Below are 274,964 nucleotides of genomic sequence, written 5' to 3'. Positions count from 1 at the left end.
GTGTTTTATTATGTATTTATATAAACCCCTACTAAAGCCTTGGCCTGAGCGGCATCTTGTGGTGATGGGTCCCACTGGCTAATTGTGTGTTTGGCTCCAAAATCTTGCTTTCATGGTTTCCACTGCGCTTCCTTTGGAGTTGCATTGAATCACCCCCTTGTTCTTGTGTTAACCAACACTGGCAGCTCTTCCCACTGCTGAGCTGACACCAAGAACCCTTCCACCATCTGGAAGTGCTGTTGTGGCTGCAGGAAGCCTTTCCAGCGTGGTCCTATCCCCATCCATGGTGCCAACGTGGTCTGAAGCGTGCCGAGGGTTGCAGCCACCCCTTGTCCTGGATAATAGGGAGGAGGAGACGGGAAAGCTGTGCTCTCTTCTGCTAGAAGCTAAAGGAAGTGTGGCTGCTGAGCTGCAGAGCCCAGGGTGCAGCACAGGGTCACTGCAGAGCGCTGCAAGAGAGCAAGAAGCAAGCAAAGCATCACCGAGAGCACATACGGGGTGTGCTCTTCCCCTTCCATCAGCCCTATGGGGCAGGAGGTTTCTTCCCCATGTCAGGGAACTGCTTGGAGGATATTGTCAGCCCCATCCCTGTGTGGGGCAGGATGAGGAGGTCACCCTTGGTGTCCTTGTGCCATAAGAAGGGTAGAGTTGGGTGCAAAGCCCATCCCCACACTGTCACCATTTAACCCCAGGGGTAAACTGCTCCCTTGGGCTGGAACAACTGGGGTGGCAAAGGCAATCCCAGTCCTGCATCCCATGGCTGGGAGGTGATGGATGTGCTGGCCCATGCTGGTTTCTCATCCCCAGCTCCAATCCTGGCTATGCTGGGAATGGGGCAATGATGCTGCTGCTGCTTTGTGCTGGGGAGAGGGAAAAACCAGCCAGGAAAACTCCTTCACTCTGCTCCAAAGCGTTTCATTCCCAGCATGATGTTCTGCTAAACCCGGCTCCGATAGGAACTGGTTCAGTGACAGGTCAAACTGCTGGAGCTAATAAGGAGCAGGGAGAGAATATCCTCGCATTCCAAGCTGGAGCAATGCGACTGGTGCTCGGTGAGCTGGGGGTGCTGGAGCCTTGCTGGGTCCCTGCAGACCCTGAGTCCTGCTTCGGGCTCCCAAATCTGCTCTCTAAGCGTGTGCCTCAGTTTCCCCATCCGCAAAGTAGGCAGCAGGATGCTGGAGGCAGCTTTAGGTCAGCAGATGGAATGTGACCTCCAATGTGGAGCAGCATTCCTGGGGGAGGGTGCAAGGAATTGCTTCCTAGAGAACAATGCAATACAAACCTGGGGACCCCAGGGATGGAGGGGCCCCTGGTTCCTGCAGCACTGTGTGGTTCATGTGGCCGTGAGCTGATGTGCTCAGCAGCCTCGGCCCCGCTGCCAAGAGCTAATAAGCGGCTGCTTTTGCAAGGGGAAAAAAAAAAAGGGGTTTTGGACTCCTCTGCCTCGGAGAAATGAGTCGGATGATTTAATCCCTGAGAAATGTGAGGTTTGATGGATTCTGTATCCCCTCCCTGCGCTTAAAGCAGCCACAAGCACAGCGCAGGGGATGGGAGGGGGGGTAGGAAGGGGCTGGAGGAAGCAGGGAGGGTTTGGGGGTTCAGTGGTTGTGGAGCTGGTGGCCACCGCTGGGGACAAGGGCCTGTCCTGCTGTCACCCCATGTGGGACAGGCAGCGGGATGGGGTCCCTGTGTGCCACGATCCCACCTTTGGGCTGGTTTCTGTTGCAGAGCTTCAACCCCCTTCCTCCACTTTGCTTTTCACTCGGCAGGGACCGAGGCTTCTCTAGCCCACCCCAGTGATGAGTTTTGTCTGGTCTCAGCCTTCCTTGAACAGACTCCTTCCCTATAGGGAGAGCATTGCTTCCAGTTTGGCTTCCTTCCTGGGATGATGGGGGTGATGGAGTGGGTCCCATCAGGGTGGGCAGGGGGCTGCAGACTGGTGTGTGTGTCAGCCCCACTGTGCCATGGCTCTGGAAGTACTGTGGGTTGTCTGAACAGAAGAGGCAGATGGGTCATGGCCCTGCAAGCACAGAGCTCCCTTCTGCCTGGGATGACGGGGAATGCGGATCCCACTTTTTCCCCTCCCTGTATCCTCATCTCAGACTATGATGGGACAGGACAGGCTGCCCGTGCCTGGCTCTGGGACACGCTGGGACTCTCTTCACTCAGGCTGGCTCGTGGCACTCACTGGCTCCTCATACATTTGGCAAACCCCGAGCAGAAAGGGGTTCACGGCTGGGGCGGGGGGAGCTGAGGTGCTGTGCAGGGGTTTGTGTCTGCACCAGGAGCCAGCGAGGGCGAGCAGCTCACAGCCTTTTCCATTCCCTAACCCTGCCCTGGCTGCCGCAGCGCTCGGGCACCCGCTGCACGAGGCTCTTCTCCAGAGGACGTTTGCCTGTAGGTTTAATGACCAAAGCAGCGGCTCTGCTCAAAACAGGCTTTAGTTGTTGTTTTCCCTCTGGGGCAGGGGTCAGCTGCCTTTTCGTCTGCTTTTCCGACTCGGGAGCGAGTGCAGCTTGTTCCTTCCAGCCTGGCTCTGGCTCTGTCCATCTGTGCTGGTGAAGCCGCATGTCCTGGTCCACGGGGTTTTGCTCCCCCGGTTCAAGCAGTGCGAGATACTCAGGGATGGATGGAGAGGCCAGGCGATGCTTGGGAAGAAGGGATGAACATGGGAGGGATGCAGGCCACCTCCTCCTCTTGCGTCCCTCCCTTGCTGTGTGCTGGGGTGACAGAAGTGGCACAAACGCCCTCCCCAGCCAAGCATTGAGCTGAACCCACACACCTTCATCCCTCCGGAGTGCTTTGCCTTGGGGTTGCTTCGTTCAAGGGGGTGCTTCAAGCACCTTCCTCATGTCCCCTCATCAGCCATGCTCATGCAGCATCTTCCCAAGGTGTTTCCAGACGTTTGCTGGAGATGGAAACAAGGGCCTGGAGCAGGCATGTTCTGCCCGTGCCCCATGTGCAGCCAAAGAGGGGGGGCAAAGCACATCATGCAGCATCCCAGCAACAAGAGAGCAGGATCTATGCATTACAAAGCAACATACTTTTCCCCTTTGCTCACTTCCCCCTCCAGAGCTTTGCTTGGAGCCAAGTGTTTCTCCCAGGCTCCCGGTGACGTGCTCCCGGAGAGCTTTGGGATAAGCTGAGTTTAACTTTCCAGGTTGGTGGTCACCCAGCACCAAGTGACAACACCCTGCGGTGGAGAAGACACACAGCATCCTCCCATGGCCATCCCAGGGGAATGGAGCCACCCCAAACCAGCAGCCATTGTTTCTGGGGGACCCCTGGGCTCCCCTTATCCCCTTCCCATGGCAGCAGTAGTTGCTGATGGAGAGCACGGCCGGCTTGTGAGGCTTTGCTGCCTGGGATTTGACATTTTGCATGCTCTGACCGAGTGGCCGCAGGGACATCTTGGGTTTCCTGCTGCTTTTTTTTCTTCGTCTCCTTTCTGAAATGAAATTTTTTAGGTCTCCAAAGGGAGTTCTAAGATCTTGCCCTTAGGAAAAAGAAAAAGCTGCTGTGCCGTAAATCATGTGTGTTTGTACAGCACCGAGCACAGCGGAGGCTCCGCTCGGGCCAGCGTGGCTGGTGCTGGGATAACATAAAGAATAAGCATCTCCCTCTGGCCAAATAAACATGTGAAGCCGCTATTGCTGCGGTGTCAGAGGCAGCCTGGTCTGAGCACAGCCCTTGGCTGTGTTTGAGGAGCCTCCTGAGCTGCTTTGCTCTGCAAAGCTCCTCTTCTTGAGACCCCTGGGGCCGGGACCTTGGTGCTGTTGGTGCGCTGTGGTGTCCCCTCCGTGTTGCCCCTGGTCAGGAGGCAATGGAGATGCTACAGGACCCTGAGGTGCTGGAAATGGATATGATGAGGTTCAGGGTGGGACCTTCTGCCAGGGGAAGAGGCTGCTGGTTTAAATGTACCCCATATGCATGTGGGAGCGCTATGGCATGGTGCATGGGGATGGATGGATTGATGGATGGATGGATGACGAAGATGGATGAGGGTGCTCCCTGCATCTACCGTTTCCCAGCTGGACACAACAGAGACACTGGTTATAATGGGCTCTTTTTGCTCACATCCTCCCCTAAACCCCTCTGCTGCTGCTTCTTTCCTCATCTGGGGTGTCTGCAGTGCTGCTGTGGGCTCCCTGCTGGGATGACTGGGGTGAATGGGGCATGGCTGGGTGCTGAAACCTCGCTGTGCCCCATGGGCTGGTGGGACGCAGCCTCTGTGCTCCCTGGGACCACATTCCTCCGTGTTTACCCGCCTCATGCTGTCCCTCATGTTGCCCTTGGTCAAGACAGGCTGTTCTTGCAGCCCTGGCTCCGTCTCCTGGTACTTCCATGCTCAAACATTTCCTCTCCTACCTCCGCCAGACCAAAGTGGTATTTCTGTTACAATCCTGTGCAGGACAAACAGGCAGGGGCTGGGAAAGGGGGTAAACCGAAGGGACATGGCATCAGGGGACCAGGGGTGAGTGGGATGCTGCTAGTCCACAGCAGGAGCACTGAGCCTGGGATCTCCCATGCCAACAACGCTGTGAGAGCAGGTTTGGTCTGTGGCCCCCCTCCATCACCCCTTTCTCCTGCAAGAGCAGGGCCAGATTTTGCTCCAGACACAGAATAAACTGAGCTCGTGGTGCCCAGAGCCACGTTTGAGGCTGCAGCCTGTTGTGTCTTAAACGTCTCAAAGGATGTCTTTGAAGGTGGATTCGAAACTTGGACACGGAAAGAAATTCCTGCAGGAAGCAAATTCAACAAACCAAGTCCCTTGGCTGGGAGCAAACTGTATAATCACCAGGTTTGCTGAAGGTTTTTGTGCTTCCCAGGCCTGGGAGCTGTGTTAGCAGCGTCTCAGGGAGGGCAGCACAGTGGGTAAGGTCTAAGGTATGAAACCTTTCCATGCCTGGCATTGCAGGGTGGCTTTTGTGCAAGCAATTGCCGTGTTCAGTGCCTCGTCTTCCCCCTGTCAGTGCCCAAAGTGAGTGTCTGTTGGGTAGCAGAAAAAAAGCCCAAACCATGAACATATCCCCATGGATCTGGGGACTTTTGACTAGTTTCGAAAGCAACTGGCATCAATCTCCAACCAGCATATCCTTCCCCTATTGATTCTGATCCTTCTCCAGCTGGCAAACACATGTGTCCATCTCAACCCTTTGTTTAAATACCCATGTGGTTTCTCTCTGTTCTTTTTCCTGGCTTGCTCTCAAGCTACCTGCTGGGCTTTAGGCATCGGAGTGCCCCAGCTTGCTCCCAGCAGACAGCAACCAGCACTCAATACTCCAGTTTGGGGGTAAGAGGAATGGCACCATGTTGGGAATAGATATATTGAAGGGTTGTGGGAAGCCCAGCGGGTGGGAACTTTGGGGGAGGCTGATTTGGGCTGTTTGAACCCTGCTGCTGTCAGCTGAGTGTGGAAGTGCAGGATTGGACCCTCCTTGGGCAGGCTTTGGAGTGGGCTTTCACTGAGCCAAAGCAGCTCAGGTTTGCTGGTCCCGCTGCAGATCTGGAGACAGGATGGCTCATGGGGAGGGAGATGACCCCCTGAACCCCACATACAGAGATGGGGATGCTGGTAGGAGGGATGTTCCCATGGCTGCTGTGCCCCTGGGATGCCTCACTCCCGCCTGGGCTGTGTCTGCATGCAACAGGTCCCCAGCTGCCTCTGAGCTCGTTGGAGCTGAAAAGGCCTCTTGAGCACCCACAGAGCAGACACCCGGGGGTCCCTCTGCTGCATCCCCTCGGTGCAGGGTGGTTTTCCAGCCCAGGACCTGGCTGAGGCTCCATGCAAAGCCCGTGGTCCAGCACCACCACAGCTCCTCTCCCTGCTCTTTATTAAGCACCATTGGGATTTGAATTAAATCTTACCCAGGCAGCAGGAGCAGAGACCCAGCATGGGGTGGGCTCCCTTCAGCAGGGGTAAGGGGGCAGCGGGGTGTCCCTGTGCCAGCGGGGACCGGGGTGCTTGCTCCTTGGGGACCAGCTGGTGCCACACAACAAGCCTCCATCGCATCCACGTTTCTGGCAAGCTCCATCCCAAACCCCACGCTCCTGGAAAACAGGGGCCGTGGGAAGGGGAAGGGCTTATTTCCCTGATTAAACAGCGTTGTTTTGAAACACGGGCTGGAGCAGCCTCCGCAGCAGAAGGGGCTGTTGAGCCGCAGCCCGGCCGCGTGTGTGCGCGGCGCCTGGTGCCAGAGAAAGACGTGTTTGTTGTCGTCGTGCCCCGGCCCCGGCCCTCCTCCGGCTCCCGCCTCCCACCCACCCATCCCGGGAACAAAACCCGCGTCCGACCCGGGACCGCTCGTGGCGGAGCCGCGGAGGCGAGAGGAGGAGGAGGAGGAGGAGGAGGAGGAGGAGGAGGGAGACAACCAGAGAGAAACGTGTCTTGGGGATTAATAGGAGGCAGGAGGAGGGAGAGGTGCACACAGGTAAGCTGTGGGCAGGTGATTCCACCCCCCAGGCTCTTCTCACCTTGCCTCACCCTCCATCCCAGGACAATGCACTGGTCCACGATGCTCCTGCCCCTCTCCAGCCTTCCTTAGCTGGGAAGCAGCATCTGCTCTTTCCTCTTTTCCCCTCTCCTCTTGTTGTGTTTTTCCTGTTCTTTGTTGGAGCAAGAGTCTTTGTTCCTTCTCTTTTCTCTTGTTGCAAAAGTTCCTCTCGGCTTGGGGCAGGATGGGTGCTGGAGGGAGGAACTTGGGGCTGCAAAGTCAAAGTCCTGTGTGTGAGACAGCGTTGGAAATACTCCCAGGGGCTTTCTGTGGGGGCAAGTGAGGACCCCCCGCTGTCCCCCACCCCACACTGACCTGTGCTCTCATGCTCACCACCCCACACGGCTCTGGAATGCAGAGCTGGGAGTCAGGAGGCTGCACAGCCCCAGCCATGCCCAGGACAGACCTGGGAAACCAGGATGTGGGGGGTCACCGATCTGAGCTCGGGGTCCTACAGCCAGGCTGGGGGGCTAGGGGGGTCCTGCTCCCAAGGGATAGGGGCTCCACGCAGCCCCTCTCCCCATGCTGCAGCAGGGAGCAGGGAGATTCCCTGCCCTGTGGAGGGGACCAGCATCACGCTGCTTTGAGAGCGAGGTGGGAGAGAGCAGCCAAGCAGCACCTCCGCACTTCACTTCTCAACAAGCTGGTTTTCTGCCCAAAATGTAGGTGGTAAAGCCCTTCTCTCCTGCCCGGCAGGCAGAGTTGTGCGTGGATCACATAGGTTGTTCCCTGGGCTTGGAACACCACTTTTTCTGTCTTGGTCATAGAGATTGGAGCTCCAGTGCAGCCCCTTCCCTGCATTCTGTGGGGGTCCCCTTTTGGAGCTCTTTGTCTCTTCTCTGGTGGAGGCAGGAGGTGATGGGAGGAAGCACCAGGGCACTGGTGTTTGCTGAAGTCCTGGGGAAAGGCTTTTGTTGCATGGAAAAGCCTCATCTCTGTTTGGGAGCTTTAAGGAAAAACATCTCCAGGGCAGAAAGTGGAACTCCATGCATCCCCTTGGCAGCTGGAGGCAAAGCACGTTGCACATGAGGGCTTGGAAGCATTCCTGTGATCGCGGGCCCTGCCTTATGTGGTGCACGGCTGGCGGCATCCCGCAAGCTGCTCCCTGGGATGCACCCGGAGCGCAGGGAGCTGCCCTGGGGATGCAAGAGCGAGGGGCTGGATGCTTTCCCTTGGGAAGAGATGAAAGTGTGTCTGTGGGAGGTTTCCTCTGCCCTCGGAAGAGGCTGGAGGGAAGGGATGAGGCAGCGGCAGCAGCTGATAAGGCATCAGAGCAGTTTCCCACCCTCAGAGGAAGCGGAGCCGGAGGGACCAAGGCGAGGAATCTGCTCGGGAGTGGGGTGTGCGTGGGGCCGGGCTGTGATCACTTCAACATCTTCTCCCATGATTTCCTCCCGTGTGTGTCCAGCCAGTTCCAATGTGTGTGGCAGAGAGCTCTGTGGGCAGGCTGAGCCGGGAGCAGCCCTGGGAAGTGTTGGGACATGCAGCAAAGGAGGAGGAGGGAGGAATTGCTGACATAGAGAAGGCAGCAGGAAGGTGTTTTCTGCCAGGGCTGCCTTCCCACAGACCCTGCTGCGGGAGGAGGGTGCTGGAGGGAGCAGTGGATGTGATGAGCCTTTCGCAATGAGCCTGGTGACTGCGGTGCAGTGGGATGCGGGAGCCATGCGCTGTCATCCCTGTGTCTTGCAGTCGTTGGGATGAGCCCAAAAGCATTGCTTGAAAGCCGGAGCTGCTGTCCTGAGACACCCATCTCCTGCATGGACACAGCACTATCCCTGCAGGAAGGGATGTAGCGGGGGCTTGGTGCCGTGCTGGTTCTGCTCCTCGCTGGGAAAGGGCTGGGAAAGGGCGAGAAGAGCGGGTTGTTGCATCAGGGCTCTGCTCCCCAGGGACCCCAGGGACGCCTGGGTGGCAGCATGTCTGCCCTCCCCTCGGACGACAGCCTTGCACTGTATTTAGCCTTTCCCACCATTCCCAGCTCTCCAGCGCCACGGGATAAAGAGCTCCCTGTTTCGGTCACAGGCTCTCGCACCGACACGAAGGGGCTGTTGGGGTGGTTGGAAGCCAGCGAGGGAGCTTTGCTGCTTCCTCTTGGTTATCTATAGCTTGTCCTCCTTGTCCTGCCCCAACGTGCAGGTTCCCAGGCTGGATGAGGGCATTTTTGCAGCCTGGGGGGCTGAAGGGATGATGGGAATTGGATGGGAAACCTATGAAGGAAGCTAGCAGGGTTATGGGCAGCAGGATGGAGAGGGTCCTTTGTCCAACCATCTAGGCTTTCCCTTCTCCTCCTGAAGTTAAATGCTCCCTTTACCCCTCTCACAGCAGCAGTGCGGCCGGATACATGGGTAACGGCCGCCCAGAGCTGGCTGCTGCTCCCTGCACATCCAACTGCCGCAAGAGGATGCGGGGAGGGCAGGAGGCACCCAAGGGAGAGCGTTGGGAATTCTGCCTATGACAAATCCCTCTGTGACCTTTACACAGCTCACTCCTGCCCCCGGGGGGGGGGTGTGAGTTTTGCCTGCCCTTGGCCCTGGTCATGGGGCTGGCAGCGGGCGCTGTGGGTCAGGGAAATGCAGCGAAGATGAACTATTTAGGATGCAAACACCAGTGGCATTTGGAGCTGGAATTTCCAGCTGCTGTGCCGGGTTTTTGTCAGTTGTAATGGTATGACTGAGGGAGCAGCTGCCTCCTCCTGGGAAAAAAACCCGGACTGGCATCTGTTGGGTGCCTTGGTCTTGCACCCGAGCCAGCCCGCAGCTCTGGAGGTGTCAGAACCATTTTTATCCATGAATCCAGCCTTTTCTCCACAGCCGGCAGTTGGTTTCCTGAAAGCATTTGTTGCTTCATGGTTTAACTTTATTCCAGTTGCATGGATTCCTTGTGGGCACTTGGGATCTGAGCTGCCCTGTCCATCAGGGAGTGGTGGGAAAGGTTGTGGGGAAACCTTTGCAGAGCCGGCATTCCTGCAGGATCAGGGTGTGGGGTTTGGAAATCTGGCTTGTTGCGTTCATGCCAGTAAGTTCAACTGCATGGAACTGGATGGAGAACAGGCTGCTGACTGTGTTGGGTCCAGCTTTGAACCTTTTAGTATGTTGGACACAACTGTAAAGCTTGTTGTGGCCTCAGGCTTGTTATCATCTCTGTTTTCGGGTTGTGGGGACCGCTGGCTGTGAGCTGGTTTCCTGCAGTTTGCTTGGAAGTGGGTCCTGCTTTCCCAAGCAGGCTGAGGCACGGTGGGCAGAGCTTCCATGGGGGAAGGAAGGGAGAGAGGAGAGGGTCGTGGCCATGGGCATAGGGATGTGGCTGTCCCTATGGGGATGTGGCAGCGGGTTGGAGGCTTCACAGCGGATAGAAGGGGCTGCATCTGCCTCCTGACACTGTCCTTGTGCGCTGGCAAATGCCACACGATGCTGCCTCTCTCCAGCCTGAGCTTCTGGCTCGCTGACAACTTCTGTTATACACTGAGTCCCTGAGCATCTGCAGCATGTGGAGGGGATGGCGCAGGCTTGTGTGAGACCAGGTCGCTCCTGCAAGGGCTTGAGATAACCAGCGGGGTGACAGCTCTGCCCTGTCCCCCTCCCTCCCGGTGTCATGGCCCGAGCTGAGCATTGCCCTGCGAGTTGAGGGAGCCAAACGCCTGGATTGCAGCATGTCCTGGCTGGAATAGCACGTCCCAGCTGCCTCCTCCCCTCCTCTGCAACGGGCCAAACCCAGACCTCAGCCCCCTGTGGGTGTTCAAATCCAGGTCCGAGTTTTGGAGAAGAGGCAAGAATCCCATGGAAAGGTCTAGGATAAGGGGAGGGGGGACGGACGGAGAGCAGGGAAGGAGCGGGATGCTGCGGGGCCAGCGAGGGGACCGCACGTACCGCAGCTCCCTGTTCGAACCCGCCCGTTCTCTGCAGCCCCGGGGCGCTCTCAGCACAGGAGCCGCACGTACATCCCGATGGGGACCGGCTGCGGCGGAGCGGAGCTCAATGTCTGGCAGCGTTCGGGCCCCGCTGCTCTCCCGCTGTTCCTCCCTTCCCCCTGCGAGATGCCAGAGCTCTGATTGAAAACAGCAGGCGTGAGGCTCGTAGGGTTAAACAGAGCCAGATGGGAGCGGGCGAGACAAAAAGGAAAGTAACAGGCTGGGCCTGGAGGGGGGGACGAGAACAGGATCTTTGCTTGGAGCAAGTCAATTACTTGGAGCCCCAGGAATGCAATGGGATGGCTTCAAAGGGAGCCGGGCTGGCCCAGCCCTGGGAAGTGGCCCATTAAGGGCCCTAAGGGCATCCCTGGGTGGGATGTGGACCCCCCCATCCCACGGTGGGAAGCTGTGAGCAAAAGGGGGTTGGTGTGGCTGCCCCAGGAGCGTTGGGCTTTGCTGCTTGCTGATCAGGTGAGGGCTGGGGACATTCCCCTGCTGCTGCCCAAAGGCAAACGCTATGGGCTTGGCTCAGCCCTGTGTTTTCTGCTCACACTGGGGTGTGCTGAGCTGAGTGGGGCCATGGTGCGATGCCCCTGGCCCTGAGCTCCACTCTGTTGTGTGGCACAGCGAGAGCACTGAGCAGATAAAGCCTGATTTCTCTCCCTCAGCAGCATCACCAAAGGCTTCTGCCCCACGCTCCAGTCCCAGCCACACCGGCCCCCACAGCAGATGCTGTTCCCCCAGGGAACATCTCCTGGGACAACTGTTCCCCATCTTCCTCTCAGTCTCTTCATCTTCCTCCCTGTCTCATCTCACTTGATTCTCTTTCCCACCCTGCCTCTGCTGAGCTCCTCCATCTGCCTCGCCGTGCATCCAGCTCGGCTCTGTTCCTGCTGGGGTGACAGAAGCCTGGCGAGCACCCCGAGGTGTCTGCCCAGGAAGCCACAGCCCTGCAAGTGTGGGAGCATCCAAAGCACCTTCTGTGCTCGGGGCTTTATGGGGAGCTTGTCAGCAACAAGCTGGATCCCTCCATCCTGCCAGGCATCAGCTGGAGAGCTGCTAGCAAGTCTTGCAAGGACCATCGCTGCAGTGCCAGGCTGCAGCAGGGAGGGTGGAGATAGGATCAAGCCTTAATGGGCTGGATAACGACTCGAGAAGAGGGAGAGGTGTATGTGGGAGCCCTTGGGGCAAGCAGGGACCTCACCTCATCCCTTCACATCTCCCACTTCCACTGGGGCTCTCTGCAGATAAGCCAGCACCCTGCAGTGGCGATGAGTGGGTTGTTTGGGCAGCACAGGGAGCTCTAGAGCCAAACACCTTCCACAGTGCTCATGTGTAATCTTGCAAATGCCCTTTTTTATCACTCAGCCTTGAAAATGGGCTGTCCTGCGTTAAAGCCTCATCTCTGCAGCACAGGACCATCCATCTCTCTGTCCCACTAACTGCTGCTGGCCTCCTGATGCTGTTGCTCAGCCAATTTGCTACTGAATCATTGATTTTTCTTTGGCCCAAGTGCAAATTAAACCTAATCCATCAAGGTCTCTGAAGGGGAGCTCAGTCCTTTGGGGAGAGTCACAGTGGTGGTGAGGTTCCTGCTGGGGTGAAAAGAAACCCCAAACCAAATGAAACACCCCCCTCCATGCACTCCCATGGCAAAAGGCTGAGCCAGAGAGAGGGAATCTCAGTGATTCAGGCTCTAGAAAGTCTTCAAATCCAGCTTTGATTTGAATTTGAAGAGAACTTCCAAGGGGAAGGAATAACAAACAACAGGGATGGGAGATGATGCAGTACCTAAACGTGGTGTTTCTTAACCCGCCTCTTCTTGCTGCCTCCCCCAGGGAAACATCTGGACCATGAAGGTGGCCTTCAGATTGCTTCTCCCACTTGTTCTTGTGCTGGTCTCGGAGGTGAGCGGGCAGCGGAGGAAACCCCCCCGGAAACCCACCCGCCCGCCCCCCGAGTTTGTTGAGCCCGTGGAGCCCACAGAGCTGCCACCACCGCTGCCCCCGGGGCCCCCTTCCATCTTCCCTGACTGCCCCCGGGAATGCTACTGCCCCCCGGACTTCCCCTCTGCCCTGTACTGCGACAGCCGCAACCTGCGCAAGGTCCCCATCATCCCGTCCCGCATCCACTACCTCTACCTCCAGAACAACTTCATCGACGACCTCCCGGAGGAGTCCTTCAGGAATGCCACGGGGCTGAAATGGGTCAACCTCGACAACAATCGCATCCGGAAGGTGGACAGGCGGGTCCTGGAGAAGCTGGAAAACCTCATCTTCCTCTACATGGAGAAGAACCAGCTCAAGGAGGTGCCTGCCTTCCTGCCGCCCAACCTGGAGCAGCTGCGTCTGAGCAGGAACCAGATCTCCAAGATCCCCGCTGGGGTCTTCAACAAGCTGGAGAACCTGGTGCTCTTGGATCTGCACCACAACAAGCTAAGCGATGGGGTCTTCAACAAAAACACCTTCAAAGGACTCAAGAACCTCATGCAACTCAACCTTGCCCACAACATCCTGAGGAAAATGCCTCCTGGGGTTCCCAATGCCATCCACCAGCTCTTCCTGGACAGGAACAACATTGAGGACATCCCCAGTGACTACTTCAAGGAGTTCCCCAACCTGGCATTCATCCGGCTCAACTACAACCAGATCTCTGACAAGGGGCTCCCCAAGAACTCCTTCAACCTCACCAACTTGCTGGTGTTGCACTTGGCCCACAACAAGCTCACCAATGTCCCTTTCATCAGCCCCAAGCTGGAGCACCTCTACCTGAATAACAACTCCATCGACAGTGAGTTGTGCTGGCTGGGGCGAGATATGGGGGGAGCACATGGGCTTGAGGATGGTGGCTTGTTGGCAAAGATCATTTTCCACCCAGGGGGATGTGAACCCTTTAAAGGGGGATGCAGTGGTGGGATGAGCTGGGAGCTCTTTGTAGGTGAACGAGGCCCAAAGGGGGATGGATTTGCAGCCAAAGGGTGGCCTGAGGTTTGGGGTGGTAGCTGAGGAGCAGAGCTCGATTCCCCCTGGTCCTGCAGGGCTTTTCTTGCTCGTTGTCATGGGCAGCTCTTCTTTGGGGCCACTTTACCATCTAAACAGCTACTTCCCCAGCAGGGCTCAGAAATAGGGATATTTAAAAAGGAGAGTCTGTGCACATATTTTAAGAACAGATGCCAAAATACGCAGTCAAGATGGTTAGAAATAACCCAGCTTCGCTCTCGAGCTGAGCCTCACGGAGGAAGGAACAGGGAGAACAAGGCTGGGATGGAGGTTGCCTTGGCAAAGCAGCCGGCGCCGTTTCACACCGTTCCAGGCGAAGCACCACAGTTTCATTGGAGAGGTGCTGGCCTGTGAAACGTGTAAACAGAGCTAGTACGATGGAGAAGAAGGCAGAGCCCCATTCCCGGCCACCCCAGATGTTCCTGCTATTCGAGGTCCAGCAGCCTGCTGCGCTATCCGTGGGGAAGCAGGAATGCAGCGCTCCTGCCAGAAACCCTCCGTGTGCACCAGGAAAAGTGTGCTGGGCTCTTTGTTCTGGCTGTGATGGGGCGTATGGGAGCTGCAGGACCCTCTCAGGGCGTTGCTGGCAGGATGCTGGTCCCCACCGGTGGTGTAACTACCGCGCTGCTGTGTTTATTGCGTAGTGATGGTGTGTAGATGCAAGGCACCCTGCTGCCAAAGAGGGGTTGTACAGTCACTGCACAGCTCCAGCCGGCCCAACACGGGGCTGAACATCGGCCAGGAAGGGACGAGCAACGCACCCACTGATAGCGTTGTGGGATGCAATGCCAGGGAAGGGGACAAAATCCTCCCAAAGCCACGTCCCTTCTCTCAGGGGATCACTGTTCCCAGGGAATAATGATCCAGTGATGAATGTGTGGTTCAAACTCTGGTTAATCTGCGTTTTGTTTAACCAACACCAAACTGGAGCCAAGGAGGACCTTTGGGTGAAGGTGGTGACTGCTGCTGGTCACACACACCAGGACCCAGGTCCTGCTAGGGCTTTCCATGGAGAGGTGCCTGTGTGGCTGTGTACATCGTGTCCCAGCTTTGCCTTTGCCTGTTTTACCCAGCTTTTATAAGGTTTCAGTGCCTGGAGCTGGGTTTATTTTCCATACTGCAGACCCTGGGGTGGGGAGGAACACGTGCAAATCCAGAAGCGAGCAACGAGCTGGTTGCTGACGTTATCTCCAGTGTCATGGTGCTGGAGCATGGTTCCTTGATGTTTTGTTGAGGGCTTAGGGCTGCTCGGCAGGTTTCATGTTTGAAATGATCTCTTTTTCCGCTCTAATGACACCATATCCGCCACCGCACCGCTGAACGTGACCTACTTCATTTCTGATCAAAAGCAGGATTTTCCTCTCACTGGAGCTGTGCTGTTTTCTAGAAGAGGCTGGGAATCCCCCCCTTGGTAGCAAAGCAACCTCATTTTGGGGTTCAACGGGCAGGCAGGGAGGGGGGTCTCAAGCATCCCCCTCTGCCTTCCCTTTCCTCTAACCTGCATCCCGCTTTTCCTCTCCTCCCTGCAGAAATCAACGGGACACAGATCTGCCCCACCTCGCTGATGTCCATCCAGGACTTCTCTCCCTCCGACCTGGACAGCGTGCCCCGGCTCCGGTACCTGCGGCTGGATGGGAACCTCCTGAAACCCCCCATCCCCTTGGACCTGATGATGTGCTTCCGCCTCCTGCAGTCCGTGGTGTTCTAGCCCTGCCCGGCAGCGCGGCTCTCCCAGGACTTGGCTTTGCACAGAGACTCGACCCGCATCCATGTTTGAGATGTGGGACCCTCTTTGCTTCCCTCTCCCCATGCTCACACCCCACCTCCATCCCTCCTCCCTGCCCCTCTTTCCTTGGGGACCACTGTCTGTGGGACAGCACCGTGTCAAGCAGCCACCCCAGGTTGCAGCATCAGCCTGGGGTGGCTGCCATGCTCCCCCTAGCTCCCTGCCTGTGGGCTCTGCCTTCCCTGCCCTCACCCAGGCCAGCTCTGGAGCTGGCTCTGCCTCTCCCCTTCCACCCAGCAGCGTTTCAGGAGATGGCATTCGGTCCAAGCCAAAAGCATCTCTGGATGGAGCTGATGAGGAAGCCCAGGGGCCAGCTTGCTGCAGGACTCGGGTCACACCATCACTCTGGGATGCACATGGAGAGCTTGTGATGTTCCCGGGGAAAGATCCTCTGTGATGGAGGTAGAGCAAGGGTGCCCTGGGCTCCCTGTGTGCCAAGGGTGCAGGGGCACAAGGTGATGCCAGCGGGTGGCTGGGGGAGCAAGATATGTGCAAGCAGATGGTGGCTGGTCTGGCAATGACACCTCATGGCCATGTCCCAGGGCCCCAGGTGAGGGACACGCTGGGGGGACTTTGCCCTTGGCTCCGGGGGTTATTCCCTCACGGTGGTGTGGCTTTGGCAGGAGGGAGCGGGGAGGGTGCCCGGCCCCTGCGCTGGAGCTGGGCTCTGCTGCGCCCTGGGTGGGTTGCACCTTCCCCCCAGCAACACACCATAAACCCTCCTTTGCAGAGCAGCCCCTTCCCCAGCTTTCATCCCGGCAGCATCATTCCATGGTGCTGCAGCCCCCTCCCAGCTTTCTGCATCCCCGTGCTGCAGAGATGCAGGGCTCAGCGCATCGGCTTCCAGCTAAACCCTGCACTTCCCAATGCAGGACCCAATTCCTGTGGGATCCCCATGCCCATGACCTCCCCTGGGCATGGGACCCCCAGGCAGAGCAGAGCCAGCAGCTCTGCACTGGTGCCAGCAGGACATTCATGTTTAGGTACCCGAGGGCAGATGCTGATGTGGGTGGAAGGCTGGGCTCTGCTGGGGCTGGGTTGACCTGTAAGACCTCTGCTCCTGCCCCTGTCCCCTCCTTGACTCCCACCTCCTGGAAGTTTTACTCTCAGTTGCTTTCTTGTACCAAACACGTGTGACTGGTTTTGCCTCTTTTTATTTCGGTTAGAAAAAAAAAAAAAGGAAAGAAAAAGAAAAGGGAAGAAAGACTCTTTTAGAAAAGCTGGTTTTTATTCTCCCTGTTTCACATGTATCGCTTCCCTCTTTGATAGCTGTACTACATATATAGGGTGTCCGGGTTTAGGGGGGGGTTGGTCTCTCTTTTTTCTTCCTGATTCTCAGGATTTAGATTTAAGGCCAAGCATTAGAGGGGAAAGAAAAAAAAACCCAACTGAAATCAGCATTAAAGCTATAAACCAAAAAAACCAGCTTGGTACCTCCTTTGTGTTCAGCCACCCTTCCCCAAGACAGGCACGGACGGGCACTGTGTCCTGCTCCCTGGGAATGGGATGAGGATGCTCCCTGCAGTCTGGGAATGCACCAGCAGCCCTGTGAGCTGTGTGCTCCACTCGAATCATGGAAGGTTTATTCACCCCCTGTGCTAATTCAGCCTTATTTTCTCATGAGCAAATCCTCTTCCAAATCTTCCCCCGTGGGCTTTGTTGGGTTCGACAGGTTTCAACCTTAAACCCGGAGACCCTATGTATATATTTATATATAATATGTATATATACTGGTAGACTGTACAGATATAGCTAGAGACATATGTAGTTCTCGACTGATTTCAACTTAATGGTATTTTCACTCCTACTCTCTGCAGCAGTGAAAATAAAATGATTCACAAGGGACCCAGTGCTGCGGTTGGACCTGCCTCCCTCTGATCCATCCTCATCCTCCTCACTGCGGGAGCTGCCGCTTCACTCAGGACCACATTTCCTCTGTTGGGGACAACCTTCCCAACAGTGGGAGCTCGGGAGACCCTGGAAGTCCCTGCAGGGGGAGGCTGGAGGGCTTAGGGGCTGCTTGTGCTGTGCCCTTGCCTGAAGTGATGCTGCATTGGGCTCACAAGCAGCAGCGTGGCTGCAGAGTGATGCTGGGCACCTTGTGGAGCATGTGCCTGTCTTAATGAGCACCTCTGCTAATGAAAATGAGCCTGACCGACCTCAGCTGCAGCTCCCTGGGCCCTGCCTGCAGCTAATGGGCATTATTGTCCCTGCAAGATGGCTGATGGTTGCGTTGGGTATATGATCTTGGGCTGATCTGTTCCCCCATCACCTTCATGCACCCAGGGAAGCTGGACAGCTATCCCCAAGGTGAGTTTGCCCTGGGAGGGCAGCACGGAGGAGCTCCAGGGCACGCAGAGGGGCAGGAGGCATCTCTCCCACCCTCAGCATCCATCCCCAGGGCTCATTTTCACACAAGCAGAATGGATGTAGGCAGCGACTTCTCCTCCTGCCCATCGCTGCAGCTTCAGAGCTCTCCTCTTGCTGCTGAACATGAATCACGAGCAGAGAGGGAGGGTGGCTGTGGGCTGGGTGTGAACGCAGGGGCTGCAGCGTGGGGCTGCTCACGGGAGCAGGAGGGGATGTGTGTGTATGTGTGTATGCACAGAGCAGGCAGCGAGCAGCCCCTATGTGCTCATGCTGGAGAAGAAAACCTCCCGATTTGGGACTCAGGGTGTGAATTGTGCCCTCCCGGGTGTGCATTCACTGCCTGCCCCCCTGGGTAAGGCAGCCCTGTGCCCCTGGGGAGCTGAGCACTGCAAAGGGGGGTTCATTTCTCTCTGCACAGTTACTGTGCCACTATGGGAGTGGGACCTGGGAAGCTCTCCCCTTGCTGTGTGTGTCATGGTGAAGGCTGGAAAGTTAGTGGGGCCTTAGTGGGGCTGCTGAGATGGGCACCAAAGGTGGGTGCTGCTCTTCCCAGTGCTGGGGAGAGGAATGCGGGCTGGATATGGCGAGAGGCAGTTTGGAGCAGGATGAGTTACTGCTCAAATCAACCCCCCAACCCAGTTGTGGGTGCCTGAGCAGGGTTTGCACTGACCCCTTGGGTGATGCCATGAGTGCAGGCATTCACTGCTGCGTCTGGGGACAAGAAGTGGGTGCAAGGATGGGCACAGGCTGCTTCTCTAGGGCAGCAAAACCACTGCCCTGGGGCCCGCATTGCTCTGGGACCCCCTCCCCAGCCCAGGCTCTTGCTGTGCAGCAGTTTCTCCCTTGCTGGGCTGATGGGCAGGAGCTCCCCAGTCTCCCCCCATCCTGGGTCTCCTCGAGCCATTCTGGACCACAGCCCCCAGTGAGGGGGGACTTGGCAGCAGACCCTGGCCCTACAGCCCATCCAAGGAGCAGAGCTCAGCTCAGCTGTAACTGCCACATCGCCTCCATCACTGCGCCTGCCCAGCCGCCTAATGAGGGCCTTAATGAAGATTAGTGGTGCCCCTTTGCTCTGCTCCACACCAAGCAAGGAGGGAGATGCTGGGAGCGAGGGGACTGCGGATGCATGGCCAAGGCCCACGCTGGTGGGGGGCTGTGGGTTGTCCCTGTCTGCCCAGTGAGCACCAGCAGATGGGTGCTACGTCTCTATGGGTGGGTGAGCGTGTGGGCTTCAATGTGCCTGCAGGAGAGAACATTTTCACAGTGGTGGGTGGCTCTGTGTGTGTGCACCAGGCTGCCCAGCACTGCGAGCAGCCTGTGGGGCTGCCGTGCACCCTCTGCCCATGCTGGGGTGTCCCAGCCCCACAGGACACATCACTGGCAATGACATCACTCCCTCATCCCCTCCAGGGGATGAAGCCCCCCTCCAGTTGAGCCTTACATAGAGCCATAGAATGTTTGGGTTGGAAAGGAACTAAAGATCATCCAGTTCCAACCCCCTGCCACGGGCAGGGACACCTTTCACTAGAGCAGGTTGCTCCAAGCCTCTGTGTCCAACCTGGCCTTGAACACTTCCAGGGATGGAGCATTCACCACTTCTTTGGGCAACCTGTGCCAGTGAATCACCATGGAGTACCATACACTGGGGGTACCAATCAGCCCCCTTACCCCAGAGCATGTTGGTGCACACAGGGAGAGACGGGATCATCCCCATCCTACCCCGGTGAGGGGAAAAGTGCTGCCTTGGTGGGACCTGGGCTGGTTGCAGTAGGGATGAAGCTGGATCCGTGGCCTCTGCCAAGGGCTGTGTGTCCCCATTGCCCATGGGGAGGGAGCACAACAGAGTGCCAGGATTCCTGGGGTCGCTTCTGCTTGGCCAGTGACCAGCCTCACCCATTGCATTGAGGGTCCGGAGCAGGACCCCGATCCCTGCATCACCTCTGGACCCCCTCCCCAGCTGCTGGAGGCTGGGAAAGCCAGGAAACGCGGGGCCTCTCCTTCCCAGCTACCCAGCCAAGCGTGAAATGGGCTGTAAAGAAAAGGGCTGGTGACGTTCCCGGGGCAGAGGCCGTTTGTCCCCCTCGGTGGCTGCAGCCCGTGTGCGGTGCGGGTTCTGCCTCCCCGTCCCTCTTTGCTCCCGTTTCGGGGTACCCGGCCGCATCCTGACGGGTGTTGTTGGTCCTGGTGGAGCCCCCCAGGACCGTGGTCCCACCGCTGCCCTCGGAGCGGTGACGGCGGCTGGATGCAGGATGCAGGTCCTGGCCTTGCTGTGCATCACCAGCCTGTGCCTGGGGGCACCTTGGGCTGTGCCAGCCAAGGAGGACAGGAGGAAAGCAGAGAAGCTGAATGATGACCTTGAACTCTACGACCTGGACAACTATGACCTGACATTGGACAACTACGGTGAGATCTTTGACCTGAGCAACTATGAGGAGCTCTACGACTACGGTGACTTTGCTCCAAAGGTGAGTGGGACACAGGCAGCCTTTCCCTGGGTGCATCCCAAGAAAGGGGCTTGGTCCGAGGGATGGAGAACCAGCTTCTTTGCACAAGCCTACGAGCCCTGGTGGCTTTTCCACCACTCTTGCTGTGTTTGCAGGTCGAGGTTGGCACCCTGGCTCCTCGCCCCAAGGACCCCGTGGCTCTCCCAACCCTGGGTGCTGTGGCTGAGCCCCTGAATCCACAGCCTCCGAGCCCCCCAGCACCCATCCCTGCGCAGGGTGAGTGTGGACCCCTCGGTGCAGCACAAAGGTGCACCCAGTGGGGTTTGGTGTCGATGGGATGCAGCCACACGTCCCAGGGGTGGCAGGGCTGGTGCTCTGCAGCAAAGGGAGCAAATCCTTTTGCCACCAGCAGACAGGAGCAGTTATTTGCCCAGAGAAGCTGTGGCTGCCCCATCCCTGGCAGTGTTCAAGGCCAGGTTGGACACAGGGGCTTGGAGCAACCTGCTCTAGTGGAAGGTGTCCCTGCCCGTGGCAGGGGGTTGGAACTGGAGGAGCTTTAAGGTGCCTTCCAACACAAACCAGTCTGGGATTCCATGGTTTGCTGTGCCCAGGCAGCGAGGTGATGGGGTACATGTTATCACAGGCAGGAAAGCTGCAGTGAGCCATTTCTGGGAAACAAGAGCTCCAGCAGCAACACTTTAATGAGCAGAGGCATTGCAACAGTCGGACAGAGTAGCAATTACATTAGTGACAATTAAAATCCTGTAGCGAGGGATAAATATCTTCATTCATTTTCTGTCACTCTGGACTGGGATAAATTAAGTGGGAGGCAAAGGGAAATTGTTGCCTTGCTGCTTTGAACTCCTCCACTAATGGATGCTGCATCTCACGGGGGCTGAGGAGAGGAGGGGGAGCCATAGGAGGGGGAAACTCAGCTTCACCCCTCCTGCCGCCCTGCCGGGACCCTCACACAGCCCCGACACGTGTTTTGGTGGATGCAGAAGTGTTTTGCTTTTGTTCTGTTTCCTTCTGTACTAAAACTCAGGGGGCTGAGTGAGCCCTGGGTATAACACTGCTGTGTTTGACATCCTCACCTCTCCCCCTCTCCCATGGGACACATCTGGCTCTGAGCAGCTCCATCATTCCTTAGCAGCTCTCTTGGCTGAGAGTATCTGTCCCTTCCCTTGGTGAGCTGCCCTGGGCTGAGGGAGGTGCTGGGGCTCAAGACTTGGTGTCCTCATAGCGTGGGCACATCCTCCCATCTCCCTGCATGACGGGGTGCTCTGGGGGAGCCATGCCATGCCAAGGGCTGCCTCTGCACCCCCAGGCCTGCCCAGCTGCCTGCTCTGCCTGTGCATCGGCACCTCCGTCTACTGCGATGATGCCGACCTGGAGCACATCCCATTGCTGCCACCAGAGACCACCTACCTCTACGCCCGCTTCAACCGCATCGGTGCAATCCGGGCCAGCGACTTCACTGGACTCAGTATGTCCAGGCAAGGGAAGGGGGAATAAGTGCTTCTGCATGGCTCTCTTTTCATCTCCTCCCTCCTGTCCCACCAGAGAAGCTGAAGCGAATAGACCTGAGCAGCAACTTCATCTCCTGGGCGGATGCGGACGCCTTCCATCAGCTTTCCAGCCTGCAGGAGCTCCTCCTGCCCCAGAACCAGCTGACGGCGCTGCCCGAGCTGCCCCGCAGCATCATCCGCCTGGATGCTCGGCTCAACAGGATCCCCAGCACCGGCCTCCGGCACGAAGCCTTCCGGGTGCGTGCGGGGATGAATCCATGGGTTTAGCCACGCCAAGGGGTGGCAGGGATGGTGCTGAGGGACAGAGCAGCGTTTCATCTCTCCCTTTTTCCTGCAGGACCTGAAGCAGTTGCAGTTTCTCCATCTATCCGATAACCAGCTGGACTATATCCCAGCGCCCCTGCCCCAGAGCCTGCGCTCCCTGCACCTCCAGGTGAGATGAGCCTGGGACCATGTCTAGCAGAGCCCACCACCTCATCCCCTTCCTCTTCCTCCCCATCCCATCCCTTTGAATCTGATTTTTGCTCTTTGCCTCCCTGGCCAGAACAACAACATCCAGACGATGCACGAGGACACGTTCTGTGACAGCCAGGACCACAGCCAGATCCGCAGGGCGCTGGAGGACATCCGCCTCGATGGCAACCCCATCAACCTAGGCCTCTTCCCCAATGCCTATTTCTGCCTGCCCCGCCTGCCCACCGGCCGCTTCTCCTGAGCCCCATGGCCCCAAGGGTGAGAATTCCCAGACCCACCATGCCCCAAACCCGGACCCTGCTGCCCCGTATGGGGTTAAGGCACGTGCATTTAACCCCAGCGTGAGCTGAGCCTCCATGAACTCAGCTCTGGTGCAAATGGAGCAGGGGATGGGCAGCTCCAATAAAGCAAAGACTTTAAAAATGCAGTCAGTGTCTAGTTCTCATCCAGCCCAGCAAAGACGGGACTTCCCTGTGTCCCGCTTCTTACCCAGTTCCCCCCTGGGGCCTCGGGAAGACCCTCCTGTGTCTGCTTTCAAGGTGTCCTGGACAGGGATCGGGATCTGCATCGCTCCAGAGAGGCGATGCTTTGGCCACATCAGGTTTGACCTGCGCTGTCCCCTCAGCTGTCCCCAGGTCCATCAGGGGTTTGTGTGGCTCTGAAGGAGCGTTGGGCACTGCTGGGCTGTCCCTATGTGCTCCAAAAGAGGATGCAATAGGAAACCTCAGCACAGGGCAGCTGGAGTCCTCCATCTCCTCATCCCAGACCTGCTGCAGTCCCACGGACATGCTCTGCAGGACCCCCGTCCCCAAAGGGACCTGCCACCCAATGGGGTCTCATGCATGAGCTCTGTCCGGAGGGAGGCTGCCCCTGCCTTTAGGTCCCTGGGTTGGGGTCCACTTCAGCAGGAGAGAAACCTTGGAGCAGCACCGGAGCCTGTGAGCCAAACAGCCTCGGGTCCAGCAGGAAAGAATCCCTTGGATGGAGTTAAAGCATCTCATCTCATCCCAGCTTCCAGCACCCGCAAAGAGCTGCCCAGTGGTGAGATATTTTAAATGTAATGTATTCATCCTCTATATTTTTATACCCCTGTCACAAACACGCATAGCGTGAGAGGGATGACACATCCCTGGAGAATCCAACATCCTGAACTGAAACCACTGAGCTCAGCCCACATCCTCCAGGCCCGGGGCTGCAAACTGAGGCGGCTGGAGAGAACCTCACAAGAAGATCCAGCTCCTCCTCCCCGGGCTGCAAACACTGCTGGGTGCTCATCCCAGCGTGTGTGTGCACCACCAACCTCCCCTCGCCTCTCTATGCCATGCAAAACCCAGCTCAGACATGGATTATGTTGATCCAAAAGCCAGGGCCCTTGGTAAATGGGGATCTGGAGCTATTCCAGCCTTTCCTTTCAGGTTAAACCACCAGGATTTATTACCACCGTTGTCATGTCATCCTCGAAACAGCTCTATCTCTCCATCCCCTGCCTGTCTATCCCCATATCTCTCCTCCTTCCCCATCCATCCTCCTGGCACGTTTGCACTATCCTTTACCCCCAATGAGCTCATCTGCTCCGGTGGGATGAAGGATTGCTGCAAGCCAGGCTCGGCTCCAGCGGGATGGAATCGGCCAACTTTTCCCACCGGCGAGAGCTGGTCCTTCGCATTCATCCCACTAGATGGCAAGGCAGAGTGCTTGGGAATGCCTGACCTCAGCTTGGGACTGCAAACTCACTCCCTGCTCTTGATCCATCTCCCTTCTGGGGTGGTTTGGGGGCATGTCCACACAGCTGGGGAATAGCTCAGGTGCTCCGTGTTGGAAGAGGAAGGATTAAAAGGAGCTGCAGAGGGGAGAAGGGTTTGATCCATTGCAGCAAGGTAGGTGATGTGGCACTGGGGGACATGGGGCTTGGCTGGGGGAGAGTGGAGGTTCAGGGGTGCTGTCCTGGCCTGTGTGGCTCTCTGGGTGCAGGTTGTAGCAGCAGGTCTTCCCCTTCCCCAAAGCCTTGAAGGGGGCCAGGCTGGGGCTGGTTTGGGGAAGGGGCTGTTGGGGCTCAGCCCCCCCATTCTGTTGGTGCCATTATTACCTGGGCTCTCGTGTCCTTGCTGCCACCTTGGTGGGGGAAAGAAACCAGTATCTGCCCTTGCAGCATAGTGCAGACAACAGCAACAACCCTCTTCTGCCGCTATCCCCATGGCCCTTTCCCACCCCACTGAGATGCCCTGTCCTCTCTGTGGGGTTGGACTGTCCCCAAGCTCACCTGAGCAGCCCAGAGTGGCTGGATGGATCCTGCCCTGGAGCAGGGAGGATGCATGGAGCCTTCCCTGGGGCCGTGGGCATTATAGCCAGCGGGACAGTCCTGCCCCACTGCAGCCTGCTTTGGTGGCATGTCCGAGACCGCTCTGTCACACTTGCTGCCCTGTGTCCCTTTGGCTGTGGGTATCTGGGAGCCCTGGCTCCTCTCCATCCTTTGGTGCCATTCCAGCATCAAGGTTCCCAAGGGCCAGGGTCACCCTCTGCCTTTGGGGACCTCCCAGCATTTGAAGCCATTCTCTTGGTGGGGGCTCCATAGGGTTGCACAGCCTGCTCCATGCATGGATGTGTGTATGGGACTGCGCATCCCTGCTCCTGCCTAGCACTGGGACCAGCAGACCCGTGGTGGCACATGGGGCCAGGCAGCAGCAGGGGATGGAGCAGAGCACCCAGAGGCAGGAATTAGTGCTGGAGCCATGTTAGAAGCCAGGAGCCGGAGCTGTGCGAAGACAAAGTGTTGCTCTGATCTTGGGAGCGTTTGCTGAGCAACTGCAGGAGCTGCAAGGCTCCAAAGCAGCCTCTGATGGGTATGGCAGCCCCACTGCTGATATGGGGCATAAAGAGCAGCCCTGGTTGGAGGGGATGTGTGAGACAGGCTCCTGCGTTAGAGATGTGCAGGGATGGACAGTGGGGAGCAGAGCAACTCCAGGCACCAACCTCCTCCCACTGGACCCACAGTGCGCAGCAGGCTCCGTGCAGGGCTCACATCCCTCCTGTCCCTCTCATTCCCCTCCATCCCTCCTCCCTCACCCGGAGAGCATCTCCGTGTGTCATTGCTGCTGCTCTCGTCACTCTGCTCTGCTGCTCAAGGTCACCTTCCCCGGGTTTTCACACATTGATTGCCTGGCTCGAGCAGCACACGTCTGTCTCACTGAGCTCCTGCTCCTGCGCCAGCTCAGCATCTTGCTGCTCTCTGGGAGAAGCGTCTCCATATGGGCTCCCCCCATCCTCCCTCCTGCTCTCCCCATCCACTTTCTCCTCCCAGCCCTGACCTTGCATCACTAAAGGGTTGGGAAAGCCTTCAAGCCCCAGGGAGCAGCAGCCTTCGCCCTCCTCTGTCTCGCGGGGAGCGTGACACAAGCACGTTCCTCCCCTTAGGTTGATTTAGGAGCTGGGACAGCCTGTGGCATCATTGCAGGTCCTCTGTGTGCTGCTGTGCCTGCCTGAGAGCTGCCTCCATCCCCTTCTGCTGGAGCTGCCTCCTGCAGGTCCTCATTCCCCATGGGAAATGAGCATCACCGTGCCCATCCCTCTCCCTGCTCCCACCTCCTCACCCAGATTTCCTCCTTGTTCTCCCACCAGCACGACCAGGAGCAGCCTGTGCCATGCAGGACCACATCCCTTGGCCATCCCTTTCTGTTCTTTGGCAGCTTCTCAGCCAGGGAAGCACCAGCAGCTTCCCGCAGGGTTGGGGGGACCAGGTCAGGAGCAGAGCGGTGGTGGCTGGGGTTAAGGACCTCAAACAGGAATTGGAGCAGCAGGAGGAGGAGGATGGAGGCTCTTTGTCCTCCTGGGCCCCAGGCAAGCTGGGAAGAGGCCACAGAGCCAACACAGCTCTCCTTGTCTGGGACGGTGGCCATGTCCATCAGCTCTGTCCCCCAGCTGTAACCAGGGCAGGTAATCAGTGGATGTACTGGCCAAGCACAATCAATGCAGGATGGAAAGAGACCACTGAGCTGTGGATGCTGATGAGATCCCGGCCTCCTCTGGGCTAGAAACTGCCCTTAAAGCTGCTGAGGAGGGAGCTCCATGGCCCGGCTCGCCGAGCGAGTGAGGCACGGCTGGTAACAGCTTTATTTATAGCAATTCCCTGCTGCTGGCTCCAGGCTCCGAGTTGTGCTGGGGGGGAGATGGCTCAGGGCTGGAGCTCCCGGGTCCAATGTGTCCCTCTCCATGTCCCCAACCCGGGACCAAAAACTCGTTTTCCTGCCTATACATACACAGCATCTCATCTGGAGAAACCCCGATCAGTGCCTTAGGGTTGTACATCCCTAACATCAATGGAGTCAGCCATAGTGGTCAATGGAGTAAGCCACAGTTGAGAGCTGTCCTCCTTTTTCCTGAAGGATCCCAGTGCTGGGATTCATTAGATGGGAGCTGCAAGGGCTCTGGAGATGAAAGTGCTGCTCATGAATGATCACTGGGGTGCAGACAGCTGCTTGGGCCCCTTCAGGGAAGCTCAACAATGGAAATGGTGGGGGGGGGGGACCTGCTTGGGCTTTTCCTCTCCCCGTTATCCACTTCACCACTGGGGAAAAAAAGAGTAGGGAAAACACAGCAGAAGGAAGAGAAAGAAGAAGAAAAGACGTTTCTTTCCCTCCTTACATTCCCTCCCCCCAAACTGTGAAGGTTGAAGCATAAAAATACCCTGTGGAAAAGCAGCCCCCTCCCTGCGGCACGCTGTGGGGCTCCGCAGGCAGCACCCCGGGGCTTTCCCGGCTTTCCTCCTCCATGCTCCGGAGCAAGTGGGATTCCTCACCACGAGCTGCTCCGGGGCGGGAGATGCGACCGGGATGCAGCTATTCTTAGCAGCGCTGTGTTAGGGCTTGTCAACAGGAGCCCTGACGCCTGGGGAAGGCTCTATGAGGGGAGGCATGTGTCCTCCCCCCAGCTTCACCCGGAGCACAGAGCTCAGAGGGGGCTGGTTCTGGGGTGGGGGCTGCAGGGAGGCCGGGGGGGATGGAGCTGAGGATGGGGGGGTCTCTAATGGAAGCACCTTTCCCAGGGAGATGAGGCTGGGCTGGAGGATGCTCAAGCCTGCAGCATGTGAGTGGATGTCCCTGTTGCAGCCAGGGATCTCAGTGTCACCTCCTTGGGGGGTTGAAAGCTGCTTGGGGTCTCTCCAAAATGAGGGGGTTTCCCCCCTGGTGCTGCAGCAGCAGTCGTGGCCTGTTGCTGCAGAGGGAAGAGTGTTTCCAGCATCATTTCCAAGGTGACTCTGTTCCTGCACCGTCTCCCATCCTCTGAATGTGCCAAACTGTCTGACCAGGGGGAGAGGATGAGATGCAGAAAAATGCCACCAAGTTTGGCTCTTCCATGCTGTGAGCCAGGGCTGCTGGGGCAAGGACCAGTGTCCTGCTGGGAATATGGGTCTCCCTCAGTGAGGATTCATTCCCCAGCTCAGGGCTTCATGGAATGGTTGGAAGGGACCTTAAAGCTCATCCAGTTCCAACCCCCTGCCACGGGCAGGGACACCTTCCACTAGAGCAGGTTGCTCCAGCCTGGCACTGGTTTAGGGGGGATGGATCCTTTAGGAAGGGCTTGGTGCAGCAGCAGCCACCATGGTGGTGTGTGATGGGCCCCAGGCAAGAGGAGGAGGAGGAGGAGAAGAGCCGGGCTTGGCGTGCCTGATTGATCGCCGTCGTTTAAAATAACCAGCCTGGATCTTCCATTTCTGTGGGATGTGGAAAACCTGGAGAGGGGGAAGAGAGAAACAGCTTTGAGAGGGAGCGAGTGCGAGTATCGCTAATTTATGATCAGAGAAAGAGATGTTTGAGTTTGAAGATTCCAGGGAAGGGACCTGGTGTTCAGCTGATGAGAAACTGTTCTGCTGGGGGGCTCTGGGGCTTCCCCACAGGGCAAATGGCAGGAGCGCAGAATGTAGGATTTTGGGGTAACTATTTCTACCTGTCACCCCACTGGTGCTTTCCATTGCCTCCCTGCTGAAGATCCAAAGCCATCCCTGCCCATGCAAAGGCACTTGCCTGTGAGGTTTGGGGCTCGCTGCCTCCCAGGAGCTGCCTTTTTGTTGCCTTTTTCCATCGCTGCTGGGTAGGGACCATGAGATGTTGCTTTCTGCAACCACGTTTGCACCCAGGCAGGGAGGAGGCAGATCGGGGTAGGGGGGCTTTGGGTGGCTACTTCATCCTTGCAGAGAGGGCAGGACCCCTTTGGGTAACCAGGACCCACAGGGAGAGCTCCTGTGTGCAGCCAGGACATGGACTCTTCCCCACTGTGTCCATTGTGGGATGGGTGATGTGTGGATGGAGGTTGGGGGGATGCTGCTGCCGGGGACATCCAGCCCCGTTTCCGTGCCATGGTGCTGAGGTAATTGAGGTTTTACTGCAGTGGGCCGTGGATAGCTTTTCTAAGCATCATCTCCTAATGCTTCCCTGAAGATCCAGGCAGGGCACATTAGGAATCAATGCACATCGCAAATGGACTGCCTGTGTGTTATTCTCCACCTTCCCCTGCTCTATGGCTGTCCCCATCCTTTTCCCCCTTCCCAGCATAGCCAGACCGGGCCCCCCCCCATTCCCAGTGTCACCCAAGTGATGGGGGACACTGGGGCTGCAGCAGGCAGCTCTATCCCCACCCTGGTCCCAGCAGGATGAAGCAGCCGGGCACTGATTGCAGCGAGTGACGAGTGTCTGTGAGGACCAGCCAAGCAGAGCGGGGAAAAATGACCCCAGCGCGAGCAGGGATGGGCTCTGCATCTCAAGTGGCTTCCCAGGAGATGCCAGACGGTCCCTCCTGTAAGGACCAGGGACCTGTCACCTCCCCATCTGTGGAGGGGATGTAACGGCTGCGGTGGCACAATGAGCTCAGCTCCAGAAGGTAGAGGCAGTTGGAAAAGTGATTGCTTTGATGTGGAGCAGCCATGGGGCTCACAGGGAGAACAGCCGCAGGGTGGGCTTTGCTCCATCAGCAGATATTACCCTGGTTTACCTCCTTGTTAGTGACGGGAGAATCAGATCTTAAAAGGGCTCTGAAATGTGCTGGTCATCACCCCAGCCATGGTCCTCTCACCCACAGCTCTGAGCACTGATGGCAAAGAGGGGATGAGGTGTCTGTAGGTGAGGGAAACTGAGGCACAGAGTGAAAGGGCATCAGTGAGCCATGGGGGAGGGCACCAGTCCCTTGCACTCCTCTGTGGCCTCAGTTTCTCCCCAACCAGGAAATCACCTGCAGTGTACCATGGCTTAGCACAGGGATGGAGAGCCCTGCAGGGGGATTAGGGAATGCTGGAGTCCTCCATGGGAGGGGAATGATGGGGGCTGTGGAGCAGGGCTGGAGTGACCTTGGTCAGGGTCCTATTCAGCATCTTCAATGCTCTTTTGCCTGCTCAAACACAAACTATTCCATTTCCCTGCAAACCTCCTGCCTGGATCCACACTGCCCTGGATCTGCTGAAGAGGCAGGACACACGTGCTGCTGGCAGGGACAGAGGAACACCTTGGATGGACGGACAAGGATGCAGCACCTCTTAGATAAGTGGGTGGAGAAGGAGCAGAGGCCTCCAGCAGATCATTAGGTGGCTTTGCCAAGGGGCTGATGAGACTGGCAGGACCCAGGTTTGCCCTTCCCTGGCACGCCGCTGCCGGCACTGGGATGCCTGGACCTGGTGGGATGCTCCCACAGCTCCGCTGATGAAACCTGCACGAGGGCATGTGCGGAGATCAGTGCTTGGGCTTATTAATTAATGATGATCGATTAATTAATGCAGCCTGCCCTGTGCTCACTATACTGCTGGTGAACACCAGCAATGGGAGCATGGGAAGGGCCAGGGCTGCTGCAGCACCTTCTGCATCCCTATTTCATTGTTGTTTCGGTGGATTTGTCTTGTGTTTGCTTCCAGAGCTACATTAAGCAGAGAGAAGGGGCTGTCCATGAAAAGGAACCCAGTGTGTGTGTGCTGCAGGGAGGGGGATGCTGCTTTTGGGAGAGGGGGACTTTGGGAAGAGCCGATGGCTCTCAGCTCTGTGGTGGAAGGGCTTGAATCAGAGACAGGCTCTATAAATATCATAGAATCCTGGAATGGTTTGGATTGGAGAGGACCTTAAAGATCATGCAGTTCCAACCCCCTGCCATGGGCAGGGATAACCCTTCTCATCACCCTGAAAGGTTAAGTATATATGTGGGTAACGTGTAATTGATCACCAGAGCTCTCAGCACTGGCGTGTGTCACTCCCCTGGCATTAGCTCTACAATTAGAGCTTTCTCCCCACCATTGCATAAGGAGCTCTCAGTGACTCACGGGTTTGGGGGGGGAGAAGCGAGCGGTGGCTCGGAGGCGGCCGCCTGCGTGTGTGAGGTGTGAAAATCAATGCTCAGGTGCTTGAGGTTTGTGTTTGCTCCTGAGCAAACCCTGCTCCCAACCACTGCTGCTCTTCCCATGGCCCCACCAGCACCATGGCTTGGGGTGCTTGGCTGTGCCCCCTCCAGCGAGCTCCCCATCCACCCCACATCACCTTCTGTGGTGGGTTTTATTCCTGTCCTTGTCATTGTGGCTCTGTCTGTGACCCTCTGGTGCCAATAACAGATCCCTGATCAAACCACCACGGTGTCAACATCAATATGCATTGGTGGCTGAGGCTGTGATCAGTACCATAACCCCCATCAGGGTAATAAATGGGGGAGAGCATGCAGGGCTGCTAGTGTGGTAATGTCATGAATTGATTCATGGACCACCGTGTGCTCGCTGTTTGCCATCCCTGGCATCAGCAGAGCCCCCACTTGTGGCTGCCATCACGCCTTGTGATCCCAAGCTTGGAAACTTGCCTTTCCAACGTGAATTATTGGGGTTTTGGAGATGTGTGTGGCTGGTGTCCCCACAGCTCGGTGCAACCTTATCCTGCCCCAAAGCTGAAAGAAAACGTAAAGACAGATACTATCAAGTAGGGGAAATTCCTGCTCTGACCCATCCTGCTACTTTGTCATACAGGCACTGAGTGTGGCGAGGGCCGGGAACGCCGGCAGCATTCAAGTAGCTGCTTAGGACCAAAACTACAAATCAATACGTAATTGTGGCCCCATCGATCCGTGGCTGCGCTGCTGCAGCTCTCCGCTGCATTCTGATCCGCTTTAACAGTCACAGACGAGAAAGTCCCAGCAGTTGGGGGTATCCAATGATGCCAAACACTTCTCAGATGAATACTATAGAGTGTTTCCCTAAATAGAATCACAGAATCACAGAATGGTTTGGGTTGGAAAGGACCTTAAGATCATCTAGTTCCAACCCCCCTGCCATAGGCAGGGACACCTCGCACCAAACCATGTCACCCAAGCCTCCATCCAGCCTGGCCTTGAACACTGCCAGAGATGGAGCATTCACAACTTCTTTGGGCAACCCACCCTCACAGGAAAGAACTTCCTTATATCTAACCTAAATTTCCCCTGTTTCAGTTTTAACCCATCAGCCCTTGTCCTGCCACTACAGTCCCTGATGAGGTCCCTCTCCAGCATCCTTGTAGCCCGCTTTGGATTCTGGAAGCTGCTCTGAGGTCTCCACACAGCTTCTCTTCTCCAGGCTGAACAGCCCCAATGTTCTCAGCCTGTCTCCATATGGGAGATGCTCCAGGCCCTGGTCATCCTCGTGGCCTCCTCTGGACTCACTCCAACAGCTCCATGTCCTTTTTATGTTGAGGATACCAGAACTGTACGCAGTACTCCAAGTGAGGTCTCACGAGAGCAGAGTAGAGGGGCAGGATCACCTCCTTCGACCTGCTGGAAACACTTCTTTTGATGCAGCCCAGGATACGGTTGGTTTCTGGGCTCAAGCGCACACTGAAGCCGGCTCATGTTCAGTTTCTCATCAACCAACACCCCCAAGTCCTTCTCCTCAGGCTGCTCTGAATCTCTCCTCTGCCCAGCCTGTAGCAGTGCCTGGGATTGCCCCGACCCCAGTGTAGGACCTTACACTTGGCTTGGTTGAACTTCATGAGGTTGGCATCGGCCACCTCACAAGCATGTCAAGGTCCCTCTGGATGGCATCCCTTCCCTCCAGCGTATCAACCAAATATAAACCCAAAACAGATCAGCAGCTGCACTTGAGCATCATTTACAGGAGGGCTGCTGTTACCTCTCTGCTAGGACTTCCCTGTGATGCTGCAGTGATGCTCCAACACCCAAAAACCTGCCAGCCAAGCCCTGCTGCAGGTCCATGGCTATGGGAACGCCTCCAGCAATGGGGTTATGCATGTTTCGGGGGGCAATATCTAACCGTGTGCCACGGGAATGGGACCAGTCCCAGCCAGAACCGGCTGGTAATCCTCAGCCGAATTGGTTTTGCTCAAAAAAGAGATGGAGGTTTGTTGAAACCCGGCATGTTTGTACGAAAATATTGATTTCAACAGATTTCGGTTTCAACATGTTTTTTAGAAGAAAAAGGAAAGCTTTCCAAATTCTCCCAAGACCCCGGTTGAGCACTTTCTCGGCAAAGTATAATCCATTTCTCAGCTCCGAATTACTTTTCATTTTGCAATGTAAGTGAATGTGTTGCAAAATCCCCTGTTGAAAGGGGGCTGCAATCCTGCTGAAGCAGGCAGGGAGGATCAGGAACAGGCTGGGATTAACCCGTTCCAGCCTGGGGTCTGGATTGTCCTACAAAGTCCTGTTCCCTTTCTTTTTGAATGGTTAATACCAGCAATTCCTGGTGTGGAAGTTGCTTCGTCTGTAGGCACCAAACATGAAGGGCTGGCAGGGGAGCCTATATAGAGGCAGAATAGCTCCTTTTTGTGCTGTTTTCTCTGATTAACCCTACTTCTGCAGTGCTTTTACTGGCCTTGGTCAGGGACTTGGTGTCCACGTGGACTTTGGTGGCTTTGGGTCTGCTGCCTCCTTTACGGTCAAAGAGAAACCTGAAATCACAACAAGCCCATAAATGATCGGCTAGAGGATGGGCTGGCAGTGGGATATCCAGATCCCAGCCAGGGATGGTTTGAGGAGCGTGGAGGGATACAGGGAAGAGCCAGGAGCTATTTCAGCTCCTTGTGCCACCCCCTTCCTCCTGCTGCTCCAACTCGAGTGCTAACAAATGCTTTACGGGGAGCTGTGCCAGCGATGCTCGGAGCATCACGCAGCACGAGAGCAGATCCTCGCCCTGCCCCGCGCAGGGGGAATCCCTTTGATGCTAAAGTGGCTGCAGGGGGAAGGAAGAGGAGTGGGCACCAACGCACCCGAGCGATGGGCTGGTTCATTGAGCAGAGCCCTGGCAGGCTCTGCCACGTCCTTCTGCTGCTTTGCAGCGAGAGCTGTCGGGTTTGCTAATTGCAGCAGGCGCCTTTCTGCCTCCTCGCTGGAAAAACACCATCTTGCTCCATGTATCCATAACAAGATGGGTCTCCTGTTGCTGGGGAGGAGGGTGGGTGCATCCCTACCCACTGGAGGGGAGTCTGATGGAGGGGGATAAAGCCTGGAGTGGGGCAAAGATGCTCAGCACTTGGGATGCAGCTGGAAGAAAGGGCAAACCTCAGGGTTTTATGAGCATCCCGCTGTGCTCCTGTTTTCCTCCTGCCTTTGCAGGGAGAGGGGAAGTGCTGGTGGCCTGACAGGGCTCCGGTGGCCTCTTGTAGGTGCTTGGGTGGTGGGAAGGGACTGAGCGGTGATGCTGAGGCCGTTCAGTGTTGTCATCCGTGACGCAGATGTGTCACCGTCCCCCGGGGTCCCCGTCCAACAGCTTGTGCCAGCTCCTGCCGTCACCACAGTCTCTGTCTCCGCAAGCGCAGGTACCTGGGGCAGGAGCATCTGTGTCCACAGTGGGAAGCTGGCCATGATCCATGCTGGATCCATGCTAGGGATGCAGATCCCTGCCTGACCCTGAAGGCTATAGGGATTTGGGAAGAACATGCTGGCTCTGCCTTCCCCCTTAGACACTCCCCTGTCAGCGCAATGTGGGATGCTGAGAGCGCTGCAGTTTGGTCTCATTGTGAAGCTGCCTCTCCCAGGGTTTTCCTGGGTTGCCTACAGACAGGATTCCTGGGATAGAGGCAAGAGAGGAGTCTTCAGGAGCAGAAAGCCCAGGGCATGTTGCTTTTCCCAAACTATCCTGGGAGATTGCAGGGGGTAGAAACATGGAGCCCGGGTTAAACCTTGGACCAGGTCACAGCAGAGGGATCATCAGGGCTGATCCCATCACCTTCACATCACCCTCACACACAAGTGTGTCCCTGCAAAGCAAACACCCTGGGACACCCATAACTGCTCTCCAGGGACTGGTCCAGGCCCCTGCCTGACAGAGCATCCCTGGTACCACCCCAAGCACCAGCACCGGGTTTTGCTGTGGTGGTGGGATGCTGCTCGCCTCCACATTAGCTCTGTCCTGCCTCTCCCAGGCTCTTCTCTTTCCCACATACCCCCAAAAGCAGCCGCCCAAAACCCCACCACATCTTGGTGCTTGTTATTCCTCGAGCCCAGGTTGTTGCCAGGGTTTTCCCCGGAGACCTCGCTCCTGCCTTTCCCTGCAGAAACGCTTTCCTAAGGACTCTGGAGTAAAAAAAGAAAGAAGAAATAGCCCCCTTGTTCTGCTGTGGTGAACTGGCTCTTTTTCCAGTCACAAGGGTGAGCTGAAGCAAAACTTTCCATGCTGAGCAGGAACAGAAAGAGAGAGGGAGAAGTAACAAGCCCTCCTTTAACAAACAAATCAAAGCAAACCCAAGCGAAAACCCCAACACAAAACAAAAGCCAGCGGAGCCGAGTGCTGCCTTTCCCCATCTCCCTCCTCTTTGGAACAAGCCAGTTTGCTGAAGCATGTTTTAAGCAAGAGCAGATGCCAGCGTTCCTTAGGCTGGGAGGGGTGAGCTGAGCCCAGGAGGGACATGGAGATAGAAAACAGACTGTCGCAAAGGGTTGGGTCTTTAATTGCAGCATGGGTTGTGTGATGGGTGCTGGGAGCATCCTGCCCTGCCATGGGAGCATAGCCCAGCACCACTGGCTGCTCATCACCAGTTCTCATGCGCTCAGCACCTTGTAATCTGTGTGTTTAAGGGGTTTCAGTGGCCGGTTGGCATATGAGTGTTTCCTGGCTTGCTCACTCCAGAGGCCAGAGATGTGGGTTAAAAGCTGAATGTCCCCACTAAGCCATGGGATGCCGGGAGCTGGGGCTGTGATGAAACCCTGGCAAGGAGAGATGGGCATCAAGTGCTGCTGTTTGGGCTGAGAAATGGGCTGAAAACCGCCAGTGGAGCCATGGTCAGAAGCATTGCAAAGGAAGGGATCGATGCTCAGATCCACCAGGGTCTTCTGGGTCCCGCTCACTGTGCAGCATCCTTTCCTCGACCAGAGGTAAGCATGCAGCTAGTTCCTGCACCACTCTAGGGACCAGATGAATCCAGGTCTGCCCGGGATAAGGCTCTGGATGCATATAGCAATGATGGTCCCCATCCCACAGCGCTGGTTCTCCATGCGCCATCAAAGCAATGGTATGGTCACTTAGGGAAGGGTTTGCTCCAGGGCACCTCGCAGAGCTACGAAGAGCTCTTGGTTTCTCGACTCTCAGTTTTTAGGATGTATCCTTGATCCATGAATTCCTTGGGTAGTTTTCTGGTGCAGACATGTCCATCAACAGCCTCTTGATGTCTCTGGGGTCCTCAGCCTGGAGAAGTACCGGCCTGGCCCCCAGAAACCTGGTAAGTCTGAGCAAAGGGAAAAGGGGTCAGCAGGAAAACTTGAGCTGTACAAGTGCCGGTGTCCTGGCACACCGGGATAGCATCCAAGATGCTGGCAGAGCACCAGGATCTGCCTGGATCTGCCTGGCTTTCTCCACTGTCAGTTGGCTTTTGCAATGAACCTGTTCTTCCCAAAATCTCGGCTATAGGTTCCTCCCACGAGCGGTGCCCTCTGTCCTGCTTCTGCTTCGTGATTCATCCCGAACGCTCTCGTTGTTGCTCCCATTAGTCACACTGACATCAATTCTTCTTCGACCAAACGCTATATGTTTCTCATCAACTTTGCACAGCCTCGATAATTTGTGTCCTTAAACCCCATCCAAACGATGGGCCTTTTCCCCGTGCACACCCCCTGTAATTCAAAAGGATGCACCTGCTTTTGCTTTTCAGCCCATGGAGAAAAGAAATAAAGCAGGGTAAGAGCAGCCAGGCTTCTCCTGGTTTGTCCCTAAGGGCTCTGGGAGCTGAATCCCAGCCTCCTGGTGCTGAATCCTTCAGGATGGCTTCAGGAAGCAGCACATGGTGTGATGAGATAGTCTGACTTGAGATGCTCATTTCCAAGGCTACCCAAAGAAGAAACTCTCTCCTCTGAAGGTTTGTATCCAGGGGCATCACTCTGCGAGACGCTGGCTTGGGATGCAAGCAGCGGCGGGATGGATGCTCCAGCCCAGCACCTGCAGGAGTTCAGTCTTGCTGGGTCAAGGGCATGGAGGTTGTCCTTAGGGCATGGAGGGAGTCCCACTGGGGACAGCGCAGCCTCCCTCCTCCAGCCTCCTGGAGCGGGTCCAGCCCTGCAGCATGGGCAGCTCCAGGGACAACAGTGACAGCCTTAAAAGGGGTGACAAGAGCAGCATCCTGGCTCTGGTGTGACCAGCTCAGGCTGCAGAGGACACCATGCTGGGAGGAGAGGCAGCAACACTCCAACAGTGACAATTCCCCAAGAATTTCCTTCTTGCATCATCATCATCTTCCCAACAGCAGCAGCATCACATGCGGCTTGGGGGCATCTCCCCTGCTCAAAGCTGGGTGATGGGATCCTTGTGCTGTCCCCAGCCACCCTCAGAGCAGGGAAATGTCGTGGCTGTGATGTCAGGAGCCACCCAAAACGCTCCCTGCAGCTTTCTGGAGAAGGGTCGATGCTGTTTGCAAGAGCTGATGTGGGAAAGATGAAAATCCCCCTTCCCCTGGAGGCGACCCTCCCCTGGGGAAGCGGCGCTCGCTGGGAGCTGGTGCTGTCATTGCTGGAAAGCGGAGCCTTGAGCAAACTATTTATAAACTGAGTTTTCTTTAACTCCTGAAACTGAGCCATGACTTCAGACAAATAGAAAAAGAAAGGAAAAGATATGCAGGCAAATAAACGCAGCAAAAATAAAGAGACAGGCAGGCAAAAGCTGTAAAGCAACTAGAGGTTCTGCAACGGTGTGGAGGCATCTGCAGTGGGGCTGGGAAAGGGGCTTCTCAGCAGGGTTGCAGTGGTCCAGGGGGCTGAGGACCAGTCATAGCACTGCCTGTGGGATGGGGTTGGTGGGGTTTTGCCACTCCCTGACTGGTGTTAAAGCCCCACATCCTCTCTGCCATGGTAATCACCATGGTGGGAGACACCAGGGAGCTCTGTTCAGCTGCTGCCTGGATTTGTGCAGGGGATTTAAGGGCTCACATCACTCAGGTTTTACAAGCTTGTTTGTCACCACCACCTCCAATGCCAGCAGGGTCCGGTGACACTGCCCAACCCATGCCATGTACTGCAGGGCATGGTCAGGATGGTACAGGCTGTCCCGTGGTGCTCCTGCATCCCGTGGTCCTCCTGCATTTCATGATGCTCCTGCATTTCATGATGCTCCTGCATCATTTCATTGTGCTCCTGCATCCCATTGTGCTCTTGCACCCCATGGTACTCCTGCATTTCATGATGCTCCTGCATCCCATGGTGTTCCTGAATCCCATTGTGCTCCTGAATCCCATGGTGCTCCTGAATCCCATTGTGCTCTTGCACCCCATGGTACTCCTGCATTTCATGATGCTCCTGCATCCCATGGTGTTCCTGAATCCCATTGTGCTCCTGCATCCCATGGTGCTCCTGAATCCCATTGTGCTCCTGCATCCCATTGTGCTCCTGCATCCCATGGTGTTCCTGAATTTCATGATGCTCCTGCATCCCATGGTGCTCCTGCATCCCATTGTGCTCCTGCATCCCATGGTGCTCCTGCATCCCATTGTGCTCCTGCATCCCATGGTGCTCCTGCATCCCATTGTGCTCCTGCATCCCATGGTGTTCCTGAATTTCATGATGCTCCTGCATCCCATGGTGCTCCTGCATCCCATTGTGCTCCTGCATCCCATGGTGCTCCTGCATCCCATGGTGTTCCTGCACCCATGTGGCACCAGCGGCTCCTTTCAGGCTGTTGATGGGTGACACCTCCTTTTCCTATCTTCTATTTTAAGCTCTTTCTCCAGCTCGTGCTCCATGGGACGCTCTGGCACGAGCTCACCCGTGGTGTCTCTGTGTCTCCCTCCACATTCCCTCACTGCCACCCCCACCTCAAAGCCCACCCCAAAATGCATTCATCTATTTCTGCTGCAGGAGAGAGTGGCTCCAGGAAGCAGGTCCATAAATCACCGGCAACACTAGGAAATAAAAATCATTATTGTGATGAATGGGCTTTTATTTCTCTTTTAAGAAGAGGGATCATGAGAGACCAGGGCAGGGGAGAGCAGGGAAGAGGAGGTGTTGCGTTTGCTATTTCTGACAAGTTAAGGGGGATAAAGCTCATTGCATGAGAGGTGTTGCAAGGGAAGGGGAAAGAACCAAGTGTTTGCTGCGTATCCTTGCTGGGCATGGAGGGAACACAAGCCTCTGTGAAGGCTTAGCTACGACTCTGCATCATTAGGACAGGCTCATGCCTTGAGAAGGTTGTCCTGGCCATGGCATGGTGCTTGGTGTGCAAATCCACCACCAAATGTTATTCCTGGCTCCAGTCTGTGGGTAATTTCCCCCTGGTCCCACCAGCACCCGCATCCTGCAGCATCCCGCATCCATCGGCATCAGTTTGGTCCTCGCTTGGGCTTGGGAAGCAGCTCCCGCAGCCAAGGGGAAGCTTTGCACAGAATGACTTCAGGCTTTGGCCCTGGACTCCCGAGGATGGGAGCTTGTATTAATTAAGCAGCAATGATCCAAGTCGCAGGGCATTTCCTGGGGATTAATGACTGGCTGGGAGGAGTTAATGACTTGAGATGGATCCAGAAATCCCATTTACCCCAGCCGGTGCTGGGGCCCAGCACATGCTTCATGCCAAGGTCAGCACCACCATTTTCACTCAATTTTTTTATAGTATTATTAATAAGAATAATAAAGCGTTGGAAATGGATTCTCCTTCCCCCTTCGGCAATGCAGCTCCGTTGCTGCAGGCAGGCTCGTGGGGGAATGAATGCCACTTGTATGGCATTCATGGAGCGTGGCCAATGCAAGGAGCCAATGCAAGGCCGATGCAAGGAGCATCCCTCCCCTTAGGAGACCTGCCCGATCCTTCCAGCACCTCCTGGGCAGAGGACGGTGTTGGTGACAATGTCCTGGGCCTCTGCTTGCAGCTTCCAGCCCAGCTGCACCAGGATGGTGATGTGCAGAAGATGCAGGTTGGACCCAACCTGCCGCAACGTTGTCCCTGGAGTAGATCAGGATCCGGCCTCTCAGCAGTTCTCTCTGATGGATGTTTTAGGGTTGTCATGGCAATGAAAGAGCCTGGTTAAGCCTTGGGTTTCCTTTCTTTGCGAACAAAGAAAGTTTGCAGACCTGACTGGAGGTGTGGGCACCTGGTGGGATGCCTGCACGCACACACATGTACACATACACAAACACACAGGAGTAAATGCACACCAGATCCATCCCAAGGAGGTGAGAGCACCTTCCTTCTGCTCTCGTTGCCTTGTTGTGGTGGGTGATGCAGCTATCCGGCATTGCAAGGCCAGTCCTGGCCTTTGTGATCACCAGTTATTTAGTTGCATGACATCCTTGTTCACATCCCTGCCTTCCCCATCTCGTGTTGGGATGGTGGGTGCAGCACCAGGGTTGAGCTCTGGATGCTCCCCTGAGATGTGGCATGTGGGGGGATGCAGCCAACATGATGCCTGGGGAAAGGTGATGAAAGATACACCCTGCTCAAGCAGATGCTATTGGTGGAAACCAGACCCTGGGCAAATCCTGCCCTTGGCCTTTCCCTTCTTCCCAGCTGAAAGAGAGCAATCCCAGCACAAGCAGATGGCAAAGTCATGGCCATCATGGTGAAGACCATCCAGGCCTGCAAGCATCACCATCTCCTGGTCAAGGGGATACCTCCAGCCAAGCAGCTCATCTCCCTCTGAAGCCAAAAGGGAACTCAGCACTTTGTGAGCAACCAGGCACTATTCCTCTCCTCGTTGGGACCAGCACTCATCTCCCAATCCCTGCTGGAATCACAGCGCTGCTCCCCTCCTTCAGCCTCTTCAGCTCCCGAGCTGCTTATCCCCCTCTCACTCCTATTACTGGAAAGGTTTATAGACACTCGCTGTTTGTGATTAATCATTTTGGTTTAATTGCTGCTCCTCTGCCTGGCAGGGGCTCAACAGGGATTTTATGCCTCTTGGCTGCTTCCCCCAGGTATGTTCCAGGACTGGCCAAATGCAACACACTGACAGCAGGCACTTGGGTTCCTTGGGGTGCAGGTTTGGGTGCTGCCCATGAACTCATGAACCAGCATCCTGATGGAGCCCAATGCAATGCTGAGCTCCCTCAGCAGCAGCAGAAGGTCTCCATGGGACCATGGGCAGCAGCAAGGAATGGGGGGATTGGGGATCCTGGATCCCACTCACACCAAACCTTGGGGATGAGGACACCCTGTGAGCCATGGGAACAAACCCATGGCCAAAGCAGCAAATCCAAGGAGCAGTGGAAAACGTGAGCATGGAAACCAGGCAGCGAATTTAAGTTTGCAGCAGGATTGCACCCGTCCCATCGAGGCTCCAGTGGCCTCTTGCTCCCTGGGAGAGTTTTCACGGGAATTAAAGTGATTTTGCCAGGAAAGTGGCTTTGTCCTCAGAGGTTTTTCCCTGCAGGGTCTCTAGCAGGCTCTTCCCCAGCCATTCCCAGCCATCCACATCCCATGTGGACACCACATCCTCCGGTGCCACAGGGAGAGCGCGGCAGCCCAGGACACTGCTGCCAGTGCTGCCTGCACCTTGCCTGCACTTTGAAGCTGAATAATTGAAAGCTCATGCAACAGCCACAAATATTTAATAGCTTGTTCATCAAAAATTTAGCCATGTTAAAGCTGTCATTCCACATGTCTGGCAGGGCTGGGGAAAAGGCAGCGGGGAAGTACAGAGCAGGCAACAATGAGGAGATGCTCTGGCCAGAGGGAACCCCTTCATCTGCTCTGCTACAACACACCCTGCCCCAGGGAGGGCATTGCATGGACTCAGCCACTTCAACTGGTTCCTTTCCCTTGTTCCTGGCTCAAAGCATTCCAAGGCCAACACGGTGGTGGATACATGGGTGGTCAGTGCATAGACAGGGTGTAGTCCCTTCTTCGCTGGCATAGCCATGGCACAGGGATGGACACAAGTGCAGCCCTGCTGCCTGCACTCATTGCTTTGCTCCTTGGGTGCCAAGCAGGCAGGGGGATGGCTCAGAGGCCTGGAGCCTCCACAGCCACCAGCAACAATGGCAGAAGGAGATATAAAAGGCCGTCCTACTTAACAGGGTTTACATAAAGAGACATCTCCATGGCAGGATGGGAAAACAGGCAGGGTTTGGAAGTGATGCTTTGAACACTGTTTGCACAAGGGCATCCCTGGTGATGGGTGAGGTGGCACCTGGAGCCCATTGTGGCATCTGAGGGGTCCATCCACCCGCTGCTGTGTCCCCACTGCAGCAAGAGCAGCCCATACGAGCATCCCCCAGACAGTGCTACCCTTCTGCTGGGGCTGCATGGGCCAGCCAGGTCCCCTCCCTCACACCTGCTCTCCCAGAACCTTCTCATCTCTAATTAACACTCTCATTAATTAATTTACTTAAAGGCCTCTTTGCATTCAGCTCACATAGGGCTGTGACCACCAGACTGATCCTGGGATGCTGCACTGACTGCAGGTGATGCGCTGCTGGGGGGTTGCTTTATGAGGACAGGGGTATGGGTGGCCTCTCACACCCAGAACCCTGCAACGGGTGCCCAGCACACACCAGGAGCACCCAGTGCCCCTTCCCTGCCTGTTCCCCGGTGACCCGCTGGCCTGGAAGCGTGCCGGGAGCACAGCACCTCCGCCAGTGCCCGCAGGTTCGCTCCCCTTATGGAAAGGCATGTCCCGAGCGGCTCGTGGATGTGTTTATTCCTGTCAGCCCTTGGCTGGTGGCAGGGAGCAGGATTAGCTGCTGAGGAGCAGGCACCTGGTGCCAAGTTCCCTGAGAGGAGCACGGGGCTTGGGCACGGATTGCAGCAGGGCTCGGTGGATGGATGCTCTGAGTCAGCAGGGTCCATGCCTTGGCTTGGCTTTGCCCCCCTCTCCCAGGGACCTGCTGCTCCTGGGAGGAGCGGAGCTTCACGGCCACAGAGTAAAGTGGAGGAAAGGGAAGAGAATTCCCCATAATCACAGGGCTGTGGGAAACGCACCAGGCTTCCTCTCAGCTTGGCTCTGACAGCCAGGGGCAGGTCGTGGCACTGTCACAGCTGGGGCAGGAGCACCAGTGAGGCAGCACTTGGGTATGGGTGTTCTCTGAAAGGGGACAGTTCTGGGGCGTGAGTGGCAAAAGGCATGGGGAGAGCTGGCACCGAGCTGTGATGGGTCCCGACACTGTCCTTGCTGGGGTTCAGGTTCTGCCAGCGCCTGGATCTTCCCAAAGGGGCTGTGGGGATGCTCGGAAGCGCTCAGGCTGACTAAAAGCTGGCTGATGTGGCTGGCAGGCATTGGTGGGAAAGGAGGTTAATGTCCTGGTGGCCTTGGAGCTGGCTGTGGCACGGGGCCAGGGAAAGCAGCAGACCTTCCCTCAGCTCCTCTGAGCCAAAGTCATCATTATTGCACATCAGGTGGCTCCCCTCCAGAGGTAGCACAAGAGCACAAGTAGGATGTGTGCACCTCTGCCCATCCTCTCCCCTCCATCCTCAGGGAACCCACAGCCCTGCACCTTTCTGGCCATGCAGCCATCTGTCTGGCTGTGCATTTGTGTCTCTGTCTCTCTACATCCATCATTCTGCCCATCTCTGTCTGTTTTATGCCCAACTGTCTTCGTTATTCATTGTTTTCCTCGCAGCATCTCTTTATCGCACTCACCCACTGTTCACCTGCCCTGGTGCTGGCTGAGGGCTGAAGGGGATGTTTAGGGGATGCTTCTTCCCTGTCCAAGTGCTCTCCTAACCTTATCCAGGGTATCCTCAGCTGCCCCATCAGCTGCCGGACAGAAGCAGCCAATAACCCTCCCTTGGAGCTCCCCTGAAGACTACAAAAGCCCATCTGCCCCGAGGCAACCGGCTCAGCCCCATCCTGGCGACTGGAAAGGACCATGTGGATGTCCATGGCCTGCAGCTCTGTGAGGCTGGCCAGGCTTGGAGCTGCTGCCTTATGTGGAAATCTGTCCCCACTAAGAGCAGGGCTGAGATCCACCAGGTCCTTGTCACAGAGCCCATCACCAGGGGTCTGGTCGCTGGTCACTCAGCCTTGAGCCGAAGCCATCCCCAGGAGGGCTGGAACCAGTCCATATCCTCACCATGAAGCACCCCAACCTTCCCCTGTCACCCAGCAATCCACAGCTATTCCTGCTTGGAAGTTGTGTCCCAGTTTCTCTCACTGTTTATATTCGTCTGCCTTCAAGGGTTTGCTTTGCTCCATTTTTTAATGTAATTTCACCAGCCATTAGCCCAGAATGCAGCTCCTGTCAACACGTTCTTTTTTCCTTGAGGATCTTCATTTGAGAGACTCATCTGACAAACTTTGCTAGCAGTGGGGGGGGAGCACCCCTGCATCACCCAAACAACCTGATGATGGTCAAACTGCAGAAAAAGAGCCGTCACTGCATCCTCTACCTGCTCTGGGAGCCTCGAGCTGCTGCTCCCCATTGGGGAATGGCCCCGGGGCTTTTCCACCTGCAGCTGGTGATGTTCTGGGTGTAGGGGGGTTAATTTCTTTCCGTGCAGGCTGTATTTGGAGGGAAAATCAAATGCTGAAGCACAGAAACACTTTCACTTCCCTTGAAGCTAATAATAGCACCCAGTGACTGCAGCCAACAGCCCTCCCGAGCCTTATGCAGGGCAAGGAGGGTGGCTGGAGCTGGGGAAACTGAGGCACAGGAGACCTTGGGCTGCAGCAACAGCCCCTGGGGCTGGCAGCACCCACAGCATCATCTCTGCTGCATGGAACAAACCCAAACCCACTTGTCCCCAAGCCAGGCGCTTTCTCCTGGGAACCCTCCATTGTCCCCGGCCAGGGACAGAGGCTTTCCCACCATTCCAAGCCTCTCCCCATTAGTGCTGATGATCCACACTGCTGCCTCCTTTTCCATACAGCTCATCTGTGCTATCTGGTCACTAATGAATGACTCCAGCGATTAATTGCAGGGGTAAGTCCACTCCTAATTAGGAACAGATTTAAGGAGCGAGCACAAGGAGAGCTCTTTGGTTGCCTCTAGTTGAGCATGGGCTGGGGATTACAGCCTGTAGGGCTTTTCAGTTAATAAAGGACTCGATTAAGGCTGGGTTAGTGCTGGAGGAAGTGGCCTGGGTGAGTTGTGGAGCTGGAGATGCTGCTGTGGTTGATGGTGATGGTGTTGGCTGAGGAGTCGGGATAGATCCAGCCTGGCTGGGAGCTCTTTTGCTGTCAGACGAAGGTGTGCAGGTGGCTGTGAGCTGTGGGGCAGGTCCAGCTCCGTTGGGTGTGAGGCTTTTGCCATCTGCTTCCCACACTCCCAAAGTGTGCTCAGTGTCTGAATTTCCCACTGTGTTTTCAGACCGGAGGGTAACAGGGCTGTCCATCCCCTCAGGTATCAGCTTCTCCTCCTCTGCAGCTCCTGGCTCATCCTAACAAATCCCAGGGAAGGAAAGGGAAAGGGCTTCCTGCACCCATCTCCCTCTCTGCTCTCATGCTGCGTCTCTGGAGCCTGTCCTCAGCAGACCCATGCCTGGTAATTGCAGTGGGTTGTGTTTTGTATCACGCTTGTGCCCAGGGCTGGTTCCCTTTACTGGAGACCCCTAATGACCCATGCTGGAGCTGGGTACAGGAGAATGAGGCACTTGTTCTTGCTCAGAGCCAAACCAAGCGAGTGCCCTGCTTGGAGGCAATAGATCAATGCCAGAGATGATGCTGGTCCTCTGAGCGCGGCCGGTCCAGGGCAGATGATGCTAAGAGCGAGCTGGAAATACAAACCCACCCCAAACAAACACCCCGGAGACAGGGCAAGTTTCCGTTGGCAGAACCATTGGTCACTGGAAAATCTTAGTGGGGAGCAAGAGGGAAGGAACCAGCTTCTGCTTTCTGATAGAGGTTCCTGCCACAGCCCCTGGCGCAGAGGGTGTGTGAGGGAGCAAGTTAGTCATCACGGGCAGATCCTGCTGCCGGCACCGGGCCCCTCCGGCTGCCTCCAGCCCTTTCCCTTTAAAGGCATTGCCTGAATTACGCTGCTGGGCTTCTGCTGCCCAGTGCAGCTGCGGAGTGTTCATCAGCTGGTAATGAATGACAAACAGCATCTGATCTGTCCAAGAGCTGGACACTCATCTCCTGCGCTGCCACAGGGAGTCATCCCGCTCCTGCAGCTGCTCTGTCTCTGCTTGGTTTGCTCTAGGATTTGGGTTGAAAGCCCCGTTCCCAATCCCTGCTCAGGTCGGCTGCAGGAGGAAAAGACTGATCGCAGGGATGGAAACAGGAGAGCAGGACAAACGGGGCGAAGGCTGTTAGTCAGAGGAGGACAAAGGATGAGTGGTGGGGCTGGAGGGTTCAAGCTTCCCCAGCTCTCCTTGGTGGCACAAGGGCATCTTTGCCTCCTTTCCCTGCTGCAGGCATCTCCTTGCCTTGTTTTCTCCTGCAACATGGGGAGAGTAAAGTTCAGACCTGCACCGTGGTGGACCCAAGGGACCACCTCTGTACTTTCCCTCCTCCCCGTTGCCTGTTCACGGTGTCATCCACATGACTCAAAGGAGAGTCTGTTAGACCCGGTGCCTGGGTATTGGTATCTGCAGCCCATTTCCAGCTTGGCAGAGCAGAACAATTCCTGTTGAGCTCAGTAAAGAGCACAAAGGCTCCTCTCCCCAAAGGTTGTGCTCCCGTGCAGACAATCGCAGGCACTTGGCTCACGTCTTCCTCTGCAAACCATCGGCTTAGTGTATTTACAAATACACGTACAAAGCTCCCTGGCTGCCAGACCACACAGCACACAGCCCTGACCACACTGCACTCACCAGCACAGCTCATAAGTGTCCTGGCTGTGTCCTGGCGTGGGTATATGGATCCTTAAATAGACAGCATCCCAGCCCCGCAGAGATGCATCTTCCTGTGTCCTGCCTGCTGCAATATCCCCTTGGCTGTGGCACAGGGATGCTCACTCACCCTCCTGCCTCCACACCCTGTTGCTTCCCTCCCCAAAGCAAATGCCTTCTTTTCCTGCTGGAGCTCTGCTCTAAACTCATACATACGCATCCTGCATGTAAGAGATGTGTCAGGCATGACCCGAGTTCACCAGGAGCTGCCAGCACAGCCCTTGGCCTCCGTTAGCTAATTGCTGCTTGGGAGCTTGGGATGTGCCAGCATTTGGGCCTCCCAGCATTGCTCAGGGCGCTTTATCACTGTCGTGTCCTACATGAAGCAAACTGGGGCTTGCAGAGGGAGAAAAAGGGAAGAGAGAAAACATATTGGTGCCACTGGAAATGAAGGGCAGGTTCCCACGTCAGAGCGAGGAGCGGATCAGCTGTCTCAGCAGTCAGCGGGGAAACAAGTTGCTGGCGTCACCGCTGATGTGAGACACGTCTTGCAGAGGAGATACATCTGTGCCATGGTTGCAGCACCAGCTATTGCAGCTCCTGTGTTAGCATTAGGATTGCAGCGTTACGCTTGTCGGCATTGGGGATTCCAGGTAATTCCCAGCCCTTTGTCCCACAGGAGGCTGGGGCTGGTCTGGGGAGTGTAGAGGTGTCAGCATGCTCATCCTTTGGGGACCCCAGTGTCACTGCTGTGGTGACATCCCGACCGTGCTGCTTCTTCACATGGATGCCTGGGAATGGAGCCCGGTGTCAGGCGAGGGCGGCTGGTCAGGATCCAGGGCATTGAGAGCCTGACCATCACCAGTGCTGTGTGTCAGTGCCTGGTGTGACAGGCCGGTGGGAGGCCCCCGTTGCCCTTCCAAACGAGTCGGATCCGTCTTTCCGAGTCTGGTGTGCCTGGATGCTGAGCCAGGGCTTGGTGTCTGCAGGAGAAAAGCTCTGCTCTCAGCTTGGTGGGGATGCACAAGGCCAGGCAAGGGAAGGTGCCCTCACCCATACAGTGGCTGTCACCCAAATACCCAGTGTCCAGTGTTTTGGCTGCTTTCCATTTAATCTACATCCTTCCACCTGGTGCATCTGAGACAGTGAGGGCTGCAGCCAGCCCTGGCCCTGCTGCTGGCTCTCCTTCCTTGGGCAATTCACAGATGCCGTGAGCTTCATCTCTCCTCTTCATGACTCATTTCTTTCTCACTCAGGCTTTAATTTTTAAAGAGACTCTCTTGGGCGCAGAGGGTTTAATACCTGCAGAGGCTCCCAGCAGGTGCCGTTGAGCTTTTCCCATCAGCATGGAAGGGGATACAGGAGGAGACACGGATGAGGCTGGTGGCCCTGAGCACCGCTCTCAAGACCATGCCGTGACAGGTATGTGGCCAACGGAGCTGAGAATGGGGTCCCTTTGCTCAGCCCACAGAGGAAGGAAGCAGAGAGGTTGGGGATGTCCTCACTGCTGGAAGCAGGAGCTGCGAGGGAAAGAAAGCATTGTGGCCTTGGGAGGGCTCCCCTGGCCCTGCCACACGCTGCAGCTTGGGATAACCCACAGCCGCCAGCGCTGGCTTCAGTCAGCTCCAGGGACAAGCTGTTTGTGGAGGGTGGGAATGGCTCCGGCTGCACAAACAGCCTTGGCCTCCCTCTGCTCCAGAGGAGGGGTCAATCTGCCACATGGAAAATGTTTGCCTTCTGCCATGGAGGGTGATGGAGGGTCTGTGTCCCCATGGCGGGTGGCGGGTTTGTGTCCCCATGGCGGGTGGCGGGTTTGTGTCCCCAGGGAGGGTGACGTTCGCTGGAGGGATGCCGAGCCACGTCCCTGGGTCTGTTTGGATAGCGGCGCTGCTGTTTGGATAGCGATAGGAGGGGTTGCCAGCTGGTGTTTGCTCTGCACTGCCTCTGTGCATGGCAGGGTGCGAGGTGCAGCGCTGTTATCCCGCTCCATGTGCTGCAGCGGCAGCCACAGCTCCTCCGGCAGCCGGAGGTTGCTCCAAGCCCTTGTGTCCAACCTGGCCTTGAACACTGCCAGGGATGGGGCAGCCACAGCTTCTCTGGGAAAAGTCTGTGCCAGCGCCTCAGCACCCTCACAGGGAAGAGCTTCTGCCTCAGAGCTCATCTCTGTCTCCCCTCTGGCAGGTTAAAGCCATTCCCCCTTGTCCTGTCAAATATTTGTACTCTGTTTCCTAAGGAACTGATGCTTATCCCAGCCCAGGAACACTCCCCATGCAGAGACCACTCATCATCCCCAAGTCCTACTTACTCCTGAGCTAACCCCAAACTGCCCGTCTCAGCGCTTAGGGACCCTCTGGAGCCGCTCTGGCTGTAAGTGTGGGCATGATGCTCCTTGAGGAAAGCTTCTCCCCCGTTTCTGTGATTAATCCCTCGCTCCCACCGCGGCCGCCCGCAATCGCATCTATATCCGTGGCTCCCCACTCCTCCTCGGCTCTAAAATATTTATCACCCCCTACATTAGGGCTCTTCTTCTCTCTCTTTGCCTTTCTTCTTCTTCTCCTCTGCCTTCCAGCCGGGCTCCCCAGCTCTGCCGAGCCACGCCGCACCAGGAGCCGTTTCATTTTAATATAACTCAGCGAGCGGAGAAGCTGTGAGGGATAATTTGGGCTTTGCTCAGGGAATGCGATGCTTTTTTTAATTGCAGTCATCTGCAGCTCCTTAGCAATGTATTATTGATGCTTATTATTCAAATAAAATAGTCCTTTCTTTTTGTCTTCCTGGGGATGCAGTTGGAATCATTGAGTCGTTTAGGATGGAAAAGACTTTTAAGTTCATTGAGTCCAACCATTAACCCAGCGCTGCCAAGTCCATCACTAACCCACGTCCCAAAGCACCACATCTACGTGCCTTTTAAATCCCTCCAGGGACGGTGACTCCACTGCTGCCCTGGGCAGCCTGTTCCAGTGCTGGACAACCCTTCGGGTGAAGGAATCTTTTACAGTCTCAACCTCCCTGGTGCAACTTGAGGCTGTTTTATCTTGTCCTATTGCTTGTTACCTGGGAGAAGAGATGGACCCCACCTCGCTACAGCCTTCTATCAGGTAGTTGTAGAGAGCAAGAAGGTTCACCCCGGAGCCTTCTCTTCTCCAGGCTGACCCAGCCCAGCTCTCTCAGCCTGGCTCCGGAGCAGAGCTGTTCCAGCCCTCGCAGCATCTCCGTGGCCTCCTCTGCACTTGCTCCAACAGCTCCAAGTCCTCCTTATGTGGGGGTGCTTTGGGGTCCAAAGGCAGGATTTTGATGAGGGTGGTACCCTCTTGGAGGGCTGCTCCTCACCCCACAGCATTACGAAGAGGCAACAAGAGGGCACAAAAGCCCCCCCAAAATGGACCTGCTGGGCTTAACCCTGTCATTGCTGTGCTGTCCCCATCCCTGCTGCATCCCGATGCTAAAGCCTCACATGGGCATCACTGTGCGGGGTACCACAGTGCCCAGGCTAGGACCAACAATATCCCCTGGCACCAGCCTGGCTTTTCGCCTGGCTCTGGAGGGAAGGCACCAAAGTAGGGCTCGGGAGCCTGGGTGCTCCTCCACCTCCCCAGCTCCGGGGCTGACAGCTTGTGAGCGATGGAGCGGCTCTCCCGCGCTGTCACTTCTCTCTCCTCCCTTTCAGCACTACCCACCGCGTTGTCACTCCTGGCAGCAGGGACTTTCCTCAGTCCCACTAAGGTCCCGGAGCTGTTACCGTGATGCAAACACCGAGTACAAGGTTCCTCCTCTGATGTGAGGAACGAAACGAGGTCAGAACTGGAGGGAAAAATGTTCATTTTGAGATGGAGCCGGGGATCCTGCTGCTTCCCTTCCTCAGGAAGGGACCCCCAGATCTCAAGGTGGGGGCATGCGCATTGCCCTAACCACAGGGTGCTCTGGTGGGGTGCTCCATGCAGAAGGAAGGAGCTCCAATGTGCTGGTGAGGCTTCACCGCATCCCTGTACCATGGCATATCCCCCCCCTGCCCACTGGTGCTCGGGAAGAAGCAGCTCAGAGGCTCCTCCCGAAACTATTCAGGGTTTAATAACAAGAATTAATAGATGTAGAGCCTGTTGTGGCTCCAGCTCCGAATGGGAGCGTGTAGGGGTGGGGAAAGGAAAAGCGCCGTCAGTCACAGGGCTCCCAGGGAAAACACAGCGTGTCTGTCAGCTCCGTGATGGATTCCTTAGGTGAGCAAACAGTTTTGTCTCCTAATTACACCCATAAAGCAAAACTGGGCCCAAACCCCTCCTCTTCTGCGTCGCTTTTCACTTCCAGCCCCCCTTCCTAATGAAGCAGCTGCTTAATTAGAAATTAACAGGTCTGTTAGAGTAATAAAGAGCAGAAACAGTCTGGGAGAGGCTTGTTAGCAATAGCGCGGCAATGGGTTTATTGGCAATGCCATGGCCGTGGGGTTTTTCGGGGGCTGCAAAGCCATAGGGAGCTGCCTTGGAGCAAGGGGAAAGCCCAGAAACAAGGGGAGCAGCGAAGGAAACTGGTGTGGTGTGACGGGACCATTCCCATCGGCAGCACACAGGCAAGAGCCTGAGCCTTGCAAACAGGCATCTGTGGGTGCTGAAGCTCTGCAGTGCTCAGGGAGAGGGAAAAGAGGATGCGGAGGAAGGAAGAAAACCTGAAGCCCCTTTTGCACCAGCCCCGCGTGGTTGCATCATCACTGGGAGCACCTTGGATAGCCCTGACACCCCCAGGGACCTCGGAGCCACGGGACCCCCAGGCATTCCCAACAAAGCCTCTCCCGCAGCAGCGCTCGGGGGTTTATTTATCCCTGAGCATGGCAAGTCGAATCGCTCTCCCTATATTTAGCCCTTGAATGGAGAGAGATTTTACAGATGCCCAACTGCCTTGTGCTCAGGAGTCAGTCAGTGTTTCCATTAGAAACCCTGGGGGTCCAATCCTGCTCTCCGGCACCATGACAAAAATCCTCCCTGCTGATTCCAGTGCAGGGACGTTGGATTTAGCCCCGCGGGGATGAGATCAGGATCTGGCCTCGGCTTTTGATGGGTTTGTAACTTGGCTGATACAACTTGGCTGATTCAATTCATTCTGGGCTGAAACTCCACCTACAAGTTCCCAGCCTGGGAGACATTAAGGGCCAATTATGACCAAGTCTCATACTGGTTTTGAAGGGAAATCATCAGTTAAGCCTGATTTTTACACAAGAACCCTGTGGGCTGATCTTTTTCTATTTTGGGCTTATTTATTTTATGTTGCTGCTGGTCTCTTTTAGGCCAGACACTGCTCAGGCCAGGGCCTGCTGCCTGCTTTGCTTACAGAGCACCCAGCAGAAAAGCATTTGGAAAAGGAAAGAGGTGCCAAAATATGGATTAGAGCTGAGGTTCCCATTGCAGCAGGGCTCCTGCAGGGTTTAAGTCCCTGCTTGTGTGCTCTGATGCTGCTGGTCACAGTGGGGCTCTGTTAAGAGGGGAGAGCATTGAGGAGCACCAGCCTCTGCATCCCTCTCCTGGCTGCATCCCTGCCATGGGAGCCAATGCGCTTCCCACAGCCACGGAGCTGGCCCTGCACACGTGGCCGGAGCTCCTTGCGGACAATCACAAGGGAACAAATGACGACCCAGCCATCACCCATGGCAAGTGAGGAGGCCAAAGCACAAAGCAATGAGTGGGGCAGCCCTGTAGAGACTCGCCACCAGGATCCAGTGTCCCGCTGCCACGAGGAGCAGCCTGTTCCTGCTGCCACCCCAGTGGCTGCAGCAGCCGGAGCTCTGGATAATCCTGGATAACCAGGGGCAGAGGAGTGTGGAACGCTGTGGCTCAAGGCTTGCTGCCTTCTCCCTCCTCTTTCTGGAGCAGGAGCCCCATCACCTCTCCAGGGATAGCAACGCCTTGTATCTCCCAGCAGTAGGAGAGCGGGTGGCCCTGAGGCTGAACAGGAAGGAGCAAGAGGGAATCCTGGGAAGCAGGGGCAGGAAGAGCGTTTCAGAGCAGGTTTAGATCCACGTCTGCCATGTATGACCCCAAAATACTCCACGAAGGAACTTTTCCCTGGCAGGTTGTGGGGATGCATTGGTGTTGAGCAGGCACCAGCTCCAGCCAGGCTTCTGGCTCTTCCTCCGTGTGCTTGTCCTTAAATGTGGAATGGAAGGGGCTTTCAGCGCAGTGTTTATGGTTGTGCTCACTGTAATGGAAACACACCAGGCAGGAGCTGCTGAGCACCAGCTCTATAATTGCAGGCTGCCACTGCATGGGAAGGAGGGTTTTCAAACGGATTTGGGCTACTTCAGCGAGCACAACCTGCCTTTCCCCACCAGCCAAAGCCCAAGGAGGCTGTGAATTCTGAAAGCACCAATTGCCCTGTTAACAACAGGTTCCGGGAGGCAGGAAAGCTGATTTCCTTTCAGGAGTCCAAATCCAGATGGTCAGAGATTCCTTCCAAGCTCAGAAAACCTGTTTTAAAAGGCCATTATGTCTCAATAGCCGTTTTGCCTCCCAGCCCACTGGAAGCACTGTCTGCTGTCTGCGCCACCATCTATTCCTCAAGGTGTTTGGTGACCTGATGTGGTCAGGGCCCTGTCTGCTTTTCTGTTGCTGGAGGGCAAGCTGGGCACCAGCTAAAAGCTGTGTGTTTCTTTCTACTTTCCATCCTGGGCAAGCCAGGGAGCTAAGAAATGGAAGATGCCTCAGCTTGCTTATTGAGATAGAAGGTTTGCTCTTGTCATGAGTGTCTCCTGCCCTTGTCCAAAGCCCCTCTCCAGGTTTCTTGTAGCCCCTTTAGGCACTGGAGCTGCTCTAAGGTCTCCCCTTAAGGAGCCTTCTCTTCTCCAGGCTGCCCCAGCCCAGCGCTCTCAGCCTGGCTCCAGAGCAGAGCTGATCCAGCCCCGGCTTCTTTCCCCCTTTCCTGCTTCAAAGCACTGGAGCAGGTCGATACGTGGTGCTGCCGATGGAGACGCTTTATTACATCCAACACAGCCCTGCACTCATTCACTTGACTCCAAATAACCTCCCATGCCCCAAAACTGCCCCGCGATGGGCTCACCGGAGCAGACACATCCCCTCCCTGTGAGCCGAATGGAAGGAATTTCTCCAGCACACGGTTTGGGTTGTGGCTTCTCAAGCCCTGGGGGGAAGGAATTCCGCCCCCCCCCCAAAGCAAAGGGCTCTGAGTGTTTTCTGGGGGCTCCGCACAGGGCTCGGCTCGGCGGCATAACCCGCTGTTGCCTTAGGACTGCTCAGGAATGCAGAATTATTGAGGTGCAGGCCCTCGAGGGGGGGAAAAAAACGTTACAAACACTAATTAGGGCTTGTGCGTGCACAGATGTTCCACTGGTTTAACTTGAACCGGGTTGCGTGCCCAAACGTGGGGATACCGGCAGGATTAGCGCTGATTTAAGGTTGCCTACACCCAGCGCCGCTGCGCGCTGCGGCCGCAGGGATTCACACGTGCTTCCCTCCTGCTTCCTCCTGGAGAAGGGTGTGGGTCGGATCCTCTGCAGTTTATGGGGTGCTGGGGGCCACTGGGGACGTTGTCACCCAAAGGGGTGTCATAGGGCTGTGCCCCGTGGTTTGCAGGGCTCAGCACACCCCAATGCGCACACACCAGGTCCTGGTGCTCAACCACAGTGCTCAAGAGGAGCCCCGAACCTATAGTGCCCATGAGGAACCCCAGAACCCACAGTGCCCATGAGGAACCCCAAAACCCCAGTGCCCATGAGGAACCCCAATTTTGCCATCGCTTATGGTGCTACAGGGACCTTCCTCCCCCATGCCTGGAGTGGGGAGCACTGTGTGCATGAGGATACCCTCACGTTTTGGGGTGCCCACACTGCCTGGGGGTGCATTAATGATGCTTGCCCGGGGGGAAGGGGGGACCCCCACACTGCCTGGGGGTGCACATCCCACCCTGCTCAGTGGGGTCCCTGTAACTGCCTGGGGGTACATGCACGCTGCTGACCAGGGGGTCCCCACATTGCCTGGCGGGGGGTCCCCACGCTGCCGAAGGGGGGGTCCCCCATTGCCCGGGTGTCCCTGTATTGCCTGGGGCTGGATTTAATGGTGCTTGGCCGAGGGGTCCTTACATTGCTTTGGGGGGGGTCCCCATGTTTCTTGGGGGGTGCATGTACTGTGCTTGCCTGGGGGAGGGGGGTTACCACACCACCCTACCCAGGGGTATCCCCACTTTCCCATAGGATCCCCACATAGGATTACACCATCCCTTTCCCATTCCCCTTCCGTCCCCCTTAAAGCAGCCCGACGGGGCGGGCCGCCACCTTAAGAGAGCCCCTCCCCCGGCGGGCTGGGGCGAGCCCTTCTCGGCTCGGCTCCGCACGGCTCGGCACGGGTTGCCATGACAAGCATTTTCTCCCGCTAGCTCCGGGTCCGTTCCCTTTATATCCCCCCCCCCCTTCCTCTTTTCCTCCTTCCCATGGCCAGCCGAGGGGGCTCCGTGGCCAACCGGGCGCTGCAGGGACCGAGGTGAGTGTATTGGGGGGTGTTTTTGGGGTGTTTTGGGGGGGTGAAAGCAACGCGCCCACCGCCCCACCCGTTGGTTTCACCCATCCCATTCCCTCCCAGTGTATAACTGGGATTACGCCTTCAGACCCCCCCCTCTTTTAGCATTTGGGGGGGGTGGAAGCTCCATTCAACTTGTTGCCTGCCCTTTGATGGGGGGGTGTTGTTGGGGGCAGCGTGGCAATGGGTGGAATGGAAGGGGGGCGATGCGGTGCTGGGGGGTTGGTGGCTCCGTAATTCCCAAAGGGAAAGGCAGAGGATTGAGGGGGGGTGGGTGGTGTTTGCGGCAACACGAGGTGGTGTGTGTGGGTCTTTCCGCATCCATGGGGCAGGAAGGGGGTTTTGGGGGGCTGCGTGGTGTTTTGCTTATGGTTTTCCCCCTCTTTGCTTGCACCCACCCGGCTGATAGAAGCAGAAGGAGTAAAGGGGAGGGAAAAAGGGAGGAAAAGGGAAATAAAGAACTAAAGGCGAAGCCCCGGCAGCCCTGCCCACATGGCCGGCAGGCAGGAGCCTCTTCCGCACCCCCCATTGCCCCTTCCCTGCATCCCAAGCCTCCGAGCATCGCCCTAACCGGGTACAAGGAGCACCCCGGGGTCGTGGTGGTGGCGGCGGGGGGGTGTTTTGGGTGTTCCCTCCCTGCCTGGCCGGAGGCGAGTGGAGATGTGGAGAGGGGAAGGAGTGGAGGAGGGACAATAGGTTATTGTGCTCTTATCTCTGGAGACCTGGGGTTGGGTGGGGGCTTGGATTGCAGAGCTCAAACCAGCGCAGCCTGTTTCTGCCCGAGGTGGGGTGCAGGGGGGTGCCCAGAGCACCGTTCAGAGTCCTCCACCCCACCCGTAATGGGGCAGGCGGGTTTGTGCCCTCCAGACGGTGCCCTCAATCTTTCGCTTCCTTGAGCGCTGAAACGCACCTACATTATTTAATCATGAGCAAGAGGAGCTGACGTCCCCACTGCCCCACCTCGCAGCAGCACGGGCTTCCCTTCCCTGCTCCATGTGTGTGTCCGCCTGGGTCACCCTCCAAGGAAATCCCACCCTTGGGATCAGGGTGGCTGTGGGTGCCCCCAGGTAGGGAAGGGCTGGCTGGAGAGAGCCGGGTGGTCTTGGAGGCCTCCCAAACCCTTTGATTCCCTGAAGCCTGTTGGGAGCGGTTGACTCGGAGATGTGGATTCTGTGCCCCTGTGCCAAGGCGGGTGCCGCACCGGCGCAGCGGAAGGGATGCTCGGGATGGTGGTGTTGGTGTGGAGCTGCAAGCGGAGCTGGGAAGCGCCCAAGGCATTGAGGCAGAGCTTCCCCATTCCTTGTCCTTCCCCATACCTCGGAGCCCGGCCCCTCGGGGTGCAGGCTCCATCCTTGTTGCTGGTGGCAGAGCCGTGGGTGCTGCCCAGGGAGCGGTGATGTGCAGGGTTCTCTGCAGAGCTTTGGCTCCGTTGCTGCAGGCGAGGTGGGGCGAGCGCTGCAGGTACAGGCTTGAGGGGGTGAAGGGTGATGTTGGGTGTTGTCGGTTGAGCTGGTGACGGAGGGAATTCCCTGCTGTGGATCCGGCTCTCGCAGCGCGCTCTGCTTGTTCAGGATCTCTTGCTGTCGGCGTAGCTGGAGCATCACGGAGCCTTGTGTCCAAGGAGCTGGGACATGCCATGCTGGAGCCCCCCCAGGTCCTTGAGCAGGGTGTGTAGGAGCAGGGAGGGCGCCGCTGCTCCTCTTCACTGTTGTTCTGCAGCAGAAGCACCGGGGTGGAGCTGTGCCTGGAGTTCCCTCGTCTTCCCCAAGGCCTTCCCTGGCTGCCTGTGCAGGGAGATGAGCCTGCTCCTTCCTTCCCTGCCTGCACCTTGCAGGGGCTGTGGTTTCCCTGCTCCTCTATTGGGCTTTTTGGGACTGTTTTCTGCCTTTTCCTGTTGTTTTTCCTTCCCTGCTAGGCCATGAGCAGGGTTTGCCCGCAGTGGTCGCGTGTGCCTGTTGCAGCAGCGCTGGAAGGAGCCTGGTGCTGAGCAGCAGCTCTGCAGTGGGGACTTGCTGCCGATGCCTGTTTGCTGCTGCTCTGTGGCGGGGACCAGGCTTGTGGAGCAGAGCCCTGGCGCTCAGTGTGTCCGTGGCAATGGGATGCAGGCTCTTAGGTGGGGGAGATGGCTGCTGCTGCAGCACAAATTGGTACCACCTCCTCGGTGTTCCCCAACTCCTGTGTTGCGCTGGGGGCATCTGGGAGCGGATCCAGGCAGGGTGAGGGATGCTGTGTGATGCATGTGGGCTGCCTGGAGCTCTCTTGATCAGGATGGATGGAGGCAGAGATGTCCTCTCCGTCATGATTCTATACATGTGGAGATCTGGTGTGCAGAGGAGGAAATAGATCTGTGAGTGAGCTGGGAATTTGAACCCATCCCTCTCACCCTCATGCTGTGCCTGGAGGGGGAATAAGGGCCCGTCCTGCATTGATGGTGGTGGAGATGCTCCTGGGGGAAGCAGCTTTGATGGGGAGAGGGTGGTTGGTGCCTTCCTCCTCTCAAAATCAGTGTATGCAAAGGCCTCCAGCGATGAGCAGTGATGGGCTGGAGCAGAGGGACAGGCAGGTGACAGCCCAGAGCTTCCCACTGGGTTTTCCAGTGACACTGGGACAGGGACCACATTTTGGGGTGTGGGTCCAGCCTCGGGGTCCCTCGGTGCATCCGGCCACAGGAGCCACGTTCCTTGCCACCTCCTGCCAGTGCTTTGCAAGGCCAAAGTAATGAAACATCTGACTTTGATGTTTTAATTAGTTGCTTTTGGCTTTAATGCAGAGGGATAATAGAGTTTCCATGGACTTATAAAAACCTGCCCCTCTATTTGTTCATTAGAAAGAGGAAAGGGGGGAAAATGAACCTAGGCAAGCTAACCCTGGATAGAGAAAGGAAGAAAGCAAATGCTTGAGACGTGCGGAGCGCATGACAACCCGCTGGTGTGTCACCCACCTGGATGGTGACTCTTTTAAAGCAGTAATTAAGCAACTTAGATCCCGGGAGAGCTCTCTGTGAGTAACCGATGAGTTCCGTGTCCTCCTGGATTTGTGAGCTTCTGGGAGGGGTCTCGGATTTAAACGTGGGAAGCTGATGCACAGCGACATGCCCCAGGGGATGTGGGAGTCCTGGCTGGGAGCATCCCTCTGCCTGCACCACCTAGGCAGCAGGGCGAGGGATCTGGGGACCCCGGTGAGGTGGGGTTGTAGAATCATGGAATGGTTTGTGTTGGAAGGGACCTTAAAGCTCATCCAGTTCCAACCCCCTGCCACGGGCAGGGACACCTTCCGCTAGAGCAGGTTGCTCCAAGCTCCATCCAGCCTGGATGCTGGGTGCTTCTGGGATGTTGGTGCTTCTACATCGTGGCATCCAGTCCTAAACACTGTATGGACCAAGGGGACACTGCACATCGCTGGCACTGGCCCTGCTTATGGTCCTCTCCCAAAATCCTGCAGCTAACTCACTTCGGAGCAAGGGAATGGGCATGGGGAGGATCACCCTGCTGGGCAGTGACAAGGGCTGGCTCTTTGTGTTGGCGAGGGTCCATGGTGAGCCTATGGGGACACGCTGGTCCCCACTGCGGGCACCCCTTGCATGGGGACTCCTCGCCAGGGCGGCGGGAGCCAAGGCGGAGGTTTGGCCACTTGTCCGTGTTTTCTGCTGACAGGGAAACTTTTGCTTCTCCGCTTCCATGGCAGGGATGAGTCGGCAGCTGGGCTGAGCCGAGGCGCCGGCAGCCAGAGGAGCCGGGCGCTGCTGCGGCTGCTGGGGGCCAGTCTCCATCGCCCCTTTTCGGTCTGTTTTATGCCGTATTCCCGTGTTTTCCTGCTGCCGGAGCAGCTGGGGGGCTGCGGGGAGCTGCTGCTGTGCCTGGGCAGAGCGCGGCGCGTAGGAGTCCCTACCCGGAAGAGTTTGTCCGGTGGGGACGGGGAGGGAGGAATCCGATCCCTCCTTTTCCCAGGCTGGGATCCCAGCGTGCTTGGCTTTCCGTGGCCCCCGCCAGCTCCCGAGCCCCCTGCCTGGCTCCGGCCTCCTGCTCCGTCCCGGCTGGCAGGGGAGAGCCCCCCAGCACCGATCCGGTGACTCCAGCGCCGCTGTTGGCATCTCCTCTTTGTCTCCGGCACGGAAAGGTCAGCGCTGCCGAACTCGCCGCGGGGCTGTAAATAATCCAGATCCTTCTGGCTCCTGGGCTGATCCCAGCATCCTCCTCCTTGGGCAGAGCAAGGATTGGTGCCAGGGGAGGGATTGGGCTGGTTGGTGATGCCAGCCGGGGGCTGACTCCAGCGCTGCGGAGCCGGGGGGGCAGCGGCTGAGGCCCGAGGCACTCGCTGCAGCAGTGGCAGGAGCAGCGTGCCCTGTGCCAAGGGCAAGAGCCGGGATCGCTGCTCCCGGGCTCCTGCCTTCCCCAGGCTAAAAATAAGCTTCTGGCCCTCATGGTGCTGCCTCTGCTGGGGGGGGAGTGCAGGGGACCAGGGGGGAGCTCAGCCCTGCACCGCGGTGTCAGGGCCTGCCTGGGACTGGACGTGCCCTTTGCTCTTTGAGCATCGGATCCAGTGATCGGATTTTCAGGTCCAGGCTCGTGTTTCGGACAGAAGGTGTCTGATTTTCAGCGTGGTTTCTCAAGATGCTAATTAAGGACCCTGCTGCAGCAGATAGAGCTTTACTGTTCCTTCTCCAGCCCTCACTGGCCCATGAGGTGCTGATGGCCCTGGCCAGCCCCATGGTGTACCCTCAGCTTTTCTCACTCTTTCTTCCCTGCTTGGAGATGCTGATGGCTCCATCTCTCTCTGCTTCAACCCTCCCTGGGGTTTAGTGGCACGGCATCGCGGCGCTCCAGCTCTTCTTCATCGCTTCCCACCTTCTCACCAGCTGCTTGAATGTAACCCCGGGTTGCTGGAGCACTCGGCTGCTGCGGGCAGACCTTGGGCTGCGCAGATGCTGTGTGAGTGGTGGTGGGAAAGCTGCTTTGTCACTCGTGCCAGCTCGCAGGCTGTTGCTGCTGCAGGCAGCTGAGGGACATGAGGATGAGAGAGAAGATGGCTCAGTCCTCGAGCATCTTCCCACCTCACCTCCTTTCTGCAGGGGCTAACCCCCCAGTGTATCGCTGCTCTATGGGATGTACCGCAGGGGAGAGGAAGGCTCCGGCTGTGGCATTCGGGGCAGGGTGTTTGGGTTGCTGTGTGATGCTCCCAGATGAGCGTGGCACCTGGGCAGCCTCTGGGAGAGCCGCGGCAGCGCCGGCTGCATGCAAACCCTGCCGTGACATCTCTCTGCAGCTGCCAGCCGGCAGCGCGTGGTGCCGAGCTTCCCCGGCATTCCCAGCCCGCTCCCCGGCATTCCCAGCCCGCTCCAGAGGGGCAACCCCGTGGGCACATGGCTGAGCTGAGTGTATGGATCTGGTATGGCCTCTGGGATGGAGACAGCCCTGGGGTGACCCAGCCTGGGAGGGAGCTTGTGCTCCAATGTGAACCTGGTTAAATGTTAGTGCTGCCTCTGGAGAAGGGGCAGGTTGGTTGGTGTGAGGAAGGGGTTTGCGGAGAGACATCGGGGGAGAGTTTAGAGCAGCTCCCAGTGCCTAAAGGGACCAACAAGGAATCGGGAGAGGGGCTTTGGACAAGGGCCTGTAGGGACAGGACAAGGGGAATGGCTTTAGTCTGCCAGAGGGGAGATTGAGATGAGCTCTGAGGCAGAAGCTCTTCCCTGTGAGGGTGCTGAGGCGCTGGCACAGGGTGCCCAGAGAAGCTGTGGCTGCCCCATCCCTGGCAGTGTTCAAGGCCAGGTTGGACACAGGGGCTTGGAGCAACCTGGTGACCCTGCCCATGGCAGGGGTTGGAACTGGATGAGCTTTAAGGTCCCTTCAACCCAAACCATTCCATGACTCTATGAAACAAGGGCAGGCTGGGTCTGTGGCTGATGCCAGCAGCCGGTAACACCAGGCTGGCAGTGGAGGAGCCCGAGCTGCCGGTGCAAGGCTTGAATTGTGCCTCGTGAGGGTCACATCGCTTGTGCCAGCGCCGCTGCTGGAGCGCAGGAGGGGAGCTCTAACACCAGCCCACCTCTCCGCATTACTCAGTGCCGGGGGCTTATCCCGTGTGCGGGCAGAGCTGGCAGCGAGGCCGGGCTGCGAGTGCCTGGGGATGCTGGGGGAAGGAAGCGCGGGGTGAATCAGCTGCAGGGAGCTGGGACCAGAAGCTTGGCTTGGCTGCGGAGAAGCCGGGAGTGTGGCTGATGGATCCGGGGTGTCCTGGTGCAGACGTGGCTCTGACTCACCGCATCCTGCTTGGGAAAGTGCAGGGACCCACAACTTCCATCGGAGTGGCTCTGCAGGACCCCATGAAGGGTCTTTCTGTGCCCACCCATTCCTGGTAAGAGCAGGGCTGTGCTCATCACCCAGGGACGCATCTGGAGCTGGTGGGACCCTTCCTATAGCCGGTGTCCCAGCTCGAGCCGTGAAAGTGTGAAGCTCCCCAGCCTGCATTTTCCAGTGTGACTAGTGCTGGCTATTTTTAGTTGTCCAAATTAAGCTTGTCCAAATGATGTCTTTTGAGGTTTATTTGAGGGAGGAGGCCTCAAGTGGTGTTATTTCCCAAGTGACGAATTGCTCTTAAGTCTGACCCCAAATGGACTGTCCAGAAAACACAAAGGGAAGGACCAAAGCAGCTCAGTGTGTTCAGGCAGTGATTCCTCTTGGAGAGCTTCAGGGTGTACCTGGGGGTGTTTCCCAAGCCTTTTCCTCCTGGGGGAAGGAGAAAGCAAGCAGCCAAGACCTGTTCACCTCCCCATGGGGGAAAAACCAGCTGTATAACCTCATCCCGCTACCTGTTTCAGCATCCCCAGGGTACGCTGCACCCCTGGGAGCCTCCTGCATGGCTGCTCCATGGAGTATTAAATCCACAGGCTGCTCTTCCCAGGGACAGTTTGCATTACTTGGCGTGTGCTGGGTGCCAAATGCAGCCGATGGGATGGCGGCTCCCTTGGGGGAGGCAGCTGCTTTGCCTGCTGGAGCCATGGGTCAGGGTACTGATGTTGCTCTGGAGGTGCCTGGTTTGAGGGTGGCTCACCCATGGGTGATGGAGACATGGCTCTCTGGGTACCCAGTGGATGCTCAAGGGCTGGGTCCCCTGGGTGCAGCCATGAGCCATGCTCTGGTGAGCCAAAAATCCTTCCACAACGTGCTCTGGCTCCATATCCGCCCTCGAATTCTGTTGTGCTAACTCCTGACCCCGCTGCCTTTCATCTCTTTCCATTCGTTGCTTCCCTTCTTGGCGTTGTTTTTCCCACTCTTTCCATCTCTCCCTGTCTGTGCCTCCTATCTGTGGATGTGCTCATCTTCTGTGTGCCTCGTCTCGCCTTGCTGGGCAGCAGCTCTGGCATCCCACACCTCCTTTACCTGGGAATAGCCCTTCTTCTTCCTCCTTCCCTTCTCCTTAGCATCTGGGTGTTTCGCTGCAGGGCAGCAGCCGGGGGATCCTCTCGCTCCTGCAGTTGAACGTGAAATGCATCAAATCCTTGCAGGATGCTGCGGATCGTGCTTCTGCAGCACTGGGGGGACCTGTGCTGTGTGCAGGTGTCCTCTGCTCTCCATGGGCAGATGCAGCCTGGGGCGAGGAGGCTGGAGGTGTTTCCTGCCCTGCCTGGCGCTGCTATTCAGGGGACTGTCTCTTTTCCCTTTGGAAAGGACGATGAGGGATGCTCTGTTCCTCCTCCTGCTCCCCCCAGACACAGCTGCCTGCACAGACTGGCTCCAGCTCATCGAGGTGATGGCTTTGGGTAGAGCGTTGCTGAGAAGGGACCCAGAAAAGCAGAGAGTGGAGGGGCCTCCCCAGGTGTGTGGTGTAGGTGATGCTGGGAGACCCTGAACCGAGCAGGCTTCCCTGGCAGTGAGGCTTGGTTGCTGTGTTCCATTGGTCTTGTAATGCAGAGAGCGAAACCACTCGCTCTGACCCTGCCTGTGGTCAGAGGATGGTGCAAGAAGCTGATGGGGAGGATGATGATGGATCCCACCAGGGGATGCAGGCTCATTGCAGGCAGCGTGGCTGCCTCCTGTACCCTGGCACCATCCCTGTGCCGGCTTTGGGAGCTGGGTTGTGGTGTGAGCCGCTCGCTTTATTCCCTGCGGATCGCCTTGCTCCATCCCTCCATCCGCCTGTGCTGCGCTGCTGGCTGCCAGCACAGCGCCCCTAACACCCGGATTGCAGCAGTAATCTCTGCCCTATCGCTGCTAAAGCTGCCATTTATCCCCAGATTAGCACTGGTGCTTAGATACCCACCTCTGTAAGTGCTGGCCGTGGGCAGGGGCTGTGGAAAGCTTCCCACAGCTCCTGCAGCTCCATGTCCAGCCAGTGTGAAGTGGCTGGTGTCCGGCTGTCACCTCGGGTGACCCCGGGCTGTGCCATGCAGGGCTGGTTTGTTCCTCTTGCTTGGAAGCTGCAGGGCTGGCTCTGTGCTAGTGGGGGCATTGCTGGGCTCTGAGCCCCACCATGCAATGGGGTGTCCTTGTCCCCCTTGTATCTCGTCCCATCTCTGCAGCAAGGGATTCTGCTGGAAGCAGAACTCAACCCAAGCTTGGGAATCTCGGCATCATCGCGGGTTCAACACCAGAGTGATGTTTTAGGGGGACACAACCTCCAGGCTGCCCTCCCCCAGCATGGTGAGGTGTGATTTATGGGCGCAAAGGATGTGCAGTGTCAGTGCTGGAGCAGGTAGAAGGCACCATCCCACTCGGAAGGATGCAGGAGGTGGGAACCTCGCCAGCGCTGGCACTTGAGGAAAGGGATATCCCAGTTTCCCTGGGTTACTGGTGCAGTTGGGAGCCTCTGGGGCGTTGCCTGAAGCCGGGAGGGAGCGTGTGGGGTTGGAGACGCTGCATAAACAGGGTGGCAGGTCAGGACGGTGCTGGGCGCCTGCGGCATGAGGGTGTGTGCGTGCATGGAGGCGGGATGGGGCCGGGAATGGCGGTGCTGGGAATGGCGGTGCTGGGAATGGCAGCATCCAGGACACCAGGGCTCCATCACTGCATCCATAGCATCGGATCAGGTCCTGTTGTGGGGTGCAGTGGGGATTGTCCCCAGCCATTGGGAGTGCCCATGAGGATGCCGATGCTGTCGGCACGGAGCGATGCAGCAAACGCCCCTTGGCAAGGGCTCAGCCTCCATAGGGTGACCTTTAAATGTATTGGCACTTAATTAGACATGGAGCGGTGTTAAAATGCGTTGACACCTCGTGTAGGCAGAGGACTGGATAACGCCGGGAATGTGTTGGCTGGCTGTGGATTACCTTGGGGCTGTGGCTGGCGCTTCTGGGAAGTGCAGCTCTAACAAAGAGGCTTTGAAGAGCAGATCTGGTGCGTGTGTTCCCCATCCAGCCCCGCATGTCCCCTCCTGGGTGGGGATGCAGCGGAAATGGGGGGTGCCTCCAAAGCATCCATGCAGTGGGATGCAGCCATGGATGGGTGGGAGAGCCAGGGCTGCATGCCTGGGATGGGTGTCCCTTTGCCTGCTGGCTCCTGCAGCATGCTCCTCTCCTTCTTGGCATTTCACACCCCTCCAGCCCTGCTCCTTTCAATTTAATATCTATTTCTCAGGCAGATTCCTGCTATTGACATCAATAACCAGTTCTCCAGCTGCAGGGTGTGTGTGGTGGTGTGGGACGGGGAGCAATGTGCCCTCCTGCAGCACTCTGCCTTATCCCAGCAACTGCCTTGGATGAGCTTTTCCTTCCCCTGCCCCTCCCCATGCTCTCCTGGCCCATCTGGCTCTTTCCTCTTATTTATTGGTACATATTTTCCAGGCTGTGATTTCCCTCTTCTGCTCTGCCCAGATTTGATCTCCCGATGATACCATGAGGCTTTTGCTCTGCAAGGGTCTAATTTGGTGCCCGGGATGCAGGCTTTCTTCCCTGGATAAATATTGCCTTTCGGTCCTTCTGCGTCTCTCCTGCTCTCTCTCCCTCCCTTTAATTAGACTTCTTACTGCATGGAACAGTTTGCAGTTATATATGGAAAACAGCCTACACTTTCCCAGGAGCGGGGCATGTCGGGAAGGGAAACGGGAGCAGCCGGCGCGCTCTCCCTGGGAGCTCGTGTGTTTTTCCTATCGCAGACACGCTTTTCCCGGCTCTATTTTTTAACCCTTTGGAGCAGGAAGGGTGCCCACAGCCCCCCCGGTCACTTACTCTTTCCCTTTGCCTGAAATTCCCCTCTCTGCTTGGACTTTTGAATGGGAAAACATGGATTTGTGGTCCAGCGCCAGGGATACCTCCTAGCTGGGATTATTGGGGAAGTTACCTGGTGCCCAGCACACCATCCATCCGGGATGTGATCCAGAGCAGGACTGCGCGGGAACCCTTGGAGCTGGGTTGGTTGGGAGCTGTGGGTGCTGGATCTGGGGGCACCCATCCTGTTCCCCTTCCTTGTGTGGTGAGGACGGCTGGAGGATGCTTCTGTCCCCAGCCCTTCACCGTGTCCTCAGGGCTGCTGCCAGCCTCAGGGTTGGGATCTGAGCATTGGGTCATCCCTCCTGTTGTCCCGGCTGCTGTGGAGTGGCTGGACTTGTTGGGGTTCCCCTGTAGAGCATCCCAGCTTTGGGAGGCCCTTGCTCACTGTTCTGCAAGCCACTGATGTTCCCTGTGGTGTCAGACAGGGTCTGCTCCCCCTGCCTCAGTTTCCCTGTTGGGAAGAAGAGGGTATTTGTTAGTTATTGCTGCTATTTTGGGTTCTCCGTGGGGTTTTTTTTCCTCTCTACCAAGCTGGGCAGGAGGAAGCAGCTCATTGCGGTGCTCCCATTGAGAAGGTTAGTGCTGTGCTCCCCAAGGTGTCTTGGGGTGCCCGGAGACCCAAGGGCTCAACCTCTCCTCCAGCTTCCAGAAGATAGCAGATGCTTCTCCCAGCCGCTGCTGGGAGGAAGTAACTGGGCCTATTTTAAGCCCCCGGGGATCTTCAGGGTAGGAATCCCCTGTCCCTGTGTAATACTGCTATAAATACCCCGCTGTACCCGCGTGTCCTGCCCGTAGTGCTTGGTCTCTGGGTGCTGTTTGCTACGGAGGCTTCTGGTGCTCTGTAGGTCAGTTCTTGCCTGTTGATTTTCACTTGGTTTCAAGCCAAGCATCCTGAATAGGATGGAGAAAGGTGGGAGTTGGGACTGCTGGGATCTCCTCCCTGCTTAGGGAGAGTGCTGATGCTGTGCTCAGGTGTGGTGCTACCTCAGTTTCCCCATGTGTGAAGGGAAGGAGGGATGTGTGGGGAGATGCGTCCCACTGGAGAGCATCTGCACCCGGTGCTGGGCTGCCCCATCTGATGGTGGGAGCCAGGAGAAGCTGCGTGGGGACGGAGCATCTGCATGGGGATGGGATCCCAAGTGCCCATCCCAGGGGATCATCGGTGTCATCTCCCTTCTGCAGCAGGGTGCTGAGACCAGGGAGCATCCGGGTGTGCCATGAACTGGGAGGATCCAGGTTGGTCGGAGCGTGGGGCTGGGATGCGACTGTTGCTCAACATCCATTAGGTCAGTGGTGCTGCAAGAGGAGTTTGAGAGGCGGAGTCCCAGGCCTTATCTATCATCATCTGTATCTATCCTATCATCAAGTCCTGCTCTGCAGTCTTGAAGTCGCCTAAATCCCAACCCAGTCCCTCTGTTGCTTTGGTCTCGCTCGCTTGCTCTAGGCTGCAAACCAGCACAAAGACAAGCCCAGGGTTGTGTCCATGGTGGGGCTGATGTGTTCCATGGGGGCAGCCGGTGGGAGCTCCCTGCCCCGGGCACCTCCCAGTGGGGCATTGCAAAACACATTGAATGGGAAAGGAAAGAGTGAAGAGTTGCCCAATGTGAGCCAACTGATGCCTCATTGCCTGCTACCCACCGTGCTCCCGGTTGGGGTGTGAGGAACCTGTTTCCTGATGCTGTGGGAGGGAGAAGGGATGAATGAAGCCTCGTGCCAGGGTCCATCACGGCCCCTTGTGCTCGGCAGTGGGGATGCTTTGCCTCTCCAAAGGGTGGAGAGCTGCAGGTATCTGCTGGTGCAGGAGGGGCTGGGGTTTACTCTCTGTGTACTGCTGCGTTCCTCCACCGGCTGTGCTACCTTGTAAAGCACAAAAGAATAATGAGAGGAGCTGGGCTGATTTAGTGCAGGCGCCGCGAGAGAAATACCAAGGCCTTAGATGGAAACATTCCCTTTGACAGCTCGCCTGGAGACTCCCTCCTTTCCCTTTCTTTTTCCACCCCCCTGAAATTCCTCGCCTGCTGCACCCTGTGGCTCAGGGAAGCCCCAGGGCTGAGGGCAGATTCCTGAGCCTCCAGCACCCACCAAGGCTCTGACAGCTGGTGGCTTTTCCACGTGGATGCTAAAAGATGCGCTGGGATGCAGCGGGTTTTGGGGGACCACGTCATGGATCGCTGCATGTTCCGTGCCCCCGCAGCACGCTCCGTGCTCTCCTGCCTCCAGCCCCTTCCCTGCCTCTCACAAGAGCTAATTGCTGCCTTGGGCATGCAAAAGCCCCAACAGTTTTCCTACCTTCGTTAAATACTAGGGAAAAATGGAGCTGTAATTAGTGGGCTGATGGCAGCTGCTGGTGTTCCCTGCGGAGTGGCCTGCAAGGAGAGATGCGCTCTCGGAGAAGGTCGCCTCTGCCTGCCTTTCACTGGTGCTTTCCACAAAGCCTTGGTCCTCGGTGCATGGCTCAGAGCTGCCATCCTGCCTTTTGGTCGTGATGGGAGAGGAGGAGGATGGTGTGATGGTGCTTGGGCAGGGTGATGCTTTGGTTTCTTCTCCATCCATAGAATCATGGAATGGTTTGGGTTGAAGCGACCTTAAAGCTTATCCGCTTCCAGCCCCCTGCCTCTGTTCCTGTAGCCCCTTCAGGCACTGGAGCTGCTCTAAGGTCTCCCCTTAAGGAGCCTTCTCTTCTCCAGGCTGAACCCCCCAGCTCTCTTACCCTGCCATCCCTGTCACCATAGTGCTGCTGTTCATGCTTGGTGACAACCAAACCCATCCCAGCGAGGCGACAGCTTGCTGGGGACATGAGGGCTGGCTTGTACCTTGCACATGGCTCGTTGTGCCACACAACCATGGTGATGCACCCCGGTGCCTGCGCTCCCATCTGCGGGAAGCGTGCGCCTTGGCACAAGGTGTGGGAGAACTACTACGGCTCTGCCGCCTGTGGGCTGTGGTGACGGTGCCATCGGGGCCAGCAGCTCCGAGCCTGCCACCGCGTGTGACAGCATCACACGTTGCCTGCAGTAACCGGGTGGGTTCTGTGCGTCCCTGCTTGCAGACGGTGGTGAGGGTGCATAGGATTTGGCACCACGTGAGAGCTGGGGGATTGGGACTTGCTCTGTTGTGCCCCAGGGGATGGTGGGTTCCTCCTATACAGATGAAGGAGGGGGAGATGCTGCCTTTCCCAAGGGGTTAGAGTGGGAGATGGCTTGAGCTGCTCCTTGCCCCGCAGCACGTTTCCACTGGCATTGGTGTTTGTGGGCGCAGCATCAGCCCTGCGCTGTGCTCTGTGACGTGGTTTCCCCTGGCTCGCCACCAGCACTTCCTGGGTGTTTCCAGCTCCTTTTCCAGCTCCAGTGCATGTTTAGTCCCCCCCAACTCTTGTAAGATGAAGGCTGGGAGCTTCTTCCCCTTCCAGGTTGCAAGGGAAATGCCCAGAGAAGCTGTGGCTGCCCCATCCCTGGCAGTGTTCAAGGCCAGGTTGGACACAGGGGCTTGGAGCAACCTGCTCTAGTGGAAGGTGTCCCTGCCCGTGGCAGGGGGTTGGAACTGGATGAGCTTTAAGGTCCCTTCCAACCCAAACCACCCTGTGATTCTGAGGTGTTGTGGTCACTTGGGTCTCCCCCATCCCAGGCTTCTGGCTTTGGTGTTCACCCATCCCCATGTGCAGCACCCTGTGGTTGGTGGCACTGGGGGGGGTTTCCCCCTGACGGGTGCTGGGGTGGCCCCAGTGGGGAAGGGAAATGCCCCTGGGGCAGCCCCGAGGCAGCGCGCTGGGGTGGAGGAAGCAGATGCTGCGGTGGGAGGAGGTAACGTCCTGTGGGTGTTGCAGGTGCCTGCCCAGGGCTGGGTGATGTCTGGGCTGTGGTCTCGGCACCCTGTGAGAAGGAGCAAGGGAAGGTGGATGTCTGTGCTGCAGGGAGAAGGGGGTCACATCCAGCTCCCTCGCTGTGCTGGTGCAGGATGCTTTGTGCGGTCTGTTTGGGGTGTTCCAGCCTGGCCTTGCCTCTTCCACCCTCCCCTGCTTGGGGCATGGTCCCTCTCCGTGGTGTCAGGGTGGAAGGTGCAGGTTCCCGCACCATGACCTGCTCTGACATCCATGATCCTGCGCCTCCTCCTTGGCTGAGAGCGAGTGCTGGTGAAAGCACAGCCTCTCCATTGGGGTTGGAGCTCAGCTTTTCATTTCCAAAGAGAAAAATCTTAAACCCGAGCCAGGAATGGGTAATTCTGGGGGTTTGGTTGGGTGGTTTTTTTCCCTCCCTGCTTGGCAACATAAGCTGCATCCCTGACAGCTTTACATCGAGTTTACCATGGCAACCTACAGCAGCCCAGTGTTTCCAATGCCCCATCCTTGAAGTGGGAGAGGAGACGAGCCCTGGTGGGTGCTGCTGAGGGGCTGGGAGTGAGGGGCAGCGTATGGGGTGGCCTCTTGTAGTGCTGCAGCCAGGCACATGCTTGTGGAATGGGATAAACTGTGCTCCACGTGGCTGAATGGTTTCTTAATGGGCCTGTTCCTGCCTGGCGAGCTGGTGGGATTTGTGGCTCTGGGCAGGGGATGTGGCGTTGCTCTTCCTCAGCATGGTGCTTTCTGCCATGGATGGTGGGAGATGTCCAGGCTGGAGCGAGATGCAGGAGGAGCTGAGGGGTGAATTTCCCTCTCCTTCATGGGTATAAAACCCAGCAGAGCTTGGTCAGGGCCTGCTCCATCCCTGGTGCTGTGCTGGGGTGCGCAGGGTGGTGTTCACCATTGGTCTGAGTGTGCTGAGCCGAGCCAGGAGGATTCATGCTCTTGCCTCCTGGCCCCGCACCCGGTGCTCAGGCAGCATCCCCAGCCTGGTGTGTGCCGGGTGCTGGTGCCATGGGCTGTGCCACCAGCGTGGCAGCAGAACCACTCCTGGCGTGGCTGGAGGTGTCGCATGTGGCATGGTGGAGATACCCCTTGTCCCTCTGAGCATCCCGCTTTCCTCTCCTTCATGCTTCATCCTTGTGTCCCGCTCCGAGGGCAGCTCCGGAGGCTGGCCTGGCTGTTCCCAGCCAGGACAAGGTCTAACGTAGCTGTTTATTATTCCGGGCAGGTTTGTCTGCAGCACCACATCGGCTCTGCTCCTTGCCAGCCACTGCCTCCTTCCCGGAGCGTTCCTGCTCCTTCCCCCGGCCCACAGGTCGGGAGGGTCCGTGTCCTTCACGCTGCCAAACCCCAAACTCCTCCTGGTCTGCAGGACCTTGTCCTGCCCAGGGGTGCTCTTTGCGGGGTGATAGTGCATCACTTCGGGGTCCCATGCAGCCATTCCCACATAGGGCAGTTGGGCTTCTCGTGGGTGCTCCCCCCTGGGCTGGGTTTTCTTGCCCTGCATTCACAGGGGGGACCCTTCTGCCTCTCCTACTGCTTGGGGGCTCTGGAAATGAATTATTGGAGTTGGGGACAGCTTGCTGAACGCTGCTGGAGTCATTGGGAGCTTGTTGGAGTGTTGGCTGTAAGGGAAGCCTGAGTGCAGCTCCCTGATTGCCTGGGATGGATCCTTCCTGTGCCGGTGGGATGGTGTGAGGTGGATCAGGAGCAGGTCTCTGACCTGGCCGATGCTCCGACCCCGAATGGGGCTGGAGGAGGATGCTCAAAGCAGACAACAGGAGTTTTCCTCCACCACGGTCCCTCTTCTCTTCAGAGTGAGCCCCTGGGGCTGGTGCTGCTGGAGGGGCTGGGCACGGGCTGGTGATGATCAGTGCCCCTGAGCTCCTCCAGGGGTAATTATGGACTTGGCTGTGCAGTGTTAATTAACTGTCTTTCTCTTAACCTCTAAGCTCTCATCAGAAGTTGCTGGTTGCCATGAAAGAGAGGAAAAAAATTAGTGTGTTGAGGTGGGGGGAATTATCTTTTTTTTTTCTCTTAATCAGCAGGAGTCTGTTTAATTGGACCTGTCATCTCCTACCCCCTGCTGCTGGCAGCTTCGTGCCTCTAAAACATAGATGAGTTCAGCTCCATGAGGAGCCCGGGGTGACTGGGCTGGCTATGGTCAGGGATGCTGGGTCGGGGATGCTGGTGAGCTGGTGCTCTGCCCAAGGGTGCACATTTGGGTGCCCCAGGAGCTGCAGTGCTGTGGGGGGAGCACGTCCCTGTGCTCCCCATCCCTTTGCTGCCTGCAGTTAGTGGACAGGACCCTCCTGCAGCGGTGGGATCACTGATATCCCTGAGGTTCGGTTGGTGCCTGTTGCCTCCTGATAACACCAAGAGCCGCCCTGGGTGTTGCTGGTGGGGTTGGAGCTCCCAGGGGCCAGGGTGTGCAGGGAGCAGATTGCAAAACTGCTGTGATCAGGGCTGGAATTGGGGTTGTTTGCTGCAGGGTGCTGTTGGGGTGGCCCCATGATGGTCTGGTGCCTGTCTGGTGAGTTTGTGATGGATGGGGCATCCCGTGTGCTCCTGGGAAGCAGCGATGGACTTTTTCCCTCTCTGTCTCCTTGCTCTGCTGCCTCTGATCTTGGCTCATCAGTGCTGATGCTGCCTTAGTGACCATTCCCCTTTTGTTATTCATTTATATTGCTCTAGGAAAGTGTTTCATTTTCTCTCCATAAAGAGCCTCCCTTGCAGGCTCTTTGCCTCTGTAGTGCTGCAGAGGTGTCTGGGAGCATCGCTGCTGCCATCTGAGCTTGCGCCAGAGAAAGCCCTTTCTTTCCCTCTCTGACCAGAGCAGCTCCCCCTCCAGTGGACACCTTCCACTAGAGCAGGTTGCTCCAAGCCCCTGTGTCCAACCTGGCCTTGAACACTGCCAGGGATGGGGCAGCCACAGCTTCTCTGGGCACCCTGTGCCAGCGCCTCAGCACCCTCACAGGGAAGAGCTTCTGCCTAAGAGCTCATCTCAATCTCCCCTCTGGCAGGTTAAAGCCATTCCCCTTGTCCTGTCCCTACACTCCTTGTCCAAAGCCCCTCTCCAGGTTTCCTGGAGCCCCTTTAGGCACTGGAGCTGCTCTAAGGTCTCCCCTTCAGGAGCCTTCTCTTCTCCAGGCTGCCCCAGCCCAGCTCTCTCAGCCTGGCTCCAGAGCAGAGCTGCTCCAGCCCTCGCAGCAGCTCCATGGCCTCCTCTGGACTCGCTCCAACAGCTCCATGTCCTAAAATCCCCATTATAAAACCCTTTAGGTTGGAAAAGACCTATAAGACCGTTGAGTCCAACTGTTAACCCAGCACAACATGCAGGTTTTAGCAGCTTCTCTGCTTCCTGCCGCATGTCTCTGCTGATGGAAGGTCTGGGTGCTGCGAAGCCCCGTTGATGCTGTCTCTTGGGATGCTCTCTCCTACCTGCCGGCACTGCAGTGATCCGGTGCTCCCGGGCCAGCAGCCCATGCAGGAAGCAGCTGTTTTCCACTGCCGAGGTGTATTTTTAAACCCCAGTGAATGGGAGCGTCTCTGCATGCCGGGCGGCCGGGCTTGAGCGAAGAACCACCTGGGAGCTCTTCCTGCCCGGCCCCCGCGCTGCCGGAGCTGGTGCCGATGGTTTTCCCTGCACTGTGGCCGAGTGCATCTCAAACACCCCACTCAGCCCATGCCGAGCCTGTCCCAGCTCCCTCCAACCCCAACTCCTGCTCAGCCGGGTTCTGTGGTGACCCCACAGGGGCTGGGTGAGCATAAAGGTGCCTCCAAACCACATTCTTCCTGGTGGATGCCCATCCTTGGGTACCACTCCATCCCGTGGGGTTGCGTGTGTTTATTAGTAGGCCTTCGAATGCTGATATTTTTGTTTCCCATCCTTGTTTTTGCAGCTCCAGTTGCTGTGGTATCCAGGGAGCCCTCCTCCTTCTGCAGGAGATGCACGCTGGTCGTTGCTAAGGTCGCCTCCGCGGTAACATGCACATCCTGTTTACACCTTTATCCGGAGAAGTTGGGCTCGGATAGAGGCACCCGCTTCACCCGGGCAGCCCCCAGGGAAGGGGCCATCCCGAGCATCCCCCCAACAGAGCCTCGAAGGAAGGTGCTGCAGGAGCCACCAGCCGCCGCCGCGCCGGCAAGATGACGAACAACGTGGCCGACCACCACCCCGGGAACTCGGTTGCTGAAGGCAACCATGAGGGGGACTTTGGTTGCTCCGTGGTGGAGCTCAGGAACCTCATGGAGCTGAGGAGCGCCGAGGCGGTCGCCCGGCTCAATGACTCCTATGGCAGTGTGCAGAATGTCTGCAAGAGGTTGAAGACGTCGCCAGTGGAAGGTAAGTGGCCATCCTATGGAGGGGGGGACCACTTGCTTGGGTGCGTCTGGGCTGGAGGTGGTGGCTCAAACAACTGAGCTCACAGTGTGGTCCCATCGCAAGCCTTGTGGGAGATGGCTCCCTGCATCTGATGAATGGAATGATCACTTAAGGTAGAGAAGGAGGAAAAAGAAGAGAAGCATCTTCCCTAGGGATCCCCTGAGGCATAGCCTGGAGCCCTGCACCCCCTGGGAGCATGGAGCGGAGGTGGGATGCAGGCAGGGGTGAGGAGCTGATGGGTGTGTGGGAGCTCCTCTGCTGCTGTCAGTACCCAGGTCAGTACCAGCCGTTCCCCTATATAATAACTTAGTGCTGATGGCAGGGCTGTATGTGGTGGGGGTGAAGGAGAGTGTGAAGGTTGGAGGGGCTGCGTGGAGCTCATCTGCTGAGGGATGGGCAGCGCATCCCTTATCAGTGAGCAGGGGCAGGCGCTGGGGCTCACAGCACAGGGTGGCTGCGGGTGTCTTTGCACCCCTTCCTTGCCATTAAAAGAGGGGGAGAGAGCCCCTGCTTACCTGGGTTTGGGAACAGGATGCGGCCCCATGGCGCTGTGTGGGCTGGGGGCTGTGGCTGTGCCTCGGCACTGAGAACTTGTGTGTTATTCTTAGTGCTGTAAGCTGGGGATTAGCGTGTTTCCCAGCTGTGAGCGGGACCGGGAAGGAGAGACAATATCGGGATGTCATTAGAGAAGGGGGGGAGTCCCGGTGGAAATACCAAGTCCAGGTCGCAAAACAATGTGTTTGGCCTTGCCAAAGTGGGAGCGGGATCCTTGGGGGTGGGAGAAGAGGGGAGGGAAGGGAGAGGACTTGAAAGGCTCAGCTGTGGCCCGGTGTCTCTTTCCAAGGGGAAGGCCAAGGGCTGCTCCTTGATCCAGGTGCTGCTTCCAGGCATTGATGAGTGTCGCTGTATGTGGTCCCCCCAGCATGTCCCTGCCTCATCCTCTCACTTTGGAGCTTTGCTGTCTGTCCCAAACCCCGTCCTGTTGAGCACTGAGAGCACAGAAAGGTTATTTCCTATAAGCTGGGAATTTTAGGAAGGGTGAAAGCCTGAGTCACCTCTGTCTGATCCCATTGGAGCGAGGTGTTTGGCTCCTGCTGTGCCAGGGTTGTCTCTATGGGGTGACACCACTATGGTGCCACAACCAGGGAAACCCCAGCAGGTTGAAAGCTGCAGGTTGGAGCATGTCCCTGTCTTGATGCATCCATGGGCAAAGCCTGGGAAACAGGGAGTGGGGTCCCTCAGCCCTGGAGAGCTTGGGTTGTGTGTGCAGGTGGGATGCTCCAGCTGGGGTTTAGAGAAAGATATGGAATGTGGGCAACACCAGCCACATCTTAGCATGTGCAGCGTGGGATCTGTGTGTGAATTCCCCCTGGGAAGTCACAGAATCAGAGAACCATCAAATGGGTTGTGTTGGAAGGGACCTTAAAGCTCATCCAGTTCCAACCCCCTGCCGCGGGCAGGGACACCTTCCACTAGAGCAGGTTGCTCCAAGCCCCTGTGTCCAACCTGGCCTTGAACACTGCCAGGGATGGGGCAGCCACAGCTTCTCTGTGCCGGTGCCTCACGTCTCCACACACCGATGTGCACGGGCAGCTCAGTGAGTCACCGGTGAGAGCGTCCTTGTCTCCTTTCTCTGGTCTCCCCGGGGGTGACAGTGTCAGCAGATGCTGCCCTGAGTCACCCGCTGGCAGCGGCAGCTCCAGGGGCTGCTGCCTCCTCCCGGGGCGAGGGAGAAGATGGGCGAGGGTGAAGGTTTTGCACCCAAAAGCAGCTTTCCCAGACCGCGGTGCCTCTAATGCAGGGTGTTGTTCTCCTGCTGTCCCTTGTGGCCTCCATCCAAAGCTTCCCATCCACCTCCCCATTAACCAGGACCCCCAGACCCTGCAGTGGCCCTGGTTGGGAGGGATTCTCTGGCAACCACGGTGCATGCCCGGGGTACGTGCCTATTGCATCTGCTTTTTGCAACCCTCCCCGTGCCAGCACAGATGAATTGGAAGCCCCAACACCTCCCAAACTGCCTCAGGAGGGTGTGGGAGCTCTGGGGTCATGCCCATGGGTGGGACATGGGTTTTGGAAGGAGCCACATGTGCAACCTCCCCTGCCCCGTGGCAGCATCCCCCATCCTCGTGCGGGAGCACGTGTGTGCCCGGCACATGCGGTGCCTCCCCAGCCCTGCCGTGAGTCAACCCACAGCAGTTAGCCACATTTTCCATCCATCCGGCTGCAGACGTTGGGTTGGGTGGGAATCGGAGCTGGGAGATCCCAGGATCCTGCTGCCTCGTCACAGCTGGGTGGGGACCCGGCGCCGCTCCAGCACATCCCCTCCCTGCAGCCGGGGTGTAGTCGCAGCAGGAAGGGGGGGGGGGGATGCATGGAAGGGGAAAGGGATTCATCCTGCTGCTTCCTCCTGGCTGGGGTGACAGAGTTGTCCCAAGCAGGAGGAATTGGTCCTCCCGGGAGGGCATCGCTGCCAGGCTGCTCCAGGCACCGGGATGTGTCCAGGGCCCGTGTTGCAGCCGCCTGCCCGGTGCATCTCGGGAGCTGGCAGCAGCCCCATGGGCCATCTTAAGGTGGAGAGAGCTGGGGGGGGCTCGGTGCTGGGCTTGGTTAAGGTGGTGCTGGGCAAGGAGGGGCTGTTCTCACCTGGGACCCCATTGGCTTTTTAATGGCTTTTAAATGCAGGGGATGACCGGGGCAAACTGTCTGCTATTGCTGGCCCATGCCCTGGGATGGGAAGGTTGCTGTGCCCCCCTTTTCCCCCTTTTTGCCCCCCTCTCACTCCATGTCCATGGTGCTTGGCTGAGCTCGGAGACTCTCCTGCTGCACTGGGTTGGTCTCCGCAGCGGCTGCTCCTTGGAGCTGGCAGGAGAAGAGGTGAAGGCTGCTTTGTCCCCCTTTTTCCCCCCTTTTTCCCCCCTTTCCCCTGTGTCCATGGGGCTCGGCTGAGCTCGGAGACTCTCCCGCTGTGCCGGGCCGGTCTCCGGAGCGGCGGCTGCTTGGAGCTGGCAGGAGAAGAGGGATCAGGTGGCTCCGGCGGCTCCGAGCGCCGCTCGCGGTGCCAGATTTACGGCTAATTTGATGCCGCATGTAAACAAGCCGGCCAGTGCCAACTGGCATTAACTGGCACTCGGGCTCTTGGTGAGGCTGCAGCACCGGGGAGAGGCGGCTCGTCCTGCCCGCCCCGGTCCCTGCGTGCTCCCTGCCCCATGGGCGACAGGAGCCAAGCCCTGGCTCCCCTCTGCCTGTTCCTCATGCCCCTGCGCAGGCAGGGAGCTGCTCCTCACGGGGGTCCCGCTGTGGGGTTTGTTCTCATCTCCACCTCTCCCCTGTCCAGGCCTGTCTGGGAACCCGACCGACCTGGAGAAGAGGCGGCAGGTCTTCGGGCAGAACTTCATTCCTCCCAAAAAGGCCAAGACGTTCCTGCAGTTAGTGTGGGAAGCGCTCCAGGATGTCACGCTCATCATCTTGGAAATCGCAGCCATAGTCTCCTTGGGCCTGTCCTTCTACCACCCGCCGGGTGGTGACAATGAACGTGAGTCCCCTGTGGTGGTGGTGGGCCCGGTGGGGGACCCACCTGAGCTCCAGTGCGGGACCAGGGCTTTGGGATGGATGCTGTCTCTGGAAGGTCACCATATGGGTCACTACACTGGTGCAGGTGGAACTGGGAGCTCCTTCTGCTCACCCTTTAGGCGGTGGCTTCTCCTTATCCTTGGGATCCTTGGCATGGTCCCATCCAGGCACCTGCATTGATTGGATGTGTCTGGGCACACCCTGTGTGTGGTTGGGCAATGGTGTTGGATAAGTTTCTCCTTCGCAGTGCTGGATCTCCATATCACTGGAGGAGCAGAGCAGAGGCAGGGATCTGGAGGTGCAGGGAGATGCTGACTCACTCAAGGGTCAGGGAGCAGAGGGAGGGCTGGGTGCTCCAACTGGGAATAGAAGCCGGTTGTCCCGGCTCTTTCAGCCCAACCTCTGCCAAAAATGAGAAATATAAAGAAGAGGAGAAAACTAAAAGGAATCAAATGCCTCCAGGGATGTAAAAACCCTCTGCTGAGAGCAGGGGAAGCCCTTGGACAAGCTCAGGGAGGAGTAACTGTGTTCCTTGTGTTCCATTCACGTGTTCCTTGCTGGGGAGCGGGTGTCTCATGGTACAAACAGGGTTTCTCCTCTGCTTGCAGTGTGCGGCCAGTCTACGGGTGGTGTGGAGGACGAGGGCGAGTCGCAGGCCGGCTGGATCGAGGGGGCAGCGATCTTGTTCTCGGTGATCATCGTGGTGCTGGTGACGGCTTTCAATGACTGGAGCAAGGAGAAGCAGTTCCGGGGCCTCCAGAGCCGCATCGAGCAGGAGCAGAAGTTCACGGTCATTCGCAAGGGGCAGGTCATTCAGATCCCAGTGGCAGAGATCGTGGTGGGAGACATCGCGCAGATCAAGTACGGTGAGTGGGGATGGCCGGGCTCTGTCCCTCTGCTTTGGAGCCTGGTGCTTCCTCCTCTCTGCTTCGCCAGCCCTTTTGCCTTGATGGGAAGTGTTGCCTCCTCCAGTGGCTCCATTGTGCAGCATCCCATGGCCAGGAGCAGTGGGAGATGCTCCTGTGGAGGTGATGGAGCTCTGCTCGCCTTGCTGGAGCTAAGCCAGGCTCTGCACACACCATTGGGTTGCTTTAGTGACCTGTTGGTCTCAAAAAGGATTCATTTTCACAACCCTGTCCTTGTTGGTGAACCCTTCCTTAGGAAGGAGGTGTAGCCCTTGGGCTAAACTAGGTCCTGCTCCTTGTTTAGCAGGGGGAATGCTCATCCCATGCAGCTCCTGGCAGGAAGGAGATTGGTCCAACATAGAGCTTTCACACAGAGCTTTTTCCTTTTTCCTTCCTTGGCTGGTGTAATGTGTAGCAGTTTGGATGTATTGGGAGGCTTTGGGCTGTTGACTCAGTAAAACCAGATGGGAGAAGCAGTGATTGAGCAGAAGTCCTCCCAACAAATGCTTTCCTACATCAGTGAAGATTTTGGACTTATTGAATATCATCTTATAATAGCCATCTGTCTTAGAATACCCATCTGTTGCTTCTTCCCCCTCTAGATTTGGTCTGAGACTGAGTTTTGAGTCCTTTTGCTGACACACGGAGCCTCCTCCTGGGCTGGGGTGCGCAGGGTGAGCTGTGCTGACCCCCTCTCTGCTCCTGTCCTAGGTGATCTCTTGCCAGCAGATGGGATCCTGATCCAGGGCAATGACCTGAAAATAGATGAGAGCTCCCTGACGGGGGAGTCAGACCAAGTCAAGAAATCCCTGGAAAAAGACCCCATGCTGCTCTCAGGTGAGGAACCCCGCTGGGTTTGTGCTGGGATGCAGAGATGTGTTGGGAAGGAGATGGGATGTGGTGCTTGTCCTGTCTCACCGTGGCCTCCCTCCTGTGCCAGGTACCCATGTGATGGAGGGCTCTGGCAGGATGGTGGTGACTGCTGTGGGTGTCAACTCCCAGACAGGAATCATCTTCACCCTTCTGGGTGCAGGAGAAGGAGATGAGGAGAAGAAGGTGAAGAAAGGTAAGGAGATCCACTGAGCCTGCCTTTTCCTTCCTTTTGCCTTTTTCCCTTTCCTGGGAAGCATCCACTGGTGTGTGACAGGCTGCCCCCACATCTGTGGGATGCGTGTTAGTGCCCATGGCCCAGGCAGGTACGGTGAGCTCTGGAGGTGCAGGGGGATCCCTCCCTGCTGCCCGAGGAAAGCCTCCGAGCACCCAGACCTCGGCTCTCGGCTCCTTTTGGACACGGCTCCAACTGTCTCCTCTCCAGCAGCCGCAGCCTGGAGCTGTGGGGTGTGTGGGGGGGTCAAGGCTCAGAGGGAGAAGTGGCCGATAGCGATGTCCCACAGTGCTCATTGCCCAGCTCGTGGTGGGAAGGTGAGTCCTGGTTGTCCACAGGGTGATAGAAACCCATCCAGAACCTTTGCTGATGATCTCTGCTGGCATCCCTGAGCTCCCTGGGGAAGGAGGGGTTGTGTGCTGGGGATGGAGGGTTGGAGAGCAGCTAGGCAGGCTGAGGTGTTCCTCATTGCGCTGGGACTCGATGCCTCGGCACTCACATCTCGCTGCTTATTCCCTTGCTCTGTGCCAGCTTTAAAGCCAGCATCGGCACTAACCAGGCTTGGGAAGCTCCTGCTCTCCCCCGTGTCCCTGCTCAGCAAGTCTGGGCTCACTGGGAGCAGCCGTGAGGTGCAGGGAGCTGGCAGGAGGGAGCTGCTGGCGGCAGCACCGGGGAGCCCTTCCCGGGATGTGATGCCAGGCGGGGGGAAGCTTCCTGAGCCTCTCCTGGCAGCCGGTTCCGCTCCAGGCTGTGTCTGTGCTGGTTTCCTGCAGCTCTGCTCGCCCAGGCCGGGCAGCTGCCTCCCATCGCTGGCATTTGGAGCCGAGGAGCTGCTGGGGTTTAGCTGCCAGCTTGGAGGTGGGAGTATGGGATGAGACGTAGGAATGGTGCTGGTGTGGGAAATGAGGCGCCCAGGCTCGGTGCTTTCCCAGCCTTTGAGCGCTGTCGCTCAGCCCCACAGCAAACCAGCTCTGTGCCTTGCAGCCCTCGATTTGGGAGTGAAGTGGGGCAGGGGCTTCACCAGCTTGTTCCCTCTGTGGTACCAAAGGATGATGGGGAGAAGGTGGGTGAACCCTTTGTCGCTCCAGGCTTGCTTAAACCACAGCAGCCCTGTGCTCCCCATGTTGTGGAGGCGCACTGGGGACCCCCTTGCCCATCACAGATGTGGGGGGCAAAGCCCCTCACTATGGGAGCAGTGCTGTCCATGGCAGGGGACAAGTCTCCTGGGTGGATCCACTTGCACCCACAGCAGCGGGAAGTAGGGAGCACCAGTGCCTGGCATGTGCTGCATGGAGGACAAGCTCTGCTGTGTGGTTGCTTCTCCCCGATGGTCTGAGACACCAATGGCACCCTTGGAAGCACTGATGAGGGTTGCAGGAGGTGCTTTGCAGGTGGGGAAGTCTGAAGCCTTGGGGACGGGGTGCCTAAGGGAGCACAGGGAGCTCCGGAGCCTCGCCAGTGCCAGCAGAGAGCTGAGCCCTGTGTATGGACACCACCGGAGCGTGTGCGGCCCCTCGGAGCAGGGCTGGCCCTGGGCTGTCCCAGCAGCCGGATGGTGACCGTGGGTCCATGTGCTCAGCCCTCCACCCTTTCTCTCTTTGAACAGGTAAAAAAACCGGAGCCCCCGAAAATCGCAACAAAGGTAACCAGCCTCTCCATCCTTTGAACCAGCACCACACTAACTACTGAGCATTCCTCCTTCCTTCCTTCCTTCTTTCTTCTCATCAGTCTGTGCTCTTTGCTGCTCCGGCGGGACTCTCGCCTCGTTGTCCTGGGAGAGGGTGCAGCGGTCCCGTGGCCGGTGGCCCCAGCACGGTGCCCTCCGGCACCCACCATAGGGCTGTGTGTAGCTGGGATGGGCCTTGGCCGCCTTTCCCCGTGGCCACGTTGCCCCTGTATAGGGCAAAGCTCTTGTGCAGGAAGGACAGGGCTCTTCCAGCAGCCCGGACCACCGACAGAGCATCCCTTTATCAGGGCAGACGTTATCCATGTTGACACGAGCTGTGACTGTGGCTCTGAAGCCCTCGTGTCCCTCAGAGGCTGTCCCTTTGCAGGGCTTGTGTTTGGGGAGAGATGGGGGTCCCCTTATGCTGTTTCTGGGATGACATGTCCCATGGGGCCTGGCCAGCGTGACGGTTGTACCCTCTCCTCCCATGGCCTCGACTCCGTGAGCGTCTCCTCGCCAGTGTTTCTCACACTGTTCTTTGCAGGCTGTGGAGGAAGCCCATTCCTGCACCTCTCTCTCCACCTCTCTCTTTCTCTCTCTCCTCTCAGCAGTTTGAGTTTCCCTCCTTCCCGTCAGACTGTGTCCGGGTGCTTGTTCTGTCCGTGTCGGGTCTGTTGTAACCGTGGAGGTGTCCGATGTGGAGCTGCTGTGAGCTACGGGGTGTCTCAAGCAGCGGCAGCCAGGAGGGGACAGGTCCCAGGGTGTCCGCAGACAGCTTTGGGGGGGGTTTCCCACCCTCTTCCCATCCTTCTCCAAAACTTCCAGCTGACCTGAGTCTCCCTGGTCCAGACCTTCAGTTGGACTAGACCATTCTAGTGACTGAAAGCCTGGCTGTCTTGGGTCCTAAAGACATGATGGATGGCTCAGGGCTGGGATCCAAGGAGCTGCCTCACTCCTCTTCAACCTCCATCCCAATGTCTAACTGACCCCTTCCATCTCACCCCCTCAGTCACTCCCCTGGCAAGTGATTCCTGCTGAGCTGCCCACAGGGCACTGCAGAGGTGGCACTGGGAGGGACTGGGGATGCTCATCAGGAGACTGGGAGCGCTGGAGGCTCTCTGGGGTCAGCCCAAAAGGCTCCTCATCTGCTGCAGGCTGCAAAGCAGCCACAGGGAAAGCTAGAAGAGACCTGCCTCCACCCCAGACCCTGGCCAGAGGGTTTCTTGCAGTGCTGCTTTAGAGGTGTGACTGGTGCAGTGTCAGCTCTGAGGATCCTTTATGCATAGGGCTGGGGTAGATAACAGAAAACTGCCCCATAGGGAGGTGGCAGGGCCCTGGGACAGGAGGTTTCCATGTGCTCGGATGCGTGTGTCGTCGGGAATGGCTCTTGTTCTGGGTTTCCTCTCTCTCACCACCATCTTTCTCAGTGGTGTCCCAGAGGGCTTTCCTGGTCTCTCTCCTATTCACACGTGGTGTCTTCTTTTACCCTGGGCTGTAGCTAAAACTCAGGATGGTGTGGCCTTAGAGATCCAGCCCCTGAAGAGCCAGGAAGGGGTGGAAAATGAGGAGAAGGAGAAGAAGAAGGTGAAGGTGCCTAAGAAGGAGAAGTCTGTGCTGCAAGGGAAGCTCACACGCCTGGCAGTCCAGATCGGGAAGGCGGGTGAGTGGCCCTCCATGAGCTGTCCCCTTGTTGTCCCCTTGCCCTGCATCCCCTCACCTGCTGCTCTGCCTCTTCTTTCCCCAGGGCTCATCATGTCAGCCATCACGGTCATCATCTTGGTGCTGTACTTTGTGATCGACACGTTTGGGGTGCAGCGGCGGCCCTGGCTGGCAGAATGCACCCCCATTTACATCCAGTACTTCGTCAAGTTCTTCATCATCGGTGTCACCGTGTTGGTGGTGGCTGTGCCCGAAGGGCTCCCGCTGGCAGTCACCATCTCCCTGGCCTACTCTGTGAAGGTGAGACCACGGCGCAGTGGGGTCACCGTGGGTATGACGAGGGAATTCAGGCTTTTGGCTTTGACCTGCGTGGTCGTGGTGCCTGTTGCAGAAAATGATGAAGGACAACAACCTGGTGAGACACTTGGATGCGTGTGAGACCATGGGCAATGCCACTGCAATCTGCTCGGACAAGACGGGCACGCTCACCATGAACCGCATGACGGTGGTGCAGGCCTATGTGGGGGACACCCACTATCGCCAGATCCCCGACCCCGAAGCCATCCTGCCCAAAATCCTGGACCTCATTGTGAACGGTGTCGCCATCAACTCAGCCTACACATCCAAGATCCTGGTGAGTTGGAGAACCACAACCTTATGTGCTGGTCTTGCCACCCTGCAGCTCCCATCCTGCCGTACCCAGGTTTAGCATTGCGTTTCCTTTCTCCTCTCCAGCCACCCGAGAAGGAAGGGGGGCTACCCCGGCAAGTGGGGAACAAGACCGAGTGTGCCCTGCTGGGTTTCGTGCTGGACCTGAAGCAGGATTACCAGGCTGTGCGGAACGAGGTGCCAGAGGAGAAGCTCTACAAGGTCTACACCTTCAACTCGGTGCGCAAGTCCATGAGCACAGTCCTGAAGAACGGCAACGGCGGCTTCCGCATGTACAGCAAAGGAGCCTCCGAGATCATCCTCCGCAAGTAACCATCCTCCTTCATCACGCTGGTCCTCTCCCTATGCCATGGGCTTTAGGCTTAGATGCACCATAGAGCTGTTTTGGGGGGCTGCAGGGTGAAGGGTGCCCGGTTTTGGAGCAGGGAGGCGCTGCTGTGCACTGTGTTTAACTCTTTTAGGGTGACTTTGGTAAAGGTGTAGGGAGCTGTGGGTAAAGGGATGGGGAACCTGGGTGACGGGGGGAGCAGATGCTGGCAGCGTGTGCTCATCCCTCACCATCCATCCTGGTCCTGCGTTAGGTGCACCAAGATCCTGGACAAGAACGGTGACCCCCGGGTGTTCAAGGTGAAGGACCGGGATGAGATGGTGAAGAAGGTGATAGAGCCCATGGCCTGCCACGGGCTGCGCACCATCTGCCTGGCGTTCCGGGACTTCCCTGCCGACGCCGAGCCCGACTGGGACAGCGAGAACGAGATCCTGTCCGACCTCACCTGCATTGCTGTGGTGGGGATAGAGGACCCTGTGCGGCCAGAGGTACCGAACCCAGCTCTGCCCTGGCTGTCCTCCAGGCATGGGCCAGGAGCCCCTTTCCCTTAGGAAAACACAAGCAGCTCCTCTGCATCCATCTCTGAAGTACCCCACACTACCAGCTCCATCCTGCAGGCATTTCTCTCCCCTACCTGGACAGAATGACCCGGTGGCAGGGTGTTTTCTGCTCAAACTTTCCCCCTCAGTTGCTAACAGGGGTCTGTGCACAAGCCAGGCTGGTTCTACAGAGAGACACCACGGGGGGGCGATGGGGATTTTGGAGAGGGTCAGGGCTGATGCAGCTGGTTCCTCCCTCACAGCTCTGCCTCCACCGGGGCAGGCAGCTGGGCTAATGCAATAAGGCCTCCAATACCTGCCTCCTGATTACATTTTGGAGCTTGCCCCCGCGCTCCCGCCTTGCTTGCATCTTTCCTGATTGGATGTTCAAGTATCTGGGGCTGGGAATTGCATTACAGATGCCCCGTCTGCACCAGCTCTGGAGGCCACTGATTCAATTTGCTAATTTCTCACTAATATCCTCTTCCCCCACCGCTCTGTAATAGCTAAACCCATTAGTGCCGCTGGAGCGGGGTGGCTGAAGTGCCCCCGTTTTGATGGATTGCCTGGCCGAGCCCTGGCGCCCAGCACCGTGGCATGACGGGGGGAGGCAGTGAGGTTGCCTTCCCCTTGGGGCTGGGGCTGGAAGTTCTCGTGTTGTCTGTGCTGGAGGAGCTGCTCTGGACACGCACATGAGGCTGGGAGCAGGCGTGAGCAGGGCAGGCATCGTCTCCAGTCCCTGGAGGCTTTCCCTTGAAGCTTGTGCTGGCGCTGGAGGGGGATTTGTCCCCCTCATCTCATCCTCAGTGTGAGCACGGAGCTGAGCTCCGGGTGGATGCAGGTTCCTGAGCCCACCACGGCCCTTTCCAGATCCTTTGAGGGAGGATGGGAGAGGAGCTGCCTGTTTCCTGCGATACCTCGAGGATCCAGCCCCATCTGTCCTTGTGCCCCCAGGTACCAGATGCCATCCTGAAGTGCCAGCGTGCTGGCATCACTGTCCGGATGGTGACTGGGGACAACATCAACACCGCCCGTGCCATCGCCACCAAGTGTGGCATCCTGCTGCCAGGGGAGGACTTCTTGTGCCTGGAGGGGAAGGAGTTCAACCGGCTCATCCGCAACGAGAAGGGAGAGGTGGGAGAGCAGCCCCGGGTCCTGCTCTGCAGGGGGTGTGGGTTTTCCTCTTATCCATGGATAAAGGCAGCTGGTCCCTCTGCTTGCTGGGATCTTCACCCAGTGCAGCTGCACTGTCTGGGTGCTCGGATGTGAAGGCTTTGTCTTGTCATAGAGTCATGGAATGGTTTGGGTTGGAAAGGACCTTAAGATCATCCAGTTCCAACCCCCTGCCATGGGCAGGGACACCTCACACCGGACTATGTCACCCAAGGCTCTGTCCAACCTGGCCTTGAACACTGCCAGGGTTGGAGCATTCACCACTTCTCTGGGGACCCTGTGCCAGCGCCTCAGCACCCTCACAGGGAAGAACTTCTGCCTTAGATCCAACCTCAACTTCCCCTGTTTAAACCCATCACCCTTTGTCCTGTTGCTACAGTCCCTGATGAAGAGTCCCTCTCCAGCATCCTTGTAGCCCCCTTCAGACACTGGAAGCTGCTCTGAGGTCTCTGCACAGCTTCTCTTCTCCAGGCTGAACAGCCCCAATGCTCTCAGCCTGGCTCCATACGGGAGGTGCTCCAGCCTCTGATCATCCTCGTGGCCTCCTCTGGACTTGCTCCAACACCTCCATGTCCTTACACTGAGGACACCAGAACTGCACACAGTGCTCCAAGAGGGGCAGAAGGTTTCAGGGGGGGCTCCCTGCCCTTTCTCACACATGCTTTGTCCTGCAGGTGGAACAGGAGCAGTTGGACAAGATCTGGCCCAAGCTGCGTGTGCTGGCCCGCTCCTCCCCAACAGATAAGCACACGCTGGTGAAAGGTGAGCAGCTGCCTCCCAGTGTCTCATCCTGCTCTGCCCGGGGGCTTTTGCAGCACAGTCCCTGCCTGGACCCTGCCCTTGGGGCTTATTTTCTCTCAACTGCTTGTCTCTGCTTCAGGAATCATCGACAGCACCATTGGTGACCAGAGGCAGGTGGTGGCTGTGACCGGGGACGGGACCAACGATGGCCCAGCTCTGAAGAAAGCTGATGTTGGCTTTGCCATGGTATGGATGGGCAGTGGGTTTTCCCACTCTCTTTGGGGTGCAGAACTAGTGACACACTTGGTTATTCTCATATTTCTGTATTAGTGAAACTTGGTTTGGAGGTTCAGTTTAACTCTCATTAAATTCATAGCACTGTTAGCAAAGGAGTGATGGGAAGCAATCACTGGGACTCTGCCTTAGGGCTGGGCTCCTCTGTCCCAGCTGCAGGGACCACGTCAAGCTGAAGGTGTCCTGGCACTTGTAGGGCCGTGCCTGGCCCTGATGTCTGAGCTGTGGGGTCAATAACTCACCCAGTAAGTCCCCATGACATGGTTCATCCCTGCAGTTCCTCACCCAGGCTCCTAATGGGCAGCCCAGGCTCCAAGCACTGACTTGGGGAGTTTATTTATGGTGATCTCCTGCTTTGCTGCTTTGCTTTGCTGTCTGAAAGAAGCCAGGAAAGAAACCTCTTGGTTTTCCTGGGAATTGCTTCAGTTGACGTATGGGAGCAGGAGCCAGATGCGGGGGGGAGCCTTGTGAGCCCTTGGAGGGAGCTTTATGGGTGTTTTTAGGAAGGTGTTAAACATCCCAAGTGCAATTCTGGAGCTTTTAGGACCAACACAAGGTCCTAAAGGACCAGGGTCTTCTCCTGGGCACCAGTGGGGCTCTCTGCCCTCACGTGCAGGAGCAGCCCATGGCCAGGCACTGGGCTTTGCTGGGGCTGTGCTGGACCTCCAGAGAGTGGGGAGCAAATAGCACATAGGACAGCTCTGTCCAGCTGCATCTGAAGCTCACACCCTGCCGCAGCAGCCTGGGTGTCCCTGTCTGAGACAGAACCAGCTCCTTACGAGCATCAGTGCGTTTAATCGCTGCAAAGCGAGCGCCTCTGTGTGCCAGCGGGGAGAAAAGCAGCGAGCTCAGCTCCTGCAGAGCAAATGTGGCCTTTTCAGATGCTGCAGGGGACCTGGGAGGTGGTGGTCAGCCCTGGATGGGACAGAGGCACCAGGGGGGCTTTGGGCCGCTGAGCACTCTCTCATTTGGGGCTCCCAACCCTTGCTTACAGCAGAGATAGCCAGCTAGGGTTGCCTGTGTTCCCTCATATGAGGAGGAAGCTGTACTTAAAGCTGTTTCCCAGCTTTGCTGCACTGTGGCCCCAGTTTGGGGCTGAAAAGCTGTGCTGACCCAGAGCCCGTGTCTGTTGTTGAAGGCTTCTCTGCTTCAGAGCCTCTGCACCCCTGGGTGCTGCAGCAGAACTCACCATCAAACACAGAATGGGCTCCGGCTCCTCTGGCTCTGGTGGATTTCTCTCTTGGGGCTGTCTCTGGGCAGAAGCCAGGAGGATGCCAAGCATGGAGCTTGCTCCATGACTCACCGCGTTGCTTTCTCCCTGGTCCTCAAGGGCATCGCAGGCACAGACGTGGCGAAGGAGGCTTCGGACATCATCCTGACGGATGACAACTTCACCAGCATCGTCAAGGCGGTGATGTGGGGACGCAACGTCTACGACAGCATCTCCAAGTTCTTGCAGTTCCAGCTGACTGTCAACGTGGTGGCCGTCATCGTGGCCTTCACGGGGGCCTGCATCACGCAGGTAAGGGGGTGCTGGCTCGGTGGGAGAAGAGTGGAGGCTCCTGTGGAACAAGGAGGGAGAAGAGGGTGGTTTTGGTGGTGTGATGTGTTCTTCCCCCCGCTCTCTCTGCAGGACTCACCCCTGAAGGCTGTCCAGATGCTGTGGGTGAACCTGATCATGGACACCTTCGCCTCCTTAGCCCTGGCCACGGAACCCCCATCCGAGGCCCTGCTGCTGCGCAAGCCCTACGGCCGCAACAAGCCGCTCATCTCCCGCACCATGATGAAGAACATCCTGGGGCACGCCGTGTACCAGCTGACCATCATTTTCACACTGCTTTTTGCAGGTGAGCTTTGAGGCCCCAACAAACAGGATGATGGTGAGAACAGGGCAGAAGTCCCAGCTCTGCTTCACCAGCACCTTTCCTCCCCAGCGCTGCGTCCCTTGTTCTCAGTTGTCACTCAGTGAACTTGCATTGGCCAGGACAGCTTATTTAATCTTAGAATCCCAGACTGGTTTGGGTTGAAGGGACCTTAAAGCTCCTCCAGTCCCAACCCCCTGCCACAGGCAGGGACACCTTCCACTAGAGCAGGTTGCTCCAAGCCCCTGTGTCCAACCTGGCCTTGAACACTGCCAGGGATGGGGCAGCCACAGCTTCTCTGGGCACCCTGTGCCAGCGCCTCAGCACCCTCACAGGGAAGAGCTTCTGCCTCAGAGCTCATCTCAATCTCCCCTCTGGCAGGTTAAAGCCATTCCCCTTGTCCTGTCCCTACAGGCCCTTGTCAAAAGCTCCTCTCCAGGTTTCTTGTAGCTCCTTTAGGTACTAGAAGGCTTAATAATAACAGATGGGGAGCGGGAGGGTAATAAGGAGAGGATTTTTGCTCTAGAGCCAGGAAAGCAGCTTTTCAAAGGTGTTCAGTGGAGCTAGCATGGGGAACTCCAACTGGGCTCTTAAAGGGATCTTCAGCAAGAACCTGGGACCCTAATTCCCTCTCCACCAGTGCAAAGCAGAAGTGAGGAGCAGGATCTCACCTTCTCTCTTCCCTTTCCTTCTCCATCCCCTCCCCAAACGCACTTGTCTGCTTAGGGGAGAGGTTTTTTGACATCGACAGCGGCCGCAATGCCCCGCTGCACTCGCCGCCCACCGAGCACTACACCATCGTCTTCAACACCTTTGTCATGATGCAGTTGTTCAACGAGATCAACGCCCGCAAGATCCACGGCGAGAGGAACGTCTTTGAGTCCATCTACCGCAACCCCATCTTCTGCTCTGTGGTGCTGGGCACGTTTGCGGCTCAGGTGAAGCTTTGGGAATACACGGTGGGGCTGGGATGGGACCGGCCACGGGCAGGACCGGCGTCTGCTGCAGTCACTGCCCTCAGCTCTGTTCTGTCCCTTTTATTCTTCTCCAGCGGCTTCTTGGTGGCACAAAACATGAATATTGGGGTCTAGAGTGTGTTGGGAGGGGCCAGGGCTGGTCATCACGCCTCTGGTGTCCTGTAAGGTTACTAGCCTAGATCATAGAATCATAGAATGGTTTGGGTTGGAAAGGACCTTAAGATCATCCAGTTCCAACCCCCTGCATGGGCAGGGATGCCTCACACCAGACCATGTCATCCAAGGCTCTGTCCAACCTGGCCTTGAACACTGCCAGGGGTGAAGCATTCACAGCATCCTTGGGCAACCTGTTCCAGCGCCTCAGCACCCTCACAGTAAAGAGCTTCTTCCTTACATCTAACCTGAACTTCCCCTGATTAAGTTTAAACCCATCACCCCTTGTCCTACATGAGGTCCTTGCTCCTCTTGTGATCCCTGGGAGGGGGGAAAAGATGTGTGCCTTTAGGGGACCTTATCCCGTGGCTGTGCTTTGCAGCCCCTGGAGCTCCCCAGTGTGTGACTTGTTCTCTCCTGTGCTGTAGATCATCATTGTGGAGTTTGGGGGGAAGCCGTTCAGCTGCTCCGGCCTCACCCTCAGCCAGTGGTTCTGGTGTATTTTTATCGGAGTGGGAGAGCTCCTCTGGGGCCAGGTAAGAGCGAGTCTGAAGAACACACCATGTGCCATGGTGTGCTTGCAGCGCAGCCTGCCTTCCCCTCCTTGTGTCCTCCCTGGTGTTTGCTCAAGGCAGTTTTGCAAGGGGGGGAATGCTCCATCCCAGTTCCATCCCTGCAGTGAGGAGGGGAGGTTGTTCATCTACTCCTCGTTCCCACCCTGCTTACAAGCAGTGGCATGTCTCTTGCATCGGGGTGTCTCAGCTGAGTCCTGGCACTTGGTTGCTCACCTTTGGTTGAGGCTGGTGGTGGGCTCCACGCTCCCATAACCTGCAAGCTAAGGAGCTGCTCTCTCCCTGCCTCTCCCCAGCTGATCTGCACTGTCCCAACCAGCCACCTGAAGTTCCTGAAGGAAGCTGGCCATGGCATCACCAAGGAGGAGATCCCAGAGGAGGAGCTGCCTGAAGACGTGGACGAGATCGACCATGCTGAAATGGAGCTGCGGCGCGGGCAGATCCTGTGGTTCAGGGGTCTCAACAGGATACAGACACAGGTACTGTGGGGCAGTGGGGACTGGGGGGGCTCTTCCTTCTCTTTCTTTCTTTCTCTTTCTCTCCAGGGGCTCTGCCTGGAAGGAGGTGACGGCTGCTGCGCAGAGGATGCCATCACCTCCTGGGCTAGACTTCTCCCACCACCCGTGCCTTTCTGGTTGGGGAACCAGGACAGCCTGGTTTTGGCTCAGCTCGGGGCTGGGGGAGGCACTATCCTGTTCCCATGTGGAACACAGTGTCCTGCAGCCTGAGGCTGGATGTGCTGCACCTCTCTCAGCAGAGGAGAGTGCTCAGAAACTCTGGGTCAGGGCATGGAGCCTCCAAGGCTCTTAGAGTTGTGCAGTGAGTGGGTCAGCACTGAAGCTGCTCCTGGTCACTGTGGGGATGCTGCTCTCAGTGGGCAATGTGCCCAGGAGGGATCTGCCTGCATGAGACCCTCGCTGGTCTCACTCCTCTGCTGTCCTTCCTGACAGCTCTTCGGCCAAGGGCTCTTGCCACCCCTCCCTGCCAGTCTCCAGTCTCCTGGCCTGGAGCTCTTGGCCCCACAGCACAGAAGGGGAGGAGAATCGATCTGTTAATGTGGTTTTTTTACATCAGCTGTTTCTCCTTGACTCAGTTTTTCCTGAAAGGGTGTTTTTTTTTCCCCTGGAATGCTGCTGGGCAGGGCAGGGCGAGCTCCCTGCAGTGAATCACTGTCCCTCGTCTTTCCTCAACGCCTGGGCAGAGCTGCCCCATGGAGGAAAGCTGTAGGTCCCCCATGTCCCCTGGCATGCAGGGCTGCTGCGTTACCTTCTGTTCATCCTCCTCTGCCCCTCCAACCGATGGAGGTCACCAAAAGGGCCCAGACATGGAGCGAGCACAGCAGCCGTGTTGTGCCGTGTTATCTTGGCTTCTCTGTGAGATCTTGCCTTGATGCTTTCAAGGTGAGGGTCAGCCTCGATTCCCTGCCCGTGGTGAGGGGCAGATGGGCTTTTCTGCAGCCCAGGGCAGTGCATGGGGCTGAGCTGACAGCTCAGTTGGCTCATTCACATGAGAGATGTGCTGCTTTGGAAGGGTCCAGTTGCACATGAACAGCCACAGTACCAGTGGTTGAGTGTGCCGCTGAGGCTGAGCCTGGAGCATCCCAGGTATCTCCCTGCAGCCGTGATGGATCTGGGCTGAAATGAGCTCTTGCAACATGAAAAATGGATGCTGGCACATCCTGGAGCCTCTTTAGCAGCTCCTTCCCTGGCTGAGGTGCCATGGAGCAGAGCAGCCAGCAGGTCAACCCGAGCGCCCTGGGGCTTCTGTCCCGACTCGGTGCGTGTTGAATGAGCACAAGGCTCTTCCCTGCGGAGCAGCCTGTGCACTCGGGAAGGGAGGTCCCTCTGTGGAGGGGGATCAGCCTGGAGGAGTGAAGCAGTGTGTAAAACACCTCCAGGGTGAGCGAGAGCTGCGTGTGGGGCTGGAGGAGGTGTCCCTCCCTGAGGAGCTGTGCAACCACAGTGGTACCTGGATGCTGCTCGGTTCCTCTGGCCTTGGTGTGCAGCGACAGAGCAACCGTGGCTCAGCCACTGAGGGTGCTTCCTTGCTGCATCCCTACCGAGTCCTGTGCAGAGCATTGAGCCTGGGGGAGAGGCTGAAACGTCTCCCAGCACGGCCGGCTGCCATGGAGCATCGTGTGTCCCAGGATTCAGCCTCCCATGTACATCCCATGGGGCTGAGGGCCCAGAAACCCTTTCCCAGTGCAGTTTTCTGGACCACCGGCTGCCAGCTCGCACCTCTGCCCACCCTCTCTCTTTCTCTGCTCCTCCTGCAGATTGTCAGGAATAACCCAAGGTGTTTCCTCTGTCGCTCCCTCCCACCACAGTTTTCCTTCTTGGTGGTGGGATAAACCCTGTCCTTGTGAGCGTGGGACCTCTCCTCTGCTCCCAGCAATGCCAGCCAAAAACCCGGTGTGGGTTTATGGGAGTGCGGGGTGGGGGGCTCCCTCCTCCCCACCTCTCCATCCTCCTTCTTCCTTCCTGTCCCTGTGTGTCTGCCCAACCTCCCTGCTCCCCTCCATCCCCAACCCCTCTCCCTGTCTCTGGCCGGGGCGACGCTATCTCACTCTCTGGTTCTTTGCAGATGGACGTAGTTTACACATTCCAGACCGGCGCCTCCTCTTTGCAGGGAGCCCTCAGGAGACAGCCTTCCATCGTGAGCCAGCACCACGATGTAAAAAATGTTTCTAGCCCAACCCATGTAGCTCTTTCCTCCGTCAATTCCACTCCCACCACTTCTGCTGTTGCTGCTGCTGCTGCATCTCCTCCTGCGGGCAGTGAGTGATAGTCTATTACAATGCATGACTTCTAATAACCACAGAGAGCACCTGCACCAACCTAACCCAGCCTGTTCTCTCTCCCTCTAAACCTTGACTCACACTGACTTCCAAAATGAAGGATGGGGCGGGAGAGCATTTAAAAAAAAAAAGGAATAGTTTTTATGCAGTTGCATCTTTAACAAGTTTACAGTACTTCCTGGTCCTTTCCCCCCCACCCCATCCCTTGTTGCTTCCTCCAGTTTTACTTCTTCTCCTCCTTTGCAGGACTGACGTTTGAGTCCACCCTCCTGAGGGGTGCCAAAATTGGTGATTCTAGTTCAAAGAACCTTGTGTTCATGAGCAACTAAAAAGCATTGCTGTGAAAAGGGCACACTGCACCCAAAAGCTGTCATTGCCTTCCCATGCAGCTCTGCCCAGCCCCGGGATGCCCCAGGAGGGCAGTGCTGGGCAGAGATGCTGCTTTACCAAAGCTGTTTGGAGGCAGAGTGGCCGCTCAGCCCTTCCCACAGCAGTTTGTGTGCTACTGGGATGGGCTGAGCCGTGGTGAGGGGCTGCCTGTGTGCTCCCTGCCTCTTGCACGGGGGTGACAAGGGCTGTTTGCTCCTGCCTCGGTTGGCTGGTGCGGGAGAGCAGCCGGTTACCACGGCTCAGCTGGCCCATGGTGATGCATCGGAGCTGCCCAGAGCCTGCAGCTCAACATGCTGTTTCAGAGCTGGCTTGTAAGCAAGCAGCATCCCCATCCTGCCTATGAGCTTGCATGCTGTGTGAGACGGAGCTGAGCGAGCCCTGGAGCTCGGCAGGGCCAGCACCGGGCTGCACCGGTGCCCGTCAGCACCCAGCTTGTTCTGCACACCCTGAGAACCAGCGTGTGCAGAACAGAGACACGCGACTCTCTGCATGCAAATGGAGATGGAAAACGTGGCCCTGCTGAACACCAGGGGGAAAGCTGGATCCTGGATCTAGCTGTGGGCTTCCAGACCAAAGGAAAGCTCACTCTGGTGCAGCGCCCCTCTCCGTGTTCATTGTGATCTTGTGTATATGGGCTTGTGAGCACATGAGCGTGGATTCTCTCTGCAGGGCTGTGCCAGGCTGGCAGTAGGTAGTGTTTCTTTCCTGGATAATTGGCTTTTTTTTATTGCACAGTCATTTTCTGTGTTCTCTTATTGAAGAAATACCCTTGGTGACTTTTGGAATAGCTTTCAGTCTCCACTGTTTATGCACTGTGGGGGAGAAGAGAGAATTCCTGATCGTTTTGTTTTCTCTCTATTTAGCTGATGCTGATGCTTGAAGTTGATTCTGTTTAACCCCAGTGTTTCTGAAGCAGCGCAGCTGCCTTCTGTTCCCGACTGCATCCGTGCACCACCGAGACTATCTAATGGGAAGCAAACCTGCTTAGAGGGGTCTCAGGGTAGGGGGCTTGGGTGGGTGAGACCAAACCACGGGTTTTTTGCAGTCTGTGGATTAATGTTCTCCCTGATTCGCAGCAAGGGACTAGAGAACTTGGATAGCTTGTGCCTTTCCAGGCAGCAAACAACTTGACAAGAAGCTAACCCAGGTTGCTAAGTCTTCCCTCTGTTTCCTGCCTAGACTTCTCTCTATTTCCCCCTGCTGCTTCCCTCTCCTCTCTCTCAAAGCTCCACTTCCCTCCATACAGATTAACAGTGTCCCTCTGCCTTGCACTGCACGTCCAAGGGATGTGCCCCTCTGGAGTGCTGGAGGAGAAGGGATCTCAGCAATGACCCTCAGGAGATGGTTTGCGGAGCTGAGCTGGTGTCCCTTGGGGGGGTTGCCCTGGTTTGAGGGAGCTGGGCAAAGCAAGTCAGGGTCAGTGGTGGAGCTGCTGCTGGCTTCACACAGAAGATGTCATTTCCATCTCCATGGGAGCAGTGGGGTTTGCCCAGCACGTTGTGGTGCTGCAGCGATGGTGTGAAATGAGAAGGATGGAGATTGTGCAGGTTGTGGGTGGAAAGGAGGCATGAGCCTGACCGTGGGCAGGGCGGGAGGTGGGGTTTCAGCTCGGTGGGGAGGATTTCGGGTTTGTTTGCTCTTTCAGAAGGCAGTTCCTTGCTGTTGGGTTCCTTTGACAAGGGAACGGCTGAATTAATTTCACAGCAGTTGCTGACAGAGATGGTTAAATCAAAGGAAGAAAAGCTTGAGGAAAGCTGTGGCTTAAGTTTATTGGTAGAGCTGAAGGCAGTGATGTGGTAGATGAGGTCTGGACTCACCAGTGCTCGAGGTGGTGAGGCAGGGAGGGCTTCTGTGAAGCTACTCCTGCCTCTAAGCTTGTACCAGGCTGCCCAATTCACCTGGGCTCTCCCAGCTTGTCTGGGTTGGTTGTGCTTGGTTCGGTTGGGTTTGCACGCTGCATTGTAGGGGCAGGTGCTTGCAGTTGCTGTTGTGAAGGTGTGGATGATGTGACAGGTTCTTGGTAGAAGATGGCCTGCTTGGTGGTCTCCTTTGTGCTGTGCATTCACACTAAACACTGGATTTATCCAGGATCTTACCGTGGTGCTTAGTGCAGCAAACACAGCTCTGGATTTCTGTTCCCAGCTACATAAACCTTCATTTTTGCAGGCCAGCTGATGCTCCAGCATCACGGGGGGTACCTGGCCCACACTCACCTCCTCATGAGTGCCTGTCGTCCAGCTCACATGTGTGTGTGTGTGTGTGTGTGCAGCTCCATTTGTGTGTGCAGAGCTGGAGTGTTTATTTCCAGCTGGGATGTGCTGAGCCTGGGCCTGGGGGTGCCACGTTGCTGCCCCAGGTAGGGCAGCACCATTTCTGAGCCAGGCGGAGAATGGACTCAGCCCTCCCGAGAGGGGAACCCTGGAGCATCTCCCAGGTAAAACCTCCAGGGTTCCAGGCATGAGGCTCTTCTTTGGGTAATCCCTCTGGTCTGGTTTTGTGAATGCTGTTTGTGCTGAGAGCAAAGATCCCCAGGAGGCTCTCGCTGCCTGTGCTGGTTGGTGACCTCCCTCCTATCCTGCCCGTGTACCATGCCGAGGTGGACACTTTAACCCAGCTCATCTCACCAGGAAGAGGGGTGTCATCTCTGTTCACCCACCAGATCTGCAGCCCATTCGCAAAGAAGTGCCAGAACACACACACACACACACCCCTTTATTTGCCTCATCAGCTTGCAAGGGGATATGTGAATCAGTCTCCCTCCAGCAGCTCTGCGCTCCTTGGGCAGTGGCTGGGTGATGGGGAGGTTCTCAAGGTGTAGCTTAGGGATGCTGTGGAGGAGCACCCCTTTTGTGCCCCAGCTTCAGTCCACAGGGATGCCATGCAGGGAAGGTGGTGGGGACTGGGTTCATTGAGTGTTGGGAGCAGATGAGGGTAGCTCCTGCTGCTTCCATGGGGCAGGAAATGGAGCAGGACGACCGGCACTGCTACAGGGAGGTGTTACCAATGTCCCTGCTGTGCCCAGTGTTGCTGAACAACATTTCACAGTGGTCTGGAGGCATTTGCTTCCTAGAGGAGCAGATCTGCTCCCAGATGAACTCTGCTTAACAGAGTAACGACTTCCATTGCTGTCATAAGACACAGGAGAGCTTCTGCAGGATGCTTGGTCCCTACTGGCGATGTTGTCCGTAGCTTCCTCCCCTAGAAAGGCAGGAGATGTCCCAGTTCCCTTGGGAGACCTTGAGCTGCTTGGTTTGTTACCTCTGCTTCAAAAGCCCCCATACTGCATCGCTCTCCTGCAGTTGTTGATGCCTTTTGACATCTTTTGGAGTGATTATAGCCCTAATTCACCCAGGACAGCTGGAGCTCTGCTGCACTTGGGATGCACAAGTCATTGCCTCACGCATGCTGGTGGCTGCACCGGGGCAGAGAGTTCTGCTGCAGCCCCACGGTGCTGCCACCTCCTGCCCCTCTGTTCACTGGGTCTGATGCTTGTCACCCATCCAAACTGTGACTTGGCTGCAAGGGAGGGCGAGAGCTGGGCGGCCTCAAGGCTGGGTTTGCAGAGGAACTGGAGGGATCAGCGAATCCACCACTTGCTTGTTTCCCGACCTCTCCCTTCCAGTGCTATGGAGGTAGCAGAGCCATACCCTGGTTCTCCAAACTGGGTTCTGGATCTGCTTGGAACACGTTGAGTCTGGCTTTTGGCAGGGCTGGCAGCCTGTGGGCTTCACAGGAGCGATGTGTGGCCAGGCTTTCTAGCAGAGTTTGAGATTGTTTTTCGTGCAGAGCATCCAAAAGAACAACTGCCTTTGGAAACTGCTGGGTCTCCTTCAGCATGGCGGTGTAGGGAAGGATCCAGAGCTCCAGCCCGGGATCCAGGTGGCAGCCCTGTGGGCAAACTCGCACAGATCTGGCTTCCTTCTTGCATGTTTAGCTGGGTCCAGTTTTACTGCTCATGGCATCCACTTGGACCTGCTGCTTCACATGGGCTTGAAAAGTTTGTGACGCCTTTTTAAAGCCCATTCCTTTCTATAGGTCTAAAACCAAACTAGAACAAACACACACATGGCTCCCACAGTAGTTTGTTTTTTTGCCTTGAAGTGAACCCGCTGTTTGTCTAACCCACCTCTTTTTTGAGTTGTAGTTCCACTTGTCCTCGTTTGTACACACAGATACGCGTGCGCACACATAATGACAACTAATGCATTTTGGCTTCTGTTCATTTGAAGTGATCTGGGGGTTGGGTTGGTTTTGGTTTTGGTTTTTTTTTTTTTTTGAGTTGTTTTGTGTCTTTTCTTGCAGCTTCTGAAGTCGCCCCATAGTCGGTTGATTCCCCATCACACACCTAGTGCCTGAGTCTGATCCATGTTGGCCCTCCTAGTTCACCATAGATGTTTCATTTCGACTTAGCTGTCTGTTCAGTGGTGGTTAATGTTGTTGTTGTTGTTGTGCTTTTTGTTTTCTTGTGTCTTTATGAGTTATTTTGACTTTCTCCTGGGAGCTCTGGCCTCTCCTTGCTGGTACTAACCCCTCTTCTGTTTATCCCCCACGCTCCTCGCCTCCGGCAGATCAAAGTGGTGAATGCGTTCCGTAGCTCCTTGTACGAAGGCCTCGAGAAACCCGAATCCAGAAGCTCCATCCATAACTTCATGACTCACCCAGAGTTCATCCTGGAGGAAGACGAGCCTCGAACACCATTCCTTGACGGCGCTGAAGACGACCCCGAGACTGACGGACTCAAAAAGCGAGGTGGGGGTATCCTGGGTGGATCTACACCCCTCAACAGAAATAACAATGCAGTGGACAGCGATCAAGCTGAGGTCACCGTCCCGGAGCCCGAAAGCCCCTTACACAGCTTGGAGACATCAGTTTGACCTTAAAACTTTGAAACCCCCCCCTTCTCCTCCTCCACCTTCGCCCCTCGCCCTGTGTGACACCGGCACCAGTAACTGATCACACACTGCGGTCACTTCGTGTCAAACTGCTCATACGTATATCATTTTGGTGTTTCATTTTGGGGTTTTTTTTTTTGTTTTGATTTGGGTTTTTTGTTTCTTTTTTTTACCATTGTTTAGCAGTGGGAACCAGAGTACCACGATGCTGGGTGTTGGGAGAGAGCCTAAGCCAAAACTGTGCATCTCCATCCCTCGTTTTCAGTGGTACTCGCCCAAGTGAAGCAGCCAGGTTATTTCCTCTCCGAGAGTTGGGCTCCATGTGTCTGTTTGGGGGGGGGGGGGTTTCACTTTGCGAAATGCATGTTCAAAGGAAGTTCAAGTTGTTGTAGTCTTACACGCACGTGCTCAGCCTCAGGGCTGGGGCCATTCGTGACTTTCATTTTTATTTCTTCTTTTTCTCTTTTTGTTGTTTTCTTTTGTTCTCCTCCACTTGTGGTTTTTAGGGTTTTCTTCTAATGTTGGGGTTTGTTCTTTGCTTGTGGGATTTGCCCCCAGTAACTCCACAGTGGGAAGTGGGGGAGAAATTAAAAATAAATGGAAAAAAAACCCAGCCAGGGGAAGGTGTTTACTCACAGGTTTGACAGATACAGGGATGTACACACCAGTCTTCCACCTTGAAAATGGTACCTAACCTTTGCAGTTCCTCCTCCGTGTGTGTGCGCACACGCTTCTCTCTCTCTCTGTTTCCAAAGCAGTCATTGGTAGATAAGGAACGAAGGTGACTTGGCTGTAACCTTGCTGGAGGTAAAAGCTGGTTTCTCTACAAAGCAAGGTGGAGGTGAACTGGCAGTGGAAGGGTGGTGAAGAAAAAACCCATGGTTGTGAGAAACAGGGCTCCTTCCTGGGGAGTCTTAAGAGATTCATCTCTTCTGCTTTTGAAGAGCTGTGAAGGGGAAAGCCTCGCAAAGGTCTAACAGTTCCTGCTACCACGAGCAGAGGGATTTCTGCCCCTTCTGGCGTGTCTGTACTGTTGGGTTAAATAATCCTTTTGCCTTGGAGTACAAGCTCTGGTTAACTGCTGAGGAAGCCCAGAGGATGCTCCAGCCATGGCCACCAGCTCTGCGCATCGCTGCCCGAGCGTTAGCAGGCTGAACGGAGAACAAGCATCAGGTTATTGACCCTCCAGTGGGTCAACCTCTCGATCGTGGAAGGGGTAAGTCAGGTTGACTCTTTAGCCAGTGGAAGGGGAGAAGGCTCTAGCACCCTTGGCAGGACCCTTGATTTCCATAGCACTCCTGTGGCTGATTTGCCAGGGGAGGCAACTCCTGGCAGAGGTGGCAGGTTGGTTGGTTGGCTGCAGGTCTTCCAGCGGAGGTGCTGCATGGAGGCTTTGCCTTGCTTGCTACTCTCTTGAAGGTCATCTCTTCACCCTGCATCCTGCCTCACCTCCGTCTCTTGTCACCATTTGGAAGGAGTCCTGTCTTAGTGGACCAGAGGCCCCCAGTGTCCTCTGAACTTCACCCTCTTGTGAAGCCATGGGACTGAGCAGGAGGCAGGAGCTTGCTTTGCTTGGGCTTAGTTTCTTCCCCTTGGGCTCTTGCTGGTGCACCCCTGGTTACTGGCCCCAGGCAGGCAGGCCTGGGGGAAGCTCTGCTGCCTTCACTCCTTCATCCCGCTTGGCTTGGTTGGAAGCAGAGAGAACCTGGTTGTAACTGGCTGTAGAACATCATTGTCTTTGCCCAGCCCCCATCCCTGGAAGCAGAGAGGTTTGAGCGAGAGGGTGGGCTGGCTGGTTTCTTCTTTCCTTTCCTTTCTGAACGCACAGCAGAATCTCCCGTGCCTTCTCCAAGCACTGCCTGCAGCACCGCCTGCCACGCGAGGGCCCAGTACTTTGCCAAGAAATAAGTGTTCCTTACCCACCACCACAAACCAAGTGTCTTTGTTTTGTTTCCAGCCCAGCACCGACTCGTCCCTTCCTTGGGGTGGGAGGAGGGAAGGACGAGCTCACCCCATTGCTGCCCTGAGGAAAGGTCCTTCTCCCAGGTCTCCTGGCAAAGGGGGTGAAGGCTGGGCTCTACACTGCCAACAGCAAGAAGAAATTGCCACCACTGCCCATCTCAATTGCAAATTCAGTGTCAAGCCCCCTGCCTGGGCAGGCAAACCCACCGCTGCCCTCCCCGTTCCTTCCACACACGAGCTGAGACCTACCCTGGGCAGGGCAGGGGGGGTAACCCACAAGTGGCGCCAGGAGAGCCAAAAGGGGTGGTTGTGGGGTTTGGGGCTGTGCTAAAGGTGACATTGCTTCAACGCTCACTTTTTCTATTTTAAATATTTGAGAAAAAAGAAAAAAAAAAAAGGTGAAAATACGGTGTTCTTACACATGAAATATTTATTAAATACTTTTTGGGAGGGAGGGGGAATGCACCGATTTTTTTTCTTTTAATTTTTTTTTTTTTTTTTTAATACCTCAGACCTGTTGAAAAGACCTAAACCAACAACAAAAAGCCAACTTTGGAGGCTCTCAAAGTCACTCCCAGAAATCTGTGACTGGCAGGTTGCCACAAGGGTCTGGTTGTTCCTTAGTTGATCTATTTTTGTTGTTCTAGTTTCCACATTGAGGGGGGCGGGGGGGAAAGAAGAATTCTATATAAATATTATGCAAAAAAAACCAAAAAAAAACCAAAAAAAAGATTAAAAAAAAAGATATAGTTTTCTTTAGCTCAGAAACGGATATTTTTACGTCAGCCATATGTATTTTGTTTAAAAGACAAAAAACTAACTAAGCCTTGAGTCGCGTGGCTGTGTGACAGCAGTTCACAGGCAGATGCCAGTCAGCTTCCTTATCTCCGAGCAGCCATCTTTATACTAGATGTTAGTTGGATGACACAAATGGGGTTTTTTTTATATATATATATATATAAATTATGTTGGTATGGCTGGTTGCTTAAAGTATAAATGTTTATTGTGCATACATCCTTCTTTTTTTTTTCCCTGTAAAGTATGTTTTCTATTTAGTTTCTGTGATATACTGGCAGCAGGTTGGGTTAAGTTATTGAGGACGTTACAAAAGAGTTGGGGGAGATTGGTGCTCTACGTTGAAAGGCATGGTCAAGCAGCACGAACTTCTGGGGACTCTCTGCAACATGCCTTGAAAAAGGGGGAAAAAATATATATATATTATTATTTTCTGCTTTGTTTGAACTGCCACGAGTGTGCACGGGGGAGAGTGCCATGCCCGACAGGAACCGAAGTCATACCCTGTGCTCCGTGTTAACTTGCCTTGGAATGCTTTGTTATTAAAACACTCTGAACATAATTTTGCATCCAGTTCTTACTAACAGTAGGGTCGCTGGTGGTGGTGGTGGTTTTCTGTGAAATAAATTGGCAGATTGGTACCAAAGACATTATTACACCACGTCCTGTGTGCGTTGCTGAACAGGCATTTTTAGGCGTTTGCATTCTGTGATGAGGTTTCCTTTGATTTGCACAGGGGTTATTCTTAATTTTCAAAGGTTTTGTGCAATAAGCTTTGAGGAAAATTTTGAAACAATCTCAAGAAGGAAAAAAACTAAACCAACTTTTAGCATGGGCAGCCTTTGGCTTTCCCCAGTCGAGGAGTAGCCATCCTGTAGTGCTCAGCCCCTTTAGAAATGCTTCTCGGGGGCGACACAATGTTGGGGCGAATGGAAAAGCCCCATCCCAGCTCCAGGGATGCTGTTGCCCTCCATGAACTGCAGGGACCAAGCACCTCAAAGAAGAGTCCCTGCAAGCTTTTGTACCTCTTGGGGAAGGGCAGATGTACCTGTCTGACATTGCTTCTCGCTGCTTGGTTCAGCTCCTTCAAGTTTATCAACTCATGGAGCACGCAACCCATAAACCATCCTCCTGCACCCCAGCTCTCCCCAGTGGGGCACGGTGACGTGGGGGGACGGCTCTCCTAGCTGCAGGGCAATGCCTGGCTGTTCTTCTCCAGCATCTCTCTGCCAAGGCTGTCCCTTGCCACCGAGCCAGGCTGATCTCTGGCTCTCCTGCCTCTGCTATCCTCCTGCTCAACAAAAGAATAGAGTTTTCATTCAGCAAAGCCCATGGCTAAAACTGCCTTTAGTTTATTTCCTCCCCTTAAATAAATATATATATATACAGTATTAAATCAACATTTATGTGTGTGTATATATATTTATCCAATGCTCTCACAACAAACCTTTCTTTTGAAGAGGGCACACAGACCTGAGGTTTTTTTTTTTTCTTTTCCAGTAACTAAGTATAATAAGCACTGGTATTTTTGTACAAAAAAGAGAAAAATACAAAACAAAAGACTGACTATTATGTGGTATGCATGACATTAAAACAAACAAAAAAAAAATGGTGGTTTCAAAGCAATATGTACCCTGGTGTGTTTGCCATATCCTAGAGTCCAGCTTAAAGTGCACCTGATCTGTATTGCATTTTGATATTAATCTCTATGTACAATGTTTTGCATGTAATTTATATGGTTCTTGGGAGAAAAAAACAAAATTGAATGAATTGTCAGTTGGTGGCTTCTGAGACAACAGACTCCAAGCAGAGATAACACTCCAAGTGGAAGCAAAAGAGTGGTTGAGGGGTGGGAAAAGGGGGTACATATAGAAATATGAAGCGTGCTGGGGGTGGGGGAGACGGGTCCTGGTTTTGAATCAATAAAGCTTTGGCTGTTGAGCAGAAACACTGCGCAAGTGCATCCAGAGAATAAAATGTGCCCACATGTAACTGATGTCCTCAGTGTGTCCACCAGCTTGTGAAATCCATCCCGCATCCTCTCCTAGGATGGTTGGGCTTCCCATCGGAGCAAGCTGGAGCGTGGAAGTGGCGCCTGCGGGGTGGAAAGAGGGATGGGGATCAAAAGCAACCCTGCTGCTATGGAAGCACCCTTTAGTGTGGGTTTTCTCTCTGCACAAGCCTCGCTGTTGAGGCAGGGGTTGGCTGGTTGCACTCAGGACTTTATCTTAAGCATGTCTCCTTCCATGTCTAAGCAAAGACCAGAACTGGCTGTCAAATGACATCCAAACCAGTGTTGCTGGGCTACATGTTGAGCTTGAACAAAGATCCTCCCTTGTACCCTTCCCTCATGGCACCTCTGAGGTGATGCATGGTGGAGGTTGTGATCCCCAGCTCCGGGGGAGCAGTTTTAAGCTATGTCCTGCCTCTGTACTGGGACTATTGTGCCTCCATAGAGGCACTTTGCCCAGGTGAGAAGGACAACAGGAAATAAAAGCAAGCAGCCCCTGAAATACTCGTATTCCAAGCACGTTCATTGCACTGGAGCTCCTTAACTCCCCGCCCTCAATAGAGGGGCGGTTGCTTCTCTCTGTCTTTAGTAACACCAAGGCCAAGCCACGAGGAGAAGATGGAGCTGGGCGAGGCTGAAGGGATGAAGTTCAATCCAAGCCTTGCCCACACTGACCCTTGGAGCTGACACCGGGTGACACAAACAGGGTGTAAAAGCTTCACTGCGCAGCCTCAGCCCTGCTTTCTCAGGGTGGTGGTTGTGCCAGCTTGTAACACCCGGGACACCGGCATGGAGGGAAGCTGAGGGAGTCAGGTTGAGGTTTATGATCCACCATGAAGCCTCAGCAGCTCGATGCTGCCCTGACAAGCACCCACAGCACCCCAGCACCTCCCTCCCTCTCTAGGACCTCAGAGGTAACCCTAAACCCAGGGCAAGCGCTGGGAAGACAGGTTTAAAACACAACATAGCGTCCAGCTTGGAGAGAGCAACTGAGGTGAGGCAGTGCCGCAAGGGAGGAGATGGCTCCCTCAGACACCCCAGCCTGGCGCCATGGTGGGCAGGGCGTACACTCTGGCTGGAAGCTGGGTGCAGGGCACCGCAGCAGGGCTAGAGATGGAGGGGAAGGGGGAAATTATCCCATTCCCACCATGGCGAAGGGATTTGTCTGGAGATAAGGAAACGTTGGGATGAGTCGGAGGAGGGAAGGGCAAAAAACGCGCCCGCCCGCCCCGCCTTGTTTATCGCGCCCGCCCGCCCCTCCAGTGGGCGGAGCTCCGCCGGGGCTGGCTCCAACGGCCGGAAGTGTCCGTCGTGAAGCCGCTCCGTCCGCCATCTTGGCAGCGGGTGCGCTGAGGCTGCCCGTACGCCCGGCGCCATCTTTGAGGCTGGCAGCGGGGAAGGCGACAGCCCGAGCGGCGGCCCCGGCGGAGCGAGGCGACGCGGCGGCGGCAGCAGCGGCGGTCCCCTGGGGTTCGGTAAAGTCCCCGCTCGCCGGTAACTACAGCCGTTCGTAGACCGCAGGGGCTGGGGAATGGCCTCTCGCCAGGAGCGGGTCCCCTGCGCTCCCCTCAGAGGAAGCAGGCCGCGGCCCCCGGGCCCGGCGGGGCGGGCGGCCCAGGCCGCGGCCCTGAGCGCTCCGCAGCGGGGTGTCTGTAGGCAATGGAAGCGGGGTGCTGGGGCCCCTGGGGCAGGTCGGGTCCTCCGGAGGCGGCGGGAGGGGTGAGGAGACGTTCCCCCCGGCCTCGGCGCCGCGGGACTTGAGGGACGGGGAGCTGCTTCCCCGCTGCCCGAGTAGGCCCGAGGCCCCGCTCCCGCATTACAGGGCCGCAGCTCTCCCGTTCCCTACCGCGGCCCTCCCCTCGGCCGTTAGCCCTGCTACACGGCCTGGCTGTGCCCCCACCCCGGCCCGGTCTAAGGGTCTCCCGGGAAACGGAATCCTCGGGCAGGCTCTGGGGGGGTTCGGTTGGTCGAGTTGAAGATCCCAGTGCAGGTGCTTTACACGCTATTTTCAGTTAAACCCTTGTGCCTTCCTTTTGTAGCAATGCGTATGAGGGGCGTGCTGTAATGTTGTCATCTGACAAATCGCTCCTCCGTTCCCTAAAGGAACTAACTGCCTTCAGGATGTGACTAACTCTGGATGCACCCGGTTGTCATCTTAATTTCTGCTTTAGGTCGCTTAAAAGAACCCAGTTGGGTGACGTTTGTTGTTGCTTGTTATAAGAACTGGATCCAAGCGGTTTCTGTTTTCATATGTTGATGTTCATAATGCAAGTGCAAAAGTGCTTTTTGCCGTTGCAGGGATCAGTGTTTGAGCTTTTGGAGTGTTCCCAGAGCTGGTGCTTTGGGGTGCACGCAGAGTGAGCTCTGGGCCATCCATGCTTCCCATATAAACCACTGTGTTGTTTGATTGTTAACAAGAGATCTCCTGGGGTCAGGGGGTTTTGAAAGGCTACCAGAACCACCACTGTGGCACACGGGTGAATTGGGCACACGTTAAACTGCTCGAGCTGAACAGATAGGATGGGTTTCGTGCTGGGTAGCGAGGTGTTTCAGGAGGAAAGGCAGCCTGGAGAAAACTTCCTCTTGCTGTCACTTCTCAGCTCAAATGGCACCTTTCCAAATGGCTGCTTCCATTGGGGAAGTTGGCTCTTTTTGAGCTTTAATCCAACACTTGGTGAGGAAGATGAATCATCACAGTAAATTGCTGCCAGGCCCTGGTGTTGGTTTAGGCTGGAGGACCCTTGTTCTTTTCCTATTTCTAAGTGTACCAGTCTCACCCAGGAGTAGCTGTAGCAGCTTTAGCAGTCTCCTTGGTTTGGAATTGATTCATCGATGCCCATTGGGACATCTAGGAGGGAAAGCTGATGGACAGAGAGAATAATAGAGAGCCACCCCCTAAAAATATAGGAATGAAGGGGTTATGCATTAAGGGAAAGCCACCACATGAAAAATTGGGGCTATCTAAAAGTCAGTTAGGGATTTGGGACCTGCAGGTACTGTTACACCTGCGTGTGCTGCTGTCATGGTGCCTGAGCAGGATGGAGAGAGCTTCCTTATGGACCACAGTCTGTTAAAGCAGCCACGATTGCCCGGAAGAAGAGCAAAGACTTCAGTTGTGGGACACAAAAAGACCCCAAACCATCCGTGGCAAGCCAGGTACTTGTCTGGGGACACTGACTCCTTGGTGACATCTCCACGCTGAGTGTGTCAGCCATCTCCATGGACAGTGGGGTTAGCAGTGGGAGGTTGATGTGCGTTCCCAGCTCTCACATTGGCAGTGATGGTGTGGCAGAGCCAGCGGGCTGGTGTTTCAGCTGGAAGAGGAGATGAGTGGACTGCAAATGTGCCTGAGGAAGCAGGAGCTGTCAAAGAGATTTGCCATGGATGTGGCTCATACTGGCACAGCCCTTGCAGCTGCAGTAGTGGTGGATTCTGGAGCATCTGGAGAAGATAGAGGGAGTTTACTTCATGAAAGCAATAGTGCCAAAAGCCTTTTGATGCCAGAAATTAGGACAAATACATCTATTGTGTGGAACCTCTGTTGGGCAGGGACTTGCCTCAGCACTGCAGCAGCACATGGTCCTGCACGCTGAGCCAGTGCCTCGGTGTGATGGTGCTGCTGCTACCCTGAAGCTTGGGAAGCACTTGTGGATTTTTCTACTGTTCCACTTGAGTTTTTGCTCTGTGAAGGTGATGTATTGAGCTAAGATGGGCTTGGTTGTGCTTTAACATCTCCAGGTGTTCCTGGTCCATCTTTGCCTCCTGAGCATGTGCTTGGTAGGAGAAAGGGCATGAATCATGGCCGTGGGACTCAAGACTCAACCTCATGCTGCTCTGAAGGAGCTCAGATACGAGGATGCACTTAACTAACAGATAAACAGAGCTATTATAAAAGTGATTATTGAAGACACTCTTTTCCAAGGCCAACTTATTAGAAGTTCATACAGATTGTAGCACTAGGCTGTCAGTTCCCATCTCTAATGGGACTGTATGGCATTGGGGAAGAAACATTTTCCCTGGCGTTGGAGAAACACAACATAAAAATACACATTTAACCGTTGGTGTGTGGACCCTGAACCAACCACAGACAGCCTGACAGTGATGGCCACTGGAGATCTTTGGATTCACTGCACCAGCAGAGGTCCATTTTTAGACAACAGCTCCTTCCCACTGGCTTTACTAAAACTCAAGCAGTAGGAAGTGTCCTACAAGAACCAAGGTACCAAATTGATGTGTGGCTTTCCCTTAATCCCTCACTCCTGGCTTTCCAGCTCCTGACAACACCACTGAGCTTGTGCACACAGTGCTAGGTTAAAAGTAATGATTTAGGACTTTGAGCACAGGAGGAGAACAAGTTACTTAAGAGATTTTCTTGCTCATGCTGCTAAGGCTCATCAAATTCTTCAGCAACTCCAGCATTCAAACAATCTTCCCCAGGATCACTTGAAGCAGGAAATAGCTGTTCAGTGACCCTTTCTCTACCTTTTATGTGTTAAAGTGACTTTCAGCCAGCAGAAGGTGGAGCAGCATCCTTCCCCGGAGGGAGAATGGGGCTATTCTCAGTTTATGCCGGTAGTCCCAGGTGTCTGATGGGTGCAAGATTCTTGGCCTGCAGGTAGAGGCCAGTGGAGAACTGTAGTTCTTAAATCAGCTGCTGCCATCGGTCCTTCTGGCTTTGCAGAGCATGTAGAAACTTGCAACTCAAAACGTGTCACTCTTGGACTGGGAGATGGGTGAAACTGATTTTCTACAGTGTGCTCAGATCTGAACGTTTCGTCTTGGCCACTTCACTAGATCCCTGCTTTGAATAATTCCTTCTGCATCTTGATGTGTCAAGCTAAAGACAAATCTCTACTGAAGCAGCAGCTGGTCTGGTGAGTGCTTCAGTTCAGGGTTATTCTTTGACAGCCAGTCAGCCCTTTCAGGACCAGATTGATCTTATAAGGAAGAATGTCCTCATTCAGGTCCCTTCAAACAGAGTTGCTCCAGTGAGGGGCGGCTGTGCCTCCCAGTAGTAGTAACTCACACCACAACTCATGGCTCTCCGAGATCACGATGAAAGATGATCCTCACTCAGTGGCAGAGGAAGCTGGGCTGATCGTCTGCTTTCACCTTTGCTTTCTTGGCTAGCAGCTTTGCTCTGCTCTGCAAGGCTCTTGAGTGCTGTCACCCCCACTCAGCACATGCCTGCAGTCCATATTTAGGCAGCATTTAACAGCTAGAGTTGACTCTGCTTTGGACAGCTAAGCTTTAGATTTACAGAGAGTGAGATGTGTTAGCGAGAGGTTGTTCTGCACTTCAGTTCCTGGTGCTCCTCCTTCCTTGTCATCCAACTATTCCAACAAACAGGGCTGTTAAGCATCTTTATTATCTTTTAAGAGGTTAAAGGCACAAAGCAGAGCAGCAAGAGAGACTGTCCAAGAGAAATGCTTCGTACCTTATAACCAGAAAGTGCCCGTAGGTAGGTGCAGCAATACTTCCCTTGTGCGCTTTGGAGTGCAAAACCATCCTGTTCCCTTCTTGCTCCGTGATCCAGGACAAAAGCAAGCTGGAGGGTCAGACCAGGGAGTAGGGCTGTTTCTTCAGTGCTAAGAATGACAAGCTTGTAAAACAAACTGCAGACTCTCATTTATCTTCCCTTGGCCAAAGGTAAACGTTACGGCACTTGTTGGCACAAAAAACTTGACCCACCCCCTACTGCATCTGTAGTTTCTTTTATTTTTCCTAAAGGAATTCAAAATCTCTTCAAACAAAAACTTTTGCTACATTTCTGGAGGGGGGAAAAAAGAAAAGAGTTTAAAATTCTCATCAACTTCCACGAGAGACCTGCTGAGTGCTCCAGAGTTACTCATTTTCACTCAGAGTTTTGGGGTTAGTTCAGTTGATCTCTGTTTAGTGCTCAGGTTTGTGTGTTAACTGCTCCCAGGTTAAAGAAAGAAACCAAAAGAGGTTTTGAGTTTATCTTTTTTAAAACGAAAGGATTTATTTATTTTTTAATGGAGTTTAGAACTTTGAGATATTTATTTTTTTCGGGGGGTGGGAAATTTGAGGGTTTTTCTGTGTTTCTTTTCAAGTTTTGCTGTTTTTTCCCCATTCCTTAAACAAGATCCATTCATATTCTGAACAGCTCTTGAAGTCTGCTCAGGAATAGAGAAGGCAGCAAGCAAAGTGCTGAGCTGCTCCAAGGGGATTTCTTTTCTCCCCCGTGGTGGTGGATAAAGGAAGGTTGCATTATACAGGTGTCTCTCACTTCCTAGGGCAAAGAAATGCTTCTAGGCTGTGAATTCCTTCCCATTTGTGTTTGAATGGCTCTGCTCAGCAAAGCAGTGCTCCTCAATTGCCATCTATTTCCTTGGTGGCTTGTGCAGGCTCAAAAGAGTCGTGCTTGAAATCTCATTGAGCTAGCAATGGTATTTGGAACACGTCTGGAGAAAGGTTTCTTGGCAGAGCTCTCCAGGAAGGAGCACCAGTAATTTTTAGCAGTAGATGCACAGGGATCTGTATGACACCAAGTCTGTTTTGGAAGGTGCTAAAGGTCAAAAGCAAATAGCCCCATCGATATTGAGGAAGGGAAGAAGCCCTTGCACTTCACCACTGCTCTTATTCCCTCTGTCAAGCAGTCCAAACCCAGTAACTAATACGAGCACCCAACTTTTCCTCTCTTTATTTTAGATTTGGGAAAATTCCCTGCCAAAAACAAACAAACAAAAAATCCTGGAAAATTCACTAGTGTTTGTGTGAGTAAAAAGGTTCCAACATTTTGTTATTAACTTGTAAGAACGATTTCCTTCAGTTGTGTCCAAAAGACTCAGAAACACTTTGCACAGAAATGTGCAGCGTTTTAATGAAAGGGGTCAGAATCACTTAAAATTGAACTTTATCTGGTCTGGTTGCAGGTCTTCTGGAATTTAGTGTCTTAACTAAGAATCAAAGTATCTGACTTCACATTACAAAAAAGCCCCAAACTGCTTGTAGCTAAATAAAATCAGTTCAGCTCTGTTGGCACCAAAAAACCATCCCTCTTGAATTGGACCTAAGCCATCTTTCCAAGCCTCCCATGATCTTGCAGCAATGGCTAACGATGGATATATGGATTAAGGAACAACATATGATGGCAAACTCATAGTGTTTGCTCTGCTGTGAAAAGAGAACAAATTCTTTCCCAAAAGCAAAGCAATTCCAAGTTGTTGGTATCATGCAGCCACGCCACTGGCAAAGTGAGCAGTTCCCTGCCTCCCAAAGCTTGCTGTACCCTGACCCGCTGCCTTCCTGCTGGTGATTGATTGCAACTCGACGTGGCTGATGGGGGCTCAGAGCTGTTCTCCACACGGATATCATACAACATGTCCTGTGCACGCGTGTTGGGGGGGGTGTTTCCACTGTATGCATGTCCAGACGTGTGCATCTTCATGTGCTGGCCCCAAATCACTCCCGTTCCATACTTCTAGCTATAAAAAGCATCGGCCTCAAAGGCACAGGCCTCAAAATATTCGATAGAGCTTTGATTTTTGCCAGTTCCCTCCAAATGAGAGGCTTTGTCTGCAATCCTCAGTGGCACACAGCCCACCAGTCAAATTTTGCCTCTCACCCTTGCTGACTTTGTTACCCCTCACTCTCGCTGTGTGTATAGACACGGATGTGTATGGCTATTACATATTTGTGTCCTTATACGCACCAAGTCTGTTTTTTTGCTGTACAGGTAATAAAGATGGGGGAAGATTTTTGTGTTTTCTTAATAGGTGAAGAAATCTTGAAGACCAGAAATTGCAACTTAACTGCATTTTAAATTAAAAACCAAAACCAAATTAGAATGGCAATGGCCCGGCTGTGGAAGATGGAGCCTCCTTTTTGCAGCCCCTTTGAACCACAAGTTCATCTTTAAATGCCCTGGGTTGTTTTTTGGTTTTTTTGGTTTTTTTTCCTCCTTTTTGTTTTTTGGTTTTTCCTTTTTTGAAGAGCTAACTAACCCTGGCTGTCTCCAGTCTGACAGTATTCCAATGGACTTGCTTCCTCCATTAGTTGTAAGATGTTTAAAAGCACAGCCTATGTTTGAATTGATGAGAGGATGAGAGGTTCCCTTGGCAATGTGAGGAGGAAAAGTCTTTCTACCCCTTTATTATTAATTCACGGATTCAGTGTTGGTTCGGCCTACAGGAGAAGTTAACTGGAAGTCTTGGAAGATCAGTATCTTTCTTGAAGTTGGCCAGGTACGTGAACTGGAAGACCTGGGCTGATGGGAATAGAAAGTTTACTGTGTCACTTGTATTTTACAGCAATTACTAGTTAACCATTGACTGATAACTCAAATGTCTGCCCACATTTTTAACACTTGGGCTTCCAGCAGTAGTTTCTTGTGCTCTAAGGCATGTAACTCTTGCTAAGGATACAGAAGAGACTGCTTGCTGACAAAACCCATGCAGCTTCACTTAGTATTGGGATAGGTTTTGTAACCAGCTAATTTCAAGACGTTGTCCCCTCCTAAGAGCCTAATTTGATTACCGGAAAGCAGCTGGAAAAATGCTCATTCCTCCTTTGTTTTTCACTTCTTGATGCCTTCCTTTAGGGTTACTTTAAAAAAGAAGATTTCATTGATCAAGCCAGTAGAAGACTTGCAGTGCAAGAAAGTGAAGCCAGCTTCAGACTGGAAGACTGGAGGAAATCCCTGTTGAGTGAACCTCAGCTTTGTCCATTATGTCTAACCAAGGAGATGACTGCTACTTCTATTTCTATTCCACGTGTAACAAGGTCTGTTTGGGTTTCTTTTGCTTTGGGGGTGGTTTCTTGTTCCCTTGTTGTTTTAAGAGAGGAGGGGGAAGAGACCCAGAGACTTCTGTTAACTTAGTAAGCAGTTAGTCTTCTAAGTTCTGTTCTAAGAGCTGCCAGTTCTAAGAGCATGGGCATCTTTTTTAGGCTCTACTGTTTCATTTACCTTTTTGATTTCCCTTTTGGCTCCAGGGAGACAGCTGCTCCTTCCGCCACTGCGAAGCTGCTCTGGGAAATGAGACAGTCTGCACACTCTGGCAAGAGGGTCGCTGTTTCAGGAATATCTGCAGGTTCAGACACATGGAGATCGATGTGAGTGTTTGCCTAAAGATGTGGTCTCAAAATAAATCACTGAAAGCAGTTTTTCATTGCTGTAGGTGGCCTGAATGTGCTTTTACATTGCTTTAAAATGATGCTGGTTCCTCTTGCGAGGAGAGGGGTGGGAGGAAGTTGGGGAAGGAAAAGATCAATTTCTTATGTGTATCTTGGCATGGAATTATCGTATTAGGTGCTGACATTATATTCGTAAGAGGCAACAGCAACCACATTGATAAGACTGCTTAAATGTGCTGGAGCACGGTGGCAACAAGCAGCCTTCACTCATCTCCTGAGTGAGGCAGGTCTCTGCTGTCCTGGATTTCTTCTGACGATGTTCTGACCTCTTGGGGTTCACCTCCTGAGTGAGGCAGGTCTCTGCTATCCTGGATTTCTTCTGACGATGTTCTGACCTCTTGGGGTAGTACAGGGTAGGGAGAGAAAACACGGGAAGGAACCAAGGCTCTGAAGATAAACTTGGGTAGATTTAACTGGGCAATTGAAGGCATTTTTCTCTCTGAATAATCCCAGTATTTTGCACGTTGTGTTAGTTTATCCCACGTGAATTGATGTGTGAGAGTGCCTCTCTGCTCAAACTGGGGGATAGGGAAGGTAGGTAATAGCTAAGCTGATACAGCTAAGCTTAGCTAAGGCTAAACTGTTCTAGCTGAAATGCTTCTAGTGTTAAATTGACCTTTGGAGTGATGTTTCAGCACTGCACGACCTGTCTCTGGTCCACTTGTGGTGGGACATGTCTCTTTGCAAATGAAGGTGAGAGTCACCACGGGCTTTGCTTGCTTTCTGTCCTCAGAAGAAACGTAGTGAGATTCCTTGCTACTGGGAGAACCAGCCAGTGGGCTGCCAAAAATCCAACTGTGCTTTCCATCACACCAAAGGACGTTACGTTGATGGACTCTTCTTACCTCCAAGCAAAAGTGAGTGTCTTGGGTCCTTTGTCTTGAAGGATTAAGTCGTTAATCTTGAGTATTGCTTATGGGTGGGTACAATGCTATAGAACACAGAAAGGTTCTGCTAGTTTATGAGTGCAAGAAGTCTGCAGTCAGGCTCTCAGCTAAACAGCATGTCCTTCTGGTATTTCATCTTTTCTTTCATGCTCAGCTTCTCCGTGCTTTGTGTGATCTTTGCCTTTCAGGTTGCTTTCCCCTCATTTAATCCTTTCTGGGTGGTGGGGCATGAGATCTGTGCATGAAGGGAAGCATTGCTCCTAGTGTAACCAGGGGTGGGGAATAGGAAACTCTAAATTCAGTAGTCAGGTGGGTTATCTACTTTATCTACCATACCTACACAGTGAGTGCAACATGGGTGTCAAAGTTCTAAATGGCCATATAAGAGCTGCTCCTCCTCTTCCTCTAGCTACGCTTCCAAGTCCACCTGAGTCTGTGGAAGACGATGTTAAAATGCCTCAGATGTCACTGCAGCAAAACAAACTTTCTGTTCAGTCAAATCCCTCTCCCCAGCTGAGGGGGGTGATGAAAGTGGAAAACTCTGAAAATGTCCCAAGTCCTACACACCCTCCCGTTGTAATCAATGCTGCAGATGATGATGAAGATGATGATGGTGAGCACTTTTTCCTTGTTGAAGGCGTTTGTACTCGTAAGTGAATGTATAAATCACGGAATACCTGAGTCGTGTAGTGGACTGTGGACTGAAATGTCATTGTGTGAGCTGCATAAACATGAGATATCTCATCTAATCCCTATTCTGCAACTGAATAGGTTTATTTGTTGCTTTTCAGACCAGCTTTCTGAAGAGGGGGATGACATTAAGATGGCCATCCAGCAACCAACAACAGAAACCCATAATGGATTGCGGATAATTTCCACTAGGAAATCCAGTGCTAATTCCAAGCAAGGTATCCTAACAGCTGTAATAGCAGGGTTTGGAAGGAGGATTTCACAACGAACTGAAACGTATGTTCTAAAACTACATTAGAACACAAGGTCAGGAGTCAGGTATTCCCACGAGCTCATTCCTGTCTAATGATGTCACATGTCAGGCAGGTAAACTCCTCCTTATTTACTCCTATAGAACAAAATAGAGCCACAGAGGGGAGCTGAAAAGCTGCAAATGTGTCCTTCCAAGCAGTAGAAAACCACGTCTAATGACAGAGGAACCCAATATGTAGATGGATTAAAATCCTGCAATGTGTAGGTTTTACCCTGTAGGATGGGAGGAGAAAGGTGCCAATTCCTTACCAAAGTGCCATCTGTTGTATGGCTGGTTTTTTTTGCACTGGAGGGGAGTGTTGGCAGGGTTTGTTCCAAACCCTTTGGGAAGGTTCGGAGCTGGTAGAAGCTGGAGGCTCCGTGTGTGTCTCTCAGCCTCAGTTTCTCAGTGCCTGCTTTGTGCTTTCAGACGACAATTTAAATTTCGGAATAAAAACGCTGGAAGAAATCAAATTGAAGAAACTAAAGGAGAAAACAAAAAAACAAGGTGGTGAGTTAATAGCCCCCATATCCTTCACTTCTGCCTCTTCTTATCCTTCTGATATCCCATGGATAGCTGGCTGTGCACTGGGAATACAACCCAGTGCAGTGTTGGGGTCAGACTGGGAGATGATTGCAGCTGAGAGCTGCTTGAGGGCCAGAATTCCATGTTTAGCTGGAGGCCTTGAGCTCCTTTGGCATGCAACCTCTTTTCTTAAGCTCGGAGAGCTGGTATTCTAGATTGGAATTCCAAGGGCAAATCAGAGGGAAATTGCTTATCTCTCTTATTTAAGTGCACTGGTCATTGGCTGTTTGACAGGAATGAATCCCTAATGGCTTTGGTCTTTGTGGTGGTTCTGTTTGGTTGGATTCTTTTCCTAAACATCCTTCTGTTTTGCTCGCTCTGACCAGAAGGTCCTTCAGGAGTTTCTGTTCATCCCCTTCAATCCCGGACTATTCCTGTGCCAGAAAAGGAGAACGTACGGACAGTAGTGAGAACTGTGACACTGTCTGCAAAGCAAGGTAACAGGGAATGCTGTTACTGCCATTTCCTGGCTCCTAAACCAAAAGCTCAACTAATAATGAAGATAATTCAGACCTGTTAGGCTGCTGGTTGAATTTTTCTCATTAAAACCATGCTTTTCTCCTTAAAGGAGAAGATTTGGCATTTGTAGGTGCTCGGTTGTATTGCGATAAAAGATCAAGAACTGTTTTTAACAGCCTGACTTCAAGCCATTGCTAATCATACATTCTCACCATCCTACAGGCTCTCAAACGTGCTTAATTTCACTGCAGTCGAGAAGCTGAGTGAGATTTGTGAATGAGTGCATGTGTTGACAGCGGGTGGCAGGATTGGTGCTGGGGTTAAGTGCGGAGAGAAAGTGATGTCAAAACAAGTGTCAGTGTGCAAATAAGGGGATAACTGGGGAGAAATGGAAGGGAAGACCTGTGGAAGATGGTGTTACACAAGTAGCCAGTTTCTGAAGCATTGAAGAGGCTGACAGTGGCAGTTGCACACGAGTGTGTGTAAATGGTGGTGTTTAAATCCAGACAAATGCCTTTTAAAGGCAAAAAAGTGTAGAACTACTACTGGTAGCCATTCGTTTGTGGTGTTTTGGCTACCAAAAGAGTGTCTTTTTGGGGGACATGGGCTGGAAAGACAATGCTTTTCCTGGCCGCTGGTTTCTGTGTGCTAGAGATCACCCTTTATTTTAGGGGAGGAGCCTGTGATTCAGCTGAACATTGCTGAGAGACTGGGCAAACGGAAAGCCTCCACAGGTAAGAGCTTTTTGTGAGCTGTGGTTTGGGTGCCCTCATCTAAATGCGACTGCTTTTAAGGGTTTTTTTTAGCTGCATGCAGGAGGAAAATACATTTTGGCAGAGACCTGTATTGACTGCAGAAATGGCAAATTGTTCTAGCAACTGAGATGCAAATACAAGCAAAAATACCTGGAAGAACTGAAATTTGTGCCTGAGTGTTCTCAAATCCTCCTCCGGAGGAATGTTCTTAAAGCAGTTCTTGTTTTTTGTCTCTTTGAAGCTGCTAAAAGTGTCGTTCCACTGAAGCGCAACCTTGCCGAAAGGCTGGGGAAGAAGATAGACATGCTGGAGAATGCTGACAAAGCCCCCAAGAGAGGTACAGCCACTAACCTGGCATCTGGGTTTGAGGCCCAGATTGTCTGGTTTGGGTTTGCTCTTTGTCCTTTCTTCTACTGGTTCTTTGTGTGTGTTGGTTGAGGGCTCGAGGTAACCCTGAATCCTGGTGATCTCCTGTCTCATTTCAAAATGTGAACACTCAGTTGAGATTTAGGCAGCCTCCCTGACTCTTTCTTTTCTGTCTTGTAGTTCAAGTCCCCAAGTCTCTGAAGGAGAGGCTAGGATTGCCCTCTGAACAGACCAGCACAGAGACAGGTAATAACTGGGTATTAAATAGGCTTTTCCCTTTCTTCTTTCCATGAACTTCCAGACAGCCCTAAAAGGGAATTTAAATGATCTGCCCCATTCCTCTGAGTGGAATGAAGTTGTCCTGATGGCTGCTATCAGAGATCTGGCTCTAGCTCCATGTGTGCTTTCCACTTGTGCCTCAAGGTTTCATGTTCCTGCTGTGAACCATCAGAAGCTGCAGGATGCACAAGTGGAACAGAACCACTGCCAGGAGCAGGAGGTTGAGATGCTGGTAGAGAGAGACAGCCTGAGAGAGTAACAAAGTAAAATACACTGCTGGGGTTTGTGCCACAGCTCTCTGGATAGCACTGCAGAAACACAGGTGGCTTAAAGGAGGAGGAGAATGTTATGCAGAATGATACTGTCTTAAGATGTGTTCTTGGGAACACTCAAACCTGGTTTTCCTTAATCCTATGACAAACTTAGGGGGGGTTAGATATTGTTGGACTCTCTTGAAACCTTGGTGCTTTTCTTTGATGCTGCCAGAGAAGGCTGCTAAGCCGACAGGAGAGATCCACGTGAAAACACTGGAAGAAATTCGCCTGGAGAGAGCTACTCAGAGACGAGGAGAACCTCCAGCTAAAGGCCAGGCTGAAGGACGTTGTAAACCAGAAGATCCCAACTCAGGGGCAAAACCTTCCCCTGCCGTTCGCATCAAAACTTTCTCAGGAGCCCTGGCTGAAAAAAACCAGAAGCGTTTGGAAGAAGAGAAGCAAAAAGCAGAAGAGCTTCCCACCAAGACAAAAGCTGAGGGGGAGCCCAAGAAGCAGAGCGTGCTGGCTCCGTCTGTGCCCAGCAGAGTGCCGCTGGCAGAGCCAGCAGGGAAAGCCAAGCCAGGGGAAGTGCGTATTAAAACCTTGGAGGAAATCAAGCAGGAGAAAGCTCTGCGGCTGCAGCAGAGTGCAGAAAACGTGCCAGCTCCACCAGCACAAGCCGAACCTGCCCCGACAGGGAGGAGATTGTTACGGATCACCAAGCTCATAGGTAATGGGATGGTTTGGTACTCGCTTCCCCTGGCAAGCAAATCCAGTTTGCTCAGGATTCCTTTTGCTTTTTCCTTCTGTGTATACTGGAGGATAAAAGAGTTAAGGCTACAAAGGTAAAAAAAGTACCAGAACATCCAACCATATTATTTCCCATGAATTGCATTATAGTTTTCTGGATTTCCCACTGGAAAAGTCAGTCAGGAGCTTTGTAGTTGAATTCCTCTCTTCTGTTGTATTTCTTTCTGCCATCTGTTTGTGATATGGGATCTTCCCTGTGCTGAATCCGAGTTTACCTTCCTCTTTGGCATGTGTTGTTTAACTTCCTGGTATGTATGTGTTGTGTATCAACGTAATGTGAGGGCCAGGTTTTGCCCAAAATGACAGAGCATTGAAGATCTCATTGTTAAGATACTATAACCCATGTAAAGAGATAATGTGATGGAGGGAAAGAGAGGTCCAGAGCTGCAGGGATTGTTTGCCGTAGCCTCTCCCTTTGTCCCGTTCTTAGCCATGAGGAAACAACCACACCAGGGAGACAAAGGGAAGAGGGTTTCTTTACTTCTGCTGTGGATAAAACCATTAATGTTTTGTTCTTGGTTTTAAAGCACCTGGAAGAGAAGAAAAGAAGGTGGTGGAATTGAGCAAGCCTTCTCCCAAAGCTGTCTCTACCCCTGCAGAGGTGAGTCCTTCGTGAAGACATACATATATTCATACAGTTTCGGATGAGTTTTGTTATATTTTGGTTGCTCCCAGTTTGAGAGTGCTCTTCTCTTCCCACGTTTGCTAAGTGCTGCCATGGAGCCGTCTGTCGCTTTCCTAGCATTTCCTAGACAACATTGGGATCTTCAAGCTTGGAATTAATCTGATTGCACCTGCCAGTGCATAAGAAACCCTGTTAAGAGCAGATAAAATCTGTGAGGTTAATGTGGAGGCAATGATTTGGTTCTCAGTTTATCCATCAGACTTGAAAGATAAGAAAGGGAAGTATTTAAACAGGAAAGGCTGGAGCTTTGTAGAAGAGGAAATCAGCCTCAGTGAATGCTGTTTTGGGGAGCTTGTGCAAGTTTCTCTTGCTTAAAAAGAATGTCATAAATGACAGCTAGAGCCTTCTGCTCTATGAAAGCAGCTTGCTATGTTGGGAATTGCAGGCTTTTGTGTTTCCATAGCAAAGCATGGATCTTGTTCCAGGCAAACATGGTATGGAAAAAAGGTCAGATCTGAATGGTCATAAGATGCTCTGTTCTGCATGGAGCCATTCCAGAGGGATTGCCACTCAGCTTTTCTTTTTGTCCTATTAGTCCTTCCCTTTTGTTTCCTTCCAGCTCGCTGATCAGAGCACAACTAATTCTAAAGTTCAAGTGAAGAACCTGGAAGAGATAATGAGGGAGAAGCGGCAACTGAAACACCACCAAGAAGAGAAGCTTCAGAAGGAAGCAGCTTCTGTGCCTTCTTCTGTTGAAAAAACCATCAAGGATAAAACTCTACCATCAGGGAGCCCTGAAGCCACTGTGGCTTCAGGGTCAGCATATCACCTTGTGAAGAAGACCTTGGTGAAACCTCTGGAAGATGGGGTTGAAAGCCCAGGGAAGGAAGCTGCTGTATCACCAGGGAAACAGGCAGCTCCACTGCAGGAAAGGAAAGCTAAGAGTAGGTGTTGACACTGTGTTAAAGAGTTCCTTTAGGTCTTGTTTTGAAAGGAGGTGGCAGTTTTCATGTTGTCACTGACTCCTTTTTGTAACTTCTTTGCTCCTTTTTATGGCTTGCTAGTAAAGAGAGTTTAATGTGTGGAAAATACTGCTGGAAATCTGGGCAATGACAGCATAATTGTGCTGGCCAAATCTATTTAACTCAGAAGGATGATGGGACTGATAGGAGGGAACCTTTTGGCTTGTGTCTTTTTTTTCTCCAGAGGCAGAGCAAGACTGATGAAGTTCTCCTTTTTCCTCTAGCCAAATCCAAGGCGTGCCTGAAGGCTCTGGATGGGAAAACCACCTCTCCCACAAAGCATCCCCTGAAGCGTAAGGCAGCCGAGGGTCACCCCTCTGCCGTGGCAGCTGTGAAGCCCTTGAGTACCACGGGTGGTGACACGAAGGAGCCTCCAGCTAAAAAAGCAGCTGTGGTAAAGACAGTGTCTGAAGCAATAGTGGGTCCCTTGTAAAATATATGCCCAAGTTTTACCCTCCTCTTGGAGAAGAGATGGAAAATTGCAATATTCTACAGCTCTCTGTTCCCTTTGGGATCCAGAAGTGCTCCCTAAGATGGTTTTAGCCATCCTGCTTTTTATTAGATGAATGGCATTGCTTCCATAACACTCTGCTGGGATTCTCTCTGGTGTGAAGGATTTTGTCCATTAATGCTGTGTTCTTAAAGACACAGTCATCAGTAAACTGAAGTTTATCATAGAATAATGGAATGGTTTGGGTTGGAAGGGACCTTAAAGCTCCTCCAGTTCCAACCCCTGCCACAGGCAGGGACACCTTCCACTACAGCAGGTTGCTCCAAGCCCCTGTGTCCAACCTGGCCTTGAACACTGCCAGGGATGGGGCAGCCACAGCTTCTCTGGGCACCCTGTGCCAATGTTTGTGATGTGTATTGAGTGAATCCTAACTTTTCAGGAGTGTTTTGGTTCAGCAATGCCAGGGGAGAAGCAGCAGAGGAGGAATCTACTAAGTCTTTTACCTGTGTAACATAAAAACTTGTCTTCCTTCTTCCTAGGCCATTGTTCCTGCTTTGCCAGAGGACAACCTGGTCTCCATACCTGGGGGAGAAAAACCCCAAACCAGGTAACAAGCACCACTTGTTCTTTTTCTTGCTCATTGTGTCTTTCACATGAAACATAAGGGATTTTTCACGTGTGGAAAAAGTGGAGGTTTGAGTTGAGGAATGCCAAAATCCGAAGGAGCAATGAATCTGAAACAATGGTCTAGCAGCCAGCAGGAATACTTCCTTAGATTCTTTTCTTCCAGTAGTGCTGCAGGTTGGTCCAGCCTTTCTTCTTGGGGTTTCTGAATGCCTGCACAGGTTGACTTCTTAACCTTTTTACAGTGAAATTAGCAGAGGTCTGTGGCCAAAAAATGGAACCTTCTTTGCCAGGTTCTGTCTTCATGGGGAAATCCCTGGACAGAACAATGTACCGGTGCTGGTGCACTGCACCCTAAAAGTAGCCTCACATTAATGGATTAACAATCTCTGCCTAAGGTTGTGGTGTAGGAGGGATTAAAGGAGTTTGAAGAGCTGCTTTGTAGAAAGCATCTCTCTGGTTAAGCAGTGTCATACACTGATTCCCTCTCTTTGTTGTTCTTCAAGCCCGGAGCTGCACATGGGAAGCCAGGCAGGCTCTGGGGCACAGTCAGAACTATCCAGCTCAACTTCAACTTCGTCCCAAGTGGCGCTGAAGACGCGCCGGCTGAGCTCCACCGGCGCTGGCAAAGCCCCTTTGTCTGTAGAAGACGACTTCGAGAAGCTGATTTGGGAAATCTCAGGAGGCAAACTGGAAGCAGAAATTGATCTGGACCCAGGGAAGGATGAGGACGACCTCCTCCTGGAACTGTCGGAGATGATCGACAGCTGAACTGCAGGATCTTAAGATTAAAACAAACAAACAAAAAAAGAAATTAAGAAATTAAAACTCTATTTTTCTGTTGGGATACCCAGAGGTGATGATCGTTTTTCTAGCTGAGGCTTTGCAATGAGTCTTAAAGCACAGTTGAACTGGTAGAAATGGGCAGTATCTGCACTTGGTTGTCCTACATTTCCCTGCTGGTCAGAGTCGAGGTCCTGTGCATCCGTTCTGTGACTGTCAGTGGCTGCCGTCGACGTTAGGAGGACAAAGCACTTGTTTCTTTTGGGCCAGAGAGCTCCCCAGCTGCAGCCCGTGGGGTTGTGAACTGATGTCCTGATGCAGTGATGCTCTGAAGGCTTAAACCTAAAGCTTCTTCCTTCCTTCTTTCCTCCCCTCCTTTACAAACCTCAACGTTCAGCGCGTTTCAAAAGCTTTGGTATTCTCCTTTCTTGGACAATTGCTATCTAAAGCCTGGAGTTACTATGTCAACTCTTGAGTTTTATTTATGTATGTTCTCATTTGGACTTTAATCTTCATGAAAACGTGGGAGGGAGCAGGATAATGGAGTGGTTTGGACCAAAGGTGCTGCCAGGGGCGGTGGTTGGGCTCAGTGCATCCTCACTTGGAATCAGCAGGGACGATACGACATGGGTGTGAAAAGCAGCAGCTCTGCAGCACAGCTCCACAACCCCCTCCTGCTTTGTTGTACTGTGCCAAAGCTGGGGAGGGGGTGGTGCTTCTTGCTGAGGTGAATCCTGATAGGATTCTGGGATGGGTTGATGGGATTCCTCTGCAGGAAACTGGTGAAGGAAGGATTGGTTTAAGTGCCTCTCTGGTCCAAGAATCGCTTCTCCGAGCTGCTGGATCATCTGGGAAGTGGTGGCTGCTTGGCCTTGTTTCCAAGCACTGTCGCAGCACCGACTCCTAGGGGAGCATCCTCCTTGGAAGCTGGAGATCGTGGAAGCTGGTACTGCTGCGGGACCAACCACGCTGCTGCTGCCTGGGAATGGCCCGGGAATCCTCCCTCAGCCCCTGCCCCACCGCCAAGGCGTGAGCTCCGGGTCCATGTAGGAACTGGAGCCAGGACAGGGGGTTTGAATCTCACTTTGGGACCCCCAAGCCAATATCTGAGATGGGGGTCTCTGCCCCCCCAGTGCTCCCTTTCCCTGGCAAGTAGATTTTCACTTATTTCCTTAAGTTTTGGAAGAACTTCTCTCTCCTCCTGCTCTCATGTCTGAAGCTGTCGGCGCCCTCCAGCATTTGCTGCAGCCACTTGTTGGAGTCGATTGTAAATACTTCGGAAGAAAACCCTTGCGTGCTTGGATAATCCACTGTGACGTCTTAGTTCCTAGAGGGAGGAAAAAGGTTGGGAAACCAAACTTCAGGAAAGAGCTGGTGAAGCTCGGGAAGGGTTCACCCAATCCCTTCTCCTGCTGAAGGACTTCCTTATGGCGAAGGGGCTGCAGCGAGGAAGAGCTCGAGAGCCGGGTGAGGAAGGCTCTGTCCCCGGAGGTGGGGGTCGATGTCCACCATGCTTTGTGTAAATATTTTATTCTCCCATTTTATATTTGTATTGTATTTAAGGCATTGTATGAGCCAGCACCTCCACCCCCCAGTCGGACTGTTCCACGCAACAGCAGTTACCAGTGTTTTTAATAAACCTGCCATAGGAGCCGTGTCACTGAGTGTTCTGGGACATGGGGACTGAGACGGAGGCTAGGGAGGGGGTGACTGTGGGGGTGATAAGGGGGATATGGGGGTGATAAGGGGGTTGTGGATGGGGATAGGGGGGTGGCAAGGGGGCTATGGGTAGGGCTACAGGGGTGACGGGGGCTACGGATGGGGATAGTGGGGTGACGGGGCTATGGAGGGGGATATGGGGACGACAAGGGGCTATGGAGGGGGATACAGGGGTGATAAAGGGGCTGTGGATGGGGATACAGGGGTGACAAGGGGGCTGTGAAGAGGGATACAGGAGTGTTAAGGGGCTATGGAGGGGGATATGGGGGTGACAAAGGGGCTGTGGATGGGGATACGGGGGTGACAAGGGGGCTGTGGTTGGGGACACGGGTGTGACAAGGGGGCTGCGGATGGGGATACGGGGGTGACAAAAGGGCTGTGGATGGGGATACAGGGGTGACAAGGGGGCTGTGAAGAGGGATATGGGAGTGACAAGGGGCTATGGAGGGGGATACGGGGGTGACAACGGGGCTGTGGATGGGGATACGGGGGTGACAAGGGGCTATGGAGAGGGATACGGGGGTGACAAGGGGGCTGTGGATGGGGATACGGGGGTGACAAGGGGCCCACGCTGCGCACCCTTTAGCCCGGAGCAGTAGAGACGGCAGTCCTCCCGCCTTCCTAGAGCAGCCGGATCCTCCAGCATCCCACAGTTCCTTGCGCGCTCCCGCCGTGCGCGGCCGCTTCCTTCCCCACAGAGCGGGAGCGTGAGGCCGCGGCCATGGCGTACCGCGGGCAGGGCCAGAAGGTGCAGAAGGTGATGGTGCAGCCCATCGTATCCTTGCCGGGGCTCGGCGGGAGGGCGGGCGGGAGCGGGGTTGGTGTCTCTGTGCCGAGTCCTTAACGCTCCGCTGCAGAACCTCATCTTCCGCTACCTGCAGAACGTGAGTACGGGCTCCCTGTGAGGGGAGCGGGGGGGGCTGTTGTTATGTGGGATTTGGGAGCCGGCTCCTCTTAATTCCTGCGTGGAACGAGGCGTTTGATGCCGGTGATGTTCTCCTCACCGTCACAAGGGGGTCCGGACGGGTGTAACACCTTAAAAACACTTTAGAGACATGTGAGAGTCGCAGCTCCATGGCTGGGAATCACTTAATGCACAGCACGGAGCTGCTCAGGGTGCTCATGGCCCCGTTTTGCTCCCTCCTTCATCCTCTTGCAGAGGTCCAGGATCCAAGTGTGGCTTTACGAGCAGGTGAACATGCGGATAGAAGGCTGCATCATTGTGAGTATCGTGGTGTCCTTGTGTACACTGGGGGTTGTAGCTTCCTTTTCACGTTCATAAAACTATTTCTTCCATAAAACTGGGGGGGGGGGGGGAACGCTTCATGTCTCTCAATAGTCATAGTGGTCAGGTCAGCACAGGTAATGGTTTGTATCCTTGTTGCTGATGTTTAGACCAGGGCCCTCAGCTCACTGCTTGCTTTATCCCTGGTTTTCAGGGCTTTGATGAATACATGAACTTGGTGCTGGACGATGCAGAGGAGATTCACTCCAAAACAAAGTCAAGGAAGCAGCTGGGTAAGTCCATGGGGGGGTGAGCTGGAGCCTGAGCCTCCCCCCAGCTGCGATTCAAAGCACAAAACACACATTTTGGGAGGTTGAGTTTGGGGTACAGGGAGCAGACACTGCCCAGGTCTTGGTTCCTGCTGGCTCCTGTGGTTTGGTTGAGTGTGCAGGAGAACATCTCTGCCCCAGACCTGGTTTGTCTTTCAACATGACAGCGTTGGGGCTGCACAGGCAGCCCCCAGCACCTCAGACACTTGCTGTGGTGACACCAAATCAAAGCTGGGAACCACCAGGGTGCTGTTTAGTCCTCCTTGGGGAGCACAAGGAGCAGTCTGGGCTGAGCAGCATGTCCAGGCTCTTGATGGGGGCAGAGCTGCTGCTCAGACACCCAGTGCAGGGGGGGAGGTTTTGTCTCATGTGGTACAGAGTGAATTGGGACTGGGGGGTTGCTCACACCCACCAGTGCAGCTGTGTGGGGCTCTGTTTCTGGTCAAAACCTGGTCTCTTGTCATGGGGGTGACTCTTGCAATCACCTTGGCTGTTGTTTTTGGAAGGTGTGAGGTTATTGTCAGAGCCTGTCTCATTGTCATGAGTTTTGTCTCCTTTCCCTTCTCTGTGTTGCAGGTCGGATCATGTTGAAAGGGGACAATATCACCCTGCTGCAGAGTGTTTCTAACTAGGATGTGGTGTTCTTCACTTGGAACAACGGCTCCGCTGCTTCAGAGGGAATAAAGAGCTGGTGGGGGCAGGACCAGCTCGTAGAGGGGGAGTTCTGGGTAGTTGGGGTCACCTGCAGGATTGAAACCTGCCCCTTCGCATCAACAATGATGATGTATTTCACAAATAAACGTTTTTCACAGGAACTGTAAAGGGAAATGTGGTGGGTTTCTGCCTCAGGCCCTCGCCCTGAGGAGAGAAGGGGGAGAAGTGCACTCAGGGTGTTTTTCACTATGGATCTGTGATAGGTGTGTGTGTGTTCGGGGATGTTCCAGCTGTATTAGGAGGACACGGTGGGCTCCTCCACAAGTGACCTGTGGTCCTGGAGCTCCCGTAGCTCTAGTGAGGGGCTTGGGGCTGGGCTGTAGTGATGCAGCATTCCTAAACCTCACTGGTAGGCACGCTCCTAAAATCACTTGTGTCTTCAAGTCAGGGAAGCAGAGAGGGTGGCTGCTTTGGATTAAATCTCTCCTGCTTCTTTGGGCAGCCTCTTGATGAATTAAGTGGGGATAGCAGCTGTATCGGTTGAGTTTTATCATGTTGCTTTATTTTCATCACTCATTTGAGGGTCTGGTTTGTCTATTGAAGTCCCCACAAGAGCTCAATTGCGTATCACATGGACCAAGGGGATGTTCCCTCACTTACGTGGGTCCCCTCTGCTGCTTTTCTGATGGAAAGAAACAGAAAACGAAAGGTTTGGCTGTAATTGTTCCTCAGGGGCTAAGATTGCTGGGATGGTGATACATTAATGCTGGCACAGGCTGCACCAGGTACCATGTAATAAGCTTTTGCTATTTCAAAACTTCAATTTCTGGATCACCTTAAGGCTGAAAATGGAACACTGGGAACAGGGATGGGGCAGCCACAGCTTCTCTGGGCACCCTGTGCCAGTGCCTCAGCATCCTCACAGGGAAGAGCTTCTGCCTCAGAGCTCATCTCAATCTCCCCTCTGGCAGGTTAAAGCCATTCCCCTTGGCCTGTCCCTCCATCTCTTGTCCAAAGCCCCTCTCCAGGTTTCCTGCAGCCCCTTTAGGCACTGGAGCTGCTCTAAGGTCTCCCCTTCAGGAGCCTTCTCTTCTCCAGGCTGCCCCAGCCCAGCTCTCTCAGCCTGTCCTTTGAAGTAATTACTTCGTTCCAAATGTAACTTTACAAACAGTTTATGTTTAGAAAGAGCTTATTTAATGGGCTGTGTTGCATCATGTCACTTGGCTCCACTTTTAATCCAGGGCCACTGGAATAACACTGGCTCGGAGCCTGCCCGGGTCCGTCCTCCTTCCGCCTCACACGTGGCTGGCGAGCGGCTGCTCCTTGGAGAAGAGCTGGACGTGAGGAGCAAAAGCTGGTTCTTATCAGCAGCGCTGCTGCCAGCTCCAAATTGTGCACTTGGAGTCCCCATAATGCCTCCTAAAGCTCCTCTGCTCTTTGATAGCATCGAATTAGCGCCGGCGAACGTCAATATTGGAGGAGGTTGATGATGGGAGGAAGGAAGCTCAGGGGTAATCAGCTCTGAAGCAGCTCACGATAAGGTACCAAAATGGGCTGTAATTACGTGCGTGGGGGAGTTGCAGAAGGAAAGGAGAAGCTCCCCAGCAGGAAGCCATGAAAACTGCACAGAGCCTGCAGGAGAGTCCAGGAGGAAACACAGCCCCATTGTTTGAGGAGCTCTTGGCACTCGAGTGCTGTGGTCCAAGAACAGAGCTTCCAGGCATTACCAGCCCAGCGACAGGCCACAAAAACAATTCCAAACTGGCTTCCCAAGAAGCACTTGTCTGTCCTCATCAAACCACACCACTGACTCATCTAAATGCTTGCTGATTTGTTTTTAACCCCGAATCCTTCCAGCTTCCTGAGTGTTTCCAAGCTGCAGGGAGCAGGAAGGTAACGTCTGGAGGGAGCTGCTTGAAGCTGTGCGGTGCCAGAGAGACTCAAAAGCTCCCTTGCAGAAGAGTGCGGTAGACAGAAGAGGGTGCTGCGGGCCCGGCCACCTCCCTGCCCCTCCAGCGGAGTGTCACAAGGAACACCGAGTTCCCGCAGCATTCAAGCAGCTTTCCTGGCTCCCAAACAACCTGGAAGAGAAGCAGAGCGGTGCGAGGCTGCTCTCCAATGGGTGACGGGGTCCCCGGAGCTCCTGGCCTTCCAGCTGCGGAAGGGGATGAGGAGTAGAAGGTTCTGGTTTTGGCTGAGCAAGAGGCAGTGAGGAGGAGCAAGGTAGAGTGACTGCTTACAGCTGGGCTCCCTGCTTGGAGAACTCCCCTCGCTTGGCTTTGCTGCTGCCTTGATGGTTGCTTTTGCAAATGGTGCTTTAACATAACGTGCAAATTCCTTTCCCTCTGTGCGGGGGGGGGGTGGTGGGTTCAAGGCTCCTTTTGAAGAAGATGCCTTGAGGTGGCGTTATGAGGGGTGCCCCGGTGCTGGGTTGTTGCAGTGGGATGGCGTGTCGTGGTGCAAATCCCACGCTGGAGCGTTGCTCCAGCTCTAGGGTTTGCAGGAGAAAGGTTCCACTTGGGGGGATCTATCAGGTCCCAAAATCCAGCTTCGATACCACCTCACCAGACCCCAAATGGCTGTTTGGTAGAAGTAGAGCTCTCTGTTTGCTAAAAACAAGTGACTGAGACCTGCTTCTGTGCCAGCGCTGGCACAGGGTGCGTAAGACGGAGCTGGTGTTCCGCTTGGAGCCATTGCGCTGGCTGGGGCAGGTGAGAGCACCCTCACATCCAGCTGGGGCTCTGCAGCGTCTGAGTTTTCCCCTTTGGAGGTGATACACCTTTAAACAGCCCTGCAAGGTGCTTTGAGTAGATGTTTGTCCGTTTTCTCTGCCTCTGGCTTTGGGGTTCTGGGAAACAAGGCTGCAGCTCTTCCCTTCTGCACTGGGAATTGCTTGTCCTGGCCCAGCCCAGTCCTTCTCCGTGCTTGTGAAAGAGTCCCCTGAGGAGCAGGCACAGTGGTCCTGCCTTTCCGGAGGGGAACAGTGTCTCTGTGGTTCTTTTGTAGGATGTCATGATTTATGCCATGATTTTATGTATGTTTGAAGTTCAATCTGAACCTGCATCCCGGAGCCAGCCGCCTGCCTGCAGGTCGGTGCCTTTCCTGGCTCCGGAAAGGCATCCCTGCACCTTTGCTCAGGCTGTCTGGGATGCAGGACATGGCCTGTGCTGGCAGGAGCAGCACAAACAGGAGCAGACACCTTGTGTAGCCCGTGGCCACTTGCAGAGCTTGGGCTACCATCAGCATTTACTGTGTTTTCAGGCCTGTGACCTTCTGAGTGGCTGGAAAATAAGGTGAGATGTGTGGCTGTACAAGGGGAAAACCACCTTTCCCGTGCTCTGCCGCCCTCCTTGATCCCTTCTCCCGAAGCCTCACCACCTCCTGCTTTAGTGCATGTTATCTGGGAACTTATTTCAAGTGCTGGTATGTTTTAAGGCTCATGTGCCTAAAAATAATAGTATCAAACAGACAACAGTGGAAGGTCAAGGACTCGAATGGTTCAGAAGCTGTCCCCTTAGGGCAGCATCGGAACATGGAAAACTCGTGGGGAGGGTAGAGGCAGGAGCCGGGATGCGCTGCGCTGCTTTCCTCAACTGTCTGCCTGTTCTTATGCCGGGCAATGGAGCTGCTTGGGATTGTTTTTACCATCTCCATGGGCAATAAAGCCGATCCCTGCTTTGGCTGTAGCGGGGTGGTACCACGAGCAGCGGGATGCCAGGAGCAGAGGGGCTCTCCCCACTCGCACGCAACGCCACGAACTGGCTCCAGCGGGTTCTGTTGGTGGCGGTGCCCCAGTCCCCTCTCCGCTGGCAGCCCACACACAAGGTGCCCAGCATGGCAGCCCCCCCGTCGGGCCTTTTCACATTCAGGCCCACCAGGGGCATCATTACTATTGTTTGTAACATCTCGTGGAAAAATGGAGCGCCGGGCGCCGTGCCTGCCCTCGGCGGGGACGCTGCCACACTCGCAGCACAGCCTGCCCCCCGCGCCGCTGCCTCGCATACCAGGGCCCTTCAGCGAGGAGCTGGCCCGGCCTCGCTGCCTGTTTCCACTTCCCTCGCCCTAACCTGGGCTCTGGGCAGGGATTTATTCCCTTATTTCCCACGCACAACAGCCTGGAGTTGAGCCCACGCTGTCACATCGATCCCATCGCCCCAAAGACAACCCTGTTCCTGGTGGTTTTCTTCCCTCCTGTGCCTCCAGCTGCAATATTTAAACCTGATTTCCCCCGCACTTGTCTTTGGGATGTGTTTCTACCCAGCACAGATTTCTGGGCTTGTCCTGAATGAGACCAGTCTGTCTGCAGTAGGAAATAGAGAGTGATGTTTACAGCTCTGCTCTGTGGGGCAGGATTTGGGGTTTGCATGTGGTGGAACACAGCCACGAGGCAGCTTTAGGTTTGGACAGCTTGTTTTACTTCTACATGAGTATTAAGAGCCGGGACACTCCTATTCTAGGATGTGCCCGTCTCATCAGAATAAGTGTCTGCAAGCTTTGCCTTCCTGCAAGGACCAGAGCTTCCAAAGCAGACTGCCCTTTCCTGTGGGTCCAGCCCTGATCCTGCCTGGATTTTGCCTTATCTGCCATTCTCCAGTCTCTTGTCTGTGAAATAGGAGCAAGATCTAATAGTCCCCTGGGGGGTGATGGCTGATGGCGTGGTGTGATGCCCTCAGCTGAGTGGAACAGCGCTGCGTGCTGTCTCCCTGCCTCTCCTGCTGCCAGCAATCTGGTCCATCCATAAAGCTGAGTTTTCCAGGGATATTTCTCTTCTGCTCCCTGTTGAGTGGGTGAAGAGTTAAGGAGACCATTCAAGTGGTTGCTTTTCACTTTGTAAACTGAGCTAAGAGTGAGCCGGGTCCAGGCGAGGGCTGTTTAAAGGGTTGCTCAGCTGCATTTTATACATGAAGATGCTACAGAATCAAGGGGAGATTTGCCCTGAGCCCGGCCATGCTTTGTGTCAGCACCACACACGGGGCCCCTCTGCCCCGTGCAGGTGTTGGGGGGACAGGAGCAGCGCCAACGGGAGCCACGCTTTGGTGGAGACGGGTTCGTGCAGCAGGTACCAGCATCCGCTCTCGAGAGGGCTTTGTTGTGAGCTGGGGCGCGGGTACAGGCTTTGGAGCCCATCCCTTTATCGTACATCAACAACAGAGCTAATATTCATACCGAGGAAGTGAGATAAGATCCGAGCCCAAGGTGGGCTCCGAAATGGGTGCGTGAGACAGGCACAAGTTTGGGGGGAGAGGGAAAGGGGGGCTGCGGTGGGAGCTCTTTATCTGAGAGGAAATGGCACTGTTCAAGGCGGGGGAGAACGTGTCCGTGTGTGTCTGTACATGTGTCTGTGTGCGCATTGGGGCACAGAACGTTCGCCAGGAGCATGAAAGAGCCCCCGGAGCGGGACAAGCTTCCTGCCAGCTCCTGAGCTGATCCATACGCACCCAGGTTGGGGCTGGCACCTCGAGGGGTCCCCAGAGATCCAAAGGTTCCAGGAGAAGGAGGCAAAGCAGCCCCTAGAGCCATGGGGTGCAGTATCCAGGGGATGGGTGCCCTTGGTGCAGGCTGTCTCCAGGGAGGAGACATCCCCTTGCTCCATGACCCAGGATTTGGATGGGGGCAGGCAGTGCAGCAGTGCCACGATCCAGCGTCTCTTATCTCACCTTGTTTTATTCCCAAATAGCTTCTGTTGGTCCCCAAACAAATCCCTCGGTGCTTTTGTCTGGAAATTAATCTTAGATGCATTTGCGAGGCAAGGTCCATCCTCATCTTCTGATTAGAAGCAGTGGGAATTCCCAGCGTTAAAGCACAATCAGACAGGCCCAGGCTGAATTTATACCTTTATCAGCTGCAGTTCTTCCCTCTCTTTGAAACCCCCAACCCTGGTGTTTGCTCGTGCAAAGCTGAGCTTGGTCTGGGGCTACCAACAGCCGGAGATGGGCTTTTCCCCCTCGGAGGGTACCCAGGGAGCACTGAGGTGCATTGATTTGGGCAGTGGATGCTTCCTCCCCTCCCCGGCTGCTCTGAGCAGCCTCCTGCTGGAAGAGCATCCCTGGGGAGAGCGTATCTCTTCCCTGCTCCATCAATCTCCCAGCCCACCTCCGGCACTGGGGCAGGCTCCGGAGGGCTCAGCTGCAGGCTGGGAATGGCTCCCGGCTTCTTCTCCCTCCCCCAGCCTTTGCATAGCACCCAGATTGATTTTACATAGGAAAGAGCTATGCAAAATAAGGTCCTGGGCTTGGGGTGCTGCACAAACAGCAAAGGGAGGACCCCAGGGCTGTGTCGTCAATGGTACCAAGTCCCTTTTTCCTCGGTACTGATGGAGAAGTGGGGCTTTGCAATGGAGCTTTCCTTGTTCTGAGTGCCTGGGGAATGTCAGTCTCGAGGGGATGCTGTGTGGTGAGAGGAGGAAAGGAAAACGTAGGGATGTTGCAAGGGGCAACATGGGGCAGCTCCTGTGGGTGCAGAGAGAGGAACAGCAGCCAAAGCCCCGGCCAGCAGCAGCTCCATCCTGGCAGCAGATGTGGCTTCAGCCCCCATCATAAACGCTGGCTGGGTTTATTCCCCTCATCCTGGTTTGCTGGGGTCTGCAGGGATGGGGAGAACCCTCCCTGCTCTCACCCCATCTCCGTGGGGCGCAGGGGGGGGTCTCTGCATGCTCCCGTAGCCCAGCAGGGTGGTGGGGAAGGAAACATGCCGGCCTCATTATTTAGTGTCCCACACACGGAGCCAGGCTGGCCCTCGGGAAACCTCCATCCACTGCGCGGCTGGGATCTGCAGCGAAAGCAAACAATGGGATCCCCAGAGACGACAATGCCCCATTGTCCTTTGAAGCCATAACAATGAAACAATAGACCACAGTCTGCTCCCTTTATTCCCAGGCACACCCCCCCCAGCCCTGTCCTGCAGCCCCGGGGGCTCACACCATCCCCAAGGACCCACATCCCGCTCACATCGCTCCCATCCCTCTGTCCCAGGGTGAATCTTGAGGTTCCTCGTGGCCTCCCCACCGTGAGAGCAGGAGGAAGAGGAGGTTTCTTGCAGGCTTTGATCCTCGGGCTTCCATCAGCGGGAGGGATGGAAAAGTCCTGTTGGATCACGCGGGCTGTGCCCCGGAGAACAGCGGCGCTTTGTTGTCTCCCAGGATGGCCACTTGTCAGCTCTCGCCGTCACGGCATTCCCTCAAGCTTTCCTGGTCTATCCTCCTCCTCCTCCTCCTCAAGGGCTGGACTCACCTTGGGCGCTGTGGACACCCCCAAATGGGCAAGAGGCAGGAGGGGATGGGGTACAGGGGGAACCCACCATGCTGGGGGGGAAGCAGGCAGAGATGGGGTACAAGGGGTCCCCAACACCCTTCAGGAGCTTTTGAGCTGCTTTCCACAAGCTCTGCTCTCTTCCCTGGCTGCATCTTGCTATCCCCAAGGATATCCCTGAGCTGTTCTTTGCATCCCTGTGGTCCCCAGGAGCTGCTGGCGTTGGCTCGGAGAAAAGGGGGTGAATCTCCTCCCTGCTTTGCCACATGGGCTGGGGGCTACTGAGGGGTGGGTGCCCACCCTGCAGCCCTAAGGGTCCCTCCTGGAGGGCACCCAGTCACTGTGCAGTGTCGGGGAGATGCTGAGGGGGCTCTGGGCAGTGGGAATGCTGCTGCAAGGCTGCCCTGGTGTTCCCTGCCATTGAGTGCTCTCATCCCTTCACTGGTGCCCAAAAAGCAGGGATAGGGAAGAGCCAAGTGTTAACCAGGGCCTGGCCTGCTTGGATAAGGGCTCCGGGAGCCTCTGCTTCCCCAGTGCTGTGTCAGCATCCTCCGCTCCACGGCAGTGAGTTGGGGTCCGATGTGCCCTTTTCCCAGTGCTCCTTTGTCACGGAGGGAAGAGGGGAGCCCAGTGCCTGGATTGGGTACACAGGGACCCTGGTGTCCCCAATGGCCACCACCAGCCTCTTCCTGCCCCCCTGGGAGCTCCAGTTACCTATGGGCAAAGCAACCCACCTGAATAGGTAATGAATGGAGGAGAGAAAAGAGCCCCGAGCACATTGTGCTTCCAACGGGCCGGGAACAATTGCTAAATACAAATCACAGAGAGAAAAGGGAGAGAGAGAGAGACAAAAGAACGAACCCCAGCACAAAGGAGAGGAATGAAATGGTAAGTAAAGTCAAACAAAAAGGAGCCGGGGCTGAGACAAAAGAAGGGAACAATATCCCCGAGGCAATAGGCTCCTGAACAATGGGGACAGTGACAGCGGCACAAAGGCACAGTGTTTGCGAGTAGACGTTATCTCACACAGCCACTGGCAGGCCTGGCCCTGGCGCTTCTATTTTCAGGGATGCTTTTGTGCGGCGCTGAACAATATTCCTTGCATGGCTGCAGATAGAGAGATGAGGGGGGTTTGGTTCATTCGTTGTCTCTCTCTTTTTTTGCCTTCCCGGTGCCAGCTCTGTAATAAACCCAGGTTCAGCCCTTGGGAGAGCGGGGCAGAGCCAGGGGGTGGCTGGGCAAGGACCCGTCAGGGCTTGGATGGATGAGCATCGGATGGTGCCACCTCCTGCAAGGGCCAGGCCGGGCCCCGGTGGCAGCGGGTATGAGCAGGGTGGTGTGTTGTATGACTCACAACCAGGGCTTGTCAGCCCCAAGCTTTGCTTTTGGCCGGCTGCTGAGCTCAGAACCGGGCAGACCAGAAAGATGGCTTTTCCCGGCTGCTTTTGTTCCGAGCACTCAAGTTTTTAACCTCTCAAGTGTGCTGGAGGTGCCCGCTGGGATGAGAACCCCCCCTCACCATTGGCTCCCCAGCATCTCTCCACACTGGTTCCCTGCTCTGGGGCCATGAGCATGGCACCAGCACTGGTGAGATGAGGCACTGGCGTGGTTTGGAGGGGTCCATCTGCAGGTTATAGCTCTGTCACGCTTGGACACCACAGTGTGCTGGAGCAATGTTCATCCGCCCTAGGTGAGGATGTTCCCAACTGATCCAGCCTCTTCCCAAGCTTTTTGCACACCCTGGAGCCATGGGAAGGGGTAGGCAGGCAGCTCCTCTTTCCTCTTGCTATACTGGGGCTCTGCTCTGTGCCCGCTTTGTCTCACCTCTTCCTTGTGCAGGTTGCCCATCCATTGCCCTCCGAAGCATCCCGCATCCTCAGCAGCCCCTTGGGATGTGCCAAGGGAGCTGGTGTGTGGCTGCTCCTATCGGACAGGCCTATGATGGAGAGTTTGCCTGGAAAGCTGGAGCTGCTGCATGTTTTGTCCAGCTCTTCCCTGGAAAACCTTCCTTTGGAGCCTTCCCAGTTGTATCCCAGTGTCTGATCCTGTCTGGCTGCATGGTGAGCCCAGGGTCATGCTCGTGTGGTTACACACCAGTGTATCTGGCAGGGGTTGTTACTGCAGGGTGTTATCAAAGCACCCCATCTGCAGCACCCAAACGCTTTGTGATCCACTTGGATCTGGAGTGATATTCCCACAAGGCACCCATCCCGTGCTCGTGCCCTTTTCCCCTCTGGTCGCATGCTTGGAAAACCATCCCTCCTACCCCATCCCACCGTACCCCAAACCATGGGGACATCACCCAGTTACCATAAGTGACTTGGGAGAGGAGAAAGGAGGTTGTTGTGAAGACGGAGCCAAAGACACCCCATATCGGTGCTGATCTCCCCAGACACCCAGTTTGAGCAGATGGGCTCAGCTCGGCCTTTGAAGAGCTGCATCTTCTGATATCGATCACATTATCTGAGGGTACATCCTGTTGCTAACTTTGGCTGCTTCCTCCCTTCAACAGCTGTTTGTGCAGCCACAGCTGCTCTCACCCTGCACCATGGGGATGCTGTGCGATGGGGGGGCCTCCCTGCTCCCACTGATCCTGGCCTTTGTTTGACCGTGGTAGAACAAGCTCCCCATGGCCCAGCAGTGTGTTTGCAGCCCAAAAACCACCTGTGTGCGGGGCTGCATCCCCAGAGCGTGAGCAGCAGGTTCAGCCTGGAGAAGAGAAGGCTCCTGAAGGGGAGACCTTAGAGCAGCTCCAGTGCCTAAAGGGGCTCCAGGAAACCTGGAGAGGGGCTTTGGACGAGGGATGTAGGGACAGGCCAAGGGGAATGGCTTTAATCTGCCAGAGGGGAGATTGAGGTGAGCTCTTAGGCAGAAGCTCTTCCCTGTGAGGGTGCTGAGGCGCTGGCACAGGATGATGCTCTTTGGTCCGTGAGAGCCCACATCTTGCACTGGGCAGCCCTTTGTGACCATCACCCAGCCCTCAGGGCTGGAGCTGGGGACACGTTGCTTCTGCTCACCCTCTTGCCTGTGTTGGGGATTTCTCTCCTCTCTGTCTCTTTCTGATATAATTTGGTGAAGTTGGAGCTCTTTGCTGCAATTAGCTGGTATTTAAACCCTTAACATCCTAATGACAATAGTAATGATGCTCCACACATCCTGCAGTGCCACCCATCTAAAGATTACACTCGCTAATTAATTAAGCCCCGACCTCCCCCCTCTACTTTCCTTACTGAAGAAGAAGAAATCACTGAGAGTCTCTGAAGAAAGGACATAAAGGCAGAGAAATCCAGGCACCAAAACAAGACAAATGGGGATTTGGAGACAATCCGGGCTGGGCCTGTGTGACCTGAGGAGTGGACCAAGAGGGAGAAAGGATAAAAATGCCAAGCACAACCCGGCCAGAGAAAACAACCGGCAGCTTAAAAACCCGGGGAAAGAAAAGCACCAAGATGAAGGGAGTGACAAAGCATCAAAGGGAAGAGAAACCAAAGGCGTCGGAACAAAGGACAAGCTGGAACAAAGGACCAAAGAGGGGAGAACAAAAGCACTAAATAGAAAACAAAGGCAGGGGACAAGAAAAGCCCCTCTGTCGGGCTGAGCTGGAGGGTCCCTGGGTGGTGCTGCGGGTCCCTGCTGGAGCCGGGCTGGCGGAGGGTGCTGGAGTCCAGCGTCGCCTTTGAACTGGAGGCAAAGGGCTCGGCCCCCCTCAGTGCCACTGCCCTCAGCCACGGCTCCCTGCATCCTGCTGGGTGGTCCGGCCATCCCGTCCCTCCCCATGTGTGTCCCCAGCACAGCCTGCTCAGCATCACCCTTCTGTGCCCCCTACCAAACCCTCCCTGCCCCATCGGCTGTCCCAGCCCCGTGGCATGGGAATGGCTGGGGATGCTCCCAGGAGGCTCCCAGCCGGCTGCATCCTCCCACCCTGTGGCTTTCCCATAGGAGAGGAGCCATGGGCCGGCGCTGTGTGTGTGTGGCTGGCCTGGTCCAGCCTGCTGGGCTGTGCTCCGGGGATGGCAGTTCCCATCGCCTGGAATCAGAACAACAGCAGCATTCAGGTTGGGAATAGAGACTTGCAGAGATGCGATGCTGCTTTGTCTCCTCTCCCCGTCGAATCCCTGTTTGGAGCTGAAAGTCCCTGGCAGGGTTGTTGGTCTGGCTGGGTTACATGTGCTGCGTTGCAGGGGGATGTGGTGGGTGCCCCCGGGGTTGGGTGGATGGCACAGGGTGAGGATGGTGGTGAATGGGAACCCCTCTGGAACTGGGGTGCTTGTAGCTGCTTGTAGCTGTGATGGTTTTGAAGTGGCAACTGATTTCAGTGTCAACCTGGCAGTGAAAATCCCCCTTCCAGACCCAAAATGTGGTCCTTGGTCTGTTCTCCATCACCTGCCCTGGCCAAAGCCACCCTCCTCCAGCGCATCACCCACAGCCACGGCTGGTGGCTCTGCAGGGAGCGGGCCAGAGCAGTGTTTTAGCAGTGTTTGTGCAGGGTTTTACTGTGATGTCTAAACACTTTCAAGCCACAGCATCATGTGCTGTGCTGCAGGGACCATTTCCATCGTTTCTAAACGTTCTGCGTAGGTATTGCTGCTCCTGCAGCAGCTGGAGTTCACCTGCGATTCCAGCCTGTGCCACCCCAGCTCTGCTCTCCTGCACAATCAGGATGTGCTTGATTTTACTCCGCTTTCTGGACGAGCTCTCTCGGAGTGTTGGCTTAGAACTGAGCTGCTCTGAGTGCGCTCCCCATAGAGCAATCCTGGAACATCTTGGTTTTATTATGGCCAGATTAGAGCCTGTTATGCTGTGGGCGGACTTGCTTGCCCAGCCCCGACTCCCTGCAGTAGCTGGGCACTGCCAGTGCTGGGGAAGAAGGCAGCACAGAGCTTCCAGCTGCTGGGAATGCCTCTGAAGTGGCCAGGATAAATCGTGGTGTTTGGGTGGGAATCATTAGTAGGTTAATTCATTGGAGCTCACGCACCACCCTGCTAGGAGCCCATGAGGGCAGGCGCGGGATGATGCTGCCAGCTTGGGGAGGGTTTGGGATGCGCTGCTTCCACAGCCGTGGTCCCCAGTGCATGTGGCGCAGTGTGGTCCCGCTTTGAGCCCATGGAACCAGGATCTCTGCCAGGGGGGTTGATGCAGGGAAAGGCAGCACTTGGGATGCACAGAGCAAGTACAGGAGCATCATGACAAGCTGCCCATCACCAGGGATGCAGAGGGCTGGATGAGACAGGTCCTTGGCACGCGCATCCCTATGGACTATGGAGCTGGTTACAATGGGGTGAACTGAGGACAGCCCCAGAGCTGCTGTGGTTCCAGAGGGTTGGAGTATTGTCATATCAGCTTGGGTTTAATGGGCTGCAGATGTCTGTCTGTCTGTCCCTGTGAGACCACAGTGCGTGCGCCTGGTGCGGCTCCCTGTGAGCGCCGCTGGGGACACGGTGCTGGTCTCGTCAGGAGCATCCAGCCTCGGAGCCTCTTGGCTGGGGGCTTAGCACTGGGTCTGCTGGTTGCAAGGGGACCTTTTGGGTCCCTCTGCTCGCTCCCCTGGTCCGGCACAGCTCTTCCTTGCTGAGAAGAGCAGCACGTCCCCTTGCTGCAGATGGGGACAGTTTGGAGATGCCATCTTCCCGCATGCATGGGGGGATAATGGGATGCACAAGGCAGGTCTGGAATTGGAATCTGGGGAAGATTTGGACCCCATCATTCCCCCAGCAGTGGATGGCTGAGACTCCTATATTGCTCCTCTCCTTCCCCTGGCCCTGCTCGTGCTGCTGCTTGCCCAAAGCCTTGGGGCTGCTTCTTGGGGTGCTCTTGGGGTTAATCCCAAGGATAACACCATGCTCAGGGGGGTTTGTGAGATCCCCCTCTTCCACCGTGTGCTGTGAGGGGAAGCTGATGGGAGCAGGGAAGGGAGGCAGGAGAGGGACCCGATGAGCCCAACCGCCCCGGTATGGAGGGGAGCTGAGCTGGTGGCTGATAGGGGTGATGCCACCTCAGTGTTGCCACCACGGCAGCGACCTCACAGAGAACATCAGCACCTTCAGCCTCCTCTTCCCTGGATTTTCATAGGGGAGCCAGGGGGGCAGCTGCCTGGCAGGACCCATGTTGCTCCCCGTTAGCAATTGCTTTGCAGCTTTCCCAGGCTGGTGAGGAGCAAAGCACATGCCCATTCCCAAACAATGGGCCCCCGCTTCCGTGCAGGAAGCAAGGTCGAATTTGTTCTCCCTGCTTTGCCCCCTCTGGCCAGTTATAAAGGGGCCAAGCCATTGTCTGAACCATTTCCATGACTCAGTCACCAGTATCCTGCGATCCGGAGGCTGGGATTCGCAGCCAGCACAAAGCAGGAGGCCCGGCTGCATGGGCTCCGGCCCCACAGGCTCCGCACCAGGGTGGGTGGCTTGGGAAAAGGAAGGGGAGCGCTGGCCTTGCCTTTCCCCTCTGTGCCCCCTGCGCTGGATCTTTGCCCCCATCAGCTTTCCTGGTCCCTCCACCCATTGTCCCGGCTTCCTTGTGCTGAGGGAAGCAGAAAGCTCAGGGAGGGATTGCGGGGTGGGAGCAGTCCTGCTTGGAGCCGCCAGGTATAGAGGGATGGAGCAGGAGCTGAGCGAGCCCTGTGAGACCCCATCTGAAGGATGGGGACTGTCCCATCACCTCCATCCTGACACCTTGTGCCCGTGATCCTGGGGCTGCCTGGAAGGTCCTTGGGGTGCCCAGCAGGTCCTGAGGGATGTCCTGTACAGCCTGGGGATGCCCCATGGGTCCTGAGGATGCCCCATGGGTCCTGGGGATGCCCCATGGGTCCTGGGAATGCCTCACATGGAGGTGGAGCTGTGGGTGTAGGTGGTGTGGCTGGAAGTTGGACATGGGGAGGAGCAGAGCCAGGATGGGAACAGGACCCGTGGAAGCTCCAGTGGTGATGCCTCGGGATGAGCAGTTGGGCCACCACCTCCCAGCAGTCTGGAAGGTGATGCTGGACCCGGGGGGGACCTGCCAAGCTCTGGGAAGGGGCCACTATGGGCCACCAGGGCCACTGGGGATGGGGAGGAAGGAAAGGAAAGTGAAAGTCCATCCGGCCGGGCTGTTGCTATGACGACACGAACAAAGCTCCTGCTCCCCCTTTTTTGGCTCCCTTGTGCTGGTCCTCAGCCCCTTTGTAGATTGTTTCCCTGTCTGGTTTTGGGGATGCGATTCCCACCTCCCCCTGCCCCTGGAGCAGCGTGGAGGTTGCCATGGGCTCACTTGTGCATTCAGCCAACAATAACCATCTCCCTCCTGGGACTTGTGGGGCATGGGATGGCACTGGGGGCAGCCAGGACCCCAAAGTGGGGAGGGGGCTTTGGAGGGGTGTGTTGGCTGGTGCAGGGGGAGCTGCCTTTGCATCCTGCCCTGCTGCATGTTTGGTGCTTGCTGCACAGCCTCGGGAATGCTGTGTCCTCTCTGGGCCTCAGTTTCTCCATCTGTGTATCCCTGAGCTCCTTGGGGGTTTAGGGTCTGGGGGTGCAGCCCATTTGCTGCCTTTGGTTTCCAAACGCTGCTGTGTTGGTGTGGGGAAGGAAACGGCTTGGAGTCAATGGGAATTTTCCCCGCTGGTAAAACATAAACAGTTCTCTTTCCATGTTGACATAACATGTTAAAGATTTCATTATACAAAAAAAGACTGTTTGTCAACATTCGTTTGTCCAAACCAACCTCCTCCTCTCCAGCTGCAGCACCGTTTTGCTCCCAGTGAAGTGGGTTTTTTTCCCTTTGGAAAGGCGGGTGATGGCATTCCCATCTGGTGGGATGTGGGGTGCTGGGTGTGGGACACGGGGGGATCTCAATTCACTGTTGATGCACCCGTGTTCCAGCTGGGTTATCCAGGTTATCCGCTCCAACAGCACAAGCCCGTGTGCTGGAGCACTCTCTATCCATCTGTCTTCTGCCCTCCCTGCTCCATGACTCCCTTGTGTCCCAGCCCCATGGTGTCTCATGGATCAGGACTAGCCATGGTGGTCTGAGCACAACTTGGGGGTGCTGTGGATTTAGGATGAGGCTTTGGGGTCTCCCTTGCCGTACCAAGGCTCTCTGCAAGCCAGGCTTTGTTCCAGCCCCTCGCTGCGAGCGGGTAGGACGGGGGGGTCCCGGGGGTCCCGCGATGCTTCCAAGGACTCCCCCGGGTTGTCCCTCAGCCTTTGGGGGTGTCCGGCCCCTCCGCAGGACCCCAGGGCAGGGGGCGGGCGCAGCGCGGGGGCTCCCGGCGCTGTCACTCGTGGGTCCCCCGGCGGGGCTGGGGGTCCCGAGGGGAGGGACGGGGCAGAGGGGCCGCCCCGGAGCCGGCTCCTGGCTGGCTGGACCCGTGTCCCTCCTCCTCTTCCTCCTCCCCTCCTCCTCCTCCTCCTCCTTCCCTTCGCCTCCTCCTCCTCGCTCCCTCTCTCCGCCCGGCGCCAGGGCAGCTCCCACCGGAGGCGCTGGGGACATGGAGCGGACCTGACCCGGGCGCGGCGGCGGCGGCGGCGGAGCCCGCACCGGCACCGGCGGCAGCACCGACACCGACAGCGGCGACCGGGGCGCAGCGCTGCGGAGCCGTGAGTGCGGCCGGGGGCACGGCCCCGGGGGGGGGGCGGACATAGGCATTGCTCGTGGGGCACCGGCGCGGCGAGCATCCTCCCGGGTCCCCGACCCCGGCTGAGCGGGGCTAGGGGGAGCCTGGCAGGACCCCCCCAAAGCCCCTTTGCTTAAACAGGAGAAGGAAAAAGGGGAAGGGGGGGGGGTGCAGGACCCGTCCTCCGGCAGCCCCGTCCCCGCTGCAAAGTTAGGGGCTGCAAAGTCTCCTCCGAGAGTCCCCCCGCGCCCGCAGCCGTGCCGGGGAGCGCGGAAGGCAAGGGGTTAAGCCACGGGCACCCCCCCTCGGGGGCACAGGGCCGGCAGGTAAGGGGTTAAACCATGGACAACCCCCCCTCCAATCCGGTCTTTGGCCCGGCTGCCGGGGGTTGCTCCCCGGGGCCCCCATCCCACCTCGGGAAGGCTTCTTTCCCCTTCTCGCTGGTCGCTGTGGGTCCCGGTGGGTCCTGCCCCCTCCCCGGCCCCCTGCTGAGTGTTTGGGGTCGGGGATACGGGGGGCAGTGGGGTTAGAGCATGTCGGCCCCCCCCAGACACGGCTCTGGGGGTCAGAGCACAGTGTGCCTGGGCAGACGGACAAGCTGTGTGGCACAGACAGACACCGTGAGCCAGCACCCAGGGCCTGGCCACCGTGTGTGTGTGTGTCTGTGGGGCTTGGGGCTGTGTGCGGGTGTTGGGACCCTGCGGAGCTCAGGGTCCCCATATCTCGTCCCCATCCATCCCTTGTCCCCATCCCTCATCCCCAGCCACACCATGGCACACACGGGACACCCCTATCTCTCGTCGTGCATCTCCTGTCACCTTTTCAAAGCACGTTTGTTGGGGAGCAGCGAGCTCTGCCTGTCGTGACAGTGTTGCTCCAAACTTGCCGGGTGTTTATCGGGGGTTGTTGTAACAAGCAGCAGCGATAGAGACCGGGGTCAGCACTAAACTGCTGGGACCTAAGAGCGGATGAACCTTGTCGCTGAGGTTCCACCTTCCTCAGCAGCCATGGAGGGTCCTGCCTGGGCATTGGAGTTGTGTGTCCGACCCGTCCTGGGCAGGTTTGGGAATTGGGAGGGCTGAAGCCGCGGGGTTTGCACTGGGGGGGGTCCCCCAGCCATCCCTGTGCAGGGGTTTGGGGATGGAGCACGGCCCCAGGGGCCTCCACAGTTCCACACCGACAAAGTTAGTGGTAGAAAGAGAGAAACCCCGAGCGGCATCATGGCTGGGGAGAGGTTTCCCTGTGAAATGCACAACTGAACACAAAGCTTTGCTGCTTCCCACCTCCACCTCCTGATTCCCAGTGTTCCGCGCAGGGGGGTCGGTGCCAGTGGGGGATGCTGCCCAGGACACATTACGGAGCGTGGCTGCGTATTGTTTGACTCTCGGTTACATCTTGTGAAGTAGCTTGAGCATGGAAAACACTTGACTTCCAAAGCAAATATGGAGTAATAGATTTTAGGAGTGAAAAAGGACCATTAGCTCAGCTAATGTGATTTCCTCCATAGCACAGAGCAGATAATATCACTCAGTTACTCTCCTATTGAGCCAATAACTCGTGTTTGTAATTCATGCAATTTCCTTTTAGTTCAATTTAATTTGGTACAGAATCCATTCTGTTGACACTGATACAGTACTTTTTCATTTGAAAGCCTGCGATTTTGGAGGCTTTATGTTAAAAATAGCCACCGTCCTTTAAAAAACATGGGCAACTAAGTACAGTTTCCTGTATCATTTGTGAGAGACACATTTTTACCAACATCTCCCTTGGTGTGTGTCTGTTTCCCTCGGGATGGGTAGAGCCGCTGGGGCTGGGGGCTTGTGTCTTATCTGGCATCTCATGTCGGAGGTGAAATCCCTTTGGAGCAGGGTAATAGATAGGACAGAGGTCCCAAATCTTTACCAACTGTTTCCCTCTTGGTGCCATCGGAGCTCAGCTCCTCCAGTTGCTGTTTTCACCCCATCCAAATCAGAGCACCCAAATCATCCTAAAAGTCCTCCTGACATCCAAGCATGTTCCAGCGCGGGTGCGACATGTCCTGGGGGGAATAGCTGGACTTCTTGTCTCCCTGCCGACACATCTATTTTCCGAGGGGGTGCCGGGGGAGCCGTGCCCTGGCACGCTGGGATGAGGGGAGATGGAGCACATCGTAAACTTGTTATGTGCTGGAGGGGGTTTCATTTCGCTCCGGGATGCAGGGGACGGCTTCTTCCCTCAATCCAGCCTTGCAGTGGGTTTATTTTTACACTCCTGGGCTCCCCGGGGCACTTGTCCCTGCTCTCACTGCCCGTCGCCTTCCTGGAACTGAGACTCACTGGAGCAGGTCCAGGGATGGGGCAAGGGGCATTTTGGGGACCTGGTGCTCTGTGAGTGCTCAGGGCTGGGTTGGGGACATGGGGACAGGGCTCATGCTGGCTGTTGGAGTGATGCGGTGATTCCTGGCTGGAGCATCCTTGGGGTGCTGAAGTTTGCTGGTGAGTGGATGGGGTGGTGGAGCAAATCCCGGTGGGATCCAATAGGCTCTACATGGGATGCTTTGCTCTCTGCCAGGGGAAGCTGGGGTCACCTCTGCTGTCCCCAGCCATCCCACAGGCTCGGCGCTGCTTGGGAATCCTTCCCGTTCCCTGGGATACAGCAAAACCAAACAAACTTGGAAGGGTTTTGGGGGGGCACTGGCACCGCAGCAGTGCTGGTAGCTCTGCTTTTGGGGGTCCCATTGCAGATTGAGAGGGTTGGGGACAGCCGATGCTTGCCATCCCGCCTGAGCCCCTCTTTGCCGCGATGCCGCAATCCCAATGCTCCAGCTGTATCCCATTGCAAACACTCACTGTGGTTCGGTGTCGGGCTGGCTTTGTGCGAGCACGTGGAAGTGCAGAGACCAGGAAAGCTGCTATTCCCGAGGAGGGAGGCAGACAGCCTTTCCCAGACGGCTGCGACCGATGGTCGGGATGCGCTGTCAGTGCAGCTCCGCTCTGGTGTGGCACCCGGGAAGTGCCCATTCAGGCCGATGTAACACAAACTGCTTATTTTCCTCAAGAAATGGGTTTGTTTAAAGCAGGAATAACCCACCCCAGGCAGGGCATTGCCACCGACGTGCTGGGGAAAAGCGGGCTGGCCTCTTTTGTTCTCTCCTGCGGCCGTGCTGCTCTGACACGCCGAGGACTAGTGATGAAATACTTTCATTTCATAGAACCAGGGAGTCGCTGAGGTTGGAAAAGAGGTTTAAGGTCTTTGAGTCCAACCATTAACACAGGATCAAGGCCATCACCCCGTTTTCCCTCACTTGATGGGTCAAAGCTGCCTCTTGCAGTGGGAGGGATTGCTCTGGATCACAGGCAGCCCCAGGGTCGGGTGTTCCCAGCTCAGGTCCATTCCAGCATCGCAGCCACCCCTGACTGGGCAGGGTTGGGCTCTCCAGCCCTTTGCTGCTTTATTCTTCCCAAACTTAGTAGAGGTTTTGGTTTCATTGCACTGCGGGGAGGGAGATTTGGGTCACTCAAGAGTTTTGCGCGATGCATCACTTGTTTCCACCACGTTTTAATCCGGTCGAGAATACGTAAAAGGGAAATCAATGAGTGCAGCTTATGACAGTTGTGTTGGAAAAGATCTTTTTGTGCTTTACCCCTCATCCTGTGTCTTTTGGGAGGTAACTTTAGGAGTGCTCTGCTCCTGTGAATGGAGGTGGGCTCCTCACTCTGGGTGCTGTGTGTGCATGGTGAGCAGTGCATGGACACCAGGAACACTGCCAGGGTCCAAGGCATCAACTTGGGGGTATTTCTCTGCTATTTGGAAGCGCTGCCTCCTCCTTCCCTTCCTCCCACTCTGCTTCCACCTGCTCCAGGGCCACATGTCCCAAGCTGGAACCACTCCAGCCCCAAACAAGGGCCCTTGGTCTGCCCAGTCCCACCAGCTCGGCGCAGGGGCCATGCAGGACCCTGGCTCCTTGTGTGAGACACCGCAACTGTGTCGATGGGTCAGTACAGCTTCAGAGGAGGGGATGCAGAGGTTCAATCTGCCTCAACAAAGCATTTGCACAAGTGCACTGGAGCTTGTTGGGGTGGAGGGAGCTGCTGAAACAACCTCGTCCCCATCACCTCCAAGCACCCCACCAGACCCCAAATGTCTCTGCAGCTGCTGTTGGCTCCAATGTGGTGTTTTCCAAAGGGAAAGCCACTTATGTGACCATAGTACCGGAGGGAAGCTCCCATCCCTGCTCCTGCTCACAGCCCTGCAGCTGAGGAATGCAAATTGGGCGATGGATGGGAGATGATAGCTGAAATTCTGCCTCTCCATCATTTAATGCTCCATTACCACCCAGTCTGCTCCAGGCTTGTGACCGTTAGAAAAGATGTGGTCCAGTGGCTCCTGCCACGTACCCCCGGGTGGCTTATCACAGAGGAACGAGATAACGTGGCTCATCATTAAAGCCTCCTGAAGCCCCCTGCGAGCACCCACGAGGTCAGGCCGAAATCTGCTGGTTTAATTCTGCTCGGCGAAGGCAGCTTGGGGCGGTTCATTGTGTGTTAGGGAGGAAAGAGGATAAGATTATAAATTAAATATAGCAAAGCAAATGAAAAGCAAGTGGGGCAGCAGCGAGCCCAGTGGGGGCATCTGAAACTCTTTGCCTGTGTAAAATGAATCGCAGAATCCCAGCCTGCTTTGGGTTTTAAGGGACCTTAAAGCTCATCTAGCTCCAACCTTCATCCCCATCCAGCCTTCCACTAGAGCAGGTTGCTCCAAGCCCCTGTGTCCAACCTGGCCTTGAACACTGCCAGGGATGGGGCAGCCACAGCTTCTCTGGGCACCCTGTGCCAGCGCCTCAGCACCCTCACAGGGAAGAGCTTCTGCCTCAGAGCTCATCTCAGTCTCCCCTCTGGCAGGTTAAAGCCATTCCCCTTGTCCTGTCCCTTGTAAAATGAGGTTATCATGAGCTGGGCTGAGCAAGAGAAGGAAGAGGCAGTGGAGAAGCAGGTAGATGGAGATACCCGATGGCATCGCCAGCACCATGCAGCAGGTTCTGCCGCCGCCGCAGTGCTGGGGCTGCACCTTCCACTGCTGCCGGGTGAGAGCGAGAAGCGGAAGCTCTTTGGACATTAAAGTCAACCCGTTGTGTTCGGTGTGGCCGCGTGCTGTACTCAGCACCCATCGCAGCAATCGTCACCTGCGGCGTTGTCACCCGGCACAGCTCTTGGGTGCCTGGATGGATGTGGGTTTGCAGTGAGCAACCCTCATTGTGCCCCATAGTCTTCCTCTCTAGCTCTGCCTGTTTGCAGCCTAGTGATGTGCTGGGTGGCAGAGCATGGCTGCTCCAGTGCTGGGCAACCCACAACCCTCCTGCCACCACCCCATGGCATGTCCCCACTGTATCCCTGTGGGATGTGGAGATGACAGGACCGGGGTCTGTGGAGAGGCTTGGGCAGCTCATCCCTGGTGTCCTGACACTGGGGACATGGGGGTGCCTGAGGCCAAAATGGGACCACGGGGCAAAGCTGCAGGGCAGGATGAGGGCTGTGTGCGAGCTCCAAGCTGGGCAGGAGGTTTCTCCCCCCACACCATCCCCTCTGTTTCACCTCCTAAAAGCGAGCTGACGTGGGAAGGGTGTAGGAAACCCTGTGCCCTGGCCCTGGCTGGCAGCCCTGCCTGCCTGCTGCCTGCCCACAAGGGCGTAGGGAATGCCAAAGCCCGGCTTATCTTTTGTCTGGAACAATAGAGGGCTCGGCCCTATTGTTCTACCTTGCACGCCCAGCCGGAAAGCGGGTCCCCTGGGGCAGAGGCTTGCACACGAGTGTGCCTGTAGGAGGGGGTATGGGCAGAGACAGCCTGTGCTGTGTGACCCTGTGTGGGTGCTGCTGCCCATGGGGAGCTCAGTTCCCAACAGGCAGCTCTTTGGGACCTTTCCTGCTGCTTTTTCTTGCTGTGACACAGGGATTTCAGGAGCTGGTGGGTTAATTTGGGGCTGGTCCCCAAGGCTACAGGCTGGAGAACCCATCCCTACCTGCAGCATTGGCTGAGGCAGAGTGGTGTTTGCTTCTCTCAGAGGTTGTGATTTGGGTCTTCAGGGTGGCATGAAACACCTCTGGTCCCTCTTGTCCTCCCCATGCTGCCCAAGACCCACACCACAGCACTGTGGTGAGCATGTTCCTGCCTGTTCCTGCCTGTTCCTGCCTGTGCCTGTGCGGGCAGAGCAACTGTTCCTGCCCACAGCTCCGCTAAGCCATACGGGAGCACGCCGGGACACAGCACGTGGAGGCAGGAGCTGCCAAAGCCCCAGGCTTGGGAACCCCAGGGGAAATTGGGATACATGGAATACAACAGGGGGAGGGGGAGACATGACACAGGTGCCATCGGGCACAAAGAGCCCCTTGTGCACTGGCGGGGCGGTTGGATACCCTGGTGTTAGCGGGGAGGGCTGCAGCTTCTTGCTGGAGCGCCTCGGCCCTGGTCTGTACTGTGTTTTTATTGTGCGATGAAAACGATGCTGGTGGAGCAGTAGAAGCTTGTTCCCAAGCTCTGCTCCCCTAGAGGAGAGGAGCCTGGCCACACAACCAGGGTTTCATGAGCTTTATGAGAGGGGAGAGGAGGGATGAGGTGTGAACCCAGCCTCGCAGGGTGGTCGTGGTTTGGAGGGTCGCTGCGGCTGCATCCCTTGGGTGCTGCAGCAGGATGGGTGGTGGGGTGTTCTCTACCCACCCCGAGCCTGAGGGCTTTCCCTGATCATGTTAAGAATGGGGTGAAGCAGAGCCCTGCTCCCTCCTGCAGTTTCTCCCTCGCCCCATTAACGTGACCACCGATGCTGGCTGCGAGCCCCATTGCTGCTGCTGCTGCTGCGGCAGGATGCTCAGCTCGGGGCACAGAGCAACATGGGGATGCGCTGCCTCCCGAGCCTGAATCCACACTTTAAACCACGGGTAACACCAGCACAGTGACCACAGCCCGCACTAATAAAGGGGAGAAGTCGGCCCCAAAGCATTTTCCTTGGGGGTCTTCATCCAGACTCAGCCAGCCATGACTCTTCTGAGCTGAAGCACAGCGGGAGTGGAGTCAGGGTTGCCGTTAGTGTGAGGATGCGATGCTGTGGGGCAGATGATGGACAGCTACTGGCACCCAGCAACCGTCCTTCAGGCTGCCTTTTCTTTCAGAGGGGAGGGTGACGATGGCCCCGGCGCCTCGTGGGGCAGCTCCTGTTGCACCAGCATAAAAAGCTGTTGCTGAAATGTCAAGTGGCCCCAGCAGCTGGAGCCTCCCCCCTTGAATGTGGGAAACAGCTGGGGAGGGCGAAGTGGCTCCTTTGTCCCTCCATGTCCAGGCATAGAGTCAATCATAGAGTCAACTCGGTTGGAAAAGACTTTTAAGATCATCAAGCCCAACATGTGGCAGTTCAGGCATAAGGATCTGTTTGTTGCAGCTCAGGATCCTATCCAGAGGGATCCCGAAGATTTTCGGGCACTGTGCGACCCATGATTTTTGGCTGCTGACTCTCTCTTGCAATGCGAGAGTCACTGGGGCTGGCTCCAAGCATCCTTTTGGTGCCTGGCTCGCTTAGAGAAACACAAGTGCAAACAAGATGGGATAATGCGAGCATTCCCAAAGCTTGGGGGCAGCTGGAAAAATAGCGGAAGGTGTAAAATGCACCGAGAAGCTCGGCAGGGGTGGGGGGTGATGGATGCCACTGATGCCATAGGATACCATGGGATGGACCGAAATAGCATCTAGGGTCCTGCATGGCACAGACCTCACCTTCTTGGCACGGTGCATGAAGAAAGGGTTTGGAAAGCACAGCCAAAGCCTGGTTGAGCCCTGTCTTCTTTCTCTTCGAAGCAGGAGAGGAAAAAGGTCAGCTGGCTTCGCCCCTCCTCGTGCGATAGGAAAGTATTGTTTACGAAGCAGCCAAGTCAAACGTGCCCTGGGCTCTGCCTGGAAACGCTGAGTGAGGGAAATCACACCAAAAACGACACCGAGATTGGCCTCCCCGATAAGCCCCGGGGCTGCTTTTGGGTGAGGGGAGGACAGAAACTGCGAAGGAAAGGAGGGAGACGACGTGCTCACCGCGCTCCCTCACCGGCACCGCCGCGCTGGGTGAGTTGTCCCCGTCCTTCGCCTCCTGGATCTGTCTTTATCTGCTTTGGGTTGGCTGATATTTCCCAGCTCCTTCCCCCATCGCTGGTGGTTTGGTGTAGATGGGTTAAACTGGGGAGAGGGGAGATGGAATGAGCTGATGCGTGTGCTGGGGTGACGGGAGGGGGTTTGGGAGCAGCCCCAAGGATCAGCACTGGGTCCCAGGGAGCTCCCCCCAGCACCCACCACCCCACTCGGGCAACAGTGGGACCATGGGCCTCATCCACCCACCCTGGTGTAAAGGGACCCACAAGCCAGGAAGGTTTTGCTGCCTTTTTTTTTGTATCCAAAAGAAACTTGTTTTGAAAGTTATTTCTGATGCAGAAAAAAAGGAAAGAAAGAGTAAATATGGGTTCTTCAGAGTAAATACCTGCTCTTCAGAGTAAATCCTCATTCTTCAGAGTTCTGCCTGCCTGCACCATCCTGTGTTAGTTTGATGTGATACTTCTGTGTTCCCCTGGCTTGTACACAGGGGAAGGTAGGAAGGGCAGAGGAGAGGGATGCAATAAGAAGGGGGAGACCTCTGCTAATGTTGAGATCTGGGGTTTGGGCTTTTCCCGGTTTAGCCCCACAGGGAAGGGGAGTTTCTTCTCTCAGCACTTCTCCCCGTCCATCCCTGCCCAGCACCCCCTTGTCCCCGCAGCACCCCCAGGTCTGTTCTTAAAGATGCTTTTAATCAAAAAACCTTCCCTGGACAAGAAACCCACCTGTCTGCAAGGGTAAAATGTCCTTACTGAGTGGAAGGCAGAACCCCAATCCACCCCGCAGACTGTGTGGTCTTGAGGCCAGGAAACGGGGATGACCAGCGCGGTCCCCAACCATCACGTGGGATCATTCCTGAGCCTTCTTCCTCCAGGCTTTGCATGGGTTTAAGTAATTCCAGCGCGATGGAGTTTCCTCCGCTTCCCTGATGAGCTCATTCCCCGTCTAATAAATCTCACAGCCAGGAAGTTCCACCTGAGCTTCAGTTTAATTCTCCCCCTCCTTGAAACCATCCCATCACTCATCCCTCTCAAGGAAAAATGTGTTTGGGTGTTGGCAGTGAGGGTGGTGGACCTGAGCCAGTTTACACCCGGGGAAGGAAGGATCTGGCTGCCTCTTGGTGTTCGATTTCATTCTTTGGCTGGTTTTTGCCTGCATCCAGGGGGCATCCCTGGGTTTTGGGTTGCTGGGGGGCAACGGGGACAGGGAGCAGCTGAATAATCCTTTATGGCAGGACAGGGAGGCGTTTAGCAGCAATGAGTGTCCCTCTGCTACTTCATGAGAAGCCAGCAAAAGGTGCATGAAACCAGAGTTAGCAGCAAGCTGGAAACTGTGAGTAAGAGGGTGGGACGTGGCCCAGTTAAACCATCAAATGGACCCATGTACCCACAGGGAATGTGTTGTGCTTGTCTCATCAGTGTCATGGGGGCGCTTTGTGTTCCCCTTCCCACCTGGAGCATCCCGGGCTCCATCACCTCGGGTCCGGCTCGTCCCTCTGACCCATGGTGGGTTTCAGCAAGTGGGATTATTCCAGGAGACAGAGAAAAGCAGGAGATGAGGCTCTGGGGGCAGAGCTGCCCTCTGAGAACTCCATCTTCTTGGTGTCCACAGGAGCCGTCGGTGCCCTGGGACAACCACCATGGAGCTGGGACCTCCCATGCGATGGGGACACGCAGCCCAGAGCCTCTTCTTCCCCTGGCCACAGCCTTTGAATTCATCTCTTCCTCCCTGTCTTGCAAGTGCTCACTGAAGTGAATTTAGTGGTTAATACGGGTTGTTTTCTTTCTCCCCTCAAGTTTTGAAGAGCAGGGTTGATTCCATTTCCCCCTGAACCTCTGCTGGCATGCATCAGACAGATATGCATTTCATTTGCAGTCCTGGCTATGGCCCGGAGGCCTCTGAGGAAGGCAGGTTGGGTTTTTTGGGGATAGAATTAGTAAATGCTGTGCTAGCTGGTTGTAATTCCTCCAGGGTTAAATCTTCCAAGCGCTGTGCGGTAATAGGAGACCTGTGTTGCTGCTTTTCATCTGAGTAGATGGAGAGTTGATGCTCCCCCTCCCTTCAAAGAGCTGTAATGTGGCAGCCCTGCGGCTATAGGAGCTCTTCCAAGGGTGAAGGGGGAGATATCCATTATGGGGCGCCAGGGGGGCTTGAGGGGGGAACAGAGGGGACCTGGGTGGAATGAGGGTGCTCAGGGTAGCACATGTGAGGGGTGACCCCCTGCTCCTTCCTGCACCGGGAGTTTCTGTGATGCTGATGCTCTCACTGCAGCGTCACCACTTTGCTCTGACCCCGTAGGGATGTTTCCTTCATTATCCTTCAGGGGAGAGAAATTGCCTTCAGGGAGCTGATGGTGGATGGAGGTTGCACAAAGACTGGTCTGTTTTGTGTGGACAGCGGGGAAATCCCAGCTCCCACTGGCGCCAGAGCTTTTACCATGGGAGCCCAGGTCTTGCCAGGATGGAGGGGGGCAGTTGGGGTCTCTTTGGGATGGCTATTGCTGGGTAGGACGTGCTTGGCAGCTCACATGGGCACCATCGTGCCTGTGGCAGGTCTTAGCATGCAGGTTCCAGCCTCTTGCTCAATTCTGCTACCCCTCTGGGGCATTCTTGTCCCCAAACCCCCCCTCTTCACCAAAGATCTCCCTTCTTGGCATCAATTCTGCAGCTTTTCCGGCACTCCGAGCTCTCAGCAGCCTCTGTGCAGACGGAGGTTGCGGCTTTCCGTGCTCCCACCGCTGCCAGGTGAGATGCTGAGAACAACACGAGGATGCAGAAAACATCACAGAGCGCTTCCGCTGCTGCAGCACCCAGCTTGTGGTGGTGCAGCACCCGGGTGGGTGACACAGCCCCGCGGGGTGACACGTGTCCCTCGGGTGCTGCTGCCCATGGGGGACATGTGGAGCCATAGCTCTCACATAGGGGCAGCATTGCTGGGCCTGAATGTGTTCAGCATCCAGATACTTTTTGGGTTTAAAACCTGCTTATTCAGCAGCACTAAACCTGGTTGGTTGTGCACTTTCTGACCCGTTTCACCAACGTGCTGCTGATCTCCATCCATCCTTGCGGGTGGCACAGCCCGCATCCCTGCTTTCACCTTCCCAAGGAATCACCCGCCGTTGTGGGATGCTCTGGATCCCCAGGGAGGCAATGGCAGCCCCGTGAACTTCCCGCAGCCGGGGCCACTCTCCTCGGCTGTCCCTGGCCATCCCTGCCTGGGCACGCGGGAGGAAGCCATCCATTCTTTTATGTGCGAAGGCACGCCGGGCGGAAACGCTTGGAAACAGCTTGGAAAGGACATTCCAAGTCTGGCAGGAAAGCGGCCCCGCTCGTCTGGCAGGAGATGGGCTATTGTCTGTCCTGGTGGCCAGCCGGGATTCCTCAGACCCTGCTTGGAAGAAGAAAACGTCTGTGTGTGTCTTATTTTTTCCTCTGCCCTCCCTGTCTCGGGGGTGCCGGGGGCTGCGAGCGCTGCACGTGGATGGGGTGTGCTCGGTGATGGTGTCGCGCTGCCCCGGCTCTTCGGCATCACTGTGTTTGTTCATGTGCTGGTTCCCCTTCGGGTTTGTGCCCTGTGTGTCTCTGGGTTCATTACCTAGGCCATGGTAGTGGGATGCAGCTGTGGGATGGGTGGATTTGCTTTGGGATAACTGGATACCATGCTGGGATGCTGAAGGGAAGAGTCTGCTGTAACGCAGACTGATGTGTGTATATATGTATGTGTGTATGTATGTATGTTTGTATGTATGTATGTATCTATATCTACCTATCTACCTATCTATCTATCTACTGATAGATTTCTGCTGGCACTGGGGAGAAAGAGGAAGGAAAAAAGCCCTGAGAACCTCCTCTCTGCCCTGGTCAACCTGATGGGCAGGTTGGGGCTCCCCCAGCCACCAACCCCAAGTCCCCTTCTGTGGGAGCCGTTTGCTATTCCTTGGAGTGGGATCATCCCAGGGTGGGAGTGCTGGGGTACGAGGCAGCATGTGGGACCATTCCTGCACTCTGGGGCTGATGAAGGTGGCCGTGCTGATGCCCCACACTCTTCCTCACACTGCGGCAGTGCAGGAGGCTCGGTGTCTTTGTGGCTTTCTGGCCTCCTGTGCTACCTGATATCTTTGCAAAGAGCTTGTGTTTCATGAAACCTCTGTTCCTGCTTCATCCCTACTCGAGCCACGGGCAGACACAGGCAGACACCCTCCACTGCAAAGCCAGTGCATGCATGATCCATTGGGAAGAGGCTCTGGGTATTGGAGGGGTCTCGGCATTACACTGATGCCGGGCAGGGTGAGGGTTTGCTGGCATCTAGCCCCCCATTCCCTGGCCTTTTAAGCCATTCTGCAGCAGCATGGATGGGCAGATAGGATCTGCTGGCAGGCAGGAAGGGTGGCACGGGCACCCGGAGAATGGCAGGACGTGCCGTTCGCGGGTACGCATGGGGAAAGGAAAGCTGTCGCCATCCCAAAAAATCCCAGCCCTTGGACTTGCTGGGATGGGGTTTGGAGGCACAGGGAGCCCGCACAGCATGGGCGCTTTAGGGTTTCAGTGCCTGTGGGGTTGAGTCACTGTTGTGCTCCCCAAAAGCAGCCCCATAGGTCCCTGGTCCCTCACCGAGGACTCGTGGCTCCCAGTGGGTCCGGTTTGGTCCTCAGGCTGGCATCCCAACACCATTCCCTGCCTTCCCCTCGGCCCTGCAGTAAATGGGAAACATTAAAGGTATAGATCTGTTACGCTCTCGGTGCCAAGGCAATTGTTCCATCCCTATTGTCTGCCACAGGCAGCCCCTGAGCTCAGCACCTGAGCCCAGCACCAGCCCTGTATCAAGATAACAGAGCCGGTTTCTCCTTTTTCTTCCCTTTTTTTTGTTTGGCAGAGCCTGTGATAAAGCCACAATGAGGCCCCTTTCAAAGAGCCTATTAAAGTACCGGCCCCATTTTAAGAGTAAACTTCCAGTGGCACCGGGAGGTTCCGGACAATAGGAATGTGACCTGCCGGAGGAGTGAGATGATGCTTTTGTGCCTGTCAAACCGAAGGCACTGGAGGCCTCACTCTGTGCTGCAGCGTAGAACAGGCACATGGGCAGCATTCCATTGCAGGGCAGACCTTTAGGATGCATTGAGAAGGGGTTTTTTTGCCCTTAAAAACCCAAAAAGGCTGGAAGAAGGAAGCATCCATGCACCCACACCCGCAGGTCCCGGGGTAGGAAAGCACCCAGGGCACAGTGCTGCAGGCACCATGTATCCCTGCCTCAGTTTCCCCACCTGTAGCACAGATCATGGGCTCTGGGGCAGGGCACATCCCACCTCCATGTGTTGTTGGAGCCAGCAGAGCCATGGGCACAGCTTCCTCCTTGGCTGAGGCAGGTGATGGAGCTTGGCCGTGGGTCACCCACCCCACCACCAGCCTGGCCAAGGTGATGCAGGGCAGGAAGGGCCGGTGCAGGATACGGGGCGATGCCGATGGTGGAAGGAAGCTGCGGGGCTGGGGAACGCGCTGGTTTGTTCAGCACAGGGCAAGGGAACCGAGATTAAAAAAGGCCCCGCTAAGATCAGAAAGGCTGGCGCGCACAGTGCCCTATTGTGGAGCTGTCACACTTCCCTTTACTTTATTGCTTTTGTCCAACACCCTATTGTTCCACTTCCTTTTGTCCCCTATTCACAGCCCTGGCTTTTCATTACCCAGCCGGCCTTGTTGTTTTCGTTTCTTTTGTTTGAAGTTCCTGAGAGGAAGGTTTTATTTTCAGCAGTTTGATTAATTCGCAGCTTGAGCTGGGCTTTGTTTGTTGTGTAATTGCTGCCCCCTTGGCTCGGCCCCCCCCAAACCCCCAGCCCTCATTTAGGGGGGTCCCGATGACCCCTCAAGGGGTAGGATGGAGCAGAGTGCAGGGGTCCTAGTTAAGGGCAGGATGCTCTCCTCAACCCATCATAGCCCCATCCCATCTCAGCATCCCCTGTGGACTCATAAGCCAGATCCTGGTAGAGGTGGGTGTAAATCCCTTTCCTAATGGCCTCCTTTTCCCATTATTCCTCCTTGCTTGAGGAGGCCGTAGAGATGTTCTGGGGGCTGGAGCAGCTCTGCTCTGGAGCCAGGCTGAGAGAGCTGGGCTGGGGCAGACTGGAGAAGAGAAGGCTCCTTAAGGGGACACCTTAGAGCAGCTCCAGTGCCTAAAGGGGCCTTATAAGATGTAAGGAAGAAATGGATGGGGACGGTGATGAGGCCCGGGCACAGGTTGCCCAGAGAAGCTGTGGCAGGACCAGGATTTGCCTTAAATCCCATCTCTAGGTCACTTTCCTTAGGGCTTTGCTTTGTTGCTCCATTCCCTTCACAGCCCAGCGTATGACAGGTCTGTTTCCCTGGGGCTTCTGCCCACTGAGTCCCTGAAATCCCTGCAAATCGGAGCTTGGGAAGCTAGGAATAAGAGCTCAGTTTTGCCAAGCCATGGCAAAAAGCAAGTCCGTTGCCACTGGAAAACCATCAGCACAGAGCACCCAGTATGGGGACAGGCTGGGAAAAGGGGTGCCCCTGCTGAAACCCCTTCTGTCCCGCAGGATGTCCATGAGGAGCCCCGTTTCTCCCTCCCTGGAGCTCGATGGCGCGGGCAGCATGGTGAACTGCACCATCAAGACAGAGGAGAAAAAGGAGGGTGGCTACGAGACCCCCCCGGGGGCTGCCCCCAGCACTGAGCCCTGTCCCTGCGACCCACCGGGACCCCCACCGAGGGACAGCACCGACCCCCAGGCCCTGCCACAGGTGGGTCCCATGGCTGTGACAGTCACACACTGGGGTCCCAATGGGCATCATGGTCCCAATGGGCTCCTGGCACAGGGGGGTGGTTGTTTCCCCGGGTGGTTATTTCTCGTCCTGAGGAAATGAAGCTGAAACCTGAGGCTCCCCCAGGGCTTTCTGGCCGTGGTTGATGCTCTCAGGTCAGCCCTGTCTCCTCCGCACATGCTCCATCCCTTCAGCCTCCCTTTTGCATTGCTTTTGGGTGTTCTCTCCCCCTGACCAGCAGCCTCAGCCCTCCCTGTGCTGCCTCCCAGGGTGGGGATCAGAGCTCAGAGCTGGGCAGCCTAAAATAGCAGGAACCTCCAGGAAACGAGTCAGAATCCCAGACTCGTTTGGGTTGGAAAGGACCTGAAAGCTCATCCAGTTCCAACCCCCTGCCATGGGCAGAGACACCTTCCACTAGAGCAGGTTGCTCCAAGCCCCGTCCAAGTCTTTGCAGCATGAAGAGCAAAGATGCTCTCAAGCCAGGCTGGGGGGGAATGTGTCTGGCAGAGTGTGGGGCATCCCAGCAGCCCAGCATGTCCTGGGGACATCCCCATCCGTGGGTGCTCAGTAACACTGTGTGTGGCAGGAGTCCCCCTCGCCCGCTGGTGATGCTCTGGAGCCCAGGCGCTCTGCCTTCGAGCCGGCCGTCAGCAGCCAGGAGAAGCTGGACTTCAACAGGAACTTGAAGGAGGGTAAGAAAGGTTCCTTTGGGACCTCTCCCTTTGTGCCCCTTGGTGTTTTCCCAAAAATGGGAAAAATACCCATTGCGGGATGGGAAGGGCCATCCTGTGGTGCAGAGCCTCACTTGTCCTCTCTCTGCTCTGCCCATCCTGGTCCCTGCCGGTGTGGACAGTGATGCCAACCATTGAGAAGTTACTGTCCAGTGACTGGAAGGAGCGGCTGCTGGGCAGGAACACTGCTGAGTCCAAGGAAGTGAAAGGTGAGGTGTCCCCCTCTCATCCATCCACCATCCTCCCTCCTGCTCCCTTCCTGGGCAGCCTGGGCTGGGAACGTGGTGTTTCCCACCTCAGCAGGAGGGGAGATGTGCCTGCAAGTGGGTGTATTTAATAAGGATTTCTCCTTTTCTAACCAAAACATTCAGTTGACTTTTTTGGGGCTGAGCATCCCTGATGAACACTTACCTCTGACTGCACAGAGGGACCTTTATGCCCCCCCTGAGCATTAGCCATGCCCTGGCCATGCATTGCCCACCAGCACCCAATGGTGATGATGATCATAGAATCATCTGGTTTGAGTTGAAGGGACCTTAAAGCTCATCCAGTTCCAACCCCCTGCCACGGGCAGGGACACCTTCCACTGGAGCAGGTTGCTCCAAGCCCCTGTGTCCAACCTGGCCTTGAACACTGCCAGGGATGGGGCAGCCACAGCTTCTCTGGGCACCCTGTGCCAGCGCCTCAGCACCCTCACAGGGAAGAGCTTCTGCCTCAGAGCTCATCTCCATCTCCCCTCTGGCAGGTTAAAGCCATTCCCCTTGTCCTGTCCCTACAGACCCTTATCGAAACCCTCTTCAGGTTTCTTGTCAGCTCTATTAGGTATTGGAAGGCTGTTATAAGGTCTCCCTGGAGCCTTCTCTTCCCCATGCTGGTGCAGATGATGACTGAACAGCATCACCCTCCTGATCACCCAGCAGCATTGATGCTGTTCACCCTCCCCAAGCCCTGACCACTTGGTTTCCCACAGGAACCCAGGAGAGCCTGGCAGAGAAGGAGCTCCAGTTGCTTGTCATGATCAACCAGCTCTCCACGCTGCGAGACCAGCTCCTGACGGCCCACTCAGAGCAGAAGAACATGGCCACGATGCTCTTTGAGAAGCAGCAGCAGCAGATGGAGCTGGCGAGGCAGCAGCAGGAGCAGGTGGGTGCCAATGGGCAGCCTGGGGACCATCCATCCCTTTGGGATCCCTTTGGGATCCCTTTGGGATCTGCTGGCTGTGGGCGCAGGACCAGGGCAGGGTCCCCTGGGAGTGGTGGCTGCTTTAGTGTCAGGGGCAGCAAGACTTCTCTGCCCAGAAACCCTCATCCCAAATATTCCCCATCTCACTCCATGGTGCTGGGAGGACCAGGGGCAAAGGAGATGGGAATTGCACTCTTTACCATAATAAAACCACACTAGGTTCTTCCTGCTCTCTTTGCTCTTTGAATGCCTATTTCTCCTCTGGTGGCCTATACAGTGTCCTTAACAGGGGACATACACTGGGGTGGAGATGACACTGTCCCTCCCAGGCTGTTTCTCTCCCTGTGCCCATCGAGGGGGCTCAGGGGCAGCTCAGTCCTGCTCTCCCCATAGCCCTCATGGGGTTGCTGGGCTGAGCCCCGCTGTCTCCCCTCTGCCAGATCGCCAAGCAGCAGCAGCAGCTCATCCAGCAGCAGCACAAAATCAACCTCCTGCAGCAACAGATCCAGGTAAAGATGGGGGACACCCCCTTGTGTGTCCCCATTCCCATGCTGGGGGATCGCAGCCTCCTTGTGTCCCCTCCTGGGGCCAGGATGGCACCCACCTGCAGTGTCCCACAGTGGTTACCTGCTCTCTCTGCTCCTCTCCCCTCTTCCCTCCAGCAGGTCAACATGCCCTATGTCATGATTCCCGCCTTCACCCCCAGCCACCAGCCTCTCCCCGTCACTCCTGACTCCCAGTTGGCGCTCCCCATCCAGCCCATCCCCTGCAAACCAGGTGAGTGGGGTCCCCTGCACTGCCCCGGCCCCTCGGGGTGTCCCTGTCCCCACAACCCCTCTTGCTCTGTCCCCAGCAGTGGATTACCCAGTGCAGCTACTGCACAGCCCCCCTCCTCCTGCGCTGAAGAGACCCGCCGGCTCGGGCCACCTCCAGATGCAGGTACAGCCCCAAAGCCCCTCCATCGCCCGGGCTGGGATGCTGCAGGGGCTGCGCTTCACCCTCCTTGTCCCCTTTGCCACAGGAGACCTCGCAGCCGCTGAACCTGACAGCTAAACCCAAAGGTTCCGACCTCCCCAGTGCCTCCAGCTCGCCCAGTTTGAAGATGAGTGGCTGCCAGTCCCTCCCGCCGAGCCACGGGGCCACCAGGGACCTGCAGCCCAGCCCATCCAACCTGCCTCTGGGTGGGTTCTCCAGTGCCTTCACTGATGGATCATCCCATGCCCGTCCCCTGGCCACCTCCCAGGGACAGGGGACACTTCTGCGCCCTGGGGTCCCTCCTCCCTGGGGTGGGTGGGCACCCTCACGGTGGTTGCTGGGGTGGGATGGGGTGTTGGTGCTGATGCCAATGTCCCACCAGGGTTCCTGGGTGAAGGCGATGCCATCACCAAAGCCATCCAGGACGCGCGGCAGCTGCTGCACGGGCACAGCGGAGCCATGGATGGATCACTGAGCAACCCCTACCGCAAGGTGATGGTCACCGTCCCTCTTCCCGACCTCACCATCCACAGACCAGACCCAGGTCTCCATCCGTGGGCTTGGAGCTGGTTCCTGACTCTGCTGTCCTGCAGGACCACGTCGGGATTGATTCTTCTCCAGTGAAGGAGCGGATGGAGGAGACCCCTGCTCACCGGCTGGACGAGGCTCTGTTGAGCTGTGAGATGGATGGTAAGGATGGCTGAGAGCACCATGGTGTGACCTGGTGCTTGCGCCATCCTCTATCACCCTCTGGTTTCCCTCGCAGGCTCCCGGCACTTTCCGGAATCCAGGAACAACAACCACATCAAGAGGCCCATGAACGCCTTCATGGTGTGGGCAAAGGACGAGAGGAGGAAGATCTTACAGGCCTTCCCGGACATGCACAACTCCAGCATCAGCAAGATCCTGGGTGAGTGCTGGGGATGGCAGCTGGGGGCTGTCATCTTCATCCCCATGGTGGGACACAATGAGTGGTGGGCTGCTTGTTGTCGTATCTTGTCCATGGCTTTAAGTAGCTGGAGCTGCACTTTTAGCAGGGGGGATACCTGCGGAGGGATGAGTGCATGGGGAAGGAGCTGGCATAGGACACCCAGGCGCCATGGGCAAGGGGCTTGCATGCTGCCGTGCCTCAGTTTACCTGGGCACCCTGCTTGTGGTGCAGGAGTACAAAATGGAGCTCCCTGGGGAAGCTGGGCCATGCTAGCGGGTGAAGAACACCCAGGAAAGGGGCATGCAGGGACTCATAGGAGGATTTAGGTGATGGGGGGATGTCTCTGGAGGTCCCCAGCCCAAAGCCCTGCTCCGAGCCCAGATAACGCCATAATCCCATCAGGATGCTCAGGGATGTGTCCTGTTGACTGTTGAGCATCACCAGGAATGCCGAGGTGATCCAAGCACATCCAGCTTGTCTTCCTCTCCCCAGAGCTGGACACTGGGCCGGCTGCAGCCTCCGAGGGGCTGAGCTGAGGGGATAAATCCCATCTCTCCACCCTGGCTGTGCTTCGTGCTGCCCGGGGTGCTGGTGACAATGACAATAAAGGTCAGGCAGTGGGGGAACACACTCCGCACAGCCTATTGTAGCTGCAGCACCTCCTCACCGTACCTTGGAGAGGATGGAAAGCCGTGGGTTGAGAGGTCAGGGCTGGGGACCTGTTCCTGGTCTGCTGCACAGGGACCCCATGGGGCGGCTCTGTGCCAGTCCTGTGCCATTTGGACAGGGGATGGTATGAGCATGGATGAACTCCTGCGCTGGCTGTGCTGGCCGGGAGCCTGTGTCACCGCAGCAGGCAGGGTGTCAGCTTTGCTCCGCCGCTCCTCTCCATGCAGGATCCCGCTGGAAATCCATGACAAACCAGGAGAAGCAGCCCTACTACGAGGAGCAAGCCCGGCTGAGCCGGCAGCACCTGGAGAAATACCCCGACTACAAGTACAAGCCCCGACCGAAACGAACCTGCATCGTGGAGGGGAAGCGGCTGCGGGTGGGCGAGTACAAGGCATTGATGAGGAACCGGAGGCAGGATGCCCGGCAGGGCTACGTGCTCGGGTAACGCATCCCATCCTCCCATCCGAGGGGGGAGCAGGGTGAGGAGCACCCCCTGGACACTGATAGCGTTCCCCCCTGTCCCACAGGCCCCAGGGCAGCCAGATGCCCCCCAGCTCATCAGATGTGCTGTACCCACGGCCGGTGGGCATGCAGCTGATGGAGCACTACCTGCCCCGCAGCATGGAGCCCAGCATGCCCGTCATCGTCAACACCCGCAGCCTCAAGGAAGGGGATGGAGGGGAGGACGGGCACTCGGTGCCTGATGCTGAGATGTTCCGCTACAGCGAGGAGGAGGACTCGGAGGGTGAGGACAAGAGCGACGGCGAGCTGGTGGTGCTGACGGACTGAGCGGGGCCGGGGGGGGATGCAGAAGGGCTGGTTGCCACCAAAAAGGAGGTCACAGCATCCCCCCGATGTGCTGGGGCTCGGCTGAAGGGCTGCCCTGGGAGCAGAGGAAAGCAGGAGTCCCTACTGCCTGCTTGCAAATAGGTCCTACAAAGGTGGGCACCCAGCATTTTGGGTAGGTGCTTCCTGGGGAGGGGGTGATGAGCAGTGATGTGCTGCATGGCTGGGATGTGCCAACCTCACTGGGCAAGCTGGTGGGAGCTGGCTCAGTGTTGCCCCATCAGCGGGGGCATAGGGAGCTGAGGCCACATGGGATGTGGGTGCCACAGCTGCTGAGCTGTCACTTTGGGATGGACCTGAGGGTATCCGGGTGTGGGGAAACCTCCAGAGCATCACCCAGGGGTCTTGTGCAGAGACCCTTCCTTACCTGCAGGAGCTGCCAGCCCTGGGGACACGGGATGGGGACATGGGATGGGGACACGCTCACCCAGCCCCGCTCTGGCCTCCCTGCTGTGTTTCCCACTTGGTCTTTAGAGCCTGCCAGCAAATTCCCATGGAGCCATTTTTAGCTCCCTCCTGGCCTGAGCACCAGCCAAGGGCTCCAAGGAGCCCTTTGTGCTCCTGTCAGCTCTGGCCCACTTTATACATCAAGTGGGTGCCTGTTCCCTGCCTGCGGTGGTGGGTACGTGTCCCATCCATCCCTGGGCACCTCCTTGCCCCCCAGCTCTGCGAGTCTCAGGCTCTACCTGTGCTCTGCAGTGTGAAAACCCCCAAAAGGGAGAGGAAAAAGAACAGCCATTAAAAAATAACTCAAGAAAACCCCACCTTGCTCCGGTCAGAGCCCAGCCTGGGGGTGTTTGGGTGCAGCTTGGCATGCGTGCATGCAGTGTCCAGTGTTCCGTGCAGTGTCTGGCATTCCACGCAGTGTCCGGCTGTGCAGGCAGTGTCCAGCATTCCATGCAGTGTCCGGCATTCCATGCAGTGTCCGGTTGTGCACAGAGTCCGTGCACCGCCCTGTGGCAACAGCCGGGAACAGGCACCGCAGCTCCGGCTGCATCCGCAGCCCCACACTGCATGGACCTTGTTGGGGTGCAGAAGGAGCCGTGGCTGCAGTGGGGCTGGGATGACCCCTGCAGTGGGGGCTTTGCAGCAGACCCACATCCTCAGCCCCATGGTGGGGGTTCAGAGCAGCAGCTCTGCAGCATCCGGGCCCCAGTGCTGCTCCCCTGCATCCCATAGGGCTGCCATCAGGATATGGCTCATCCAAGGGAGCATCCTGCCTCCTCACCCAGCCAGGAAACACCTTGCTCCTCTCCTGCCCTTCGTCAGTGCTTTATTTATTCCCCATCCCTGTGCTGCCCTGGGGCTGGGGTCCCTGGGGAAGGGGTCCCTGGGGTAAGGGTACCAGCTCCCAGGGTGGGATGCGCTCTGCTGCAGAGGGGGCTGGAAGCAGATGTGCCCAACAAAGATGCAGCTCTTCCTCTCTCTGGTTCTGTTTGGGTATTTTTTTGTTCTTCTGTTTATTTTTTTTTTCCTTTTTTTTTTTTTTTTAAGATTGTAAATATAGATAGAGCTTTATTTTGTTAATAAGACCACGAGTAACTTAACCTGTATATTTCACATACTTGTTTACAACTGTCTCCCCCCACCCCTTGCCACAATAAAGATGACTTTTTGGAGCAGAGAGCTGGGTCTGGGCTTTTGGGGAGAGCCAAGGGCTGGATGGGAGCTCTCACCCCAGGGAGATGGGGGGTGCTTGTTTCCCCCCTTCCCTGCCCCTCTTCCAGCATAGCCCCCTCCTACAAGGCTCCCTGCCCTGTTTGTGCTGTTGCTCAGCTCTTTGTCCTGCCCTGTCCATCCATCCATCCATCCACGATGGGTCCCAGGCTGCTCCCTCTCCTTCTCCCCCTCTCAGCTGCATTCTCTCAAGGTCTCTCCTCACGCAGCAGTAATTTTGGGGTTCAGCCTCTTCCCCCCCTGTGCCCACTGCAGCCAAGGTCCACTTGCACCCCCAGGGATGCTCCCCCTGCTCCTGCACCAGTCCCCACAGATCTGCCAAGCCCCACTTCCAGCTACCAGCAGCTTTTATTTTGCACCAAGACAAAACACCAGATGCAACAAGAGTCCTGGTTCTTGCTGGGGTAGGTGCCTGCATGGAGGGGGCTGGCTCCTTGTCCCCATACCACTTGCTGAGCAGCCAGAGTAGGGGCAGAGAGGTCCAATTCCACTCCCCCCAGCTGATGCACAACCACTGTCATGAGCTGGACAGTGCTCAGCAGGCCAGGATCGCCCATGATGGTGCTGACAGGGATGAAGCTGTGCCCAGCTCATGGAGTGGGTCAGCTCTGTTCAACCTCCTGCCCCTCACATGGGCACCGCAGGGATGACGCGCATGTGAGGGGCAGGATGAATCCCACCAGGATGAATTTCTCCACCCTGGTAGCTGGGATGCTACAAGGGAAGCCATGAAGCTAATGGCAGTCTGGGAGCAAAAGCAGAGCACAACAGGGGGTGCAGGCACCCAGCACCCACCAGCAAAATCACACTGGTTGGTCCCAAGCCCATGTGGCTCATGGCTGGGGCTGCTGCCCCTTGCTCCATGAAAAAGGGTCCCACACTCAGCCCCAAGGCCAGGATCAACACTGACCCAGGAGAGGGGCTGCGCTGTCGCTGGGAGCCCAAGTGGCACCGGGCAGGCAGGGCAATGGGGACAGAGGGAGCAGCGAAGGCAAAGCGGGTGCATTGGGCAGCTAAAGCAACTGGGCAGCTCTGGGGGCTCCTGAGCAGACGGGGGGGGACCTGTTTCCCCCCTCGGGGTCAGCACAGAGGGAGCAAACCGGGTGCCAGGCGGAGCAGCAGCGGTGCCAGCAAGGCACGGACCTGCCGGGCAGCGGGGCTCGACGTTAAGGCGATGGTAAAGGCTTCCTCACGTAGGCAGGGGCCTCTCCGAGGCCGTGGTCCTCTCTAGCATCTCATGGTCCAGTCTCGGGTATGTCCAGGGTCTCCTTTAATCGGTGGCTGGGTCAGAGCTCCTCTCTTCCCCCTTCCCACCATGGGGACCTGCCCTCGCCCCCCGGCCGGGCTGGGGATGGGGCCAGGGGGATGCGAGGGCTGTGGATGCAGCAAGGACAAACTAGCTCAGGGTCTCACAGGCTGGAGATGCTATTTAGAGACCTGCAGGGCTGTGACCACCGGCTTCATCTTGAAGTACTGTTTAAACCTTAGCTTTGCATATCTGCCGAGAGGAGAGAGGGACACCCATGAAGCCCCCGGCCACAGAGGATCCCTTCAGCACAGAGGGACTATTGGGATACTCTTGCTCCTGTTGTTTAACACTGAACTGCACTGTGAGTCGATGCCCCCCCAGCCCTGACAGACTCACCTTAAGAAGTTAAAGTCTATGGTAGAGTACTTATCCTGGATGAGGCCCCAGCATGCCCAGAGGAAATGGGATGCCTGCAACAGACATAACAAGGATCAGGAATGGGCACGGAGCATCCCTGCCTGTGGGAAGCTGCTCATGCCTTTCCTGGCCAGGTCCCAGAAGTCCTGTGGCTGTGATGACAGGACACGGGGTGGCAGCCAGCCCATGTGTTTGGTTTTATACCCTCCAGAGGCTGGTCCCAGCCAGGGAGAGGGATGCAGCGGGAAGGATGCTGAAGAGCTGCACAGCGTGCCCAGGGTACCAGCCTCTGCGTTTGCAGCTCCAGCCAGGAAACCAGCTGGTGTTTCATCCCATGTTTCCAGAAGATTGGCAAATTCCATGGGCAGGTAGAGCCAAAGAGAGTTTCCTCATGCTTGGCTCTGCCTGGCCTCTCTGAGGGGATGCCCAAGGCCACAGCTATCAGAGACACGCTGTCCCTTGCCATGCGTCAAGTGGGATGGCAGGCACCCAAGTGCTATCTTTGACCCTGCCCATGGTCTTGGTGCCTCCAATGTACATCCAGGCTCTTTGGGGCAGCATCATGCTCCCAAACCCCCAAACTGGCTCCTGCACCTCCATCCTCACCAACCGAGCTGCAGCGACCCAGAAGAACCCATCCCATGGGCAGCCCTCAAGCGCTGCCGGCTCCTTCCCATCTCCACCACTCACCAAAGAAAACTTGTTCACTTGCACGTAGAGAGCCTCCAGCTCCTCCTCGGACACCCCTTGGTCGCCCTGGGTGAGCTGCTTGTAGGCCTGCAGGTAGGAGCGCAGCCACTGGAGCTGGGTGTCCTTGCTGGGGTAGAGGCGGTAATCCACCTCCTTCACGCCTGCGAGGGGAGCGGCGTCAGTGGTGCCCCAGGGGCACGAAGGGAGGCTTTCCCCAGGGCAAAGCAATGAGGCCACAGGGCTCTCCCCATGCGTGACCTAGTGAGTGAAATCCCTGCAGCTCCAGGCGTGCAGGAGCTGATTTGAGGCACTCACCCAGCCCTGGAGTGCTTAAGATCTGGGCTCATGCAGGCATTGCATTCCCACAGCAACCAGGGTGCTCACCAGAGACCTTCCCTTGCATATTGCTCTAACCCCGGGCAACACGAGGAGAAGTGCCCTATTTCCAGCATGGCACTAGGGATACAACTGCCTGCTCCATCCCTAGGGATGGGGAGGCCGGGGAGCAGCCACTGCAACCTATGGGGGACCTTCAGTGCCACAGAGATTAGTCCAACTCACCTGCAAACTCATTGAAGTGGTTTCCAATGTCGAAAGCCTGGTAGTTGTAGCCAGTGTACTCATAGTCTATGAAGCGAACGTGCCCTGTGGAGGCAAAGGCAGGGGCTGTGAGAGGGGCTGGAGATGGAGCTGCCAGCCCAGGGGAGGTGGGTGAAGGACAGACCCCTCCAGCACTGCCACGAACCTCGTGTCCCATCATAGATGATGTTCTTGCAGAGGAGGTCATTGTGGCAAAGCACGACGGGGGACCCCAGCTGGGAGAGAGTTTCCTTCATCCAGGCCACCTCCTGTTCCAGCATCTCCAGGCTGGGCACATCCTGCTGGAGGCTGGGGAAGGGGATGGGGTGGAATCACTTCTGCTCATGGGGAACCTCCCTGCTTCTCTCATCAGTGAACTCATCAGCGACACAAAGCAGGGCAGATGAGGCCATTTTTGGTGGGGAAGGCAGGTTTGGCTGCATGGTACCAGGTAGATGCCACAAGGCAGCCTCAGCCCTTCTCTTCTCCCCACTGACATCTGCATCCAGCCCCAAGCCCCCCGTGCTCACTCGCAAAGCACCCAACTAACCCCCAGGCAACGGGAATGTGTTGGACTCTGCCAGGGCATGTACCCTCCTTATGACCTCCCAAGTTCCAGCTTCAGGAGGAGAGCTGGTTAATGATCACCTAATTGACTTGGGTAAAGTCTGCAGCAGCAGATACCTGCTGTGTCCTGCTACTGCTGCTCAGGGGACAGGTTAATTATTCGCTTGCCGTCGGGTTCATTCACTTCCACAACCTCCTGGGGCTGCCTGAACCCTGCCCAGACACCCCAGCATTCACCTGGTCTGAACCCAAGGCACCCAGCAATGGGATGAACTGGTTTGAAGTGGGAGCTGACTGCTTTAATCTCTACTGGCTGCTCTAATATCTACTGGCTTTCTAGCATCTCTTCCATCAGCTCAGCCTTGCTGCTCAGATCCCCACTATAAGAAGGGCTTGAGCTTCAACTTATTCTAGGAAGGGCTTAAAACCCTTCCTAGAATAGAACCCTTCCTAAAGGATGATTATTAGAGCAGGTGGGAGTCTTTGGTTCAGGCCAGATCCTGCCTGGGTGCTGTTCAGACACAGCTCAGAGCTGTCTCTGCTCTAACACAGCACAGGTCATCCCTAGACCAGCAGGAGGAAGGGCACTGGAGGGTGCATGGAGATACCTCCACATCCCACCAGCTCTTGTGGCTTGGCCATGAGTTAGCTCATGGAGTAATCCTGATCCAGACCTGGCTGCATGGCTGGATTCATGATCCCTTCAAGGCCAGGTTGGACACAGGGGCTTGGAGCAACCTGCTCTAGTGGAAGGTGTCCCTGCCCATGGCAGGGGTTTGGAACTGGGTGAACTTTAAGGTCCCTTCAACCCAAACCAGTCTGGGATTTCATGATCCATCCCCAACCCCAGCCCTCCACAGAGGCTTTACCTGGGACCTGGGGCTCTTCCCCCCGGTCCTGTGCTTGGAAGACTTAGAGATGGGTGGGCAGCGGATGCCCAAGCCAGAGCCTGGCTCTTTGGGATCCCTCTGCCTTTACCTGGGGTTGGATACCTTTGGGCTGAGATCCGTCTTCACGAGGGTGAGGTATTTGTGCAGCTTCTGCCAGAGGATGGGCTTGGGGAGGCTCCCGTTGGCGTGGATGGCATGTACCCGGGCCATCTCCTGGGCCACCAGCCTGGAGGGACACAAAGGCGTATGGGTGAGAGGCAGCCATGCAGCAGAAACATAGACTCATAGAACTATGGTTGGGTTGGAAGGGACCTTAAAGCTCCTCCACTTCCAACATGGAGTTAAACCCTGCTGTGCTTTGGCTCATTTATCACCCAGCACACCCAGGCCTGAGCGCATTAGCGATGCCCGAGCATCAGCCAAAGGCAGCGAGGGGGAGAGCTGCAAACACGAAGCAAACCCCTCTCGTGTGGAGAAGCACCAGTTCCCCCGTCCCATGGCTCATCCCAGGCCCCGCACACCCGAGGACATGGGGGTCCTGCCCACCTGAAGATGTGGGGTTCCCGCACGTGGTCGGGCCCCAGCGCGATTCCCGGCAGGAACTGGTAGCAGAGGCCATTCTGGAAGGCGCAGTAGAGGTCGGGGGCACAGCCATGGGCGTGCAGCACCTGGAAGTTCCTCAGCTCCGTGTCCCTGTCCACAAACAGCTCCGTCTTCCTGCCATAGACACGGACCAGCACCGCGTCCACCATGCCCTCATCCGTGTAGCAGGCCACGAGCTTGTTGGTGATGCCATCAGTGAAGAGCTGCAGGGGCAGAAGGGCGGCAGAGGCGATGCCTGTACATCCCTGCCATGTCATCAAGGTGTGGGGGGGACCTTCCCACCAGCAGACCCCATGGAGAAAGCGACGTGGCAAAGGGAGAAACAAGCAATGGGTAAAAGGAAGTATGAAGCAGCAGCACCCACAGCAGCTACGAAAGCTCCCATGGCAGGGACACGAGTTTGCAAGGTCTTGAGGTGTGAAATGGGGCTCTGAATGGAGCCACGAGGCTTCAGCTGCACCAAGCTGGTGCTTTGGGAGGAAATCCTGCTGTTTTCCACCTGGGAGTTTAGGAATAGCTCAGGCCAGATGTGCATCCAGCACACTCAGCACCTGCGCAGGCCCGGGAATCACTCCCAAAACATCAGCGTCAATTTTTTGGCACCAAATGAAAGAGAACAAAACCACAACAGCAAACAACACGGAGCACACACACCCCCATCTCCTCCTCCCGACCCACCCCGCGGGGCCGGGGTGCTGATAGGCAGGGACATCTCTGCTGGGGACGTCTCATGTCATCGCTCTGATGGCTCCTCACAGATGGAAAGGGAGTTTTGTTCTCCCGTCACCCTGCCTTGGCCTCCTGCCCGTGCACATGCAGGGGCTGCTGCCACCACTGCTGCCTGCACGGGCCTCCTGTCCCCATCCCGCTGATTTCAGCTGCCACCAAGAGATTTAGGCCCTGTCACCCCACAGGAAACCTCTGCCCCATCACCCCCATGCAGGCAGGATGCTCAGCCCCACACGGTTCCCACTTGGCGCCGAGGCCAAGAGCACCAGGGTGCTGCTGCACCCCATGACAGTGATTTCTTTATCCCATCAGGGAGCGGGTGTGATGCTGGTGGAGCAGGAGGAGGGCGAGGGCACATGCTACAGCAGCAGCATTGCTTGGGAGTGGGATGGATAATTTTAGACATCCCACTCGGCAACTCATGCTCCTTCCTGTATAGGGTGCCTATATATAGGGCTCCCCATGCAGCCTCCCGAGGGAAACTCGAAGCAGTGGAATGAGAACACCCAAAGAGAGACAGTGCCGATGCCCCTCGGCACACAGGTGGCTGGTGTGGGATTCCTTGAACCTTCTCAAGCACCCAAGCTGCTTATCCCAGGGCAAATAATCTGTGTTTCCACCATGGTGCAACACTTGGCTTTCTCCTCTCCTTGTCCAGCCAGTTTCCAGAGGCCAGAAATCCAGCAAGCAGAAGGTGTCACAGCCCATCCATGCAGAAGACGGTGCACCCCGAGCCTGGTGCCCATCAGCCAAACACAAGCTGCAGGTGAACGGCTCCGTGTCAAGACGCTCAGCGCTGCTTTGCCTGCAAAGCCCTTGTGCCGCTTTGTTTTGCTGCTCCAAGGCCTGCTCAGCCCCTTCCAGCAGGTTTAATGGGATTACTGAGCCTTATCCCCCCCTGAATTCCAGGCCACTCACTTTGGAGACTCACACGTGGTTTGTCAGCAACCTGCACACAGCACGCAGGGGCTCGCCTGGTTTATTCCCAGGAATGAACACGCTGCTTGCGAGATGCCCGGTGCTATTCCTTATGCATCCAAAGCTCCAAAGCACAGTTAGCTATGAGCAGGGCTGCTGCTACCAGCGCAAATCCTACCCCTCTACAGTTGTGGAGCAGCAGGGAGGGGGGGAACAGGAGTGCAGGGCATCTTATTGCCAAGCTCAGGCTAAAAACAGTGCAGCCGCGCTGGAGTCCTCACAAGGGGTTGGCTCCAGGTCACTGCTGCTCTTGAGCTTGCTGGATGAAGGATGGAGGAGCGTGTGCTTCCCTGAGACTGACTCATGGATCTGCCTGTGCCTTCTCCCTATGGAGGTGTTTCTGCCTAGGACACAGCTCAAAGGATGACAAGCAGGAGCCCCGGGAAGTGGGCACAACCTGGAGCACTGTGGGCCGAAGACCCCAGCAAGAAGAGGGCAGGCAGGGGGAGGCCATGCACCGCATCTTCTTCCCCATCTCCCATACCCTGCCCCAAGAACCGAGAGGGTTTTCCATGCCCCTGGCACAGCCCCTGCCAGCAGCTGAGCACCGGCACCAGGCAAGGAGGTGGTGTGAGCTGGGCATAGCTCCAGGGTGAGGAGGAGAGTGAAGGGAACACTAATAGGAACCAGCTGAGGACCAGTGCACTGCTCCAATCCCCTCCCAAACAGCTCTTGCAAGAGCAGCAAAGGGAAACCAAACTGGAGGGTGCCCCCCCCACAACTCCTAAGGGATTTTTTGCCCTTTTTCTTTAATTAAAAGCACCCACACGCAGACATAAGCTGCCGTTGAACACTGACCCCCTCTGATGCTCAGAGACAGCCTGGATACCAGAGCTGGGTCCTCCCCAAGCAACCATCGCCACCGAGGTCTGCGCTTGGTGCTGCACAGAGCCAGAGACATTTCCTGCCCCTACAACTCGGCTCTGAGGAACTCCAGCTCCCAGCTTCCTGCCTATTGCCATCTGTCCTTTCATATGTATTTTCCTGCAGCTTCTTGTATTTAATTACACATGGCTATTAATACATTTTTAATGACACTCCGGGCACACTGGAGGACACGCACGCACTCGTGTGTGTGTTTATGTGCACCCACCTCCACACTCCTGTTGTCAGAGCCTGGTGAGAGCACAGGCACCACCAGCCTCGTGTTCCCACCCCTGAGCAAAGAAGAGGAGGGGGAAAGGGATTCCCATGTCAGGCCCCACTCCCAATCCCTGCCAGCTCCAGACAGCCAAGCCCTGTCCCATGCAAGGAGCCCGGCGCTGAATCCCAGCTCCAAATCCCAGCTCCCATCCGGATCTGTGCTCAAGTCCACATAACCTGGCAAAGGTGGAAGCCAACAAGTAACCCAAGCGCAACCTGCTCCCTGGAGCAGCTACTCCTGTGTGCAGGGCCCCAGCAACGCTGGGTGCAGGCAGGGGTGCAGCACTTGCGGGTTAATGTGGGGGGACCAGCGGCGCAGCCCCCCAGCCTTCACCCACCTGTGTCCCCCTATGGGGACACACTTGCATTCAGAGCCACCGCTCAGTGACTGCTGAGGGGTCCCCGAAACCTGCTCTGGGTGGTGGCACTGCACCTCTGTACATCCGAGAGTGGAGAACTGAGGACGGGGGGACAGGACGTTGCATCCCCCTTGGCAGCTCCTATAGCCCCCCGCTCTGGGTCCTACAGCCACCCTCATACGGACCTTGTGCCCCCCAGCTGCCCCAATGCGGGCCCTATAGCACCCACGGGGAGCCCCACAGCCTCCCTCGGGTGCACCCTGCAGCCCCCCTTGGATGATCCCCGGGAGGGGGCTCAGGCTGCGGCAGCTGGAGCGGGAGGTCTCCGCGCTGTTCCCCCCGCGGTGGGGCGTACCTTGGTCTTCACCCTGGCCGGTTCCCAGCCGGGTCTCAGCTCCCGGACCAGCCGCAGAGCCCCGGGCAGCACGTCGCCCTCGTCCACCGCGATGCCGAGGTGGGGCACGGCCGGAGCCCCCCCGTTGCCGCCGCCCCGCTCCGGTCCCAGGCAGTCGGGGCAGCGGCCGGGCGGCTCGGCCATACCCAGCTCCCCGCTCCCGGAGCCGCGGCCCATGTGCCGGGGGCTGCGGAGGGGCCGGCGGCCGCGGGGAGGAGCCGGTCGCCGTTGGGAAGCCATGAGTCACCGGCCCGCCTCCCGCGGCAGCGCCCGCCCGCATTGTGAGGTCAGCGGGACCCGCACCGGGATCCCCACACTGGGACACGCAACCTTGATCCTGCTCCCGGGAAACCCGCACCGGGATCCGCAACAGGGATGCGCAACCGGGAACCCTTCACCCGGGACCCGCACCCGGGGACCTGCAACGGGGTCTGCACCCGGACACGTACCCCGGGACCCGCACCTGGAAACCCGCACCGGGATCCGCACCCGGGATCCACACCGGAACCCGCACCCAGGACCCGCACCCGGGACCCCCTATCGGACCTGCTGCCGGTGCACCCCACCCGGATACTCCCCCTCCACTTCATCCCCGGAGCCATCCCGGGGGGCTCCGCACAGCCCCGCATCCCTTTGGGGTCTGGGATAAAGGGATGGGGATGCTGCTGCACCAGGGATGCGCTGGGAGCATCCTGCGCTCAAGGGAGCTATGTAGGCCCTGGACCAGCCACTCCAGCGCCTCTACGTGTCACCCACCGAGCGCTGAACCCCCCGAGGAATTAGAAATGGGCTGGGGGGGAAGATCTTTAATTACGGATGGAGCACGGTGTCCCCCCCACTGACCCCGCTCCCACCAGGCTTTATTATCAGAGGAAATAACAACCACACATAGCTCGGAGCAGCGAGTGCCCCCTCTAAATTTCGCAGCTGAAACCAGCTAAACGGACCGTGGAGACTTGGGGAAAATCATTAAAGGGAGAGGGGACTAAAATAAACCCGGCCAGTGCCCCGTGTTTCTAAATACAGAGCGAGCGCTGTCAGCTTGAATCGGATGGGCATTAATTGCTCCCGCCGCTTTGCTGGGCTGAGCCTGGCCTAATTGCTCGCCCATAATCAAGACGAGTGTTAATGCGCGGGGCGGTTGCGGGTTTGGGTTTGCAGGCACAAGGAAATTGCCCTGGCAGGCGATTAGAGGTGTTAATGGCCTGGTTTAAGGGGCCCTGGAGCAGCACCGCCAGCAGCCCAGGCATATTTCCCTCCCGCTGCTTGAAAACAACCGAGCTGAACAGGGACAGAACTGGAACCACACAAACCCCGCCTATTTTAAACCAGCTTGACCATTTTCCAGCTGAGGGCTATAGGCTGAAGCCATCATGGGGGCTTAAGTCACCTTTTTCAAGTTCACATCCACTTGGGTCTCCTCCAGACCAGAGTCTTTGCGGTGTAGGATAGGACACAGGAGGCTTAGTTAATTCCAAGTGGAGTTTCCCTGTGGTAGAAGCTGCTGTTTCGGTGCTGGCAGGAGCATCACTAGCCCAAATATCCCTGTGAGAGGCAGCTCGTGTCAGCCTGCGCTTGGGGCAGTGCTGGGAATTCATCAGCAGTCAGTGCTGGTTGCAAAAAATGAGGCTGAAATACTCCTGCAAGATCAGCGGCTTGCTCCAGGCTCTGCTCCAGAAACCCGAGCGCTGTGCTCTGCTGCACCAGCACGTTTCCCAGCACAGGGCTCGGCTGTGGACCACAGCACCTGAGCTGGTCAAACTGGAGATGGCTGCACCTCGGATCCTGTGTTCAGTTCTGGGCCCCTCACTGCAAGAGAGACATTGAGGTGCTGGAGCGGGACCAGAGAAGGGCAAAGAAGCTGGTGCAGGGCCTGGAGCACAAGTGTGATGAGGAACGGCTGAGGGACCTGGGGGGTTTAGTCTGGAGAAGAGGAGGCTCAGGGGGGACCTTATCGCTCTCTCCAACTGCCTGACAGGAGGATGGAGCCAGGAGGGGGCTGGTCTCTGCTCCCAAGGGATGGGACAAGAGGAAACGGCCTTAAGCTGCACCAGGGCAGGTTTAGATGGAGATGAGGAACAATTCCTTCCCCAAAGGGTGCTCAGGCTTTGGAAAAGGCTGCCCAGGGCAGTGCTGAAGTCACCGTCCCTGCAAGTGCTCACACACTATGTAGCCGATGCCCTCAGTGCCATGGGTTAGTGGTGGCCTTGACAGTGCTGGGGAACAGCTGGACTTGATGATCCTAAAGGTCTTTTCCAAGCTGGTGGATTCAGTTCTATGAGTGCTGTAGAGTACTTGGCACTGGGGAGTGCTGGGACCGGCAGCTGCTGGGCTGGAGCTGGAAGCACCGCAGCTCTCCCGCAGAACTGGAAATGTCAGCCTCCAGCCGGGAGCACTGCTCTGCCCTTCCAGCTGGCACAGGGCTGGCAGCACCAGCGTGCTCCCGCTGAGCATCTCTGCACCCAGCCAGGACACAGACAAGCCTCTAGTTGTTAGCTGGAGCCAATGGGGGTGAAAACAGACCCAGGCGCTGGGGTAGAGTCAGCCACCCCCATCAGACCCGCAGGCACCTTCCCCTCCCCAAAAAGCAGCAAAGCGGCTGTAGAGCCTGGCACCAGGGGGGCAACCAATGGTTCTGACTCCACCATGGGAAAGCAGGTCAAAGCCTGGGTAGCCCACACAGCAGCTCATCTCCTGCAGAAAGAGCTTGTTTGCTGTTTGAAAAGACCCTGATTGCATAGAATCCCAGCCTGGTTTGGGTTGAAGGGACCTTAAAGCTCGTCCAGTTCCAACCCCTGCCACGGGCAGGGACACCTTCCACTAGAGCAGGTTGCTCCAAGCCCCTGTGTCCAACCTGGCCTTGAACACTGCCAGGGATGGGGCAGCCACAGCTTCTCTAGGCACCCTGTGCCAGCGCCTCAGCACCCTCACAGGGAAGAGCTTCTGCCTCAGATCCCATCTCAATCTCCCCTCCGGCAGGTTAAAACCCTTTACATGTAGATGCTGTGGCACTGGTTGGGAGGGTGTTTCTCTCCTATGAAGCAGGGAGGGGACATAATACAGTGGTGGATCCTAACAGGGGAACACTTGTCCTGTTCTCTTAATAAGTGTGTCTGATCTCTCCCCTCTGCAAGTGTAAGCATCCACTCAGTGTCTTCTTGCTCTAAGATTGTTTAATATTAAAGACATGGCGAGGGGCCAGGTTAACACACCAGCTAAAACTCTCATTAAACAGCCACATTATCTTTCTCCCATTTAAAGAATAACATGAACAGTAATAGATCATCCCTTGCAGCCTGCAAGCACCTCCCTGCCAGCAGCAGGTCCTTGTGTGCCACATGTACTATTGCACATCAGCCTCAGAGTCCCTGGAGGTGCAGCCCCGGCCACAGCATCCTGCTTTGATTCCAGACACGTGAGGATGAGTTTAAGGCTCTGCTCTCCCCAGCAGCAGAGACTCTCAGGAAGTGGAGCATGGGTTTGGGAGCAGGAGAAGGGGAGGTTTTGCTGTTGCTTCTGTAAAGAAAGGAGGTGGCTGAGCTGAAGGAAACGCTGGTTTGCACTTTGAATCCTTTCTTCACGGTAGTGGTGCTCTTGCCTCTGTGCTGGTTCTGGTCCCTCTCCCCATCCCTGGCCATCAGCGAGCTGTGGCAAAGCCGATGCGGTTGTTGCGCCGGTCGAATTTGGTGTAGTAGTGCCCAATGAAGCTGGCGCCCAGGATCCAGAGAGGACCAGCCGGGGGTGGGATGTCCAGCCCCGAGAAAGCCACCACGCAGATGTCCTCCCCATACTGGGATTGCTGCAAAGAGGAGACGCACACAGTGATGGAGGTGCCAGGAGGGAGATCTCTGTGATCCCCGGCTCAACCCCCTCTGCCTGGCCTTGACATTCGTTCCTCCAGGAAGGAAGATCCCAGCCTGTGTCACCCCCAGTCTCCCTGAAACCACCCAAGGAAGCAGCGACAGGTTGGTCTGGCTCCTCCAAACAGGAGGATTTGGGGAAAACCAAGAAGCATCATCCTGGGGTTGATCTGGAGGGGAGCCAGGAGAATGCAGCTCTGAGGTACACACAGAGGGATGCAGCTTACCCGAAGGATGTAGGCTGAGCCGCTGAGCCCGAAGGCCTTCCCACCCAGGTGGAAGGAGATGTTGGGCAGCTGAGGGACTTTGTCACAGTCCACCACGTACTGCGGGAGGAGGAGACAGTGCCAAGCTAATGTGATGGGGTTGGGATGGGTTGGGGTACAGGCAGCTGAGGGTAGAGGCAGTGGGGATGTGGAGTGGGGCGTTGGGGGGTTACTCACTCCTCCTTCAGCCATTTCTGCTGCCCCGATGGCTTTCATCAGCACAGAGATGGGGCCAGCGGGGCCGGTGATGTAGGATGCTCCTGTGTCGACGGCGGCTGAGCAGCCATCCTTGCAGAACAGCATTTCAGCCCCCACGGACACCCTGGAGCAGGAGAGGGGAGAGGAGCAACCCTGAGCCTCCCATGGTGACCCTGAGCCTCCCATGGTGACCACAGCTTGGCTCCCAGGGCCACGGGTGAGTGTGCCACATCTTTGTCCAGGGAATGCTGGCAGGCAGAGCTTATGCTGCTCCCAAAGTACAGCCTCCAGGGGCACTGGGAACCCTCCCTTCAAGCTTCTCGGATGTGAAAGCTAAGCTTCATCATGTGTGGCTTTCATTTGGTTGAATTCAACAAAGCGGAATTGTTTCAGTGCCTCACACTCCTCCTGCAGGACTAATGGGGGTTAAACTCTCCAACTGCAGCTTCCAAGTGGAATCAGCCCACGGTGCCACCCCCCTCTGCATTCCCCAGCTCCTGCCTGAGCACTGAGATGCAGCTCGGTGCCAGAGGAACCAACCCCGCTCCCCTCCAGAGGGATAAGCATCCACTAGGAAAACATATCTCCATGGACCCTTCCCCAGCATCCAGGAGGCCTTTCCCAGCCCAGCCAGGGATTGCAGGATGAGGCCCGGTGCTGTGCAGAGGCATTCCCTGTGCTCACCCCTTCATGCTGATCTGCCAGTAGCCACTCTTGCTGACGTTCAGGTAGTGGAAGTCCCCAGTGTAATAGGCTGGATCACTGCCTCCGAGGATGATTTCACCTCCAGGTTTCAGAGCAGCATTCCTAGGATGCAAAATGCAGCGGAGTGATTCCCTCTCGGCTGCTGCTCCCCAAAAACCAGGGAGAAGGGACCAGCCTGACCCGGAGAACAAGTGGTGGAGAGCAGGTTGGTGCAGAAGAAATCCCGAGTTAGTTCAGAGGGGTGCAAGGAGAGGGGGTGCCACATGCTGAGGTCTCGGAGCAGGTCAGTGCTGGCTCCTATGGAGCCCTGGGTTTAGCAGGAGTGGGGTCTGCTGTCCGGTGACTGTTAGTGGGTGCTGTCCCAAGGATGCTCATGCTTTTCATCTTCTTACTTTGAAGCTCTGCAAAGAAAGGGATGCTCCATAAGCCTGTGGCTGCGTCACCGGGTGCCAAGGGGACCCAAGCAGCACCCAGACAAGGCTGCAATGGCAGCCAGCACCATTAGGCTTTGTTTGCTATTGATGGATCCACCTTTAGTAGAGGTAAAGAGCTACTGAGCCTGCTCTAAGCACAGGGTTGTGGGACTGGTTGTCACATTGCCTGGCTGCTGTACCTGTGCCAGGACCAGCCCTCCTGCTGTATCTGCTGCCAGGAGGGGGGGTGCTGGGGCACAACAGTTTGGGGCAAGAAATGAAAGGTTTGGCTGCTGGTGCAGGTGTTTCTGCAGCAGATTTTGGGTGGTTTTCATTTTGCCTGTAGGCAAGACACTAAATCCATCCTGGCTGTGATTGCTCCAGCTCCTCCAGCAGAGCTGGTGACTGTGAACCCGACAGTGACAAATGAGTGTTGGGCTGCCGCTCCCAACCCTGGCAGCTCCAGAGAAGCATCCACATGGCTCTGCCTCTTGTGCTGCCTCATTCCACCCCAGCTCCTTGAGGTACCCTCCCTATGCTCATGTCCCCATCCCACCCCAGACCCTGCAGCCCCAGATGTAGCATTGTCCTAGTCCCGAGATGCAAACCCATGGTTGCAATGCCCATGCCCTGCAAAAACCCCCACCTCCCCACAAGACCCACCGGCTGTAGTAGACGGAGAACACATCTTCCTTCAGGATCTGCTGGGAGAGGATCCGGTCGAAGACAGGGGTGATGCCATCGATGGCCTGGCTGGGGTAACCCATCCCCAGGACCCCATCGAATCTGGCAAAGATGAAGGGGAAGGCTGGCAGCACCGTGGCCTCAGCGAAGACCTGGATGATGGGGATGTCTGATACCTGGGAAGGGCAGGATTGTTCTTGTGGCCAGAGGGGTTAATCTCCCAAAGAGCCCCCTTAGTCTTGGGTAATTGGGGATACTTATATAGAGGAGCAGAGCCACATGTGGGCATCTCCTTGCTGAGGGGACACACTCACCATGACGATGTCCTGGCTCAGGAAGCCTTTGACACTCCCTGTCCCATAGCGGATAGCAAAGCCTGTGCCATTGGCTATGTATGTCCGTGACTTGGAGGAGTCATAGCGGCTGTGGGAAACTGGGGAGAAGGAGAAGGGACATCAGAGAAAGCAATGGAGGTGGCAATGACAGGACCAGCTCTGTTCCCTCAACCCCTGCGGGGTGATGAACCCACCCTGCCCCAGTGCCAGCGGACCACACAGCAACAGAGACCCCCTGTGCAAAGGCAGATCCACCCTGAGCTGGGATCTCTTGGGATGGAGGGGATCAGCCCTGAGCCCAGGTCTGAGCCCCTGTACTCACTGCAGGCGCTGTAGAGGGGGGAGCACTTGTAGGATGGCACCCACAGGTTGGCCGAGCCCGTGTCAAACACCACCTTGAAGGTCTGCGCGGGGGTCCCAATGCTGATCTCGCCAAAATACTGGGTCTGGAAGAGGCGCAATGCGGAGCATCACCGGGGACCCAGCTCAGAATGGGGGAAGGCTCACACAGCCCCCAGCCCCGGCAGCAAACACACTGCGGGTGGGACTGGGGGCTGCATTGGGGTGGTAACCCCCTACCCAGGGACTCACATCCAGGTAGTTGGTGAGGAGGGTGGGAGCCGTCCCGTTCCTGGGGCCGGCCGCGCTGCCGCGTCTGCTCTGCCTCAGCTCCGGGAAGACGTCGGACACCTTCACCCCCATGTCCTGCAGCGTCTGCCGGATGGACGGCATCCTCCGCAGCGCGATCCTGCGGCACGGGCAGGGCTGGGGGGCCGGGAGCACCCCCACATCCCGGCCATTCCCACCCCATCGCTCCAACAAATCCAGCCGGGTGGCTCTAGATGGCAGCAGCTCCCCGCGGCACCCAGCACCATGGGGCTGCCAGCACGGCCCCGGTGAGTTCCCGGACCCACGGGGAGGATGCACCAGAGCCATCACCGTGGGGCAGGGACACCACAGCGGCTGACCTCAGGCTTGGCTTGTTCACTTTGCAAGAGCATCCCTTCGTCTTGGCCTCCTTGGTGGTTTGGGAGGCAGGGATGCTGCTAAGCCATGCAGTGCTCGAGAGGACAGAGGAAGAGGAGAGAGGAGAGAGGAAGAGCAGGAGTGCTCGAGCAGCAAAGGAGGAGGAAGGGTTTTCCCAGCAAGGCTGCAGCAGGAGAACCCTTTGGTCCTCTGCACCCAGAAACAAGGGGAGACAGGGAGACCCAACACGCTGTGGGGCATCTGTAACACACACGCCTGGTACCTCTGCAAAGCCTGGGCTGTTGGGGGGAAGATGGTGGCGCCCCAGGTCACGGCCAGGACCATCAGATACTGCTGCAGCCTCCTGCTGTGTCCTGGCAGCATCGCGCTCTCCCTGGGCAGCCACCTCCTGTGCCAGCAGCGTTGTCACATCCCAAAGGGGAGGATGCTTTTATAGCCCGGGTTTCTGCATCCGTGTGGGTTTCCCCTCCCTGCTGGCCGGGGGAGGGCTGGGGATCCCATGGCTGGATGCTGATGGTGACAGTCCCTGTGGAGGATGGCATGGCCAGGATAGCCTTGTGCCTGGCAAAGGGAGCTGTGAATAGCTGGGAGCTGCAAACCCACGTTCCTTGCACTAAATAGCACTGCTACACATCAGTGCCCAGCCATTGCTGATGTATCAGGGCACTAACACCTCTGGTGTCAGTTAGGAGAGCTGGTGGGTGATGCTGATGAAGGTGTTGATGGTGGCTCAGGTCTAGGTGGCCAAGGAGATGTCCCCGAGCTCCATGTTGCAGAGAAATGGGACTTTCCCCAAAGCTCTGGGGTGGGAACAGCAAAGAGCACTCAGCCACAGCCCCCTTGGCCATGGGGACACCAACGGCAAGCCCACCAGACCCCACTGCCCTTATGGGGCTGCTCTGAGCACAGTGAGTGAGAAGCTGCCCCCTGAGGTTGCCTTAATGCAGAGATCAGGGAAGAGAACAGCTAAACTCATCACAGCTCATAGAATCATCATGGAATGGTTTGGAAGGGACCTTAAAGCTCATCCAGCTCCAACCCCCTGCCACGGGCAGGGACACCTTCCACTAGAGCAGGTTGCTCCAAGCCCCTGTGTCCAACCTGGCCTTGAACACTGCCAGGGATGGGGCAGCCACAGCTTCTCTGGGCAAGAGCTGTTGCATAGGATATTAGATCTGAGTATCCACAGCCTGGCCAGGCACATCACAGCCAGGAGGAACAGCCCTTTCTCCACTCCCCATCCTGCACAAGCAGGGTGCAGAGGAGCCCAGCATGGCTCTGGGTGCCCAGGCTGCTGTGCCCAGCCCTGCCCTGTGATTTGGAAGGGAGATGCTGCTCAGAAACCTCAGCGTGGGCTGCAGGGAACTCCTTGTATCAGGCACATCACTGGTCCCCAGCTCACACGCGGCTGTGCCCAGTGCAGGGTGGTGGGTGCTGGATCAGGCCCTGTGGCTCCCAGCCCAGTGCTTGACCTCAGGGAACCTCAGTGGGAAATGACTGCAAAGGCAATAAAAACGTTCCTGGAAGGAACCTGACGACACACTTGCCCCTGCCTCAAACCCCCAGTTACAGAATCACACTGGGGTGCTCCTATTGAGGATGGGATTTAAGGCGCTGCTGTCACCCTTGTCTAGGGGACATGGTGCTGGGGTTGAAGGGGATACCCCACAAGCTACAGGCAGCTTCTCCCCGAAACTGGGGCTTTGATATCTCCTTTCCCCACGGGATTTTGGCTGTGGCACTTGGAGCCAGGGGAAGGCTGACCTCGGCAGGCTCTGCCCCATGGATTGCAGCCCCGTTCCCCCCGGCCTTGACGTCCTTTCCCACGCTGGGTCCCGGTGCTGCGTCACTCAGGGGACCCTCATGCCCTGGCACAGGTTGCAGCGAGGTGCAGGGGTCAGGAGCTAAAACATGGTGGGGAGCCACAGACATAAATCCACTTCCCGGGCATCCCATGGGCTCTGCCTGCTTTGCCCAGCATCATTCCCCAAGGGAGAGGCCAGGGCTGAGTGTGACTGCAAAGGAAAGGGGCCACATCAGCCAAGGGAAGGTGGACACAGGGCCATGGGGCTCCGGTGTTTCCAGCTCCTGTTTGACCCACAACCAAGACAGACACATCTGCAGGAGCCCTGAGGAGCTGGACATGGGTTTGTCCAAGGAGGGACAGATGGACTCCTCTCCATGGGGCAACCAGAGCAGGATGCAGTGGGTACCAGGGCAAAGGCAGCACCAACCTGCTCCAGTCCTGCAGGAAAACAACCCTTCCCTGCCACAGGAATAACACCACAACCCTCTTGGAAGGGAAAACAAGGCATAAACAGGCAAAACCACCTTACCCAAGCCTGTTGTTGCCTTACAGTGGCCAGTGTTAACCCTGAGGTTGACCTGCCTCGCTGGCAGCACCAGGGCTGAGGATGCTCCTCAGCACAGGCGTTTTCCAGTCACCTTTGCTAGCAGGGATGAGCAGCTGGTGCATGGGAAAGACTTGATATGGGGCTTAAATAACCTGCAAAGGGTGGTTTTGTGCACAGGGTTAGAGGAACCAGGGGAGGAGGAAGGAGCCCGAGGGCTGGGCGATGCCCAGGGGAAGGACCACTGGGACATAACCAGCTCTGGACCACATCAATTTGATCCCCAGCCCTTCAGGAGACCCAGAGCAGCAGGGAAGAAGCTCAGCTCTTCCCAAGCAGCCTCAAAGCATCCAGCAGCTCTAACCAAAGCATCACTTAAACCTGAGTTTGCAACTACTGAAGGTAACAGGCCACCAGCTAGGGCTGCAGCCTCAGTCTGTGCACTGCTGTGGGGAACCTGCTGCAAAGAGCTGGGGGTTCATACAATTACACACCCTATAAAGAGCAGCTCATCTGGAAATAGCAAGGGAAAGCTCTTCAGTGATTTCCCTGCCTGCTTTCAAGGAGTCAAATGATCAAGCCAGGAGTGAACTCAGAGATAATGCTTTCCAGAGAGAGAGAAAGAAATGCTTTCCTGCAAGATAAATGGGCTCCTTTAGTGCTGGGCTGAACAAGCACATTTCTTAAAATAAAACTTGAAATATTAAGTAGTTCCCTCTCAAAATGGGGCACATCAGGAAGCTTTACTGAGCAGCCTTGTTCCTGGAGGGATCTTGCAGAGCAGCGCAAGAAGGTAGGCACAGTTCTGTGCTTCCCACACTCCTTTCTAGCCCATGAGTTTGTTGCTAGTAAAAACACAGGAGGCTTCCAAAGGTCCTTGGTTCCAGATGACCGAAAAGCTCGAGCATAAAAGCAGCTTTTGGGTAAGTCTTAGAGGAGGCTCCGGATGGCACCAACACCAAGGGGAATTGGGCCATTGACGTCAGTGGAGCCAGGGCTTCACCCAAAGTGTTTGCTTGAAACCAGAACTGCTCTGGCAGGGCACAGAGAAACAGCAGTTCACTGAACCGGAGGGAAAACATTCCCCCTGCAATAAGCCATTCCCTGGGCCTGGAGCCTGATGGGGAGCATCCCTCATTGCCAGCCAGGGGTGAGGATTCTGCTCCTCTGCTCTCATGAGACACCCCCCTGCAGTCCTGATCCAGCTCTGGGGCAACAGCACAAGAGGGATGTGGAGCTGTTGGAGTGAGTTTAGAGGAGGCCCCAGAGCTGCTGCGAGGGCTGGAGCAGCTCTGCTCTGGAGCCAGGCTGAGAGAGCTGGGCTGGGGCAGCCTGGAGAAGAGAAGGCTCCTGAAGGGGAGACCTTAGAGCAGCTCCAGTGCCTAAAGGGGCTACAGCAAACCTGGAGAGGGGCTTTGGGCAAGGGCCTGGAGGGACAGGACAAGGGGAATGGCTTTAACCTGCCAGAGGGGAGATTGAGATGAGCTCTTAGGCAGAAGCTCTTCCCTGTGAGGGTGCTGAGGCGCTGGCACAGGGTGCCCAGAGAAGCTGTGGCTGCCCCATCCCTGGCAGTGTTCAAGGCCAGGTTGGACACAGGAGCTTGGAGCAACCTGCTCTAGTGGAAGGTGTCCCTGCCCATGGCAGGGGGTTGGAGCTGGATGAGCTTTAAGGTCCCTCCAACCCAAATCATTCCATGGTGTTCCAGCCTGGCTTGATTTTCCCAGCAGTGTGAACCGACAGCACCTTACAGCACCCAGTTTCTCTGCAGCCCAAGTACAAGCTTTCAGCTGGGGTGAAGCAAAGACAGGAATGACAGAGGGGCTGTAGGGAGGCTGCAGCCCTCGCTTACCTCTATGATATCCAGGCATATGCTTCCTCTCCCACCCCTCCTCCACAAGCACCTCTCGCTCTGCTCCAAATCCCTCTGTTTTATCATCAAAGCTGTCCCTGATACCAGGGGAGCTGGACCCAATTCTACCGTCCTCCTGCTCATAGCCAGGCTGATGCCAGGAAGCTCTCTTTAACCTTTCTCAAGAGCCTTCTGCTGCAATCTGCACTCAAAGTAAAGGCAAAGTCCCCAAAACTGGGAGCAGCTTCCCCTGACCCAGATCTTCCCATGAATACAACCATACCCAGTCTGGGGAAGGAGCTGCCCTGATTTGTACCTGTTAGAAGCTCATCCATTGGATCCCAGGGCTCATTCTGGCTTCTGGGGCTGGCTTTTAGGAGCCCAAATGAGTTCCCCCAGCCCAGCTGAGCAGCCAGAGCAGGTCCCAGCTCTGCTTTCACCTGGTCCAAACGTGGTGCAGGAGCTGCGAAGTGCCACAGGCAGAGCCATGAGCTCCATCAGGCTGTGCCTCTATAGAGAGGGAACAGGTTTAACTCCAACTCCTTAATTAATTCCTGCCAGTTAAGAGGGGCATCCACACAGGGACCGGCTTTGATGCGATTGCCTTGGTTTAATTAAACTCCTGTTTGCGCCCAGCTTCCCAAGAGCTCATAGAAACCTGGCTCGCATCCACTCAGCTTGTGTCTCTGATCGCACAGACCCGCTGAGTTCTCCAACCAGTTCTCCAGCAGTGCTCCTGGGGAGAGGAGGGACAAAACACCTCCTTTGGAATCATCTGCTGTGAAGCTGGGAGAGCTCTGCATTGTCCTCAGGTCCCTGCCTGCTGTGATGCTCTCCCTGCGAGCAGCCAGCCTCTCGCACCAAGGGATGCTCATCCCGACTCTGTTCCATCCTGGCCTCATCCCACAGGAAACGGGTCTATGGGAAACACAAGTCCTGGCCCGTAACACTCAGAGATCCCAGCACTGTAACTCTCCCACCCCAGCACCTCAATGAATTCATAACCCCACATGTCATTTGCTTTTTCATGGTCACTGAATGGGACCGGGGTGATTTATCTTTCTCGGATCAGGTCATGGCATGTTAATGTGGTTTAATGGGTGTTTTCTTAACCCACCCCCCCCCTCCCCCTCCCCGTGGCTCCCTGGGCTCTGCTCTCCAGAGCCCACATTCCCATGGGATCCATGGGAAGCCAGTGCCAGCGCGAGCAGGGCTGCCTGGGCTGGATGAGGCTCAGGAAAGGTCCCTGTGCCATCTCCAGTCATATGCATGGGAAGGTCCATGTGCTACCTCCATTTGTGGCCATGGGAAGGTCCCTGTGCCATCTCCAACCATGGCCACGGGAAAGTCCCTGTGCCATCTCTAATCATGGCCATGGGACAATTCCCTGTGCCACCTCCATTCGTAGCCATGGGAAGGTCCCTGTGCCATCCCCAGCCATGTCAATGGGAAGATCCCTGTACCTTTTCCAGTCATGCCAATGGGAAGATCCATGTGTCACCTCCAGTCATTGGTCTCAGACACACGTTTTAATTAAATCTTTCAACAGGGGAAGACAAAAAAAGCATAAAATAACACAAATAGTCCCAGAGCCCGTCTGAAACAGTGTCTGGTGCTGGCGCCTCCTCAGGAGCTGCTCCTGAGGCACCATCCCCATCGCAGGGTGGCTCCGGCCAGTGCCAAGGGTCCTGGGGCTGAGAGAGGTGGCAGCTCACGGTGGAGAGCTGGACCCAGGGCTCGCTCCATCCCATCTCCAGTGATTAGGCCCATCTTGCAGGTCACACTATGGAGCTGCTGCCTCCCAACTTCTGCAAGAGCTGCAACAGGGACAGAGGCTGATTAGCCACCTCCAGCCGTGGCCATGGGAAGATCCATGTGCCACCACCAGTCATAGAATCATGGAATAGTTAGGGTTGGAAAGGACCTTAAAATCATCTAGTTCAATGGGCAGGGACACCTTGCACTAAACCATGTCACCCAAGACTCCATCCAACCTGGCCTTGAACACTGCCAAGGATGAAGCATTCACAACTTCCTTGGGCAACCCATTCCAGTGCCTCAGCACCCTCATAGCCAAGAACTTCTTCCTTATATCTAACCTAAACTTCCCCTGTTTGTTTGAACCTGTTACCCCTTGTCCTATCACTACAGTCTCTAGTGAAGAGTCTAATGGGAAGATCCATGTGCCATCTGCAGTCATGCCCATGGGAAGATCCATGTGGCATCTCCATTCATAGCACAGGGACCTTCCCATCTCCAGTCAAAATCCTTCAGTGCACCCTCAGAGGGCTGCAGAGACACTGTGGTGACCTTTCCTGTCTGGTCCCAACTGTGGTGAACAGGATTGATATCACTCAAGTTCTGCAAAGCCCAAGAGTCACATCAGCCCATGTGAACCATGCCCAGACCCTGCTCACCTTGGTCAACACCGGGATGTTCACCAGAGAGCCAAGAAACCCAAAAGCCACAGGGAAGAAGCTCCTGTATCAAACCAAATGTCTCTGTTAAGCTCTGCTTCAGGGCATGAGGAGCTCCCACTCTGCAGCCCACCATGGCTGGGTGCATGGGACAGACCTGAAGAGGGTGATGAAGCCATAAGCCTCCAGCAGCATGCCCAGGATTGGCCACCGCATGAGGACAATAATGACCCCCCCGAGGAAGAAGCTGGTGCCCTTCAGCTTTGGCCGCTGGAAGAAGAAGGTGAAGGTCCTCCTGAAGCCAATGATGAAGACCAAGCCGGAGAGGAAGAGGATCTGGGAGGATGAAGGGGAGAGGGTCAGGGAAGCCCATCCCAGCCCGACCTGTTGCTCCATCCTGGGCATCTGTGCCTGCAGTGGGTTGGGATTGGGAGCCCCGGTCCCACTGTACTCACGTTCCCAAAGGCCAGGAGCACCGAGTCGAAGTACAAGAGCATCCCAAAAAAGACAAAGAAGATCCCAAAGCCGACCAGTCCCACACCGATCCCTGTGGGGGACAGGAGGGCTGAGGTGGAGGCTGGAGCTCACAGCTCAGGTCCCACCTCAGGGGTGCTCTTCAGCACCTCCCTGGCCTGTTCCCTCCCAGAAATGTGCTTTGGATTTGTCTCCAAAGCTTAGAAACAGCCTTTCCGCCTGCCCAAGCCTTGGGGAGACTGGTGGTTCCCTAAAACCCCTTTGAGCTTCCAGATGGAAACCAATGGGAAGACTGTTTCTAGCATCTTTCTGAACAGTGGCACCAAGGGGGTCAGTGCAGCTGGTGGGAGAGGCTGGGAATGCTTTCTGGATGAGCCAGGGGAGCTGTTCCTGATGCAGACCTTGGGCAGATGGTGGGGACAAACCCCGCTCTGCAGGACCCCAGTGCTGGTCCCCACACACTGGTCCCCACATCCCAGCCATGCTCCCACTGCATCCCCCCTACTGGGCTTTCTATCGCCCCCTCTCCCTGCCCCAACCACCCCAACCAGTAGCTTCCAGCCCCAGATCATCCCCTGATCCCACAGGAACGGGCACCAGCGCCGGGACACGGCCACCCCCCATCTGCTTACGCTGGAAGTCGGTGAGAGACACCATCTTGGCAGTGGGGCTGGGCCACGGCTTCCACGTGCTCCCCCCGGCAGTGACCCTTGGAAAGGCCTTTAGTCCCAACGTCATCCTGGAAATCATTAACAGCCTGGAAGCGCCTGCGGCACCTCTGGAGCGGGATGTGGTGATTGGGCATCGCTGTGGGGTGAGCACCAGCGCTGGTCCCCTGCCTGGTCCTGCCCTCCCTGAGCATCCTCCCTGGATGTGGTTGGAGCAACCCCCAAAACAGGGAGATGAGCAGCTCCCAGTGCCTAAAGGGGCTCCAGGAAACCTGGAGAGGGGCTTTGGACAAGGGATGTAGGGACAGGACAAGGGGAATGGCTTTAACCTGCCAGAGGGGAGATTGAGATGAGCTCTGAGGCAGAAGCTCTTCCCTGTGAGGGTGCTGAGGCGCTGGCACAGGGTGCCCAGAGAAGCTGTGGCTGCCCCATCCCTGGCAGTGTTCAAGGCCAGGTTGGACACAGGGGCTTGGAGCAACCTGCTCTAGTGGAAGGTGTCCCTGCTCGTGGCAGGGGGTTGGAGCTGGAGGAGCTTTAAGGTCCCTTCAACCCAAACCAGTCTGGGATTCTGTGATAATGTTGTTATCTGAGGTCACCTCTAGACAAAAGACAGCGACACCTTCTTGTTTCTTAGATACTTTTATTTCTCTAACACTAGCAAAACCCCCAGAAAACAAATGCCTCCCTCCCACCCTCCCCAGTGCATAAATAGATTTCCTCCCGATTCAAATCCTTTCTCGGTTACAAGTCACTGGTATATGAAGTGTTATGAAAAAGAATAACCAAAATAAAATTAAGAATCGAGTTCTCTTAAAAATAAAACAACAAAACAAACCCAAAATGACAACCACGGGGTTCCACACCAGGGCAGGGCCTTGGGGAAGGCTCGGATGTGGCCACCAAGGCACCAGAGCTCCAGGCAGCGCATCCTCATCCTCTCTGGTCCTCTAAGGTGGGAATCGATGCCTATGGGGCTGTGAGCCCCTTTGGCTCCCTGATGGAGCTGGGCTGCAGCCATGTACCATGCGTGGTCCCCAGTGGTGTCCCCACAGCCGGTGTAAGAGGGAGTCTGCCCCCAGTTACACGAGCTGGGGAGCCCACCCCAGCCAGGGCAATAAATGCATCATCTCTTAAAACTTACAGTCTCTTTATACTTTATTTTTAAATAAATTTGCTTTTAATAAAAGCAGAAAAAATATATATTTTTAAATAGGTTTTCCCCCCCCCTCTGATAAATTGGCAAAGAATTTGCTTTTGGAACTCATGGGCAGGGCTAGTGCCAACCACCCTGCTGAGACAGAGCTCAGCACAACACAGTACCTCCCCGAAAAGAAGAGAAACCCAAATATAGATATATATTATAAATGTATAATTTCCATAAAACATATATTAAGGCATGTAATAGCAAAATAAAGGGCCAGCTTTATGAGCTAAGAGGGCTGCGGGAAGCTGGGGAGCGGAGCGGGATTTGGGGCTCCTGGGATCCTACTGGTATTGCTGAGATGGGGGTGATGGGGATGCAGGAGAGGGGGGGTCAGGATCAGGCCAGTAAGGAAAGAGCTGCAGGATGGAGGGTATCCAGCTCCTCACACCATTCGCCTTGCCCATGCCAGCCCCGCCATACACACAACCTTGTGTGGAAATCCACTTTTCCAGGCAGAACCAACTTATTTTCCTCCCTCCAAAAAGCTAAAGAAAAAGGGAAACTTGCTACAGGGAACCCAGACAAGTCGAAGGGTCTGGAGCGCAATGGCCAGGTCTTGGGGTGAGACCTGGTGCCAGATGGGGCTAAGACAGAGATACCACCTGGTCCCAAGCCCCTTCCTCTTCCTTCACCATCCCAGCCACTGCAGAGGGATCCCTGTTGAGCCTGTGGCATCACTGTCCCATCTCACACCTCCTGCTCCCCTGCAATGTCCCCATCCCTGCCCAGACCTCCTGCTCCGTGCCAGCGGTGCACCAGTGCCCCAGGCAGCCCCTTACCCCCCTGAGCCCAAACACGGTGCTCCCCCAGGCACCTCCGTGTCATCCCCACTCCCATCTCCATCCATCCTGTTCCCAATACAGCTCCTTATCCTCCTGCTGAGCCACCAGCGTGGTGGGACAGGCCAGGCTCTGCCAGCCGGATGGATGCTAAAAGCAAGTTCAGGGCACAGGGAGGGGAAGATGCGCCCGAGGAGCAGAGATGGAGCATCCATGTCCAGTGTATGGTGGAAGCACCACCCACAGTGGGCGCTGGCAGGTCTCCATGCAGGAGAACCCCTTTGTAGACCTTTGGGAGACCAACACATCAGCACGGGGAGCTGCGGAGTCCCATGCTCAGTGGCACAGCAGATGCTCCTGCCTCACCGTCCACACAAGCCTGACACTCAGGACACCGTAGATCTGTCCCCGTGCTGGATGGCAGCCCAGGGGCTCATCGGGGACCACACTCTGCAGTGGACACCCCCAAAACCCCACACGTCTCCTCCGGGATGGGGCAGAGCAGCCGGTGCTGTCAGCGACACATCTTCTCACTCGCCACCCATGGGAGGGAAAGAGGGGTCCAGGAGAACCGAAGACGATGGCGAGAGGTTTGGAGTCGTGTTGGGGGCTAAAACGTGGCCCCATGGAACTTGATGGCACCGGCAGCAGCCAGGGCTTGAGCTGGAGGGAGAGGAGAGTGGGGCTGAGCTATGTGTGGGGTGGCTGGTGATGGGGCAGCCCGTGTGCCCACCCCATAGACCCCCTCTCCTGCCCTGCTCAGAGATGAACCTAGTGCAGACTTGGGTCTATGCCCCCAGCTCCATGGGGCAAATCTCCAAGCAAGCAGGGGGATGCTGTGTCCCCCAGTTTGCAGCCACCGACATGGACATGGCAGGATGGGTGTACCCCAGAGCCTGGCTGTGAGACCCCCTTTGGCACCATGCATGCCCCCCATGCATGGACAGGCTGAGCCCCCCCTGCCCATGCTGGGGTCTCTGTTTGACCCAGCCCAGGGGCTTCACCTTGGAGGACACTTGCACTTGGTCCATGAGAGGAGACGGGGCTGACGTGGCTTGGGAAACGTTAGCTGGAGCAAGCAGCGATGGATGGACACTGGGAGCAGAAGAGGCACCCCCCAACCTCCTCCCCCCCCAGGATGGAGAGAGGATGGGATGAAATAGGAGAGAATTGGTGCTTACTTCATGGCTCAGACACGCATAAAATGGCTGTTGTCGGCGCCTCGGGATGTTTCAGACGAGAGGGGGTTGGTCGGTGGAGTCGGGGAGGCTGGGGAGGTGGGAGGGCTTGGGGTAGCGCATTGAGCTGGAAACGAGAAATGGGAGAAGGGCCTGAAGAAGTCGAGCTGCCGGCAGCAGCGAGGGGAAGGAGACGACCAGCGAGAGGTTAGCGAGGGGAGGGAATGGAGAGGAAGGCAGGGGGGAAGCAAGCGGGGACGGGGGACACAGCCACAGCAGCGCCCGGCCGCAGCACGCACACGTGAGCTCCTCGCAGGGCTCCTCATGGACAAGGCACGGTGTGTCACCACACTGGATTGGACATGGTGTCACCACCCTGGGTTGGAAATGGTGTGCCACCACATGCTGCATGGCCAGGAGCTCCATCCTGCAGCCTGGCTGATGCTGAAACCCGGTGCTGAAACCTGTGCCCAAGCCAAAGTGGCTGCTCCATCCTCCCATGCTCAGCACTGCTGCAGGGCAAGGCACTGCCAGCATCACCGGGTTGGTTCTCCCACTGCTCCAGGATGGATGCAGCCTGCTCTCCTGCCCATATTGCCCCTTGCTCCTGCTGCCTTGTCCAGCCCATACCCCAGCCCTGCACCCAACGCTGCCCCATGGTCTGCTCTACCATGGGGCTGGCAGGCTCCAACCCTCCACACCCTGCCTGGTCCTTACCCGAGAGCATGCGGCCCCGGCGGGAGGCCTCGGCAGCCAGAGCACACGAGATCTCAATCCTCTTCTCCTGCTCCTGCAGCTGGGTCTCGGGGTCCTGGGGGGTGTCCAGCTCGCCCTCGCCCAGGGGGATGACGTTCTGCAGGCTGCACACAGCACCCATCACACACAGCACCGGCATCAGCACCCGTGTGTGGACCCAACGGGACAGACCCCGTGGGGATGGCCAGGGAAGGGGTGCAGGTAGGTGGTGGGTGCACCAGGGTGATGTGGCCATGGGCACAGCAGCCTCACCTGGATTTGGCAATGAGGGTCTTGATCCTTTCCACCTTCTTCTGCTTCTCCTTCATCTCCTCGGGGCTGAGGGGCATATCAGGCTCCAGCTCCACGTACCGCTCAGGGATGAGCACTTTGTCCGGCGTGGAGAGCTGGGGGCAGCGGCAGGGATGAGCTGTGTGCTGGACACTGGAGACCTGTGTCCCCACTCACCCCAACTCCCAGCACCCAGCCAGGCAAGGGCAGCCCCTGGCCAGGCACCAACAGAGCCTCCAGGACCCTGACCAACACAGGATAGATTGACACTATAGGGTTGGCACTATGGGAGACCTTAAATAGTCTTCCAGTACCTAAAGGGGATACAAGAAACTTGGAGAGGGGATTTGGACAAGGGATGTAGGGACAGAACAAGGGGGAATGGCTTTAACCTGCCAGAGGGAGATTGAGATGAGCTCTGAGGCAGAAGCTCTTCCCTGTGAGGGTGCTGAGGCGCTGGCACAGGGTGCCCAGAGAAGCTGTGGCTGCCCCATCCCTGGCAGTGTTCAAGGCCAGGTTGGACACAGGGGCTTGGAGCAACCTGCTCTAGTGGAAGGTGTCCCTGCCCGTGGCAGGGAACTGGATGAGCTTTAAGGTCCCTTCAACCCAAACCATTCCAAACCCCGGAGCAAGGGATGCCCGTGCCCAGGCTGCAGCTCCCCCAGGGCAGCCCATCCTCACCTCCTTATTGATGTCCACATCATAGTGCTGTGGCTCCAGCTCCATCTTGCGCAGGCGGGCGATCTCCTCCTGGGGTGTCTCATAGACCTTGCTGGGGTCATCGGAGCGCAGCGCTGCCTCCAGGTCGGAGATATCCACCTCATGGATGCTGCGGTGCCGGCGCACCTGCGAGGGACCCCGGCCCCACTGAGCCCCCTGGGATGCCACAGTCCCCTTCCTGAGCCCCAGGGTCCCCTCTGCTCCATAAGGGACCTCTGCAAAGCAAATCCCTCTTTGCCCCAGCCCAGTGCAGGGACTCACCACCTTATATGAGGCGGGTGTCTTCGTGCCGGGGGGCTCGGGCTGCTGGGTGCCGGGGAGCTGAAGGCTGCGCCGCTTCTCCTTCATGGAGCCGCTCTGGTGCCGCTTCATGCGGTCGATCTGCTCCTCCACACTCATCTTCACCTTCGTCTCGGTGGCAAACACAGCGCTCTTGGGTCTCTCCTGGGGGGGAGCCCAGCCCCATGGTCATACATCCCCATCCACAACCCTCCCTGCAACCTGCTGCTGAGCCCAGGGGAGGGAGAAGGTGCTGAAATAGCGTGTGTGGGTCTTGAGGAGGTGGATGGTGAGACATGGAGCCATAGAATCAGTCAGGCTGGAGAAGACCTTTAAGATCATCAAGTCCAACCATTCCCAGCACTGCCAAGGCCACCACTAACCCATGGCACTGAGGGCCTCGGCTACACGGTGTGTGAACACTTGCAGGGACGGTGACTCCAGCACTGCCCTGGGCAGCCTGGTCCAATGCCTGAGCACCCTTTGGGGAAGGAATTGTTCCTCATCTCCATCTAAACCTCTTTGCTCTCCCAACCCCACCACCCAGCCCCAGCCCCCGGACATGAGCCCTACCTTGGAGCCGAGCCCGTTGGCCATGCTGCCACCGCTCCTCCGTGGCACTCCAGCCGCTGTCACCACCTCCTCCTCTGCTGGAGACTTGGTCCTGGGGGGCACGATGCCCACTGCGGGGCAAACACCAGGCTGAACCCCCCCCGGGACCACAGGCAGGGACCCAGCAGGACACTGGGTGCCCCTGGCAGGCTCCGGGGAGTGGGATGCGTCATTCCCAGTGCCATACCCTTGTTGAGAGCCGCCTGCTTCTCCGCCTCCTGCTCCTGCCGGAGCCCCTCGGCCTGGGGACCGGGGGGTGCTGGTCTCTGAGCATCCTTCTTGCTCTGCTCGAAGCTTGGCTTGGGCTGCAGGAGGGAAACGGTTCTCCTGTGAGCCCTTGTGCTCCCTGGCGACAGACCCGCTGCTCTCCACAGCGGTGGGGTGACATGCAGCCCATGGGAGCAGATGGACACACAGACATGAGCCAAGCAGCACCAGCGCACCCCAAACATGCAGGGAGAGGGGCTGGAAGGGCTCTGCAGCTCTCGTCCCTCCTATGCCCCATCCCATCGGGGCTAGGCGTCGATCGCTGCCTCTATAGGACAGGCTCCAGCTTGGGAGAAGCTTCCTGCAGGGGTGATGAGCCCACCATGGCTCAGACATGGCACCTGGAGCTCCAGGACAGGGACACCCTGGCTCTGTGCTGAGCTCCAGCAAGATCCATGCCCTCAGGATCTCACAGGGGCAGGATTCAGCACCACGCAGAAGCAGAGAGCAACCAAAAGGCCACTTCTGGGGTCCTTCCCCTCTCGCATCCCATGGGAAACTCCTGCCCAGAGCCCAGGCATCAACACCAATGTGATGGAGGGGTCCAGCACCAGGCCAAGGAGCCCAGCGTGCCCCCCTTGACCACCCTGTGCTCTGCACGGGCATGATGCATCCCAACACCCCTTACACCTCATAGATCAGCACGCAGCCAGAACTGCGATACCCCACGGCTGCTGGAGGTGCCCCTGAACCCACAGTCGGGTCCAGAACCATTCCCAGCACAGCATGGTCATTGCTTTGTGCTGCCAGTCCCTGTGTGCATGCATCCTGATGCTAGGAATTCCCAAATCCATTTTTGCCCTGAGTGGGCAGGAGATGGGGGGGGGTCACCCCCATCGGCAGAGCTTGATGGGGAGCCATGGAAGGACAGGAAAGAGGTGAGGGCAGAGGAAAGCAGAGGGAATGATGCCAGGAGCTGCCCAGGAGGGGCCAGTCCCTGTCCTGAGCGAGCACAGTGAGTGCAGGGGACCTGGCAGGGACAGGAGGGACATTGCCCATCGCTCCCCTTGGAGAGGGCAGGTACCAGCCACATGCTGCAATCCCCATGCCAAGTGTCACCTCCACACTGTCCCTGTCCCCCTGCCAGGGCAGAAGGGGGGACAGCCCCATCGCCTGCCTCATCCCAGCCCCGATGTCTCGGGGAGGAAGAGGATGTGGCCGCTGCTCTGGAGAGGTTTCGGTACCTGTCCCCTCTTGGCCTCGCCACCTTGCTGCCAGGACGGGGAGGTGGGGTATGGCCAGAGCCGGCTCTCGCTGGGGAGCGGAGGGATGCTCGGAGGAGACTCCAGGGGCACGTAGGACTTGGGGAGGGGAGGTCGAGGCGGGCCTGATTCCTGGGGTGGAGAGGAGCGTGAGGCGTGAGAGCAGAGAAGAGAGAGCCGGGGAGGAAGAGAGAGTTAGAGAAAGATCCAGACAACACACAGCAGAAGCAATGAGCCAAGGAGGGAGGAGGGAGAGCAGCTCCCGGGGCTCCGTGCTCCCTGTCCCCATGCAGGGAGGTCCGTGCTTCCCATGTCCTGCTCCTGATGTTGCAGCCAAGTGGGGTTGGGGAGTCCCCGAATTCCACCTTAAACTTCACATGGAGGAAGGTGAAGGCAGTGAAAGGGGACTGTGGTGGGAGCAGGAGCTGGTCCTGAAGCCAGAGGCTGGAGCAGAGCAAGTCCCAGCCCAAAGGCTGCCAAGCCCAGCCTCAGCACCACAGATCCAGATGCCACCAGGGGACACCACAGCCCATGTATGTGGCCAAAACGGTGTCCCCAGGCAGAGCCATAAGGAAACAGCCACACTCTGTGCCTGGTGCCTGCTCATCCCCCAGGAGCGAGGGCTCAGGCCAGCCTGAACCCCAAGCTCGGGTCCCGGCGGTGGCCAAGGGCTCCCTCGGGACATCCCATCTCACTCACCTCAGCAGGTCCTGGCTTGGTGGGTGATCCCTGGGAGCCAGAGACGAGGGAGAAGGGGCTGAGGGGGCTGGTGAGGCTGGCGGAGCTCAGGGGGCTGGCGGGGCTGTTGGAGCTGTACGTCCCTGAGGGGCCCATGGCCACTGCGGAGGAGAAAAGCAGGAATAAGGGTCTCCATGTCCCCTCGTGGATGCTGCCGTCTGCCTCGTGGCACCAGGGGTTTGGGCTGAGCAAGGGATGGAGCCCACTCACCTCTGTGCTTGGCAGTGTCCGTGCCGCGGGATGGGTTGTTCTTCCTCAGCCCCTCCATCACGTCCTGGATCCGCCAGATCTCCTTCTGGATCTGCCGGTTCAGCATCTCGTTCTGCAGGGGAGAAGAGGCAGTGGGCAGAGAGGCTCCTGATGCTGTCAGACGCCCAGCCCCAAGCCGTGGGACCCAGGGGTGCAGGCACAGCTATGGTTCTCCTCCCCAGGGCACCCAGCAGCATGGGGAGCACTAACCACAGCCCCTCGATAGCACCCAGAGGTTCTTCAGCCCCTCTGGCCAAAGCAGGACACCAAGCATGGAGCAGCCACTTGCAGACTGGCTCCATGTGGGGAGCAGAGGGTGGAAGGAACCAGGGGGCTTCCACCTCCATGGGGATGGTGTGGGGAGCCCATGGTCCCACTCACTCACCTGGATGTCCAGGTTCAGCTGCTCCCAGAGGTCATCGTGCAGGGTGGACACCTTGCTCTCCAGGCTCTCGTACTCAGCAGTGCTGTTTGCCAGGGCCTGGATGAGGGAAGATGGGTTGGTTGGAAGGGTCTTTGGCTGGTTTGTCCCATGGCTGGCAGAGCGGTAACATCCAGGAAAGCAGGAGGATGCTGCACCCAACTGAACCTCCCCCAAGCCAGGAAGGAGGTGGCAGTAGGGGGTACAAGCCAGGCTGTGCCCATAGGAGTGCCTGGTGCCAAAGAGGAAGCAGGAGCTGATACTCAGCATCACAGGGTTACTTTGCTTTGCCCCTGGTGAGGGACTTGGGCCAGGGGTTTCCCTGCTTGTTTCTCTTACAGGAAGGGAGAAAAGGAGTGGCAGCGGGTGGGGGACATCCAGAGATGGAGCAGAGGGGGAGCCTGTTACCGTGCTGGCCTGAGACAGCTCCACACGGATATTGATGAGTTGATTCTGGAGTGATTCCTTCTTGTGCAGCAGCTTCTCCGGGTAGGCAGGTTGGCTCCCGAACATCTCCAGCTCCTGGTGCGTCCCCATCAGGGCACTCTCCAGGCTCTCCTTGGGGGAGTAAAGGGAAGAGGCAGCTCTCAGAGCCCGGCTGGTGCGGTAGATACAGGTCCTCTCCTCAACAGGGCATTAGTGCACACAGGGAGTCCAGGACTATGGCATGGCCAGGGCATTGCACTCAGGCTGAGAGAGCTGGGCTGGGTCAGCTTGGAGAAGAGAAGGCTCCTTAAGGGGAGACCTTAGAGCAGCTCCAGTGCCTAAAAGGGCTACAGGAACAGGGGCAGGGGGCTGGAAGTGGATGAGCTTTAAGGTCCCTTCCCACACAAACCAGTCTGGGATTATATGACCTCCCTCAGCTCAGAAACATCCCCACTGGTCTGTCCCCAGGTGATCAGGACACGTTTTTTCCTCATCATGAAGGTGTTACCCGGGCACATCCATCACCGTGCAGCCAGGTCCATACCCAGCTGGCCCCTTGACCTGCCCATCACGTACCTTCTCTGCTCGGAGCTGCTGTACCAGCCTCTCCTGCTCCCGCAGCACCTTGTTCTGCTCACAGAGCTTCCCCAGCAGCTTCTGCCAGGAGGGAAAGAGAAAGGAGAGGATGAGAGCATGGTCATTGGATGCATCCATGGGAACAGCACTGTGCTCAGCCAGGATGCATCTCTATGGGGAGAGCAGACGTGCTGCGGGGGACACGGGATGAAGGAGGGACACACAGGATGGATGTTTGCTCTTACATCAGTGTCTTGCTCGCTGATCTTGTAGGTGTGCACTGTCTCCCTATAGGCCTCCGGGAAGGGTGTCACCTGCAAGAAGAGAGTGGGGTGTTCAGCTCCCAGCCCTGCTTCCCCATCCCTGCAGGCAGGGAGACAACAGGGAGCCGAGTCTCTGGATGCATCCATCGGGAGGCAGTGGGTGCTGCAGGCAGTGCAGGATGCCGGTGCTGGAGCTGGCTGGGATGCTCAGATGAAGACACAACCTCCCTCCCCATTCCCAGCCCATCAGCTGGGTGAGCCATGGGAATTAGCCGGAGACAACCTCTCCATGGGATGTCAAGAGTTGACTTAGAGGTGCCTCGTGACCCATTATCTGCCTGTGTGTACACACCACCATTCCACAGGCAGGGAAAACAAAGGCAGAGAGGTGAAGCTGTAATCCCACCTCACAGAGTACAAACACCAATAAACCAGCAGCTGCATCAGGGCCTGTTTACCATCCGGCTTCCCTGTGAGTCATTTGCCTTTCCTGGAAATCTAAATTACTAATGGGACCTCAACAATTAAATGCCTCCAAGATCTCCAGATGAAAGGCATTAAGATAGAAAGAAGGGGATTATTATTGCTAGAAAGCAAGATGCTGCTTTAGAGCCAGTTAAAACTACAGGATGATGCAAATAGACCTGAACCTGGGAAATGCAGAGTGGGGCTGGAGGCAGAGCCTGGTGGATTGGGATCCGCTGCCTCCAGGCAGGGAGCTGGGCCAGCCAGAGCATCTGAACAGCTCCATCTTCACCCTGCAGCACATCCCTGTGCACAGCAGATGGAAACAGGCACTTTCCCTGCATTGAAAACCCCAGCAGTCACCCATCTAGGAGATGCCCTGGGCAGCGCACAGGGGCCCCACGGGGCTGGCAGCACCATGAGCTGCAGGTTGCAGTAACCCAGAGACACATTCCCAAGTGTTCCCAACCTTCCTGAGCTTGGAGCTGCAGCCCAACATCAGCAGGGACATCCCAAGTCTTCCCTGCAGCCCTCTCCGGGCTGGGGAACACAATGAACCAGAGCCTCAGCAGGTAAAAGGTTGTTTCCCTTCCCTGTTACAGGAGTTACAGCTTTGGTTTAGGAGCTTTGGGCTGGATTCCTGTCTTTAAGTCATCCCACACCTTCCTGCCTTATCCACACGTGACAACAAACCGAGGGCAAGAGCAGCACCTGAGTCCAACAAGGATGAGAGTTCAGGACTGCTTCATCCCCACCTTGTGCTTCCACAAGGATTTACCAGCTTTTAATGGCTCATGGATGGATTAGCAAAGCCTGTGATGGACTAGCAGGTCCCCAAGAGCATGATGTACCGCAGCCGCATGGATGCTGGAGCCTGCATGAGTGGGAATGGCAGGAGGTGACCTCGGGGATGGAGCGTGGCTGTGTGGCTGCCATGCACGGCCCGGTGGCCGGAGGCTTACTTGCATGTAGAGCTGAGCCCTAGGGGAGGAGGTCTCCACCATCCTGTTCACCATACTGATGAGGGTTTCACTCTCGCTCATCTGCGGCACACAGGGAAGGAAAGATCACAGGTCAGCAGAGATGTGCCCAGTGCTGTCGGAGCAGTGAGGTGGCTCAGTTTGGGAGCCCTCAGGGCAAGATGCCACCTCCAAGGGATGTCCCAGAGGCTCAACCACATGATGGTGGCTGCCCCGGGGTTGCTGCCGCTCCGTTCTGGGCACTCCAGAACATCCTGGCCTTGGTTGCATGCCCCGAAAGCTTTGTTGAAGGGAAAACACAGATAAACCTGCGCCAGCTCCGAGCTGGGCAGCAGCAAACTGCACACACAAAGCTTGCACAGAGACACCCACAGCTGCAGTGCAGTGTGGTCCCAACACGCAGACAGACAGACGGGCCCTGCTCCTGCACTGACAAACAGCTCCGTGCCCTGTGCTCGGGGCTGTGATGATCCCACTCGAAGCACAGACGAGCTGTGGCTGCAGCATCCCTCGGTGCCGCATCACTGCCTTTGCCTGCAGAAGCAGGAGCAGATGATGCAAGGGAAGCCCCTCACACCCCATAGACAGGACCCTCGAGGTCCTGGTGATGGGTGTTTAAGCTCAGGGGCCAAAACCTCAACTGGTCAGCAAGGTGGGTGCTGCTGAAACAGCGTCCCCATGACTTGACAAGCAAGGAGAGAGAAAACAAAGCAGCGAGCTGTTTGAAAAGAGCTACTTGACAGCGTCACTCCAAATCAGTCTCCCCAGAGGCCAGCAGGAGAGGAGGAGGAGATGCAAAGCCTTTATCAGGAGTGGTTTAAAGAGCCTTGGAGAGCCAGCCTTGCTGCCCACGGCTGCGACACAACCCAGAGAGCTTTCATTGCGGCGAGTGCTCCTGCCTGTCCCTGGCTCTGATCCATGGCAGACACAGATCCCGGTGATTACCACACCGATGGAGATTTGCAGACTAATGGGATTGTCGCTGGAGCAGCTCCCTCAGTGCCAGCCTGGCTTTTGTGGGCAGCACTGCTGATGGCTCCTGTCCCCGGCTTTAGGCTTCATCCGCTGCCTGCAGCTCCCACCCCAGCAGTCCCCAGCTGGATTTGCTCCCATCCCCACTTCCTGGGATGAAGTCAGTTCACAGCTTTCATCCAAACACCCCCTGGCATGCAAAAACCTGAGAGCTGCTGCTCTGCTATCAGTCCCAACGGGTGTCTCACACCCACCCTGCATCAAGCCTCACACCTTTGAGGAGGAATCATAGAACCACGGAATGGTTTGGGTTGGAAGGGACCTTAGAGCTCATCCAGTTCCAACCCCCTGCCACGGGCAGGGACACCTTCCACTAGAGCAGGTTGCTCCAAGCCCCTGTGTCCAACCTGGCCTTGAGGAACAAGGCATGTCCCCAAAACTCACACCAATGCCAGAGGCACTGCTGGGTGCAGGGACACACCATCCAGCACCATGTGGTGTCCCGCACCACCCTGAGCCCTGCATGGTACAGGGAGGGCTTCAGAGCCAGCTGCCTCCCCCCTGCACCCCACAGGCAGCTCCCCAAATCCTCCAGCGTGTTGGAACCTGCCCCAGCTCCCCCCAGCACCCCTCATGGACTCCAGCACCCCACACAGGAGACACCACTGGGGGGGGTTTTCCACCAAGCCATGAGCAACCCTACAGACGGGAGGGATGGAAGAAGCAAACCAAAGACAACTTGCGCTGCTTTAATGCCAAGAAGGGTGAGGATGGATGTTAGGGGAAGAGATGCTGCGCTGGGAGGGAGGGGGATGCCGCTGGGGACAGGGCACACGGGGACGTAAGCAGCGTGAGGCTCGCAGCCAGCTCTGCCTACCTGCTGGTCCAAATACTCTAGGTTTCTTTGCAACTGAAGGTCTAAAAGTTCATCCTACCAGGAGCCAGCAGGCACGCGGCAAGAAACAACACACAAAACATATAAAAGAAGAAGCAAAGCGGTTAGGTGAAGGCTACGGAGATGTGAAGACCTCTTGGCCAGGGAAGTGAGCAGGATCCCTGGCACAGAGCTGCCGTGGATGCTCCCTGCGGGAGACCCGCTCTCCTCCCGCACGGCCCTTTCCCTGTGTCTCTTGGCTGGTGAGGATGGATGGCAGCATGTGTGGCTTATGGTAACTCGTGCTTCTCCCTCCTCCAACAACCTGTCCTGCCCCATGGTTCTGGGACTGTGCTCTGTGTGTGGGGGGACATCCCGGTCTCACCCCACCAGCTCCAACGGGAAAACACGGCGCAGAGAAAGCAGCAGCTGTATCCAGAATTGAGGAATGAAGAGGGGGAGAGGTGCAGGGGGTGCGCCAGCCTCAGCCAGGGACCACCCTGGCCCAGCAGCACAGGGGATAGGGGGGTCCCCCATGACCTGGAGGATGCAGGGTAGGGACTGGGGGCCTTTCCACAAGGATTTTCCTTTGGGTATGGTAGGGAGGGAGCAGAGACAACAGTAGAAGGACCTGTGGTCCCCACCTGCCCACAAGCTGGAGCAGAGCGATTCCTCCTCAGCCACCTGAGCCAGGACCCCTCAAGCCAGCCCCACATCCCCAAGGGACCCTGCACCTCCCGATCCCAGTCCCTCAGCACCAGCACTGTACGTACCATCTTGTCGTGGATGGTGGGTGATGCTGGGTAGTGGTATGGGTACATTCCCGCAGGGATGGGCCGTCTGTCCCCCAGATAGTCATACTGAGGAGAGAGGAGACCCCCCCCCCAAACCAGAGACATGTGAGAGGTGTGTGAGGGGCTGCAAAGCAAAGGCAAGGGCAGACCCCAGCCCTGCAGCAGGATCAGGCCTGGCTTTGGAGCACAGAGCAGTGAGGCAGGGACACCAGCACTCCCTCTTTGGGAGCGCATCACTCATGGTGGCCTTGAGCATCCCATCAGGCTCACAGCAGCACAGGAGCAGCCAGGAGGGAACAACCACAGCCTGGGCAGCTTTGCAGGATGCCAAGGGGACACCTAATGCCATGCTGCAAGCCGTGGACTTGTCTCTGCCCATGGCAGGAGGGTTGGAACTGGATGATCGTAAGGTCCTTTCCAACCCAAACTATTCTATGATTCTATGACTTGGTGGCATTTCGAGGCCAGGCGGTGCATGCAGAGGAGACTGCAGCATCCCTGCCCTCACATCCCCAGCAAGGGTCCCCCCCTCCAACCCCGTGCATCCCAAGCACCGACGGGCATTTACCTTTGGAGAACTGATGGATCTCCTCATCATGAAGGTGGCGGGGTCAGCGTAAATCTCCTCTCCCCGGGATGGCAGCCGCTCAAAGCGGGCGCTGGGCGAGCGCACTGGGGAGTAAACCCGTGCCCGGGTGTAGGAGCCCTGGCTGGGCGAGCGGGGCACCGAGTGGGACCGGGGCTGCAGCGACATGCGCCGCAGCGAGCCTGAAGCTGCATCCACCTCATCCAAGTAGGTCGGCTGCCTCCCGGGACCGGGCAGCCAGAGCGGGACATCCTGCCGGCCAAAGCCGGGATGCTCCTTCCAGTCGCGGAGCTGGTAGGTGCCCCCGTTGCGGAAGGAATGCCGCTTGTCCTCCAGCGCCCAGGGCGGGCTCACCCGCTCGTAGGCTGGCATGGAGCAGATGCTGTCGGGGCGCACGCCGGGGGGATAGTACTGGTAGTCCTCAGGGTACTGGGGTGAGTAGGGGGAATAGTAGTCTGGTACCCGGCGAGACATGGGGTAAAACCTGGTGGGGCTGGAGCAGGGAAGAGAGTGGTGAGAGGCAGGCTGGTGTCAGGCCCCTCAGTCTGAAAATGGGGGTCCCAATGGGGCAAGGACAGCCCTAGAGCAGGCAGATCTGATGCCAGCACCTGGAAAGCTGGCTGGCTGGCATCCTTCCTCTTAGGGATCCTGTGGTAGCATCCCTCCTGGTACACCTCTTCCCAGGGACCTTGTGGTGGCATCCTTTCTCCCAGGGACCCTATGGTGGCCTCCCATCCTGGCATCCCTCCACAGGGACTCTGTGGCATCCCTACTCCGAGGGACCGTGCAGTAGCATCTCTGCTCCCAGGGACCCCGCAGTGGCATCCCTGCTCCCAGGGACTCCGCAGTGGCATCCCCTCCAAAATCCCCCTCACTTATCTTTATGGGGTGTCCCCCACACCACTCAAAGCTGTCCAAGGGGCCAGCCCAGAAAGGAGATTTTCTGACCCGAGGAGGGCTCACAAAGCAGCTGGGAAAGGGAACCCCATCCTCAGAGCATCCTCAGGGAGAAAAGGACCAGGACCACCCCCCCCGCTCTGCTCTCACCTCCGCAGCTCCTCGGGGGGCACGGCCCCACGGCGCGAGTTCACCCACTGCTGCAGCTGCGTCATGGAGCTCTTGCGCTGCGCCAGCTTCTCGGGGTTGGTGCGGGGGGCGATGCCGCGGCGCGGGGCCGCGCTGTCCCCATCGCCGGGGGGGAACGCGGTGCTGCCGGGGCGGCTGGGGGACGGGTACAACCAGCCGTTGGGCTGTGGTGGCCGCTCCGCTGGCACCCGCGGCGCTTCGGGGTAAGGGCTGCCCGGCTCCGAGGGCATCTCCGGCCCCGCGATGCCGTTGGCTTTGGCCAAAGGTTCCTTCTTGCTCTCCATCCTTTCCGGCTTCCTCTCGATCTTCTCCGAGCCACGGCCGTCGCCTTCCCCCCGGGTTTTGGCGTCGGGGTCAGCTTTGGGGTGCTCGCGGTGGGAGGTGTTGTGGTGGTGGTGGTGGTGTTTGCTGGGGGGGATGTTCTCAGAGTCTGGCTTCTCGTGCCTGGGGGGGTGCCAAGACAGGAGAGAGCATTACCTTCCCTTTGCAATGCCCACACGGTGGCTGGTAGCAGCCTGTCCCTCCCTCAGCTTTGGGAGGGCCAATGCTCCCCCAACTCTGTTCTGCAGGGGGACCCTCATGCTCCTCGGCCCCTGTGCCCCACCTCCGGGGTACCAGGGGACAGGGATGGAATGGGGAGGTGGCGGGTGCTGACCTCTGTGTTGGAGGGATCTGCACCCGGGCGGCTTCGCCCATGGCTTGGATCCAGGATTCCTGCTCCTCCGTGTTCTCAGCGCTGAAGAAGTAGGTCCGGATGCCAGCGTGCTCGGCCTGGGGAGACAGGGACTGCCCGTTACTCGCTGGCATCTCCTCCACCCAGCACACCGTCACCTGCAGGGAGGCAGAGAAGTGGGGAGAGACACAGACAGGAGGGTGAGAGCTCCGTTTCCACCCCTGCACTGTCCTGCTCTGCAGGAGAAGCCACAGTCCTACCCCCCTGCCCAAGCCACGTGCATCCTCAGTGGCACCAAATGGGAGGAAGAGCCAGCACCAGCCCTTATCTCCTCACAGGGGATCCCCTGGGGCCATGGTCCCTTGGGAATAGCCAAGGGAACCTCTTGGGAAGAGCCAAGAGGTTGCTGTACGCCAGCATCGAGCAGGTCCCTTCAGGGTGGGTGAAGGGTCCGTGTCCCAGTGAGAGCATTATCATTCATGCAGGGTTAGGGGGAAGGTGGATCTTGGCCCAGACAACAGTTCTGGGGGAAAAAGGTTTGCTTTTAGTCCAAAATGTCAGTGCCCACCCTCCACCTGGAAAGTGCTGGAAGGCAGGTCTGGCTCTTTAGGGCCTGTTCAAACCTTTCACCTTCCCCCTTTTGCAAAGGGAAGGGAGGAAGGAAAAGGAGAAAGCAGGAGGTTTTGTCCCGGAATGCCTTTCAGGAGCTCAATCTCTTAGAAGAATAAAATAAAACCCAAAAATGGGGCTGTGATTGGGGTTCCACCTTCCCCAGAGCATGCAGTCACCATGCCCAGCGGGGTCACCTCCTGCGTCCCCCCATGCCCTCCTCTGCAGCCAGAGCAGAACCCCAATCCAAAGTGATTCCCTCCTGGATTAGTGTGAGCGGAGCATGCAGCAGCCTGTGGTCCCTCACCCTCTGCATGCATCAGAAACACAAGAAGGTACTACCTAGGTGGTGGCTGGGTGCTGGCGTGATGGACGGGCACGAAGAGGGACCTCCTGTCCGGGGATCCTCACCCGCGGAGAGAGGAGGAGGAGGAGGAGGAAACACAGACATGGGGTCAAGCTGCAGCGTGGTGGGTGCTGCAGCACCGACCTCCCCCGGCCATCGGGACCCTCTGGACAGAACCATCCCCAAATCCCTCATGTGTAGATGGAGAGGCAGGAACATGCCTCGTGGGCAGCAGCTTCACAAGGCTCTTTCCCCACCAGTGTCACAGAATTCCAGCCTGGTTTGGGTTGGAAGGGACCTTAAAGCTCATCCAGTTCCAATCCCCTGCCATGGGCAGGGACACCTTCCACTGGAGCAGGTTGCTCCAAGCCTCGTCCGACCTGGCTTTAAGGCAAGGAGACATATTTTGACACCTCCAGCTCCCTCTCTCTGCACTCCCCTGTGTGGGCAGGGAGGTTTTTGCACTAGTGGACATGAGCACAAGCCAGCCCATGCACTGCTCCATCAACAAGCAAGCGCCAGCATCACCCATGACCATGGGCACCCGTTGTGCTGAGGAAGGTGCACAGTGATGCTGAAGGTGCACAAGTGCGGAACCAGGGAAGCTCAGACCCTGCTCTGAGGGATGGGTGCTGCAGCAGCCATGCTCTGCTTCCTTTCTAGCACCCACAGCAGCACACGAAGATGAGAAGAGACTCATTAGGGGCTACCCCATTGTAATTAAACTTCCCTTTTCCTTCGCATGCCATTAAAAGCAGGCTAAAAGAGCTGGGGCCACCTCCCTGTGTCTGGCAGCGGGATGTGGAAAGGGAAGTGGGGTGGGAAAAGAGGTGAGAGCATCACTGGTGACCACCCAGCTTCCAGCAACAGCTCAGGCCTGGAAGGTGATGACCTTGCCCCATGCGTGCCTCAGTTTCCCCAGCACAAGGCACATCCACACAGCACTCAGGGTATCGCTGGGGTTACTGCAGTCACCCTCTCCCCAGCTTGCTCCATGCCCCATCACCAAGCAAGAAGAAGAGGAATGGGGACCCCATGAGCATCACCACCACCCCCTGCAAGCCCCAGCACAACCCTGCACTGACCTTGAACGTGTGCTTCCTGCTGATGTTGTCGGAGGGCTGCACGGCTGCCACACGGAAGCTGAGGAGCGGGATGCTGCCCAGGATGCTCTCCTCCTTCTCATCTGGTGGGCAAAGGCAGGGGTTAAACACACAGAGGGGATGGGGGCCCTGTCCACCCCACGGCAGAGCTGCTGTGGGGGCACAAACCCATCGCTCCTTCACACAGGCAGGGAAAACCTGTGGGAAACTGCTGCCTGCCTGTTGCTCTCGGTTGCTCTCGCACAACAGGCTGCTCAATTATTCATGCTCGCCCTCCTCTTCACTTTGCTGCCAGGGCTGAGCTGACAGGGAGCCAGGGAAGGCGCCTGCTTTAACCCCTCTGGTCCCCAGCGTGGCAAACGCCAGCACAAAGGGGTGCTGGGCAAGGCCACTGTTCCCTGGTGGACTGACCCCTCCGGACCCCTTTGCCCACGCTGGCAAAACCTGCTCTGAGCCTGGTAACAGAATCATGGAATGGTTTGGGCTGAAGGGACCTTAAAGCTCCTCCAGTTCCAACCCCTGCCATGGGCAGGGACACCTTCCACTAGAGCAGGTTGCTCCAAGCCCCTGTGTCCAACCTGGCCTTGAACGCTGCCAGGGATGGGGCAGCCACAGCTTCTCTGGGCACCCTGTGCCAGCGCCTCAGCACCCTCACAGGGAAGAGCTTCTGCCTCAGAGCTCATCTCAGTCTCCCCTCTGGCAGGTTAAAGCCATTCCCCTTGGCCTGTCCCTACATCCCTTGCCCAAAGCCCCTCTCCAGCTTTCCTGTAGCCCCTTTAGGCACTGGAAGACCGTGACGGCTTTGCACTGAAGCACCCGGCTGGGCATTGCTGTACCTTTGTAGTAGAAGAGGCAGCGATCCACCAGCACGAACCAGCGCTTGTTCCACTGCTTCACACCCGAGCTGGCCTGTGAGAGAGGGGCAATGAGCGTGGATGACCAGGAAGGGGGTGGCACTGCTTTGGGGGGGCACCCAGCACCGTGGGGGTCCAGATACCTGCTTGTAGAGCCACCCGCTTTTGGTGACAGCGGCATTGGGGTTCCTCTTCATGGAATTGGAGCGCTTCCCGAAGGCGATGCCCTTGCGGGAGGAGCGCGAAGCCTGCAGAGGGGCAGAGGAGCTGCTCAGTCCTGGGGGAGGGCCCCGGCTCCCTGGCTCCGTTGCTCCCTGCCGTGCCGCACGGCCCCGGGCACCCACCCGGCCTCCGGGGCGCTCCGGGGGCACCTCGGCCACCATGGTGTGGTTGGGGGGCTCGCTGGTGATGGGCGCCGCTCGCTTACTCCCAGCTTTGCTGGACATGTCCGAGGTGGATCTGTGGCACAGGAGAGCCGGGTCAGCAGAGCCACGTTCCTCCATCCCATGCCCCAGCCCACCTTGGTCCCCCATCACAACCCACTCCCGGGCCCTAAACCCACAGGAGCTAGAAGCCAACCTACTTTTGCGGGTCAAGTCTTGAGGTGTCCTCGGGGACCTGTCCCGTCACTGGGTGCAGGAACGTGTTCCGCCTTTCATTGTGGCTGCAGAGACAGCGGTGGGGCCATGGTTAGAGTTCCTGTGTGCCCCCCTTTGCCTTTAGCACCACATTTGCTGCTCTCACAGCAATGCTTCACTGTCCTACATCAGCACGGGGGCTGGCTCCCTGTGCCCTGCTCCGAGCATCACCCTCGCCTGTGCCCCACTAACCACTTCAGATCTGCTCAGTGCATTCCATCAGCGCTCCCCTGAAAGCCAAAACAAGGACTCTGATGGCAGAGCCCTCGATACTTCTGCTGGACACATCCCAGACGCCACCATAAACCCCACTCAGAAGCCACTGCAGCAGCAGCAATGGTCCATCCTGGGCTGTACCTGCAGCGACATCCCCATTGTCACATCCTCCCCTTTGGCTCTCTGCTTTTAGAGCCATTTGCCAAACCCCTCCAGACCGTGCACCACAGACCCCACACATCAGCCCAGGACCCCCACCACAAGCTGGATCAGCCCCAGCTCTGCTTCGGTGACTTGGGGTGCACCTAAAGGTGGCTGTAGCCAGTGGTGCTGGGCTCCCCAGTGGTTCCAGGCTCACCAGGAGTAGCAAGACACTGCTCCGGGCTCGGCTGGCAGCATTTGCCATGTCCCTGCCCCATCCCGCAGAGCCGGTATTGCCGGGCACCCCGGCACCAGGATGAGAAACCCTCCCAGGGCCTCGCTGCTGGAGCTGTGTCAGGAGCAAAGGGTTCAGGGCTCCATCCAGGGATGTTTGCATTGCACCCCGTGACATTCCTCCTGCCCAAAGGATGCCAGGACACGGGTGCCACCGACCACCCGTGAAGCCAACACGCCATCGGCCTGGCACGCTGCTGATCCGCTCCGTGTCAGCGCAACAGGGGAAGTTTGAGCAAGGAAATGCAGCTGCCAAGACCATCCCATCCACACACGCTTCACCCCAACCTGGGCTCCAGCCAGGCTCTGGAGATATTAACCACTTTGTACCCAAAAGAGCCCTGCTGGGAGCTGCTCCCCCTCGCAGGTTGCATCCTGCACCCTGACCTGGATCTGCTCTCCTCCCCATCGCTTGGGGTCACCCTAAGAACCTGGGCAATGTGCGTGCACCCTGAGAAGAGGGGCAGTGCTCGCTCCCCAAAATCCCCCCCCAGCACCAGTCAGTGCCATGACTAACAGGAGTTATCCATGGGAACAGCCTGCCCAATTCCTGCAGCGGAAAAGGAGGTTCTGCCACCAGAGCTTGAGTCGTTTACCCCCAACCAGTGGCTATGGAGGGATGCACCACAGTGATACGGGGCAGGATCCAGCCTCCCCCCGCTGCTCATACACAGGGACTGTGCAAACGCCAAGCGTGCAGCACCCCAACCACGCCAGCCCTGGAAAGTGGGGGCTGCCAGGACCCTCCAGCGTGCCTGACCCCCAGCCAGGGACATTGCCCCCATCACCCTGCACCGCAGCAGGTTTCTGTTCCCACTCTTTCCCTGGACACCCACCCTGCTCCATACCCCTCGTTGCTCCTCCTGCCACCCACCCCAAGCCTCCCTCCACCCCCAGATACGACAAGACCCCAGGAACAAGCCGGGAAACATCCGTAACACATCTCCTCGGGCTGACCCCGCTCCAGAAACTCCCGAGATCCCATCACCTCCCAAGCACTGCAATGCAGCAGCCACTGCCCGGGCTGAGGGTCCCCCACACCACCGCCTGCCCACAGCACCCCCATGCTCCTACCTCACCCGCCGGTCTGCCCGGAACTTCAGCATGATGCCAAGGGCCCTCCCAGCTCAGCGCCGGCTCCCGGCTCCCGGCATGGCCGCGGTGGGCACACTCTGTGCCACCACCGCGCTACGAGGTGATGGCACATGCCATGGGGACACCAGCCCCACACGGGGATGCTGTCAGCGAGCGAAGGGTCTCACTGTCCTCTCCCAGTTGTCCCAGTCCCCCCCCACGAACCCTGAGCCGGTGGCATTGGCGTTGCGGGTGCTGGGAGCTCCGGTGCGGCCGGGGCTGGCGAGCCCCCAGTGTGCGGCAGCGATGGGGACAAGCAGCTCCCGCTCGCGTCCCCGCGCAGAGGAGAAGCGAAGGGCAGCGCGGCGCTCGCCGCCTCCCCCAGCTCAGGTGCGGAGCCAGGGAGCAGCCGGCAGCAGCCAGGGATGGATGGATGGATGGGGCAGGATTGGGGGGCTGCCGGGCCCCCCACCCCGCAGGGCAGCGGTGCACGGAGGGGGAGATGTCACGGCGATGAGGCAGCCGCGCTGAGATGAGCTCTGTCGCTGCCCTGGATTCACCGCCTGCATCCCTTCCCCCTGCTGCTGTCCCCAAACCATACTCATCCCTATCCCCCTCCCCTTCCGCGTTGCTGCCTCTTCCCCAGGTCACGCCAAGAGAAAATCCCGGGAAGCGGGATGGGAACAAGCAGGGGGATGGCTCCCCACAGGGTATTCACCAACAACCTCTTCAGCACCCCCAAAAGTGCGGGGAACCCTTCACACCCCGGCAGGATGAGAGTGGGGAGGAGCAGGATTGGGGTGACCCACCCTCCGCCTGGGCACGGCACTTGGGAAAGCGAATGCAAATACATGAGGGCTGTTAGGATAATGCCGAGGGAGGGAGGGAGAGATGGAAGGAGGGAGGGAGGGGGAAAGGCAGCGCTGACATTTCAAAGAAACCTCCAAAGAAGGAAGCGGAGCACGGAGAGCCAGCTGGGCTCCATCACAGCACATCCCTGCTCCCCCAGCACCCCGGGACCACCTTGGGACATGGCTCACCCGCGGTGCTGCCCGGCCTCTCCCAGCCACTGCATCATGGAAACCATCCCTGTCTGTCAGCGGGGCCAGTGCTCCCACTGCTCATGTCAGGGACCACTTGTTCCAGCTGAGGAGCAGTGGGAGCGCCTCAGCACCCTCACAAGGAAGAGCTTCTGCCTAAAAGCTCATCTCAGTCTCCCCTCTGGCAGGTTAAAGACATTCCCCTTGTCCTGTCCCTACAGGCCCTTGTCCAAAGCCCCTCTCCAGGTTTCCTGTAGTCCCTTTAGGCACTGGAGCTGCTCTAAGGTCTCTCCTACAGAGCCAGGCTGAAAGAGCTGAGCTTGGTCAGCCTGGAGAAGAGAAGGCTCTGGGGAGACCTTAGAGCAGCTCCAGTGCCTAAAGGGGGATATGCCAACCAACAGCATCACTGCTCCCAAACCAGCTAAATCCACCCCTTTAGGGCACCCTGGGCCAGAGGTGCTCTCCGTGCATGCAGGAGCCAAGCGGTGCCATCCCTGCTCTCCTTGCAGGTACACTGCCGGCCACCAGCCATGCATGGACAGAGAAACCTGCCCACCACAACGACGGGCAGCACCAGCCTCAGTTTACCCCTGGCAAACCCACCAGCACTGGCTTGTCCCCATGTCCCCGCAGCAGCAACTCACCCGCTCCTCATCCAGCCATCGCCACCCTCTGCAGCGAAGCAGATGGGGGTCAAGGTCCCCCAACGGCTGCGGGCACGTGCCAGCCCTTTGCTGTGTGACAAAGCTAATGCTCACCCGCCATGGAGGAAGAGGAAGTGCCAACCAAAGAGCTGTGTCCCCTTTTGGGGATGGCAGCCTTGGGGAATAGTGTGGCAGGAGCAGGAAAAGCTGCTCCTGGGTGTTCTGGATGCTGCAGGTAGGAGCCACAGCATCTTCCTGTGGTTGTGCCACAGGTACCATCACCCCTAATGGCACAGTCACTCATTCAATAGCATAGGGGGTTTACACCAGGAGCCTTTATCCCAGCTCGGATAAGGAGGAGGCTCCACTCTCCGTGCACCAGCTGGGCTATCTCACAGTCATTAGTATCAGAGGGAGGGCAGGGACATGGATCCTCCACAGCCCATGGAACAGACACGCTGCAGGGCTCTGAGCAGCAGCTCGGGGGTGAAAGGGGCTCATCTGGACCTCCCGGGAGGGCTGTGGAGGAGAAGGCAGTGCTTTTCCTCAGGGAAAACATCAAAGACAAACCCTCTAAACCTCCCCTTGTTTTTTCATCAAGGTAAGGAGCAAGAGAAATGAATAAATGCACTAAATGAGAAACAAAACTACTCAACGCTGCTTTTCTTCCCCCTCCCCAAAGCTGAGAGCAGGAGGACAGTCCTCCTGGCTCCCCCCTGCCCTTCCACAACCCACAAAGCTTTCCAGCTCTCAAAAACCCAGGTGTGCAAAGCCCAGGTATCCCCACATCGCCTTGCAGTGCAAGCAGGAGCTGCACTGGGTGCAGCCCAGCCATGCCAAGGTGAAGAGCAGGAGGTTGATAGCTCCTTTATAGCTTCCCTCCCTGCAGCTGAGGGTGTGAGAGCATTAACACCACCCAGCTGGGAAGGAGAAGGTGAAATGAGGACAGCAGGGAGCTAGTCCCAGCACCAGGGAAGCTTGGTGCACCCTGGATGCTGTGGGGCAAAGCACCGGTGGGTGATGCCAGTGGTGCTGCTGCTGGGCAGGATGCTGCCTGCATCCCGACCCATCCTCGCGGGGAAAGTGGGATGCTGGAAAAAGCCCACTGAGCTCACGGGCTTCCTCTCCAGGAGCCGGCAGCCAAGATCCCATCTCATAAGCTGGATGCAGCCAAGCAGCCCTCAAAGCCCCCCGGCCAGCATGTAGCAGACGTCAGCTAATGGGAACCATCCCTGCGCCGCGGCCATCCCCGGGGCGTCGGGGCTGTTATCTGGCAGCTGCGAGCAGGAGGAGGGGAGGTGCAGGCTCAGGGCCTGCCAAGCCCTAAATCCAAAGCAGAGCAACTGGACAGGGGGGCATGGGGAGGCCAACCCCGGGATGTTGGGCTCTGCCAGCCCAGGACCACGTCAGGCAGCAGCAGCAGGAGGCAGGGAGCAAACGCTGCCTGCAGCCCCCCCCCCAAAAACAACAGTGAAACCCCTCATCTGGAGGTGTTACCCCTGTTCTCAGGGCAAGCATCCAGGCAGCTCCCAAGCAAGGGGCGCATGTGGCCACCGGCCAAACACGCCCTGTGCGTTGGCCTCCTTCCTCTGTTTTTCTAGCCCTTTCTTCACCTCTCCCTCTCCTCCCGAGCCACATCCCTTTCCTCCGAGCGGAGCCCTTGAAAACCCTTTTCTCCCAGTTAACTGCAGCGCTCAGCACCCATGGGAAGGGATGTGGGGTCACCCCAGCACCCTACAAGGAGAACATTCACCTTCAGATGAACAAGCGCAAACGCTGAGTCCTTACAAAGAGAGCCCAGCGCAGGAACAAAAGCATTATAATACATTAATAAACCAGAACCCTGCCCCTCCGGGGCTGCCCCGTGCAGCACAGGGGGTGCAGGGGGCTTGGCTCAGCCCCATGGGACTGGTGCAGGATGTGCTTGAGATGCAATAGGGAAGAAAAATAAGGAATAAAGCCTAAATTGTGCAGGCGCAGCACGAGCGGGTCTGGCGGAGCCGCTGCAGCCAGGGGACACGTGCCAGCAGCAAGGCTGCTCCTCCGGCTCCGGCTCTCCATCCCTGGGCTGCTCCATCGCTGCAGTGTCTCCAACCTGCCTTGGATGACTCAAGCAGGAGGAAATAAAACGGAGCCCCCTGTGCTCCCCATGCTCTTGATAGGGCTGAGTTGGCCACGGAGTGTCCTGTGCCAGCTCCAGCCCCAGCTCTGGCCAAAAGCCCAGGCCACAACCCGGTGGGAATGCTGCTCAGTGCTTCCAAAGCACCCAGAGTCTGTGGTAGTTCCGTGCCAGCGCTGGGAGAGGGCAGCAGGAGGAGAAGAGGTTGTGGTGGAAGAGGAAATGAAGGCAAATGTGGGATGAAGAGCTTCAAGGAACCCCCTGTGCCTGGCCGGGTGCTGCCATGGGCTCATCGGAGCTGATGGCAGCCCTGCAAATCCCAGTGCCTGCCAGGTCTGCAGCACTCTGGGAAGAAAGTGGCTTGTGGGCACTCTAAAACCAGAGCTCCGTTTTCCTCCAGCCCATCCGCATCCAGGGGCCAGCAGCCGGTTCTCCTCCATAAGCTCATCCCTGCCCTAATCCCGGCCCCGCCATCCAGCTGAGCAAGCGTTTCCGGCACCACGGCCATAAGGAATGGAGCCAGGAGCCACTGCATCCCTCTGTGCTAACAAACCCAGGCTCCAGCACCCAGCACAGCACAGCTAAGCAGCACCCGCACCCCAAACCACAGTGCCTGACTGCTGCACTCCCCTTCCAGTGCAGCTCCTTCTGGGATGGGGCCTGGGAGGCACAAGCAAAGGTTAATTTTGCCTCCTGCCTCTCGTGTGTGTCGGGTGCTGCTGTGAAGCTGCCCCAGGAGGAAGGATGCTGACGTGAGCACCCATTCCCTCTGCCACCTCGCCCTGTGACACACTGCACACATCAGGCATGGAGCACCCAGCTCATGAGCCTCCCTGGAGCAAGGACCCTCCACCCTGAGCTCTGCCCCATGCACCTCAGGAGGGTTTTGGTGTGAGAGGCTGCAGGCAGTGAGCACCATGGCCACGCTTTACCCCTGCTCCTACAAGCACACTCCATCAACGCTGTGCTCTCCATCAGCCTTGTGTTCTCCATCAACCCTACGAGTCCCACGGGAGCCCTGCCAGGAGGGAAGGCAGAAAAGCCTGAGCTGGATCCAGCCGGGAAGCAGCCGGGCTGCTTTGCCAAGCCGGGCAAAGTCCTCAGCAAGGGCGGACGGCGTCTCCCGCGCACCCACAGCCCATGGGCAACGTCACCACCATCACACAGCCAGGAGCGGTGGTGGCGGCCCCAAGCAGGGACATCCCAACCAGCCGGGGTCTGTGGGGTGGGAGAATGGGAGATGCACCCGCTGTCCTCGGCACGCAGAGCGGGACGGCCGGGAGCAGGGGGAAGTCCGGGGATTTCCAGAGAACAAAGCGGCTGCTGGCAGCCGGCATTGCTGGCGGTGGGAGGGCGAGTTCCCGGCTCCCGCTCCAGCTGGGGTTGGGAAAAGGCACAAAAAAGCACCAGGAGTTTGTGTTTTATCTCCCCGGCAACCCCGGCCCCGTCACAGGCCCCGGCCAAAACACGTTGGTGGAGAGCTCAGGGCAGGCGCAGCAGCATCCCATATGTGTGGGGTGACATCTGGGGAGTGTCACAGCCATGCGATGGGGTGGCCCAGGACCCAGAGCAGAGCTGGTGGCAGCCCGTGCCCTGGCAGCACAGTGGCCCTGCTGTAACTGTGTCACTCCATCATCTTTTCTTGGGGACAGAGCCCAAACCCCATGTGCAAGGGATCGCTGGGCTCCCCAAGCCACCATGCGATGGGACAGACCCACAGCAGCTGGCACCAGCACGGGTGAGCTGACAGAAGATATCAAGAGCATTTACCAGATCAGGATGTGATCCTTCAGCCTCTCTCCCTGCACTCCACAGCCTCCCACTGATCTGGAACCACTATGGGGCTGCAGAGCTCCCCCCTTCTCTTGGCCCAACTGTGGCTGGGCTTGGTGCTGCTGCCAAAACCACCCAGGGGGTATGGGGGAGCCTGGGCAGCTGTGACACCCCACCAAACAGGATCCACTAATGCAGCCTCCAAGCCACAAGCTGGCCCCAGACCTGGCTGCTTTAAACCTCTTGCTAAGCTCTTTAAGAAACCACTTCCAGAGGGCAGAAATACCTGTCCCAAGCAATCACTGGAGCTTGGCATCAAAACAAACCCGGCCCCAACCAGGTCAGGTCAGGAGCTGGGATTATGGCAGCGGCGCTGGCGAAATCCTACCGGGACAAATCCTCAGCACCTGCTTAACCCATCACCCACGATAATCCCAACGGCATCCCGATGCCTTCCCAGTGCTCCGCATCCACCGGCTGTGCCCGTCACCCGGCTGCTGTTGGCCACCGCCAGGCACTGGTGGCTGCAGGCAATGGCCCACGTGTGCCATGGCCGGGCTCGGTGCCGCCACCACCGCGCACACACACACTCACCGGTGCCACCACGCGTCCCCTCGGTCCACGGCGCTCGCCAAGCCCGCAGCTCTCCCGCAGCCGCAGCCGGGGTGGATGGTTTCCTTCCGAGCCCATGGACACCGTCATTGGTATCAATCATTAACAGCCACGGCGGCTGCCGGCAGCCTTAACCCCCTCGGCACCGTGCAGGACGAGCACGGGGAAGCAGCTTTTGCTTGTGTTGAAAACCCCTGTAACAGCACCGCAGCGCAGCAGGACACTGCAGGGATGTCAACGGGTGTCCAGCTGGCTCCACACCCCCCATGGACCCCATTCCTGCAGCACATCAGGTCCCTATGCACCCCAACCCGCTCCCTCAGCAGCATGGGCCGCGGGAGGGATACTCCATGCACTGTATCCTGCCTCTGCATCCAGCCAAGCCACCAGAGCTCAGCCCGGTGGGAGCTGCAGGAGACCCTGCTCTCCCCATCCTTGGGATACCAGCAGCATCCAGCCCAAGGGTTGAGCCCCACAGCCCTCTGCCCCCTTAGCAGCAGGGCAGGAGGCACCTCCATCCCTGCCTCAGTGCAGGAGCTGGGGCAGGATCCCTCAGCTCAGGGGTCTCAGAGCTCTCCCATCACGCAGCCTTTCCAAGGAATATCAATGTCTGTAACGTTATCCAAGTGTGTTTACAACCCAGCCGCGGCTCTTGGCTCCCAAGGCTGTTGCTCAGCTGGCACTCGGTGCTGCCAGCACCCTGATGCCAGGGTCCCCTGCACGCTGTGGTACCCTTGGGGCTGCGTGCATCCCCATGGAGAGGGGGCTGGAGCAGGAGCGCAGAGGCTGTTCTATGCCTGAGGTCCGGGACGTGGAAGGACAGATGTCCCCGTCACCCCGCTGCCTCTTGCTGCATTACCCAACCCACAGAGGGGTTGAATGATTAACCTCCAGCTGTGCCAGTGCCAGAGCCAGCAGAGCCCTGCTCTGCCTGTGCACAGCCCTGTGCACAATGGGACCAAATCCCTGTCCCCCCGTCCCCAAGCCCAGCCGGTGTCACCATCCCCACTGCCCCAGGAACATCCCATTCCAGCCTGCATCTCCCTCCAAACACAGAGGGACACAGAAGGGGCTCATTCCCCATCTCCATCCCAGCTCCCATGGGCTGCCTGGCTCTGGAGGTACTCACAGCCCGCTGTCACCGCAGCCCAGCTCTGGCATTCGGACACCGATCCGCAGGGAATTTCGCCTTCTCCAGCCCCAGCTGCAGCCCCGGGAGTGGCCGGGCTGCGAGTGCTCCTAAATAACCCCGGACAAACATCTGCACGGCACCACCCCGCGCGGCCGGGAGCAGGGAGCTGCTGCGGGATGGTTTTAATCATGATACGAGACCATCAAATGGCTAAAGAATCCCACAGATGGGAATGAGCTGCGGATAACTTCAGACACGGCGGCTGATAAGACCCGCTGCCGGCAGCAGGGCTCGGCTCCCCGTGCCTGCGATGTGCATGGCCCCTTTGGATACAGCCACGGCTTCTGGATTTCCCATTCCTCACATCCATGCAGGACATGAAGCCACAAGGAAACAGGCTGAGTTGGGAGCACGTGGAGGGCACAGGGCCCGGAGCAGGGCGCAGTGATGCTGGGTGCTGATGTTAAGCTTCCCCCTGCTCTTGGGGTTCTGCAGAGCCGGGTGCTGCTATTCCCACTCACTGAGCCCACTGGGATAGGGATTGGGGTGAGCCTCAGCCCGGGCTCTGTCAGCCATTGGATGCTCCTCCTCCTCCCTGTGGAGGCTTCTGATTGTTTTTGTCCAAATCACCCATTTTCTGCTCTCACTCGGGTGCTTTTGCAAACAGATGCGCTCAGAGGGATGAAAACCAAGTGGTAAAAAAGCAGCACCCCGGGGTGCACGGGGTAGGACACGGCACGTTGCTCTGCCAACACCAACACGGCACCAGTGCCACCACAGGACCCGCAGCCATTGGGGTTCAGCGGGGCTCTGGATTAGGGGGTTGCAGCAGCTCTGGCTCTGCCCCAGCTCACGGGTGAGCTCCTGGGCTGCTCTGCGCCCTGACCTCCCGCAGTCAAGTCCCGACTCATTCGGCACATTCCTGGCATAGCTGGCTGTGCCGCGCGGTGCCGGCACGGAGCCCCACGCCTGCCGGAGCGCCGAGGCTGGGTGGGTGCCAGCAGCACGCTCGTGTCTCATGGCTCCTGTATCCCACGGATTCCTCATGGTCTGATGTGCCCATGAGGATCTATCCCTGGGTAGGAGCAGCCCGGTTCTGCCTCCTGTGCCGCGGTGGAGCTGCTCCAGGCAGCGGGTTGTCATCACAGGCAGCCCATCATCCTCCCCAGCAGCCCAACTCCTGTCCCAGTTGCCTTCCCTGTGTTGTGCCACATGTCCCTTACGCCGGCACGGGTGTGATGGTGGTATATGGGGTAACTCTCCCATTTTTAGATCTGTTCCTGTACCTTCGCAGGCCTCGGAACAGCTTGTAACCGAGCTGTGACGCAACAGCGTGTGCAGCCTGGTTGTGCAAGTGCATTGCACTAAGTCGCTCCCGAGCCAAGGTTCTCCCACCCTCAGGTGTGCAACCCCAGGAGCAGCCCATGATCACAGTGTGGGTGCAATGTGGCACCCAAGTGTCCCCAAAAGTGCTCCCAAGGGCCTGGGAAGAGCCACCATGGCGGGGATCTGCCATGCGCAGGAGTTGAGCCTGGCACCCATGGGTGCCTCTGACTCCTTCTGGTCCCAGTTCTAACAGTCCCAAAGCCACCAGCCTCCATGTACAGAGTGGGAACCAAAGGTCCCCCAAACGTGGGAAGGACATGACCCAGGGAACCTGGAAGCTCTGGTCTCCAACACAACCATCCTGACGCGCAGCCCCCAAGGGGCACATCTAGCACCCACCAGGAGCTCATGTTCCCCATATCACACCATTCGCCTCCTCCACCAACCATTAAAGGCTCAACCCAGCCATCAGCACCAGCGCCAGGATGGGTGCAGCGATGCCCTTGCTGCCCTTGGATGGGACAACCCTGCTGTTATTGCCGTCCCCAGCCCACCACACCCTGGTGTGGCAGGGCTGGGGCAGCCAGGGACAACTTCCCAGTGAATCACCAGTTGTTCCCAGCTTCCCAACTGTGTTTCAATTAGTGCACAAAGCCAACAACAGCCCCGAGGGGCAGCTGCAGGGGAAAAGCAAGGAATTTGCTAGGGGAAAAGCAGGGCTCAGTAGCGCGGCGTCGGCTCAGCAGAACGAGACCTTCGCCTGAATGGAGTTTAGTCACCGTGGGATGTTTCCAATTGGAAACCAGGACAGTTCCAGGCTGAATGCACACCAGCCTTCCACTTCCCAGAAACCCCATTTGCAAATGAGCCTGTTGCCAGTTCCCCCTTTTCCCCCAGCATCATGTAAACAAGTATCACCCCATCATCCCGGTGGGGAGATGCAGCCATTGGGCCCTGGCTGCAGCACAGCCCATCCCCGCAGCCTCTGGCCTTGCATCCACAGCGGTGCCCGGGGAGGGAGGCTGAGGATGGGATCTCTGAGCCTGACAACGCTGAAGCTGGGCCTGTCCCAGCCTGGTAAGGTCCCTTGGCGCTGGCTTTGGGGTGGTGGCACAGCCCTTTGCCAACCTGCCCGCAGCGTGCCCCCGAGGATGCTCATCGAGGAGAGCAAGCGCGGTGCCTGCCCTCCATCAGGAACTGGTTTGCTTGGCTCTGTGAAGAGCCGGAGGCTTGTGTTGGGTTTCCAGAAGGTAGAGATGAGGCAATACATGTGGGAAGAGCAGTTGGGTGCTGGAGAGGTGGGAGATTCCTTCAGCAGGTGCCTGCAGCACGGTGGCTCTGGCTTTCCGGTGGGTTTGGGCCAGGGGAGGATGCTTCCCATCCACCAGCGTCTCCAGTTCAACATAGCCCAGAAGACACAGGGAATCAAGGGAATGTGATCACAAACCTCAACTCCTTAGGAAACCAGTAAGTGGAAAGAAGCCAGCCATGCCCTTGACTTGCCCTGATGTGTTCTCCCCCTCCACGTGTCTCCCTGCCCCAGCAGGATGGAGCAGGCACCACATGGGGCCCGCAGAGGTGACATCCCTGCTCTGCGCCATGCTGGGCATCGCCAGGAGCTGCTGAAGGTCCCTCCTTGTCACAGAATTAATGAGTGGCCCTGCGGCACTGGCATGAAGGACACGCCACTGGGAGGGGGGACCAGATCAGAGCCTGGTGCTTCCCACACTGTCACCGGAGCAAGAGGGGAGGAAGAAGCAGGATGGTGCCAGGATCAGGCTCAGCCATGAACCCACTGCCCTGCCAGTGGGGAGATCACTCCATCTCCCAGGCATCCCTGGGAGCAATGGGATGGAAACCACAGTGAACCCACGCTGCAGACCAGAGGAGATCTACAACAGCCACATGCTGCTGTTAGACAGGGATGCTGGGGCATCCTCCAGCACTGGCAGGACACTGGTATCATCGCCCTGGCAGTGGCTGTGTGCGAAGGTCTGGGGAGGAAGGGGTGTTTCCAGGTTTCAGGAAAGGCCAGGAAGGCACAGCAGGGTAAGCAGAGGGTTGCTTTAAAATAGCCTTTCTTAAACCATCCCTTTAAACAGCACAAAGCAGGCGAGCAGCTGGGTCTCTCCCCTGGGAGGAGAGGCAACTTTAAGCAGCACTTCCAGGAGATTGCAGCGTTATTCCCAGCTGGCTCAGCCAAGGGCAGGGACAGCAGCTCCCCCAGGCTTTAGAGCCAGTCCAGAGCACAGGGCACGGGCACAACCCCTGCCAGCCACGGACCAAGATGGCAAGATCCCACCAAGCATCCCAGCTTCGAAGCGGGTGGGCAGGATCGCACCCCACATCCCCGCTTCCCTGGCAGCAACGGAAGCAGCAGGGAGCTGTGTGTACACACTGGGTGCCTCTGCCCCACTCCCAGCTCTGCCAGCCTTATCTCGCTGCCACACCTTCCATTTAGCTCCCTGTGAGGAGTTTAACCCCTGGGAGAGCGCAGCCCGGCTCTGCCGCGCCTGTGCCCGGTGGGATGTGCTGCCCATCCCTGCCCATGGCGCAAACATCGCCCCTGTGCTGATGGCCAGGGCTGTGTCCACAAGCCAAACCACCCTCCCCACAAGCCTTTATCCCATCCATGGCTCTGCAGCCGCCCTCCAGCAAAACCCAGCCCTCTGGATGCCCCGGCACAGCACAGACCCCTCCATCTCCATCCCTCTGGCTCCAGCGCTGGGGGGGGGCTCTTCCTCCATCCCCACAGCTCCCTCCTTTACCCCCACCACAGCACCCACTGTTGGCTCGCCCTACCTGCTCACCGGGTGCTCGAGGGCAGTGGGCTCAGTGCCGAGGTGGGAGCTGGTGGGGAAGGGAGAGAAATGCCGGTGGCCTCTGAGAGCCGCCACGTCCGATAAGCGAGGTCTGAAATCTGAAGCTGGAGGTTGGCTCCTTCCTATATAAACAGGCGCTGAGCACACACACACACACACACACACACACACACACACATACACACCCCATGCGCCGGCTCACACGTCATTCCCACTGCTCCCGGCCACAGCAGGCACCCGCCAGCCCTGCGCCGCGACAGCCACGGCACCGGCCACCACTGCCCGAGACCCCCCGACACCAGTCCTGGCCCCCAATGTGCTCAACTGGCACTGGGTTATGTCATGCTCCACATGGAGTTTCCTGATACGGACAGGTCTGCCTCCCAGTGCTTTGGGAATGAGGCTGGGACCCACTGGTGGGCACCGGATGGGCAGCACCAGCCTGGGTGCTTAAGCCAGTGATATGGGAAAGGCAAATAGTGCGTCTTTAACCTCATAAAACAGTCCAGAGGGACTCAGCACCATGCTGGATCGGCTGATGGGGTGACTGCTGGCATTGGGTCCCTCTCACCCACATGTGCGACCGAGGGTGGTGGGTGCCTGGTACCAGCCCTGCTGAGCCTCACCGGGGCCACCACGGTGGCCGATAGGCAGAGCGTGGCTGCGTTGTGCCACTGCAGGACTTCCTTGTGCGGGATGAAAACAACTCAGGAACACAAAACCCTGCCTTGTTTTCCCCAGTTCTCCAGGCTCACCTACAGCCCAGAACCGGGGCGGCCACATACCATCAGCAAGGCTGGGCTGTGCTTGCTTCACCCCAGCTCCAGCCTGCGGGGCGAGCGGGGATGGTCCCAAGCATTGCCCATGGGAAAGGGGAGTCCCAAAACTGCTTTGCTGGGTAGGGGCGAAACCACGGCACGGAGAGGGTGTGCACATCTATGAGGACCTCTCCATCGTGTGGCTGCATCTGCATGCGGGGGAGCTGAGAAGGGGCAGCTCATGGGTGGCGGCTCTGCATGAGCACAGCCCGGGGTTCCCTGTGCTGGCTCCAGCCGAGGAGTCTCCATCCATCCATCCATCCATCCATCCATCCATCCATCCATCCATCCATCCATCCATCCCTCCATGCGGGGTGCCGCGGTGGCAGCGCTGGGAGCCAGCTCCCCGCCCCGGTTGCACAAGCGGCCCCGGGGCGCTGCCGGGCTGTGCACAAACAATAACAGGCTGTTTATGAGCAGGCAGCGAGGCTGCAGCCCAGCCACCTGCCTCCAGAGCGCTCACTGCCTCATCCCAGGCAGGAAGAGTGGGAGACGTGTCCATCCCCAGAGCCCCCATCCAAACGCTGCCGCGCTGGATCCTTCCCAGGCACCAGCACCGTGGGTCCACCCCCCATACAGCATCTTGTAAAGGTACTTTGGAAGAGCAAATTTGCCTTTGGAGTGCCTGGATTGACTGGGTGCGAGGGGGATGAGGTGGCCTCGGGCAGGGATTTCCTCCCCAGGGTCACCCCAATGGACTTTGGTCCCACAGCAGGTCCTCGTGCCCCATTGGGACAGCACCCACAGTGCCCTGCAAGCAGCCCTGTCACTGAGCAGCACCAACATCTCCCCTCTCTGGCTCCTCTGGTGCACACCAAAGTGGCCCAGCAGCACCCAAAATAGACTTCTTCCATCAGCCCATAAACCCTTTGAGAATGAAGCAGAGACCAGCAGCAAGGTCCAGGGCTCCTGCTGGCACAGACTGAGATTTTGGGGGTTGGGAGGAGAATCTGGGGCCTCCTCCTCAGGTATTTTGAATATACCACTTCTACTTAAGCAGCCAGATGAGCCCACGGTCATCTTGGCCAAAAAATAGGGGGGTTTGTACATTCTTCTGCTTAAAGAGGAGAAAGGATGGGATCAAACCTGACACACTGCTCCCAGCCCCGGCTTCTGCACCATCCATGCACCAAAAGGTGCATCCTCCATCCATCCATGGAGCACAGAAGCCACAGGGGGGGACCCCCCACCCGTGGCACTCCCATGAGCAGGGGATTGAGCCCTACAGCGCATCCCTGCTGCCGCAGCGCCGGGACACAGAGCATCGCTCCCCAGCAACAACAACCCGCGTCTGAACCCAAGGTCCTGCTTATCAGCAGCACAAGCATGTCTGGTGATAAGCCCAGCGATAAGATAAGGCCCCCGTGCAGCCTTGCTGCTATCACAAGCCCTTCCTCCGGTGCTGTACCCCAAGGCTGAGGGGTGCTGCACCCCTAAACACCCCCCCAGCAGCACACACGCAGCCTCTCGCCTCAATGGGCTTTAAAAGATTCATCACATTCACACTCCGAGCATTGCCTCTTCTTTCTGAATCACTCAATCCACTTGATTCAGGGAAGAGGGGGGGGGGAATAAATGTGAAAACCCCCCCAAAACTCACAGCTGAGCAACCAGTTTGTCTGGGGAAACCTGGCAGCAAAGGGTGGGGAGGGAAGAGGCACACACACAGCGCATGAGGCTGGCAATAAAAGCTGGAATTGCTAATCATTGCTGCTCAACCGATCTGAAAGGAGAGCTGCTGCTGCCGCCGAAAACAACCCCACAGGCCCTGAGCACAGGGCACAGGGCTTCACCCAGGGCTGGCAGCTACCTGAGCCTTCCTCGCATCACTGCTCCTCCTCCTCGCTGCCCTTCACTGCATCACCCTGCTTGCAGTGCCAGGAATCGGGGGCTGAGCATCCCCCTTGGGCTCAGCATCCCGCATCCCTGGGCAGGAGGATGCAAACCCACGCCAGGGAGGGAAAAGCAGCTCTTAGGGACACCCCAAACAATGGGGGCTCAGCCTCTTCTCCCTCCTTCCCACCCAACTCAGCCTGGGCACGGCGAGAAGAGGAGATGGGGTGCTTGGAATGTGCGGTCCCATTCCCAATCCTACACAGGGGATCTGCCAGTGTGTGGGCACCCCCACCTCCAGCAGAGCCAGCCTGGCCTTTAAAATAGGCGGATTAGGGAAAAATAGAAGACCAAAACAACCTCCCCCCCCTCTCCACGCATGTTTGCTTCCCAGCATCCGTGCCAGGCTATAAATACCCGGCACTCTCCGTTCCAGCTGCGGGGTGGTGGGATTTAAATGGGATCGGAGGGAAATGGCCCTGCAGGGTTTGAGGGATGCTGGGCAAGAACGGGGTGGCTCTTCCCCTGGGGCAATGTGGGAGCAGGGAATGATGATGGGCAAGAGGTTGGGCAAGCTGGACCCTGTCAGCGGTAGCCATTCCAGTGGGACAAGCAGAAGAAATCCCCAAGGAGCCCTGGAGGCAGCGGGGTGGATGCCAGGAGGGAATGAAAGGCAGCACTGGTAGGAGCTGGGGCAGCCTGCCAGGCACGTGCCACCTCCCAGTGCCCCCAGTGCCACCCACTGGGAGCAGTGGGAGAGGGGCAAGCGCAGAGCAGCCCCCTCTGTCTGGACATCCAGCCCTGGATCTCTCCATCCCGCTCCATGGACCCGGCGTTGAGCCCCCCCAGCACCCTGTAGGGGAGGATGGGGATGGGGTTGTGATGCTGGGGGGTTGCGGGGAGCAGCCCGGAGCAGGGGAAGCCCTTCCAAGTGCAGCCCTGCCGCGGGATTGCTGCCTCATTACAGAGCAATTAGAGACTCATTATATGATGGTAACACCCAAACCCCATCAGGAAATGGGACCGTGGGTGCCAGATAGAGCACGCGTGCTCCGGCGCACACACAACCTCGGGAGCTGTGGAGACAGGACACGTCAGAGGGAGGAACCTGCCCTGGGAGAGGTCACTGGATCAAATCCCCACTGTGCTGGCTCCGTGCCTCAGTTTCCCTACTTATTGGGAACTCCCAGCTGCTGCCCTGCCTCTCCCCAGAGGCACTGATACAGCCCATGCTTGGCTGCCCTCCACTGCAGCCCCCCTGGCACCCCAAAAGCTCTGCCTCGGTGAGGAGCATCCCTGTCCCACCGTCCCTATCCCATTATCCTCATCCCTCCATCCCCGTACCATCAGCCACATCCCAACATCCCCATCCCTTCCTCAACCCAGCAGTGGGATGTTGGCACTGAGCCCCATTCCCATGGGATTGGGAGCTGGGGTCTGTGCTGCTCCTCTGCCCACAAGCATCCTGCTGGAAGCTGGAGGAGGCCCAAGAGCTCCCGGCTATGGTGGCATCAGGACCAGGGCCAACCTGGCACAGCAGGGACAGGGCAGTGATGCTCTAAGCCACCCCAAACCCCTGCAGCAGTGCTCACCCCACGGCACTGCAGGGACTGCCAGGGTCCCCCCTGGGGACACGGAGCCTCCTGTGACAGCAGCAGGGACAAGGTCACAGCAAGAACAGATCGCAGTTAGCAGGGAGGAGATGTGGGGAGGATGAGGATGGGATGCGAAGCAGCAGCACTGATGGCTGGTGAAGGGCCTGGCATCTCCGGGCACATGGGGAAGAGATGGGAAACGAGCTCTTCCTTCCCTCCGGGAACTCATCATGGCAATTCCAACTGAGTGTTGGAGCCCAGAGGCCCTGGAGTTTGCTCTCGGAATCCTCATCTCCCTGACAAGAGGGAGAGCAGCCGGCAGCCAGAGCCGGAGCTCTGTGAAAGGTCACTGCATTTGCACATCCACAAAACAGGCATTTATAAAAGAACATGGAAGGAAAACATACCCCATGCTCACACAGTGGATCCAGTGACCGGGAAGACCGGGCTGGCAAAGGAGATGGGAACACCAGCACTCCAGATTTAGGAGGCTGGAACCATGCAATTGGCTTTAAAATCATCAAACACAGGCGAAACCAGCAGATTTCTATCTCCTGATGTGTTTTCCCTTTCTGGGCCCTGAGGGTGCAGCCTCATGTTCAAATTCTCTGGAAGAATAAAGGCTAGAAAAGGAGTTTCACTGCAGGAAGCTCATCAAGCAGATGGCCGCGGGGTGGGGCTTTGGGGAGCCTCCTGCCCCCCAACACCCCACTGCAAGGAGGGGCAGAGCCAAGCCCCTCTATGCTGCAGGGCCCTGGGGTGCGGGTCCCTCTGCAGCACCCAGTGCAGCATCACCCAGGAGCGTGGAACCGGCCGAGCAGGGCTGGCGGGTGCCGGGGCTGCCAAACTGGTCTTGGCTGTTCAGTCACAGCACATCATCCCCTGTGTCCCCACCATGTGGCAGAGGCCATCAGCAGCCACATGCCTGCTCCTAACATGGCACTGGATGGCCATTACCTGGCTGCCAGCAACAGTGTGAGGCTCCAGGTCTTGGAGGTTCCATAAGGAAGCTTTGGAGGTCCTGGTCCCCAGTAACCTCCAAAGGGGAGGAAGGACAGCCTCTCACCGCCCAGCAGGCACCAGTGGCTCTGTGGTGGTGGCCACGGGAGGAAGATGGGTGTTGGAGCAGCGGGAGGAGGCAGGAAGATGCTCTCAGGACAAGCCACAATCCCAGCTGTGATCCCCAACCCCAGGGAAGGAGGATGAGGAGGGTGGTACCTGGCAAAGGGAGACGATGGCAGCAGGACACGGCACAGGGAGATCATGGATACGGCGCACGGGGATCAGGAGCACGGCGCAGGGTGTCTAAAGCAGGGCAGTTGTGAGGAGCGCCAGCCACACACAAAAGCTGTCTCATTATCCTCTAATTAGTGCCTTGCCAGCTCCTGCAATTAACACCCATGCAAGTGGCTGCTGTTGAGGTAAACAGAGGGTTAGGAGCACCCTCGAGAGCAGGGGGGCCCTGGCAGGGCACAGACCACCCATGGGCATGCACCAAGGAGCAGGGGACCCTGGTGCTGAGTTCTGGGGGGCCCAAACTGTCCCCCCCAAGCCGGGTGCTCTCATCAAGCAGCACGGCAGTAGCAGGACCTTGTCGTGCTGGTGGCACTGCCTGGAGCATCCCAGGGGAATAGGGCATCACCAAGCACTATGGCCAAGAGCAGCGTGTTCCCAAGGAGATGAGGACAGGATTCCTCCCGAGCTCAGCTTGGGACTTGGGATCAGCCAGGGGGGCTCCAGGTCCTGCCTCAGAGGTAGCTGAGTCCCACAGACCCTCCTGCACCGCGTGCACAGGGAAGGTGTTCATGCCAAAGTCATCTCTTTTGGAAACATCAAAGGAGAGCAACCACCAGGTCTTAAATGGCCTTTCTCCAACTGACCCAGAAACATGGATCAAGAGCTGCCTCATCCCTTAATTGAGAACTTGGTGACTTTGAATCTTTATTAAAGAGCTTTGGTGGATGCACGGATTAAGGGCACAACCTGATTCCCTGCATACCGTGGCCGGAGCAGCCTCACCCCGCAGCTCCTGGGTTGCAGCTGCAATAAAAACTGCAACCAAACCAGACCCATGCTGGAAACCCGGAGAGCCCCGACCTGCTCCCACAGAAACAAGCCATTCCAAGCATGTTTTCCAGCTTCGGTTGCCGGAAGGAGCAGGAAAAGCTGGGGGGATATCGGAGCCCTGCCTGCCCATCATCCCGGCCACAGGATGCTCTCCAGGGAAGTCCGGGTGGTTTCGGAGAGGACACTGGCAGTGCATGAAGCCCCATGTCCCCACACTACGGTAGGAAGGGGCTGCATGAAGCTGCCAGATTCCAGAGAGAAACAAGGATAACGAGTAGATGGCACATCCCTCGCTGTACTATTTCTGCCTGCTGCAGATTATCGTGTTTCAAGCTAAGGAAAACAGAAGAGGGGGATGCTACTACAATGTATGAGAGAGAGGAGCAGTGATGGAGCTGCTTCCCCCTCCAGCGAGCAAAGACAGGCGGGAGAAACCCTCATCCCAGCTGATTCCCAGGGGTGCAGATGGAGCAGGAACAACCCAAGACCCTGCCGAGGGTTCAGGCGGCTTTGGAGGAGGGGGGTTAAGCCCCACACTGCCCATCTGGGTTGGTGTTTGTGCCCAATGCCAGGCCTGGTGTGCACACACATGTGCACAAACACATGTACATACATGCAGTCATCCCAGGGCAGCAGACAGGGTGAAGCTGATGCATCATCCCCATCACAGGGAGCAGCAGGGGGTCCACGGACACTGGTACCCGCGCATCCATCAGCACCCAGTGCAGTCGGTTCATCCAGGCACCGAGCTCACCCTCCTGCCTCCTCTCCCTCGTTCCCGCCAGCCCAGCAGCAGCTCCCGCTGGTTTCTATGGGAACTCGGGAGGAAAACACGGTAGGGGACAGGCAGGGATGCGGGCACGGCGATGGGGTGCTCGGGGCCAGGATGGTGCAGTGGGATGGGTGCCATGGCCTGCGGGGCTCCTGGCATGGGCTGGGGGTGCCAGGGCTGCTCCCCCCAGAGCAGGCTCTGCCTGAGGCTTTGCTGCTTGTGTGATTTTCCATGCCTCGGCCAGACCCTCTGTGGGATTCCTAATCCCGGCTCTGGCTCCCCAGGGAGCTGGATCGGGATGGGCAACAGGGATGGGTGTCCCCCAGCCATGGACACTACCAGGCAAGGAGGCTCCAGCTCCATCAGGGCCACGCTGGGAAGCCTCATCCTATCCCAGCAGAGTGAAGGGGACAAGCGGGATGGTGCGGATCAGAACAAGACAGGAGCTCTCCTTCAAGAGGAAACGCCAGTGGGATTCAGGAGAGGGAACTGGAGCAGCCACACTCACATACAGAGCCTGGTGTGTACACACGCATGTGCGTGGCTGTGTGCCACAGGACGAGCCATGCTGGGAGCAACAGTGCAGCAGCAGCAGCAGCCCCAGCTCCCACCGGGGGATGCACGGTGGGATGAGCAGCGGGATGCAGATGCTCTTGACGTGGAGATGTGGGAGAAACCAACGGGTGCTGCTGATTCCCGGCTGCAGAGCAGTGCCACAAACAGCCTCGCCTGCCTGGAAGATGTCTTCTCCTCCAGCAAATGCCACCCGGGTTCCTTCCATGCCCGGTCTCTGGCACCTCTCCACACGCTGGGATGGCCTTGCATCCCTTCCCGCTGCAGCTTCCCTCTCTCCTCCCTGCACAGAGGGATTACGCGGCCGCTCAGCAGCCATCTGGACGGGGGAGCTGGGCCCCTGCACCCAAGGGACCGCGGCACACGTGACGGTGGGATAGCAGGGCCAGGCAGCACGGATCAAACCCGGGATTCAGCCCTCCCACACCACAGCACGGCCCCACGTCACAGAAAGACCCCGCGGAGAGGCGATGGAGGGGTACCAGAGTGGGGGTCCCCACCGAGCCATAGGGGAGGATGGTCCATGGGGACCCATCCAGCTGAGGTTTAAGAGACTCGTGGCGTATCGAACATGCCCCATCATGTGATGAACCAGACGCTGCTCCCTCAGATCTAACCGTGGCGCAACAAAGCTGCGACTGACTGCGCGGGGCAGCAGCTCCGGCACCGCCAGACACCTCCGTGCCGGGGGGGGGCCACGGAGGCATCTCGCAGGCAACGCGCATCCCCGAAGCGGTTCGCCCTTGCTCTCTGCTGAGGAGGAGGAGGAGGAGGAGGAGGCGGCTGGCACCCTGCTCGCAGCAGCAGCGAGACGGGAGGCGCGAAGGCCAAGGAGGCACCCGGGTCCCTGGGGAGCGCCAGACGACATCTCAAGCTCCATCCATCACATCCCATCCTTGCTGCGAGCTCAGCAAAGCACCCAGCCTCAGCAGGGATGGGGGGGGGGGGGGGGTCTGACCCATCCGAGCCCCCCGTTGTGATCATAGGGGTTTAGGGGTGCTGAGCAAGCACTCCAAAAGCCGGGTCTCTTCCAAAGCTTGGGTCCAAGCCTGGGAGACCCCATCCCGCAGTGGTGGGGGTCCGGGGACACAAACCAGCGCGCAGCACATGAACACACTGCAGGGACAGCTCGGGGGGGCCCCACTTGCCACCGAAAGCGCGGCAGGAGGGGTGAGGGGGAGCCTGGTCCCCACTGCACACCCTGCCCTGGCCATGGGGTGCGCTCAGGGGCTGTGACCCCCCCGGTTGGAGCATTGATCCCCCCCCATAGACAGCATCCGCGCACTGCTCGCTCTCCCTATTCCCGATGAGGTGATGCTCTGCCGCCCCGCAGCAACCGGGAGGAGGAGGAGGAAGAGGAGAAGGAGGAGGAAGGGAGCCGCGCTGGGGGCACTCACCGTCCGGGGCGGGCAGCAGCCGGGGGCCCCCCCGTTGCCTACGATCGCAGCATCCTCCCGGCCAGCCCGAGCCCGAGCCGGAGCCGGAGCCGCAGCCCGAGCGGGAGCTGGGCATGCTCGGGGGCCACCGAGCGGCACGTGATGCCGGGCTGGCACCGAGCACCGCGGGGGGGCCGCGCCGCCGCCGCCGCTCCCGCCGCGCCGTCCCCCGGCAGCGCGGACGACGGGACCGATACCCCCGGGGAGGGGGGGAATGGACAGCGATGTGCACCCCCCCGCCCCGCATCCCCGGGGAGCGCTGGCAGCCTGCATCCATCCCAGCATCAGGGGGAAGCCGGGACCGTGCTCCCCCTGCATCCATCCCAGCATCAGGGGGCAGCCGGGACCGTGATCCCCCTGCATCCATCCCAGCATCAGGGGGCAGCCGGGACCGTGCTCCCCCTGCATCCATCCCAGCATGAGGGGGCAGCCGGGACCGTGCTCCCCCTGCATCCATCCCAGCATGAGGGGGCAGCCGGGACCGTGCTCCCCCTGCATCCATCCCAGCATCAGGGGGGCAGCCGGCACCGTGCTCCCCCTGCATCCATCCCAGCATCAGGGGGCAGCCAGGACCGTGCTCCACCTGCATCCATCCCAGCATCAGGGGATCAAGCATGACCACACTCCCCTCCATATCCTGCATCTCCCGGGGCAGGGGAGCCTGCTTGTCCCCCGCTGCTTGAGGGACCCGCTGCAGTGGATCAGGCAGCACCCCCAGGCTCTGCTCCCCAGGGAGAGGATATACCAGGCAGAGGATGGGCAGCAAAACACTCAACAACCACAACTTGTTCTCTGGAGCATAAAGGCCACTGCTCTGCCCCATGGGCCAGTGATGGCCCAGGCAGGGCTGGAAGGACTGGAGACGTGTGCTTTCCAGGAAGGAAAACCCAGCGGCTGCCCTTGATCCTATAATCCCTCCATTAACCACCAGGCTGGGTAGGGGGTTGGCTTTCACTGGATGCATCTCCCCCTCGGTCCCCCCCAGCGGTGGGTGAGATCATCCCTCCCTGGCAGAAGGACCCCAGCATCCCCAAAGCTCCACATTGTCCCCTCTCCAAGGCCACTGTCCCCTGCTCCGCAGGCAGCAGTGACCTGCTGGGGTGGCTCTAACCCCCCCACTACCCTCCTGCACCCCGAGCTGGCCCAGGCGGGTACCAGCATCACATGGAACCAGCGGTTCCCTTCTCTGCAGCTGGGTCCTGTACAGTGTGAGGCATCCCTGCCTGTGACAGGGGGTTGGAACTAGATGATCTTAAGGTCCTTTCCAACCCAAACCAGTCTGTTTCTATGTGCACAGCAAGGTGCAGGGCATGGCACCAGCCACAGTGCCACCTTGGGGGTGCAGGAATCAGCTCAAGCCATGACAGGAGCCTGCCATCTCCAACCCCGACCTGCTCCACAGCGGCATTCCCTGCCACTGTGGTGCACAGGCAATCATGGACGGCCCCTGCCATGGAGAAGCATCCCAACCGTGCTGCAGGGACCAGCTCCAACCTGCCCGGGAGGTTCCCCGCCGTGGCGATGGTTGTGGCTGCACAACTCGACATGGGGCTGATCCAAGGACACCTTGGCTCTGCTCGACAGATTAGACTGGATAATCCTGGTGCTTTGCTGCAGCCCTTGGGATCTTTGCTCTCGCCAGGTTTACGGCTGTCTGAGCACACAGAGGAACCTCCAGATAGGAACGGGCTCAAAGATCCCGTCTGGAACATCCTCACCCAGCAGGACCCGGAGCCCCGTGCGAGGCGGTGGCAGCCCTGCAGCTCTGTCTGTCTAGACACCAGCATCACCCCGCCAGGGTCCCAGCTCCTGCACTGGAGGCAAGGAGGGGGCGAGAGGCAATGGGGAACACCCTGCTGGGATGAACCAAGGCTCCTGGAGCAACACCTCGGGCCAGAGCCTCACTGAGTTACACTCAGCCCAGCCAGCACAGCCAGCTCTGCACCGCCTGCCCTGGGGACCCTCTGCAGCGCTGAGCTCCATCCCAAGAGCACTAGGAGCTCCAGGGCCATGCAGAAAGCCCCCAGTGGGCTCCAGGGGACCGTTCCCTGCAGGGTGATGTGGGGTGGGGGCTGCCTGGCTTGCCCCACGCCACCCTGCAGCTCCCAGAGCCCTCAGAATACACATTTGCATCTGGAACGGTAACTTGGCACCGGAGCTGCCTTCTGTGCCTGTCCCAGCAGCGCCGGAGGCAGGAGCCGGGTGCAGGATGTAGCCCAAAGCTGGGTCTGGGCCCTGCTTAACCACGTACAGGGACTGCCATGGCCATGCAGGGACAAGGTAACACCAGCCTGGCCCCACTGTGCTGTGCTGGAGACAGCACATGGAGCCAGGCTGGGAGAGCTGGGCTGGGGCAGCCTGGAGAAGAGAAGGCTCCTGAAAGGGAGACCTTAGAGCAGCTCCAGTGCCTAAAGGGGCTCCAGGAAACCTGGAGAGGGGCTTTGGACAAGGGCCTGTAGGGACAGGACAAGGGGGAATGGCTTTAACCTGCCAGAGGGGAGATTGAGATGAGCTCTGAGGCAGAAGCTCTTCCCTGTGAGGGTGCTGAGGCGCTGGCACAGGGTGCCCAGAGAAGCTGTGGCTGCCCCATCCCTGGCAGTGTTCAAGGCCAGGTTGGACACAGGGGCTTGGAGCAACCTGCTCTAGTGGAAGGTGTCGCTGCCTGTGGCAGGGGGTTGGAACTGGATGATCTTAAGTTCCTTTCCAACCCAAACCAGTCTGGGATTCTTTGTGTCTACCAAACCCCACACGCTGCTTTCTCCCTCACCCGCAGCTCCAGGCTTGTTCCGGTGCTGGAATCATGAGACCATCACAGCCCCGTCTGCATCAGTGTGGGACAAACCACAGCAGAGCCACAAGCACCCCCCCCCTTGCTGCAGTCACAAGCACTTTGGCAGAGACAAGCCCAGGGAGCAGCATCCTCCGAGGGTGCGAGCAAGAGGCAGAAGCTTCTCCCCCAGCCCCCTTCACTTACTTGATGAAGTAGAAGCCCCCGTGCAGCGTGGTGTCCACCTCCCAGCCTCGGGGCAGCCCTGGAAGGACAAGCAGAAGCAGCATCACCCTCCCTTGCCCCATGAAGTCATTGCCCTCCTCACTGCTGTCACACCAAGGTCCTGCTTCACTGGGAAGCAGCCGCAGGGAAAGGCAGGAGAAGACGGGGCAGGGAACTCCAGGATGCTCATATCCCTTTTGGGGTGCTGCATCCTGCTGTGGTGGGTCCCTATATGCTCAAACTGCGGTTTTAAAGCAGTTTGGGTCCCCTCTCTAACAGTGACAAGTCTCAGAGACCACAAAAGAGTCTCTCTACTGAAGGAGACTTAAAAGCCCCCCCAAACCCCCTCTCCAGTTGGACACCCCATATCTAGGAGATGGGGCACAGCCACGCGCATCATTCAACCCTTCTCAACCCTCCCCAGATTCAAGGCTCAGCTTTTTGGGGTCTCCATTGCATTGCTGGGGGGTTTCACTCCACAACCTGATGCCTGGGGAAGGCAAAGGGCACCCACCGAGACCCAGGAGCCGTCCCTTACCAGCACAGGAGAAGTGCCCACTCTGGATGGAGTAGCCTGTGCCGGGGTGCACCCAGCTCGTGGACTTGGTCTCATCGCTGTGGAAGACAAGGAGTGGGGATGTCAGCAACCAGGGGGGACCAGGGAGCCCCTTCCTGTCACCAGGGCAGGGCGATGCACCAGAGGTGACTTTTCCAGACAAAGGAAGGATCAGGTTTTAGGGAAAGGAGGACAGCATCCACCAGGCTGGAACAGCAGTGACCCCAAAAGAAGTGGGGGGGAAGGAGAGATGAGTGTGCAATAGCAAAGCAGCCAAGTGCAGAGGTTTGCAGCAAGGGGTACTCCTTGTTTCCATCCCAGACTAAGCCTCCCACCCCCTGTAGCCCCCCCAGTTCCCCCCTTACACCCCAGTTTAAACCCCATCCCACAGCCGGGACTGTACTTGATGAAGAAGACACGTCCATCCCCGCAGACGCCGTAGGTCCACCTGCCAGGCAGGTCCAGCCAGTCGATGTCATCCCCCATGGGGACAGCAATGGGGGGCACAGGCACAGAGCAGGGACAGCACCCGGCTTGGGATGTACCAAAGCACTCCAGGTCCCCCCAGGAGCAAAGCTCAGCTCAGAGCTTCCACCCGGCCTCTGTTTGCTGCAAATAACCAAGGAGGGAGGGAAAAGAAAAGAATTCCCAACCAAACCCATCAACTTAACCCCCTCGGAGCTGGGCTGACACCCTGCCTGCGAGCCGGGGTGCTGGGGCACAGCTCTCCCCATGACTCTGCAGGGCTCGCCCGTCACGGCTTCCTCCCGCCGCTGCCTACTCGGTGTAATTACCATCCATTAACTCGGGGTGAGTAATTATGGAGTTGTTACTTCCCTCTCCTGTTCGTTTTAAACAATGTCAAATTCTCCTGCCCCGTCTGATGTCGCAGCCAAGCCGAGGCAGTATGTAGGGCACCCTGATGATTATCTGCAGCCCTTTCGGAGCTGCCCAGTGGGTATTTTCTCTCTGCTTGTTCTTAGCCCTCAATTAAATGTCTTTTAAGGGGAAAGGTGGGGTCTGGGAGGCACCCGGGCTGGGTGGCTGCGAGGGAGGCAATTGCCCTCCTGCCTCAGCGGCGCCTTCGCAAAGCTCCTTATGGCACAAGGAGAAAGATGCTGGGTCAGGCCTCAGAGGTGGAAGGGAAGGAGCTGGTCCCCTGCTCTGCTGGAGCTCATTCCCCACATCAGAGCAGTTTCCCTGCCAGGATTTAGGGAAACCAGTTCACCTGAAGCCTCAGGAAAGCTCTTCCTGTAGTTCTTTGAACCACTGGGTAAGAAAAACACGTCTGGTTAGTCCCAGCGAGGCCATCAGAGAGCATCTGACAGGACCTTGGTGTCACAGGGAGCAATGCCACAGGTCTGAGCATCGCTTCACCTGGGGCAGCTCCACTCTGTGGGCCCAGCTCGTGTCCCACATGCACCATGGATGTGACTTGAGGATGTCACAGGCTCAGATCCCACGGCTCACCGGGATGACACTGTGCATTGGCGTTTGCAATATTGGGCTTTTTGCCTGGATTTGGGCTGATGGGAATAGCCTGACGCAGAACCTGCTTGCCCCAGTTTGACCCCACTCACACCACTGTTATCAGTTACCATCAGTGAACCCATCCACACAGCATCAATCACCACCGGATTAATGACCACAGGAGCCCTGGGGCAACACCGCTGTGATGCACCCTAAGATTGGGGACCCCGCTCTGCTTCTCCTGCCAATGCTCTGCCTCCATAGAGCTCAACACGCAAACCACAGCGAAGAATAACGCTCAGTGCTTAAAGCAGCTCCATGCAGTGCTGCTGCATCTCAGGACAACTCAAAACCAGGCGCTGGGGACGGAGCTGCCACATTACACTGCTTCTATCGTGTATTGAACCCATCACCCTTTGTCCTATCACTGAATCCCTGATGAAGGTCCCTCTCCAGCATCCTTGTAAGCCCCCTTCAGACATTGGAAGCTGCTCCGAGGTCTCCTCCAGGCTGAACAGCCCCAATGTTCTCAGCCTGCCTCCATCCAGGCACAGGGCGCGCAGTAGCGTGCCATGGGCTGAGCTGCGGTCAGGAGGACGCCTGTCCCCGGCTGCTCCTCACACCCAGCCCATTGCGGGCGACCTGCCCTGCCAAGGGAGCAAACACAGGCTGAGGAAGCTCCCTGCATGGGTCACGCGTCAGGAATGTCACAGAACGGGGCGTTTCTGCACAGAACGGGCTGTTATTGCACTCGCCCCACATCTGCCCGTCCCACCACAGAGGGCTGGGTGGCCACGGGCTCTGCAGTGGCCCTGGGGTGGCGGGTGGTGGTTGTGGCTGCGTGTCCCCGCGCTGCTGTACGGTTCTGGCACCATCTCCTGGACAAAAAGCTTCTCCACAAACCAGACCCGAAATGCAACTGCGGAGCGAGTTGGCCACGTGCTTCCATGGATCCACCCTGAGACTCGCTTTGTGCCTCCCCCCCCCAGCTGTCAGTAGACAACACTCTGTCCCCTGTAACTTCAGGCTGTCATCTCCTCACTCTTTACTCCACATACTGCCCATCCAACTGCCCATATGGGGGCACCATGGCCATTGCATCCCTGTGCTTCGCGATGCCGGACAGGCAGGATTTCTCTGCTCCTTCCCAGCTTTCCCAGCTCAAGCGTCAAGACCAGTAACCACCTCAAGCGAAAGAGTTGCTAAGCAGAAGGCGGCTAATTGCTTCCTATCCTTTATGTCTGGTTGTAAACTGCTTGTAATTTGATAGATGGTGCCAGGGAACGCTGCTGCCGGGGTTGCTGCTCCATAGTGCAATGCTGGAGCGCAGACACCCGGATTACAGGCAGACGTTTAACAGCCTTTTATCACCAGAATAACACGTTTCCCACCAGGCACAGCCGCCCAGCGCTCCCACATCCACCCCCAGCACTCCCAACCCGCGTTACCATAGCTCCCAGCGTGGAGAGGTGCCAGCAGAACTTCCCTCCGGCTCTAGACGGGAAATCTTTATACCCTGCTCCCCCTGTGCCAGAAGCCTGGCTTAACCTCACATCTAAACTAGCTCAGGAACCTGAAACAGCAAGCCTAGAACAAGAAGGAGGCTGCATGAGAAGGGGGAAAGGTGCTGAATCCAAATGTCCCTGTGCTGGGTCTTTGTCTCTTCTCAACACAAAGTCCCTGTGAGAGACCTGGGACTGTGTCCCAGCCACTCGCAGCCCAAGGCTGCTCTTTGCATGCAAAAGGGCTGCGGTCTGCAGCTATTTTCTGTTCCTGGTTCCTGAAGCGCCTCGTCGCTGGGTGATGGGGAAGGAAACTGGGCAGCAGTTCCCACAGGCAGGGAGCAGCTCACGCTGGGCTGTCATGCAACAGCGGGGTAGGAAAAGCCGCTCCAGTGCAGCGCTCAACACGCTGCATCCATGACACAGACCAGAGACCCATCAGCACCAAAGCCCTGCTTTCCACGCAGGACCTTTCTTTGCTCTGCAGGTATCGGTTATTCACTGTGGCAGCAAGTTTCCCTTTAGATTTTGCTTAGGACAGCACCAGCCAGGGCTTTGTACCTGTGGCAAAGACAGCTTTAAGGTCCCTTCCAACCCAAACCAGTCTGGGATTCTGTAACTGGAAAGGTCTCCGTGCAAAACATTACTCCAGGAGAGGTGTGACCAACCAGCAGCCCTCGATCTCATTCCAGACATTCCTGTGCCATGACTGTCACACATGGAGCAGCGACAGTGAAACCAATGACTCAACAGTGACACCTCTGTTTCAGTGCAAAGCCTGAAAATACTTCCAAAAAACCCTCAAAATACCTTCAAACCTGTGCAGTGCTCATCATACTTAAAGTTACACAAACCAGTGAGCAAACTAACCCCAAATCTCAACACTCTGCTCCAATTAGGGCAACAAAAAATGACTTACACATCACCTACACATGGGGAGCTCCGGAACGGTGCCACCAACATGGCAATCAACCGTTGCTTTACCACCTAAAACTCCATCTCTCTACTGGAGCGCTCTCAGGTATCCCAGAAACCAGCTCCCAAAGCGCAAACATCCAGCCCCTTCTCCTAAACCTAAGGTGCCAGGAAAGCAAGCTGGTGCTGGAAAAGAGAAGAGACATCTAGCAATCAGCGTGTACATTAAAATTACTTTATTACTAAAATAGTTTTACATTTAGTAAAGATAACCAACCTGTAAATACCATGTTTCTGCTGCTCCTGAGAAAGGAAGCGCATAGGGAGGTTGAAGACAACCAGCTAAGTAACTACGTTTGGCCTAGTAGCTAATAAGTAGGCAGATGTTTTCATATTACTGTCATTCAAATGTTTCCATCCAGTCTTGTTTGGGCTGCACTTAAAGACTGGGATCTCTCCGTAATTCAGCTGCATCAGCAACACAGAGCTTTAGAAAAATCCATTTATAGACATTTCTCCCCCCTGGTCTCCAGTAAAAAACTACACAACTCATCCAGGAACAACCATTCACCAGCTCTTACATTTAGATTCCCCATTCCAACAACCAGGACAAAGCCCGTCCTGAGTTTTCTCCACTGTGAAGATACATTTCTCGTCTCACTTACACAGAAGCGAAGCAGGAGCAAGTCCTCCAACACTGCAGGAATTCCAGCAGCATCACACCGAGGATGGGATTTAGGCCCCACAGTTCCCAGAGGCAGTTCTTTTACTTGCATAAGGAGGATCGAGGCTGAGCACCCATGGGTGTCTTCAGATCCTGCTCTTTTAAACTTTATGAAACCAACAGGTAGTAAAAGAAGCAAACCCAAAATGAAACAAAAAGCGCCTTCAGCTGAATGTGCAGCTCAGGGAACGTTTGCCCCCTTTGGCCTAAAATCCACACAGCAAATACCTGCTTTATGAAGCTGTATTTAGACAGAACCACCTTTCAACTCCACAGCTTTGTGGTGAGATGCTGACCATGGGAGCATCACCAGGAGAGATCAGTGTGGGCTTCTGCCCGGCAGGCGGCACTGTCAACACAGGGATTCCATCCCTAAAGCACGCCATCGGGTGAGCCCAAAGATCGTCCAAGTCAGACCTTGATGCGGGATTAAACCAAATTTGTACATCTAAAAGTAACTGTACAGAGGGAACATTTGGAGCAGAATACAACCTTTAGACATTTAAAAGAAGACACAAAAGTAATTAAAAGCAGCCTTCCATACTTGAGTGTGTGGTGGGATGAAATACATCCAACAAGGAGGGTGCATGAAGACATCACATCGGCAAGACACACTGGACGTACCTGGCATGACAAAGGATCTACCAGAAGAGGAGAGGAATGCACAGAACATGGATAAACCCCAAAGCCTGGAAACCGTAACAAAAACACAGAAACCAAATGAAAATGTACTAAAATTTAATCATTCATAAAAGCTGTAATTTAATCTGTGACAGTAAAACACGAGAAGCAATATTAGAGTTGGTTTAGTATATTATATATTTTTGCTTTTAAAGCCATAGAAATCAGTTATCCCAGGTTGGTTTTTTTTTCCTATAAAAGACCCATTTTTCCAAAGCATTATGCACAAACATTTTTAATTAGAATATAATGGCAGAATGAAAATAATGATATTCCAGAAACTTTTAAATATAAAATGAAGTCAATGACTCAAAAAGTTATTTGTTGCAGTGAGTTCAAAGGGAAATTTCAGGTAATAGAGATCTACAGTTATAGATATAAAATATAATGGTGGGACATTTTTAGTGCTTGATGGGGAGAAACGATGAGAAAATGGTCAATATGAAATTTTAATTATAGAAGCAATATCTACCATTTGAAATGCATCCATGCTCCTTTGTATAATCATACACTAGAGTCAATTATATTTATGTTCACATCTGTTAACTGCTATTGCAAAGGAGGAGTACTATTGTCTTAAATTTCCAAGAGAGATAACACAGAGCAATTTCTTTTCCCAGGGACCGTGTGCAAACCATTTTCAGATCTCAATTCTTCTCATAGTATATAAAAAAACAGGAGAAGCTTCTTCAGATATGTGATTCATTTCCGTAAGGTTTTGAAGTCGGGAATGCTGGCACTTTCCATGTAGGCAACAGTTCTTCATTCCTGCAATCTAGAAAAAGTGAAAAACTAATGCGAAACTTAGATTGAGGAGGGATGTTTCTCAACCTATGGATGAGATGAATGAGCTCAAAGGAAGGCCTGAAAGCTTCCCCAGACAACTGCCCACACCCAGGCTTGTAAAACCATGTCAGCATTTCAGCAGAAGAGCTTATCTTCCCCCCAGTGTTGGGGTTTGCTCCTGCCATCTGCTGAGTTTGGAGGTACAGAAAGAAAAGACTTTGGAAACTATTAACTCTCAAAAGCAAGTTCTTGTTTTATCATGGCTGCAGCAGAGCTGTGACAGACAGCCCCCACCCTGTCCTTCTGCTGTGCGATAATGAAAGTGCCCTTCCCATTCATCAGGCAGCCTCCAAGTGCATTTGGAATTCAGCAAAGGATGCACAATTGGTGGGAGAGGGTTTTCACCTTTCATATGTATGAGATGCTCTTAACATCCAATGAGTTGGAGACCTCCCCGAGCCCTGCTCCACCTGTAACAAGCAGGCGATGAACTGGGCAGAGATTTACAAAGGATGAGGGAGACCCTGAAATATTCTGGCCATCTAGAGCAGATCATCATAGAATCCCAGCCTGGTTTGGGTTGGAAGGGATGTTAAAGCTCATCCAGTTCCAACCCCCTGTCACCGTGGCTGGTGCCACACTAGCCAAATTCAGATCTGTCACCTGAGGAACACGAAAAGCCACTTGAGACCTACTCTTCACTTTGTCTTCCTAAAGCCACTGTTTCCTCACAACCCTAAGCTATTACTTTCCAGCATTCAAAGCTCAGGGTAAGAGACTTCTCAATCAATAAAGCACAAGTCATTAGAAGCCAGGTTAACTGCATAGCTCCACTTACCCTACTCAATCACAGCTAGGCTACAGAAATGGCCATGTCCAGCATGAACTTCAGATCTAACACGCTAACAGCTCATGGGGTAGCCTAGGTGATATTTCTGCCCCAAACCTGAAGCTACAGAAATGCTGTTTTCTTTAAGGAGTGCAATTAGAACAGCTGTAAGCACACCAACTACCCTGCCAAGATACACAGGAAGATTATTTATAGCTATGTCCAACCTTGGGGTGGTTTTTTGGTTTCGTTTTGGGTTGGATTTTATTTCGGTGGGCAGCTTTTTATTTCTGTGTGCATTGAAATCCATGTCCCACCCAAACAACTTGCAATTGTCAGCAGACAGAAGGGAGAGGAGTGAGTCCTCTCTCTGTTGGGATTAGCTCGTCGTCTGATTGCCCGAGCTGTAGGTAGAACTCAGACACCTCTTACCTGGCTCAGAGCTGCTGCACGATGGGAGTCTAAAGCAGCAGACATGATTTCTTTTTAGGCTTCTTCTTTTCCACTGGTGTTTTTCTATTTATCTGTCTGACCAGGTCATAAAAGATCTGAAAATGAAAAACACAAACTGAAAAATCCAAGTGATAAAACATGATGCAAGTGTCCAAACCTGGCGAGCTGATACTCCTTCCTGGCAGCTGCAGCCTGAGAAATTCCCTTAAACTGCTTGCATTTCCTAAACCATGTTTTTCAGGCAACTGCTTACGGAACAGGAGAGCACAGAGCTCACATCAGTGTGCAGAACATAAGGGAGCTGTAAACTCACATCCTGCAGCACACAGCTTTCTCCTCCAGGTTGTGCATGACCAAACGCTTCAGAAGAGGACAGCAATGAAATGGCAACAAATCCCTCGCTTTGGAAAAGTGGGAAAAAACTGAGGAATGACAAAACCTTTTTTAAAAGACAGGAATAACATCCTCAAGGATCATCATCTGTGCAGAGTGGAGCTAGGCCAGCAGCAGCGTGTTCTCTTTGTAGGGAAAGGCATCCCTCTTCCTTGGCTTCCACCTTCAAAAATGGTCTTCATTCACCCGCTGCATAGGATGCACTGTTTTGTTTTCCTCTTTGCCAAACACATCTGAGCTGTAACCACCTCACTTCTTTGCCTGCTCTTTTGAGTTTATTAATAAAATTACCAAGGAGAAGCGAAACATCTGCTCTGAACTCAGATGTTTCCAGAAGGGGATGGTTACAGGGACCTCTTTCAGCTGCAGAGACAAGTTTCTTGTGAACTTTTGCTGTGAGTTGTTTTCACAGCAATACTCAACCCATTTATAGCAAAATGAGCTTTGCAAAAATGCTTGGAGCCAGGTCACAGTATTGAGGAGAAACACTGAAACCTTCAGAAGGCTCCACCCTTGTCCTTGTTTACTTTTTTCCTTCCTGGAGTGGCTGACAGCTCACAAATACTTATTGATTCCAAGGAAATTCAGAAGACAAAGAAACAGTTTATAAGAAATTCCTTTGAAACTCTTTAACTGTGCACCAGTTAAAGTTTTTCATGTTTCAAAGGAAATGAACATGATGGTGGCTTTATCAAGCTCTTACGTAAAATATGGCTCCTTTCCTAAGCTTATTGCTGCTGCTTTCTATTATCAGCAAAAATAGCAGTTTGTACTCTCCAACGGACACAGTAAAGATGAGATACGAAGAGAAAGTTTCTGGAGAAGAAACCAATCAATAAGTGGCAGCATCTCTGCTGATATAAACCAGCTTTCAGTATTTAAGCCTTTATAACAAGAGCCAAGATGATCTGAATGTGATTATGACGTGCAGGAAGAGTCACTATCTGGAGGCACCAACGCTCTGGCAGATGAGACCCTTGAATGTTTTGAAGTAGAACCCTCTCACCTTCCCAGGGCTAAGGTAGGGGAAAAATCCCTCTGAAAACATAAGTTAGGTCATTTAAGTGCTAGCACTATGAGTGCAGAAGTCTGTAACATGGTTTTGGGAATGCCACTGTCCCTAAGAAAAGTCAGTGTGGTGCAAGAACATCACACACGTCACCAGGAAGACATCTGAAGCGCTGCTACTGAGATCAACTCTGTATGAAAAGCTTGTTATCTAGATGAAAGGCTTGTTTCACTTCCAGCAAATGCAAGCAGAAATTTCCCTTTCACCTAGATTTTAACAAAGATAGAAGTCCAAAAGTAGGGAAATAATGGAAAACACTTCCCCAGACCACGACCCAGCAGAACAAATGAATAACCAGCAGAGTCAGTTGCTTCATTCATGGCGTTTCTTCTCTGTGATTTCCTCGGCTTTTACGCTTTTCATAACTAGACAATATAAATTGGTATAAAACCAAACAATTAAGATCACAATAAAACCAGAAACCAATCTTCCAGATAGTAATTTCCTTCTTTCTCATCCGAGTCTCACTGGAGGCAGCAGGCATGACAGGGAAACGCAGAGACACAGGATTCACACATTAAGGATGACTGTAAGCTACAGGCATGCATTGCCCCAGGACAGCTCCGTGTTCTGCCTCCCGGAGAACCCCCTCTCCCACACAGCTCTCAGGAGCTTTAAGGCACTTTTGGCTAATGGGAGGTCAGCCTCTGCCACAAACTGTGGAAATACAAATAAACCAGAGTTTGTTACGCTCCATGGTGATGTGTTTGAGGACTGAGCCGCTAGTTTCTTCATTAACAGTCAGTTTTACTACAGCTCACACACAAAAATCCCTTCTGGCAGGAGTCTAGCTCAGCGAGCTATATTTACCAGGTTAGATTAGCGCACACTAGAGCGAGGCTAATCCCAACCACAGAAGCTGCAATTCATGCAGCCTGGAGCTCCCTTCCCGTTCAACCAGGCAGATCCAGAGCTGCGCAAGTCCCACCGGCTGCCAAGTTAACGCTGGGTCCAGTCCAAGATCCTACTGCTCCTGCTTATCACACAGCCTCCTCAACGGTCCCAGTTATCTCCTGGCACCAAACCTGCTATGCTCAGTGGGGTCACCTTAGCTTTTATGGCTGGAAACCCAGCCTCTGTCACAGTCAGATAATTCAGAGCAGAGCATAAAAACTTGGTGCCTGACGTCAAGCAGAGCTCCCTTAGCAGAGCTGAGCTACCCCAGGCAGCAGCAAAAGGCACACCGACTGCAAAGGTGTTTCTCATTTAGACACAGGGAAATGCTTAGACAGATAGATGTTGGCACACACTCTCAATAAGTTAGTGGCATGCCACAGGAGGTCTGTGATGGGATGTCTGCCTGAGCAGCCAGACGTACCAGGAATGTGAAAAGCAAATACTTCAAAAACAACAGCCAACACCATGCAACATGGCAAGTACAATGGGGCATAATCCATGTTCTGAACAGCAGCAGCAGTTATCTTGAAAAAGTATACTTTCCAGATAAAGTTTATCTAAGATAAGAGTCATCCAGTTAATTGGGCTTGCTCAGGACCCTCTGCTATTCATGTCCCCTGATGCAGGCCATAGAAAACACTTACCTGGAGAAGTCACCCACCCTTTACAGAGAAAAAGGAGCAGATCTCCTCAGAACAACCAGAAATCAGTAGCTAAATACACTGCATCACAGGCCTTTTTCAGGCTCAGACTTCAGAATCATCCTGAATCTTCCCAATTAAGAAATATTTGAAGGGTCACATGCTGATATAATGCAGCGTTCATGCTGAAGGAGGAAAGACAAAGGAACAACTGAAAGTTACCTCATTAACGTTGATTTTAGACTTTGCAGATGATTCTAGAAAGGCACAGTTACACCACTGTCTTGCTAAGTTTTGACCCTGTTCTTTGCCGACTACACGCTCTTCCTCCAGGTCACATTTATTGCCAACCAGAATCATTGGAACCTGGAGAGGAGACAAGCAAGAACGAGAGATCCATCAGCAATTTAATGTACAACATTGTGGCTTACAAAGGCATGCGAGGAGGGAAACATAGACAGCACGAATGCCAATCCAAATGAGAAGTTCAAGGGAGCTGACAGAGTAGAGGGGAATTCAGATGTCTGCTGGGAAAAGGTTGAACAAAGTCCATACTATTGACATCCTGGTTCACTAAGAATTAACCACATGGGGGACACTATAAAACCAAACAGCCATATTTCAGCACAATCTTAAACTAGTAAAGTTTCATTTTCAGGTCTCTACATCCAACACCATTCTAGTAAAAAACTTAATATACTACTGAAATGTAGAAAGGTTGGACTTCATGATCTTAAAGGTCTTTTCCAACCTATTTGGTTCTATGATTCTGGGACTTTTATGTGACAGGATGCTAACTTGCCTGCCAACATAGCCCATTTCAGACAACAGCACATACAGCACGTGTTTGAAGACATACATTGGATGTTTCAGCCCTTTGACTTGTCTTGTCAACCTGTTGTCAAACCACACAACAATAAATGGCAACACCTCTGAAAAGTTCTGCCCTGCACAGGGAATAAAAAGGAATATTCTTGTGCAGCCAAGAATCCCCATAGCCCTGTGCACAGGAACCCTGCCTTTCTCATCTCAATACAGTGTCTTACTACTGACACGGTTTGCATACACACAGAGAAGAGGATGTTCACCACAAAAGGCACAAACACTGTGTCTGATATTTACTAGCTTAGAATAATCACAATTCCCAACTAGTGACCAGCTCAGCTCCTGAAAGCACATTGCTTCCAGTAATCTATCTCCTGCAATATTAAACCAAACATCTGTTAGAATCACAGACTGGTTTAGGCTGGAATAAGTGATTTCAGAACGTGTTCTCTGCTTCTGGAGCAGCCTCTACTGCAGCTGTAGCCCACCAAGATGTCACAAATAGGTAGAAAAACCTTAAACAAGCCAATAAAAACCACCCAAAGCACCCAAAAAACCTCCGTCAAAATCACCTACCCTAAGGTGCTGCTTCCCTACCCACAAGGCAATGGGATTACAGCAGGGCCCTTCCCCAAGGCTACATGGATGGGACACGGCAGAGCTCCCCAGCTCCAGCCCATGTGTTCTCACAGCCAGTTTGGAGATAGATACCCAGATCAGGACTTTCTACACCTGAGAACTGTGGGTTACGTATGGATTTTGGAGCTTGCTTTGACGACCTGCACCTCACAGATCTCAGGGGATGATACAGGCAGAGCAAAGGTGGATTTTGAAGCATGAGACCACAGCTGATGTGCAGGACGCACTGCGGTGCTCTGTGTGCACACAACAGCATCCTGTTTCCCTTCTGCTATGTAGAAGTAGAAAAAAATAAAGAACTGCTGATAATGGGTGTGCACCCCGCTCCATTTCCTGAAGCATTTAATTCTTTGAACAGAAAATGAGTACTTTCCAGCTGGAAAATAAATCATCATCCACTTCCTCTGGCAATTTACAACACGCTGTATGTTTTTAATCTACTTCAGTGTTCATATTTATAGTCTCTTCCAGATTCAACTACACTCAAGATCCATTTTTGTATTTAAAACTCACAGCCACACCGATTAGAAAATGATCACGTTTTTATTTTGAGGAAAAGAAGGTTTACTTATTACATCAGAAACCTGAAGTCACAATACAGATGAGGCAAAGCCAAAAGCAGCTTGTTTCACATCAGAAAGCAACGGGATATTTATAACTTTATTGGCTTAACCCCATTCTTTACAGTTGTCTAAATAGTTAAGAGAAATTTTCTGATACCAAAACATAAAAATGTTAACATTATTTTCACATGTTAACATGTGAAATAATAGAGGAAAAAAGTTATATTTAGATGTTTAAACAGTACAGGCTTGAAAGACGTGAAATACTGCATAAGGTTATTTCAAAAGGTAGTAATTGTTTATTATAAAGCCAAAACCAGAGTTTGTTGAAGAACTAGCTTTTGATCATTTACTATTTCATGCAGAAAACTGGAATTTAAACTTTTGTTAGACGTACATAATTTAATGGCTTAAGTACTAGGGTGTTAACAGACACGTTCTGAAACTACAGGAAAGAGTGTGTTCTCCTAACTCAGCAGAACACAGCTGAAACGTTCAAAAGGTTCTCAGGCTTGGATTCAACAAGTAACATCCCCCCTAACACAAAACAGAAATGCCTTTTAATAATTAAATCAAATCACTGCAGTAAAAACGAAAGCAAGTCCCTGCTGCCCGATGAACTTGACCAGCTTACGGTGCAAATTCCCCTCCGGCGAGCGCAGCCGAGCCAAGCACCGGGCTCTGACCGGAGGCTAATACAGGACTCGTGTTACCAGGGATTTACACAAGCATAATCCCTACCTAAATGGAAATCAGTTTTGCATAAATAGAAGTTCAGCTTGTTAAACCAAGGAGGGAACCAAAGCCATTCAAAACAAGGTAATCAGGATACGGGAGATCCAAGGGAAAGCAGCAGCGTGGGGAGGGTGCCTCAGCCCCAGAGGAGCGGAGCTGCGGGCTGGGTTCATCCCACCCCGGCATGCTCAGCCCATCGCTCAAACTGCATTTTCCTGAATGCCTATTTAAATACAATACACATGGCTTAGAGAGGATTTGGCCTAAATTCATGTCCCAGCTCTGTTTGCCCGTTTTACAGTGCAGGAGGGCTGCACAAAGGCAAGGGCTGTGAGTGAGAGGATGCTGCAGCTTCCACAACCCCTCTGGCAAGTACCACCACAACCCAAAGCAATCAATGTCAAAGGCAGCAGCTACCTTCAAGCTGTCAGTGTAAAAAACCAAGCAATCTTTTCCACAATCCTCAGGGCAAACCTTTTGAATACATTACCAACTGGTAGGCAAAAATAATTTCAGCTTCTTTTGGAGGAAGTCTACACATAGAGAGTTCCCACACATCTCCACCAGCCACAGGGCTCCCTCCAGCCTCACTATAGAATCATAGAATCATAGAATCATAGAATCGTAAGGGTTGGAAAGGACCTTAAGATCATCTAGTTCCAACCCCCCTGCAACCACACGCTTCGAAATTAAAAGCCTACCAAGGAGTTCCAGTTACAGGAGCTGGAGCCCAAACTGGAAATACAGTCAACGGTTTTCTTCTGTCATACAGGACTGAATGCAAACTATCTTAATGTCATTTTTCCTTACTTGTAAGTTGCCCAGAGGAGCTGTGGCTGCCCCATCCCTGGCAGTGTTCAAGGCCAGGTTGGACACAGGGGCTTGGAGCAACCTGCTCTAGTGGAAGGTGTCCCTGCCCATGGCAGGGGTTGGAAGTGGAGGAGCTTTAAGGTCCCTTCCAACCCAAACCAGGTTGGGATTCCATGAAAATTACAGCCTTGCATCACTAGCTAAGACTCTTTCTTAGCTAAGACTAGCTAAGTCTCTTAATGATTTAATTCATTCATCCTTTGGGTTACAGATTTTGTCAAGAAACAGAAGGAACAAAGGAAACAAGAGTTTAAAAGCCTTGGACCGTGAGGGTGGCCTGCACAGTGCCATCACCATTCACAGGGACATACAGGTCCATAGTGCAAAGCTGAACCCTCCCTGCTCACACATGCCTGTCATGGGAGCAACAGACCACAGCCACTAACCCTTCAGCATCCTCCTTTCCTTCAGAAAGGGATAAGCATATTTTCATACAATAATCCAAAATCCCATAAAAGCTTTGGTTCTCATGGATTTGAATGAAGCAGAGCTCACAAACCAGAAGACTAACCCTAACAACACTTCAATTACAAAGCACAGTTTGGTCAACAAGCTGAACACATCCTTTTTCTTTGCAGTTCAAGTGCATCAACTTGAATTATGACACATGCAAACAGCACAGAGGGCACAGTGGACAGCACTGCCCTGCTCCAGGACGCCAGAGACCTTCAGGAATCATCCCAGCTTTGTACCTGAGCTTCCACTTCATACATTTGGGAAAAGCAGCGCCAGTCCCCATTGTAAAACAACTGCAGATCTACTAAGAACATCATTACTGGTACGTTCTACTGCTGGTTTTCTTCACACTTTGAGGGAAATAAAGAATTGCTAAAGCACAGTGGAAAAGGAAATGCAAATACTGGAGAAGAGTTGAGGGGGAAATAAAGAAGCTGCTCTTCATCAACTCCCACCATTCCCCAAAGACTCTTAGACTTCCATAAAGTCTGGAAATGAGAAAATCTAGTTTCATTATCCCCTTTAGCAGGTGTTGGACCTCAAATAACAACACTGAAAATAACCAACACCACTAAGAAAACTTACTTCAATATAAGACTTTGCTGTACAGCAAAGAATATTCTCCGAAGGAAATCCTGCTCACAAATCCCTCTATGCTTTACTTACAAACACATTTTAACCATTTGCAGAAGCAAAGATATTCTACTTACATCTTCAGTGTCCTTAACCCGTAAAATCTGCTCCCGCAGGTCCTGTAAGTCGTTAAATGTGGACTGTGCTGTTATAGAATATACTAGTGCAAACCCTTGGCCGTTCTTCATATAGAGATCCCTCATTGCTGTGAATTGCTCCTGTAATCAAACAGTTTGAAGAGCAATTAGCTAGTGAATGCAGTTAATGAACATTTACAAAGGAATGCTTTTATGGGAATGGAGACATGAATATAGTACTGTACAGCATGTATTTCCATTGCTACCCCTTACAGAAATCCACCACAGCATGCAAATTTAATAAAAGCATTAACACATCTCTTTCCCTTTGGTTTTCTTCTCCCCAACAGAGAAACAGACTTCTTGAAAAAAAATGGGAAAAAGACCAAGAGCAGCAATAAAACTATATCTATACAGACTACTGTATGCCCCGAGCCATAATACAAGGTGTTACGATTTGGCTGACATATTTTGTAGTGCTCTTCCATTTATTTTCTGATATGGTGTTCAGCACGAGTCTGCCATCAGGCCAACTTCCCCAGGCAACAGATATGGAGTAGAAATTCAATTTCTGCTCTACCATGATATTGGAACAGGCCTCGGTGCCACAGCCTCACTATTTAATTGTGAGCACAACAGGGTGGGAAGGCACTGCCTGCTCACCTCTGAACACACAAAACTATACTCTACTCATCTCTAGCATGAAAATGGCTTAAAAGTTCAATGCAATGAAATGCAACAGCAGGCTGAAAATCTGTACCAGATGAGAGGTGCCTTTGTCCAAGCCTGTCAAAGGAAGCTTTACCAGAACCATGGAACAATGATTTCTGCTTCCACGCCTTTGCATTGCTGTTGGTAATTTTCAAAGCTTTCTAAATAAAACTAACTTTTAGGAAGCATGTCCTCCCCTGTGATGTGCACTCAACCATTACAGGGCTGTTTGTTTAGCAGCAGGACTTTGCGTGGTGGTAACACTGGTATGGCAAAAGGAGCTGCAGCACAGACCCAGCTGCAGGCTGGGAGGACACGGGCCTCCTGAAGCAGCACAAAGCAGGAGCAGGAAGATGCCACCCAGGTAAGGAGTATTCTGAAATCCTCTCCATGTAGGCTGAGGAGGCAATCCCTATGCCTTGCCTAGAAGTGGCTTCAATCTGTGTCTGTGTATTCTGGACACTTGCAAAATTAACATGTCAAATTATTCTGTATCAGTATGTTGATAGCGAAACGATGGTGGATGGTAGTGAAGAGGTGAGGGGCAGGGGAACAACCAACCCGTGTGTCCCAGCACTAAGGCACCAGCTGGGGAATGGGTTCACTGTGGTGCTGGCAGGGCTGCAGACAGCTCTCACCACACTGGGTTTTGGGCTATTTAACAAAATCATTCAATTTAAATTACTGCATAGATTCCCAGCCTGGTTTGGGTTGGAAGGGACCTTAAAGCTCATCCAGTTCCAACCCCCTGCCATGGGCAGGGACACCTTCCACTAGAGCAGGTTGCCCCAAGCCCCTGTGTCCAACCTGGCCTTGAACACTGCCAGGGATGGGGCAGCCACAGCTTCTCTGGGCACCCTGTGCCAGTGCCTCAGCACCCTCACAGGGAAGAACTTCTGCCTCAGAGCTCATCTCAATCTCCCCTCTGGCAGGTTAAAGCCATTCCCCCTTGTCCCATCACCATAGCCCCTTGCAGATGATCTACTGGTTTTGCTTGGGCAGGGTTATACTAGTATAAATTCTATTCTTAATCTCTCATCTCATTCTTAACCAAGAAACTCTATACCAATTAGAAAAAGGAATTATACTTACTGTCCCTGCTGTATCAAGGATTTCAAGCATACACTGTTGACAGTCTACTTCCACTTGCTGGGGAAAAGAAGGGAAGAGACAGTTAAAACTGAAATGGGACAGGCAAGAGGAATCTCAGCTTAATTTTCACTTGTACCACAAAGCCAGCACTTCCCCAGTGCTAAGAGAGGCGCTGCTATAAGAGGATTAGTTATACCCCAAGCCAGGCATTTGGGTCAGCTCACTTATGCTCCAGGACTCTGGTGATTATAAAGGCTTACACTCACTGTAAACATCTCAAGTGAGGTCATAAACATCTCAACTCAATCCACTCTAAAACTCAAAGGACCTTAAACTTCCATTTTTCTTTGCTGCTGGGATGAAGGGAGTGAGGAAGAAAAGACAAAGCAAAAAGTTTAGTGATCCTCACTGTTTGGCTTAGCAAATCTTCCACTTACTGAGCAATGTCTCAGATCCAACAAGGGTAATTCCAGGAAAGTCAGATAAATTTAACTGCCAAACTCAGACCACAATTTACATTTAATTATCACAGGCACAAATGTCAGCAGTTTTTGGTTTATGTTTGGGTGCCTTTAATTATGGTAACACTAATGCTAATCTGTAAAACAATGGGTTACTTGACATCAATGGAGTGAAGAAAGCAGCTCTGTTGATAGAAATGCATAACATGACAGGGATCCTGACAAGGACTTCTACTCAGCAATTACAAGCCTGTGTCCAAAACAGCCCTAAAGAATTTTATATGCCTCCAAAGCAAGCAGAATGCATTTGAACTAAATGGCAAAGCAGCCATGGTGCATAGCAACTTCTACGGATAGCAAGTATTGGTATCTTTATGTTTTGAAGTAATAATTCTACGTCAAATTACAGCAAACAGATCTGAGTTGCAGTCTGCCCCTCGTTTGGTTGAGCTGTTCCTATCCCCAGGCATCAACCAGAAGCACTGGCAGGAGATGGGCATTACACTCGTGTGCCAGCCACTACAGCTCACATTCCAGTACAAGTGAAGACACAGATGAAGAGAGCAGAGTTGCAGCCTCCAACTGCCTCAACTTGAGTCATCAAAGATTTAAAGTGAAAGCTCTTGGTTATATGCAGTAACAGAGATTTAATCCTCCTGATAAACAGAACTAAGTTAGGGAGCAGTCCAATGAACAGCAAAATTTGTCATTCCCCAATAATTCAGCTTTATAGTAGCTAATGCAATTTGTCTGACTGCATTCAGACCTTAAGCTAGTAAAGTACTCCATAAAGCCAAAGGAAACTATCTGAATGAAACCATTTCCAAGGCTGATGCTTTTCTACACATCACTTTCCTGCTGCAGTGTCGTGCAGCCGTAAGACTTTCTCAGAAAAGAGCCTTTCTCATTCCAATAAGCTTTTGTTGCATTATTAAAAAGGAGCAAGCTCTACAAGAGTTGAAAGAAATAAAAATGCTGTTATTTTACCTTTCTGTATGAATCTTCTATTGTTGGATCATATTTTTCAACAAAAATTCCCTGAACAAACTGTACAGTCTGGGGAGAAAGGAAAGAAGAAAAGAATTAAGTGAACTGAGCACGACCAGTAACATTTACCAAGAATGGCTTTATGAGCAAGCAACATCACGAAAACTACTCAACACTGTGAAAATTCAATAGTGAGAAGCAGAGAAGAAGACATAAATTTTCATTTCTTTTATATAAAATTTGTGTATTTCCTGTTGTTTTAAGAATCACTTTGTTCAAGCCCATTTTCAAAGCATTTTTTGAAATATAAACTGGTTGGTTGCTTGCTTGTTCATAAAAGATGATACCCTCAAAAATGCCTTTATTTTAGTGCCTGTGACTTCAGAAGAATAAAAATCACCAAATTTGGAAGGCTTGAAATTCAATCAGAAGAACAGGCAATCTGTACACTGTGGAATATCCGCATTTCAATTCAAATCACAATAGAGTTACATGGAGCTACTCTGGATTACATGCCCAGGGCACAGACATATTTCAGAGCAGCAAGTTACAACTGGAGTGGCTCCAGATGCTCAATGTGTATTAACCCATTAAAGGAGGAGACATTACTCATTTCAAAGAGAAGGTCTTTCTTCCTGTATGTAATTATTCAAAGTCAATCTACTCTTAACACTTCCCATCAAGTTGCCATTCAGACGTGGCCCATCTCTGGATGTCCCAAGCTCCATATGCGACCTGCTTTGGCTCCTGTCACTCTGCAGCTTTACTTATCCACTGCAAGGCAAAGCTTTTTGTTCCTTCTCACCCCGTGTCTCCACCCTCTTGCCTACAATAAGGTAGCAACACAGCACACGGGTGTCCCAGGTTTGGTTGATGTTTGTAAAACAAGGTGGTGGTATATAAAAGTAAGTGCTAAGATCCCAGCACTTAAGTCTGTCTCTTTAAAGCCACAAACAAGTGTTTTAATACAAATTCTGCAAAGTCACTACCTGTTCCAAGCAGCCGTGTTTTGTTTGGACAGAAGGCTGAGATTTTTCTGCAAGAGGGCTCACATTTGTTACACAAGTACTTGCAAGCTTTCAGAGTGGCATATGCCAGATACATGCAGAACATCTCGCTGTGTGCTGGCAACTGAGCAGTTCCTCACGGTTTGCTTTCTTTTAACATAAGAAGAAAAGATTTCTAGTACTACCTTATTTAAAAATCATCCTCTATCACTGAATAAACCTATTTTACACTCTAATGATCAAAGTCTTTGCTTCTCCAATATTTACTTGTCACACTGAATGGTTGTCCCAGGCTGCCCTTTAGATAACAAATCTCAGCAAAATCATTATAATAAGATGCCACTATTAACTGTATGTAAGACAACTGGATACTCTTGGCAATACTGTTTACCCACTGACACTCCAGAAGATACTTACCCTTATTAGAAATGGAGAGAAAACTATCATGCAGGAAAGAAAGAAATTGCAATATAACTGTGCCTTAATACCAGTGAAGGTTTTTCTGCTATCCTGCCATCATTACCCAAAGGCACAATCAGCATCGTATTGGCACAGAAGAGTTAAAGCAGTAAGGAGGATTTGCAGTGAAACAACACCATATTGTAATCTACACTCTCAATGAAAACACAGAGCTGAACACCAGCCTCTTTGTTAGACAGTTTAGCTTATACAGCTCGAAGAAAGAAATTTTAAAGTGACCTCTCTATGATTTTAAATCCCACCTTGTAACCTCTCCTTGCTAATGCTTGTAATTAAGCAGGCAGTCACCTTGAAAGCTAAGTATTCACTCTTAGCTACTAATTGGCACTTACCATGTGCTGTTATAAACATAATGGATCCATGTTGCATATGAATCACAATATATGCTTACTTAGCACCTACGCTGTCAAGAAGAATTTAACTTTTGTTTACCAGGCTAAGTATTTGCATTTCAGCTATTGAAAAGGCCAGTGATGGATGCTGACTCAGACTGCACATCACAACTAAGGAAATTCAAGTATGAATGATGCTGAGTAATTTTTATGTACAGCATATCAATAAGTGCCTTATTTTACCTAGTGAGTAAAACATCACGTAACAAAAGCAAGATACTCAAACAAGGGGACGCTGGTGCAAAAAGCAATACGGATCGCTTAGAAGAACAGAATATATCAAAACAATTTTACACCTACATCTTGTAAAGATTAGGAAGGGATCTCTGAGAGAGTACATCAAATTTGACAGCTAACTGAATAATCTTTCCTCATGTTCATCTGGATTCTGCAGGTGATATACCAAGATTATTAGGAGCCCATTTCAGCAGAATAAACAACAGTGCAAGAAGCAGTGTCTACAACATGAAGGGCTGGTCAGCTATTATCATCTGCTGTGAAAAGGAACACAGTGTAGTTCCTTGTTTTAGATAACTTTACACTTGACCAGTTCTTTGCCTTTCTTGTTGGAGTGAGCTGCTTGACTGATCTGTGATAAATAGGTGACAGAAATCTCTCTTACAATGCTTTACTATCAACTCTGCTATGTAAACCTCTTATTAGAAACAACCAAGTACTTAAGGAGTGCAAAGTGTCATCACTCTATGCTTAGCCCTCTGCACTGCACACGCTGAAGGTGACTTCTTGTTTTCAGTCCAGGCTGCTCATTCAGGTTCTGTCCAGGATGGCAAACACACAGCCTTCAAGGTATGCAAGGCTGCAACTACCCCTAACTCACTGCCTTGCATGGCTACACTTCACTCGCTGTTCTAGTGTAGGTTAGGCTTTTAATACTTAGATACAGCCATCCAGTCACTTACAGTATTATACCCATGCAAGAAGCAGAAATGAAATGCCAACTCTTGTAACAGTGATAGATCACCTGCTGCTTCTCCAAAACCATGACACACATTCACAGCAGTGTAAGAGTAGCTACATGGAAGTCACTACACAAATATGCCAATGCATTTAATTAAATGGGCCTATCTCATTGCAGACGATGCTTGAAGTTTGAGTACTGGATTCAGAACTGCTTCCCAAAACTCACCAAAGCGGACTTGCCCACACCTCCTGAACCAAGGACCACTAGCTTGTACTCACGCATGGTGTGGTCTGTTCAAATAGTGACGATCTGGAAAGCAGGAAAAGAGCCAACAGTTAAAAGCTTACCCTAAATTTGTAACGTGTACAAATTTATGACACTGTCTTCTGAAAGTAGCAACATGCTCCCCTTCTGCTAGTACTCCTGAGAGTAAAAAGCTCCTTAGTAACAGCTATGGGTTTTAGTTTTCCACCTGAACACTAGTATATATGAGATGCCCAAAACTGGACCTGTTAGCCTGTTGGGGCTTGGAGAGGAAGAGGATGAATACACCATGACACAAACACAACGCAGCCGCACACACACGCTCCCAGCTGCCTGTCCTCTGCATTCTCAACATTTTATAGCAGAAAACAATGAGTATCAGACCAGAAAATTACATCAGAAAGATGCAAGTAGAGAGGTTTCTTTCTCCCACCCAGCCCCAGCAGGAAAGGATGTAGGTCAGTATTTTCTCTCTGGAAAAGGTCAGGCCTAACGCATGCCTGCCAAGGCAGAACCTCTCTGCTCACCCAAGCAGGGACTCTGCCTTTTTATGGCAATCCTGCAACTCCCTCAACTCACTACGCAGCACCAGAAACCTTCTCATTCTCCTCGAGATTCCCTGACAAATAAGGCAAATGACAAAGCTGGTGATAAACATTTTACACTATGTTTATAGTATAAGCCAGGCCGGGCTGTCCCTATCAACCCAGCTCAAGCAAACAATGACCTCAGCAGCTAATTATCTTCCCCCCTCTTCCCCCAGCAAGATAGCGCTTTCTTCCCAAGTAAGGCTTCAGAAACACGAGTGCTATGAGGCTGGGCGAGCTGCATTTCTCCAAGGCATTTCAAACCAACGTTGCCACAGGATTTATGGGTTCACTGGCTCTAGAAATAAATACACTGCTTTAGAAATAAATACATACTCCAAGTAGTTTGATAGAGAAATGTATCACCTTGTCGACTACCGTTAACAACAGCCTGCGAAGAACAGGGATTCTATTTTATGGAAGACTCCCTGACAATCTGTGTCTCAAGTTTATATAATCATTAAATCAGGTCTGCTTTTTCCCCTCCTATCATTTCAATTCCCAAGGGAAAGCTGGAAAACAGAGAGTTAAGAGGAAGCCCACGTGTTGCAGTGCACCCACAGCTGCTGAACACGTTACTGGAGACCCTGCCCAAACATCCTACTTTTAACTCTCACTCCTCAACCACAGTATGTTTTATGGTCTAAATGTTTGAATAGAAGTAAAAAAAGCCCCGTGCAGCTGAAGAGGGGCATACAAATTCTGCAGCTCGTTCAGCACAACTTGAAGCTCATTTTTAAGTCAGAAATACAGGGCTCACCTGCCCGCGCTAAGGCTTTCTTCAGTCACGTAACCAAGCTGTGCTTCCCTCACGCAAGCCTCAGGGGGGAATAAAGCCAAAGCTATCAGCAGCAGCCCTTAGTTTTAAGCACCCTGGGGTGGGTTTTCTTTAACTCTTGTAGCCTACATGAGCTGCAGTTGCTTAACTTCATAGAAATTGTGAAATGAAGTCAAACTGAAAGGGATTTTCCGGAATGGTAACTTTGAGTATCTGAAAGCAGAGCAAGCAATGTCTGTGCACTCTAGTACACTGACAATGTTTTCGGTTAGAATTCTGGCAGCTGTAAGGTCTTCTGCTTGAAAAGTTCCCCAAGAAGAAACATTCACTTCCTTCCTTTCAAAAATCATGATTTTGCATGGGAAGGAGAGGGGAATTCCAATCAGTGATGATGTTCCCCTTGATGAGCCTTAGGAATTAAAAGGCAATGCATTTTTTACAAAGTATAAATGCAAGTTATTGATCCACTTCACGTTCCTACAGTTCCACAGCCTGGTCCACCTAAGAAAACCCAGAAAGCAATCAAGCTAAGGGTTAAATTTAGCTGTGAACTCTTTCACTTCTTATTTATAGTAAAAATACTTGTGGGAAAGTTTCAGCTGGGAGTAGTACAAGACCAACTTCTCATTTCTCCTCTACAGTATTTGCTGATTTTTTTTTTTTTCAGGTGGAACAGGAAACCAAGATCCTGAAACTTTATTACTGAACCCTATTACTGAGCCTTATTACTGTAAGCCCCACACGCCGTAATTATCTTGTAGCTCCTTCACAAGTATGTTAATGTTATCTGTTTATACTACATGAATAGAGTGCTCAAGAAATTACTATGCTGCATCCTAGCCAACTTTTCATTTGGCAACTATTTATGCCCACCTAAATACAGTTAGACACAGCAGCATTCATTTCCATGCAGAGCTCTGTGTAGTGGAGCCGCATGCTGTGAAGCAACGGCTATGTTTCAAAAGGGAATGGTATTATGGGTGTTAAGTGTTTCTTTTGAGTCAAAAAAATAATATGATCACTAAGGAGTGTAAAAAAATCCCAGACTTTTAGTGTTGTTGTAAATGTTGTGAAACTGGTCTCATTAGCTCCAACCCCCTGCCACAGGCAGGGACACCTTCCACTAGAGCAGGTTGCTCCAAGCCCCTGTGTCCAACCTGGCCTTGAACACTGCCAGGGATGGGGCAGCCACAGCTTCTCTGGGCACCCTGTGCCAGCGCCTCAGCACCCTCATAGTAAAGAATTTCTTATAATATCTCATCTACATCTAGCCTATTTCAGCTTAAAGCCAGCATTAATCTCTTTATTTCTTTAACAGCAGCATCGCTTTGCTGCTACTGTCACCGACACTGCCTGGGAGGCAACAGAAACATATAGTCAGTTGTTCAAAGCGTCAGCCCCAAGATGCTCAGCTCCCTCCTGAAGAAAGAAGGGCCCTACCCTGCGAACAGATGAAGAGGTGAAGAAAAGACGCAGGATAGATGGTTTAATATACAAAAGTGAAAGGAAATGCAGGCAGGATGGCAGAAGGATGCAAGCGCAGACGAAGCTGTAACCTGAAACACTGCTCCGAGCACCCGCTCACCTGCATCTTCACCCAGGCAGCACTCTCACGCTCTCCTAAAGGCACGAATCGTCTTTCACCCTGCTGTAACCGAGTGGCTGAATCAGGGGATGAAGAAGTAAAACTCTCGGGGTATTTCCCAACCAGCGGAAGCAGCCAGGCAGAGGCTATGGGGAGGGTGGTGTGGGGAGAGCAGCTGAGGCCCTTCAGGAGATAAACCTGATGCAAACATCAGCCTCTCTTGTTACAGAAGTTTCACCAGCTCATCATGAAGTTTATAATTTGGGTCATGGGGCGAGAGAAGCAGAAAGAAGATAAGTGAACACAGCACTGGGAGAGAGAGTGGGTGCAAGAACTTCATGCTGTGCACTGCAAACACCCAAGTACGATTTAATACACCTGAAGGAGGCAGTTTGTATTTATTAGTTTCCCCTTCTCCAAACACTGATAGAGCTATGAGTAGCAGGAGGTGCAGATATGCTGCTCAGTGCGAGGAAGACAGTGGTGAGAGCACGTGAGTTGATGGTTTTGTATAACTCGATGAAATGCTGGCCAGAACCGATGACACAATCTCCATTAAGAAGATAACAAAAGACTTAAAAATCAGAGCAGACACATTCTTGACTCAGCCTTAAAAACCCTGGACTGTAATCACAGATCTGCATTTTGTACTTTAGCAGAGGACATCAGGAAAGACAGAACACAAAGCTTCAGGGTTTCTTTTCCCTACCACAGGAAATCAGATTCAAATAACCCTTGATTTTAAACAAAACACTATACACTCATCCATTCAAAAATTTCCCCAACTGCCTGTGTTTTCACAGCTAGAAATTTCATCTGAAATATATTGAGAATATTAAAAACCTCCTACCTTGGCATAAAAGATCTCTCATCAGTGTTAGCAGCCTTACTGAAGGTTTTTCCAGGCTCCCTAACAAGGGACTGAAAGAAAAAGAAGAATTAATCAGTTCTCAACTGACAGTGTATGCAAGCAGCAAACCTTAATAGCAATACAGTCTGCAGACATGGTAGGAAAAGATTGCCGTCACAGGGGGAAGTCCTCTCAAATCATCTAAATAGCTTGCCTGTTGTTCCTTTACTTCAATTTTGACTGGATTTTTATGTGAAGTTGCCCCTTCTGCCCACAATCCCCTACCTGTTATCTGATGACTGCATTTGCAAATAGCTCACACACATTTCCAAAGTCTTTTTCCCTTTCCTCTGTAACCACCTTCTACCTCAACACCATGGATTCAACCCCCAAAAATATATTGATGACTACCCTCCCTCAATTTCTGACCATTTATTGCCCAGCTAACCCAAGGGTGGGAATTTTAAAGAACAGTTCGATGATCAACTCCTACTGAAAGTCAACAGGATCTGGGCTCCCAAATCCCTTCTTCCAACTTACTTGGAACCCCCTCCCTGCTGCCTCTGCACCTGCAGCGCGCCATGGGAAAGCATCACCCCTGAAACTCGGGCCTATGTGTTTCTGAAGAACAGGCTACAGATAACAGCTCAGCAAAGATATTTATAACCTGAGTCAGTACTAAATGAGTCAGAAGGCTCGGCTGGACTGAGAGGCAGAGCAGAAGGGGAGGAATCTGCTCCTCCGCAGCTCCTACTCACTGTGGTGAAGCTGCTCAGGCATTTGGGACAGGCGCTGGTGTCCCACAGCAGCTGAAGCAGGGCTGGAAACACCACCGAGGGCACTGGCTGGGCTTCCACTGCATGCTGAGCACGTGTTCAATGGGTAGGTTTAAACAGACAGAGCCATATTTTAAGAGATTAACAGACTCCATCCATTCTGACAAACTGGATTAACCAAACCCTCATCCGAAAGCTGGCTGCTATGGATCTCCAAGCACTTGGGAGCTTCCCATGCTCTCCAGGTTCTTTCCTCCCCTTAACCAGTTTGCTTTTCCTACAGCAAAAAGACAATTTTCTTCTTCAGTGAAGATGGGCGCTGCTTAAGCCAGATCACCTTGTTCCTGTGAAATTTTTCTCCTTAATATACTCTATGGAAGACATCACTTAAAAAAGACAAACCGAGAGCCGTGTAACCTGGTTTGAGGTTGTATCAAGTTTGCAATGCATTTTAGGAGATGAAAACTTAGTACTTTCTACTATCAAGAACGCAGGAGAAAGACAGCTATGTTTAAAGCAGCCCAGCTTCAAATCACCCTGACTGATTTTAAAGGGGAGAAAGCATCACTTAACCGCTCACAATCGGCATCACCGTGGTAAATCCCCATGACTGCTGCAACACCTACAAATTAAGTTATTTTATGGAGTCCAACAGGTTTCTTTCTTGTAAGAAGCATACAGCATCTGTACAACTGTGCTGCACCTCTGCAGCCAAGAGGCACGATCTCACAGCACACTTCTGCGTGCAGGGAGGGTGTACCACACACCAGTGCCAGACACAGTATCACTGCACACAGGAAACAGAAGCATCAGGCACTGATGTTATCAGGGTATCTCTGAAATGAATCCAGCATCCTGTGCTGTACCTCTCCAGCCCATGCATGAGCCCTGCCGTGCCCTGGCCCTTGCCTTCTCCTCCAGCCACACACCACAGTGGGATGGAGAGGGACAGGCCATTCTTCCCAGCCCTGCCAGCACAGACATCACACGTGTGACACTGCTTGAAGAGCATCTACAAGCCATGACAAAAGAAAAGGACAGACGGGAAGGAACAGAGTTGCACCCTGCCAGAGGATGCAGCATCTCACCCACCGGTCCTTGAAAGCAGGACAAGTCCCAGTGTCACCATCCTCCTGCCCCAGTAACCCTGCTGGCTCCTTGTCCATGTGCTTTAAGACTGCAATACTTGTGGTATCACAAACCTTTGTTCAGTAGGAGTGAACTGCAGCAGCAGTGACACTTCAGACAGTAACCATAGCCATGGCTACACGCTGCTATGCCAGAAGAGTCCTCAGCCTTCAGCCTTTTATAGGTTCAGACACCAAAGTCTCTACCCACTACTGAAAGCCTCCAGCTCTGTTTCTGTTTCTCTCTGGTTTTGGAGCAGCAGATCAACATCCACAGACTAGTCTGCCAAGCAAGTGCTGTACTGCAGGAAGCCTTGTATTTTGCTTTTCCTTGCTGACCCCAGCTCTGGCTCCCTGGCCTTGCCCAGGGTGGAAATGAGTGTCCACTGCTCCTGATCCTGCAGCCTGGGAAGCACAGACTTACCCCAAACACCGATGGGCAGCCGCTGCCTTTCACTAACAGCCCAGGCTCACAGGCTTCAACTGCCTGAGTAAAGAAGAAGGTCAGGTCAAGGCAAAGATACCGTGGTCCTTCAAGCCCCAGATGAGACAACCTGGCTTTACGTGGCTACCTGCTCTTCCCAAGAGCATTTCTGAATGCTTCCAAGGGATAAAAGAAGGAATTGTTCCCGTTTTAATGGTACAATCATAGGAAGTTTAAATGAAAACCACGTAATTTGGGGTTTGGGGTTAGGGGGGGTCCAAACTATTTCTCTTTAGCAGCTCAGCATCCGGAGCCATGGGCACATGCCACCCTAGAGCCACAGAAATCAAAATGGTTTAGAAACAGGTAACAAAGCTGTTAGAATCCTTGTCAACTATTTTTCCAACTATAATAAGAAGCGAGTCTACAGCAAAGCAGAGCTCATCCAGGCAGTTCTTGCTGCAAGCATTTGCTTGGCTCCAAGCTGTACACACCTGAAAACAGGGATTTTTAGTGAAAACGCTGACCCAGTCTCAGCTACAGGGCTGAAGAGAGATGACAACTCAGCAACACAGACATTATTTTCACTCAAAAAGCACAATGCACAGCCCTAGTTTAAAAAAGGGTGAGAGAAAGGGAACAGAAAAGAGCAAGGCACCAAACAAGCACACATCAAACCACAAGCATCAGTTCCTAGAGACAACGTGAAAGGGCCTCTCAAGGCACAGCTTCTACAGCCACGTGCGTCGCTAACCTGACATGTATTTTCCTCTCTTGTTGTTCCCTCTCTTGTTGCAGAGATGCACCGGGTAGGAGAAAGATAGGGAAAGGTATCCCTTGGATAGAGGGGAGAGAGAAGGGAGCAAACACCACTCACCCAGCTTTTGGGAAGGAAGAAAAGAGAATAACCTCCTGAGTGCTGCCCTGCTCATCACCCACACCTCCCTTGTTCATTTTCACATGCAGAAACCAAAATATTTAACATTTCCAATAGGAAATGTGCATTCAGCATTTTACAGATCTGTGAGAGAAACATGGGGCTGGCTGGACCCCTGTGGCCATCATTCTCCCATTCCCTGAGGCAGGGGCAGATTCCAGGGACGTTACAGCCACATGTCTTGGTTATTTTTATCCTGGCACTTAAATACTCAATCATGGCTACTCTAAACAAGACTGTTTAATTTTGAACTTGTAAGTGTTCCTCATGCCGTTTTTTTACGTTACTATCAACTAGACCATGAAAAAGGGTTTTTTGAAGTGTCTACAAAACATTGCTCAATATCCTACCAAAATCCCTTCATTACTGAGAGCCGTGTTTGCAAAACAAACTCCAATCCGGCACTTCTGCAAAGGCAAGATTTATGATGATCAAAATCACATTAAAACTGACAGATTCCCTCCACAATAAAAAAAACCCCAAACAAATAGAAAGAATGATGCAACAATGAAGGCTGGAAACACAAGACCTGAGGCTCTACCCTTGGCTTCACCGAGGACCTGCACTTGCCAGATTGTAGGCACAAAGTGCCTAGTTCAGGCACTGCCAAATGACAGCTTCACTCACAACCTGCTCCCATATTTGTTATACATCATGTTCTTAGATATTAAATTACTCAATGAAGTCAAAAGCACATTAAATACTTCCCTAATATTAATCAAAGCTGTCAACGATTACGCAATTGTTACACACGAGCTACGGAAACGTGCCGGGAGGAGGGACGGTGGATCACAAATGAAAGGGTGTTTGCCTGCAAATCACACAATTACTTAAGAGACACCTCCCATAAAAAGCAGTGAGACAAACACCACCATAGACTTTCCCTGTAAGTTAGCACAGAATTCACTTAAATAATGAAAATCACAGCCATGGACTCACTTGCCAAGTCCCTTCCCCAAGGCAGTGAATCTCTCTGTCTTTAGGGCACACAGAAAACCTCCTTAATGGCCTTTCCTGAGGCCATTAACATCATAAAAATGAGGGGAAAGAAAAAAGACCAAAAAAGAGACAAGAAGCAGGACTTCAATGTGACTTTAAAGTAAATTTGACAAACTTCCACTCACACAACCTTCAGAGTCTGCCTTGTTATTACTCATTATCACTGTGGTATCTGACAACCAAGTAAATGTCTTTCGTATATTAACATTTTATAGCAGCATACATCTCTTACACATTATGGCAGGAATCTCACCCTCAATTTTACAATTTTAACAGTAAAAACTTTAGCATTTCCACTGACTGCTTTCAGCACCAAATCAAATACAACTCAAGGCAACAAGCATGTAGCTAACTATATACACCATCATGCCATAGGACGTGTCACTACCCAACTGCGGAGCATTACTGACTGCAGCATCCATACAGTCTCCCCAAGTTTATAACCTTTTGTTCTTCATAATTCAGTGCAGGGGAAACCCTGAGTTATTTCTTGTAAAAACGAGGAAAATGTTTCTGCTTCCAGAATTTAAATGGTCTAATCCACCTAGTTTATACTTTTATAACTTCAGTGTTAGAAAACAGGTATTTTGGACATTTAGAAACACACATGCTCCTCAGGGGAGCCTAAGAATACCAAAAAACTGAACCATAGAACCAACAGAATGGTTTGGGTTGGAAGGGACCTTAAAGTTCATCTAGTACCAACTCCCTGGCACAGGCAGGGACACCTTCCACTAGAGTAGGTTGCTCCAAGCCCCATCCAACCTGGCAACCTGAAGCAACTCATAAGTGAATTCCAATTTCCTACAATAAAACTTGGGAAGAGAACCCAGTCCTGAACCACTACTGTGCTAAAAAGCATTTTAATAAAATAACTATAAACTGAATTCACTGGGATTAGTGAAAAGCATAACAATATTACAATACTGTACCATTTTAATATTCCTAAAAGTGAATTTTCACCAACTATTTGTCAAACAAGAAGGCAGGAACATTTTAATGACATACCTTGTCCAAGTGAGAGGCAATCATGATTCTATCAATCATGAAATCTAAATACTTGTATTTGCTTTGAAGTACTAGCTAGAAACAAAAACCCACAGCCAGAAGCACATGCAAAAAACCAAGCTAGTGACAAGCCAAATGAGCAAACAGGTATTTGAGAAACGTGACATTGTTCTGAGATGTTATTTGAAGTGTGCAACCGGAAAAAGGCAAGAGAGCAGCCTGCAAATCTTGCACACATCCATTCTCAACAGCTAAAGTCCCGGCCGTGTGCTCCTCTGAACTGCGTCCAAATCGCCGGTTTCTGCACAATTTCACATCCTCCGCAGTGCATTGAGGAGGTTACTGACGCAGGGCCAAAGCCATAAAAGCCTGGGCTAAGAGTAAAGTCCTCTAGCAACAGAGTCGTCCTTTCTGCCTTCAGTGTTGTGCTGAACCGGAGCGCTGAGCAAATTAACTACAGCACACACAAACAAGGCAGGGAAAGAACCTTCTGTGGAGACAGCAGGAATTCTGTTAACGTGAAAAAGTGATTTTATGCACAAATGGAGATTAATCTTCCTCAGTCCGTAATCTTTTCTGCAACCACCTTCATGCTGACCTTGCAATTTTAAATATCAGAATGTTAACTTCTATGGAAGCAACTGCCTACTTATTCATTTGGAATTGCTTTGCTATAGAGGCACTCCAGGCAAGGAACAAGTACTTTGGGCAGCCAAAGCTTGCCATGCTGAAATGGCTAATTTCTTTTTTGTCCTATTGGTCTGCACTTGCAGAAAGTTGCTAGGGGCATGTGCCAGATAGACAAAGGCAGAGGAAAGGAAGCCAGAAGCAAAACTCAAAGACCAACACACACCGCATCCCCAAATTAGAACAAACCGCTCCATCACTCGCCGTCATTGGCAGTAACTCCAACCAGACTGCAGCACCACTGCAGATTTACTACTGATGCACACTGATCTGCAAACAGGAGGAAGGACACAGGACCATAGAACAGTTTGGGTTGGAAAGGACCTTAAAGCTCCTCCAGTTCCAACCCCCTGCCACGGGCAGGGACACCTTCCACTAGAGCAGGTTGCTCCAAGCCCCTGTGTCCAACCTGGCCTTGAACACTGCCAGGGATGGGGCAGCCACAGCTTCTCTGGGCACCCTGTGCCAGCGCCTCAGCACCCTCACAGGGAAGACTTTCTTCCTTATATCCAACCTAAATCTCCACTGCTTAAGTTTGAACCCTATGCTACAGTCCCTGATGAAGAGTCTCTCTCCGGCATCCTTTTAGTCCCCCTTCAGATACTGGAAGGCTGACATCTACCTGAACTGGGTGGATTTAGAGGAAAATAGGCTTTTCTCAATTATATACATAAAACAGTTTAATGGGAAGTATTATGCAACCACATTATGGAAACAGAAAGGCAATGAACCACACAGCCAGTGCCTGCATAGCAGAGAGCCAGCAGAACCAAGGTCCTCTCAAGCAACGCCATACACTCAGCCATTTCTCCTCATCTAGAGCTCCTTGAGTATTTACAGCAAAGGGCTTTACACAATTCGGAGGAGTTCTCAACAGCTTTTACTGAAGAAGAGAAGAAAAATACTTCCTTTCCCCCCTCCTCATTGGCAAAACATGTAAACGTTAAAGGGCATAAACAGCAGACGTAGAAGTCGTTCATGGGACTTCCCCCATCTGTTGTCTACCAAAGCCACAACTCACCACAGATTTTCAAGACCTATAAAGTTTTTTTTATCCATTTTCTTTACTGAAAAAAATGTTCTGACCTTTCTTATTACAGATTAAATACCAGCCAGACTCTAGAAGGCTCAATCACAGAAAAACACCAGCTACATTATACTTGGTAAGAATAATTTGTTGTGCTGATAGTAACTTGGCAACGTTCTTAACTATGTTCTTCCTGGTTTATGTAATTACAGTAAATAAGTGACATGAGGTAGGCAGATTGTCACTGCAATTTCAGCTTGCACTTTATTTCTGCAGTAATAGTCACAATAGACACTGGTCACAAAGCTCTGGGCACTGCTGGGGGCTGGAACCCAGTTTGTCCTTACTTGGTCTCCAGCATCTAATCTTTGATGGAGAGATCAACACAGCTTCCTCATGATTAAGGTTAGAATCATAGAACAGTTTGGGTTGGAAGGGACCTTCAAAGGTCATCTATGCCCACCCCCCTGCAATGAGCAGGGACATCTTCAACTAGATCTTCTTTGAAACTTCTCAAAATAAAAGGCTGTCGGGGTTTAAACAGCTCTTCAAATGTATTTCTACCCATCAACAATAAATTCTAAGCCTCTCAAAACCACATTGCCTGTTAGCATGGACCACTGCCCAGCTTTCCAGGAGACTGGGCTAACTTACAAGTGCCAGAAAATACTAAGATTCTTTAAATCTTACTGGCAAAACTGCCACAAACAGTTTGTGTGTATATACTGGATTTGACCATGTAGACCCATCTAAAGGTCAGGTTTGCATATGCAGTCTAATTTTCACTGCATTAAAAACACTTTGCTGTTCCGTGTGTGTCAGCCACAAGCAACCAAAACACCTACTGTTCCCATGCAATGTGGCTAATTAAACGCCTGTTTTAACACTGATTTTCTTGAATGAAAAGCCCTACTTACCATATGGCCACTTATTAATACTACATTGTTTATCAGTTTAAATAAAACGCCTACAGCAATGAGTATCCATGTAATGAGTACTTAAACACAGTTCACAATGGATGTATTTAAGCACTGTAAAGTAGAACCGTACCTCTTGAAATGTTTTCATGGTGAATTTTAAGGCTTGATAATAGTCTGAATAACAGGAAGTTAATGTACAGAATTAACTTTAAATAGAAGAAAAAAAGTAATGGCTTTATTAGTTTTTATAAGTAAATGAAGTTATTTAATGTGGTACTTAATCCTTCAGTATTTAGCTCAGTCCCTTAATGCTGCTTCCAGGAATCTATGGGGCAAAGGGAAACTAAATTATCTTTTACAACAAAAATCAGATTTTCTTCCACATGAAGATTTTAACTGAAGGAATATTCAAAACTGTTATTGACACTTTAGTGCTGGAGCCTGAACGGTATCACAGTAGGAACTTTCAGGCCAGGAGGGTCAAGAACCAAACCACTGGCATATCTGATCTCTGCACTGGGGGTTCTCTGAAGTCTTTAAATCCTCCTGAATCTACCAGGCTTCAAAGGGGCAAAACTCCTTTGCCAATTTATCCTGGAATTTCCTTTGTGGAAAATAAAAAGGTATTTTTATTTTCTAACTAACCCCTAAAGGAAATAGCTCTGAGAGTTTAAATCAGTTTTCTATGAGCCATTTCAGTATTTATAGGTCAAGCTTGACTATAACCAAAATAGATTATTATACAGCTGTCTTTAAACACCAACAATAAAACAACCCCAGGGGCAGTTTGACTCCTGCTCCCAGATGGGAAGACACTATGTTTAACTCATGAGGAAGGGAGGACACATCCTAACAAGATGAGTACCACTGGTTTCCCCTCCACCTCACCAACAGTATTCAATCAGAAACAGAAACAAACTCATCATTTCCAAGACAAAAAAAGAAAGACAAGATGTAAGACAATAGTAAAAAAATAAAGTCTTGGTAAGCAAATTTGTTAAACACATGGCCTGGAGACAGTCAGTTCTGCACTCGGAGCAAGACTGAGAACATACTACACTGAATTTGAATGTTAACTGCCACTATCTACAATTTCTGTGCTTTCCATTTTGGTTAGGACACCTTTCCATCACAGTTAAAACTCCCATTTGGCTGTATTTTTCTAGAGTAAACCTATAAATACACCATCAGCCATACAAATCCATGGGCACTACAGCCACTGGTTTGACACTATATTTAGGAACTTATTTAAACTTCTGCCCATACAGATGCAGTTAATATGAATTTGGCATGAAAAGCACAATAAAAGAAGTTTCAGCCTCTCAGCTCTGTAGACATGACTTAGTTTTTCTGACAGCTGCTAACGGCAGGCTCAGCCACTCTACTGCCCCGCTCAAGTGTTGGTGCTCTATGGACTTGGACTTGATACTGCATTTGTGATGAGGGTTTAGAGCAAACAGTTCATTTAACAGAGAGGCTACAAAGTACTGAAATTAGAGAATAAAGGAAAAGACCCGCTTTCTCAGAATCACACCATTGAGGAAAGTGTCCTGGAGCATTAAAACATCTGTTTGATCATTTTCAATGAGATTCCTAAAAAAGCTTTATTCTAAACTTGAACGCATTCTAGTGGTCAATATGCCAATGCAGTGTATTCATGAAACAAGACAAAGCTGTAAGAATATTGTAATCCCTATGACTTTCTTTTACATCCAGCTGATGAGTTAAAAAGCCCTAAGTGCATAAATATTTCATGAGGTCGGCCCTCTGGAACCATTTCGGTCTGTATCTTTAATCTTAATGTTATTTTCAACTACCGTTAGTGTCATAATCCAAAGCAGAAAGCAATAATTGGCTAAATTTATTTTATCTTCAGCTGTATTTATTTCATAAATCCATCCAGATCTCTGTCCTCCAGGCCTGATACCCAGTGAGTTATCCAGCACAGTACTAACACATCAAATCTCAGGGTAAAGCAAGATGTGCTGGAATGAGAGTACTTACGCAAAAAGCAGAATTGCGCCAGAAATAACCTTCCCCAGTGAACTATGATTTACTTCAAACTATCACGTGGTAGGTGGCATATAAAAAGATATTATTCTGCATGTCAGCTGTCTGTAATGAAAGTTTTCCTCTTCTCAGCAGCCCCTCCCTACAACTTCCACGTTTATTTGCATTAGAGAAAAGAATATGACATAAAAAGCAACATAAAAGGCGCTGCAACCAACACATCCAGCCAAACTGCTCCTCCCACATACTTGGTGCTTTCCAGAATAAGGGTCTATTTCCAACTAATGTGTTAAAAATGTGAGATGCCCAATTCCACACAGATTATTCACTGGGACAAAATAGGAGTCTTCTAGAAGCATGCAGCACTCACGAGTGAATGCAAACTGCTTCCAGCTACAGCCGGAGATGCTCAGATCTTCTAAAGAGCAGATTTCACAGCTCTGAGTTCACACACAATGCCCTAATTTAAATATGACAAATTCACATTTTTTTCTGTATTAGAACATGACAAATATTTCAACAAACCCCCCCAAAACATTCCAGAATGTGCAGTTCTGGCTGCCTACAAGTGAAATGCAACCGTGTTTTTCTGTAATGCTCCAGCAACCAGCGGTTACACAATGCAACCGATTGACACACTATGTGCTACCAGTTGCAGTGCATTTCCAAAAAGCAGGTTTTTACAGTTAACTTTTGACAGGGCAACAATTATCTATTACAGAAATGCTCATCCTACTCCTTACATGAGTCTGTGAAGCATCAGGGCAGCACATAGTTCTGACTGCCTCCTTCAAGCGATTCACAAAGATGTTTCAGCCATAACACAGCCGCTGCTGTGGACATCCCCAGACCTCTTGCTCCAGTGCCCCAGCTGGATTTAAATACTTTCCATCTTATCAATATTCAAAATAAATAACAAACCATAATGACTCAGGCCACCTGCTCAACAGGGCTGCTATTGACTGAAAATACAGGGAGCCAGGAAACAAAGTGAAAAGGGTGAGATAGCTAAGACAACCACCTGTAAGGTGTGGGCTATAAGCAGCCCTGGAGCTTCCTTTTTTGCTGTTTGTCATATATTACCTGCTCCTTCCCTGCTGTAGAAGCCCTGTAGAAGGTCAGACCTTCCCCCCAGATAAAGGATTTTGCTCATCAAAAGAAAACAAACAGCAGTTTTCAAGACATACCAAGGTCTGTCTTTGTCAGCATCTGGATTTCTCAATCGCAAGAATTAAATACGTGCTTTCCCTTGGGTTCACATCAAGCCACTACAGCTGCACTGAGGAAGTGCCAGTTCAGGTATAGCAGGTATTTCCCAACAGCCAGCACCCAATACCTGCTGGACCACTCACAGCATGGAGCAGTAACACACATCAAAACATCAGCAACACACATCAAAACATCATCTTCATGTGGCTGCATTCAGATTCCTGCAGAGCTACCCTACCTGCTTCAGCCAGCTGACGTGGGGAGAAAAGAGCCCTTTGTCATGCCCTGTGGACTATTACCATAGGGGAAACAGAAAAGACACAGCTTTAAATCTCACCTTTAACTAGATGCACTGGCTCTACAGTGTTGTGAATGCAATCTGCAAATATTTAAGTTATAAACCCCCAAATGATTGGTGATCAAAATGAGGGAAGGTTTCTGGTGTCCCATTTCTTCCCACACATACCTCAAAGGATCTTCCCACAGCAGATGAATGCAATTTAACTTTAAACACACCATTTCTGATTAGGAATGTAACACTCAGTGCCTCCTCCTTGAACACCGCCCATCTTCCCACAGCCTCTTCATTTTAATATCATTAAATGGACTGCTTTAGACAACCTTAATTATTGCAGTATCTGCAAGGGGAGAAGAGATCTCTCAGTAACTGGCTTCTGTTCCATTCAGAGCTTTGGAGAGCAAACCTTGTTTCATACCAAACCTGGAAGTGAAATGGCATCAGTAGGTCTAGCACCAGAACAGATTTTGGTGTATTTCAGTGTAAATACCAGGTATGTGCTGTGCCCTGACCGATGCTCTGCTGTCACTGGGGTCTATACAGCTTCTCCCTGCACTCCCCTTTCTTCAGAAGAGAGCTCAGAAAATAGGCATTAATAACATTATTACTATCACAGGAAAGAACAGGAAGCTTCTAATAATGAGCCATTTTAGCTCCAAATGGTTTCTGTCAGCCTGCAGATATGTAAAACCAACTCACAGTTGAGTGAACTTAACAGTCACCAACACAACAAGCAAAGCCAACTGAAAAACAAGCACAGAAGACCCTAAATTTTTTGCAACAGAAAGGCAGACTGATAAATGCAGGCTGCTCTTTACAAATAAGCCATTACCACTGAAGACAGAGAGCAAATATCCACCTATTTATTCACCACCAAGAAGAAGCTGCAGGTCATGTACTTCCCAGATGTAGCAGGCAAAGAAGACAGCCACCACATTACCTCTGCTACAGTCCCAGCACAAGACAGACAGAAGGACACTGCCCTAAGTCAGATGTAGTCAGGAACTGCAGTTTCTTCTCTCTGAGCTATCTCAACATCTCAGAGTGCAAGTATCAGCAAGGGAGACACTGGGGGGTGTGACTGTGTTTAATGACCATGAAACCACAGCCTGAAGCTCTGGCCACTCACCGCATCTTGCCCACCCTACCAGGCAATACAACCATGTCATGTAAACTCAATGAAACAACAGGGTAATTCAGATTGCAACATGTCCCCAAACATCTCTGCTACAAACCCCTGCTCCTAACAGGGAGCATCAAAGTCAGATGAGGCCACTCAAGACCTTGCCCACTCAAGTTCTGCATTTCTGCAATGAGAGAGACTCCAAAAGATCCTGGGCAGCCTGTTCCAGTGCTTAACCACTCCCAGAGGAACAGTCCTTGCTTTATCTGGTATTTCCCTTGCTGCCATTTGTCACCACGGCCTCTCATCCCTTCAGCGTGCAGCACTGCCCTTCCCTTGCTGTGGTAGGCTCAAAGAGACAGGCAGGGTCAGTCACTTGGTGACGTGCCTATGGATGTTGAGATAAAACCAAACTCACCCCATGAGGTTTCAGAACCTATCTTCTCATAGGTTCTGAAACTTCCGTCAAACATTCTCGATTTCGTTTGCTTCTAACACTACAAAGTAAACTGATCTTAACAGGCATGAAACATCTTCTTCATACATTATACCAGCTCTAATCTGAAAAGTCTTGGGTTTCTTTGCACATGGAAGATGCTCCTTACAGAGGCAGGTCCATCCTCTGGCCGTGGGGTCCTCCCTGAAAGCCCAGAGGCAGGGACACAAATACAAGCACTAAAACAACAGAGTGAGGGACGCTTCAGAGCAGACCCAGCCATGAAGCTAAGACCACAGCGCGACAACCTCACACCAGGCCGCTTCGAACACAGACTTGTCTCAAATGCAAATCTAAACTACATTGGGTTTAGACTATCAAAGAATATTTAAATAAGATATCATTCCTGCAGTAACTTTCCTAGGGGCTATAGGACTTATAGGGAAGAAAGCTGAAAGCAGCACTGAAATACAGAATTAATCTCATTAGATACTATTTTTTCAACATGTAAGTTGCAAGTGCATATGCAGGCAACTCCAAGGTTATTTCTATTTCAACACATTCATATAAAAAGTGTACTCTCTGATACTTAACATTAGATAACTTTTTTGTATCCTTCTTGAGAAGCTATTAATGAAAGCATATCTTCTTCACACTTATTTTAATCCTTCCTCTTCTAGTATATTGTTTCAACAGTTCTTCATTTAACCAACACTTCTTTTTTCATTCTAATATTGGTGCTGGAGAAACTAAACTGGATCAGTTTGACTCTTACTTGGTTCTTGCTTCCAAGTGTTCCTGAATGCTCAACAATGGGAAAGCAAAGGAGTTGCTTTGACTTGCCCAAGAGCTCTAATACAAGTGCAGAGGATGAACAACCCACTACTACTTCTAAGTGTTCTGCTTTAAAAAGAAAATAAAGTCAACCATTCTGGGAAGTGTTTTACCCATAAAAATTGTGCCTCTCTTCCTGGACTGACTGATGCAACCTACTTGTGGATGTAGGATTGAAACAGATTCACCTTCAAAACTTTAGGCTTTATTTAACCACTTCCATTAACTGAACTATATTGAACTTGATTATATTTGCAACCCTCATAGTGGGAAGCATATTGTATTTTCAGTCTGCAGGATATCAGCCATAAGCTAACACAGCTGTAGTCTTGTTCCAGCCTGGGCTTTATGAAGAAAACCTAGGTCCTCCTTTATCCTCTCTGTCCTTATGATGCTAGGATGTAATCCAGGAGAAACCTGTTTGAGAGGTGAAATTTTTAGGACATTCATTTATACCCAGAGAGCAGCCTAAGAACCCAAATAATCTCAGATCCTGGCTGCCACCACACTTCAGTACTGCAGCAAATAAAACAAAACACCTCATGCAAGTTTGACCATCTCAACAAGACAGACTGGATCAAACGAGACAGCTCAGCAAGATGAACTTTTCTGTCAAACTTTCTAACATCCTTACTTATCTCTGCCATTAGGTGTCACGTTTCCAGCACCAGAAACTTTTACAAAGTGTGAACACAAATGCCCAAGTGAAAATTTGACCCTGGGATTTATGAGCACTCCTCCAAGAGATGCTTTCATTAAAATTCTGTTTAATTTCCTATTACTTATTAAATAAGAGAGAGTAAAAGCAAATCAAGAACTAGTTCAGAGCTCAGCATAAAACAGAATTATAGAATCGTAGAATAGTTAGGGTTGGAAAGGACCTTAAGATCATCTAGTTCCAGCCCCCCTGAATTCAGGCTGTACTCTAACCACCATGCCCACTATCCTCTCTTAAAAAAAACCCAACAACCACCCACCTCAAATCAAGGCAGAAAACAAATTCAAACACAACACCAACTGGAATGAGCTTTCAAAGTCAGTCTCTCTTGAATCTGCTTCTGCAGAATTAAACACACAAAGCTACCAGAAGTGCTTGATGTTTAACATTAACCTGGCTCATCAGAAATGAAAAGAAAGCGATAAAATAGGAAGTCTCCCATATTATCCTAAAAATAGAAGGTTTTGATGAGGATCCAGAGGCAGATGCAGCTGACCGAGCCCCGCAGAGCTCTGCTGAACTGACTTCAGCAAGGTTGAAAGTAACACCAAACCGAAGGGAATTCTGAATTTCAAACAGCTACAAGTAAAAACCAGTTCAAACATAAAGAGTAAAGACTCGAACTTTCTGTGTGTGCAGAAGATTCACTGCCTTTTCTCTAGTATGAACAGATAACACGTTCCTGTTCTTAGAATATTAGGATTCCTCTTTAAGACGGCTTTTTATAAGTCTCTGTAAAGTTGCACAGAAGCAATCTGTTCTCTAAATACTAAGCACAAGTTCAAAGTGCCACTGTGCATGCACGTGGTGCGAGAAAAAACACTGCAATATATAGTACAAACAAATGTTTAGAGTTGTTTATGCCCAAGACTATGATTCAATATACAATTAAAACTCCTATGTTAGAGTACGTCCTCATGCTACACTACTGCTATCTAATTACATTTCAGTTTAAGAACAGCCCTCAGACTGGATGAACAGCCACGAAATGCATCACAAATAGTCTATGGCTGTGTATTTGCAGCTTATGGCTTCAAATATAAACCATTCTGATCAACTGCGTAAACATCAGTCTCCAAATAAAAGCATTACCGTGTCACTGGAATTACACTGTGCTAGTAATTTAGTCCATTTGGCACGTAGTCCTCTCAAAATCTGCTGCAAAGCTACTTACCCTAAAAACGGCCGCACCAGAGCCAGGACACGTGACGACAAGACACCGCTCAGCTCCCTTCCAGTCTTCAGAATTACAGCTCTGCCAGCACCGGCTGGGCCTTCTAAATGTCACCAAGGTTTCCTTCACACCACACGTGGTCCCTTGATCAGACCACCTACGCCCTTCGGGACACGCTACCCTACATCTACAAAGGCCATAGAAATACATGCTTTTAAGACGTATAGCTCAGTTTTCCATGGATGATCTTAGCCTGACACAACCCAAGCGCTCCTCTCCTCCTCGTGCGTAGAAAACACTGTGCACGAAACCAGATTATTTTTAGAAGCCGTGTATGTGAGCACAGCAGTTCCTGTCGACTCCACCTTGTAGAATGACATACGTATTCGCATTCTCATTCCCAAAACTAGGATTTCACAACTTCTGCTGCCTGGCACAACAGAGAGAACGAAGCGACAATGTGCCGAGAACTACAAGTGACAATCTCCCAGTGTCTCACTCACCATTAAGAACTTTTGTTGGAGTATGTTCGCCACTCTTCAGGCTATCACATCCATAAATCGATGGCGTTCTTTCTGCCATAATGATGAATAGAAGATTAAATGTTTTTATTTATCACACTGGTTTTTTCCATAGCAACAGGATGTGAACATGGCATTCCCGGAGTAATGAAGTCACTATAGCAACATGATAATGATGTCAGTTTAATCAGGCAGCAGTTCATACTTGGGACATGGTGAACTGCGCCTCTTCCATAAATTAAGAGAAGTCACAGACAGCACAGAGGCTCCATCTAAAACTTCCCTTTAAGTTGCCTCATTTCGGATAACTTCTCATTAAAGGCACAGGCCTTCGGCTGCTAACGCGCTACTTTGTTCCTCTGCAGCTCCATCCATCACTGCCTAAAAGTCTCACAAATTCCCACATTAAAACCCTTTCAGAACCCGAGGGACCTGCCAGCACCAGCAGGAGTTTGCAACATACCATTTCAGTAGGAATAAGCAAGGATAAAAATCACCACAGTGAAACGCTTCACGGCAGACAGCTGCTCTCCACGGAACAGCCGGCTTCCTCAATTTAACTCTTCAGATAACCTGTGTCTCTCTTTACGTGGAGCACTACTACTACTCGCAGAGAATTACAAAGGCGACAGAAATCAGAGAGTGCTGATACAATACTCTGAAGGCAGAGAGGCGTTTTCAACTCAAACAGCTATTTTAAGAAGTATTATCTCCCTTGTTAAGCGACTGAAAGGAAAGAGACAAAGTTTTCAAGGGTTGCCCTTCCTGTTTCCAGCCTTCCAAGCTGTGAGTAAAGCAAAACTCAAGGAGCCGATTCCAGCTGGTGTGTCCAAACCCCAACCCTCCTGTACCATAACCACCTGAACTGTAGCTCAAATATCGCAAGCAAAGACACTGATTCACAGAAAGTATCCAAACACAAAAGTTTCCCCTACACAGAGAACAGTTTCTCTTTAAACTGCCTCTTTAAAGGGACTGAAGGAAGCTCAAGAACCATTTCAGAGCTGAAGTGGGGTGAGACAACTGGACCTTGGGCTCAGAGGCTGAGGACAGACTGGTGTGCTGCTTGTATGCCTCAGGACACACTTCGAAGACCAAACTGTGCCCTTGGCCTGGCTCATCCCTCCTGCCCAAACCCCTGCCCTCTGCCTGCACCATCCAGCCCGCCCGTACTCCTCATCCTTGCTCCCCGTTTACCTCCAAGTGGTCTTCGGGGACGACAAGACAACGCGTGAGCCTTCTGCGCCCCGTTACATCTCGGGGGGACAGGGGGACGGCGCACACCTGACTATACGAAACACCAAAAGAATTCCGGTTATTTCCCGACGCTCGGCGACACCCTTCCACCGAGGGCCCCGGCCGCCTTCCCTCGCCCGCCCGCACAAGATGGATGTCCAGCCTGCCCCGGGGACGGGACGGGACGGGCGGCCCGGCAGCGGGGAGCCCCTGCACTGCCCCGCCCGGGGCCCAGCGCCCGCCCCGCCGCGGCCAGGGCCGGGGACAAGCCGCCTCCTCCTCGCTCCCGGCCCCGCTTCGCCGCGCCCCCGGGGAGGGAGCGCTCGGCCCGTCCCCGCTGACACCGCCTCGCCCCGGACCCCCGCCGCACCTCCCCCCGCCCGGGGCCGTCCCGCTGACCCGCTCGCTCCCGCCCCGGGACGCGGCCCCGCGGCCTCACCGCGGCCAGGCCCCAGCGGGGGCACCCGGAGCCGGCCCGTCCCCGCGGGCCCCACCGCGCCCGCGCCCGCGCCCGGTCCCTTCCCCCGCGGCTGCCGCTCACCCGCCGCCTTCCGGGCCGCCTCCCGCCGCCGCTCGGCTCCGGGCTCGGCTGCTGTGCGCGGCGGCGGCGCCGCGTCCGCTCCGCCCTCACCGGCCGCGGCCTGGGGAGGAGCCAGCGGGGCGGGGCGGGCCGGGCGCGGAGCCGGAGCGGCGGGCGGGGACGTGAGCGCGGCGGCCCGCGGAAAGTTGTGCGCGGTGGCGGGGACGAGCAGGTGCCGCGGCCGTTCCCCGCCGGGCCCCCGGGCGAAGGGCATCCGCGGGGGGAGCCCCGGCCGAGCCTCGGCCATTCACCGCCCGCAGGGCAGCAAGGCCGCGGAGGGCACATGGAAGCAGGC

General features: G+C 54.9%; 11 protein-coding genes across 32 annotated transcripts; 6 read left to right on the top strand and 5 right to left on the bottom strand.

The window, feature by feature from the left end:
* Positions 1-6,282: 6,282 nt before the first annotated feature.
* Positions 6,283-17,035, top strand: PRELP (proline and arginine rich end leucine rich repeat protein). The gene is made up of 3 exons (XM_030473518.1): positions 6,283-6,431; positions 12,240-13,191; positions 14,930-17,035. The coding sequence occupies exons 2-3, from the start codon at positions 12,255-12,257 to the stop codon at positions 15,106-15,108; spliced, it is 1,116 nt and encodes a 371-aa protein (XP_030329378.1). The 5' UTR covers positions 6,283-6,431; positions 12,240-12,254; the 3' UTR covers positions 15,109-17,035.
* A 2,748-nt stretch (positions 17,036-19,783) lies between these two features.
* On the top strand, positions 19,784-22,430 carry OPTC (opticin). Its single transcript, XM_030473517.1, has 6 exons — positions 19,784-20,021; positions 20,156-20,276; positions 21,328-21,486; positions 21,564-21,766; positions 21,867-21,962; positions 22,074-22,430. Exons 1-6 carry the CDS (start codon positions 19,806-19,808, stop codon positions 22,242-22,244), a joined length of 966 nt encoding a protein of 321 aa, XP_030329377.1. The 5' UTR covers positions 19,784-19,805; the 3' UTR covers positions 22,245-22,430.
* A 31,996-nt stretch (positions 22,431-54,426) lies between these two features.
* ATP2B4 (ATPase plasma membrane Ca2+ transporting 4) lies at positions 54,427-102,050 on the top strand. 4 transcript variants are annotated; one of them, XM_030473070.1, is made up of 22 exons: positions 54,427-54,598; positions 72,576-73,018; positions 76,392-76,589; positions 77,236-77,493; positions 78,244-78,369; positions 78,473-78,598; positions 80,244-80,279; positions 81,802-81,963; positions 82,048-82,262; positions 82,354-82,596; positions 82,698-82,939; positions 83,213-83,447; positions 84,453-84,632; positions 85,346-85,433; positions 85,552-85,658; positions 87,037-87,228; positions 87,340-87,553; positions 88,295-88,506; positions 89,127-89,234; positions 89,567-89,749; positions 91,854-91,943; positions 97,026-102,050. In XM_030473070.1, the coding sequence occupies exons 2-22, from the start codon at positions 72,823-72,825 to the stop codon at positions 97,329-97,331; spliced, it is 3,717 nt and encodes a 1,238-aa protein (XP_030328930.1). In that variant the 5' UTR covers positions 54,427-54,598; positions 72,576-72,822; the 3' UTR covers positions 97,332-102,050. The 4 variants fall into 4 exon arrangements, with proteins under 4 accessions (XP_030328930.1, XP_030328927.1, XP_030328926.1 ...); XM_030473067.1 differs by having other exon boundaries at positions 91,854-92,046; XM_030473066.1 differs by lacking the exon at positions 91,854-91,943.
* A 1,415-nt stretch (positions 102,051-103,465) lies between these two features.
* ZC3H11A (zinc finger CCCH-type containing 11A) lies at positions 103,466-121,806 on the top strand. Of its 5 annotated transcripts, none has more exons than XM_030473062.1 (18): positions 103,466-103,611; positions 110,272-110,324; positions 110,681-110,862; positions 111,073-111,192; positions 112,007-112,130; positions 112,570-112,773; positions 112,952-113,068; positions 113,572-113,652; positions 114,054-114,164; positions 114,858-114,920; positions 115,183-115,278; positions 115,488-115,553; positions 116,073-116,570; positions 117,178-117,251; positions 117,895-118,219; positions 118,522-118,691; positions 119,288-119,355; positions 119,879-121,806. In XM_030473062.1, exons 3-18 carry the CDS (start codon positions 110,809-110,811, stop codon positions 120,141-120,143), a joined length of 2,436 nt encoding a protein of 811 aa, XP_030328922.1. In that variant the 5' UTR covers positions 103,466-103,611; positions 110,272-110,324; positions 110,681-110,808; the 3' UTR covers positions 120,144-121,806. The 5 variants fall into 5 exon arrangements, with proteins under 5 accessions (XP_030328922.1, XP_030328921.1, XP_030328920.1 ...); XM_030473061.1 differs by having other exon boundaries at positions 109,857-110,324; XM_030473060.1 differs by having other exon boundaries at positions 109,817-110,324.
* Positions 121,807-122,501: 695 nt separating this feature from the next.
* Positions 122,502-124,250, top strand: SNRPE (small nuclear ribonucleoprotein polypeptide E). The gene is made up of 5 exons (XM_030473065.1): positions 122,502-122,649; positions 122,732-122,758; positions 123,034-123,096; positions 123,314-123,392; positions 124,005-124,250. The coding sequence occupies exons 1-5, from the start codon at positions 122,596-122,598 to the stop codon at positions 124,058-124,060; spliced, it is 279 nt and encodes a 92-aa protein (XP_030328925.1). The 5' UTR covers positions 122,502-122,595; the 3' UTR covers positions 124,061-124,250.
* A 956-nt stretch (positions 124,251-125,206) lies between these two features.
* SOX13 (SRY-box transcription factor 13) lies at positions 125,207-161,740 on the top strand. 5 transcript variants are annotated; one of them, XM_030473437.1, is made up of 14 exons: positions 125,207-126,305; positions 154,555-154,756; positions 155,364-155,469; positions 155,631-155,717; positions 156,479-156,651; positions 157,131-157,199; positions 157,356-157,467; positions 157,544-157,629; positions 157,712-157,871; positions 158,048-158,157; positions 158,259-158,355; positions 158,432-158,575; positions 159,493-159,709; positions 159,796-161,740. In XM_030473437.1, exons 2-14 carry the CDS (start codon positions 154,556-154,558, stop codon positions 160,055-160,057), a joined length of 1,824 nt encoding a protein of 607 aa, XP_030329297.1. In that variant the 5' UTR covers positions 125,207-126,305; position 154,555; the 3' UTR covers positions 160,058-161,740. The 5 variants fall into 5 exon arrangements, with proteins under 5 accessions (XP_030329297.1, XP_030329296.1, XP_030329292.1 ...); XM_030473436.1 differs by having other exon boundaries at positions 157,353-157,467; positions 157,547-157,629; XM_030473432.1 differs by having other exon boundaries at positions 157,353-157,467.
* Positions 161,741-162,120: 380 nt separating this feature from the next.
* Positions 162,121-170,589, bottom strand: ETNK2 (ethanolamine kinase 2). The gene is made up of 8 exons (XM_030473441.1): positions 170,351-170,589; positions 166,730-166,989; positions 166,272-166,409; positions 164,893-165,035; positions 164,709-164,792; positions 164,148-164,308; positions 163,437-163,510; positions 162,121-163,289 (listed from the first exon to the last, which is right to left on the bottom strand). Exons 1-8 carry the CDS (start codon positions 170,564-170,566, stop codon positions 163,217-163,219), a joined length of 1,149 nt encoding a protein of 382 aa, XP_030329301.1. The 5' UTR covers positions 170,567-170,589; the 3' UTR covers positions 162,121-163,216.
* A 2,953-nt stretch (positions 170,590-173,542) lies between these two features.
* On the bottom strand, positions 173,543-178,222 carry REN (renin). 3 transcript variants are annotated; one of them, XM_030473439.1, is made up of 11 exons: positions 178,100-178,222; positions 177,442-177,598; positions 177,173-177,296; positions 176,830-176,948; positions 176,495-176,691; positions 175,811-175,819; positions 175,398-175,520; positions 174,693-174,837; positions 174,477-174,575; positions 173,988-174,188; positions 173,543-173,905 (listed from the first exon to the last, which is right to left on the bottom strand). In XM_030473439.1, the coding sequence occupies exons 1-10, from the start codon at positions 178,198-178,200 to the stop codon at positions 174,027-174,029; spliced, it is 1,236 nt and encodes a 411-aa protein (XP_030329299.1). In that variant the 5' UTR covers positions 178,201-178,222; the 3' UTR covers positions 173,543-173,905; positions 173,988-174,026. The 3 variants fall into 3 exon arrangements, with proteins under 3 accessions (XP_030329299.1, XP_030329298.1, XP_030329300.1); XM_030473438.1 differs by having other exon boundaries at positions 173,543-174,188; XM_030473440.1 differs by lacking the exon at positions 175,811-175,819 and having other exon boundaries at positions 173,543-174,188.
* A 5,322-nt stretch (positions 178,223-183,544) lies between these two features.
* GOLT1A (golgi transport 1A) lies at positions 183,545-185,625 on the bottom strand. The gene is made up of 5 exons (XM_030473284.1): positions 185,561-185,625; positions 184,910-185,001; positions 184,612-184,790; positions 184,455-184,518; positions 183,545-183,854 (listed from the first exon to the last, which is right to left on the bottom strand). The coding sequence occupies exons 1-5, from the start codon at positions 185,583-185,585 to the stop codon at positions 183,816-183,818; spliced, it is 399 nt and encodes a 132-aa protein (XP_030329144.1). The 5' UTR covers positions 185,586-185,625; the 3' UTR covers positions 183,545-183,815.
* Positions 185,626-186,809: 1,184 nt separating this feature from the next.
* On the bottom strand, positions 186,810-231,824 carry PLEKHA6 (pleckstrin homology domain containing A6). Of its 4 annotated transcripts, XM_030473533.1 has the most exons (28): positions 231,755-231,824; positions 231,334-231,410; positions 230,778-230,835; positions 205,462-205,542; positions 205,022-205,337; positions 204,861-204,933; positions 204,007-204,107; positions 201,949-202,124; positions 201,255-201,737; positions 200,190-200,700; positions 199,601-199,687; positions 198,831-198,884; positions 196,964-197,044; positions 195,519-195,587; positions 195,274-195,354; positions 194,680-194,829; positions 194,236-194,331; positions 193,812-193,923; positions 193,563-193,702; positions 192,846-192,995; positions 191,582-191,699; positions 191,356-191,465; positions 190,765-190,947; positions 190,465-190,629; positions 189,766-189,899; positions 189,475-189,617; positions 188,761-188,884; positions 186,810-188,242 (listed from the first exon to the last, which is right to left on the bottom strand). In XM_030473533.1, exons 5-27 carry the CDS (start codon positions 205,322-205,324, stop codon positions 188,769-188,771), a joined length of 3,636 nt encoding a protein of 1,211 aa, XP_030329393.1. In that variant the 5' UTR covers positions 205,325-205,337; positions 205,462-205,542; positions 230,778-230,835; positions 231,334-231,410; positions 231,755-231,824; the 3' UTR covers positions 186,810-188,242; positions 188,761-188,768. The 4 variants fall into 4 exon arrangements, with proteins under 4 accessions (XP_030329393.1, XP_030329394.1, XP_030329397.1 ...); XM_030473534.1 differs by lacking the exons at positions 230,778-230,835; positions 231,334-231,410; positions 231,755-231,824 and adding an exon at positions 207,242-207,315 and having other exon boundaries at positions 205,022-205,126; positions 205,223-205,337; XM_030473537.1 differs by lacking the exons at positions 230,778-230,835; positions 231,334-231,410; positions 231,755-231,824 and adding an exon at positions 207,242-207,315 and having other exon boundaries at positions 201,949-202,064; positions 205,022-205,126; positions 205,223-205,337.
* A 4,859-nt stretch (positions 231,825-236,683) lies between these two features.
* Positions 236,684-274,754, bottom strand: RAP1A (RAP1A, member of RAS oncogene family). 6 transcript variants are annotated; one of them, XM_030473631.1, is made up of 11 exons: positions 274,631-274,712; positions 274,051-274,141; positions 272,836-272,907; positions 256,626-256,696; positions 252,787-252,870; positions 249,761-249,829; positions 248,313-248,369; positions 246,510-246,650; positions 241,934-242,077; positions 238,691-238,806; positions 236,684-237,418 (listed from the first exon to the last, which is right to left on the bottom strand). In XM_030473631.1, the coding sequence occupies exons 5-10, from the start codon at positions 252,841-252,843 to the stop codon at positions 238,720-238,722; spliced, it is 555 nt and encodes a 184-aa protein (XP_030329491.1). In that variant the 5' UTR covers positions 252,844-252,870; positions 256,626-256,696; positions 272,836-272,907; positions 274,051-274,141; positions 274,631-274,712; the 3' UTR covers positions 236,684-237,418; positions 238,691-238,719. The 6 variants fall into 6 exon arrangements, with proteins under 6 accessions (XP_030329491.1, XP_030329487.1, XP_030329490.1 ...); XM_030473627.2 differs by lacking the exon at positions 272,836-272,907 and having other exon boundaries at positions 274,631-274,754; XM_030473630.1 differs by lacking the exons at positions 272,836-272,907; positions 274,631-274,712 and adding an exon at positions 274,529-274,615.
* Between the last annotated feature and the right edge of the window lie 210 nt (positions 274,755-274,964).

Source organism: Strigops habroptila, chromosome 18 (assembly GCF_004027225.2).
Source record: "Strigops habroptila isolate Jane chromosome 18, bStrHab1.2.pri, whole genome shotgun sequence".
Classification (NCBI taxonomy): Eukaryota; Metazoa; Chordata; class Aves; order Psittaciformes; family Psittacidae; genus Strigops; species Strigops habroptila.
The sequence above is the reverse complement of the archived record's forward strand: the minus strand, read 5'-3'. Positions and strand labels throughout refer to the sequence as shown.

What these genes read in the sequence shown, in the direction of transcription:
- SNRPE (XM_030473065.1), top strand. Translation starts at nt 122,596, where the DNA reads ATGGCGTACCGCGGGCAGGGCCAGAAGGTGCAGAAGGTGATGGTGCAG. An exon ending in TCTTCCGCTACCTGCAGAAC is followed by an intron (nt 122,759 to 123,033) that starts GTGAGTACGGGC and finishes ATCCTCTTGCAG; the next exon opens with AGGTCCAGGATCCAAGTGTG. An exon ending in AAAGTCAAGGAAGCAGCTGG is followed by an intron (nt 123,393 to 124,004) that starts GTAAGTCCATGG and finishes TCTGTGTTGCAG; the next exon opens with GTCGGATCATGTTGAAAGGG.
- REN (XM_030473438.1), bottom strand. Translation starts at nt 178,200, where the DNA reads ATGCTGCCAGGACACAGCAGGAGGCTGCAGCAGTATCTGATGGTCCTG. An exon ending in ACAGCCCAGGCTTTGCAGAG is followed by an intron (nt 177,599 to 178,099) that starts GTACCAGGCGTG and finishes CCCGTGCCGCAG; the next exon opens with GATCGCGCTGCGGAGGATGC. An exon ending in TGGCAGATCAGCATGAAGGG is followed by an intron (nt 174,838 to 175,397) that starts GTGAGCACAGGG and finishes CTCCTGCTCCAG; the next exon opens with GGTGTCCGTGGGGGCTGAAA.
- ETNK2 (XM_030473441.1), bottom strand. Translation starts at nt 170,566, where the DNA reads ATGGGCCGCGGCTCCGGGAGCGGGGAGCTGGGTATGGCCGAGCCGCCC. An exon ending in AAGTGAACAAGTTTTCTTTG is followed by an intron (nt 163,511 to 164,147) that starts GTGAGTGGTGGA and finishes TGTCTGTTGCAG; the next exon opens with GCATCCCATTTCCTCTGGGC. An exon ending in ATAGACTTTAACTTCTTAAG is followed by an intron (nt 163,290 to 163,436) that starts GTGAGTCTGTCA and finishes TCCTCTCGGCAG; the next exon opens with ATATGCAAAGCTAAGGTTTA.
- SOX13 (XM_030473432.1), top strand. Translation starts at nt 154,556, where the DNA reads ATGTCCATGAGGAGCCCCGTTTCTCCCTCCCTGGAGCTCGATGGCGCG. An exon ending in GCCCATCCCCTGCAAACCAG is followed by an intron (nt 157,468 to 157,543) that starts GTGAGTGGGGTC and finishes CTCTGTCCCCAG; the next exon opens with CAGTGGATTACCCAGTGCAG. An exon ending in GTTGAGCTGTGAGATGGATG is followed by an intron (nt 158,356 to 158,431) that starts GTAAGGATGGCT and finishes TTTCCCTCGCAG; the next exon opens with GCTCCCGGCACTTTCCGGAA.
- PRELP (XM_030473518.1), top strand. Translation starts at nt 12,255, where the DNA reads ATGAAGGTGGCCTTCAGATTGCTTCTCCCACTTGTTCTTGTGCTGGTC. An exon ending in GAATAACAACTCCATCGACA is followed by an intron (nt 13,192 to 14,929) that starts GTGAGTTGTGCT and finishes TCCTCCCTGCAG; the next exon opens with AAATCAACGGGACACAGATC.
- OPTC (XM_030473517.1), top strand. Translation starts at nt 19,806, where the DNA reads ATGCAGGTCCTGGCCTTGCTGTGCATCACCAGCCTGTGCCTGGGGGCA. An exon ending in ACGGTGACTTTGCTCCAAAG is followed by an intron (nt 20,022 to 20,155) that starts GTGAGTGGGACA and finishes CTGTGTTTGCAG; the next exon opens with GTCGAGGTTGGCACCCTGGC. An exon ending in CAGCGACTTCACTGGACTCA is followed by an intron (nt 21,487 to 21,563) that starts GTATGTCCAGGC and finishes CTGTCCCACCAG; the next exon opens with AGAAGCTGAAGCGAATAGAC.
- GOLT1A (XM_030473284.1), bottom strand. Translation starts at nt 185,585, where the DNA reads ATGGTGTCTCTCACCGACTTCCAGC. An exon ending in TGCTCCTGGCCTTTGGGAAC is followed by an intron (nt 184,791 to 184,909) that starts GTGAGTACAGTG and finishes TCATCCTCCCAG; the next exon opens with ATCCTCTTCCTCTCCGGCTT. An exon ending in GGCTTCATCACCCTCTTCAG is followed by an intron (nt 184,519 to 184,611) that starts GTCTGTCCCATG and finishes GGTTTGATACAG; the next exon opens with GAGCTTCTTCCCTGTGGCTT.
- RAP1A (XM_030473627.2), bottom strand. Translation starts at nt 252,843, where the DNA reads ATGCGTGAGTACAAGCTAGTGGTCCTTGGTTCAGGAGGTGTGGGCAAG. An exon ending in TCCTTGATACAGCAGGGACA is followed by an intron (nt 246,651 to 248,312) that starts GTAAGTATAATT and finishes GTTTGATTACAG; the next exon opens with GAGCAATTCACAGCAATGAG. An exon ending in CTAAAATCAACGTTAATGAG is followed by an intron (nt 238,807 to 241,933) that starts GTAACTTTCAGT and finishes TTTCATTTTCAG; the next exon opens with ATCTTTTATGACCTGGTCAG.
- ZC3H11A (XM_030473062.1), top strand. Translation starts at nt 110,809, where the DNA reads ATGTCTAACCAAGGAGATGACTGCTACTTCTATTTCTATTCCACGTGT. An exon ending in CTGTCTCTACCCCTGCAGAG is followed by an intron (nt 117,252 to 117,894) that starts GTGAGTCCTTCG and finishes GTTTCCTTCCAG; the next exon opens with CTCGCTGATCAGAGCACAAC. An exon ending in CAGCTAAAAAAGCAGCTGTG is followed by an intron (nt 118,692 to 119,287) that starts GTAAAGACAGTG and finishes CCTTCTTCCTAG; the next exon opens with GCCATTGTTCCTGCTTTGCC.
- PLEKHA6 (XM_030473534.1), bottom strand. Translation starts at nt 207,273, where the DNA reads ATGCTGAAGTTCCGGGCAGACCGGCGGGTGAG. An exon ending in GCGGGTGGCTCTACAAGCAG is followed by an intron (nt 204,934 to 205,021) that starts GTATCTGGACCC and finishes CCTCTCTCACAG; the next exon opens with GCCAGCTCGGGTGTGAAGCA. An exon ending in GGACACTGCCAAGCACAGAG is followed by an intron (nt 193,703 to 193,811) that starts GTGAGTGGGCTC and finishes TCTCCTCCGCAG; the next exon opens with TGGCCATGGGCCCCTCAGGG.
- ATP2B4 (XM_030473070.1), top strand. Translation starts at nt 72,823, where the DNA reads ATGACGAACAACGTGGCCGACCACCACCCCGGGAACTCGGTTGCTGAA. An exon ending in AGACCCCATGCTGCTCTCAG is followed by an intron (nt 78,370 to 78,472) that starts GTGAGGAACCCC and finishes CTCCTGTGCCAG; the next exon opens with GTACCCATGTGATGGAGGGC. An exon ending in TCAACAGGATACAGACACAG is followed by an intron (nt 89,750 to 91,853) that starts GTACTGTGGGGC and finishes GGTTCTTTGCAG; the next exon opens with ATGGACGTAGTTTACACATT.